This window comes from Balaenoptera ricei, chromosome 6 (genome assembly GCF_028023285.1).
Source record: "Balaenoptera ricei isolate mBalRic1 chromosome 6, mBalRic1.hap2, whole genome shotgun sequence".
NCBI classification, from domain to species: domain Eukaryota; kingdom Metazoa; phylum Chordata; class Mammalia; order Artiodactyla; family Balaenopteridae; genus Balaenoptera; species Balaenoptera ricei.
In genome coordinates this window covers 117,724,533-118,010,563 of record NC_082644.1, presented here as the reverse complement: position 1 = coordinate 118,010,563, position 286,031 = coordinate 117,724,533, and the positions used below count along the sequence as shown (strand labels likewise).

At 49.0% G+C, this 286,031-nt stretch overlaps 6 protein-coding genes and 1 non-coding gene across 15 annotated transcripts; 2 read left to right on the top strand and 5 right to left on the bottom strand.

Annotated features, from left to right (window-relative positions):
* Positions 1–31,018: 31,018 nt before the first annotated feature.
* Positions 31,019–44,362, bottom strand: PLPP7 (phospholipid phosphatase 7 (inactive)). Its single transcript, XM_059925860.1, has 2 exons — positions 43,645–44,362; positions 31,019–32,328 (listed from the first exon to the last, which is right to left on the bottom strand). The coding sequence occupies exons 1-2, from the start codon at positions 44,093–44,095 to the stop codon at positions 31,964–31,966; spliced, it is 816 nt and encodes a 271-aa protein (XP_059781843.1). The 5' UTR covers positions 44,096–44,362; the 3' UTR covers positions 31,019–31,963.
* Positions 43,025–69,790, top strand: FAM78A (family with sequence similarity 78 member A). Of its 4 annotated transcripts, none has more exons than XM_059925857.1 (3): positions 43,025–43,084; positions 55,828–56,878; positions 69,131–69,790. In XM_059925857.1, the coding sequence occupies exons 2-3, from the start codon at positions 56,556–56,558 to the stop codon at positions 69,657–69,659; spliced, it is 852 nt and encodes a 283-aa protein (XP_059781840.1). In that variant the 5' UTR covers positions 43,025–43,084; positions 55,828–56,555; the 3' UTR covers positions 69,660–69,790. The 4 variants fall into 4 exon arrangements, with proteins under 4 accessions (XP_059781840.1, XP_059781839.1, XP_059781841.1 ...); XM_059925856.1 differs by lacking the exon at positions 43,025–43,084 and adding an exon at positions 54,742–55,220; XM_059925858.1 differs by lacking the exon at positions 43,025–43,084 and adding an exon at positions 55,381–55,621.
* Positions 69,791–96,390: 26,600 nt separating this feature from the next.
* Positions 96,391–196,759, bottom strand: NUP214 (nucleoporin 214). Of its 3 annotated transcripts, none has more exons than XM_059925854.1 (36): positions 196,582–196,759; positions 194,173–194,368; positions 193,397–193,548; positions 192,181–192,379; positions 189,237–189,307; positions 188,131–188,194; positions 187,568–187,671; positions 185,807–185,913; positions 185,081–185,147; positions 180,886–181,012; positions 178,062–178,223; positions 174,376–174,859; positions 172,565–172,740; positions 169,983–170,080; positions 167,138–167,224; positions 166,778–166,927; positions 165,276–165,434; positions 162,348–162,451; positions 159,427–159,609; positions 158,610–158,695; positions 158,421–158,504; positions 152,367–152,627; positions 151,446–151,607; positions 149,094–149,193; positions 136,721–136,796; positions 135,297–135,375; positions 131,870–131,960; positions 129,326–129,387; positions 125,177–127,012; positions 123,298–123,368; positions 111,224–111,377; positions 104,336–104,488; positions 100,231–100,402; positions 98,280–98,419; positions 97,016–97,040; positions 96,391–96,509 (listed from the first exon to the last, which is right to left on the bottom strand). In XM_059925854.1, exons 1-36 carry the CDS (start codon positions 196,624–196,626, stop codon positions 96,476–96,478), a joined length of 6,321 nt encoding a protein of 2,106 aa, XP_059781837.1. In that variant the 5' UTR covers positions 196,627–196,759; the 3' UTR covers positions 96,391–96,475. The 3 variants fall into 3 exon arrangements, with proteins under 3 accessions (XP_059781837.1, XP_059781835.1, XP_059781836.1); XM_059925852.1 differs by having other exon boundaries at positions 111,224–111,380; positions 196,582–196,758; XM_059925853.1 differs by having other exon boundaries at positions 111,224–111,380; positions 169,983–170,077; positions 196,582–196,758.
* LOC132368288 (small nucleolar RNA SNORA48) lies at positions 119,412–119,546 on the bottom strand. The gene has a single exon (XR_009504028.1). It is a non-coding gene; the product is annotated as a small nucleolar RNA SNORA48 (small nucleolar RNA).
* A 968-nt stretch (positions 196,760–197,727) lies between the features above and the next one.
* AIF1L (allograft inflammatory factor 1 like) lies at positions 197,728–220,932 on the bottom strand. 2 transcript variants are annotated; one of them, XM_059925850.1, is made up of 6 exons: positions 220,772–220,932; positions 220,519–220,580; positions 209,287–209,353; positions 206,607–206,648; positions 204,140–204,302; positions 197,728–200,534 (listed from the first exon to the last, which is right to left on the bottom strand). In XM_059925850.1, exons 1-6 carry the CDS (start codon positions 220,800–220,802, stop codon positions 200,447–200,449), a joined length of 453 nt encoding a protein of 150 aa, XP_059781833.1. In that variant the 5' UTR covers positions 220,803–220,932; the 3' UTR covers positions 197,728–200,446. The 2 variants fall into 2 exon arrangements, with proteins under 2 accessions (XP_059781833.1, XP_059781834.1); XM_059925851.1 differs by lacking the exon at positions 220,519–220,580 and having other exon boundaries at positions 220,772–220,930.
* Positions 220,933–224,080: 3,148 nt separating this feature from the next.
* On the bottom strand, positions 224,081–285,055 carry LAMC3 (laminin subunit gamma 3). 3 transcript variants are annotated; one of them, XM_059925847.1, is made up of 28 exons: positions 284,618–285,055; positions 271,569–271,873; positions 267,047–267,177; positions 263,648–263,814; positions 260,687–260,875; positions 260,490–260,607; positions 259,149–259,247; positions 256,289–256,425; positions 253,567–253,677; positions 251,481–251,673; positions 251,184–251,302; positions 248,815–249,033; positions 246,953–247,141; positions 243,066–243,311; positions 242,069–242,222; positions 241,259–241,401; positions 240,585–240,763; positions 239,117–239,252; positions 237,892–238,097; positions 237,434–237,510; positions 236,071–236,205; positions 234,732–234,918; positions 233,617–233,766; positions 231,358–231,460; positions 229,042–229,241; positions 228,171–228,317; positions 227,976–228,075; positions 224,081–225,532 (listed from the first exon to the last, which is right to left on the bottom strand). In XM_059925847.1, exons 1-28 carry the CDS (start codon positions 284,991–284,993, stop codon positions 225,282–225,284), a joined length of 4,767 nt encoding a protein of 1,588 aa, XP_059781830.1. In that variant the 5' UTR covers positions 284,994–285,055; the 3' UTR covers positions 224,081–225,281. The 3 variants fall into 3 exon arrangements, with proteins under 3 accessions (XP_059781830.1, XP_059781831.1, XP_059781832.1); XM_059925848.1 differs by having other exon boundaries at positions 234,771–234,918; XM_059925849.1 differs by lacking the exon at positions 224,081–225,532 and adding an exon at positions 226,888–227,263.
* LOC132367602 (ATP synthase subunit ATP5MPL, mitochondrial-like) lies at positions 266,390–266,978 on the top strand. Its single transcript, XM_059926186.1, has 2 exons — positions 266,390–266,567; positions 266,815–266,978. The coding sequence occupies exons 1-2, from the start codon at positions 266,390–266,392 to the stop codon at positions 266,976–266,978; spliced, it is 342 nt and encodes a 113-aa protein (XP_059782169.1).
* Positions 285,056–286,031: the final 976 nt, after the last annotated feature.

Sequence of the window (286,031 nt, the reverse complement as noted above, 5' to 3'; positions counted from 1 at the left end):
TGGTTGAGGATGGATGGGGCTGGGTATTAGGTTAGATGGAGGTTTACTATACTACTGTGTCTACTTTTGAATATATTGACAATTCTGCATAATACAGAGTTTAAAAAAAAGAAAGTTAACAAGCTGAGGTTAACAACCAAGAACTTTTGTGTAATTGGTAGATGGAACTGAAAAAAAAATAGTGGCATGATTTGCTGGGCATGGCAAGGGTGCTCTTCTTCCTTTCAGACCTAGTATGTGTCCTGATGGGTGTCTTTTCCAGCTGTCATGGACATTAGGGCCAAGTGTTGAACTGAATTTTGGGGACTAGCTCTATGAAAGCATTAAACCAAGACTTAAAAAAATAAAGTATATTATTATAGCTATCTTATTAAATATTGTAAGTCCTATTTAAATGTGAGAGCTGAACTGCTTTTGTATGTCAAAAAGAAAATAAAGTACAAATCCTTTAAAAATACTATTTATTTTATTCCACCCTTTAAATTTCATTTTCTTGTGGGTTGTTCAATATATTATATTAATATGGTCAAGGGTTTCCTCCAAGATATGCCCCAGGAAGTGCAGGAGCTCACAGCACCACTGCACCATCATAGCTCCCCTGGGCTCATCAGGCTGCCAGGCTGTCCTCCATCAGTGACTCAGCCTTCAAGGGCAAAGGCTTTGGGGCACTTGTCCAAAATCCGACTTCATTCCACAGCTGAGACCAGCGCTGGCTCTCACCCCTCCATTAGGGCATTTGGGTGGGACATAAATACCACACGCCTTCACAGCTGGTTAATGGACTGGCTTCTTCCCTTTCCACCTGTTCCTTTAGCATTAGAAGCACACACTTTAATCTCCTGCCTGAACCAAGAATCAGGTTGAACTAGAAGAGAGAGTCTGGCATAGGTTTAAGGCTCAGGTTCTGCAGAAACAAGGCAAAGATGCTGCTTTTGCCATTTCTACTCAACATTGTACTGGAAATTCTAGCCAGAGCAGTCAGGCAAGCACAAAAAGTAAAAGGCATCGCAATTGGAAAAGAAGAAGTGAAATTATCTCTATTCGCAGATGACACGATCTTATACCTAGAAAATCCTAGAAGAGTCTACAATAAACCTATTAGAGCTAATAAATGAATTCAGCAAAGTTGTAGGATATAAAATCATCATTCAGACATCAGTTGTATTTCTGTATGCTGAAATGATCAATCCGAAAATGAAATGAAGAGAACAATTATGAATTTATAATCACATAAAAAAAGAATAAAATACTTAGGAATAAATTCAGTGAAGGAAGTGTAAGCCTTGTACACTGAAAACTGCAAAATATTGCTGAAAGAAATGAAAGGAGATCTACATAAATGGAAGGACATGCCGTGTGACTGGATTGGAAGACAATATTGTTAAGATGACAACACTACCCAAAGAAATGTACAGATTCAATGCAATCTCTACCAAAATTTCAATGGTGCCTCTGAAGAAATGGAAAAATCCACCCTAAAATTCATATTTAATTTTAAGGGACCCAGAATGGCCGAAACAATCTTGAAAAAGAAGAACAAATTTGGAGGACTCACACTTTCCGATTTCAAAACTTACTACAAAGCGACAGTAATCAAATAGGTGGTACTGGTATAAGGCTAGGCATACAGATCAAGGGAACAGAGAGAACCCAGAGATAAACAGTCACATCTATGGTCAACTGATTTTCAACGAGGATGCTGAGACCCTTTGTTGGCAAAGAACAGTCTCTCCAATAAAAGGTGCTGGGAAAACTGAATATCCACATGTAAAAGACTGAAGTTGGCCATTTATCTTACACTACCTACAAAAATTAACTCAAAATGGATCAAAGACCTAAATTTAAGAGGAAAAGCTATAAAAGTCATAGAAGAAAACACAAGAGAAAATCTGCATGACTTTGGATTTGGCAATGATTTCTTGGATTTGGCAGTGACACCAAAAGCACAGGCAACAAAACAAAAAATAGATAAATTGGACTTCATTATAATTAAAAACTTTTGTGCATCACATATGGTCACCTTATTTTTGATAAAAGAGGCAAGAATATACAATGGAGAAAAGACAGCCTCTTCAATAAGAGGTGCTGGGAAAACTGGACAGCTACATGTAAAAGAATGAAATTAGAACACTCCCTAACACCATACACAAAAATAAACTCAAAATGGATTTGAGACCTAAATGTAAGACCAGACACTATAAAACTCTTAGAGGAAAACATAGGCAGAACACTCTATGACATACATCACAGCAAGATCCTTTTTGACCCATCTCCTAGAGAAATGGAAATAAAAACAAAAATAAACAAATGGGACCTAATGAAACTTCAAAGCTTTTTTTGCACAGCAAAGGAAACCGTAAACAAGACGAAAAGACAACCCTCAGAATGGGAGAAAATATTTGCAAACGAAGCAACTGACAAAGGATTAATCTCCAAAATATACAAGCAGCTCATGCAGCTCAATATCAAAAAAACAAACAACCCAATCCAAAAATGGGCAGAAGAACTAAATATACATTTCCCAAAGAAGATATACAGACTGCCAACAAACACATGAAAGGATGCTCAACATCACTAATCATTAGAGAAATGCAAATCAAAACTACAATGAGGTATCACCTCACTCCTGTTAGAATGGGCATCATCAGAAAATCTACAAACAACAAATGCTAGAGAGGGTGTGGAGAAAAGGGAACCCTCTTGCACTGTTGGTGGGAATGTAAATTGATACAGCCACTATGGAGAACAGTATGGAGGTTCCTTAAAGAACTAAAAATAGAATTACATATGACCCAGCAATCCCACTACTGGGCATATACCCTGAGAAAACCATAATTCAAAAAGAGTCATGTACCACAATGTTCATTGCAGCACTATTTACAATAGCCAGGACCTGGAAGCAACCTAAGTGTCCATCGACAGATGAATGGATAAAGAAGATGTGGCACATATATACAATGGAATATTACTCAGCCATAGAAAGGAACGAAAATGAGTTATTTGTAGTGAGGTGGGTGGACCTAGAATCTGTCATACAGAGCGAAGTAAGTCAGAAAGAGAAAAATACCGTATGCAAACACATATATATGGAATCTAAAAAAAATGGTTCTGATGAACCTAGGGGCATGACAGGAATAAAGACACAGACGTAGAGAATGGACTCGAGGACAAGGGGAGGGGTAAGGGGAAGATGGAACGAAGTGAGAGAGTGTCATGGACATATATATACTACCAAAGGTAAAATAGATAGCTAGTGGGAAGCAGCCACATAGCACAGGGAGATCAGCTCAGTGCTTTGTGACCCACTAGAGGGGTGGGATAGGGAGGGTGGGAGGGAGACGCAAGAGAGAGGAGATATGGGGATATACGTATATGTATAGCTGATTCACTTTGTTATAAAGCAGAAACTAACACACCATTGTAAAGCAATTATACTCCAATAAAGATGTTAAAAAAAAAAAAACAAAAAAAACTTTTGTGCATCAAAAGATACTATCGAGAGAGTGAAAAGATAACCCATAGAAGAAAATATTTGTAAATCATATCAGATGAGGGTTTAATATCCAGAATATATAAAGAACGCTTACGACTCAACAACAAAAAGATAACCCAATGAAAAAGTGGGCAAAGGACTTGAATAGACATTTCTCCAAAAAAGATATACAATAGTACTATAATATGTATTTATTGAAAAAAATCTGCATATAAATGGATGTGCTCAGTTCAAATCTTTGTTGTTCAAGGGTCAGCTGTAGTTGACAAAATCAGAATGAAGTCATTACAGCAATCAATTACTACTGCTTCAGTTACTCTTGATCTGTGACAATACTGTTCTTCCTAACTATACAAACTAACAACGTTTAAGTGACTATAATAAAAATCACTCAATTGCTAAAAAAAATTTTTAGAAGATACACAAATAGCCAATAAGTACATGAAAAGATGCTCAACATCATTCGTCATTAGAGAAATGCCAATCAAAACCATAATGAGAATCATCATCTGACAATGCAGGGTTGCCAAAGACCTTCAATTGGCAAAAAGTGGAACATCCAAGAAGCTTAATAAAGCAAAATTCAATAAAATGAGGATGCCTGTATACTTAAAGTCATTGAGATGTACACTTAAAAATGGTTAAAATGGGGACTTCCCTGGCAGTCCACTGATTAAGACTTTGTGCTCCCAATGCAGGGGCCGTGGATTTGATCCCTGGTGGGGGAAATAAGATCCCACAGGCTGCGCCTTGTGACCAAAAAAAAAAAAAAAAAAGGTTAAAATGGCACATTTTATGTTACATCTATTTTAATACACACAAACACACACACACACACACACCCAGGCTCTGAGGTCAGAAAGACCTGGGTCCTAAGGATGGCTGTGTGATCTCGGGCAAGTGACTTACCTTCTCTGAGCTCCAAAGTCTCATTTATAAAATCAGGACATTGTTAAGACTCAGGTCCCACGAGCAAGTAAGTGTTATAGGAAAAGATAGACACAAGGAGTCGACTCAGTGCCCGGGGCCTGGGAGGCCCTCACAGGTGGCAGCCATTGTTTATCTCAGTACATAGCCCTTCCCACCAGGGCTGGGGTATGTTATGAACTTGTTTCCCTAGTAGTCAAGCCTCTTGACCACCTGAGAACCATGATAACCACTTTCTTCAGGTGAGAAAGCAGGATATCTCTGGTCACAAGGGATGCTGGGCTCTGCCTACCCAAGTTCTCTCAGGCTGCTGAGGACCAGCCCTGCTCCAAGCCCAAGTCATAGGGTCCTTTGTGGGCATTTCCACAAAAGTTTCCACCTTAGCCAAGTTTTGCTCGTGCTCTGGGCTCTTTCCTGGCTTCTGGCAGCCTCAGGCAGCCTCAGGCTTTCCTTGGCTTGTGGACGCATCACTTTGATCCTTCAATCCTGTCTTACATGGCATTTTCCCTGTCTCTTCACATCATCTTCCCTTTGTGCATGTTTGATTCCTTGTCCAAATTTCTCCTTTTTGTCAGAGCACCGGTCTTATTGGATTAGGGCCCACCCTAATGACCCCATCTTAACTTGAATACCTCTGTAAAGACCCTATCTCAGAATGAGGTCCCATTCTCTGGTACTGAGGGGTCTGGACTTCAACATACCTTTTCAGGGGGGCACAATTCAACCCTTAACAGCCATAAGCAAAGACATCCCAGCAGCAATGGGCGCACCAAGTACTCAGAATCTAGGGCTCTGCCTTTGTAGCACACTTTCCTCGGCACAAGCGACCAGGCGCCACTCCATTTAAGCACCCACCTGAGGCCCATATGGATGCAAAATAGGGCTGGAGGGTGCGAGGGCCTTTCATGAGTCCCCCACTTGGGCTAGCTGGGCGTCCCTGTGCATCATGCAGTCAGGCCAGGGACCTAGGCACGGCTGTCAGAGCAGAGAAAGACAGGCTGCAGTTCGGCCAGCTGCCCCATGCTACAGATGGGGAAACTGAGGCCCAGGGGTCGTGGCTGGCCTCAGAGCACAGAGGGTGATAGGATCAGGGCTGGGCCAGGTTCAGGTCTTCTGAGGTCTGAGTTTTCCCTTCCCTCTGCCACAGCTCAGCTTAGATGTCCCTTGGTCCAGGAGGCCTTGCTGACCACCTGGGCTAAGGCCCCTGGTTATGTGTCCTACTGCACTACCTCCTGCCCTGACCTTGATCCATGCCGGGGGCTGGATCCCTCCCTCACCTCCTCAGCTATTTACTCAAATGAGACCTCCCTGGCTGCCTGATCTAAAAGTGCAGGCCGGACTTCCCTGGTGGCGCAGTGGTTAAGAGTCCGCCTGCCAATGCCAGGGGACATGGGTTTGAGCCCTGGTCCGGGAAGATCCCACACGCCGCCTCACGGCCAAAAAACCAAAACGTAAAACAGAAGCAATGTTGTAACAAATTCAATAAAGACTTTAAAAGTGATCCACATAAAAAAAATCTTAAAAAAAAAAAGAATGCAAAAAAAATCTGTAGCCTTTTCACTAGATCTTAGTGAAATACTTGATTCAGCAGGGAATAATATTTGCATAATCATGATAAACTCTGGTTATTTTACCAGACCTGTGAAGAAACCGTTTTGGGGGGTGGGTTGTAGTATTTGGTGGGGGGGATACAGGGAAGGTCAGCAGCGGGGGTAAGGGTTAGGTTAGAAAGTTAAGTCCTTAGGTGTCGTGATGGGAAGTTAATAGTTAAGGTTTGAAACTGATAAATCAAGAAAGAGCTGGATAAACATGTTATTAGGAAAGAGGGAGGAAAATACTCAGGGAAACAGCTGGAAACCTGATGGATGTGCCTCTGGGGAACCAGCTGAGGGAGATGGAGAGGTGGGGCGGTTCTTTTTCATTATGTCTTTTTTGCATATTTTTCTTTTTTTAAAATTGAAATATAGTTGATTTACAATATTGTGTTAGTTTCAGGTGTACAGCAAAGTGATTCGGTTATACTTATATATATATGTATATATATATATTTTCAATTCTTTTCCATTATGGGTTATTATAAGATATTGAATACAGTTCCCTGTGAGATACAGTAAATCCTTGTTGTTTACCTATTTTATATATAGTAGTTTGTACTTGCTGATTCCAAATTCCTAATTTATACCTCCCCACCCCAGCTTCCCCTTTGGTAACCACAAGTTTATTTTCTATGTCTGTGAGTCTGTTTCTGTTTTGAAAATAAGTTCATTTGTACTATTTTTTAGATTCCACATATAAGTTATATCATATAATATTTGTCTTTTCTGACTTACTTCACTTAGTGTGATAATCTCTAGGTCCATCCATGTTGCTGCAAATGGCATTATTTTATTCTTTTTAGTGGCTGAGTAATATTCCAGTGTATATATGTACCACATCTTCTTTACCCATTCATCTGTCGATGGACCCTTAGGTTGCTTCCATGTCTTGGCTATTGTAGATAGTGCTGCAATGAACATTGGGGTGCCACATTTTTCTTTTTTTAAAAAAATTATTTATTTATTTATTCTTGGCTGCATTGGGTCCTCTTTGTTGCACACGGCCTTTCTGTAGCTGTGGCGAGCAGGGGCTACTCTTCGTTGTGGTGCACGGGCTTCTCATTGCAGTGGCTTCTCTTATTGAGGAGCACGGGCTCTAGACGTGCGAGCTTCAGTAGTTATGGCACGCGGGCTCAGTAGTTGTGGCACGCAGGCTCAGTTGCTCTGCGGCATGTGGGATCTTCCTGGACCAGGGCTCGAACCCGTGTCCCCTGCATTGGCAGGCAGATTCTCAACCACTGTGCCCCCAGGGAAGCCCCATATTTTTCTTTTTGAACTCCGTTCTTTTATTACTTTGGTAAAAAAATAAGTTAGTAGAAATTAATTTTGAAGAAAACAGAGACCCTCTGGGTTGGAAGAGGCCCCTGAGTTCAGCTCGTTCAGCTCATTCAGCTCTCCAGCAGTGGGCTGGTCTCTCTGACATGCTGGCCACGTGGTCGACTGCTCGGAATAAACACCTCCAAAGAGGGGAACTCACTGCCTGCCCTGTGGGGTCACCAGGACCTGCCATGCTGCCCCGAGCTCTGTTCCCTCCCTGCCTGTGCTCACTGGCCTGATTCTGCCCTCGGCAGCTCCAGAGATGGAAAGGGTTTTATCGGGGTGGGGAACAGAAGAGACCTCGAATGTGGGTACTTTCTGGCGAGGGAGGCGGGAGGGTTTCCCTGGGAACCCTTGGCAAGCGGATGTCTGTTTAAGCACACAGGGTGCCCAGCCTGGGGAGCAGCAGGGGCGAGGAGGCAGGGAGAAGACACGCTGGCTCTGCCGTTGGCAAATGTTCCACTTGGGCAGCCTTGGAAAGGGACCCCCAGAGACTCAGGCCTCGTGCTCTCTGAATCCACCCACATCAGGGCCTCTGGCTGGAGTGAATCACACGGCCCCTAAGGGCTGGTGTGCAGGCACCTGGTCCACTGCCACTTCCTGAGTGCCCAGCTCCTGTGCATGGCCTTCAAGGCTTCGTGTTCCCGTTTGTAGATGGCGTCTGTGAGGATCAGGGAGGTTGTGGCTTGTCCAGGCTGGAGGGGGCACGACCCAGGACAGGACTTAGATAGGTCATTGATGCCAAACCAGGCTGTCGTGTACTTTGAACTTCAAAGGGAAGGGAGCGGGTCTTTTTCCTCTTTGCCGGCCCTGCCAGTGCATCACAGGGGCCATGAACTTGAGTCAATCGGAAAGGGCACCTCTTGGACCTTTTGGGGCTGAGAAGCAGCAAAGCCCACACAACCTGCAGGGAGCCTCTGCAATAATCACCTTTTCCCACTAGAGAGCGCTGTGGGACAGAAACCCGATCCAGAATGGACCAATCAGCCCGTCAGCTGAGACCAGCAGCGGTGACAGGTGAGAAACAGCTGTCATTCCCGGGACTTGCCCTTTGTGACAACCACCTCATTGGGTCCTCGCAGTAAATCCAGGACTAGGTACTGTTAGGACCCCCGCTTCACAGATTAAGAAACAGGCTCAGCGCTGTTAAACAATTTGTCCCAAGTCTCCAAGTTAGCAGTGGGAGAGCTAAAGCTTGAACTTGACTCTGACCCCAGAACCCGAAGTGTTGACCACATGCCCCCCCCCCCATGCTGTTTGCCTCTGTCTCGCCTCCTGGGTCCCTTTTAGATGGTTCCCTTTAACTCAGTGAGGTTCACCCAGGTCTACTGAGCAGTGGGGAGGGGTCTCCCTACCTAGAGAGGCTGGGATATGGGGTCGCCAGGGGGTCCCGGGGAAGGAGCTGGTGCTGTGGACGAGGGGAGGGAGGTCCCAGGTCCCAGCGCTGGGAGCAGTCCTTCCGCTCTTGCCCCTGACAGAGCTGGCCCCCTGGGAGCCCGCCAGGCTTATTAATATCCTGCTGAGTCAGGGGCTCTTGAGTTTCGGCATCACAAGACCCAGAGGCTGAGCACGGCAGGGATATTCTTGACTCCCCTGCCTCCTCTCTCCCCCTGCCCTGCCCACCTCAGGCTGGGGGCCCTGTGCTCTGAGTGGTCATGTGGCCCGGGGCAAGTCACTTCACCTGACTACGAAGTGGAGGCAGGAAGCCCGTTCAGACACTGCTCGTCCGTGGCCTGGCACACAGGAGGAGCTAAGAGGCAGGAGCTGCTCTTCCAGAAAAAGGCCCTTCCCGGAGGCCCTGCTGCGGGCCAGCCCTGTCCTTGTTGCTGGGTGTCCTGCAGCGGGGTCAGCACGGTCCGGTTCTCACAGAGCTCACTGTCTGCCCAGTGTGGGCCCCCAGCCAGCAGCCACAGCTGATTGGGCTCGGCCGGGGGCCAGACAGAAGCCGAGCCCCTCCGATGGCCGAACTGATCAGCTCTCCCGGACATTTGGAATTGGGTCTTGGGGACTCTGGTCATGTGGGGTGGGCACTGGCTGAAGGGAAGAGCATCTGGACTCGAGGGAGGGAGGTGGTAAGGGACCCATGTGGGGGTGTCCATGGCAACAGAGGGGACTAGACTGCAGAGGGTGAAATGAGGCAGATGCATCAAAAGACATGTGCCCCAGGAGAGAGGCCTCCCAGCCCCTGGTTCCCAGCCCTCTGTACCCACTTCCTGCCCCAGGCTCCAGGAGGCTGCCTTGCATCCTCTGTGCAACACCCTCCTTGCTGCCGCAGACTTCCTCATAGCCCTGCAAAGGCGGGGGGAGGTGGGATCATTTCTTGACCACCCAGCCCTTGGAGTTCTGCAATCATGGTCTAAAACTATTTACTGAGGACCTCCCTGGTGCCAGAGCCCGGCCTGAGTGAGATACACATGTCATCTCTTCCAAGTCTCACAAGATGCCTGTTCTCCCCATTTTACAGATGAAGAAACTGAGGCCAACAAGGCAAAGTCAGCTGCCACTAGGTCATAAAGCTAGGACTCAAACCCAGGTCTGGATGAGTCCAGAGCCCTTACTCTTAACCTTGATTCTAAACACGTTCATTCAGCTCGGCATTTGTTGAAGGAATGAATGAGTGAATAAAAATTTCATCCCTAGAGAATTCCTCTTTTTGTGTCCTTATCCTCAGTCCCCTGCACTGGGTCCTCTCCGCCCCGGCCCGCCTTGCTCATTTGGCCTCCCAAGTTTGTGCCCCCTGCACACTGATGGACGGAAGGAATTCTGTGAATACCGGACCCTCCTTAGACGCTACTCACAGCTTGTCCGAAGGGGGCTTTGGCTCTGAAGGCTCTCCAGAGCCCTTATCAGCCAGCCCCACACATCGGGCAGCCTGCCGTGCCCCAGCCCCTCACAACCCGTTATCAGGGAACACATTCCAACCCAGCCGCCCCTTGTAAGGAGGGGAAGATAAAGCCTGCCACCTTCCGGCCCCTCTTCTGAGTTTTGCCAAGTGGGGAAGGGGCGCTCCAGGGGCAGGAAGGGGATTATCACAACAGGAAGCCCCGGCACTGGCTTGGTTCTTCAGCCAGCATGAGAAAGCCCCGGAGGCTGGAGCGTGACCCTTCGGAGGAGGTGACCCTGTTGGGTGGGGCTGGGGGAGGGACAGCTGCTTCTTTGGAAGCCCAGAGGCCTGAAGTTTGCTCCGGGAACCAGGATGTGGCTGGTGAGGAGGGCGGGGCTTTCAGCCAGAGGCTGGAGGTCCCTCTGGGCAGGGTCTCAAAGCACGGCTGTCCTCACACACCTGTCTGTCCAACCCATTAAGGATAAGAGAATCGAGGCTCAAATTACAGAGAATGGAAGCTCTTACCTCTCAGGGCTGTGAGCTGGATGCTTGCAGAGGGCCAAGTACGGAGCCGGTACCCACAAGGCACCACTGGAAACCTCTCTCTGTGGATCACACGCGTGCACACACGTTGATTCAGCACTAACTACATGGCAGGTGTACACCCGCCTCTTCACGTGGACAAGCGCCGTTAACAGTCCCCAGCACATCAGATCGAGAGACTGATGTGATTCTCATCGTATGGATGAAGAAACTGAGGCTTACAGATTGCCCTGGCGGTCCAGTGGTTAAGACTTCGTGCTTCCAATGCAGGGGGCGTGGGTTTGATCCCTGGTCAAGGAACTAAGATCTCACATGCCACGCAGCACACTCAAAAAAAAAAAAAAAACAAAAAGAAAAGAAAAAAGAAACTGAGGCTTAGACGGATGAGGTTGCTAGCGCAGGGTCACCCAGCTCTAAGTGGGAGAGCCAGGGTTGGGTCCCAGTCTGTCTGACCTCAACGTGCTGGCTCTCCATGGCCACAGTCCCGTGCCTTCAAATGAATTCACTTATCACCTTGTCTACACAGCAGTTTCACGCCCCAGCGGTCTCACCCCAACCATGGCCAAGAAAATATGCAGAAAAAGCCCTGCGCAAAGTTAGCACAGAAGGGTCGGCGCTTTGATCCTGGGTTGCGCTTTGCACAAACCGCAGCGAGCCTGGACCCAAAGGTGAGGCAGACTCGGCCACAGCACCAAGTGCCCCCAGAGGGTCTGGCAGCAAGGCAGGTGCAGGAAAGCTTTCAAAGGGAGGCGGGAGAACTCTAAAAGCAAAGGAGCCTGGCTGTTCAGCGTGGGGCAGGTAGCCCGTGACAAGTCGTCAGCCCTCCAGGGGGTCACGGCAGAGTCACCGACCATGAGAAGCCTGAGACACAGCAGAGGGTGGCGGTTTCCAGCAGCACGTGAATAGGCTCAAATTTCAGCTCTTGAGAGCCTCAGCTTTAAAAAAAAAATGTATTTATTTAATTTATTTTTATTTTATTTTTTATTTTTGGCTGTGTCGAGTCTTAGTTGCGGCACGCGGGCTCTCTAGTTGTGGTGCGTGGGCTCAGTAGTTGTGGCGCATGGGCTTAGTTGCCCCGTGGCATGTGGGATCTTAGTTTCCCGATCAGGGATTGAACCCATGTCTCCTGCATTGGAAGGCGGATTCTTTACCACTGGCCCACCAGGGAAGTCTGAGGTCCTCAGCTTTTGAATTATGACTCTGGGAGCTCTAAGGAACATACATTCCCCATACTGGCCCTAGATGGAGAATATTTTTGGAAGCATTGCAGGTCTCATAAAAAGGAGAAAATTCCATGGAACCCCATCCCCCCAAAAAAGACATGTAAGCAAATGTGAGCTGGGTTCTCAGTGACTGAAGAGTGACTGGCACCCAGGTACTGGGGTCATAAGGGTGGGAGCTGGAAAGAGTCCAAAAATGGTTCAGCCTAGTGAGCACCCAGGCAGGCAGGGGTGCCCGGAGGCCATGTTCCTATGGCAACACGGCTGTGGGGTACCTAAGCTAGTACAACGGCAAGGGATGCAGGTAGTTGTGGGCTAAGTTGGGGCTCCAGCTCTGACCCCGGAGTGGACATCCAGGCTACGAGCAGAAGCAAAGCCAATCTTCTCTGAAGGAAAATGCCATGGCCAAATGAGGCCCCCGGGATGCTCACAGATTATTCATAAACTCATGGCTTGATCTTAAAGAGTAATGACACACGAAGCAGAAACAAGAGCGCTCAAGGACAGTGGCTGTTGGGATGGTCAGATCCAGAATGTAGAGCAGCAGATGTGTTACCAAGGTAAAGAGACCAAGGATGCAAGTGATAAAGCAGACACAAAGGAACCATCAGGGGTGGATGGGCAGATGTTTTTTGTTTTTGTTTTTGGCCGCACTAAGCGGCTTGCGGGATCTTAGTTCCCCGACTGGGGATCGAACCCGTGCCCCCTGTAATGGAAGTGCGGAGTCCTAACGACTGGACCGCCAGGGAATTCCCATGGATGGGCAGACTTAAGAAACAAACAGAGATGGTACTTCTAGGAGTGAAGAATAAATTTAGAATACAATAACTGTAAATTGACTAAATAGACACAACTGGAACAAAAACAAGTGGAGTAGAAAATATTTTTGAATTCCTTCTCAGAAAGCAATAAAAAATAGAGAAGAATGGGAAAATATGAAAGAGAGCCGAGACATGAAGGTCAGAACGAGAATGAAGACATCTGCATTTATACATAAACACAGTTGCAAGGTTTGCTGCCACCTGCTCTAGAGGATGTGCTTGGAGTACACTTTCAGGAAGAAGGGAAATGATGGGGTGACTGAGGGCCTGAGAAGGAAGAGTAAATAGTAAAGGGCGAACTGTGGAGGTCACACAAAACCAATGCTGCGTGGAGTAACGGGGGTTTCCTCTGGGGGGGTAACAAAAGGACACACTTGGCTTACTTGGCGATCTATACGAACCAGACGGAGGTGTTTTGAAGCTAAAGGCCTGTGTTGTTTGGGAAGGAGGGTAAGACCTGTAACCTTCAGACTTGAAGCTAAATTTACCAACCTTCTGACAGTGACAAAGCAATAGAAATCAGTAGAGAGAAAAGTGAAAAGAAAAAGCCAACTAAAAACTCAGTTCCGGAAAGGGCAAGAAAAGGAGAAGAGAGAAACAGGGAAGGTAGAACACATAGAAAATGGGAAAAAAAGGTGGTAGAAACAAGTGCAAATATATCCATAATAATAATAGCCGTAAATAGACTCAACTCACCAGTTAAGAGACTGTCAGGCTGAGCAGGAAAAAGAAAATCCAGATTGATGAAGTTTAGAAGAGATGTGCTGAAAACTTAAAGATCCAGAAAGTTTAAACATAAAAGGATGGTTAAACATAAACACACACACACACAAACATGTACACACACATATATACATACATATGAAAGCATGTATTTTGATATCAGGCAAATTTGTCTTATACTTTAAAAGCATCATGAAGAATAGAGAGGGTCAGTACATAATGAAAAGGTTCAAATTATCCAGAAGTTGTAATAAATCTAAATACATTTATTTGTTTGTTTATTTTTTAAATTTTATTTTGATCTGTCTGGTTTTTTTTGTTTCTGTTTTTGTGTTTTAAATTTTTATTGGAGTATAGTTGATTTACAATGCTGTGTTAGTTTCAGATGTACAGCAAAGTGAATTAGTTATACATATACATATATCCACTCTTTTTTTTTAAGATTCTTTTCCCATATAGGCCATTACAGAGTAGTCAGTAAATTCCCTGTGCTATACAGCAGGTTCTTTTTTGTTTTTTAAAACAAATAAATTTATTTATTTATTTATTTTCATTTTTGGCTGCGTTGGGTCTTTGTAGCTGTGCACGGGCTTTCTCTAGTTGTGGTGAGCGGGGGCTACTCTTTGTTGCTGTGTGTAGGCTTCTCTTGTTGCGGAGCGTGGGCTCTAGGTGTGCGGGATTCAGTAGTTGTGGTACGCGGGCTCTAGAGCACAGGCTCAGTAGTTGTGGTGCACGGGCTTAGTTGCTCTACGGCATGTGGGATCTTCCCGGACCAGGGATCGAACCCGTGTCCCCTGCATTGGCAGGCGGATTCTTAACTACTGCGCCACCAGGGAAGTCCCTACAGCAGGTTCTTATTATTTATCTATTTTACATATAGTAGTGTGTATATGTCAATCCCTAAATACATATATTTATATATACATATATTAATCTAAATATATATATTGAAATAACCTCAAAATACCTAAGGCAAAACCTAACAGACCACCAAGGAAAAACAGACAAGTTCACTTTCACAGGGATTCAACACATCCCTCTCCATCACTTTACCAAAAAAGTAAAATAAAAATAAAATAACTCAGCAAATACACAGATGATCTGATCAGCTCAGATAACAAGATGGATGTAGTTGACATATATAGAATTCTATATCTAATTACTAGAGAAATTACTTTCTTTACAGGTGGAACGTTTACAACAATCAATCGAAATTAGACCCTAAACATTTCAAAAAAATTTAAGATACTATTCTTCTAAAAAATTCTCTCGCCACGGGGGACTTCCCTGGTGGTCCAGTGGGTAAGACTCCACATCCCCAATGGAGGGGGCCTGGGTTCGATCCCTGGTTGGGGAACTAGATCCCACATGCATGCCACAACTAAGAGTCCACATGCTGCAACTAAGAAGTCCACAACCTGCAACAAAGATCCCACATGCCACAACGAAGACCTAGCGCAGCCTAAATAAATAAATAAATAATTTAAAAAAATTCTCTCACCACAATTCATATGTGTTAATAACAAAAAGATGTCTTATAGAATCTACCTATATTGGGAAATTGACTAAAAGACTTCCATGACTAAAAGACTTCCAAGTAACTCATGGATAAAAGAACCAGTCGTAATGAAAATATAGAAATACATAGAACTGAAAAAAAGTGAAAAATAATGCCTATCGAAATGTGTGGGGTGCACGAAAATGATCCCTCAAGGAAACTTTAAAGTTTAAATGTTTATATGACAAAGAAAGGCTGAAAAGTAAAAAAGTGCCCAACATAAGAGCTAAACAAAGAGAAATAGACTAATCCTAACCCAAGTAGAAGGAAGAAGATATTAATGATAGAGTGGAAATTAAAAGAAAATGATATTATAGAGAAGATTAACTAGGAGGGGAGAGAGACACAGGCACAACATTATGGCTGTAAAGAGGGGTATAACTACAAAGAACAGAGAATAAAAAGATAGTACAAGAATACGATCAATAACTTTATGTCAATAAGTTTGAAAACGTAGATGGAATGGTCCAAAACTTGGAAAAAATATAACTTACCAAAATGGGCCCAAGAAGTAGAACACTTGAATATAACTATAAAAGAGAATTAAATATTCTTTTAAGTATCATGTTAAAGAATAAAAGAGTGAAAGGAAACCCCAGGAGTCAGTGATCTACAGGTGAGTTCTATCGAACATCTAAGGAACAGATCCTTCTAATATCACACACAGTTTCCCAGGGAAGAGATGATGGAGATTCACACTACGTGGCCGATATAACCTGGAAGACTAAACCAGACAAGAACAGTACAAGAAAGGAAAATTACGGACACATTTCACTCATGAACATAAGCGTAAAAATACTAACTAACACATTAGCAAGCTGAATAGAATAGTATATAAAAAAGTGTAATATACATGATGGAATTAGCTCTATCCCACGATTGCAAGAGATGGTTTAATGTTAGAAAAATCAATGTCATTTAACACATTAACTGATTAAAGGAGGGAAAACTACAGGATTATCTTAATAGATGCTGAAGAAGTATTTTAAAAAGTTCAACATAAATTTGTGATAGACACTTCTCAGTAATTCAGAAATAGAAGGGAAATTCCTTGGCCTGATAAATGGGGAAACATTAGCAGCATTCCCTCTGAGATTAGAACTAAGAAATGTTATGTTTCCCATTATTGCTCTTGTTTAACAGTGAGTACTGGAAATCCTCCCCTAACTATAAGACTATAAGAAATAAATTAAAAAACACAAGGATTGGGAAAGAGAAAACAAAACACGTTATTTTCAGATATGCTCAATGACATAGAAAACCAAAAAGGAGAGTTTAGCAAGATACCTAGATACAAGAACAATACACGAAAGTTAACTACATTTCTAGATACCAGGACCAAGCAATCGGAAAATGTACTTTAAAAAAGGGGGTGGGGCCAGTCTGAAGAGTGTGTGTGAAAATTTTAAGTATCTAAGAATAAGTCTAAAATTTCATTAGTCTAATATTTCATTAGCGGTAAGAATTAGGCAGAAAATTTTACTAGTTCATGAAAAGAAGTTAAAGAAGACTAAAACAAAAGGACAGATAACCCATGCTTAAGGACAGGAGGGCAGATAGCATAAAAATGACAGTTCTCCACAAATTGATCTATAGATTCAATGCAATTCCAATCACAGTCTCAATGGAGTTTTTGTAGAATTTGACCAGTGATTCTAAAGTTTATATGACAGAGCAAAGGATCATGGTACTCCAGGAGAGGAGGAATACAAATGGGAATTTGCCCCACCTGATATCAGGATGTATGAAGCTATGACACTTGGGCAGCAATAAATTAATCAGTGGAAAATAGAGAGCCCAGAAACAAACCCTCCCATGTATGAAACTCTGACATATAACAGAGGTGGCACGGCAGATCAGTAAGGAAAGGAGGTCTGACAATTTAAATTGAAAAGGGAAAGGTGGTTATCTATATGGAAAAAAAAAAAAGAAATGGAATTCCTCTTTCACAAAATACAAAACAATCAACTCCAGATGGATTAAGGACTTAAATGTCCAAAGTAAAACTTTAAAAAAATTATAGAAGATGTACATGAGTTTCTTTCTAACCTTGTGATAGGAAAGAATTTGTTAAATAAGACCAAAAAGAGCACTAACCATGAAATAAAAGAATCATCCATTTTGTTATATTAAAATTAGACTATCTCTTCATCAAATGACAGAATAAAGGAAGTAAAATGACAAGGGGCTCAACCTTGAAGATATTTTAAATACGGGTAATTGACAAAGGCTTATTATCCAGCATATAGAAGAACACTTAGAAATCCATAAGAAAAGGGAAGAAAAAAAACAATAGAGAAATGGGCAAGAAACATGAACAGGTGTTTCACAGAAGAGGCAACAAAAATAGTCAATAAACATGAAGAGGTGTTCACCTTAGGATCAGGGAAATGCACACCAAGACTAAACGAGTTACCACTCACACCCATTCCATTGCAAAAACCAAGAGGTCTGACCATGCCAAGTGCTGGAAAGAACACAGATCAACCAGATCTGATTGCTGGTACGAACCTAAGTTGGCCAACCGTTTTGGAGTGTGGTTTGGCAATATCCTGTAGGATTGATTGTTTTTGACCCAGCAAGTTCACTTTCAGATGGCCTTGAACTACTTGGTTCACCTGAAGACTTGTGAGAAACTCTTGGTTTGCCTGAGGGCTTGTATAAGAATGTCAGTAGGGGCTTCCCTGGTGGCGCAGTGGTTGAGAATCTGCCTGCCAATGCAGGGGACACGGGTTCGAGCCCTGGTCTGGGAAGATCTCACATGCCGCGGAGCAGCTGGGCCCGTGAGCCACAATTACTGAGCCTGCGCGTCTGGAGCCTCTGCTCCGCAACAAGAAAGGCTGCGACAGTGAGAGGCCCGTGCACCGCAATGAAGAGTGGCCCCCACTCGCCGCAACAAGAGAAAGCCCTCGCACAGAAACGTAGACCCAACACAGCCATAAATAAATAAATAAATAAATTTTTTTAAAAAAAGTAATAGAAAAATTAAAAAAAAAAAAAGAATGTCAGTAGTAGCGCCAATAGCATCATTTAAAAGCTGAACACAACCCTAAACGCTCGCTGAAAAGAGAAAGCATTGGGAGCTCCCTGGCGGTCCAGTGGTTAGGACTCGGCGCTGTCACTGCTGTGGCCCCGGGTTCAATCCCTGGTCGGGGAACTAAGATCACTGCAAGCCGTGCAGTGTGGTCAAAAAAAAAAAAAAAAAAGAAGGTATAAATAAATGGGAGCTTATTCACATGATCGAATATTGTACAGCCATGAAAATTGAATAAGCACAGCTATAGGCAATAACAAGGATGACTCCTGTCATCATAACATTGAATGATACCATTTTTATAAAGTGCAAAGCAATCAGATCTCAAAATACATTGTTTGGGCCTATAATAAATGATAATGCTCGTTTTTTTTAAAGCAAAGGAACGATAAACACAAAATTCAGGATATGGGGAGGAGCACATAAAAATATATATGGTCATGTTCTACTTGTTGATTTTACTGGTGGTTTCATAGGTGTTCATTATTATTAAAAATAAGTACTTTTTAATTGAGGTATGTTTAAGTTACAATACTACATTAGCTTCAGGTTTAAAACACAGTGATTCAAAATTTTTATAGCTTATACTCTATTTAAAGTTATTATAAAGTGTTGGCTATATTCTGTGTGCTGTAGAATATATCCTTGTAGATTATTTATTTTACATGCAGTAGGTTATACCTCTTAATCCCCTACACCTGTCCTGCACCTCCCCTCTCCCCTCTCCCTACTGGTAACCACTAGTTTATTCTCTACATCTGTGAGTCTGTTTCTGTTTTGTTATATTCGTTTGTTTGTTTTATTTCTTAGATTCCACACATAAGTGATAACATACAGTGTTTGTCTTTCTCTTATTTCACAAAGCATAATACCTTCTAGGTCCATCCAAGTTGTTGCAAATGGTAACATTTCAGTCTTTTTTATTGTTGAGTAATATTCCCTTGTATATATATAGCATGATTTCTTTATCCATTCATCTGATGGCTACATAGGTTGATGTGTGCATCAGGTGAACGGATAAATGTTGATGGACACTTTGGTTGCTTCCATATCTTGGCTATTGTAAATAATACTGCCGTGAACCTTGGGGTGCATGTATCTTTTTGAATTGAATGGGTGTTTTCCCAGGAGTGGAATTGCTAGATTATATGACAGTTCTATTTTTAGTTTTTTGAGGCACCTCCATATTGTGTTCCACAACGGCTGTACCCATTTACATTCCCACCAGCAGTGTACGAGGGTTCCCTTTCCTCCACATCCTCACCAACATTTGTTATTTGTGGTCTTTTTGATAATAGCTATTTTGACAGGTGCGAGGTGATAGCTCATTGTGGGTTTGATTCGCGTTTCTCTGGTGATCAGTGATGTTGAGCATCTTTTCTTGTGCCTGTTGGCCATCTGTATATCTTCTTTGGAAAAATGTCTATTCAGTTCTTCTGAGCATTAAAAATAAGTACATTTTTAACAAAAGCAAATACAAAAGCATCAAGCCTCAATAATTAGAGTTGTTATGAACCAAAGATTATGATTAAACCAATTCTGGGCCTCTGAGATTCCTTAATAAGAAATGCAGCTCACCTACCTGACTCTGGGACATTCCCTTTGTGAGCCTAGCAGGTAAGGACAATAGTATCCAGCTTAGAGGGTTTTGGTAAGGGTCAGCATAGCGTATTTGGTGGGCTCTTATCGATGGAAGCTATTTTTATTATGCTTCCCCATGATAAGCCTGACTTGGAGACGGGGGCAGAGTGGGAACCTGGCTTTCCCTTGTTCCCTGGGGAGGGGGTTGTGGGATGAGGAACAGGTCTGGTCTCCTGTGAGCCTGCTCAGCCCTACCCTGTTTAAAGTGCATACCCTTCATTCCCATGATTATTTTCCTAGAGCCTCCTGCCTGTACCCAGCTCTGTTGGTCGCAAGTAACAGAAACTCAGTTCCAACCAGTTGCAGCCCAAAAGAGATTGATCTGCCTAGAATCTGTGATAAAAAGAACCCCAAAACTCCCTACAAACAAAAGTCCAGGGCCAGATGGCTTCACAGGCGAATTTACCAAACCTACAAAGAAGAACTTATACTGATACTTCTCAAACTCTTCCAAAAGATTGAAGAGGAGGGAATACTCCCAAAGACATTCTATGAAGCCATCAGCACCCTGATACTAAAACCAGACAAAGACACCACCAAAAAAGAAAATTACAGACCAATAACTTTAATGAATATAGATGTAAAAATTCTCAACAAATACTAGCAAACCGAATCCAACAACACATTAAAAAGATCATACACCACAACCAAGTGGGATTCATCCCAGGTTCACAAGGATGGTTCAACATTCATCCCAAGTTCACAAGGATGGTTCAACATAACGTTAATCGATCAATGTGATACACCACATCAACAAAAGACAAAAATCACATGATCATCTCAATAGATGCAGAAAAAGCATTTGATAAAATTCAACATCCATTCATGATAAAAACTCTTACCAAAGTGGGTATAGAGGGAACATATCTCAACATAATAAAAGCTATTTATGACAAACCTACAGCCAATATAATACTCAATGGTGAAAAGCTGAAAGCCTTCTTGCTAAAATCGGGAACAAGACCAGGATGCCCACTCTCACCACTTCTATTCAGCATAGTATTGGAAGTCCTGGCCACAGCAAATCAGACTAGAAAAAGAAATAAGTTTCTAAACTGGAAGGGAAGAGGTAAAATTGTCATTATGTGCAGATGACATGATACTATATATAGAAAACCCTAAAGACTCTACACAAAAACTACTAGAAATGATAAACGAATTCAGCAAGGTAGCAGGATACAAAATTAACATACAGGGCTTCCCTCGTGGCTCAGTGGTTAAGAATCCGCCTGCCAATGCAGGGGACACGGGTTCGAGCCCTGGTCTGGGAAGATCCCACATGCCACGGAGCAACTAAGCCCATGTGCCACAACTACTGAAGCCCGTGCGCCTAGAGCCCGTGCGCCTAGAGCCCGTGCTCCACAACAAGAGAAGCCACTGCAATGAGAAGCCAGCGCACCGCAACCAAGAGTAGCTCCCACTCGCTGAAACTAGGGAAAGCCCACGTGCAGCAACGAAGACGCAACGCAGCCAAAAATAAATAAAATAAATAAATAAATTTATAAAAAAAATAAAAAATTAACATACAGAAATCGGTTGCGTTTCTTTACACTAACAATGAAATATCAGAAAGGGAATGTAAAAAAAAAAAAACTCTTTTAAAATCACCGCCAAAAAATTAAACACTTAGGAATAAACCTAACCAAGGAGGTTAAAGACATATGCTGAGGACTGTAAATCATTAATAAAGGAAATTGAAGAGACTTGACCTACTTACCCACCTGACATGTCCAAGGGTGGAGACTCTGGGGCAGCCGATTCTCAAAGCAACCCCGTTCCCCCCATTTTAGAGATGCCAAAACTGAGGATCTGAGCCGTCAAGAGACTTGCCCAAAGTCACGCAGACACTGGTGGGAAGTCAGTGCTGCAGCCCAGGCCTGCTGACCCAAAGCCGGTGTTTAGGTTCATCTGCAGGAGCAAACACGACTGAACTAACAGCCCAGCGCCTCTGGCAGTAGCACGTCTTGCACAAGCAGGATACACACAAACCAGTTTCCGGGGGCGATCCTTCCCTCCTTCTCATGCACAGTGGGGACGGTAGAGTTAGGTGCCCATATCTTCCCAAACCTGCCTGGACTAAAGGCTCAGAGGCTCAGGCCATACCCGAGATGGACGCCATTGGCTTTTCCAGCTGAGGGTCCTGGAGGTTAGGGTTGATGGTTCTCAACTTTGCCTGTAGTGGAATCACCTGGGGAGCTTGAAAAAAAAATTACCCTCTGGAGACCACACCCCAGACCAATTACATCTAACCCTCTGCAGGTGGGACCTGGGCTTCCTTAGTTTTCTAATAATTGGAAAGCCCGTGCTCTGCCCTGTTCTCCACGTTCCAGGAGAGGCCACCTCCCTCCAGGGACTTCTGCTTTTGTTCACCAGTGTGACCTTGCTCTCAGCATGGTAGGCTGCTGACCTGCCCAGGTGAGGGCCCTTCAGCACACTTTAGACTCCTTAACAAGGGAAAGGCAGGTGACGGGGTGGGCAATTCACAAGGAACAAATACAAACGGTTAACAAGCTTAAGAGAAAAGGTTTAGTCTTTGTATGAGTTTGCCAGGGCTGCCATCACAAGATGCCACAGACCGGGTGTCTTAAACAACAGAATTTTTACTTTCTCACCGTTCTGGAGGCTGGAAGTGTAAGATCAAGGTGTCGGCAGGTTTGGTTTCTCCTGAGGCCTCGCTCCTCGGCTTGCACATGGCCTTTGTGCGTGTGCGTGCCTCGCTTACAAGGACACCAGTCATATTGGACTAGGGCCCACCCTAAATACCTCATTTTAACTTAATCACATGTTCAAAGGTCCTATTTCCAAATACAGTCACATTCTGAGGTCCTGGGAGTTAAGGTTTCAACACATGAATTTGGGGTAGGGGACACAATTCAGCCTATAGCAGTTTCCTTAGCACAGTGATTGTGGGAGGCAAAAAGAAAACAAGGGAATATAAACTTTTACAATCAGATTGACATGGTTATAAAGGTAGAGAGAACTCTTTTTGTGATCACTTTCTTACCCTACTAGAGAAAGAGTAAGTTGGTGAAACTTTTCTGGTGATCTGTTTGGTAATACCAAAAACCTTTCAAAGAATTATACACACATACAAACACACACACACACTGCTGGGTCTAGCAATTCCACTGCCAGAAATTCAACACAAAATAAGGCAGCTGTTCTGTTCAGAGAGGTACAGAGAAGGGTTATACCTGCATTACTCATATTTGCAGAAAATCTGGGGTCCACTTCAATACCCACTAGGAATAGTTATGATGAAAAAACAGATAACAAGTGTGGGCGAGGGTGGAGAGAAACAGGAACCCTCATACACTGCTGGTGGGAATGTAAAATGGCACAGCTACTGTGGAAAACACTTTGGTAGTTCCTCCAAAAATCACACATAGAATTACCAATGACCCAGCAGTTCCACTCTGAGGCATGTGCCAAAAAGAACTGAAGGCAGGTTCTCAGCAAATAACCTGTACACAAATGTTCATTGCAGCATTGTTCACAACAGCCAAAAGAGGCAGACAATACAGATGGCCATCAAGGGAGGAATGGATAGCCGAATTGTGGTCTGTCCACACGATGGGATATTATTCAGTCATAAAAAGGAACAAAGTATGGATACCTGCTACAACATGAATGAACCTTGAAGACATTACACTAATTGAAAGAAGCCAGACACAAGAAGTCACATAGTCTATGATTCCATTCACATGAAATGTCCAGAACAAGCAAATCCATAGAGACAGAGAGCAGACTGATGTCTTCTAGGAGCTGCGGGGAGGGAGGATGGGGACCAATTGCTTGATGGGTCCTGGATTTCCTTTTGGATGATGAAAATATTTTGGAATTAGACAGAGGCAGTGGTTGCACAACCTTGCAAATGTGCTAAATGCCACTGAATTGTACACTTTATTTTTTTAATTTATTTTTTTGGCTGCACCGGGTCTTGGTTGCAGCACACGGGATCTTCGTTGAGGCATGCGGGATCTCTCGTTGTGGTGTGCGGGCTTCTCTCTAATTGTGGCACCCGGGTTTTCTCTTCTCTTCTCTAGTTGTGGCGTGCGGGTTCCAGAGCGCGTGGGCTCTGGAGTTTGCGGCACACGAACTCTAGTTGAGGGGCGCAAGCTCAGTAGTTGTGGCACGTGGGCTTAGTTGCCCAGCGGCATGTGGGATCTTAGTTCCCCGACCAGGGATTGAACCCGCATCCCCTGCATTGCAAGGTGGATTCTCTACCACTGGACCACCAGGGAAGTCCCCTGTACACTTTAAATTGGTTAATTTTATGTTATGTGAATTGCACTGCAATTAAAAACAAACAAACAAACTGGTAGCAATCTAAATATCAAATAAGAGTCTCTTCCGGGGCTTCCCTGGTGGCGCAGTGGTTGAGAATCTGCCTGCCAATGCAGGGGACACGGGTTCGTGCCCTGGTCTGGGAAGATCCCACATGCCGCGGAGCAACTAGGCCCGTGAGCCACAATTACTGAGCCTGCACGTCTGGAGCCTGTGCTCCGCAATGGGAGAGGCCGTGATAGTGAGAGGCCTGCGCAATGCGATGAAGAGCGGCCCCCACTTGCCGCAACTAGAGAAAGCCCTCGCACAGAAACGAAGACCCAACACAGCCATAAATAAATAAATAAATAATTAATTAAAAAAAAAAAAAAAGAGTCTCTTCCATACAAGGAATCACTTGAGGCTGCTATCAGTCAAGATGGAGATGTTGAATTATTGGTGCAGGAAGATGTTCACAATATGTTAATAAATGATAAAAGCAGGTCACAAAACTATGGCATATAATGGCTTTTTTGTCAAAATACATCTCTGTTTTTATGAACGCGAAGAAAAACGTCTGCAAGGAATAAGCAAAAAATGTTTGCTTTTGGTTTTCCTGTATTTGTCATGAAATAATGAAAATGTCTTCTTATGTAACCAAAAAACATGATAACCAGATACTTCCTTAAAGAAATTCATCCTGTTCTCTGCGAGACTCTCAGGAGACTCATCACACATCTGTTGGCCCGGGGCTCAGGACTAGAATTCCTCTCTTGCGAGGGAGGAGGCGGGGAGGCTGCCCAGGTCACATGTGGAGGGGCAGGTCTGTGTCTTCCCCCAGGACCCCCTCTCCCTGAGTTAAGCCCCTCCTAGGACCTTGCTGGTCCCCGTCCCTCTACAAAACTTTCTTGAAGGATTTAAGCTGAGGAATCAGGATTTCAAGACACACTTGCCCTGACTTGTCCCCCAGCAGTGGAAGCGGCAGCGGATGGGGATGAGGCCAGCCTGGCCTCAGGGGCTCAGATTGCATCTCTGACACCAACTGGATGTCCCTCCTTGAGGCCCAGCCCCGGGCTTCGGGTCGGGGTGGGGTTTCCCAGGGCTTGGCCGCTGCTGCCACATCTCACGGCTGAGCTGTTGGTGAGAGGAGCTTTCCCAGGGTCCCAGCAAGCCCCCCACTCCTGCTGGAAGCCCTTCCTTTTCCCACCAGGAAGCTGAGTCCTGGGCCAGGCTATTGAAAGCCGTAACTGGGGGCCTGGAGCTGCGCTGTGGCCAGAGGAGCAGCTGTGGCTCTAATTACCAGATCAAGAGAAGGTCTTAGAAATTCTCCCAGGGAAACAGCATGTCCTGGGCTGGGCCTCATGATGGCTTCATGAATTTGTGTCTCTGTGTGCGTGTGTGCGTGTGTGTGTGTGTACGAATGTATACATGTTATGGTTGCCAGATAAAATACAGACATCTGGTTAAATGTGAATGTCAGATAAATGAACAGATTTTTAGTGTAAGTATGTCCCAAAGATTGCATCCTGTATTATTTTTATTTTCTAAATCTGGCAAGCCTGATACCTGTAAACATGGGCTTGCTGAGAACTTGCAAGTGTCTAAGTGTGTACACTGTGCAAGAACACACACGTGTGTGTATAAACGTACGCAAGGCCAGGTGTGTACATAGACACCAAGGTGTGTGCACAGCAGAACGCAGGTGTAGAGATTTCACTGTGTGTGTGAGCCGGTGCGTGGCTGTGAAACCTTTGGTATGTTAAGTGAATGTATAAAAGTATCTGTGTGCGAAGGTGATCATGTACGTGTTTCCAAATTGCATCTACGTGTGTGTACACCGAAGCACATGAAGTGTCGGATGTGGAAGTGTTCACGTACATGCCCGTTACAGGACATTAAAGCTGGAAGGAAGCTTGGAGATCTCGTGCACGTAATTGTACGTGTGAGAACACTGAGGCCAGCCAGCCAGACCGCCTGCGTGTGTGCACGCACGCGAGTGTGCCCGAGCTCTGGGGGTGGTGGGGAGCGCGGGAGGGCTCTCTGACTGTCACCTCGTGCCAGGCGCTGCGGTCCACAATCACCACGGTAGCCTTCTTCTTCTGAGGCCCATTTCCCAAGGGGAAGTTCAGGTGGAGCGTGGCCAGGGCCCCAGCCTCGCCTGCCTGCCTGGCAGACACGTGTGCCTGCACGTGGGCTACGTAGACACTGGGGCCTAGAGCTGCAGCCAGATGTTCTTTCTCCTCCTGGAACCAGATGGCGGCTGATCCGGGAGTTTCTGCATTTTTCTAGCTCCTGCCGTCCCCTTCTCCTCCCTTTCTGGACTTTTCCCCAGGCAGGGCAGGGGCTGGGGACACAGGGACCTTGAACTGGACCAGTTGCCTCATCTGGGAAGTGGCTTCCCCCAGGCAGGGGCTCAGTGATGGTGTCTTGGTAGATGCCCACGCCCCCAGGGCAGCTCTTAGCTCAGTGGTCTCCCTACGTCGCCCAGAAGCAGCCTGGTGAGGCTGGCCGCAGAGCAGACCTGCCCCCAACTCACCTGGCCTGTGTCCCATTCTCCCCCGAGCTGCCCTCTTCCAGGTGACAGGTGATGGCCAGCTGACCTAATAAACCCATGTATTAGTTTCCCAGGGCTGCCACCATGAGGGACCACAGACTGGGTGGCTTTAACAACAGAAACGTATTTCCTCACTGTTCTGGAAGCCGGAAGTCTGAGATGGAGGCCTCTCTCCTTGGTTCGCAGAGGGCCGTCCTCTCCCTGTGTCTTCACATGGTTTTCCCTCTATGTGTCTGTGTCCAGCTTTGCTTCTTAAAAGGACACCTGTGCTATTGGATTAGGGCCCACCCTAATGACCTCAGTTTAACTTAATTGCCCCTTTAAAGGTCCTATCTTCAAATACAGTCACATTCTGAGGTCCTGGGGGTTGAGATTTCGATATATGAATGTTTTGGTGGGGGTGAGGGCACAATGCAGCTGGTTAGCACCCACGGTAGCGTGTTCTTGGGAGTGGGCTTCTCCCACCCCAGCTGCACCAGCGCCGGGCAATAGCTGTTGGGGGTCTTCAGAACCCCAATTTCCTGCTTTTTATTTTGACAACTGAGAACTTTACTGGGGACCAAATAGAGACACTACGAAGATGCAGAGCCAGGTCAGAGGTGACCTCCTCAGCCCCGAGCCCCAGCTCTGTTGGAAGGAGGGTTGGGACAGCATGGAGGGGACACATGACAGCTCAGGGTGGGGGGGGGGGGTCAGTTCACATCCCCTTTGCCCACCCATAGCCTGAAGCCAGGGAGCCCGGGGTTGGGGGGGTTCACGGCAGGCTCCAGAGTGCCTGGGGCACTTGGTGTGGCCCTGACACCCCTCCTGGGCCTCAGTGTCTCCATCTGTGAAAAGAGGCCGCTGGGCCCACCATGACCTGGGTAGGTGCCCATCTCCAGGTTCCCGTCCCCGCTGACCCCTGCCCATCCAAGCCCCGAAGCATCCTGCCCTGTCCCCAAGTGCCCGGCGGGGACGCATGGTCCTTTGGGGGTATGTGTGGCCCGAGCAGCTCTGTCTTCCTTTCTCAACCCCTCTGTGTGCCGGGCCCAGGGCTGAGTGCTCTGGATGCTCTCGCTTTAATCCTCACACCTGTGCAAGGTAAGCATCAGCCCATTTTATAGAGGGGGAGACTGAGGCTCAGAAGGGTTCAGTGACTTGTCAGTGCTGGAATTTGAACCCGGGGGTCTGACTCCCATGTGTGTGCTCTTTCCTCGAGACCACCCAGCTCAAACCGCCCCCTAGCCTGTCCCTGAGCCCCCTCGGCCCTCCAACCACGTGACCTCGACAGAGGAAACGCAGGTAGGCTTCTGTGTTCTGGGAAGTGATCGCACTGGCCATGGCAGCTGGCGGTGGCGAGGGGGTGGTGCCAGGAGGCAGGAGGGCACTGCTCAAGTTCAGGACCAACTCCAGGCTCCAGGAGGAGCAGGTGGGGGCCCACAGGGCTGGGGGAGGATGTGGGTTGGAGCAAGGAAGTGGGGGAGGACGCCTCACACTGAGGGAGAGCTTTGGGGGCTACTCAGGGGCTGGGGGGGGGCCTTGTTCCCACCATACCCAACATCCGGTCCAGGCGGGACCCACGGAGTCCGGCCGAGGTGGACCTCAGACAACACGAGCTGCCGTCCAGCACAGTGGGATTTGACTCTGTTAAAAAAAGAAAAAAGCCAACCCACCCCTGTACCTGCCGCTTCACCAATCCAGCCTCCCTCCAAGGTTGGTGGGTGCTCTGCGTTTCTGTTTTCCAGAGGGTTCTCTGCTCTGAGGCCACTGCAGCCTGGGTTCCAGCCCTGACTCTGCCACATCCTACCTGATGACCTTGGAGAAATGACTTTTGCTCTCTGGGCCTCAGTCTCCTCACCTGTAAAATAGGGCTAAGGTCGTCATGAGGCTTCAGCGAGACGAGGCAGGTGGAGGACTTAGGAAGTCGTAACCCCCCGCACCCCACCCCCAACCCAAGTCATGAGTCGAACGTCAGTTCCATGGAGAGGCTGGTCTCTGAGAGGTCAGGAATGATAGACAGATATCGAGGGGTAAAAAAAGAGATAATACGGAGTCTATACAAACCCCTTCAGAAAAATAGCAGAGGCCAGCTTTAGCCTGATAACCGAAGTGGACACAGACACATCGAGGAGACAACACAAACACCCCCCATGGATAGAGAGGCAAAGATCCTTAACAAAATCTTTATCCAAAGCAAAGCAGTGATATTTAGAAAAGGCAGTGCATCTTGACCACTTGGGGTTTACCCCAGGTACGCAGAATAGGTTTACCATTGAGAACCAAATATTATAATTCACCGTAAAAAAGTGGGAGTGGCTGTTGGCTTCGATCACCAAAGCGCATTAACTATGTCCGAGGGGGCACACACACTCCACGTCTCCGGTTCCATCACTGGGGCCCTCTCGGCTGTCACCCCGCCTCCCGCTGCCTGCCCGCCTCCGCCCAGGGTCTCTCCAGGAACGGGTGTGACGGCGAGTTCCTCCCTCCCTCCCTCCCTCCCTCCCAGGCTCTGCTCTTGAGGGCTCCCCCAGGGGGTCCGTCCAGGATGGCAGGGTGGACCCTGCGCCAGGTGCCCAGGTAGGGAGCACCCCTGAGTCACACATGACCCCACAGGGACCGCTGTCATCCCTGTCTGACAGATTAGGACACCAGGCTTGGAGAGGGCATGTGACTGCTGTGCCAGTGCTGGCGCTGAGCCCCGGGCTTCAGCACCTGGTGTTGCTGACACCTCACAGGACAGGATGCCGACCGCCTCTCCAGGGAGACTTTTCTCCTAATCGGTTGTTAGGCACTTGGATTCCACTGCCCACCCTGAGCTTAGGGGGTCTGCTGAGAGCCCTCTGTTCTTCAGAAACCCCCTCCTCATCTTAAAGACTCCAAAGACCACCATCCACCCCTGCAGAGACAGAGGCCCTGGGGACCCGCTGGGGATGTGGGCCTTGGAAGGCAGCAGCCCATCCCCAGCCCAAAGCTGGAGCCGGATTCGCCCTGGATGACGGGTTCCCGGATTCCCGAGGGTGGGGGTGAGGAGCGAAGGCAGACACCCTCACCCCTTCCGCTCAGCATCTCATGGACGCGCCGTCCAGGAGCATCTATGGGAACGGGCAGAATGTATTTTGAAGACTCTGGAACCAGCCAGTGTTCAAGATTGGAGGTTGGGGGGTCTTCATTGTGGTGGCCCAGCCGGGTCTGGCATCCCCGAGCTCCTTTAGGGAAAAGACAAGGTGCAGATCTCCTGCACCCCCAGCAGGGCTGGACGCAAAGGAGGCTCCAGAGAGAAGCCTTGGGAGGGCGAGCAGGGGCGGCTTGGGTCCTACCTGCAGGGGCGTCGGTCTTGGGGGACCATGACCCCTGAGGGTGTGGGATCTGCAGCAGGAGGGGAAGGTATTCAGGCCTGAGGGCTGGGCCTGCGGAGGGCTCTGGGCCCAGGAGATCCGATGCCCTTCATCAGCAGCAGCTGGACCCTCAGATGGGATTGCGCTATACCCCTGTCCTGTCCCAGTGGGGCGGCTGGGACAGGAAGTTCTCTTTCCTCCCAAAGGATCCTACGTGTTATGGGTTGAATTGTGTCCCCGCAGAAGATGTTGGAGTCCTCACTCCCAGTATCTATGGACGTGACCTTGTTTGGAAAGGTCCTTTGCAGATGTGATTAAGATGTTAAGATGAGGTCATTCTGAGTAGGGTGGGCCCTAATCCAATAGGACTGCTGTCATTATAAGAAGAGAAGAAGGGGACTTCCCTGGTGGTCGAGTGGTTAAGACTCCGTGCTCCCAATGCAGGGGGCACGGGTTCGATCCCTGGTCGGGGAACTAAGATCTCACATGCCGCACACTGTAGCCAAAAAAAAAAAGAGGAGGAGACAGACACAGACACAGGCAGAATGCCCTGGGACGACAGAGGCAGAGGTTGGAGTGATGTGGCCACAGCCAGGATTGCTGGCCACCACCGCAAGCTGGATGAGGTAGGGAAGGATTCTACCCAGAGTCTCAGAGGCAGCGTGGCCCTGCAGACACCTTGAATTTGGACTTCTAACCTCCAGAACTGAGAGAGAACACATTTCTGTTGTTTTAAGCCACCCGGTTGGCTGTGGCTCCTCCTTACGGTAGCCAGGAAACGAATCCACCATCTATCGCCACTGATGTCTACCTCACCCTGCTTCCACTTGTCCTGGTAGCGACCACTTCCTTGGGGGCAGGGTCTGGGTCAGCGGGGAGTGAGAGGGTCTTGGCCCCCAGGGGAGAGCTCCTCAGCACCACAGTGAGGGCTTCCCAAACGGATCACGACCCAGGCCCTGGGCAGGGTGGCCAGTGCAGGGCCCCGGGGATGGAGGGAGCCCCAGCAGGGACCTCAGGGAGAAGGGACCAGGCAGCCCAGAAAAGTCTAGGAGCCCATTGCCCCCTGACCATCTGACACCGTGGCCTGACTGGGGGTAAAGAAATCACTCCCCACCCCCATGTTAACAGGGACTCTCCCACCTGGAATCTTGCATCAAACGAGGAAAAAAAAACACACAGGAGAGGGCCTATTTGCACGTCATCTGTATTGTCACGTGAAGTGCACGTCCAGAACGGCTGACTTGGAAACGACCTATTAGGTCACACGGAGTCCGGCCCCTGGGGGCCAAAGCGGCACCGACGCCCGTGGGCCCTGGGCTTGCCACAGGCGGTGGCGCAGACACCTGGTCTCCCCGGGCTCTGGGGCCCGGCGCTGGGAGAGGCCAGCTCACGCCTCAAGCCCTTCCGCTCCGGGCAGCATCTCCCAAAATGCGCCTGGGGAAATGCGGTTCCCTGGGGGGCGGTTAATAGCTTTTCCTTGAGAAAAGGGTTCTGTAGTCAAATACGTGTAGGAAACATGGATTAAACAAGATTCCATGGAAGCTCTTCTACAGGACTTTGCCTTTACGACAATCCCAGCCCTCGTGAATGTCCAACAGACTGTGTAGCACTTCCCAAAGTTATTTGACCACAAGACCATTTCTCTTCTCAAAGTGTCTTGTAGGCTGGTGTCCGGTGGGGTACCCTCTGGAAAGCGTTGCCCTAAGCTATCGATGACCGTTAATGGCAATGGCACCTGTGTTGGGTGGTGGGTTGTGGGCATTTTGCTGGTCAGGTGGGCACAGCCAGGAACTCAACAGTCACGATGGTGAAAGGACAAGATGAGACTCGGCCCCTCTCCCGCCATCCTGGTTCTCACCTGGTACCTCCAGAGCAGAAGCGGAGCAGGCCTATCCCCACGGCTGGGCCCCAGCCCGTCTACAGAGGGACTCAAGAGTCTGATTGAAGGAGCAGGAGGCACCCAGCATGATGGGAGGGACGTGCCGGTCACTGGTGGGCCCACCTGAGGTCACCAGCCTCCAACCAAGATTGAGGAGATGGGCTGGGGCTGCCTGGTCCCCCCGCCCCTGCCAGCCCTATGTCCTCCTGCTGCCCCTCGGGCCACCCCCGGCCCCGGAGCCGCAGATGAACGGCTCACCAGGCGGAGATGAGCATCTGGCAGGTGTTGGAGGACATCCAGACCAGTTCGACCAGGCGGAACTGGAAGTAGCCGATGACGAAGCCGGAGAGGACATCGGTGATGTGGTGGCGGCCGATCATGACCCGAGACAGGCCCACACAGAGGGCCCAGAGCACCAGCAAGACGCGCAGGGGCACCGCCAGCACCAGGTGGCTGAGGAAGAACTTGGACACCATGGCCGCGCGGCTGGCGTGTCCGGCGGGGAAGGCGTAGATATCCATGGTGAGGTAGTCCAGGGGGCTGGGGCTCGTCTCAAACGGGCCGCGCCGCTTGATGAGCTTCTGCATGCCCGCCACCGTCATGATGTCCAGGAGCAGGGCTGTGGGCAGGAGAGAGAGGCCCCGGAGGCCGTCAGCGCCGCCTCCTGCACGCTCTCCCCCCACTGTTCCCTGGCTTCCTTCACTCGAACCACGCGGACCTGCGAGCAGGGTCCCACCTCGGGGCCTTTGCTTGCGCTGTTCCCTCTACCTGGAAGGCCCTTCCCTGGGATATCCGGAGAGGTAAAAGTGCTGAATGAGAGAGTGGCGATCAGGGGTTTCGTGGGCCACTGTGGGCCCGGGGGAGGATCTCATCCTGACAAACGGGGCCCCGGGCTGGTGGCTTTTCTCAAAGGACTTCACTGAAGGCCCCGCCAGTCCCGAGAACAGGGTGTTACCATCGCCATCTTTTTTAAGTTGAACTGAAATTCACGTAACACACAATTAACTATTTTTAAGTGTACAGTTCAGCGGCATTTAGTATATTCACAGTGTTGTGCAACCATCACCAATATCGAGCTCCAAAAAGAAACCCAGTTCCCAACCAAGCAGTTGGTCCCTATCCTCCCTCCCCCCAGCCCCTGGCAACCACCAGTCTGCTTTCTGTTTCTATGGATTTGCCTATTCTAGACGTTTCATGTAAGTGGAATCATACAATATGTGACCTTTTGTGTCAGGCTTCTTTCACATACCGTAATGTTTTTGAGGCCCATCTATGTTGTAGCAGGTATCAAAACTTCATTCCTTTTTTATGGCTGACTATTATTCCATGGTCTGGACCTGCCACAGTTTGTTTATCCATTCACTGTTGATGGAATCTGGCTTGTCTGTATATTTTGGCTGTTGTGAATAATGCTGCTATGAACATTTGTGCACGAGTATTTGTGGAGAACCCGTTTTCCGTTCTTTTGGGCACATCCCTACGGGTGGAATTGCTCCATCATGTGTTAACTATGTATAATTTTTTTTTTTATTTTGGCTGCGCCTCGTGGCTTGCAGGATCTCAGTTCCGCGACCAGGAATTAATTGAATCCGGGCCCTCAGCCGTGAAAGCTCCGTGTCTTAACCACTGGACCGCCAGGGAGTTCCCTATGTAAAGTTTTTTGAGGAGCCACCGAACCGCTCTCCATGGCAGCTGTGCCATGTTGTCCTCATTCTACAGAAGACGAGACGAAGCCCTGGAGGTTGGCGCATCCCTGCCTGCCCCTCCTTCTTTCTGGACGTTTCCCTTTCCCTCCCTCTGACTTCTTCTCCGTCATTGCCAGGCCTCAGCCTAAATGTCACACCCCCAGTGAGGCCTTCCCTGCCCTCCAGACACGCCACGCTCTCCTCACGGCACTCACCCAGCAGCAACTAAGGAACCCGCTGGGTGGTGAGAGGTTCGGGGTCAACCCCTCACTTCCTCCCCACCACCATCACTTCACAGAAGGGGGCTCAAGCCAAATCTATTCTGTTTGTAGGCGTATGCCCAGGGCCAGACACAGAACGGCAGTCTCCAAATGTTAGTTGAGTCGCTGGCCTGGGGTGCGGAGCCAGAGCGGGGGGCTCCTTTCCCATTTGGGGAGCTTGGGGGAGACCTGGATCTCTGTCCGTCCTGCCTTCACCCCCCCCCCCCCCGCTGTGTGGCCTTGGAGAGGCAGCTCTGCCTCTCTGTGCCGTTAGACGAAGGCCCACGCCATGGGCCCACTTCCATCCAGCTGATCACAGTGGCACCCGGTCAGCCAAAGTGGGGGCTTGCGAGTGCCGCAGAGGCCTGGGTTCGAGTCCCAGCCTCGGAGCCTCCTGACTGTGACCTTGGACAAGTCACCTAACTTCCCTCACTCGTAACAAGATATCCCAAACACCTGCCTCCCAGACGGGGTCTGACACGGTGCCTGCAGGGTGACTGACTGTCCTGGGTTTGCCTGGGACAGAGGGGTTTCTAGGACATAAGAAGTTCAGGGCTAAAACAGGGAAGTCCCAGCAAACCAGACGAGGTGGCCCCCCAGGTGCCTGGCACACCAGGAGGGCCAGAGAAGGATGGAGGATTATCACCAAATGACAGTTCAGTGCAGCCTGGCTCTGGGAGCTTTCCTGGAAACTTTACAGGAGACACCGAACTTGTTGGCCTGCAACCGCTCAGAAATGAAAAAAAACAAAAAAAACACAAAAAAACTTTTGGGAAAAAAATGACACAGTAGATGTTCAGTGTAGAAAATTTACAAAATAGAAGACAAAAATAAGATTTTAGGGCTTCCCTGGTGGCGCAGTGGTTGAGAGTCTGCCTGCCAATGCAGGGGACACGGGTTCGAGCCCTGGTCTGGGAAGATCCCACATGCCGCGGAGCAACTAGGCCCGTGAGCCACAACTACTGAGCCTGCGCGTCTGGAGCCTGTGCTCCGCAACAAGAGAGGCCACGACAGTGAGAGGCCCGCGCACCGCAATGAAGAGTGGCCCCCACTTGCTACAACTAGAGAAAGCCCTCGCACAGAAACGAAGACCCAACACAGCCATAAATAAATAAATTAATTAAAAAAAAATAAGATTTTAAATCACCTGTAATCCTGCCACCCAGAGGTAGCCACCTTTCCAGAACCTTCTCTCCATCTATAGAGCATAGATTTAATAAAAGCTGCAACGTGCTCTACACACAACGTTCTGTAACCTGCTTTTGAAAGTTGCCGGGTCACACACCCCCGGACACCCACGGCTGCAGCGACCGAGGTGCCCTGGCGTATTTACCTGACGGTCCCAGCGTTGGATGTCCAGACTGCTCCCGGGTAACACCGCGCTCCCCGGTCAGTGCAGAACTCTCTTCCTGCCCTCTGCAGGGTTGCTGCTTGCCGTCTGGGCTCCTGGTTTGGGATCTGAAGGCCTGGCCTCCCCAGGGCCTGCCCCTCTCACTAGCCACAGGGCCAGCTGACGTTCGCCCACCCTGGGAGGTGCCTGACCAGCCAGGGAAGGGGGCAGAAGCAGGAAATGGTGGACGGAGAGGCCGCCAGGCCATGAGGGGAGGAGCCTAAGGGAGGGAGGGAACCTTGTTCCACACCCCGCCCCGTGTTTCCACGGCAACTGGTTCCCAGGAGCCAGGCCTCCCAGCCCCCAAGCTGCTGACCCAGGTGGAGGCCAGGCCCAGGCTGGGAGCCACCTGGAGCCCGTGGGGGGGCGGGGGGGTCACAGTCCCAGCAGGAGGGAGGGACCAACAGGGCAGGTGGGAGCTGGAGGGAGGCGGCTGCACCTGACCCCAGGGACCCTGAGCCTGACGGGGGAGCGGCCCAGGGAGGCCCCTCCCTCACCTTGTGACAGGCTCTCTCCACCTGGGAAAGAGAGTTTAAACCTGTTAAACTTGCAGGTTTCAGAGTCACAGGTGGGGTTCAAGCCCCGGTTCCCCTGCTCATTGAGAACAAGTCCCTTCACCTGTCAGAGCCTCAGTCTACCCACCTGTAACAGGGGTTATCACAGGATGAAATGAGCTCCTCAGTGTCTGTGAAGTATTTAGAACAGCCTGGTATGTGGCAGTTGATGCCGTAGCTGCTCTTATTACTCCTAAGCCCCAGCCTGGCCTGACCCAGGTAAGCAACTTAAGGCTTTCAGACCCCGGAGGCTGGGTGTCATCAAGCAGGGGCACTGGTGAGAGGGTTTCCTTCTCTGAGGTCTCACCAGGGTCAAAATGAGGTGGCCCAAATTCCGAGACCCTCACCACCTGGAGGAAAGTCAGAGCATCCTGGGCCAGGGTCTGGAGGGGGCTAATGGGGACCAGGACCAGGCCCTAAGGTAGATCAAACCATGACACTAGCCACTGGGAGATGTGGGCCATCTATCTAATTGGTGACCAAGCTTCTCAGCCGAAAACCAGGGCTCAGCAAGTTGGCAAGTTCCTGCCGATTTAAATCTGCCTTCCCAGACAAGTGTAAACCACAGCAGAGGTGCCCAGAGAAAGCTGCTGGGTTCAGGAGGAAGGCGGGAGGGAGGGGCAACATCGTGCCTCCATGGGCTGCCCAGGGGGGATGCCGTGCTCAGGGCCTCGCTCCCACGCGGTGGCTGAAGGCAAGGCGGGCTTGTGCCTTGGCCCCCCAGGTGTCCCAGTGCTCCTCGTGGGCTGTCAAGGCCCACAGGCCAAGAACTGAGCAAGACCCACACCTTTCAAACTTTTTTAGCAGCAAAACATTTTTCCCCAATGTTAAGTATACACAGAGACTCAGTATATGAACAGATGAAAGACGCAGCCCCATGGCTGAAGCTGGGGGGGATGGGGGACCCTCCCCTGCCCCCTCCAGAGGCTTCTGGGGCTGAGGCTTCTGTGTGCCGTGATTTGAGAACCCCACATCTGGGCCTTTGGGAATCTGCTTTTTCTGGCTGGCTCTGTCCCTTGTGGCCATAATGAGGTGGGGACTGCCCCACTGCCCTGGGCCTCTCGGGACCATCGGGTCAGCCTGGCTGTCCAGCTGGCCCGGCCCAGCCTGTGCTTGGTTCATTCATTCACTCGAGCTACAGGTCTTGGGCCTCGCTGGTTCCTGAGTATGGCAGGCGAGGGCCAGGCCTGGGGCTGGTGAACCAGGCTGGCAGGGTGCCACGTGGCTTGGGCGGTGAGGGTGGGGAAGATGAGCAGTAGTTACACGGGGGCTCCTTTCAAGGTGTGGCACGCCCACAGCCTCTCCCCACATCACACTGCTGCTGTCTGGTTTTGAGAGTTGGGTGTAGAAGAGGCCATGGGGGGACAGTTCTCCAGCAGAGCTGGTGGCCACCAGGGCCTCGCCGCTCCACTCACAGCCCCTCCTGCAGCACTCCCGCAGGCTGCTCGCACCCCCTCCAGCACCACGGCCATCCCTCGTGTGACTCTGATTCTGACACTGTCAGCACGTAATCTGCGGCCCAGAAATAGAAGCAAATGGCTCCGTCACTCAAGGCTCCGTGAATTCCACTCATACGGCCTGTTGAGCTCCCTGACCTACATTCCCTCCTGGAATGGGAGGGAGGCAGGGGGTCCCTGTGGGGAAAGGTCCTCTTGGCAGCAAGCTCAGGGGCCAGAGTCAGGAGGGGCCGAAGCCACGCCACCTGCCCCGACTTGCTGTGTGACCCGGGCTGGTCACCTACCCTCCCGGGGCCTCAGGGCAGAGGCTGCGCACCTGGGCTCCAGGATCAGAGACCGGCCTCAAGGTCGACCGCTTGTGAATTTCATGACCTTGGCACGTCCCTCCCGCTGAGCTTCCTCCCTTCGTTGATAAAATGGGGATCATCCCAGAAGCTACTCTGAGGGCCGCCTGGGCTGCAGGGCTGGGCCCCATCACCTCTCACACCTTCCCTCCCAATAATCTCCACTCTCCACCCCTCTCACGGGGCGGGGGGGCTGAGATGGCTGAACCCTCCTGGCAGGAAGCACACCCATTCTCAAGGCCCTGCTGTGCTGCCTTGGTGCCCACTATTCTCTCTCAGCCTGGTTGGGGGCTGCCAGGTGACCCCTCGTGGCCCCTCACGCTCAGCTGCTTGCCCTGAGATGTGCTCCATGGGACCAGCTCAGCAGCAGGGCAACGAGGCTGGGCTGGGGGTGGGGGAGGGGTAGCTACGGGCCCTGCAAAGAGCAAAGACAGAGCCGATCCTCTCACTGGCTGGGGCTGGGAGGAGGGGGTCCCAGCTCTTCTGGCCTCTGATCCCCCATTCTGGCCTCTCCGGGAGCTGGGGAACCAGCCCGGTAGTGCTGTAAATCGGTCTAAACTTTCTGAAGGGCATCTGGCTTCAGACTCAGAAGTCTTTCCAACAGGCCTCCCTTGACTCAGGCCTTCCATCTGTAAGACTATCTCCTTGGGAAGTGATTAGGGATGTGCCCCACATCAAGGATGTCCACTGCAGCGTTCTTTGTAACACTGAAAACCCCAAACCAACCCAATGCCCTTGAGTCGGAGACAGATAGGAGAAACTGCGGCCAAGTCTAAACGGTGGAGCACTCTGGGGCCACTGCGAATGATGAAGCTGATGTGTATTTATAGCCACCGAACGATAGCTATAGGGTTTAAGCGGGAAAGGCCGATGACCAAACTGGATTTACAGTAGGATGCCGTTCTTGTAAAATAAGACGTTAATGTGTTTATACGCAGAGAAAAAAGTCTGGAAGGCATCACGCTAAATGTTAACAGTGCTTCTAGCTGGGTGGGTTGATGAGGGTGATTTTTGGTGTCTTTCTGTAATTCCGCATTAAAATTTTTCTTACCACGAAGGTGCATGACTTGTGCACATTTAAAAAGAGTTATTTTTACAAAAAGACAAGTATTGCATGATTCTGCTTTTATGAGGTCCCCAAAGTAGGCAGATTCATAGAGACAGAAAGTAGATTAGAGGTTGCCAGGGGCTGGGGAGGGGGGCTGGGGAGTTAGTGTTTAACGGGTGCAGAGTTTCAGTTGGGGAGGATGAAAGAAATTCTGGAGATAGATGGTGGGGACAATTGCACAACGATGTGAATGTACTTAATGCCACTGAACTGGACACTTAGAAATGGTGAAAATGGTGAATTTTATGTCATGTGTATTTTAGCCTGGAGGGACCATTTCGCTGAGCCCCGCTGAGATGATGAGAAGTGAAGTTGGGGGAAGCGTGGAGAATGTCCTACCTCTGCGGAGCTGCGCTGGTGTCTCCAGCAGGAGGGCTCCTGACCGTGAAGGTTTGGGATCAGTCTAAAGATCCATCAATTAGGGACAGGCTACGCAAACCTCCTGGAGGGGTTGTCACCTAAGCTGTCCCCAAGAGCAGGGGCCGGTGGGCTGGGGTGGGAGAGATGACAGAACAGATTATATGGAGGGTGGGTGAGCAGGGGCTGGGGGGGAGGGGATGCTGTGAGATGCTTGGGGTGGGCGGGGGCGGCGCTGCCAGGCTGAGGTTTCTGAACCCCTCATGCTTGATATGAAGGGAGGAGTGGGGGCCGAGATGGGAGGTACATAGCCCAGAAGGCCCAGTAGGGCCATGAGAATGAGGCCAAGCTGGGCAAAACGCCACAGGAGGTCATTTTAGAAGCATATGATACGTTAGTTTGGGTGCAGAGAAAAATCCAGAGGCCCATGACCCAAACTGCAGTGGAGGTTATTCCTGGGGAAAGGGCTTAAGGGAAACACTCACTTTTTTCATCACCTGTCGTTGTTTGAATTTTCCTTACCATGAGGATGTATAGTGAAAAGGTGCTCAACATCACTCATCATTAAGGAAGCACAAATCAAAACCACAATGAGATACCACTTTTCACACCCATTAGGATGGCTATTATATAAAAAGAGAAGTGCTGGCAAAGAACACTTGTGGAGAAATTGGAGCCCTTTTGCACTGCTGGTGGGAATGTAAAATGGTGCAGCTGCTGTGGAAAATAGTCTGGGGGTTCCTCAAAAAATTAAACATAGGCTCCAGCAATTCCATCCTGGTTCTATACCCAAAAGAAGTGAGAGCAGGGACTTGAACAGATATTTGTACACCCATGTTCATAGCAGCATTATTCACAATAGCCAGAAGGTAGATGATGGATAAACAAAATGTGGTCTGTCCATACCATGGAGTATTACTCAGCCTTAAAAAAGAAGGAAATGAAGACACCTGCTACAACATGGATGAACCTTGAGGACAGGCTGCACAGTGAAGTAAGTCAGACATTAAAAGACAAATACTGTATCATGCTATTGATATGAGGTCCTAGACTCGTCAGATTCAGAGAAACAGAAAGCAGAATGGTGGGTGCTGGGGGCTGTGGGGAGGGGGAGGGGGATTTAGTGTTTAATGGGAGCCGAGTTTCAGTTTGGGAAGATGGAAAAGTTCCGGCAATGTGAATGTACTTAATGCTAGTATACACTTAAAAATGGTTAAAATGGTAAGTTTTATGTTATGTCTATTTAACCAAAATAAAAAAAATGACATAGAAAAAAAAAAGAATGTATAGTTTTTATGATCAGGGACATTTCAATAAAGATTCTTTTATAGATCATGGAAATAAGACACGGAAGCCATTTTCCACTGAGGACAGGCCCATGGGGTAACCGGGATGGGCTTGGTGAGTGGGGATGGCCTGGGTCCCCTGTCACCTGGCCTCCTTTGGGATCATCAAGTCGGGTGTTGCAGGGGAAGGACAAAGGAGGGGATCAGGTCATCTCACAGGTGCCTAGAGCTTGGAGGGGACCTGGAGGGACCCTGGACCTGGGACTTCTTTTGATGCTGGCAATGGTGATGAGGATGGTGATGATCATTGATGCCCAAGCATCAACTGGCATTCGTATGAGCCATGCACTTCCGTGTAATGCTTCAGGGAAGTGTCCCAGCCACCCACTAGACAGATGAGGAAAATGAGGCTCAGAGAGGCAAAGTCATTCGCCCCGGTTCCCACATCTGGGCCGGGATTTGCACCCAGGTCCAGCCAACTCTGGAGCCAAGCTTGTGCCAGCTGCTAAGATCCCTTCTGGCTTTGACGTCTCCAGAGTCTAGGCAACACAGCTCACCCTTGGGGAGGAACGCAGGGAGCAGAGCAGAGAACCTCCTCCCGGCCCACCTGGGACTCTTCCTGGGTCCAGTGTCTGGAGCTCCATTTCCCGAGGCTCCTGAGTTTTCCGCTTTGGGGCCAAGGAGAGCCCAAGTCCCAGTTGTACAGGGGAAGGGCTCTGCCCTCAGGACTCTGCTGGGTGCCCTGGTGCTCAGAGCAGGGCAGGCAGGACCAGGCAGGGTCCCCTCATCCCTCAGGGCCCTGCAGCTTCCACGTCTGCCTGCCACCCACTGTGCTATGTGCTTTACCAGCTCCCCCTGAACCCCCACCACAGTCCTGAAGCCCCAGGTCCAGATCAGGAAACTGAAACTCAGGGATGGGAACTGACTTGCCCAGATCGAGTGCGGGTCAGAGTGAGGACCAGGACAAAGTCCATTCGAACCTCAGAGCTCCAGAATTGAAAGGCCCCCCAGGCCCCCAAAGACTGAAGAACAGACAGATCCGTGCAGTTTGTGCTCCACGGACGGTCTTTCTTCCCTGGCCAGAGAGTGGTGTGGGCAGCTCCTCTTGGCGGGTCGGGTCAGAGCTGTGGGATTAACCCGCCTTGGCTATTTGCTGCAGTTTACTGGGTCCACATCCCCACGAAATGCCCCAGGCCCACAGACCACCCTGCCTGTTCTGAGCAGCTGCTCTGTGCCAGGCTCTTATCTCTCTGTCATGTCGGTACCTGGATGTGCCAGCAAAGGTGCTGGTAAAAGAGGAAACTCTTCCTAGATGCCTCCTCGCTACGCACAAGCTTCAGCGTGGATTGGGGGGTCAGCCCGACCTGCAGACGGACGGTGGGGGGAGGGCAAGGGGCCTGCAGCCTGGAGGACTGGGATTTGGTTCCCAGATCTACCACTTACGGGCACGTGGGGGTGGGCAAGTCCCTCGACCCCTCTGAGCCTCAGTTAACTCTGTAAAGTGGGTGTATTAATACTCACATTACACGGTCGTTAAAAAGAGTTAAAAATCATGAAATACAGGACATTCATGGCATAGTACTTGGTACATAGTGAAGCTCAATAAATGATGATTTTAAAAACTTAGACATGGAAGCAAAACTTAGACTTAGAAGCAAACTCCTTTGTGTCCACAGAATCTGGTTGCTGGAAAGAGCCAGAAGCCTCATCTTAACAAATTGTTAAGATGTTAAGAGTTGTTCCCAGCTCTGGTCCTGGCCCCATCAATGACTAGCTACGTGGCTCTGGACAAATCATCTCCCTGTAGAAGTGGTGATGTGGTTTATGCAAAACCAGGCACGTAGTAAGCACTGAGCAAATTACGAACACAGCTTCACCACCTCCATCATCTTACGCGGAAGGAATGTGCAGATGGGGTCCAGGGAGCAGGGTTGAGAGGGAGGCTCAAGGATGCTTTCCCACCCCCATCCTTGGACACCTGACCCCCAACACAGTTTTCTTGAGCTACTGCTCTGTGTCAGGCTGCAGCAGGCACCGGGGAAACTGTGGGTAATGAGACCAGGGTTCTGCCCCCCGACAAACACCCGGCCCAGCACCTGGGCCACCTTGCTCTGTCCGTCTGTCCCAAGCCCAGGGCACGTTGCCTGAAAAGAGCCCAGGCCTGGATGTCAGGTGCAAATCTTCAGACCTGGTGCAAATCTCCCACTCTGAAGCTTTGGCCAGGTTGCTTTATTTACAGGAGCCTCAGTTTCCTAATCTGTAAAGTGGGAATGGTAATAGCACCAGTCACATGGGACTGTTTATTTGGCATAATAACAAGTAATGTAAATCATTTAGGAATACGAACAAGGAAACGTTGATGGTACCAGACCCAGGTACCTCCTGCACGAGCACCTGCTGTTTTCCCTCCCTGCATCCCACCCCCAGAGTGTCCACCCCAGACATCCCACCCCCAGAGTGTCCACCCCAGACATCCCACCCACAGAGTGTCCACCCCAGCTGCTCTGAGACCTGAGTGGGGGGCCACACTTTACTGCAACTTCCCCTGGGATGGCAGTTCTCAGTGGCCCAACACACACCCCTTTGGAAGTGGGACCCCTTGTCAGTGTTTGCTTAGCCTGAGCCATCCCTCCCGCCCCAAATCGTGGCTGTGCTGGGAAGGGCCAGGAGATCAACATGGCCCACCGTGGAGGGTGGCAGCAGAGGGTCCCCGAGCACCTGGGGGATCTGGAAGTGGCTACAGCGTGGGCCGCATGGGGGCTGGGCATCACCTCCTGGGTAGAGGGGAAGGCCTGCTTTCCACATGGCGCCCACGTGACACTTGGCACAGGGCAGAGCTCAACTGAAAGACGCTGGTGACAAAGACTTCGCAAAAACAAACCAAAGCTCACCAGGCCCTCCTCTCCTCCAGCGACTCACCCAGGGAAGCAGCAGGTAAGGACTCCAGGAGGCCACGAGTGGGTGGGAGCCCCAGACTGGACCCCTGAACCCCCAGGCCCTGTGGGAGGATCCTGGGCTGCTTGCAGGGTCCCTGAGCCAAGCAGGGGGTTGATGGGAGCAGCTCACAAGTGCTGCGTGCAAGCAGCCTAGGAACTCAAGGACCCCAACCCATGGGATGGCGTGTTACAGGGTTAGACACCCCACTGCAGAGCACCTGCCACACTCCTGGCCACTTCCCTCGAGGCCACGGCCTCCAGCACCCCTGTTCAAGCTGCTTCTGGGGCGGCGGTACACTTTCCCCAGAGCAGGGCCCTTCCTCAGAAGTTCCCGCTGGGGCCCCGCATTCTCAAGGCCCTCACTTCGCAGGGGGCTATCATCTGGGCGTCCTCAGCTCTCTCCTCCCCAAGCCGGAGGCTTGCCTGTTTCTGGGGCACCCTCCCTGCCTAACCTCATTAAATTGTTCCAGTCGGTTTCTGAGGGCCCCGCTGGTCCTGCTGGGGTGGGCTCCCTCCCCGGGCCTGGCGGGGTGGGTGGTGGACGGCGGGCACACTCACCCAGAAGTAGGTTCATGAGCACCTCCTGGCCGGCCAGCGTGCTGCTCTTCACCAGGCAGAGGATGGTACCCCCGATCCAGGGGATGCCGTGGCCCGTGATGCCAATGAGCTTGACCATGGAGCGGGCGCTGGCCCAGGACGCAGCCCGGCCGGCGCACACCCCCAGGCGCTTGGACATGCAGATGTCAATGGCCAGCAGGGAGTTGAAGGCGATGCCCTTGAAGGAGGGGTTCAGCTGCATGCAGTCCTCCTCGGGCAGCTGCTGAGACTGGCGCCGCTCGCGGGCCCCATCGCCAGGGCACGAGGGCTGTGCCGAGGGGCCCGAGGCCTTCCTGCCCGAGCTGCGGGGCTCCGGCGCCCCCTTGGGGGGCTGGTTCAGCGACAGGAACTCGGCCCGGTTGAGGACGTTGTTGCGGTCCCGGGCCCGGGCCCGGCTCTGGGCGCCAGGCATGGTGACAGTCACCCAGCCTGGCTGTGAGGCCCTTCTCTCCAAAGACGGAAGCCTGGAGCCTCCCCTGCTCCCGGCCTCCCCTCCTGCTCTGCGGCAGCTGTTAAATATAGAGTGCGGGACTGCACATGGCTGTTTACCTCCGGCTGCCACCAGGCTCCCAGGGAACGTCAGTGCCAGCTGGGCAGCCAATCGAGCCCCCCAGTGCGGGCCAGCGCCAATGGAGCCACCCAGGAGGTGGACACGGCCACAGCTGCAGCCTGGCTGCCTCGGGCCGGGGCTATTTAAATCTTCCAATGGCTCGCTCCCGGGGTTTGGGGGACTCTGGGAAATGTAGTCCTCCTGCTGCTCTGGCCTCGGCTGTGCCCCAGGCCAGAGGCCCAGATCGGGGCCCCCCGACTTAGCCCTGGTTTGACCAGCTTCCTTCTGAGCAGGCCAGACCCCTGTGAGCCAGGCCCGCCTGACCCACTGGCCTGGACAGCTTGGACCTGGTCCCATGGGCTAGACGGTGGAGCCCAGGCCAAAGGCCAAAGGCCTCTCCGGACACCAGATGGAGTGAATGACGTCACTGAAAGCATCACCCTGGGTCCACTGGGGCTGGGCCCAGCCCCTCCCCTCTGTGACAGCATTTCATTAAGCTGGCAGGCTGGGCTTTTTTATTTTCAATCAGTCTTGAATTGGGCTGCAGTGCATGACCGTTCAATCAAATGGCAATCTGTAAGATTCGATTTCCATTAGAGGGAGGGGTAATTAATTGGTTGGTAATGGATCTGCCCCTCGGAGGTGGCCTCCACTGCCCGGAAGCTTTGCGAAGGACAGGATCACTAAAGCAGCTTCAGGCAACCCGTAACTAGTTCCCGAGCTCCTGGACCTGTGCTAGGTGCCTGGAACACCGCAGCGAATGGAACACATCGCGTGCGTCCCCGTCCCCGGGAAGCTCATAGTTCAGCGGGGATTAAACGAATGACATGTGTGAATGATTGCAAGCGTGCAGACGTGTTGCAGGATCATAGAACAGGGCTCCGGGCCTGGCCTGGGAGTTGTGGAGGGCTTTCCCCCGGAAGGAAAGGCAGGTGAGAGTTCCTGGGCAAGGGAGAGCCTACCTCCTGCCCTCCTGTGAGGTCTGGGGGCCCGTGTGGCAGTACATGGACTGAGGGGGCGAGAGAGGCTGCAGACCCAGAGAGGGGCAGAGCATGAGGGCCCAGACGAGGATTTGGGGTTTGAGTCTGGCCTCCCTGACTGCAGGAACCCAAAGTCTCCACAGCCCTTTTAGGGCTGACTGGGCCTGGGCTCAAGGGGAAGCCACTGGTTTAGGGCAAGCAGCAGAGGCAGGAGTGAACGCCCTGGTCTCATGATTCACGGCACCCAAGGCCTGTCTGCCCAGCTGGGATGAAGGCAGGAGTCCTTCCAAGCATGGAGACCCCCATGAAGCCCCAGGCCCACCCCACAGCCTCCCAGGGACCAGGTCCAGAGCCTCCCAAGGACACAAAGCTGCCTGGGGTGGGAGTGAGTGCTCTGTGGTCACAGGGGACCAGCCTGGGGGCTCCAGAGTCGGAAAGATGAGGAATGACCTGGGGCTCTGCCACCAACTAGCTGTGGGAACTCAAGCAAGTCACTTGGCTTCTCTGGGCCTAGTTTTCTCCTCTTGTAACGTGGGAACACTAGTGTCCACCTTCCAAGAGCTGTTGTGAAGTCAGTGAGATGATGTTTGTAAAATGCTGAGAAGGGTCCCTGCCACATAGTGAGCCTTTAAGCCTACGGGTTAGGAATTGATCCTATTTAACAAACAAGGCAAAGTCCTCTCTCCCTCTGAGTGCCCCCTTCAGAAGGACTCACCCCCAAGGTCTGGCCCCGACTCCGTACCTGGCTGGTGTGAAGCCAGACACCAAGAACCCTCAGTCTGGGGTTCCTTGTGGACTCCCTGGCACTTCTCTTCCAGAGTGTTCCCCTCAGAACATGCACCCACAGAGAAGGACGTCTCAGACTGTGTCACATCCCTCCCTCTCGGGAGTGGCCATAATGACCTGTGCTGCCTCATCCTGGACCCTGGACAGATGCACATGAAGATGTGCACAGAATGCATGGGTAGTGGGCAGTGTACTGTGCTCTCTATTTGCTTTAGATTATTGACACCATATAACCAACCTTCCTGTGAAGTCAAGATATCATCCCCACTTTACAGACAAGGAAGCTGAGGCTCAGAGGGGTGAAACCCAAAAGAGGTGAGGCCCAACTCCCAAGAAGTCCCTGGGGTGGGATACAAGGGCCTCCAGACTCAGATGCCTCAGACCACAGGGACCTGGATGTGCCCACTTAGCTGTCCACCAGGGCACTCACCCCACTCTCCCTGGGTGGGGCCCATGACCTGGGCTGACCTCAGGAGGGGAGGAGGAGCCCAGCCCAGATAGGGGCTATTAATACCCAGAGGCCTGTGTCAGCACCTTGGCCTGGCAAGAGCTGCTGGCAGGTTCTGAGGGCTACAATGGGCTCCATGCTGGGGAGGGCCATGGAGTCCGATTGGACTTTGGCCCAGGAGTGGTGAAAAGTGGGCTCTGGGCTGGGACAACCCTGGGTTCAAACCCCTCAGCAACCTCTACCTTAGTGACCTCAGGCAAGTCCTGCTAGCACTCCTGGCCTCTGTTTCCCCCTCAGGGGGCTGGTGAGAGCCACTCACTCAGACTGAGACCTTCTCCTCCATCTGTAAGTTAGGGTGACCTTGTTCACATCCTCAGACAGCTGAGAAGCAGGCACCATCCTTTTATGAGCACCTACCATAGCCCACACAGTCCCACTTCTCAAGAGTCTTAGAATTCATTCATTCATTGAATTGGTGCTTTCATTGATCTCTTCCTGCAGTTTAGTCGGGGAGATAGAATACACACCCATGAGATAGCTAGCCAGTTTATAAAACAATATACTTTTACCAATAGCCTTATTTTTTTCTTACTGTCAAAATGTTATAGTCTTACTGCAATAAATTCAATAAATACAGATGATCTAGATATAATCCTACTGCCTGGAGACCACCACTGTTAACATGAAGGTGGTCAGGTTATAAAGGGATTCTCACTTGTCTCATTTCCAATTATTGAAATGTTTCATGACAACCAAGTATTACTTTAATAATCAGAAAGAATATCTATTAAACAAACTATACCTATGTATATTATATATATAAAGAAATATGCTTTTAAAATATGATTGTATTATATACCCTTTAAAAAATAACCTCCCCTTTTCACTTAACAATATAAACCTGCTGGGACTTCCCTGGTGGCACAGTGGTTAAGAATCTGCCTGCCAATGCAGGGGACATGGGTTCGATCCCTGGTCCTGGAAGATCCCACATGCTGCGGAGCAACTAAGCCCGTGCGCCACAACTACTGAGCCTGCGCTCTAGAACCCATGAGCCACAACTCCTGAGCCCACGTGCCTAGCGCCCGTGCTCTGCAACAAGAGAAGCCACCACAATGAGAAGCCCACGCTCCGCAACGAAGAGTAGCCCCTGCTCGCCGCAACTAGAGAAAGCCCGCACACAGCAACGAAGACCCAGCGCAGCCAAAAATAAATAAATAAAATAAATAAATTTATGAAAAAGAAAAAAAAGACCCAATGCAGCCAAAAATAAATAAATAAATAAAAAATACATAAACCTGGCAATGTCTCCATGACAACCCATTATCTTTTGATGACTGCTTGGCATTTTGTCATGTGGATGGGCCATCCTTTATGTAAGCAATTCCCTATTATTAGACATGTAGGTTGTTTGCATTTTGTGACGATTCGGAACTATTATGGCATAGCTATCCTTATATATACACCCCTGTGCACTACAGCAGAATATAAATAAGGGGTTAAAGCGGCAAGTACCAGATAGAAGTGTGCTGAGATACATCCCCATGAAGTCCAGTGGGTCGTCCTGAGCCACCTACTGCAGTGCCTAGACCTGGAAGAGCAGCACAGGGTCGGAGACACTTCTAGCCGACGTGGCAAGTCTAACCACACTTTTCCTGTGTTAGAGTTGAGGAAGAGAAGGCTAGAGTGGTGACATCACCTGTGAGGCCACAGAGCTGGTCAAGCAAGGCCAGAGTTAGGATGTGGGCTGGCTGGTCCCTGTAACTCTGGGCCTGCGGGCTGTCTTCCTGGCCATGTGTCCCACAGCTTCTCCGTTCCCTGCCTGCTTGACCTCATCTTTCACTCACTCATTCGCTCACTCACTCCTGGAACACTTTTTTAAAAACATTATTTATTTATTTATTTATTTATTGGCCACGCGGCACGTGGGATCTTAGTTCCCTGACCAGGGATCGAACCGACGCCCCCTGCACTGAGTCTTAACCACTGGACCACTGGAGGTCCCTGGAAAACTTTTTGAGGTCTGCTGTGTGCCAGGCCCTCTCCCCATGCAAGGACCAGTGGGAAGTACAAAGATGGCTCTGAGGGGGCCCCATGCGTGCAGACCACCTGGCCTGCCCTGAATCATTGCCCCACCTGGCCCTAGGTCCACATAACCTCCCTATTCTAGCACTGTCCATTGTTGAGAGAGGGGGGTGGTACGCAGTGAAGTGACTCAGGACTCAGTCTAAAGCCCTTGCCCCACGCATTTGGATACACTGCCTGTCACTTGAAAGCAGGAGAGGTTTTCTGGCAGCATCCTGGGACCTAGAGCCATTTGTACATTGTAGTCACTTGTTATTTGTTGTCTTTAAATGTTTAAGAAAGACTGACTACTACTACTGAGCATATTTATCATTAACTTGTACTTAACACTGCTCCGTGCCAGACTCAGAGATACGTGTGTCTCAACTGTCACCGCAACTTCATAGACAGGCTTTTAGTCCCCATGGTACACATGAGAACACCAAGCTCAGAGGTTAAGGGATTCTCTCTGGACCATGGAGTCAGCCAGCGAGGTACCCCGGGATTCAAACCTCACCCCAATCCCCCTTACCCTCTCCTTCTCTTCCTTTTTCCTTGGCCAGTTTCCTTTCTAACATGCCATACACTTATTTATTCTGTGTGTGCTCAGGGCCTGTGTCCTCCTAGCAGAGTGTCAGCCCACGGGGCAGGGTCTGTTGTCTATTTGTTCCTTTGTGGGGCAAGGTGCCCAAGCAGTGCCTGGCACCTAGTAGGCATTCAATAAATATGTACTGAATGAATGGCTGCCTGATTCTGAAGCCTGGGCTCTGATCTACGACAAACCTTGCCGTCAAAGACGATGGCCAAGAGGAGGCGGGTTATTTGGGGTAATGACCCCAAAACAGGAGGGGAAGGGGTGAGAAGCTCCACTCTGGGGAGACGCACAGCTGGAGGGGAGAGCAGGGAGGGGCGGCAGCGGGGTTCCCTGCCAGGACGGCGAAGCAGCCCTGAGAAAAGCATTTTTCGTCACCACCTCCCCACCCCGCCAGCTCCCGCCCCGGATCGCTTTGTCAGTTCGCATTTCTAAGGCCGCTCCTGGGTTATTTCGGTCGGGAAACCTGATCCTTCTCCGGGTTTATTTTAGCACCTTGGAGAACTCCCAGCGCCGCACCCGATCCCGGGCCGCACCCAGCCTGCTGACGCCGCCTCCGTCCCCGTTCTCCCCGGGCGGCGGGGCGCGCGGGGGGCCCCGCCGGAGCAGCCTCCGGGGCGCGGCGCCCGCGTCCTCCCGCATCTGCCGCGCGCGGGACCGTGATGGGGGGGCCCGAGGATGCTGGGGGCGGGGCGGCGGCGCGGAGGGGCGGTGCCAGGTGACCGGGGTGGGCGGCGGGAGGGCGGGCACCTGCGCTCACTGCCCCCGCCGCCGGACCCGGGGCGCCGCTGAGTCTCCGCTCCTCGCCTCGGGGGACGGTGGTGCGTTCAAGAGGCCGTCCCGGGAGGAGCAGGCGTTTCTCGCTCAGAACTGTGGCTCCGACGGGGAAGGGGGGCCAGAGGGACCGCCCTTGTGAGCCAGGCTGGGAGAAGCAACCCCTCCCCCGCCCGTCCTGACCCCGATTTGGCCCTGGATCTCCATCCCCCAGGCACATTAACGATCCCCTCCAGCCCCAAAATAACATCCAACACACCCCCGTGCACAGACATGCACACTCACACACGCGCCTACATCCCACCCACTCACACCCACGAACGTGCTCACCTACACTTACCATCACACACACATCCATACATCTGCACGGACACACACTCTCACCCACAGACACACACGCTCACATCCACCCTCACAGACACACATGAACACGCACCAGCGGCCACACTCACACATACACTCGCACAACCAGACCACAAACGTGTCCTTCCGTACTCACACACACTCTCACATACACCCTTACACAAGGCACACACTGCCATACACAATATACACACACTCCCTCATCTACACCCACACCACTTGTGGTCACTCACACCATTACACACCTCATACACACACCCACATGGACACACGTACATACGCCTTCCCAGACACACAGACACACCCCCCAAGCGGTTACACACAACTGCCGCACGTACCCTCACACACAGACATGCACAAACTCACACTGTCACACACACTCACATCATCACACACTCACATACACACACATTCACCCACACACTCTAACCGCTTCACACACCATCACACCCCTCACACCCCTGGAACACGCATCCTTCACCCTCCCCTCCCCAAGCTCAGCACTGGACACACACACACATCAAAACAACTTACTCATATACGTCCTGGTTTATAGCAATCAATACTTTCTCATAACCGTCTTGAGCATGAATTTGTACCCATTTATTATCCATGTTAATTAACATCTCTGTTCATCATTCTCGGAGTTATCCCTTGGCATCTCTCCGGCCCACGGGGATGTGAGTGCTGAGGGGACCATGCCTCCTACGTGTCCAGGCCCTGGCTGTGTTCCCTCGTGTCTTCTGAGCGGCCAGCCCAGGTGCCCAGTCAATACTGGGGAAGGAATGCACGGGCGTGAGGTGGTGGGGAGGCCAGCTGGTCAGTCCCAAACCTAACACCACCTACAAGAATGTGCTCCTGAGCCTTTGGCTGGAAAGAGTTGCGGCCACCCCAGGCACTGGTTTTACGCAGGGCCCCATGCCACAGCTCTGCTCCTCCGTGGAGAGTGAGGTTATCATGGACCTCGGGGCCAGGAGACCTGGAATCTAGTTCCGGAGCCCTCCCTGTATGACCCTGCCGGCCCGTGTTCCCCATCTGTAGGGAGGCTGTGGGATCAGCCCTCTCGGAGATCCCGGATGTGCTAGCTGGGCCAGGCTGAGCCCACTCTCTGCAGAGGTGAGGTGCCTCAGTGGTGCCAGGTGGGCCCTGCAGCCTCCTTGCCTCCTGATGCATCATCCCCTCCAGCCACCTACCTGGCCCTCCAACCCTGCTCGTGTGTCTCCCAGGCGGACATTTCAAGCCTCACCATTGGCTTCTGGCCTGGTCCTAAACAGTTAAGGAGATAACCCTGTCTCCCAGGGCAACAGAATCCCAGCACTTAACATTTCCATCTGCAGAACAAGGGATTTTCCCACCTGAGAAATGCCTTTCCGGTCTCATGATGACTTCACCCTTGGAGGCTGAGAGCTCTTGGAGGACCAGCGGTGGCCCTGAGATCTTGGTCCATGAGGGAGAAGGCGCTTTGAGACTGTCTCCGTTGGCCATAAGAGTGAGGTCCCTACAGCTGCAGGGAATGCTGGTGAGAGCGCCTGCTCTATCAAATCCTCCGGCCTCCGGGTCTCAGAGCCGGGGGGACGCGTTCCATCCACGCCTCCCTCTTCACCAGGCCTCAGTATCCTCACCTGTGGAATGGGATGGTAACGGGACTGGCTCACTGGGTCACTGTGGAGAGCCGCGAAGGTGATGCATGCAAGGGCCCTGGCTACAGCGATGCTCAGTGAGGAGGCCCTGCATCCGGCTCCTTCTGCTGACCTGGGAGGACTCTGGACTCACTGGGGCTGCGTGTTAAAACCCAGCTGGGTGAGGTCAGGTTGTTTCTTCCTCTGGTTTGCTGTGTGGCTTTGGGTTTTCACGGCCTTTCCGGGCCAACATGCTGGGAACTGAGGGACCTTGTCTTCCCACTGACAGCACTTAGCGCTCCCAAGTTGCCACACTGGGGGGTTCACCATCCCCGAGGAGGGGTGGCGGCTGTGCCTCCAGAGCCCTGCTCTTTCCCATTCACTGGTGACATCAAGGCAGAGGAGGCTGGGGAGACTGAGGTCTGAGGGAGGGGGAGAGGATCGGAGGGCCGTGCGAGTGTCCCCGTGGTGTTGGGCACGTCACAAACAGATGTCCCCTTCCTTGGTTCTGCAGACGCCAGCGCTTCCCTCTCGTGTGGATGTATCACGGGCCTTCACATATGCTGAGACAGCCGTGGGTCTGTGCCCAACACCCACAGACTCCAGAAAATGCTGAGCAAGAGGAAGGGCTGCAGGAGGGCTGGAGGGGCTGAGAGCTGGGGGAGCAGCCGGAACCTTGGAGGGCCAGCGGGGAGCCGGGACAGGGGATGCTGGCGTGGGCCAAGCCCTTTCAGACCCTCCATCCGTCAGGGCTGGCCCCGGGGGGTCCCGTCCTCAGCTCAGAGCCTGGCAAAAAGACGCTGCCTGGGCCCTCCCTCTGCAGAACTGACCCTTGAACTAGCCCAAGACGAAGTACTGCACAGGAGGTGACGTAGCAGAGGATGCAGCTCTGGGGCCGAGGGACAGGGGTTTTCTATTTTGCTCACCCCATGGGCACCCAAGCAGTCTTCTGGTGGGACTTACCGGACACAGGGCTTTCTAACGTCACTTCCATCCGGGCTCGGAGGGGCTGGCCCCCAGGCAAGGGCGGTGTGCCTGGAGGAGGAAATAAGTGGGCTTTGAACTTGGCCAGATCTGAGTGTGCATCCAGACTCCGGAAAGCCACTGTCACATGACCCCTGGGTCTCTCTGTCTGTCCAGCCCTCCTCCTGGGGTCAAGGAGGATAGCGGAGACAATACTCACTCAGCAGTGCAGACCACATAGTGGGTGCTTTACCATCATCATCACAAACCCAGGCCGACCAAGCCCAGGGCTGCAGGGTGTAACCTCACTTCCAACAGGCATCAAGGACTCCAGGAAATCCTCTCCTGCCTGGCCGCTTGGTGAGCAGGTTAGGGCTCTGGCCTCTGTTCTCGTCACGTCAGATGAGCAAGAAGTGCAGCTCAGCACATGTTCACGGAGCACTCATGTCCTTGTGGCCAGGACAGTGTCCCTGCCCTCAGGGGGCACCCCAGCCAGTGGGGTCTTCTCTGTTCCAGGCACTGGGGGTGATGGTGTGGGCAGATGAGATGGACACCCCCAAAGTTATTAGCATAATAATTATGTGAAGGCTGAAGTGCGTCAAAGAGGGGCAGAATGCTTTGTGGAGGCCGTGAGTTCACAGCAGGGAGAGGACGCTGTGGGTTAGAGGCCAGGGAAAGCTTCTTCCTGGAAATGGAAATTTACATGGGGTCCTTCGGAGACCCGTGCTGTTCCTGTCTTCTGGCTGTAAGCAGACCATGAGGCCACCCCACCTTGGTCTCAGTCAGCAGGACTAGGAATAAACTACTTACCAGCTGACCTGGAAAGGGATGACCCCTCATTAGGCTGAGGGCCCATGGCAGTAAGCAGGGCGAGGGCAGGGGTGCAGCTGGCCAAGAGGCAGTGGCCACTTCAACAGGCCACTTCCTGCCTGTGGCCTGAACTGGTGCTGGTATAGATGGATCATTTGGCTGGCTGATCACCCCTCAAAGAAAACACCTCAAAGTGGCCAGAACCCTCTGCTCCTCCAATCCCTGCCCTCACTGCCACTCAAGATGCTCTGGCTTGGGAGTGGCGGGGGGTAGTTACCAGGTGTGGGTGGGGCTACTGGTTTGAAGATGCTTAGAGAGGTGAACAGCGATTCCCCCTCCCCTCCCCCATCCAGGGTCAAACCCCTTTGAACCTCTGTACACAGATCTCTGGGGTCTCAGCTGGGATACCTGCCTGGGGGAGGCCTTGGGCAGGTAGGTCTTGGGAATCTCCCAGCTTTGGAGTCCTGCTCTGTGAAATACACACCATAGGCCTCCTACCCAGGGGTGGTTGATGGTGGATGAAGTGATCAAGCTTGTACAGTGCTTATCACAGTTGGGGCCCGACGGGCCTGACCACCTGTCAGGGTGCCCAGAAGTCCAGCACAGAGCAAGAAACACGGGGACCTTTTTCCTAGAACTTCTCTCCCCACTCCCAAACTTCCCAGCCTTGGAGCCTCCCAGAGCCCTGCACTGTTTCCACCCAGCCGGGCCAGGAATGCCAGGGCAACGGCAACCCTTTCCCGCCTGCCCTGAGCCCCGGAAAGCCCGCTGAGTTCAAAGGGCACGAGGAGCAGCCCACCTGGACCCGAGACAGAAGCCGAACTACACTACCCAGAATTCCCGCGGCTAGCCGAAAAGGAAATGTCGTTTCTGCGAGGATAGGCTCAGCTCCCCTCCCCCCCCCCCCCCCCCCCGCAGCTGAAGAGCGAGAGAGAGAGAGAGAGAGAGAGAGAGACAGGGAGCGAGAGGGGGAAGAGGGGGAGAGGACAAGGGGAGGCGGGCTGTGTGCGGGGAGCGAGGGTGGAGCGCAGGGCGGGCGGCGAGGAGGAGGCGGCGCCCGCCCGCCGCCGCCGCCGCCGCCGCCGCCGCCGCCGCCGCCGCCGCCTGCGGACCTGCATCCCCGCGGGGTAGGCGAGCGGGCGGCGGTCTTTGCGTGCGCTGCGCTCCGGCCGGCGGCTGCGGGCGGACACGGGGCCAGGCCGGCGCAGGGGCTGAGTTTCTGCAAAGTTTGACCTGGTTGCCTTTCCGATGCTGCACCAGAGCGAGGCAACGCGGGGCGCGCCAGGCGGCTGCGGCGCGGCGGCGGGGCTGAGCGGTTACAGCACGCTCACAATGATCATAAAATAAAGCAGGCGCGCGGGGTGGGGGCGAGAGAGCCCCGAGCCTCACCCCTCCGCCCCCGGCCACCCCCCAGCAGCCCCGAGCTAGGAGGACGTGGGGGCCGGGGGCGCCCACGCCGGCCCCAGACCCCAGTAGAGCTAAAGGACACTGCTTGGGGAAAGGGGGGGCGCCCCGAGGACGTGCCCGCGGCGGGTTCAGGGCGTCCGGAGGGCGGCAGCCCGGGCACGCGGAGCGGGCCGAGGGGCAGGTGAGTCGGCGGCGCCCCGGTGGGGGTGTGCGCGCCAAAGTTCCCGGCAGCGGCGAGCGCGCCGGACGCGCGGGGATCGGGGGCCGCTTGGGGCTGGCGAGGGGGGCACAGAGGCGCCGGACGCGGCGGGGCTGGAGCATTGCGCCCTCCGGGAGTCGGGAGACCCCGGCCCGGGAAGGGGCGTGCGCCCGATCAGACCGGCCTGCGGGGTGGCACTGCGCCCCCCGGGGGCCGAAGGGACCCGTTCGGGGAAGGGGCGCCGGCGGCGAGGCGGTGGGGACAGTGCCAGGACCCGAAAGTTCACGAGGCCCACTGCAGTGCCAGCCAGTCGCCCCCCGCCCCACCCCGCCTCCGGGCCGGGAGGGGTCAGCGGAGATGTCACCGGCGGCGATTATTCGCTGGTGCGCGCGGTCTTGCGGCCGCCACTGACGGGGCGGGCGTGGGGGGGGGGGGCCGCCGCCTCCGGGCAGACCTCACAGAGCTGCGCTGTCAGCTCCGCAGCCCGCGCCCCGCGCACACGCGTCGCCGCCCCGCGCGCCCCCCGCAGCAAAGTTCGGCTCAACTTTGAGGCGGGCCTTGACGCCCTGTGCCTTCCACCTCCCACCAGGTCCTCGGCGGCCGCGGCGAACCAGGCGGCGGCCCGAGCGCAGCCCTGGGGCTCCGCACGGCGGCGGGCGGCGACAGCGACAGCGGCGAGGGGACGCGGCGTGCCCGCGAGTGGGCGCCGACGGGGATCCGCGCCGCGCTCCTCGGGGGCCCCGCGGGAGCCGGGCGCTCGCCTCCTGGAAGCCACCGAGGGCGCCTGGACCTCGGCGGACTGAACAGAAACTGCTCTTCCATTGATTCGGCCGGACTGGGCAGGCGGCCGGGTGCGTGTGCCCCGAGCGCGTGCGGAAGGCAGAAGGGCAGGAAGTCGGTCTTCTGCAGCGAGGGTGGCGGCACCGCGCAGGCGACGGAGCCTTCCTTATTTATGTGCCTGCCGGCATTTGCCTTCTTCGCCCCAAGACTTCAGGGAGCGTCTCTGAGCTGCGTTCCCCGCGTGTGAGGCACGGAAGGAAGGGCCGGATGTCTGAACAACATGATTATCCATTAACCTCCAAACTTTTCTTTTTTTAACCCAAAGAATATCGGTGATTTTTGTCCACTGCTAGCAGAAGAAGAGAGAACCCAGGGCCCTTGAAATGCAGCAAAATCCTTATTTATAATCAGGCCCGAGGTAGTGATATGCAAACCCCCTCTACTCAGTGAATTTTCTATCCTATGGATATCAGTCTTGAGATTTGAGATTGGAGAGCTGTACTGTCTGCACTGGGTCCGGCAGCCTCCATCCTTTCAATGCCCGATTTTCTCTGGGACTGCTGGCCTTCCCTGGAGATCAGAGCCGTACTGTGTGCCATGGGCTGTATTCAGAGCATCGGGGGCAAAGCCAGAGTCTTCCGGGAAGGCATCACGGTGATCGATGTCAAGGCCTCTATCGATCCCATCCCCACCAGCATCGATGAGTCCTCCAGCGTGGTGCTCCGCTACCGGACACCCCACTTCCGTGCCTCGGCCCAGGTGGTCATGCCGCCCATCCCCAAGAAGGAGACCTGGATAGTTGGCTGGATTCAGGCGTGCAGCCACATGGAGTTCTACAACCAGTATGGGGAGCAGGGCATGTGAGTACTGCTCAGGAGCAAGCTCCGGGGCGCCCCTGGGATGGGGAGCTTGGGGCTCTGGGGGGTGAGCTCGGGGGGGTTAGAGAGGGGTCTCACCAGGGCCAGAGGGAAGTGTTAGGCAGACATGGAAGTGGCCTCTGATTCCTCCTTGGCCAGGTGACCTAGAGGGCTTGCCTGTTGATTCAGATTGGGGTCACGGCTCTAGGACCTTCCCTTCCACTGTCCCTGGCCCCCTGCGGTTCCCGTACCCCTCCCTGCAAGATGCCCAGAAAGCAGAGGGACGTTCCACCAGGTGCCTCTTTGGCAAAGCACGCATGCTGTCCCGGGTCACTAGAGAGGCTGCGGCTTGGCCTGGCTCAGACCTCCACCAGCACACGTGGCAGGTACTCAGGGAAGGAGAGCCGGGCCTCTGCAGTCTCCAGATTTAGGGTGCAGGGCTTTGTGTCCGACCTGAACTCATCCCCTGGTGTTTTCAGAGGCACATCAGGACCTGGGGGAACACTGCTCTGTTCTGGGTGGAGTTTTGTTTGAGAGGGTTGTAGAAACCCGGTGTGCTTTTCAGCGCAGCGTTTCCTCTCTCCGCAGCAGAAGGCCACTTTATGTGCACAGCCAGCGTCTGTGTCCAGAAGGCTCCAGTGGGCCCCTAAGAGCTGAGAGGAGCCCTCAGACCTCTTCTGTCCAGCCCGGTCCCCAGAATGTCCCCAGGACAATGTAGCTCTCGGTGTGGCACCCTGAGACCCTGGCATGTTCTCTGATCCTAGAGATGGTCATCCTGAGTGTGGCAAGAGCAGCTGTAGACAGAGAGGGAAGTGACTTAACTTGAAGGGCCACCTAAGACAGGGTGGTGACAATAGCTGTTTCTGAGCACGAGGACGCTTCTGAGAGCACCAGGCAGGCCCCGAGGGCAGCCCCCCAACTTGACCCCTGTGACTCCCACGGCTGGCCATGGACACTCGCCCACAGCCTGTCTCTCAGGGTCTCTACCCTGTGCTGCATCCCTCCCCGGTCCCGCAAGTGAGGAATGGAGTAGACTTTCCCCAGGACTTGGAACTCTTCACTGATTTAAGAATATCCTGGGCCACCTGAAATTAGAGAGGGTGGGGAGGGGACACCAAATCTTGTGGCTTCTCCACTTGATGACTGAAGTTGCAAGGGCAACAGGAGGATCATGGAAAAACTTAAAACTAGGTGTAACCATGACCGCGCCAGAGGTGCACATGGCGCATATCTGGACACTCATCGGCTCCCCTCTGGCCACCTGACGTCTACATCCAAGTCTCATTCTCCAAGTGGCTCTTAAACCAGGCTGGGGGCTGACTTTCCATCCCAAGAAGGGAAACATGATTCTTAGTTATTTGGTGCGGACCTTCCCTAAGAAGCCTTAAGCCCCAAACCTCCTCAGGCTTTGCAAGGCATCTGGGACAATTGGCAAGACACAAAGGTTTTCCTAGGGCTTTTAGGCTCCGCTTGTTTTCTTCCCTAGAAAGGGTAAGGAAGCCAGAGGGTCCTTCTGAACTTGGAAAGATGCAAGCTCCAAGAGGAAGAACGTTGGGGAAAGCTAAAGGGACTGAGTTCTGCAGAGATGGACGTGGCGTGTGGTGGGGAGGGAGCGGGCCTGGCTTGGAGCCTCAGCTTCCCCATCTGTGCACGGGGGTGGGAGGGTGGGGGATGTTTACAGAGTCTTCAAGGCCTTGTGCTCCCTTTGGTGGCTCTGAGTCCGTCCGAGCGCCATGGCTGGAGACAGGCGTGCATCAGGAGACCTGAGGTGACCTTTCTCTGTCTGTGCCAGTCCTTGGTTCCCGGTTAGAGGAACCCAGTGCACATCTAGACTGCAGTCAAGCAGACCTGGGCTTGAGTCCAGGCTCTGCCACTTTCCAGGGTGTGACCTGAGCCACTCTGACCCTCGGTTTCCTCGTCTGCAAATTGGGGCCAGTCATAGTTCTTGCACCAAGGCTTATTGAATTACGGGAGGTGACATTGGTCAAGCAGCCGGCACTCCGCCAAGCCCACGGTAAACACTTACTGCAAGTGACTGTCGTCCTTAACGGTGTTATTACTGTTCTGATTCTTCTATCGGATGGGAAGTGGGTGATGGGATATGAAAAGAGTTGAGAATCAGGGCCGAAACGACAGAATCTGGACAGATGTAAATTACTCTTTGTGTGGAATTTTCTCCCCAGCCCAGGTCTTCCTCTTTCACAGAGGGCCCACTCCCTGACTTTCAAGAATTTAATAGTAGTGTAAGTCATGGACGATTTGAGTTTTCAAGTGGTTGAAGGCCGTTTTCCTTGCGTTCCATGTGTTTCCTTTTGTTCCCTCCCCTGCTCGGGACACGCCTTCAGCGCAGGGACCCCTGTGTCCCGCATACCTCATTCTCCTGGGTCCACGGGACTCCCGGTTGGGATAGGACCAGCCCTGGAGAAAGGGCAGGGTTCGAGGCTCCCTGGAGGGGCAGGATGCACTCAGGCGCCGGGGTCAGAATTACGGCCCAGTACTGGCTCTGGGGCCTCGGCAGGTCACTCTTGGAGGTTCGCTTTTGCCATCTGTGAACAGGGTAAGAACCCCCCCTTAGGCTGCTGGGAGGATTCAGGGAGAGGACAGGTGGAGGTGACCTGTGGCTGAAATGCTGAGTTGGAAACTGCTCGATTGATTATTAATCAACAAAATTATATTAAGAAACTGAATTACCAAATAGCACGGTTCCTCCGGCCCATGGGGAGGCTCTGTATTCAACTGGCGCCCTCCGGAATAAGCCTGGACAGCTGCACCTGCTCGAATGGAAACGGAAGCATTTTGATGCGATGAAAATACCCTTCCCATCTCCCCTACCCCAAACCTCCTGTGGTAACTAAGCTGCTTCATATTTTTAAGACCCGTGATGTGAAAGAAAGTGAGGGGTGGTGAGCGCTGGGATGACCAGCGGCCTCAGGCCGCCCGGAACTGTCCCCTGACTTTGCAGGGACCGGGCTGTCCTGTGCATTGCAGGATGTTGGGTACCGTCCCTGGTCTCTGCCCACTCAATGCCAGCGGCCTCCCTCCCCCCGTCCTGACAACCGACACTGCCCCATGTCCCCGGGAGGGGTGCGAAGTCACCCCTGTTGAGAACTACTGGGCTAGACCCAGACAATTTCAAGCCTTAAAACAAAACCCACACGGGCGCTGGGCTTTAATGGCCCGGGGAGGGAACGGCAATGTGGCAAAGGTTAGGTTAGGGCTTCTGTTCTTGCCAAATGGGCTTGCATTAAAAATATTAATTCCAAATACTGAAGCAAAACCCATAATACCCGCAAACATTATCCCTGCTTGAAATTAATCTCTAATCCAGGAGGAGAACCCTTTTGAATGTCGTGGGTTGGAAATATTTGCAATGCCACATGCTACCCCAGTAATACCCCGACTTACAGATGAGAGCTAGAAGATGGTGAGTTTCTTGTGGCAGCTTGAGAGGATTCTATATGGTTTGGGGTCCAACCCACATAGCTTTCAAAGCCACCCCCCCAGAACACTGTTGGATCCGCCTGCCTCCACCACCCCATCCTCCACAATCCTCAAGCGCCACCTGTCAGCTGGCACAGTCTTCTGAGTGACAAGTCACAGTTTCTCCCCTGTGTGGGAGATGCTTCACATTATCCCTAGTTTGCCCTCCTCTGGAGCCCCCAGAGAATCTGGCCCACGGCCAAGGTCAAGGTTGGCTCTGGCTCAGGGTTCTGCCAAAGGTCAGGCTTGGGGTGAGGGGAGGAGAGCAGCTCGGGAGACGGGGTCTCTCTGGGTTGACAGTGCCACCTGCCTGTGCCCTTGTCCAGCCAGGCGTGGCTCCAGCTCCACCGTCCACGGGTGTGGCGAGCTTGGGCCAGGCTCTCAACCTTACTGAGCCTCACTGTTCCCTTCTATGAAATGGGGAGAATAGTCCCTCATCGCAGAGTTGTTTGAGGGATTAAATGAGATAGTATATGCGGTCGCTATCCATATCGTAACTAGTAATAATTCATCATCAATTACACAGTGCCTGGCAGAGAGTCAGCACGGAGATTGCCGTGTTGGAGTCATTACTGTTCTTTCTTCTCCTGGGTTGGGTTTCACATACCCGCCTACAGTATGAGAATCTCGGGTGACGAGACCTCTGAGGGTCTTTCCAGCCAGAACCTGCAGTGACATCTGCTGTCACAGGATCATGAGGCTGGTGGGAAAGGGCCGAGCAGGGGTGGAGGGGCCTGAGGCCTCTGGCCAGGGGATGCTGGAGCTGGGGTGTTGCTGTGTGGCTGCCCCAGCTCCCTGTTCACTCTCTGGTCTCCCAAGGACCCCACGAGGTCCTCATTTTATGATGAGGCCAGGGCCGCTGAGACCTGAGGCCACTTGCCCCAGGAGGCTTGCTCTGCTCCAGTGGTCAGGAGCCGGGTCAGGAGGAATGGCCCTGGTGACCATGTGGCCTCTTCCTGCAGCCTGGGCCTGAGCCGGGGCCCGTGCAGAACAATTGAGGACGATGCTTCCTCTCTGCGAGCGGAAGGCAGCCTCCCCCATCTGCGGGGCCCTGGCGGAGGCAGGAGAGGGAAGTTCTCATTTCCAGGCTTTGGGGTGGGAGGAAGTTTGGGGGGACGGCCTGGCCCCAAAAGAACTCCCCCTGGACCGGCCCCGGCCAAGCGATCGCACCCACCCTCACCTTCTGAGGGCTGAAGACAAAAGCTGGCAGCTCCCAGAGACATGGGAGAAGGCTCCAACAGCACAGTGATCAGGGAAACGGCAAATGAAATACGGAGATGCTTTTTGTTTTTGCTGATCGGATCTGGGTAAAAATGAAAAAGATCAGTAATGCCTGCTGTGGGGCGGGGGGGGGGGGGAGCAGACAGCCTCCCGTGCTGTTCCTGGGGGTACAATTTAGGCAGCTTCTGGAAGGTGAGCTTGGCTTTGTCCACTACAATGTCACGGACACACGCCCTTCAACTCTCTTGTCCTACTTTTAGAGTCTGTCTTAGAGAAACTGAGCCCCTGGCCTGGTGCCTGGAGTATGGCAGGCACACACAGACATCTCCTGAGCAAGTGAATTAACGAATACGTGAATGCAGGAAGCAGGGCAGAAGGACGTATGTGTGGGGACAGAAACTCCAGCCCTGTCCATCACTGAAAAGAGCCATGAGCACCCCAAGTGTCAATCAATAGGGGGTGAAACTATGGTCTGTCTCCAGGGCAGAACAGGATGAGGCTCTTACACATGGGGAGGAGGAGCTAGAGTTTCTATATCATATTATCATCGTTGCATTAAAAGAAGTTGTAAAATATGTAGGGTACGAATCCATCTTTGTTAAAAGTGCTAAAAACGGGAACATTTACTGTGTGTATGTGCAGGGAGGTTGCTCTAGAAGGATGTTTATCAGGGTGTAATGTGGTGAGTAACCTCAGCGAGGGAGGCGGAAGCACGGAAGACAGGACTTTCGTTTCTCACTTTTTGTACTTCTCGATCGCTTGCTTTTTTTTTTTTTTTTTTTAAAAACAAAAACACAGCTTTTATAACTAAAAACTAAAACGCTGTTGGCCCTTTCCCCCTCGTGTTAGGCCCTGGGAGTGTGGCCTGGGCGAAGAAGGGTAAGGTGGGAAGAAAAAGTGGTGTTTGTTGTTTGGGGGAACCCCAGGGGCAGGCGGGGAGGGGACACCTCCAGCTCCTCTCCCAGGAAAGGGGGGCCTGGTGACCTGTCTGGTGGGAAGGGGCCAGCCCAGTGGGTGGCCGCCCAGGGCAGGAGTCAGGAAACCAGGGTCCCAGTCTGGTTTGGAAGGGGGCTCTTGGGCCTCATTTCTCGTAAAATTGCAAAAATTTTACAAAATTGGAACTTTTTGCAAATTGTAAAAAAACAGTAAGCTCTGTAAAATTGGGGACCAGGTGAGAAAATCCCTAAGCGCCCATCTGGCCCCCATGAGGGCACCGAAACCAGCGCCGGGCAGAAGAACCTTGTGCCCTGGGCAGCCCTCTTGCCCTCGAGCCCCAAGTCGCCATCTGTAAATGTGTTTCTTAGAGTGCCCAACGGTGCCACTTGTGGGACGTGAAATAATATTTAGGAGAACTTGTTTCAGCTTAAGTGTGATTGTAATTTAAAGCCACATATTTATTCTAATGTGTATTAGAAAATATATATATATACCCAATACATCCGACCTGTTATTTCAAAGGTGTTCCATAGGAAAAGCTAAATTTAGTTGAGTTTTTTTAAAAAGTGATTAATTTCAAGGAAAAAAATTAAGTGAATAATAGCACAGGAGATATGTAAACAGGACCAAAATGAGGAAAGAGATGTGAAGTTTGGGAACTCTGCTCTGAGACCAGGTGCTCTGTTGTCCGGAACTCAAAATGCAGTCAGAGGGCTGGGAGAGGCGAGGGCCCACGGGGGCACAAGGGTCCACCCGTGCCTAGGAGAGAGCCCAGGCCCAGGCTCGCCACCCTGCCTGGCACAAAGCAGCTGGGAAAGGTGTGCTCCCAGGGCCACAGGAGGGGCAAGTCCCACCCATCCCCTTAGGGCCACACCTCTGGCCTCTGGGCATCCCTGGTTTCCTTCACCCTCTACAAGAGGCCTTCGAGCCGGGCCAGCTTCTGGCTGGTGGCTGGGCCTGGAGCCTCAGGGTGTCCCTCCCCAGCCCCCATGGGTGCCCTTCAGCACAGCCTCTACCTCTTCTCTGGCCTCCAGGGAAGGTCTTTTGTTAGCCCTCAGACATACACTCTAGGTCATGTTGCTCAGAGCCGTGTGTGTGTGTGTGTGTCTGTGTGTGTGTGTGTGTATTTCAGGTGAGGGTGTGTTGGAAGCCAGATGGGTAAGAACCTGTATGTGTGTCTACGTTTATGTGTGTGCATATGTGTGTGTGTGTGCACGTGCATATGCGTGTATGCGTGTGTGTGCTGGGTGAGGGGCCGTTGGAGGCCATGGGTAAGAGCTCGCTCAGGCTGTGGGTCCTACCTGGTGGCTTCCTGGTTCTGTGACCCTGGGTCAGGCCTCTGATGTCCCCAAGTCTCCTCTACAAAACACCCTCTAGTTGCAGCCCTGGGGTAACTGAGGAGAAGCCTGTGTGGATGTATGTACACAGGGCGCCCAACACGTCTGATGCGCTCAGGGAACGTGACCGCTGTCACCAGTGTTGCAGCGGGGACGACCTGTGCTTGGCATGGCTCTCCCAGCCACAGCTGCTCCAGGTGAGAAAGTACACAAGCAGAGGCAGCTTTGGGCGCCCTAAACTCATCACTGGGACCCTTTTGTGGGGCTCAGGTCCTGAAGGGGAGACGGGGCAGGCTGCCCACCGCCACTGATCCAGGCCACCTGCCTCTATTGTGTCTGACTCTAGGCCGGGCACCAGGGTAGATTCCGGAGGCCTGGCCCCTGCTTCTCAGCCCCTGTGGTCTGTCTGGGAGTGAGGTCGTCAACAAAGGGTGGCATGATTATTAAATCACCCCCGTGCGTGTCCCAGGAAGCAACAGGACAAAGATCGAATATGGGGGCACCAGGCCTCGTGTGAAAGGTCCTGGTGAGCTTCCCTGGGGGCTCCAGAGATGAGCTGTGGGTACCACTGGCTAGGACAGTAGGGGGGTGGGGGACGCTGCTTGTGGCCAAAGACCCTGAGTCGGGAGGGCACAGCCCATTAGAGGGATGGCTGGTGGGTCTGGAGCCTGGGGAGGGTGGGCGTGTGTGTGTGTGTGTGTGTGTGTGCACACGTGTGTGTATGTGTGTGTGTGTGTGTGTGTGTTTGCGCGCAGGACCCTTGGCTTCATCTGCATCTGGCTTTCAGGGCCTTGGGGAGTCATGGCAGGCTTAATAGGGTTGGCGAGAGGAACAGTGCCATCAGGTTTGTGTTTTTAAAGATCACTCAGGCTTCAGGGAGGAGAGCATGGCAGGCGGCAAGAGGAGGCTGGGAGAGGTGAGGGGTCGTGGCCAGGGCGAAGGCAGAGGAGAAGGGGGGGCAGTCTGGAGGCGAGAGGGAGTCAGGGATGGTGCTGGGCGCCCAGAGGGTGCAGGCCCCGCCGGCATCACTGTTGACCAGGTCAGCAGCTCTGCCTGTCCCTTTCACAGCATCGTGGCCAGCGTCAATGGCAGGCCCCTGCAAACACCTGTTGAGTGCATGGTGGATGCGGCTGCAGAAGGAAAGGGCACTGAGGGGCGCTGGGGTCTGTTTCAGATGTGCTGCAAGGGGCCCCAGAAAGCCTGGACTTGCCTGCTGCCCTCTGGGATGAGGGTGGGAGTGTGACGGGGCCCACGGAAGCAGGCCAGTTTCCCGGGCGTGGGGACTGCACCGTCCCACTGGGCCCCGTGCTCAGAAGGGCCCCTTGCGTGGTTCCATGCTCTGCTGTCACCACGTTGCAATTCTTTATATTTGAACAAGGGGCCTCCTATTTTCACTTCACCCCCTGGTCCCACAAATTCTGTAGCCAGTGTTGCCCTGAAGACCAGCACAGGCCAGCGAGCAAAGGGGGAGGACACGGGGGAGACCAGGGCCTCCTGCTGGCCTGTAGGAGGCCTGGCACGACCTGCCCTGAGGTCTGGAGAGAAGGTGCTGGGGCAGAAATGGGCGTTTGCTCGTGTTCACAAAATGCCCCTCCTCCACCTAAATCTGCCGGTCGAGCATTAGTGTGCCGGGCACGGAGCTGGGAGCCTTGCCTACACCTTTCGTTGGCATGTGCACCTGGATTGTCCCTGCTGTGCAAACAAGAAGGCTCAGGGTGTGCAGGACCAGGGTCCAAACTCACCCCTCCACCCAGAAGGTGGAAAACTGAGGGTCTGCCTTGAAGCCCAAGGTCATTCCAGAACAAACAGGAAGTCTTAGAGGCAGGAACTCTATGGAATCATTCCTTTCAGAGCATGGATAATCTGAAAACATAAATGAGGTCAGAAGGCTTCAGGTCACATCAGGGCTGGCAAATCCATTAGTGTTAGAGGCAAGCCTCGCTCCAATGGTCTCCGGAAGTTTCCACGTATTGCTGTTTACTGTGTACCAGGTAGTATATATTGACGCATTTAATCATCTCAAAAACCTTGAAGGTGGGTGTGGTTATCCACAGTGAACCAATGTGGAGCTCAGAGATTTGTGACTAGTAGCCGGGGGGAGACTGGACCCGGGCTGGTCCACGTCCCTCAGAAGCTGTGCCCTTAACCGTGCTCCCTCCACCGCCTCGACGGGGAGACTGGACCACGGGGCCCAGAGCCAGCCCAGCTGGCTTGTGATGATTTGAAAACAGACGCCCTTGGCCCTGGTTCTGAGTAATACCCCACATGAGACACGGCTGTCTGCCAGCTCATGGGGACCGTCACCCGTCTGTGACTGAGCCAGCGCCTAGGCATTTGTGGGCTGGGAGGCGGAAAAGGAAACCTGAAGCTGGGGGTCAGAGGCTGAGAGAGAGAGGCCGTTCTGGTGGCGACCCCGCGTCCCACAACAAGCCAGCTCTTAGGAAGTGAAAGAGGGCGAAGTCAAGAGAAAAGGTCTTTTGGCAAGATGGCTTTCTGCCTTAAAAATAAAAAAAACACACAACACTTTTACAAGCAAGTGTAACCACTGTGAGAAGACAGAGTGGGTGCCTTCCACCACAGGAGGCTGGGCACGGGTGGGACACAGGCTTCTGAGAAATTCGGGACAGGGACCCTGACCCCCTTCTCTGGTCCATGGCGGCCACCCCTGGGGGCAGCCGAATCTGCAGGCTCCCGACTGTGACCTCCTCCTTGGTGTTTGATGAGCTCAGGGCCCCGGGCAGGAGATGGCCTACTAGGCAGGTGTTACCCTAATTTGTGAGCTTTTTAATGAAATAAACAGAAAAATTAGCAAACTCACATCCCTGATCATCCCTCCTGTAGTGGCCCCAAATTTGCTAACTGCTAACATTAAACGATGCATTTCAGTAGGGGAATGCATTTTTTACATTGTGATAAGATATACATAAAATTTACCATCTTAACCATTTTTAAGTTTGGTAGCATTAAGTACATCCACATTGTTGTGTGTCTATTTCCAGAACATTTTCATCTTCCCCAACTGAAACTCCGCACTCATGAAACACTGACTCCCCCGTTCCCCTCTCCCAGCCCCAGGCAACCGCCATTCTACTTTCTGTCTCTATGAATTTGACTCTTCTAGGAACCTCATATATGTGGAATCATACAGTATTTGTCCTTTTGTGTCTGACTTATTTCACTTTGCATAATGTCTTCAAGGTTCATCCATGTTGTAGCAGGTGTCAGAATTTCCTTTTTAAGGATGAATAATATTCCATTGCGTGGATAGACCACTTGATCCATCATCCGTTGACGGACACTTCAGTTGTTTCCACCTTTTGGCTATTGTGAATAATGCTGCTATGAACAGGAATGCATTTTGTAAAGTAGTATATTCTGGAGAGCACCGCTGGTGTACACAGGTATGCGGAATTCTGGGGGCAAAGTGTCCTGCTTTGGTATGGCAGGTGCCCAGGCCTGATTGCTTAGCTAAATCAACTTGGGAAAAAGACGCCCCCCTCCAGCTGCCGTGACTTTATCTGTCTGGTGGGGTGGATGTGATTGTTGATGAGTTTCTAAGGGGTGGGCCCCCCAGACGCTGCTGTGCCCCCAGCCATGTGTCCTCAGAGCAACTTAGGACAGTCCTCTTCTGTCAGAGAGTTATTATTATAGTAACAGTAGTGACAGCAGGGCCTCCCTGGTGGTGCAGTCGTTAAGAATCCGCCTGCCAATGCAGGGGACACGGGTTCGAGCCCTGGTCCAGGAAGATCCCACATGCCGCGGAGCAACTAAGCCCGTGCGCCACAACTACTGAGCCTGCGCTCTACAGCCTGTGAGCCACAACAACTGAGCCCGTGTGCCTAGAGCCCGTACTCCACAACAAGAGAAGCCACCACAATGAGAAGCCCATGCGCCGCAACTAGAGAAAGCCCGTGCGCAGCAATGAAGACACAATGCAGCCAAAAATAAATAAATTTTAAAAATAATTTTAAAAAAAAAGTTAAAAAAAAAAAAAAGTGACAGCAATGGTGCTAGCAGGCACCAATCACTTATGCCCTGCCCTGGGCTGGCATGTTCCTGCCTGTGTCTTCCATGACCCCAGGTGGGATGTGGGTGATGAGTCTGGGGTCCAGGGAGGGCTGGGATTTTGCCCAGGGTCTCACACCAGTGAGAGGGTGGCTGAGACTTTCAGCAAGGCCAGTAGGTTTCCTGAGTCCGAGCTCTGGACAGCCCGGCTGCCTGCTTCCTCCCCAGGAAGGCTGAGCCCCCTGCAAGCAAGTCGGGCTGACCAAGTGCTGCTGGTTCTCAGACTGGCCCAAAGCTGCAAGTGCAGGTTCCCTGGCAGCTGCAGCAAGTCCAGGAGGCACTGATTGTAAAGCTGGCCCCGAGGCTGGGACCGAGAGCAGAGTTTTGAGACTGGCTGGTTAGGTTTTCTTGGTTCTACTGCTCCAAAGACAGGGGCCAACCAGGTGGGAGCCATTCTGGCTGAGCTGTGCTTCCTATTCTAGGCGGGCATGAGCAGAAACAAGGCGGGGGGAGGGTGGGCGGTGGGGAGAAGAGGGCACCGCCCACGGTGTTGGCCTTGCTGGGTGGAGGGCCAGGGAGCCCAGGCCCCCGCGTGGTGGAGGAGATGTGGAGGGGAGGGGCCAGAGCCTTGGCGAGGGCCCTGAGCGCTGGTTCCCATGCCCCTGGCCACCAAAACTCGGGGGCAGGCGGGCGTTTGACCCCGGTCACACGCTGGTCAATGAGGGGCTCAAATCACTCCTAGATGTGCCGACCCCACGGCCACTGGGGGCCCCTAAAGCAAGAGAAAGGAACTCCCTGCCACCTGCACTCCTACCCAGGCCGCCCTGACACACTATATGGCCAGGAGAGTAGCCCCACCCCAGCCTCTCGGGGCTGGTGGCCTCCGCCCTAACCAAGGCCACAGGGTTGCATGTGGCCATCCCACCAGCCGCTGGGACATGGGACGGGGGGGGGCACAGCGCAGGTCAGGGCCCCCCATTACTGTGTGCTGCCCCCAGGCCCCTCCCTTGAGGGCAGGGGCAGCTAGGGCTTCCCAAAGCCCAGCCAGAATCCAGCCCTGTCTACAGTGGTTTCCGGGGGAGACCAATTTGAGATGATGCAAGAGAACAGGATGTGGCTTTTGAGGGGGGCCATGCCTAGGGGAGCCCCAGTTCCCTGACATGATGTTGGGTGTCTGTTTACTGTCTGGCCCCCTGGGGAGGTAAGCCCCAGGGACAAGGGGATGCAGACGAGCCTGTGTGTGGCTGGCTGAGTAAACTGGCCTTCCCATCCTCAGGTCCAGCTGGGAGCTCCCGGACCTCCAGGACGGCAAGATTGAGGCCATCAGCGACTCGGATGGGGTGAACTACCCCTGGTACGGCAACACCACGGAGACCTGCACCATCGTGGGCCCCACCAAGAGAGACTCCAAGTTCATCATCAGCATGAATGACAACTTTTACCCCAGCGTCACGTGGGCCGTGCCCGTCAGCGAGAGCAACGTGGCCAAGCTGACCAACATCTACCGGGACCAGAGCTTCATCACGTGGCTGGTAGCCACCAACACCTCGACCAACGACATGATCATTTTGCAGACACTGCACTGGCGCATGCAGCTCAGCATCGAGGTGAACCCCAGCCGGCCCCTGGGCCAGCGCGCCCGGCTGCGGGAGCCCATCGCCCAGGACCAGCCCAAAATCCTGAGCAAGAATGAGCCCATCCCGCCCAGCGCCCTGGTCAAGCCCAATGCCAACGACGCTCAGGTCCTCATGTGGCGGCCCAAGTACGGGCAGGCGCTGGTGGTGATCCCGCCCAAGCACCGGTGACAGCCAGGGCGCCCGCGAGGTGACACCCGAGTAACAACACCACGCAAACAACCCGCACGGACTCTGCAGTCGTTCAGCAAAATACAACCTTTCTACCTTCTCCAGCGGGCGGATCTCACTGTGCGAACGCCCGCGGATGGCCCCCCGCCCTCCTCGGACCTGCTTCCCTGGGGGAGGGGGGAGACCCAGGCGGGACCGACCACTCCACGTGCGCCCTCAGTGTCACCTTGGGTCTCCTTTCCTCTCCTCGCAATTTCCGTCATTCACTTGCAACAGACTCCCTGAAACAACTGCTTTTTCCGTTCCTTTTTTTTTTTTTTTTTTTTTTTTAACGCCTCTTTACGAGGCTCAGGGGTGGGACGAGGGGCAGCTGGTGATGAGCCTGGTGGCATGGCACCGGGGCTGATCCGCGGCGGCCCCTCCCGGGGCAGCTCCCCCTCGTCCTCCGTCACGCGGCCTTATGTAGACTTGCTTTGCCAAACTTCTGCCTTAAGCTGATTTTAAAGGAAAAAACCGGAAACAAAGAGAGCAGGATGTCTTTTCTGCTGGACTTTGCATCTTCCGCCAGAGGTGAGGGAGGAGGGGGTTGGGCTACAGATTTAGATCTAAAACCGGCTGCTCATTCTTCCGTTTTAGCTGAGCCGAAACCACAGGCAGATTCTGCCCCCAAAGTCCCTTCTCTCCACCCCAGGTAGAACCCTTACCCTACTCCGTGCCTGCAGAGACAAGCTGTGAGCTCGGGCTCAGGGTAGATCTGCCAGGGGCTTCTCTCTCCTCTCTCCTCTGCAGCCGGAACTTGCCTTGGGTGGGCCTAGGAGGAGAGAGGGAGGGTCCCGTGAGTTATAGGTTGAGCCCAGGGAATTCCCACCGTCTCGGTCCTCAGCGCCCATCGCCAGCTGGCTCTGTCGGCACATCTCAGTGGGCAGCTTTTCTGTTTCCATGCACACTGTCCCAAACGCCTGGAGGGCCAGCCACCTTACCCAGCTGTAGTTCAAAGGTAAGAAGGCCTGCCCTTGCCGCCCAGCACCTTCTTGGGGACGCCCCTCCCAGGCTCTCCGGGGGGCGCCGGGAGGCAAGAGGCAGAACCCCTGCTGCCAGTCCTTACAGAAGCGAGCCAGCGCCCACGGCCAGGGCGATGAAGTGAGCCTGGTGTTGAGGCTGGTCCTTGAGGTCACCCTCCTTCGGGTCCTGGGCCCTCTGGAGCCCCAGGACCTGGTCCTGAGTGTCGCCAAGCTTTTTTAGCCATGTCTGCCTTGAAGGCTGCTTGCAGGAGCTGAGGGGACACCCTGCTGTGGCCCCCTTCCTCCAAGCTTGACAAACCCACAGCTACATCGCCTGGGTTCCTCATTCAGACCGATAATAATCAAGCTCAGAAAACTGTCAGATGAGAAGAATAATCCATTTCTGCTGCAGATGAGCCGTTTGTAGGAGTCCCAGTGACAGCGTGGGTGGGCGGGGTTCACTAAGTCCATGCTCTGCTCCTCTATCCACGGGATATTGTATTTATTCAAGGGGTGCTTAACGTCCAGCCATCCCCCGAGCCTGCTCCTGATGGGAGGCGTGCAGCTCTCCTGGAACCTCTGGACGGGAAACAGCTTTGTGTGGCCGGCTGCCGGCCTGGTGCTTGGGGAACCCCTGTCAGGACTGGGACCTTCCCCCTGGAAAGTGCCAGTTCCCCTTGGTGTGTTCGGAGGGAGGCCTGCCACCCAGAGAGGCCATAGCCTCAAGTGAGGGGGATGATGGGTCCCAGCTCCCCCTCTGGGGACAGGCTGCAGAGGGGTCAGGGTGGCAGTGGCCGGCTGCCGCGGACGGGACCTGGCCTCCTGATGGCACGGCCCTTCTCTGCACTCAGGTCTTTCTTGCACTACAAAGGAGAAAGGGCCCTGGGCGAGGGGTCAGGGACCGGAGTGCTGGTTCTGGGCTGGGTCATCGCTAAGGAGCTCTCACTAGGGTAGGGGTGGGAGTAGGAACCAACAGTAAGTGGTGGTCCTGAGCTGTCTGGGGGCAGAGTCCCCCAAGCCCACGCTTCCTGAGTGTGAGCAGGCCCTGGGCAGGGGCCCACGGCTGGGCCCACTTGGAGGAGCACTGCTGCTCGGCCCCGCCCCTCACTGCCCGGCCCCGTGCTCTCTGCCCCTCCCCTTGCTCTCTGCCCCTCCTGGCCTTTCTGAAGACAGGGCTGGGAGGACCCTGGGGAGGCTGCAGGTCCCGCTAAGGAAGCTCGGCTCAGCTTGGGTCTGCTCCCTCGGCTTCTCATGTCAGGAACGCAGAGCCCAGGCTTCTCACCTGGGTCCCCGATCCCTTTGGTGTCCCCTTCCCGGCGTGGACACATTCCTCCAGCAATAAGGACCGTCTGGGGTCGTGGAGAGTACTGTGAAAACAGACCAATGCACTCACCAGGAGGCACAAGACTCTTGAAGAAAATGTAAAATGAACCTTTTTAAAACAACAACAAATATGCACAAAGAGAAATAAAATGTAATTTTAAAGTAGGCCTGGCTAGGATCTGGATGTTTCTGAAGTGGCGGTTCATTTGGGGGTTGACGGCTCTGGATCTCTGGCCTGGGGAGTGAATGTATCTGAGGGTATATGGCTGGAGCCTGGGGGTTCTGGTGCTAAGGGCCTTGGAGGAACCCAGGAGGAGGTGGGCCACTTCGCGGATGGCATCCTCTGCTCTCCACAGCCCTGGGACCTCAGTCCCCACCCAAAGTGCCCCCTGGTTGGGGCCCTGTGTGGAGGAGGGGCAGGAGACTTGGATGTGCAGCTAGGACTTGGGGGCAGCTTGGCTTTTTGGCAAACAGTAGAAACCTGTGTGACAAGAGGGGTTAGTGTTTAGGCTGGGTCCTTACCCACAGACTTCTAAACCTGTCTTCACATGGAGACGCGGCTGCTAAGTCAAGGTCAACCTAGGCCGTGGCCCTGCACCTGCCCTCGCCTGTAGCTGGTGAAAGGCGTCGTGTGGCCAGAGCACTGATAGTAAATATCTTCTCCTCCTATTGGAACCTCCTTATGGAAGGATGAGAAGTGGGGCAGCCCAGAGGTCTGGAGTGGGTGTGGGCTCTGAAGGTGGACCATGGATTCAAGTTCACTGTTGTGAGTCTGGGCAAGACACTGAGCCCGTCTGACCCCGCTTACCTTGTATGCAAGATGGGGGTTCTCTGAGTAGCCGCCTCCTGACACAGTGAGAACACCCTATTCTACTCGGTTTCTGGGTGTTAACTCACCAAATCCTCACAACACCCCAGATGTTATCCCGATCCCCATTTCACAGATGAGGAAACTGAGGGAGAGCCAAAGTCGAGAAGCTGCCCAAGGCCATGCACCTGGGAAGAGGCAGAGTCAGGATTTGAACCCGGGCCCCAGGGCCCAAACCTTCTCCTGTGTGCTCTCAACCTCAGCGAGTCATTGTGGAGCACACATTCTGGGCTCAATAATTAACAGCGTCTATTAATAAGAAGACCCCCCCGCCTGCGGCTCACTCCATCCTGGGTTCCCCAGGCAGGAAGTGCCTTCCTCCCCCCCACAGGAAGTCTGTGCTGTCGGTTCTCCGTGGCCCACGGTGAGCCCGCTCGGTCCCGGCCTGTGAGGGGCTGCCTGGTCAGCTGCAGGCCACGGGCTCGCTCGTCGGCCGGGTGGGCGGTAGCCTCTCAACATCGCCACGGAGCACGAGGGGCCCCGTCCACTCTGGGCATCGGGGAGTTGGTTTCTTCCCTGGGCTTCCCACACTGCAGCAACCCAACGGCATTCTGCATCCTGTCTCCTGGGTGTCTCCTCCGAGACACCAAAGCAGGAAATTGCATAATGGGCTCCACTGGCCGCCCTCCACCCAGATGGCTTATGGGTGGTGCAGCTCACTGTCGTGGTTTGGCTTTCGATTGTGGATTCAGCCCCTGCGCTCTGCCTGTGAGACCATGGTGTGTGCGTGTGCGTGTGCGTGTGTGTGAACAGAGAACGGGGTGCAGCCCTGGCCAATGGCAGGAGGGAGCTGAGCCGGATCCCATCAGGGTCCAGAGTTGCTCAGGCATTCGAACCTTCACACTGACATGGGAGGCCGCGCAGACGGCCGCCTGCGTTTGGGGGTAACATTTGGGAGGGGAATGTGCAGGGGGAGTGGTTACGAGTAAAATGGGTTCCAAGTGGCATTTCGTCACACAGTGGAAGCCTCCAGCCTCTCAAGCTGATAGCAGGTTAAATTTAGAAGTCCCAGACTGGGATGAGACACAGACACCAGGCTCCAGCCAGCTGCTGCAGCGTTCTCCCCGCCCCCGCCAGGAGCCAAGGCCTGGGGAGCCGGCTGTCCAGGCTGGGCCAGGCCGACCTTCCCCAAGAGGCCCGGAGAAGCAGGCTCACAGCAACCTCACACCCAGCCTGCCTTCTACCAGTAAAGTCACTTCTGGGTAGAGCCCAACCTCTGCTCTGGACAAAGACTCCCTGTAGGTTAGGCCCTGAGGCCTAGAGGAAACCCCATTTGGGTCCAAGAGGGAGACAGCTTGTTGGCAACTGCAGAAAGGCGAAGGCTGGTGGCGCTCTCGGGTCCCTGGACATTTCTAATGGCCCAGGCTCTCTCTCGCACCTGGGGCTGGAGCTGTCTCTTGGTCCTCATCTATCCTGCCTGAATGGCCCCAAAGAGACTGTTTCCCACCTGGTTGGGGTCCGGGCCCTCGATTAAGGCAAACGTTGTGGGTAGCGACAGACCACAGTGCCCACACACCATCCACTAAGGATCCATCCGAATCATCAACACGACGAAATCCCCCAAGACAAAGAACAGCCAAAGAGCGAGCGCTTCGCTCTTCCACGGCCCTTTTCTGTCCCCATACCTCATCAAATGGTGTCCTTCCCCGTTTACAGATGAGGAAACTGACCCTCCCAAAGGGCCGAGGGTCTTGCTAAAGATCGCTCAGCTGGGAAGTCGCAGAGCTGGGCTGGCCTCAAATAGCTGTCTTTTGACTCGGCTCTGTCACTGCTTTTTTGGCTACACCATCCCCAGCGTTTCCACACCCCAATTCTACCACACTGCTCTTAACCATTCCTTCATTAACCGGCACAGAAGGTCCCTGAACACGAGGCTTCACGTGAGTCGTCAGCAGCCCCGCTGGCACTGGAAGACGGAAATTACTGAATGCAAAAAACACATCTGAGTGATGAGCTCCGCCTCTGCGCCTGTGTCTAGAGAGGCACATCCACACAGCTGACACCGGTCCTGGCAGAAGCCGGCCCAGCTCCGACCCGGCGGGCCTTCCCCACTTGTCCCTGCAGACTGGAACGCAGAGACGGGATTAGGTCCTCCAGCGGCTTGAGCCCAACTTCGGTTTCAGGGCTGCTGCTACCAGGCTCATATTTTATGGTCCCTTTTAAAATCAGACAGATGAAGTGGGGCGTGGCTGGGTGTTTACAGCAAGCGGGACTCAGTTCGAAGCCCTGCGCTATTCCTGGCTGCCACTTGTCTTGCTGAGTGAGGTCGGGCTGGTCGCCAGACCTCCCATGCCTGTTTCCCAATCTGCAAGCTGGGACACGCACCCCGAGCCTTCCCTCCCCTGTCGGGACCCAGCCAAGCGTAGGGGTGGTGCTCGGTATTAAATGTGCAGAAGGGGCTGCCTGAAAACGGTCACACTGGACCCTGGTTTATATTAGAGACCAGAGACTTCTCTTTGAATGTGGCTAAAAGTCACGGCAACATCCAGAGGACAGGACTTGGTTATTCAGGACGCCAAGCATCCTCAACAAACACACACCGAACGCCAGCCCGTCAGCCAGACAGGTGGATTAAAAAAACTTTCTTCACGGCTTTAGTGAGATAGGATTCACATACCATGTGATTCACCCATTCAAAGTGTATAACTCTACGGTTTTTAGTATCTTTACAGAGTTGTGCAGCCATCACCAGTCAATCTGGGGATATTTTCATCTCAGAAAGAAACCCTGTACCTGTTAGCTATCACCCGCCGCCCCGCTCCCCCCAACAACCCAGCCCTAAGCAGCCACTCATCTACTTTCTGTCTTTACAGATGTCCCTATTCTGGACATGTCATGCAGGTGGAATCATGTGACGGGTGGTCTTTCGTGCCTGGCTTCCTCACCGAGCACGTTTTCGGGTTCACCGTGCTGTGCCACGCACCAGCACCTCCTTTTCGACAAACGCACTTTTGATCATCTCCCGTGAACGAGGTACTTTGCTGGGTGCCTGAGAAGCGGCAGCCTGGAGCATACAGTCCCAAGGAGAAGACAAATGAAATGTTACAAAGGACTAGTGCGATGCTGACAGTCAGCAGGGGCTGCGAAGGGAGGTGGGGAAGGCTTCCCTGAGGAAGAGGCCCTTTCGAGGAGACTTGGAGAATGGACCGGGGAGTCTGGGCCTTGTGAGAGCGGGGAGAGGAAGCAGGGCTGCCTGGAGAGGCTCTGGGTTAGGAGAGCGCCCTGGGGGCTGCAGACCACCTGGAGACACAGCAGCTGGGTGCAGAGCCAGGCCTCGTGAAGGAGCTCTTGTTATTTTAGGAGCAACAAGGGAAGGGGGTGCTGGGTTATGCCCGGGGTAAGTGTGCGGCAGCGATAGCAGCTTTCTGGAAGGTGCCCATCACTTGTGAATGACTGAGAAACGATTCCGTGAAGGAGAGAACGATGGAGGCCACATGCAGGAGCCCCTGACTGCCAAGGGGAGCTCTCGGGCCTCCCCAGATGGCAGTTCCTGTTCCCGCTGACACAGCCGGCTGCAGAGGCAGGAGAGGGTCATGGCGACCTCAGCGGGGTTTGCAGGCCTGCTCCACCCCTCCCTGGCCATGTGACCTTGAGCAAGATATACGGATATGGTTACGGAGAATGGGGATAAAAATGGTTGCTTAATGAGGTTCTGGTCCAAGACGGTGGAGCAGGAAGATCCTGAGCTCACCTCCTACCACAGGTACACCAAAATTCCAACTACTTACAGAACAACTATTCAAGAGAAAGACCAGGATCTAGCAGAAAAGATCTATGACTAAAGATATAAAGTGGGGGGACTTCCCTGGTGGTCCAGTGGTTAAGACTCTGCCTTCCAAAGTAGGGGTCCTGGGTTCGATCCCTGGTCGGGGAAGTAAGATCCTACGTCATGCACGGTGCGGCCAAAAATTTAAAAAACTAATACATTAAAATAAAAAGGATATAAAAGCGGGAATCACAACGAGTTGGGCAGAGAGGGCAGAGTCGTAGTATAGGAAAGACACACTCCACTGGGTGGGTGGCCGGCCCACAAACGAGAAAATAATTACAATTGCAGAGGTTCCCCTCAAGGAATGAGGGGTTTGAGCCCCACATCAGCTCCCAGCTCTGGGGTCCTGCAGTGGGAAGATGAGCCCCCGGAACATCTGTCCTTGAAGGCCAGCAGGGCTTACATTCAGGAGACCCAGAGGACTGTGGGGAATAGGAACTCCACTCTTAAAGGGTGCACACAAAATCTCACACACTCTGAGACCCAGAGCAGAAGCAGAAATTTGAAAGGAGCCTGGATCAGACCCACCTGCTAACCCTGGAGAGCCTCCCAGAGAGGCAAGAGGCAACTGGAGCTCCCCCTGGGGACACAGATGCCAGCAGCAACCATTTCTGGGAGCTCCTTCTACCACGTGGATGGCGAGGGCCATTTTGGAATCCTCCCTCGAGCTTATTAGTGCCAGGACCTGCCCCTGCCCACCAGCCTGTCGGCGCCTGTCCTGGGACACCTCAGGCCAAGCTGCTAGCGGGGCAGGGACACAGCCCCACCCACCAGTGGGCAGGCTGCCTTAAGATCCCCTGAGGCTACAGCTGCTGTCCCTGGACATGGCCCTGTTCACCTGAAGGCCCAGGACGTGGCCCCCCACACCAGTGGACGGGCACTAGACCTAGGACTCCTAGGGCCCTGCAGCCAGAGGTTCCAGGACCCAGCTCCACACACCAGTGGGCAGGCACCAGTCCCAGAATCCCTTAGGCCCTGGTTCTGCCCATAAGTGAGCCAGATCTAGCTACAGGACCAGCTTCACAGACAAGTGGGCAAGCATTAGACTCAGGAAACCCTGGGCCCTGGCCTGCCCACTGGTGGGAGGACCCCAGTCCCAGGACCACTACAGCCCTGCAACCTGCCATAGCAGGACCCAGTCTACCTACTGGCAGGCTGGCACCAGCTCTGGGACCCACTGGGCCTTGGCCCTCCCTACCAGCAGGCCACCACCACCTCTGAGACACCTTGGGCCCCTCAGTCAGTTGCCCTGGGATTTCACCCCACTCACCAGTGGGCCGACACAAACTCTGGGACCCCTGGGCCCTGCAGCCAGAGACCCCAGGACCAGACTTTACCCACCAGTAGTCTGGTACTAGCCCTGAAATCTCCTGGGCCCCAAATCCACCCACTATCAGTGGTCACCAGCCCCATGACCACTACAGCCCTGCAGTCTGCCTTGTCAGGACCCAGACAACACATCAGCAGGCTGGCACCAGCCTGGGACCCTCCAGGCCTGGGCCCCGCCCACCAGTAGGCCAACACCATCTGTGAGATACCTTGGACTCTTCAGCAAGCCACCTTGGGATCTAGCCCCATTCACCAGTGGGCCAGCACCAGCTTTGGGACACCCCAGAACCTGAATCCAGCTGTGTCATGAATTGCCCCCCGCCTCCACCAGCAGGGTGACAATAGCTCTAGGAACTCTGACCTTACAACCACCCACCTCAGAACCTGGTTCTGCCCACTAGTGAGCCAGCACTAACCCCAGGACTCACTTCAGATCTAAAGACACACACAGACTGAAAGTGACGGGATAGAAAACAGTATCCCATGCAAATGGAAATCAAAAGAATGCTGGGGTAGCAATACTTATATCAGACAGAATAGACTTTAAAACAAAGACTGTAACAAGAGACAAAGAAGGACATTACGTAATGATCAACAGATCAACCCAAGAAGATATAACAAATTGTAAATATATATGCACCCAAAAAAGGAGCACCAAATACATAAAGTAAATATTAACAGACATAAAGGGAGAAACTGACAGTAACACAATAATAGTAGGGGATGTTAATTCCCCACTTAAACCAATGGACAGATCAGTCAGACAGAAAATCAATAAGTAAACACTGGCCTTAAATGACACATTAGACCGGATGGACGTAATAGATAACATATAGACCATTCCATCTAAAAGCAGCAGAATACACATTCAAGTGCACATGGAACATTCTGCAGGACAGATCACAAGCTAGGCCACAAAACAAGTCCTGGTAAATTTAAGAAAGGTGAAATCATATCAAGCATCTTTTCTGACCATAATGCTAGGAGACTAGAAATCAAGCATAAGAAAAAAACTGCCCCAAAAAACCCCCCAAAACAAAAACATGTGGAGGCTAAATAACATGCTACTAAACAACCAATGGATGACTGAAGAAATGAAAGGAGAAACAAAAATACCTGGAGACAAATGAAAATGAAAACACAATGATCCAAAATCTATGGGATGCAGCAAAAGCAGTTCTAAGAGGGAAGTTTATAGTGATACAGGCCTACCTCAGGAAACAAGAAAAATCTCAAATAAACAACCAAACTTTACACCTGAAGGAACTGGAAAAACAAAGAAATAAAACCCATAGTTAGTAGAAGGAAAGAAATCATAAAGATTGGAGCAGAAATAAATGAAATAGAGACAAAAAAATAGAAAAATCAATGAAACTTAAGAGCTGGTTCTTTGAAAAGATAAACAAAATTGATAAACCTTTAGCCAGACTGATGAAGAATAAAAGAGAGAGGGACCAAACCAATAAAATCAGAAATGAAAAAGGAGAAGCTACAACTGACACCATGGGAATACAAAGGATCATAAGAGACTACTATGAACAACTATATGCCAATAAAATGGAAAATCTAGAAGAAATGGACAAATTTCTAGAAATGTACACTCTCTCAAGACTGAACCAGGAAGAAATATGAAACGTGAACAGACCAATTATCAGTAATGAAATTAAATCAGCAATTTAAAAAACTCCCAATAAACACAAAGTCCAGGACCAGATGGCTTCACAGGTGAATTCTACCAAACATTTAGAGAAGAGTTAACACTTATTTTCTCAAACTATTCAAAAAACAAATTGCAGAGGAAGGAAATTCTGAAACCATTGACAAAACGAAAAGACAACCTACTGACTGGGAGAAAATATTTGCAAATGATATGACTGATAAGGGATTAATATCCAACATATATAAACAGCTCATACAACTCATTTTCAAAAAAACAAACAACCTGAATAAAAAATAGGCAGGACAACTGAACAGACATTTTTCCAAAGTGGAAATGCAGATGGCCAACAGGCATAGGAAAGATGCTCAGCATCACTAATCATCAGAGAAAGGCAAATCAGAACCACAATGAGGTATCACTTCACACCTGTCAGAATGGCTATCATCAGAAATACCACAAATAATAAATGTTGCCAAGGATGTGGAGAACAGGGATCCTAGTACACTGTTGGTAGGAATGTAAATTGGTGCAGCCATTATGGAAAACAGTACAGAGGTTCCTCAAAAAACTGAAAATAGAACTACCATATGATCCAGCAATTCCACTCTTGAGTATATATCCAAAGAAAACAAAAACACTAATTTGAAAAGATACATGTGTAACCAAGCAGAACCCTATGGGGCCTTCCTGGGACAGACACCTGCCACCCCCTCAGCCCCACCCCCCCGCCATGTCCTCTGCCTGCCTTTTTTTTTTTTAATAAATTTATTTATTTTATATATTTATTTTTAAATTTTTGGCTGCTTTGGGTCTTTGTTGCTGTGCGTGGGCTTTCTCTGATTGCAGCGAGTAGGGGCTACTCTTCGTTGCAGTGCACGGGCTTCTCACTGCAGTGGCTTCTCTTGTTGAGGAGCACGGGCTCTGGGCGCGCAGGCTTCAGTAGTTGTGGTTCGTGGGCTCTAGAGCACAGGCAGTAGTTGTGGTGCACAGGCTTAGTTGCTCCATGGCATGTGGGATCTTCCTGGGCCAGGGCTCGAACCCGTGTCCCCTGCATTGGCAGGTGGATTCTTAACCATTGCACCACCAGGGAAGCCCCTGCCTACCTCTTGTCTATAGACAAACTTTAGCCTCCCAGGCCTTCCCCACATATCAAAGAACACGTTTAATCAGAGAAGTGAGAAAATGCAGAGACAAACGAAACAAATAAGACAAAATAATAAGTTTAGCCATTAAACAAAGTCAAGGACTTTTAGTTCCTTCTCAGGGGCTATATAGTATTCTGAGCTATATCCTTTGAGCTGTTTTTCAGATACTGAAACCCCAACCAGGTGGAAGAAGTTAACAGTATAGTGCCCACAAGCACACAGACCCGACTGGTTGGAATCAGACGGTTGATGATGTTAACTCCTTATTACCTCAACACTAACCAATCACAAGAATGTCCACGAGCTGATCACACACAGCTGAAACCCTCTTCCCTGATTCTTTTAATCTGGATAAAGCCCATCGCAACATGTGGCGGGGACAGGAGGGGGACCCAGAGGCTGTGGGTTAGTGTCAGGGGCATCTGCCCTGATTTTCAGCGATCACTTGGTTTTGGCTGCAGATCTGGCTGTCAGCCATGGAAAACGAGCTCCCTTTGGGACTTCTTCTGGTGCCTCTGATCAGTGAGGAGCTCTGCACGGCAGGGTCTCAGAGAATAAGCATGGCAGCTGGCAAAGTGGACTGAGTGATTAACGCAGCACTTAGGATGTTGTTACCTGCAAGGCGAAGGGATTTCCCTGTAAACAGCCTGACAATTCCTGTAAAGGTAAATGAGGGGCGGCTGGCTAGGCTTCTTCAGCTGTCCTCCTGACACACGGCTCCACACCACAGTAATTCTGACATGTGGACACATTCCTTCACCCTCTGATGGTGATGGAGGAGGAGAATCCAACTCCTCCCACCCCATGACATGAAGCTGATGCTCCTATAGGAACTACAGATGTGGGAAATGGTGGTAGGGTTGGCAGAATTGATGGGTTTGATGGTCAGGGAACCCAGAAAGGCCTGAATCCTGCCCACAATCCATCTTCCTTCCCTGGGGGGTCTGAGGGAGATGGACACCCTAGGAAGAAGAACCTCTTCTTTGTTAGCTGGACAGGGGTCCTGAAAATCCAGCCTGAGAATCCAGAAAGCTGGGCGCTACAGAAAACCCCTTTGGGTACTAGTTTCATCCCACCTCACATTCTCCATTGTCAAGGCTCAGCCATATGGCACATCACTGTGGCTGCCTGGAGGGCAGGTAGGAGAAACAAAATAAGGATGACCACTCTTACCACTTCTGTTCTACCTTGTGCACAGAGCAAAATAGAGAGAAAAATAAAATGCGTAAAGAATTGTTAAGGAAAAAGAAAACTATTCGCAGTGAAACGAAATGTGTGTGCAGATAATCTAAAGAAATCTACACAAACACACACACACATTAATAGAATAAGCAAATTTATCACAGTTACAGAGCACAGTCAATTAATATAAATCAATTATATTTCTATATACCCTCAATTGTTCAGCATCATTTGCTGAAGACTATCTTTCCTCCACTGAATTGCCTTTTCACCTTTGTCAGAAATCAATTGATCATATGTGTGCATCTATTTCTGAACTTTCTATTCTGTACAATTTATCTATTTGCTTATCTTGACACCAGTATTGCATGGTTTTAAATATCATAACTTTATAATAAGTTTAGAAGTCAAATAGCTTAAGTTCTCTTTTTCTTTTTTAATGTTGTTTTAGCTATTATAGGTTCTTTTCATTTCCATAAGAATTTTAGAATCAGCTACAAAAAAAAAAAGCCTATTGGAGTTTTCATGGGATTGCATTGAATCTATAGATCAATTTGGAGAGAACTGACATCTTAACAATATCGAGTTTTCTTATTCATGAGTATATATTTCTCCTTTTATTTGGGTGTTCTTTAAATTCAGTCAGCATTATTTTATAGTTTTCAGTGTACAGGTCTTGTACATCTTGTCAGGTTTATACTTAAGTAATAGGTATTTGATGTTACTGTAAATGGTATTTGCTTTTTAAATTTCAATTTTTGATTATTCATGCTAGTATGTGGAAATACAATTGTTTTTTTATACTGACCTTATATCCTGCAACCTTGCTAAAATCACTTACTGGTTTTAGTAGTTTTATAGATTTTATAGAATTTTCTATATAGATGATCATGTTATTTGCAAACAAAGCTTAACTTCTTCCTTTCTAATTTGGATCCCTGTATTTCTTTTTCTTGCCTTAGTGCATTGGCTAGAACTTCCTGTACAATGTAGGACAGAAGAGGTAATGGATATTCTTGCCTTGTTCCAAATCTGATGTGAAAGCATTCTTTCACCATTAAGTATGATATTAAAAGTGGGTTTTTCCTAGATGCCTTTTATCAGGTCAAGGAAATTCCTTTTTATTTCTATTTCACTGAGAATTTTTGTCAGAGATGAACAGTGGATTTTATCAAATGCTTTTTCTGTATCTATTGAGATGATCATATGGTTTTTATTTTTGACTCTGTTAATATAATTGTATTGATTGGTTTTCAAATGTTTAACCAACCATTAATTGCTAGAACAAACCCCACTTGGTCATTATGCATTATCTTTTTTTATATATTATTATATAAAATATATATTTTATATATTTTTAATATATTATTATACTATTATTTAGGATTTGATGCCTAAACTTTTGTTAAAAATTTTTACATCTATCTAAATGAGTGATATTTGTCGTTTTCATTTATATTATATATCTTTGTTGGGTTTTGGTATATAAGTAATGCTAGCCTCATAGAACGAATTGGCATGCATTCCATTCTTTTCAATTTTTTTGGAAGAGTTTGTGTATAACTGGCATTATTTCTTCTTTAAGTATTTGCTGGAACTCACCAGGAAAGCCATTTGGACCTGGAATTTTCTTTATGGAAAAATTCTGGATAATAAATTCAATTTCTTTAGTAGCTGTAAGGTTATTCAGATTATCTATTTCTTCTTGAGTGAGCTTTGATAATTTGTGTTTTTCAAGGACCATTTCATCTAAGTTGAATTTATTGACATAGGATATTTGTAATATTCCCTGACTGTCTTCTTAATATCTGCAGAACCTGTAGTGACGTCACCTTTCTCATTCCTGACATTGGTAATTTGTTTTTTATTTATGTTTTTCTTGATCAGTCTGGCTAGAGGCTTATCAACTTAATTGATTTTTCTCAAAGAACCAGTTTTTGGTTTCATTGATTTTTCTCCTTTTTGTCTTGCTTTGTTTTCTATTTTATTCATTTTTGCTCTGATCCTTATTTCCTGTCTTCTGCCTATCTTGGGTCTCATTTACTTTTCTTTTTCTAGTTTCCTAGTTTTCTTCTTTTTTAAACATAGGCATTTAGTATTATAAATTTCCCTCTAAGTACTTCTTTAGCACCACAAATTGTGATTGGTTGTGTTTTCATTTTTCATTCAGTTAAAAACATTTTCTAATTTCCTTTTAAATTTCTTCTTTGAATAATAGGTTATTTAAAAATGAGTTATTTAGCTTCCAAATATTTAGGGATTTTCCAGATATCTTTCTGTTATTGATTTCTAATTTAATTTCATATACTAGAGAACATATTTTCTATGATTTGATTCCTTTTGAATTGACTGAGACTTGTTTTATGACTTGGAGTATGGTCTATCTTGGTACATTTGAGAAGAACATATATTCTACTGATGTTGGGTGGAGTGTTCTATAAATGTCAATTAGGTCCAAGTTGGTTGATAGTGTTGTTCAAGTCTTCTGAAGACTTACTGATTTTCTGTTTACTTCTATCAATTATTGAGAGGGTTGTTGAACCCTTTGACTAGAATTGTGGATTTATCTATTTCTCCTTGCAATTCTAATGGTTTTGCTTTATGTATCCTAAAGCTGTTATTAGGTACAGAAACATTTAGGACTCATGTCCTCTTCATGAATTGACATATTATGAAGTGACCGTGTTTATCCCTGATAATATTCTTTGCTCTGAAATCTTCTTTATCTGATATAAATACAGCTACTCCAGCTTTTTAGAAAAATCTATGTTGGTATGATATCTTCTTCCCTCTTTTTCTTTTTAACCTACTCGTGTCTTATACTTAAAGTTGGTTTCTTCCAACAAGCACCTACTGTATAGCACAGGGAACTCTCTTCAATATTATGTAACAACCTAAATGGGAAAAGTATTGGAAAAAGAATAGATACATGTGTACGTATAACTGAATCACTTTGCTGTACACCTGAAACACAACATTGTTAATTACTTATTACTCCAATATAAAATAAAAAGTTAAAAAAAAAGTTGGTTTCTTACAGGCAGCAAGCATGTAGTAGTTGGATCTTGCTTTTTTATCCAATCTGACAATCTTGAGATTTTAATTGGGGAATTAGACCATTTACATTGAATGTGATTATTGATATGGCTGGGTTTACATCAACTATCTTGCTGTTTGTTTTCCTTTTGTTACTTTCCCCCTTCTTTTTCTGCCTTCTTTTGGATTAGCTTTAATGATTCCACTTTATCCCCTTTGTTGGTTTATGAGCTATAACTCTTTGTTGTGCTATTTTGGTGGTTGCTTTAGAGTTTACCAATACATCTTTAACCTACCATAATCTGTCTCTAACTAACATAGTGCTTCAGGGGTAGTTGATGAACCCTACAACAGTATATTTTCATTTCTTCTCTCCCAGCCTTTCTGTTATTATTGTCATACAGTTTTTTCTACATGTTATAAAACCCTTAATTCGTTATTATTTTTGCTTTAAATAGTTATCTTTTAGAGACTTGAAAAATACCACCACCACCACCACCCCCAATTTTTATATTTACTCATGTAGTTACCATTTCTGATGTCTTTCATATTTTCCCCCCATCTCTCCTCTCTTTTCAGGGACTCTCATTATACACATCTCAGGCTGCCTGAAGTTGTTCTTCAGTTTCTGATGCTCTATTCCAATTTTTTCTCAGGCTTCTTTGTGTGGTTCATTTGGGGTCGTTCCTACTGCTGTGTCTTCAAGTTCACTAATCTTCCTCTGAAGTGTATAATATTGTGTTAATCCCATACAGGATATTTTCATTTCAGACATTACAGTTCTCATCTCTAGTTTGATTTGGGTCTCTTCCATGCCTCTATTTAACATGTTCAGTCTTTTTTTTAGCTTCTTAAACATATACAGTTTTAATAATGATTGAAAAATTCTCAGCCACTAATTTTATCATCTGGGTCACTTCTGGATTAGTTTCAATTGATTTTTCTCCTCATTACAGATATTTCTTTTTGCATACTTGGTAATTTTTGATTGGATACTGGAAATTGTGAAATTTATTTTGTTGGGTACTGGGTATTTTTGTATTCCTGTAAGTTTCTTGAGCTTAGCTCTGGGATCTTACTTGGAAACGATCTTATTCATTTGGGCTTTGCTTCTAAAGCTTTGTTAGATAAGAGTGGCGTTTTGTTATGACTGATTTTCCCCTACTACTGAAGTAAAACCCTTCTGAGTACTCTATCTAATGCTAAGTGAATAATGTGGTTTTCCACTTTGGTTGATAGGAACCAGCACTAGTTTATGCCCTAAAGTTCTTAGGATTTTGCCTCTAATCCTTTCATGTTGCTTTTTCTCCAGACATGGGATTTCCTCACACGCATGCGCTGATCAGTACTTAGTACTTGAGACAGTCCCTCTGCAGAGTCCAGGGCTCTCTCTGTGCAGCCCTGTCCTCTCTGATACTTTGCCGTATGAACTCAGAAAGACCACTGGGCTCTACTTGGATGCTCCTTCCCAATGCTGTGATCTGGAAATGTTCCCTAGGCAGGAAACTAGGGCAATTGTAGGGCTCACCTCATTTGTTTCTTCAATCTCAGGGGTCACTGTTGTTTGCTGTTTGATGTCAACTGTTTTGAAAACTGACTGGTATTTTAGTTGTTTCAGAAAGAAGGTAAATCTGGTACCTACTAACTCATCTTGCTGGAAACAAAGTTAGCTTACTTGGAAATAAAAGAATCTGTAGGCCAGTGTCACACATTTCCACAGTTTCTGGAGGAAAAGAACTCTGAAATAACCAAGAATTAGAGGGACTGATTTTTTTTTTTTAAAGGTATTACTGCAGCAATTTCACAAGAACACAATGATCTACCAAAAGGAAAAACAACAGTAATCCTAAAATTTATGAATTCATCCATAAGCAGCAACTGAAAACCATGACCAATTCAAGGCAATGCTGCTCGCCGAAAAAAATCTGGCCCTCCCCCAAACTGCAAGAATTCCCACCCTCTTGACAGGCACTCATGCAGTGGAGAGTTGCACGACAGCTAGACATCTCAACAGGGACCTAGAGTTCTCCATAGACTTTCCCCATGCTTTCAACTTGTGAATACCTAATACGGGTAACCTTTTCTAACCCAGTAAGTCATTTTCCTTGCATGTGAAGGAAATCTAAGGAATTCTGTGTTGAAGAACAGACTTCCATTTTAGATCCATAGACCCTTCTAAAGGATGTTGCCCAGAGGCTTGGGCACTTGGTCCATAGCTCTGGCGTCAGTACCCAAGATACAGATTGAAGGAGTTTTACTTTAAGGATGAGCAGTGTAAATTTTGTCTTCCTTTCTAGCCCTCTGGCCTCTCTTACCTCTCCAATCTGATATTAGCACTAGGAAATAGACAGGAGTCACTCACTATTTGATAGAATTAATAAACTTACAAATGGCAACGGATCACCATAACATAGGTCCCCATGGTCCTGTTTCCTGTTACTAGGCAGCTGAGTCAAGTATACTTTGACTATTCTATTTGTTCTTGACAGAAGTTTAGCTTTAAGATAAAATAAACATCTTTGATTAAGAATCTAATTGGAAATTAAATTGACTTTTGGATAGAATAACTCTATCTACTCAGGCAAGTTGCTCTCATGCCCTGATCAGCATTAAATGATGAGCAGAGCTGGAGCCCCTTCTCATTCCAGATACCCCAATCCAATCACTGTGACACAAAATACTCCTTTATAGGTAAGATGAGCCACTGGAAAGAAAAATGAGTTTGAGAGAAGCCCAAGGTACATTCTGATTTTATATCCAAGAGGCAGTGGATGGACACCATCATGAAAAGGCTCATCTCTACAATAAAAATCAGACTAGAAGCTTCTTCAAAGGCAGGGTTTTAATTTCTGTGTATTTGCAGGTTCCAGTTTCAGGCCCAGAGCATTTTGAGAGACCTCACTTTAACATGGGTCACTGGAAAGTGAAATCTCACCTTCATGGGTGCCACTCCATTGGGGAAAACTGTGCAGAGAGGGCATTTAGGGACACCCAAGGGCGATGAGGGACAGCTCTGAGTGAACTGCCAAAGTGGGAGGAGGCAGGGCCCACTGGTTTGTACCTTTGAGCTACAGGCACCTGTGGACAAGCCAAAGTCTCAAATGGACCACGTGTTCCTGCCACCCCTTAGTCCTTCAGAGACCACAGGGACCCACGTTATAGCTAGATCCCCATGATGCGACTTTTTTTTTTTTTTTTTTAATTTATTTATTTATTTATTTTTGGCGGTGTTGGGTCTTCGTTTCTGTGTGAGGGCTTTCTCTAGTTGCGGCAAGTGGGGGCCACTCTTCATCGCGGTGCGCCGGCCTCTCACTATCGCGGCCTCTCTTGTTGCGGAGCACAGGCTCCAGACGCGCAGGCTCAGTAGTTGTGGCTCACGGGCCTAGTTGCTCCGTGGCATGTGGGATCTTCCCAGACCAGGGCTCGAACCCGTGTCCCCTGCATTAGCAGGCAGATTCTCAACCACTGCGCCACCAGGGAAGCCCGCGACTTTTTTTTTTTAATAAATTTATTCATTTATTTTTAATTTTTGGCTGTGTTGGGTCTTCATTGCTGCGCGCAGGCTTTCTCTAGTTGCGGCAAGCAGGGGCTACTCTTTGTTGCGGTGTGCGGGCTTCTCATTGCAGCGGCTTCTCTTGTTGCGGAGCACAGGCTCTAGGCACACAGGCTTCAGTAGTTGTGGCACACGGGCTCAGCAGTTGTGGCTCACGGGCTCTGGAGCACAGGCTCAGTAGCTGTGGTGCACGGGCTTAGTTGCTCCGCGGCATGTGGGATCTTCCCGGACCAGGGCTCGAACCCGTGTCCCCTGCATTGGCAGGCGGATTCTTAACCACTGCGCCACCAGGGAAGTCCCGTGACTTTCAATAATTGATTTTTATTGCATGGCTGAAAACATGAAAATAAAATGTTTACCACAAGTTTAACTGTGGATACTTTTATCCAGTGAACATCTATTGCACAAGCGGAGCCATCATGTGTACCTTTAAGTTGTAATGCTCTGAGCAAGATTTTACCTCTGGACAGTTGAGCTCATTTGTTTTGGAGTATAAACAGCTAACAGAGCACGCGACTCAGATCTTGCAGCGGACTCATTTTAGCTCTTTGATTACTGGCATTATACTGAGCGCAGTAAATGAGAAGTGGGTCAGGAATGGGGAACTTAGCCTTCCGCTCTCACTCTAATAAATGATGATGGTAATAATAATAACACCAGCTTTATATATAATGTCTCATTTAATCGTCAACAAATCTAGACAAATATATTATCATTCCCCGTTTTTACAGATGATAAAACTGGGGCTCAGAGAGGTTAAGTGACTTGCCTTAAGTCACACAGCTAGGATGGGATTCGAGCCCAGACACACACATGACCTTAACCAATAAACTCCACTTGCTGGATTGAATCACTTTCTTCCCGTTTTTGGGTCTGAATTCCCTTCTGTATTGAGGACAGAATCGAACAGGATCATCTTCGGCCCCCAGATGCCGGCTTCTTTGATTCCCACTTGGGCCAGCTTTGCTGTGTGCCAAGGCCACAAAAGGGATCGCCTCCATCCTCAACAACCTACAGCCAGCAACGCACTTGGTGAAAAAAGGGCCTGGGTGATAAATTCGTGGCCGGAACAGCCAGACCCACTGCCCATTAGGAGAAAGCATGGCGTGTGTGCCGTGCTGACGGTGGACTGGCGGGGGAGATGCACACAAGAAGCACAACACGTATATAAATGTTTCTGGACGGTGACCACCGGTCCCACCATCTGTGACACTGACAACCACACAGCAGAGTCTGAGCACCACTTGGCTTGAGTGTCTCGGAGACGATGTTTATTCCTGTTTCCGGAATGGCTCAAAATGAAAGCAGCAGCAGCTATAGACAAGGGTCAGGAGTCAGCCAGGTCAGATGCCTGAAGCCCCCAAGTGGGGAAGAGGATCCGGGCCTGAATTCAGCTCAGAGCAGTTGCTGCCAGGTCATTAAACAGAGGAGCATGGCTCTCTTGGGCCCCGGGCCGGAGGGCTGGTGGGAGAGATTCAGGCTGCGCTGTCAACTCACCCGTATGTAAAAACTTGTAATTATAGCAGTTTCATTTCCCTACACTGGGGCAAATCTTTGTTCCCTAAATCGCAGAGAATGAAAGAGATTTAAAAGCAAACCTCCCAAGACTTGAGAATTCTAAATGCTTCTGAAACTATCGGCTGGTGACAACCAAGCTGTTCCACTGGCTCACGTAGCTCCTCTGTCAGCCGCAGCCAGTGACTCCAAAATGGGTGCAGCAGCCCTTCCTGCTCCTCCTGCACCCCCCCGGCCAGCTGGAGAGCTCTGGGACGCGAAGATTAGCAAGGCGCGGGGCGAGCCACGCATCTGGCTGATCTCACCTGCAGGGGCAGAAACCTGTAGACTGGACGGGGGATGGCAGGCCTGCACCCTCCCGGGCCAGGATGAGGCTGAGGGGGAAACAAGGGCAAGGTATCTTTCAGCCTGAGGCCCTGTCCCTCCTCAGGGAGTGATCAGATGAGAGCACCGCAGGCATGTGCTCAGGCCGGGGTGGGGAGGGGTGGCACTGGGGCCCACCTGCTTGGGCCAGGCTGCTGCAGCTCCTGGTCTCTCCCCATGAAGCCAGGGAAGCCACCTGTGAGAGTCCCAGTGACGTGCCGGGCACGGCCTTGTGCGTATCTGCTCTGTGAGGTGTGTGGCATCTGCCCCATTTTAACTGAGCTAGAGGACGTGACTAGTTCCAGTTGGGAAGTCTCAGCGGAGAGCCTTGTACCCAGGCCTCTCTGCGTCTAGTCTGTGCCCCCAACACCCGCTGTGGGCCACAGACTGTTGTTCCAGCCCCAAGCTATAGCACCTTCCTGGGATGCTGAGAAGCAGAGGACCACTGGGCCAGGGCTACCGCGGTGATGCCTGATGGGGGCTCTGGTCGGCTTGGGCACAGGACAGAGCCAGGCCCCGGGCCTGGCGGACAGTGGCCTTGCTGTGTGGCCCTGGTGTGATCAGCTGGCTCCATGCTCTTGAATAGTAGCCCTGCCCCCCACCCCGTCCTCTCCCGCTGGGGTCTGGCTTTGGAGCAAGTCCCGGCTTCTTTCTGGGAAGCTGTTCTGGGTGCCTTTTTTTTTTTTTTTTTTTTTTTTTTTAAAGATTTATTTTATTGATTGATTGATTGATTGCTATGTTGGGTCTTCGTTTCTGTGCTAGGGCTTTCTCTAGTTGCGGCAAGCGGGGGCCACTCTTCATCGTGGTGCACGGGCCTCTCACTATCGCGGCCTCTCTTGTTGCGGAGCACAGGCTCCAGACGCGCAGGCCCAGCAGTTGTGGCTCACGGGCCCAGTCGCTCCGCAGCATGTGGGATCTTCCCAGACCAGGGCTCGAACCCGTGTCCCCTGCATTAGCAGGCAGATTCTCAACCACTGCGCCACCAGGGAAGCCCCTGGGTGCCTTTTATCTCACGGTTCCTGACTCTTGCTGTCCTGGCACTTGTCGGGGGCTGAGGACAGACAAGGCTGACACGGCCTCTGCCCACATTGAGCTGCCAGTCGTTGGGGGAGGGGAGGCGTGGGACAGACCAGACAACCAACCAGCCACCCAATTACACGACTAACCGTAACCGCGACGTGTACCTCAAAATGGCAATGCAGTGTGAGAGGACTGGTTGAATCTGAGCAGGGCAGGCAGCCCAGCGCGGGGTGGCTGGGGTGGGGGGGTGGAATGATTTAAGCCGAGAGCTGCCGGGTGGGTGGGAAGGCACGAGGGGCCCTGCAGCAGAGACAAGTGCGGGGTAGCCCTGAGGTGGGGAGGGGGACCACGGGCCACGTGAGGAAGAGAATGTGCAGAAGGTCCCGGAAAGGAAGGAGATGAAGCAAGAAGAGGGGCCAGCCGGGGTCGGGGAGCCTGGAGGTGTGACCCGCAGGCCACTGTGAGGATTGCCTTCTGACCTTCTGGATGGGGGGGCCTATAGGTGTGGCTGCGGAACCCACCCAATGGAGGGTTAGGAAGCAACGCTCTCCGGCATCCTCGCAGCCCCAGACGAGCGGGGCCAGCAAGGGGTGGGCAGGCGGGAGCGGAGGTGGAGGGGGGCCGGGAGGAGCGATGAGCTGGACTCGCCACGTCGTGCGGCCCGGGTCTGCCCCGCGCCCCCATCACCGCACTGACTCCCTCTCTGCGGCTGGCGGGCTAGGGCCGTGAACGACGTGGAGAATCTCTGGCCAGGGCTGTGGAATGGACGGGACTCCACTCGTGAGCAGAGAGGGGCGGAACAATGGAGTAACTGCCGCCTCGGGACCCTGGAAAGGGACCTGTGGGACCCTGGAAAGCCTCAAAGCCAGAGCCCGCAGGAGACAGCAGAGGAAGGAGGGGCCTGGACAGCCAGAGGGCGTGGGGCCAGCTGCTTCCTCCGGGGTCTGACCGCCTTCCTCCGGAAGCGGACGCCAGCCCCCAGCTGTACACGGTGGGCGCCAACGCGGGCGCCGCAGACTCAGCCCCGCCGCCGCCCCGCCCCCCTGGGGTTGCGGTTCAGTCGGACGATCACGCGCAAGGTTGGAGCAGCAGAATGGCGGCAACCGACTGCACAACCGGCAGCGCGTTCACCGTGGTCCCCACCCAATGTCAGCTCCTTTCCGTGGGGGTAGACACGACAGGCGTGTGAGGGGCTCGGCAGTGTCCCTGGCTACAACGGGTCAGGTACTGCCTCTAGAATGAACGACCACCTTGAGGGAGGACGATCACGAGAGCCAGCGGTGGACGGCCAGGGCCCAGCCGAGGGCAGGCGGGTGCCGTGCGGGGCAGGGCAGCAGGCACTGCCCCGGTTCCTTCTGGCTCCACCGCTGCCTGGCTTAGGACTCAGCAAACTGCTTACTCTCTTGGTCTCACTCTCATCTGGAAGATGTAAGTTAAACGTGCAGACAGTAATCATTCAACGAACTATCACTACTATTATCACTGAATACGAGAGGGATGTGTATTGGAAACACAACCTGCAGGAAGTAAATAAGCTATGCTTTTGTCCAGCGACACCGACGATGAAGCAAGGATGAGTTTCAAGGAAGCTGGCTCCAGCAGAAAGGTTCCACGGTAAAAGTATTTGGGAAATGGCGGACTATTGCATCTTATTGATTTACAAAGCAAATTTGCATATTAAAGGCTCAAAAGAGTCCGATAAAAAGATGTGTTAAATTTCATTCTGTTCATTCTTTTCCCCAACTTATCTGACCGTGGAACCCTTCTTATTTTGGCTGAGTATGGAAACATTCTGAAGACAGAGGAGGTTTGGGGGCTAAAACCATCTCAGTCTAATTGCTTTTTTTCCTCCTGTGAGTGATGAAGGAACAGAGAAATCAGAGAGAACCGGGGTAGGAGGAGGAAGAGACTGATCCTGGAAGCCCGGGGCCGGGAGGTACACCTGCCCCTGCTTTCCGCCCAGCAGGTGACACCCAGAAGAAGCAGGAGAGCCAGCCGGCCAATGCCTGGGGGCACTGGGTAGGCGCTCTGTGAGGAAACCGAGTGGGAACCCACAAGTTGATGGAACTGAAGAGAAAAGGAAAGGATGACAGAGCCAATCTCAGGAGGATGCAGGACACCGCCCCTCTTCCTCCTCAAGTACTTTGAAGCAAAACGTGGCGACCAGAGACAGCGCGACTGAGTCGCGTCGGGAGACAGGATGAGGTCAAGGAGGGGACCTCCTCCCACCCGTTAATCGGGGAGACCTCACAGAGGCGGCGTTCAGAAGCTGCCTGAACAGGAAGGCGCTGACAGCCCACCTGTGCTTTCGTATTTCCTTTTTGAGCAGGTGCCCCAAATGCAGCTGAAACAAACTCGGTGCCCCTCATCAACAGTTTCAGAAAGATCCCTTACCCTGGACTCACGGCAAAATAAACACAGCCATAGGAGTGCAGGTCTCTTTCAGATGCTCCACAGGAAGAAGATATTTATAGTTACTGCCATTAAAAGGTTTCTCTAAATGTGGACCGCAGACCGTCTGCGTGGGAATCACCTGTGAAGCTTATCGAAAACACAGCGTGAAGGGACCAACTCAGCTCTGCTGAGGCAGAATCTCAGACTGAAGTGGAGGCCTCCTGCGCTAGAGCCTGGTTAAGCAGGCGCCCTCCGGGCCCATCTGCGGTCACGCTCCCTTCTCACGGGGCCATGACGCTCACACTCGCGGCTGCTCTCCGTTTGCCCCTATTTGGGGAAGGCGCAGCCCCGCCGTCTCCCCCCCGGGCAGGCCGGAGCCACCGTGCAGCGCCTGCCCAGCATCCTGGGAGCTCGGGTTTCAGGGGACGCACGCTGGCTGCGCTCTGAGATGACCCCTGTCACCCAGCAGCGAAATCGACCCCAAAAAAGGAACTCAGAGGGGCTCCCGCACCAGCCATACATTCCCTGGTGGCCGCCGCCCGCCCGACAGTGAGCGCGGGGGCGTTATCTGGCCGAGCTCAGCTGATACGGCCTTAGGGAGAGATGTCACATGCCACCTCGATGGAGGATTACACAGAGAATTTGAGGTCAAGGGTTTAGGCCAAACCAGCTTCTATTTATAAAAAAGAGCCTCTGGGGGGAAACGTAAGCGCAGGAGATGGCTCTGTCTGGGTGCCGGTCAGGAGGAGGACACGCCGAGGCAGGTCAGCTCTTGCCATTTAGTCACGTTGCTCCCTTAAAGCAAGGCCCTCCACCGCGAGCTGTTCCCACCAACGCTCGAATTCCTCTGTCTCAAGATGGCCCTGGGTACAAACGAGGGAGAGCACACGTGGGAGGAATGAGCCCCGTGCCTGGCCGTGTGGATGTTTGGGGACTGGCTCTGCGGCTGGGGGGGCCTCACGTGAGAACAGGTGGAGACGGGCACTTCAGTTCCACAAAAACCAACAAGGGAACCCGTTAAATGACTGAAGTCCAAGCTCTTTGAAGGAGGCAGACACCCTGATTAATGGAACATACGAGCAGACTCTCACTCTTCTCTCATAAGCTGCACAGAAAACCGGAGAAGTCACCCAGGGGCCCAATTCCGGTTTGGGATTCCTGAAACCCAACGCGCCGCACTAGGGAACTCCTCTTCTGATGAGCGTGAGAAACTACTGCCTTCAGCCCGAGCGCGTCCAGTACCAGTTTCAGTCCTACTGAATGAGAACCTGCCAGACTGGGGCTTCTGAGTCTGTACTTTACACAGAGCCCCTAGCAGAGCGAGGACCGGCAGGGCAGGCTGTGGCCCAGGGTACCTCCCCGGGCTCTACCCTCCCAACAAGCCAACAGAACCAGCCAGGTCATACTGGCTGTAATGTGACAAATTCAACCACGTGGAAAACTTTTATTAACACCTTTCAAAATACAACTTTCCAATGTATAAAAATCTAAATAACTGTCCCTTTCCAACCCTCCCCTGCTAATGACCCAAGCCAAAGCGCTGTCCTATTCTGAGCCTGAAAGATAACAAATTCTTATGCCTACGCTTTGGTGCAAGGCAGTCCTTGTTTGTCAGCAACTGGCAAGGACATCACAGGCCTAAGAACTAAAATATGCCGAGACCTGAAGAACACTGCATTACAAGCACTTTAATGAGACCAAAGTCACGATCTCTAGGCCACCCTAGCAAACACTTGCCTGGTGGCATCGGGCAGTAGCAACATCTTCTCAACTCCTGGGTCTACCCAAGGGTTATGTGCACTGCAGTTCATAGACAGGGGCCAGGAGTGGTCACCCATGTCACCGTCACCTACTGGAGATAAAAGGTGTTTCTCAATCAACTGCCCACCTTGCTGCCAGAGTATAAGAAATTAGCCGTCGGACACACAGTGCCCAAGAGCCAAACTGAGAGAATGAGCAGAGGTGTTCCAAGGGCAGCACCCCTGTCATCAGCAACCCCTGGCATGCCTTCCACGCCTGCCTCACAGCTACCTGTACTCTGAGGTGTTAATACCTCTCCTGAAACTCAGCTAATGCCTGCATAAGTGAGTTTCTTTCCCTCTACTCAATCACGAAGTTGGCACCTTGAGGGGCCTCATACTCAACAGCAAAAAGGACGTGAAGAAAAGACACTGAGTTATGGCCTCAAAAAGGTGCTGGCCAGCACTCAACCTCTTCCCCCTGGGGAGGGCCCCAGTCCGAGGAGACCAGGGGAGACTGTCTGGGAGAAGCGTCTGCCTATCCGTATCCTATGCTGGATCCTTTTGGCAGCCGTCTTTGAAGACAGATGCTGCTGGCTGATGGCAGGCTGTGCAGGTTTCTCAGAGCCACAGAAATGAGGAAACCTCTCTCCTTGGCTGTGACCTGAAAAAGCCCACATACATTCTGTATGGAAACAGGCCAAACAGTTTAATAGCAGGGGTCGGGGGGGAACAACCAACACAAAATATAAAACAAAACAAGCAATCAAGCATTTCTGGAGTTTGGTTTCTGCTGTTTCTTTCAGGGTGTGTATTTCAATGAGAACGTCCAGTTCAAAGGACTGCTCCCGGGTTTCTCAGTGAAGGGGAGCTGAGAACGCAGCTGGTCACAGGAACAGAAAGGAACACCGACACCCATTCAGCTTCTCCAGCCACCAAAGCCCTGGACAGACCTGCAAGGAAGCGCCGGGAGAGGCAGATCAGCTCCTGCTCTGAGGAAGGGCTTCGGGGCTCGTGCCACTCCCTGTGTTCAAAGTTCAGGACCCTGAATTTTTAATGTCATGCAATTCTACACAGAATCACAGAGCAAGGATCAAAAAAATAAGACTTGGTAATCGGCTTGGAGCCCAGGAAGCTCCTGAGACAAGAACAGCAAAATAAACAAAAGCATCTCTCGAGTCCTGCCTTCCAGACTTTGCTCATCAGAAGGCACAATCTTCTCTCTGAGGCTCAGCCCTTGAGGAGAGGCCAAGCCGGGCACCTCCTGCCACATGTCCGAGATCAGCAAGTCCACAGAACCCAAAGCCTGCTGCCAGACCACCATGCTGCTAGGACAAGCTTTTAAACCAGGAAAAATGGACACAAAATGTACAAACAGAGCAGAAACTAGTATTTTCACGTACCACACACTCTTCCATCCTTCGTTAATGACTCAAAATAACTGAAGATAGATACTTACGAGCTAGATGATCCAAAGCTAAATCCTGAAAAAGAGGAAAAGGGTGCAGTTAAAACACACACACACACGGGACTTCCCGTGGCGCAGTGGTTAAGAATCCGCCTGACAATGCAGGAGACACGGGTTCGAGCCCTGGTCCGGGAAGATCCCACATGCCGCAGAGCAGCTAAGCCCGTGTGCCACAACTACTGAGCCTGCGCTCTAGAGCCCTCGAGCCACAACTACGGAGCCCGCGTGCTGCAACTACTGAAGCACACACGCCTAGAGCCCGTGCTCCGCAACAAGAGAAGCCACCGCAATGAGAAGCCCATGCACCGCAACAAAGAGTAGCCCCTGCTCGCTGCAACTAGAGAAAGCCCGCGCAGCAACAAAGACCCAAAGACCCAACGCAACCAAAAAAAACCCCCCAAAAAAACACCACCACACACTTGAAAGACAAAGGTGGTCTCTAGGCCGCATTCTTTCCCTCCCTTTGTCTCCCTCCTCCTGCACTGCCTGCAGGCCCAGGCGGGCAGGAAGTGCCGTGGTCTTCTGGGTATTTCAGGGTTCTTCCCTCCTCCCTGGTGGGCATTGGCAGAGGGTCTTGGGTAGGCGCCCTCTCGCTGCTGCACCGTGCCACACAGATCCATTGCATCGGGAAAATATGTTTTTTCTACTTCTCCCATCCACTTGCTTCCTCTTCTTCTAGAGGCCAGAGCAGCAAGACACTCGGGTTCTAGGCCTGGCTCTGCGGCTCACCGTCTGGCCCTTTGGGCAAATTGGTCCCTTGGAGTTTTTGTGTCATTTGTAAAATAATAACGATGCCTAACTTCTGTGTCTAGTAAGTGTGGTGCAAGGATAAAGGCAGAATGCACACACTGTACTATGTGAAGAAGCGGAGTGTCAAACAAATGAAAGACATTTTGTAAAGTCTCTACGTCTTATTTCTATTTTTTTCTCTATCTTATTTTTTGAGTCTGATTCTTAAATCAAGGTTTAGTAGAACCTGATTTTTCAATCAAGGTTATTTTTTGGGGTCCTCAAATCTTGAGAGAAAAATCAAGTCAGCCATTTCTTCACTTGGTAAGAAACAGCACAGCGTTACAAATCTAATTAAAACCTAAAAAAGAACATTTTGTCTTTCAAGCACTTTTGGCTTTTAAAATACTACACTGAAGAGCCAGGTAAAACCACTCATTCTTTTCTTTGGGGCCGGGGGTGTCCAGGCATTTACTGAGGAGACGAAAGGAGGGGCCGCGGTGCGGGAAGGGGTCTGGCTGCCTACCTCCGCTGCCTGATCCGAAGGCAGAGAATCCCCCGCTCTGGGTCCCGAACGCAGACGGCTGTTGGGACAGCGATCCGAAAGTCGGGGCGTTCTGACTGGCGAGGGTGCCGAAGGACGTGGTGTTGCTGCTGCTCCCAAACCTGGGTTCCGGTGAGAAATGAGGCTGCAGTTAAGCGTGGCCACGCAGCCACTCTGCTGCCCGACGGCCTCAGTCCCCCCTCCCGAGTCTCAGGATGTGAGACACACAGGATTCGAGGTGACGTGCTCGGTTTAAACTGGCAGCCTCTCAGAACAAACAGGCTAGAGCCCAGAGCCAACCTTCACCTCAGCCTCGGGAAGAAAAGTAAAGGGACGCCATATGAAATCCCCCTCGCCCAGTGTCTGAGTTCTCCACTGTCTGGTCCTACTCTAATCCCACTCCTGCCTTGGGTCTCTCGTGTACACCTGTGGGAACTCCTCAGGTGACAGTCGGGGTCAGATACAGTTCCCCGGCCAGGGACCTGAAAAAAGGTGACAGGCTCTTTCGGAGATTTCATACCAAAGCTGGTACTCAGCTCTGCTGGACGAAACGGAACCAGCCAGTCAGGATTTATGTGGGAGAGCCCCCAGCCAAGGCAGAATCTGATACTTTTTTTACTAGTGAAGAAAATAGCTGGTTTCAAATAAATAAATAAAAACCTCAAGATTCCTAGTCAACCACGAACCTTCCACCAACTTTGCAGCATTATGTGCCGGGCGGTCACTGGCGAGAACAGTGTCCATCAGAACCTGCCAGAATACTGGCTTAAGTCGATCCCAACTCTCCTTTAAAAGCTTTTCTTAACTTTAGGTCTTGGGGTTTCCTGACTTACTGGGAGAAACTTAAAAGACCCATCGGTCTCTGCATGAAATCTAAGAAGCAATACATCAACTTGCTCACTTTCCTTGAAATTCGCCAGCACTGCTGCACCAGCATCTTTCATGGAGAGGAGAGGGTATGAATAAGGAGTCCACTTGAGTTTATTTTCAAGATAAAGATGCTCTCACCTGGCCAACCCTCACCCCACGTACCCTGACAGCTCTCCCAAACAAGCCCCTGGCTCCACCCCCCAACTCTTTAGCTTTACACATCCTGAGCCAGCGCTGAGGACAAGGACAGCGAGAGGCCGATAAGACGTTCCTCTCAGACACCCACACCTCCTCTGAAGGAGACACTTTGTAGTCATCACCACATATATTTTACTGGGAATTTGTGGTGTGGTGAAGGCTATTTTTTCCATGGGGTTTTGGTAACCAGACCGAGTTTCTGGGGCCCTTAAAAGCAAATCTCTAATATGGCATTTTCAAGTGAGGATATGCAAAAGGGAGTGAGAGCGGCCTTGAAAGCTGAGCAGTCGTGGAGACTCTGAAACACGCACGGGGCCCAGGCAGGGCCTCAGGAAGCGGGCCCAGCGGGCTGTGCACCGAAGACCCACTCCGGGGGTCTGGAGCGGAGCAGGGGACACAGGGAGTTGTTTGCTCAAGGACAATGGGTCTTCTGCGCAACAATCCCAAGAGGAAGGAATCTGATTAAAAACTATTCATTTAGAGTTTACTAACAGAAGTCACCATACAAGGGGCAATCGTGGCTGTAAAGCAGCCAAGGTGAGACTGTTTTTCTTCCTTTAACCAATCCTCTAGCTCCACCAGGAGAACAGGGGTCTGCCAGCCACTACTCCACGTATCAGGGGACAGCAACACAGCTGGTGTCCACCACGTACTGGACAGAGTCTGCCTTGGAAGACACGAACCTTCCCCTGGAGAGAACAGGAATCCTGGAGCGACTGGCTTGCTGATTTCGAGGGAGGGGCTTTCAGCTCAGTCGAGAGTAGGGGAAACAGAAGAACTTTCTTTTCAAAGCAGCAGTACTGGGCCCCAATGCTTCTGCTGACCTGAGCCTGTGGGTTTGCCCAGGCCTCTCTGGGGGGCTTACCCGAATCCTCCCGCGCTGGCGGCCGCGGTACCCTCTCCGAACACTTTGCCTCCCGTCGAGCCCAGAGGGCTTGTAAAGGCTGGGGCTGAACCGAATGCTGGCACCCCTCCAAACCCAGGGGATCCCCCAAAAGTAGGAGGGCTGCCAAACACTGGAGCAGCACCGAAGCCACCTGAGCAAAACAGAGGCAAACAAACAGAAACGGGGAGAAAGAAAGAAGGAGACAGAGAAGACAATGAGCAGTGAGAAACCAAATCACAAGAGGCAGGAGAAAGGGGAAGATACGTTAGAAACTCAATTCACAACACCCTTTCTATCAGCAAAATAACAAACCCAAACCCAAACCCAACCCAACCCGCCACCCACTCCATTTCTAGCAGAGGGGTTTGGGGTCCACGTAGGAGAGCTCCTTGGAGTTCTAAGAATCCAGCAGACTCCGTGTTCGTCTGCGAGCTCCCTGGTCCCTCCCAGAGGCAAGCTGGACTCGTCAGCTCCAAGTCTCGTGAGATCCGACTGCCACCAAGAACCAACTCCATGCACGGCAGACCCCCGCCCAGACCCTCTGCCACGTTTGGAGACTCCTCACCGAAAAGTCACGCTCAAAAGTGCCAATCCCTACCCAGCTGTCAAAGTGGTCAGAGTTTATTACTTATCATCACATAGGCAAGGCATCTCGCTTCATGGAAACACAAATTATAAAATTAGAGGCTCAAATTCCCTCTCAGGGAGAATCTGCGAGCCGGGTTACAGAGGAGACGGAGAGGCTGACGCTCGGCCAGGTGCTTTTTACTTATTTAGAGCCTGAGAGCTCTCACGTCTCTCACAGGAGTCTTTCTCTCCCTGTACAGAAGAATTTTTTAAAAATGCTCCCTCTCTGCAGTCAGGAACTGCTCCTCAATAAAAAAGCACGCCGTTTCTCGTCTGGAGGAAGGCTGCTGCATAAATGTGATAAGGCAATCAATCAGCCGGGAGGAGAGCCCCGAGTCCACGACCCCCTGGGCAGGCTCCCAGCGCTCTCACTCACATGGACACAGGCCTGCAGGGGTGGCACGCACGCAGGTGACCGCACAGGAAGGGCCAGGCGTGCCCAGGCCACCTCCCCTGATTGGTGGATGCCCATCGGGAGGGAAGACAGAAGGTCCTTCCCTAACTGTTCCTTCCGCTCCTGAGGAGGGTTCTCAAACCCCAAGATACTGCACACATCACTCTAGGCTATTAGCAGAGACGCTTGCTGAGTATCTATTGAGCAGAACAGAGCAAAACGGTACAAGACGTGTGCTCTAAAGGGCAGTATTTCTTACAGTGACTATCGGCCCAGGAGCTACATGCTGAAGGGAGGAGCGGTGGCCCAGGCAGAGCCAGGAGGCGATTTGCCCAGGGAGACGGGGACCTCATTCTCGCCCCTTCAGAAAGTGAATCCCGTTGACAGAGGGATCACTCAGGCCTTCTTACTATGAGCGTAATCACAGCACAAGCTTCGGCCACCTGCAACAGGAAAGATCAACTGCTGGACACGAAAAGCTGTCAGCTGAACGCCTTAGTTAGCTGCTACTTTGTGGTTCAATCGTTTGCTTATTTACCATGAACAGCAGAAGCACAACTGAGAAGGTGCTTTCTGTGCGGGCTCACGTTTGGGTTTACATTCTGTATTTTAAAACCTTGAGTGAAATTCCAAGCCATGATAATGGAGACTGTTGGGTTACAAATATAACAGACTGGAAAAAAAAAAAGTGCTAAAAAACCCTTGCAGTTGAATTATTTAAGACTGATCACAGATCTGGTTACACTTTCTTCCTGGACACACAGGCCTTTATCTAGTGCCTTGTACTCAATAGTGTTCAGAGTTCTTGGTGGAAGGTGAGTGAAAAATGAGAAGTCACAATGATACAGAAAGTACACTGGACAGGGAGGGGAGGAGATTAAGCACATACATACACACACACACACACAATGCCCCCAAAACAACGAATCCATGTCACAGCTACGTGAAACAGAAGAGAGTGGTCACTTGGGCTTTATTTCTGGAGACAGGCAACTCACTCCTGATGCTAGGGGGTTCCAATTTTATTAGATGCTTATATTTTTTCTCCTCCAGAAGAGACAGAAATTTAGTAGTACTCAAGGATAATAAGATTTCTGATTTACTGAGGGCCCGCCACGTGCCAGGTGCTGTACACCAGTTTGTTTCAACCCTCCCAACAAACCCGGGACTCCCTACTTCACAGGTGAGGACCCCGAGGCTCAGAGAACATGTCTCTCATCTACGCTGAGCCAGCTGGCGAGCAGTAGAGCTGGGGTTGGAACAGGGCTGAGTGACTCACAAGACTACCCATCCCCTCACCACTACGTGCCAAGCTGCCCCCTGCCACTGCCGCCAAATCCAGCCACTCCACTGACAGAGCAGTGGGGTGACCCCAGTGGACTGGGGGGTGTCAGTCTGTCCCACTTCCTGTCCTCTCCTCAAACGATCTCCAGTGCTATTATTTTCTACTGCAACTGTACTCAAGGGAGGATGGGCACTTTTGGGATTTCAGAGACCCATCCAAACCATCAATCTAAAAATCCCTCGACACCTCAATCTAGGTGGTTTCATGGGGCAAGTAATCAAATAGGAAAAATATTCTGAAACGTGGGAGGACACATTTTCTCTCAGACTGCAAAAATAAAAGGGGCAAATTCTCAGATCAACTGGGACATGATCCCAGGATAAGGAACAACATAGAAGGTAAACACAAGAATCGAAGAAAACGTGATCAGGTTCCTGAAAAAGTAAATTTAAAAGTCTTGATGATTAATAAACTAAAATTTCTTAGTCAAATAATATTTGCCTTGTCAAGCAGGACCAAAACCTTAGTAGCCCTTTCATTTTTAAATCATTCACTGCAGGGAAGGGTGGCGGCAGAATAAAGCTGTGATGCTCATTTCTAGTCCATTTTAAATTCTAGGAAAGAGTATAAAAAAACGAGCACTCATAGACTAACCCAGCCCAGGCACGGGTCTGAGTAAAGGTGCACAGTGCATTCAGAAACCACAGCAATTTCGGTTCTAAAAGGTGGGATTCCAGGTACTAATTTGGGGCAGTTCTGCTCCTCAGTCAGAGCCACCCAGGCATCTGCTCCTCGGGTAGGGTCCTTCCTCTGGAATCCCCCCATAAATTCAGAGTATCCCATACACACAAGGGAGAAGTATCCTGCCCGCTCACCTGTGGGGCATTTGCTTTAAAGAACTGCTTTCTCAGCAAATATCCTCCCCCTTTGCCCCCTGCCTTAAAAAAATCTTTTCACACAATTTTCCACACAACAAGGGCAGGTATGCACAGATCCCCTCTGTAGATCTCAGAGACAGAGATAGGATAGAGGGGCAGCTGACAGAGATGAAGTACGGTTTTACAGGTAAACATATATGGTTCTTTAAAATTTTTAATTATAAGTATAATAATACATGATTGTAAGAAGCCACACAGTTTATAAATGTATACTTTAAAAGTAATGCTGGGATAAAAAGTAGTACTGTAATGTTCTTTATTCCTGACTACATGGGTATATTCCAACTGCGAAAATTAATTGAGCTGAATAGTTATGATATGTGGATACTGTATATGTACAGGAGTATCAATACATTTATGTATGTTACACTCAAAAGCAAAAAAAAAAAAGTGATTTGGGAAGGAGGACAAATGATATAGACGTAAGAAATTAAATAAATAATCTGTCTTGCCCATCACAGGTAATGGGCATCCAAGCAAATCTGACTTAGGATGCTTTCTTGCTTATATTTCAGTTATCATGGTCTGATATGTTGCCTCACTTTGGTTGTTAAATGCAACTAAATATTTACAATGCTTTCTTCCCTAAGAAAACATGAAGTTCTCTTCAGGGCTGCATGCTATGCATTCTGTGCTGTTTAACATGTCTCAGGAGACCTAGAACAGTGTCAGAAACGTAGTAGCTGCTCAATAATTAGAAAATGAATTTGGGGGAAAAGATCCCTTCATCCATACTCCATACTCTCCCCTGAGAACACCCCAGAGAGCTCTCCTTCCAGAGGTCTATGCAATGTTAAATACGCATCTAACAATAACCACAGCTAACAGGCATAGGAGTACCTGTTTTACTTGGAGTGGAAAACCCAAAGCCTTGGGAGGCCACACTTCCTCCTCCAGCGCTAAAGGTGCCAGCAGGTTTCTGGTCTCCAAATGATGAGCTGGCAAATCCGCCGAACGTCTTGGCTCCACTGTTTCCAAAAAGGTTAGAGGTATCTGAAGAGATGAAGAACACGTATGAGGGAGGTCAGGGGGAGAAAAATGTCCTTATCTACTTCTCCGAACAGAGAAGGAAGGAACCTCACTAGGTGTCTGGGGAGAAGGGAATGACAGAGAAGTCGAGGATCCAAGGTCGCTGAGTGGCAGTGAGACAGAAACCTCCTTTGATTTGCATGCATCTTGACGACAAGTTTTTAATCATTCTGGTGCTCAGGCTCAGGATTTCCTGGCGCGATTCTACAGGCACAGAACGGGGCCGCATCAGGTCCCAGTGAAGAGGCTCTTCTGCAGAAAGGTACCTGCGTGCCCACAGGTATCACAGGTATGTCCAACACAGGGCCAACCCCGCAGCCGCACACGAGACCATTTGCTTCTGAAGAACAGGGCTGGTTTTCATGGATCTCCTCGTATGAAGACCAACTTCAAATTTTGTCAAACTGGAGAAAACAAAGAGCGAATCCAAACCGAGCGCGGTGGCTTCCAGCGTTCTGCTTTTACAGCCTAGCTGGGCATGCTTGCCGCTGGCCGATCCGCGCGGAGAACGGCAGACGAAATAGGAAAAACCCTGCTGCTCCCACCTCTGATCTGACAGGAGCTAGGCATGCTCTGAAGAACGTAAGGGGCCAGCAAGACTTCCAGTCTGATTTCCTCTTTCTAAGAGGTTCAGTTAAGCCCTTGACCTTTCAGATGCTTATCTAGTGGGTCGCTCCCGCAGCTACACACTGAATCGGCTCCAAGACTTAAAGGAAAAACGGAAATGAGTGACTTTCCTGGTGGTCCAGTGGTTAAGAATCCACCTTCCAATGCAGGGGACGTAGGTTCGATCCCTGGTCGGGGAACTAAGATCCCACATGCCGCGGGGCAACTAAGCCCGTGCGCTGCCAACTACCGAGCCCGCACACTCTAGAGCCTGCGAGCCACAACTAGAGAGCCTGTGTGCTGCAACTACTGAGCCCACGCGCCACAACTAAAGAGCCCATGTGCTGCAACTACCGAGCCCGTGCACTGCAACTAGAGAGAAGCCCGCGTGCCGCAACAAAAGACCCCACATGCTGCAACGAAGATCCCGCGTGCCGCAACTAAACCCCACTGGAGCCACATAAATTAATTAAAAAAAAAAAAAAAAAAAGGAAGTGAACTACTAAAAACCAAGATGGGTGAGAAGTTTTTTGTTACAAGAAATGCGAATCTGACAGGCAACGTATAAACAGCCAAAGTCATATACACAGAAGTGCCTGGAGAGAGTACAAACAGCACACTAAATAACAGGAATTTTTCTTTAACCCTTTTCCGGGGGGAGAGGGGAGGGATAACTCACATTTCCCCACCATGTTTGGATGCGTGTTTTATTCAAATGAGTTTGCACCCACAGTAAGGCAGCAAGAAGCTCTGCTGAAATGGGATCAGTGCCCAAAGCCACAGGCACGGACAGGAGGCTGAAATGACACGCTCCGGGTGGCAATGGGGCATTGACTCCATGTCACCAAGCGAGGCCTACAAACACCTGCCCAGGCCAGTCTTCCCCCAAGCCCGTCAGGCGCTCACAGAGAAGGTGACGGAAAGGAGAAGAGTGGAGGGCGAATAACTCTGCAAGTCGAGCCGTCTGAAGAGGTGGCCCACCACTAGCCCGTCAGCGCCAGGGTCTCTCATCCCGCTCTGCTGCCAATGCCACCCCAGTGTGAGATGCAACTCCGTTACTACTTCCGCTTGCAATGCTCTTGATCTGCAGGCCAAGAAGTGAGGAGCCTCGCCTCAGGGACACAACCACCTCAAATTTCTAGGCACCGATAACACAGAGCCTCAGACCACCACAGGGTCACTTGCTCTGTAAAACTACTGCTGACAGTTTGGGAGCCTGGTTGTGAGTAGGTCAGGCACTGAGAGCAGGAGTGGTTAACAAATTCCTTTTCACCACCTTCATATACGGTCGCACGGGACTATATACCCCCCCGTAGAGTCTGCAAAATGCCCTCTTGAGCAGTCTGATCCTTCCCTTAGTGAGCCGGCTGAAGGTTACATCAGATTCCTCCAATGGCAGTACAAAAACAGGCTTCTCAGCCATTCCTTTTATTTGGTATTTCAAGAACAGAGGACTGCAATTTTCTGACTTTGTTAGTGCTAACAAGGCAAAAATTCCAAATAGCAAACAAATTCAAGTACAAGATTAGAGGCTAGATCTCCCCTTGGAGAAATCAGAAATACAGAGATGAGATGAAATGATTTTACTGGGACAGTGTTGGAAGACAAACTCTAGAGAAGTCAGAGAACATTTAGAAGTCTTTGGGCTTCTTTATCCCTTTATCTCTTTAAGACTCCTTTGTCTTTAAGATGTTCACAGATATGACAGTGGAATAAATGAGTTGTGCAGTCAGCCCTAGCTTCGAAAACCTAATAACTGTGGGGCAAAGACTTAACCTTCCTGAGTCCCAGTTTCCTCATACATATAATGGGACAGCCACTGTGCCCAGGCAAGGCTGCTGGGAAGATTGAATGAATTAATGTATGGAAAGCCCCTAGTCAGGCATAAGGTAGGTCCTAGAAAATAGGACTTCCCCTCCCTGTTTAACTTTCCTCCTGCCAATCATGTTTCCTATCCCAATCAAGTTCAATATAATAAAACAGAGCAGGTCAGCTGTAGAAAGTTAAACCCTTTTCATTTTGCAAAGATCACTAGAATCAAGCCATTCAAGTTGTAACAGTTGTCATTTGTAGTCTCAAAAGGAGCTCTGCATGTTGAAACGTTTTAGGATTTATTTAAGCTGCTCTGAAACGAAGTGGCATTAAATGATGGGATGTCTGCTTCTCCCTGTCTCTATGGCCAACAATGTGCTTCTCAGTTTTCTCCTAGTGGCTCCAAAATAACAGTCTCTAGCTCTTGAAAATATGGTATCTTGGTTGTTGGAACAATATTTCATTGTGGAAGAGACTTCTTCACTTGTGAACTAGCCAGTAGGAAAGCTTGTCTCTGCAGAGCCATCGGATGACCTTCACTGGGGGTTCCAAGAACGGCTCAAACTGGCATCCGCTTTGGGCTTCCCCCGACTGGTGCAACGTGGACCCTCCATGGTCTTTTATTTGGCAAAAACACTAGCAAAATCCAACATCAGGGTCTGACCCAATTTAAATTAAATGATACTTGATATAAATTTGATATAAACAACATCACAGAGACCAGATCCCACGTCATTCTGCAGGTCTAAAGTCACTAGACGAGAATTCAACACACACTGAGAAGGCGGTTCTCAGGAAGCCCTCGTCCAGGATACCTTCCCAAGACATTCTCTTAAAGAACAGCAGTAGAAGGAGCCTTGTGGGACCAAAGATTCCCATCAAGTGACTCCTTCATCCTCATACAAACATGTCTTTCAAGCCCCGGTGCAGAAAGAATGTGCTGAGAATTGTTCTCACCAGTGTCTTTAGGACAAGACTCAAGGAGGCAATAGGGCCTTACAGGTAGCAATTCACAGGACCCCCAGGGGTTAGCTGTGTCTGTGGTAGAGTCTCAGGGAAGAGAGAGAGAAGAAACCTTTCTAGTGTGAGCTTCTGGATACAGAACACGCCAATTCCAAGCACCAGTGTTCCCAGCTTGTCTTTCTCGATCAATGCATAGTTCCCATTACTTCTCAGGCCTAAAGAGGGCAGCTCCAGGACCAGGCAGTCTGGGGCCTAAACGTCACCAAGGGAACTGCTGGCCGCCCAGTCTGTGCTCAGATATCTATCTGCAGGGGAGGCTGTTCGATGCCACGCGGAGTGATCACAAGGGCTGTCAGACGAGGCGCATGGGGAGGCGTTCCATTCCGTGGCAAGGCCAGAAGACCTCAGAAGGCAGCACGGTGGACCAGAGCTCTGCACACACACCAGGATGAGACCCTCCTTACGCCACTTAACGGCTGTCACCACTGGAAGCCCACATTCCCACTCTGAACCTACTTCCTTATGGGTAAAATGGGGACGGCCACATCTGAAAATACTGTTGTATTTCAGAGGTGAAAGGTGATTAGACCGCACACACTGAACAACTGGCGCACAGCAGGTGATCAGTAAAGATGAGTTCCCTTCTGCTGACGGCTCGTGAAAGAACAGAGCATAAGGGCTGCAGGATTCCAGGGAAGGAGAGATCACTGTGCATCCTCGTGACCTTTTGGCCACGCTGCACAGAGGAAGACGTACATTCATCCTGAAAGGAACGGTAGGTTCAGAGGAGCGGGGCGTGGGGAGCAGTGTGAACCCCGGCACTGAAGCAGGGAGAAGAGAGGGGGGTGTGTGTGCGCGCAGGTGCGCAGGCGAAGGAATTCAAAGTCAGAAAACTGTGTCAGGGCTCATGGAGGGCCCTGCATTATAGCCTAAGGAGCTGGTCTGGACTTTGTTCTATAGTTAGTGGGACATTGCTAAAGGGTTCTGAGTAGGGAGAGTGGCAAAATAAAAGAGTTTTAAGACATTCAATTTGGCACAGATTTCCAGACCACAGTGTAGGAGACAGCAGGCAGAGAGGGGAGTCTGGAGACTCCTGTGATAAACTGGATGGCACTGGGGACACACTCCACAGTGACAGGGAGAAAGGAGAAGGAAAGAGCAGGGAAGGAACTGTTCGGCAGGCAGGAAAGGAGCCAGGAGCCCATCCACACAGGGCAGGAAACAGTGCTGCTCAGAGGGTCACACGCCGCAGGGCCGCCCGAGGGGCAAGAGGCCGCCCCTGTGACCTGCAGAAAACATTCTCAGTACTGTGGCGAGGCCAGTGTCCTCCCCAGGGGCCTTCCAGCTCCTTCTCCACTGTTCCTTCCTCTCATCCTGCACTTGGTCCTCAGGGCTACAGAAGCTCTTGTCCGTTTCACTAGCAAATCACGCAGTTAGTTTTAAAAACCAAAATAATGCTAAATCTTTCCTGCATACTTTCAAATTCACTTAAACTTCCCTTAAGTGTGAAAGTAAACTGCTGGTTTACAACAGCTGACGTTTAGGAGATGAAGACCCGCAGGTGTCTGGTATCAAGAACAGATTATATGCTTATTTTAAACCAGAATTAAAGAATTAGAAACAATGGTGTGCCTATGAACAACAGGTCGGGGCCGGGCAGGGGGTGTCTGTCCCCGATCTGTAGCACTGTGCAGTTACTATGGTGTAAATAACTACTCCCTGATGGCACTGAACAGGGAGCTGGGGAGAAATGTGCAAGCTGGCTCTCCTGAGCCGGTGCAGGCCAGCTCCAGCCCATCACTGAGAGAAGGCCATTTTCTGCCAGGTAAGAGCCATGGCATTAAAGGTGAATCTGACAGGAGGAAAGGATTTTTTACAAGGATATGACATACCCACGTTTTAACAAAATAGGCTAGTAACACAATCTTGCAGACAATAATCTACCTATGGGACAAACCCACATTTCTCACTAGCATGTTTTATCAAATGCCTGCTCTGTGCTAGACGCTGTGTTTGGCACCTTATGTATGATCTAGCTGAGTTCTAGGTCTGCCACTTTCTGGCTGCGTAACTAAAACTCACCTGACCACTCTGGGCTTGTTTCTTTATTGGAAAAGGGAGACTGACACCCAGGGATCACGTTTCCAAGCTGCGTGCTCTGGAGCCCTGCAGGCGTGTGCTGACAGCCGGGGAAAAGAGGGGAAACCACCCAGGAGTATTGCTGGCTCTTGGCCCCTGCTTCTGAATACCCTGTTTTTCTCTGTTTTATGTATCAGGATTCTGCGTAAGAGTTCATCTGCAGAAACGGCTTCCGAAACTGTTACTAGACTTGACTTCTCAGATCCCTTCATTCTAGGGTTCTAAATTCCTCCTAGCAGAACACAAATTTCTGATTATATAATTTCGCAAGTTTAAAGCTATGTGTGTCTTCACTATAATCTCACCTTATATATTACTAGATGAACAGTGACATCAAAATAACTGATCTGTGACTCCAGGAGTCTCAGCAAGGAGTTTTGTTTTTTAACTACATGAGCCTTAATATCAAGGAAACATCTGTCCTGTCTATGGAACATGAGCTCTCGCATTAAGATCGCGTATAGCACAACAGATGAGAGAAGCTTCTGGTAGAGCGTATTAAACAAGAGAAGCTAAGATAAAGGTGACAGGTGCCCGACTTCCCATCTCAGTCTCCACTGGCAGCAGGATATATTTTTTTAGAAGATTTAAACAAACAAATTTCGTTCATTTCCAACCATGAACAGACAGATCAACAAGGAATTAGCTGGAGAAGAAAGTGCCAGCAGAAAGATACAGCTTCATCTGAAAATAAGACAAAAATGTAAGAAATGAGAAATAATGACGGCTTCAACTTTTGTGTGACATTTCTCTACAGGAGCTGAATATTAAAGCAAATTCAAAGAGAGTCCAACACAAATGAAAATCCAGATGCTCCTCCGAGCACACCCAGCTTGTTCTGCTGCTCTCTTTTATGCCTGTCTGCCTGCATTCATTTCAAGTCATTTCAATCCTAAGAAACAGAGCAATTTGGGCCTTGGGAGAGAAGAGGGGAGTAGCTCAATACACAGATCCTATCTCCCTGCAGCTCTGATGTCTTTCCATGATTCTATAGGCCATCTCATTAGAAAACCAAAAATAAAAAACAAAATCAAAACAGATCACACTGCTTTGGGGTAGATATTTTAAATGGGCCTTCTAGACCTTTCCTTTCTACACTTGTCACTGAAGCTTTGATAACACCACGAGGATGACAATGACATCAGGGGACCAAGAGACTGGGAAAACTTTTTAACTCACTTGGGGTGGCCGTAGATCCAAAGCCCCCGCTGGCCGAGCTGAACGGGTTTTTGTTGGCTGCATCTTGGCTGGGTTTCCCTCCAAGGCCACTGAAGAAACCTCCCCCTCTTCCAGTGTTTCCAGACCCAAACACGCTGCCACTGGAAGAGGACGACTGCTAAAAAACAAAAGGAACAGGAAGCAGGACAGGATGAGAGGTCACGGTAAATGGCAGGTCACATCCACGGAGGGGGGCACTCACAGCTGTGCAAGTGGAAGAAGCAAGAGAACGTTGATTAGTTCTGGTGCAGGTGCTCTAACACCCACAAAGGAAGCTGAGCTCTGGACAGGAACACTCCTTACAATCACAAGTTCTTAAGTTCTTCTATGTGCACAGTTCTCTGAAAACATCATTTATGGTAGGTGGGAGTCTTAACAGTTCATCTGCCCTGCTGCCTGCAGTCTCTGCTGGCTATGACGCCAGGGGCAGGAAAACCAAACCCTCAAAAGCGCCCCCAAATACGAAAGTTTAAAAACATGTCTAGGTTATGATGAGCACCAATTATTTTGATTCCTCTAGTGTTTGGCTGACCTCATCAGCAACCGACGATAAGGGATTTACACTGTCTTTTCTCCCAATTTGCATGCTTTTATTTCGTAATGACTTCCCCAGTACTGCAGAAATGAGCTTAAATTAGCTCTGCTGTTGAAACGATGACCGCAGCTGAATTCTGTCCAAGTTTGCAAATCTTATGCTCAGAGGATGCTGGGCACGTGCTGACACAAAGCTGTATCAGGCACCACACACTGTATTTTTGTTTAGAAACTGGTTCTTTAAGGAAGACCAGTGCTAGATTTGAGGGACCATTAATGATTAGTTAAGTATGATATCTCCCTGGTTGATAATGTAGAATACGATGGGCCATTAGAAATGCGTCGCTGTGCACAGGAACCTTACAGGAGCCCCTTCAAAGGGGAGGTGGGGGGAACCAGAGAAGTGTACAAGTCCCTCTTCTTTCTGGCAAAATAAACCACCCACCTCAAAACAGTGAGTGAAATATCAATATATGAGCTAGGAAGGTAGTGCCCTTCAGAAAAGTGCCTAAAATGTAACTTACACACTCAAAAAATGGTTGCTGTTCAGTATTTTGACAATGACGATAATGAACCAATGACCGAGCGCTCTCTCTGTGCGAGGCACTTTTCTACGCACTTTACAAATAATTATTTAATCCCCACAACAGTCAAATCTCTAGCAGGCTGCCCCTGAAACATGCCCCAGCACACCCCTGCTCTGAGCCCCCGTAGCGTGACTTTCTGCCTGGACCATACGACAACTTCATTGACGTTCTGCTTCCCCTACAATCTGTGTTCACACAGCAGCTAGATTAATCCTTGAAAATGGCAGTCAAAACATTTCACTCCTGCTTACAAATTCTTAAAGACACACATGACTTGGCCCCATCCATCTCTTGGCATCGTCTTCTATCAGCCCCCCTGCACTTGGTACAGTCACACCAGTCTTTTGTGCCTTGGACAAGACAAGCTAATTTTTACCTGAGGGCAACGTACTTAATGTACTTGCTTGTCTCTCTCCTTTTTTTTTCCCCCCTTTAAACTTCTTTAAAAACAACAGTAACTGTTTACTACAACCATTTAATGATGAGTAACAGCTTTTTAAAACTTGGAATGAAATCCAACCATAAGAGCACAGGCTTTGATAACTAGTAAACTGACTTTCAAAGGAACGAAGACGTGACAACTATGCATGCATGCGGAAAATAGAAAATATCAGGTTTCTTAGCTGACTTCCACGCATCAGGCTGAAACATAGGAAACTGCCAATATATGGACATTTTTGCCCTACAAGGAAAAAACCAAAACAAAAACCCCACCAAACCCAGCAATTTTAGATGGCTCAACTTATTTTTAAAAACATGATTTGAAAAGTAATGGATATCTGCAGAAATGAATAGAAATGGGTAGCACTTCACTGAAGTGAATGTGAATCGACAGTTATTGCATCCTCAGAAGCGGGTTAGAGTATCCCATTCATTTTAACTACAATAAATAACAATAGTTTTTAAAACTTTAAATTATGGAAAATCTCAAAAGTATAGATGGAGGAGCATAATGAACCCATGTACCCATCACCCAGTTTCACCCGTTAACTCACGCTCACAGAGTGTTACCTAGAGCCCCATTTTCTTCCCCTCATCCTTTATTAGTATGAAGTAAATCCCAGACATCTCACCATTTCATCCACGGATCTTCCAGTATAAAGCTCTAAAACATAAACTATAACTATAATAACATTATCGTGTCTAAAAATTAATTCCTTCATATCATTGAATAGAGAGCTAGTGTTCAAGATCCAGCCTAATAAAATTGCCAAAAAACCCTGTGAATCTCATCCAGCCTCCAGACCCAAGCACCATTTCACAGGAAGTAACAGAGAGGACAGAGGAACAAGTTAATCGGGAGCTACACCCCGGGGATCTCCAAAGGACCAACAATCTGCTTTGTTCATCAACTGTGTACTATGAGGGAAAATAAAAGAGGGGCGGTCCTGGGAGGGCAATTTATAGATACAGAGGCTGAAGAGAACTATCAGCCAATCTCCGTGAGTGAACCTGACTTGATCCTGATTCAAAGAAACAAATGTAAAAACAGCCATTTATGAGACTTCTTCAGAAAGGCATTTCCTGACTATCGAACCTAAATCAGCTTCCCTGATTACTGCCACATCATCCTGCTTTACTGTCTTCATAGTACTTAAATTAACTATCTGAAATGAAACTGTTTTAATAAAGACTGACACCCCTCCCCACCCCCCCAAAATGTAAGCTCTATGGACATAGCCACTTTTGTCTGTCTTACTCATTACTGAATCCCGGCATGAATGTTAAATTAATTTTCACAGTCCTGGTTCTCTACTGCCATTTTAACAACATTAAATCTTCTGATCCATAAACACAGCATGTCCTTCCATTTATTTAGATCACCTTTAATTTCTTTAAACAATGTTTCATTGTATTCAGAGCACACGTTTTGCACTTCTGTTAAATTTATTTCTAAGTATTTTACTTCTTTTCATGATATTGAAAATGAATTGTTTTCTTAATTTCAATTTCATTTTCAGACGGTTTGTTGTAAATGTACAGAAATACAATTAATTTCTATATATTGATCTTGCATCCTGCAAACTTGCTGGTCCCATTCATTAGTTCTAGTTCTGTAGTGGATTCCTTTGGGATTTCTATATACATGATCATGTTACCTGCAGATACATAGTTTTACTTCCTCCTTGCCAATCTGGATGCCTTTATTTCATTTCTTGCCTAACTGACCTGGCTAGACACAACATATGCTCTTGAGAGCCATCCCTATGGCTGCATGCCATTAGCCATCCTTCCTTTCTTATTGCTGAATAGTATTCCATTGTGTGAGGACGCCAGGGCCTACTATTCTCCTGCTGATGAACATCTGGACTGTTTCCAGGTTTGGGCTATCATCAACAAAGCTGCTATGAACATTCTGATAGAAGTCTGTCTGTGAGTATATATTTTCATTTCTTTTGGGTGAAAACCTAGGACTAGAATTGCTAAACCATAAAATTAGTGTATATTTAACTTACTGAGAAATTGCCAAATGGTTTTCCAAAGTGACTGCACCATTTTACCTTCCCACCAACCAGCAACACATTAAGAGATCTAGTCACTCTAGATCTTTTCCACATTTGGTCTTGTTGGTTCTTAAATTTCAGTAATTCTACAGGTATGACATAGTATCTCATGGTTTTAATCTGCATTTCTCTGACGACTAACAATGCTGAGCAAGTTTTCATGTGCTTATTGGCCATTTGCATAGCTCCTTTTGTAAAGTATCTGTCCAAGTATTTTAAAATTGAGGTGTCTTTTTATTTTTGAGTCATAGGAGTTCTTTATATGTTCTGGACAGAAGCCCTTTCATTTATGTATTACAAATATTTTCTCCCAGTCTATACCTTGCCTTTTCATTTTCATAACAAAGTCTTTTGATGAGCATAAGTTTGTAATTTTAATGAAATCCAGTTTTTCAATTTCTTCTCTTATGGCTAGTGCTTTTCTGTGTTCTAAGAAACCTCTGTCTTCCTAATGGCTTCTCCACAGTGGCATTACCGACATTTGGGCCACGTGATTCTTCGTTTTGGAGGGCTGGAGGATGTTTAGCAGCATCCCTGGCCTCTACCCACGAGATGCCGGCAGCATCCCCCACTCATGAGGATCAAACGTGTCTCCAGACGTTGTGACTGTGAAATTCCCCCAGGGGGCAAAATCCATACCGGTTGAGAAGCACTGATTTACTCCAAGGTAGCAAAGATGTTCTTTTTGCCACGGTTGTCATATATTTAATTCCTTGTTATTAACCGCACAATACATTGTTTCTCTTTATGTCATCAATCTTTTTTCTTCAGCTGCTTTAGAAGTTTTCTTTTTGTATTTGGTTTTCAGAAGCTTAACCAGGTTGTGTCCAGGGGTGGTTTTCTGAGGTTCACACAGTGTCTTGGATTTGTGGATTCCTGTTCTTCAACAAATTTGAAAAAGCCTGGCCATTGTCTCTTCAAAAAAATTTTTTCTCACCAATTCTGTCTCCTCTCATTTTGGGACTCTGATTCCATTATGTTGAATTGCCTGGTACTGTTGCACAGGTCACTGATGTTCTGTCCAATTTTTTTTCAGTCTCTCGGAGCTTCATTTTGGGTAATTTCTATTGACATATTTTCAAGTTCACTGTTCTTCTGTAGTATTCACTCTGCTGTTTAACCTGTCTAATTGTTTTTTATTTTGGATATTAGATTTAAACTTCAGATACAGACTGACTTTCTATTTGTTTTTGTAATTCCCATTTCTCTTCTGAGATTCCTTATTCAACCATTCTTTTATTTTCCTGTAAATCCTTGAGCACAACAGTTATTATAAAGTCTCTGCCTGTTAGTTCTAATACTGGATCATCTGTAGGTTATTTTTTGCTGATTTCTAAAGTATGACCGTAGGTCCCCCTTTTCATTTTGCTTCTTCATATGTTACATAATTTTTTTTGTTTGTTAGGTATACTGGACTTTATACAGAGGAACGGTGGTGTGGTGACTGAGGAATGCTAGCGTTTTCCCCAGAGAGTGAGAGACCACTCTCGTCTATGTCCTAAAGTGAGGAGGCAATTATTCAGATTTCACTAAGTGTCCAGTTGATTGGGAACTGGTTCACAGATTTAGACTGAACTCACCTCTCATTAGCCAAACACTGTCTTTGCTTAGGGTTTAGGTTATTTGTCGTAGAAGTGTTGGAGCCTGGAGCCAGGAGGCAGTTAGGCTGCAGTGCTACCTTTGGATTCAACAATTTCAGGGAACAGGAGGTTGCTAGACTGCAAGTTCTTTCTACTTTACTTTCTTTCTCTCAGCAAAATTGGGGGAGAGGTGAATAGAGGATTTTTATACTGAACTTGCAAGTCTTTCAGACTCCAATTTGTTGCTGTTGTTGTTTTTTTAAAAGCAGCTTTACTGGGATATAATTCATATACCACACAACTTACTGATTTAAAGTATAAAATTCAGGACTTCCCTGGTGGCACAATGGTTAAGAATCCACCTGCCAATGCAGGGGACACGGGTTCGATCCCTGGTCCAGGAAGATCCCACATGCCGTGGAGCAACTAAGCCCGTGTGCCACAACTACTGAGCCTGCGCTCTAGAGTCCGCGAGCCACAACTACTGAAGCCCGCGCGCCTAGAGCCCATGCTCCTCAACAAGAGAAGCCACCGCAATGAGAGGCCCACGCACCACAACGAAGAGTGGTCCCTGCTCGCCGCAGCTAGAGAAAGCCCGCATGTGGCAACGAAGACCCAATGCAGCCAAAAATAAATAAATAAAAAATAAATAAATTTATAAAGTATAAAATTCAATGGTTTTGGTATATTACAGCTTTAAGTTTTAAAAAGTGTGGTAAAATATGTATGACATAAAACTTGCCCTTTTAATCATCTTTTAATATACAATTGAGTGGCATTAATTATATTCACAATGTTGTGCAACAACTACCACTATTTCCAAAATTTTTCATCACCAAAACCAAAATTCTGTAACCATTAAACAAGAACTCCCTGGTCCCTCCTCTCCCCGGTTCCTGGTAGGCTCTAATCTACTTCCCAGCTCCATGGATTTACCTATTCTAAATATTCCATAAAAGTGGAATCATACAATGTTTGTCCTTTTATATCTGGTTTATTTTACTTAGTATAATGTATTCATGATTTATCCATATGTAATATGAATCACAACCTTATTCCTTTTGAAGGCTGAATAATATTCCTATGTATGAACAGACCACGTTCTGTTTATCCAATCCTCTGTTGATCAACACTGGGTTGTTTCCATCTTTTGGCCACTGTGAATAATGCTGCAATGAGCAGTGGTGAGCAAGTGTCTGAGTTCTGCTGCTGGGTCATATGACAGTTCTATGTTTAGCTTTTCAAGGAACCTGTTTTCCACAATGGCTGTACCATTTTCCATTCCAACCAGCAATATATGAGGGTTCCAACCTCTCCAGTCTTTGTCAATACTTGCTATTCTTTGTTGTTTTTTTTAAATTATAGCCCTCCTAGTGGCTGTGGAGTGGTATCTCATTATGGTTTTGATTTTCATTTTCCTAATGTTTATAATACTATTGATTATCTTTTCGTGTATTTATCGGTCATTTGTTTGCCCTCATTGTTGCCAACAGCTTCCTCTGGCTTCTCCAGCCAGTAAATTTCCTTCAGCAAGGCCTCTCTTCCACTTCCTAAACCCAGACCTGACATCTGCCCCCAAAAGCTGCTGTACCATCAAGCTCACCTACGATTAACTCCCCTGTCTGGAAATCAATTCAACAAGGCTTTCTGCCATGTTTTGATGGTCCCATTGTGACAGATTATATTTTCCAAAGATGGTCACAGTAGTATTTCTAGACCGAAATGCTCTTCTAGAGCAAGAGGTGAAGTCTATCTCCCTCCCCTTGAACCTGGGTGGGGCTTTGTGACTGCCTTGAACAAGAAGATGCAGTATAAACGATGCTCCGCGACTTCTGAGGACAGCTTCTGCCTGGCTCCCTCTCTTTCTTGCAATATTCTTCCGTGGAATCCAGCCACCATGTTGTAAGGAAGCCCAGGCCATACAGAGAAGCCACATGGAGATGTTGTAGCCAAGAGTTCCAGTTAAGGTTGGAACTAACAGCCAAGCCAACCACTGGAGAATGCTACTGAGTTTTGGGGTAATTTGTTACACAGCACTAGATAATTTTAATATCCACAGAATTAGTGTGATTTTCACACCATCTGGATTTTTCTTGGTATTATGATGAAAATGAAGTTCTTCTATATCCTGGCCAGAATCTACCTGTATCCTTAGATTTTTCTGAGAATACCCCTACCTGAAAATTCATTCATTTTTACAATGCTTACCCTGTGCTAGCCACAGTCCTAAGCACTGGGGATATAGCAACAGATCTAACAGATAAAGCCCCTGCCGTGATAGAAAAAAAATTCATTTGAATTTCTAGCCCCTCCAATTGCAAATATAATTTCTGTGAAGGAAGAACATGAGGTGCAGGGCAGTAACCAATATGGAGTTTATCACAGTAAGCTTTAAATCTCTTGGCTCAAATTATGCCTGCGAGAGAGAGAAAAAATTTATGCCTGTGAAAGTCACGCATGTAGCTCTAATTTGTTCATTCCCACAATGTAGTAATGTTCTACTACACAATAATATAAGTTCATCTACCCAGTGGAATGGCCATAACCGTCTGGGTTCCTTCTAGTCCTCAGTTATTATAACACTGTACCCTGGCGCACAGGTGCATCAGTTTCTCTAAAGAACAAACTAGGAGTGGAACCGCAGGGCTTTACAAGATCACACCAGACTATTTTCCAAGGTGGTGTGCCAACCTACGCCCCAGCTAAGAGTGTACGTGAGTTTCTGTGGCTCTGCATATCTGCTGACATTTGGTATTGTTGGGCTTTAAAATTTTTGCTGTGTTACAGGTGTGCATCTCTTAGTGGTCTTACTTTGTGTTACTAATTAAGTTGGATATGTTTACGGTCCTCTGGCTATCCTTTTTAAAAAATGTTTTCTTATTTCTCTCTTTTTCTAAATTGTGGTAAAATATACATGAAACTTATCATTTTAAGCTTTTTTCCCCCATGTGTCCGGGGCATGAACCAGGCATGGGCACAAACCAAAAGCCAAGCTGGGATAAACAAGGAGTTGCCTTGTCCCCGGCTGATATGAGACAGGCACCAGCAACTAGGTGCCACTCGACCCAGGTCAGGGGCAACATCTTAAGCATTTTAAGTGTATAATTCAGTGGCATTGAGTACATTCCACAATGCTGTGTAACCAACACTATCCTTTTTTATGAAGTCTCTTGTCCTTTTTCTTTCTGTTGTGTTTTCTATTAAGTTTTCTATGTACAGAGCTCAATGAATTTTGACATATAACTGTTTACGATGTTCAACTTTTTTTTTTTTTGGCTGCGTTGGGTCTTCGTTGCTGCGCGTGGGCGTTCTCTAGTTGTGGTGAGCGGGGGCTACTCTTCGTTGCGGTGCGCGGGCTTCTCGTTGCGGTGGCTTCTCTTGTTGTGAAGCACAAGCTCTAGGCGCGCGGGCTCAGTAGTTGTGGCACACGGGCTTAGTTACTCCGCCGCATGTGGGATCTTCCCGTACCAGGGATCGAACCTGTGTCCCCTGCATTGGCAGGCGGATTCTTAACCACGGCACCACCAGGGAAGTCCAGCCTTACTTTTTTTTTGGGGGGGGGGGGGTTGGGGGGGCCAAGTTGCATGGCTTGTGGGATCTTAGTTCCCCGACCAGGGATAGAACCCATGCCCCCTGCAGTGGATGTGCGGCCTTAACCAGTGGACCACTGGGGAAGTCCCAATGTTCAACATTTAAGACATCGAACATTGTTAGTACTTTAGATGGCTCCCCTGTACCGCACTTTCAACGTCCTAAGAGTAACCACCATTCTGATTTGTATCGTGACAGCTAAGTTTTGCCTGTACTTGACTCTTAGGTAACAACAGTGTGTTCTCTTGTGTCTATGTCTTTCAATTAACACTGTGTGTGGGGTGCATCTGTTTTGTTCTGTACAGGAGCTGTGCGTCTTGTTTCACTGCTCTGTAGCACTCCACTGTATAAATACACAATTTATTTATCCATCCTTCAGCTGATAAGCATTTGGGTTGTTTCTTGTTTTTAGCTGTTCTGAATACGCTGCTATGAACATTCTTATCCATACCTTCTGGTGAACAAAGGCACTTGTTTCTGTGGGTTACATATCTAGAGTAGATATGCTGGGTCCACAGGGATTCCGTGTACCTAGTTTTGATACCGAAGTGATTCTATGAACTTACATTCCTGCTCTGTGAGAGTTTCCAGTAGCTCTGCTTCCTCCCCGGTACTGGGTATCATCAGCCCTTCAATTTAGCCATTCTGATGGGGCTGCAGTTTTTTGTTTTTTTTTTTTTTGATTTGTATCGTTTATATATTCTGAATACAATTACTCTGTTGGTTATATAGGCTACAATTTTCCTATTTCATGGCTTGTTTTACCCTAAAATTAAGAAAGCTGTAATTTTAGTGAGGTCAAACTTTCCTTCTGCCTGAAGAATATCCTTTAGAATTTCTTTCAGGTCTGCTAGGCATAAATCCTTTCAGTATCTGCCCAAAAGTGTCTTGATTTCACTTAATTCTTACAGATGTTTTTTACTGGGTTCAAAAATTCTAGGCAGATAAGACTGTCTCTGGCTTTCCCTGTCACTGACGTGAACTCAGCCGTTAGTCCAACTACTGCTCCTTTGAAGGTAATCTGTCTTTTTTCTGAGTGCTTTTAATATTTTATATTAGTAGTTCTGCAGTTTCACTATGGCAGGTCTTGGATTCAATTTCCTTTTATACATTCTGCTTGGTATTTGTTGGACTTCTGAATCTGTGGGTTACTGTTTTCTGTTGGTTTTGGAAATCTGTCTTTTTCTCTTCTAATATTGCCATACATACTTTCTCTCTCTCTTCTCTTCCTGATTAAATGTATGTCAGATTTTCTCTTTCAGCATTTTTGCTTTCTCTTTTGTATTTTCCATCTTTTATGCTCTCCGTGATGAATTCCAGATAACTTAACCTGAACTTCTAGTTTAAGGGTCAGCAAACTATAGCCCATGGGCCAAACCCAGCCTGCTGTTTTTATAAATAAAGCTTTATGCAAAAATAATCATGCTCATTCATTTATGTGCTGTCTATGGCTGCTTTTTGTGTCACAATGGTGGAGTTGAGTAGTTGTGACAGGAGCAGTATGTAGCTCTCAAAGTCTAAAATATTTATTATCTGGCCCTTTACAGAAAAAGTTCCCTGATCCGTGATCTAGTATGTTACTGTTCTCTTCAGCTGGGTCTAATCTGCTGATTTAAAATTTTAATTATTATATCTCTCTAGAAGTTCTATTTGGTTCTTTTTCAAAGCTGCTATGACACTTCTTATAATTTCCTATTCTTTACTGGTATTTTCAAGTTTGTCTTTTATTTCTTTATGGCACGTAAAACACAGCTGTTTTATAGTCTAGGAAGTCTTTGGAAATGTTGTGTCTCATGTTTATTCTGGCTCTTGATCATAGTTCCTTGTTTCCTGTTGTGATGAATTTACGTGTGGGAATCAATGTCCTTAAAAATTATCTGAGGCCTACAGTTACTTTTCTTCAGAGTGGCCTGTGCTCTTCTGCCAGACATCTGGAGACACCGTCATCCTCGGATCGGTTCAAGCCGCATTCTCAGGCCGAGACCGGTGAATCTGGAGTCACAGCTTATCGTGGGGAGGGTCTCCTTTAGCTCCCACTTTGTACACGTCTTGGTGAATGATGTCTGCCCCTTTGCCCTCTTGGGGTTGTTAACATAGGCAATTCAGGTGCTCTCAGATTAGCAGATGCTCTCAGGGCAGAACTGGCTTCTGTGCTCCACTCACTTCTACAGGTTCCCATTTTCCCTTTAATCTGGTTTGGTTAAATACCTTGTTAGTTTATAAGTGCTTTTGAAACTATGGTTTGTACGTTTTATGTAGCCATTTTTAGCTGGTTTCAGTGGGGAACTTGAAAACCAGAAGTTCTGTTTCTCGGTCAAGGATCACTGACTAGGGCAGAGCCCATCTTCTAAGGAAAAAGGTGATAAAGAAAATCTCCTACTGAAGACTTGGAAGAAACATATAATATGGCTACCACTTTCTTAACTACTGGACAAGTACCAACCCCACCTTTAGAAAGTCACAATCGTTTCCAATATATCAGAGTACCTTTCTTCGGAAGGACTCCCCTTATGAAGTTACTACGATCTAAAAGCAGCTAGCTTTTACAACAGTAAATTTAACCTCTCTGGGTCCTCCGTGTCCTCATCTGTCAAATGGGGATAATAACAGCATTACCTTATACAAGTACTAATGATTCCATGACTCAGTGTGTGTACAGCACTTAAAACCACACCCAGCACATAGATAACCACTAGCCAGACAAAGTGAAACGGCTCAGGTCACCGAAAGGTCCCTGGACAATATACTGCTCTGCACAGGGGCCATATACAGTTTCTGTTGTATATTCTTCTTCATCTTATTTAAACAATGGCTTAAAAAAATAAAAACTCTTAGCTCAACAGCCTTTAAAAAAAAAAAAAAAAAGGCCAAGGAGCAGATTTAACCCATGGGCCATAGTTTGCCAATCCCTGGCCTAACAACAGGCAGAAGATTGATGGAAATCAGGCAATGTGCTTTAAAGTGCTTCCCGAGAGGACTTTCTCACAAGGATCAAAACTGTAGTGATTCTCCCAAATCAGAGGCTGAGACTTCTGCGTCCCCAAGGGAGCTACAGAAGGCAGAGCTTGAGAACAACAGGGCTGTTTGCTGGGGCTGGTTACATCCTATAGGAGCATGACTGGTTACATCCTACAGGACTGGTTACATCCTACAGGAACATGACTGATTACATCCTATAGGAACGACGCAAATGGGTTTGATACATGTTGACATGAATAGAGGCAAACATCCATATTTACCTGGCCAAAGACCGTTCCACCAGTACTGGCTGCTTGACCAAACAAAGAACCAGTATTACTAGACCCAAAACCTGTAAAATAAAAAGAAAACCAAAGTTTAGTTTGGATGAACCTTCTATAATATCAAAGTTTTGTTTTTTCTTTTTTAAATGGCATTCAGGTGTGCTAAAGTGCCTCACAATAAATCAACTCATGAAGAAAATCTGTTTTCCTACCTAGGAAATGGAGAAAATTATGAGTAAATAGTTTAAAAAACCTTTTTTTCACTGCTAGAATTTTATAATAGTAAAAAAAGTCCCAAAGTCCCAAGGACTGAATCCTTGTCTCCTACCAAACCCCAGGTGGGCGAGGACTCTCAGAGTAGCTCCCCTAGACTTATAGCGGCCAAGAAGTGCTTCCAATGGCTGACTTAAAATCATGAATATTCCTACTCCCTAGTTACCTCTAATCTCAAATACCAGATTCTTTCAGGGTAGTTTATTTTTCTTCTAGGTGGCATAACATGGTTGAGGTGCTGAGTTAACAGGGCCTGGGAAAATCATGCAGAACCATATTTTATAACAAAAGAGCCCTAGACGAGGAGTTGGAGGACAAGAGTTCCATGCTCATTTCTGCTACTGGTCTAGGCAGGGGAGCTCAGGCAAGTCTCAGTTCCTCAACCAGAGCTGGAGAGGCTGCTCAGGTTATCTCTCCACCTAGCTCCTGTAGGAAAGAAGGGTTTTTCAGAGGTTCTCAGTTGTACTGAAATAGTTTTGATTATACTTGTGAACGAGGATTCTCAAGTTCTGACTGCAGAACAAAAAGATGCACTAGCGATAGTGTTAACTATCCTACTCTCTTTTAAGACCCACAAGGCCTCTTCCCTGCCCGTTCTCTAGACCAACTTATCACATCTCCCGTCACTCAAACAGGCCAACCAGCCTCTTCACAGGGCATCAGGTGGATCCCAAAACTGTCTTGCACCACTGTGTTCTTGTAGCGGAACATAGTGGGAGCTTCACAAACATTTGTTGAAGGCAGGAAGAAAATGACTTCCTTTCTAATAAATTATGAACCAGTTTCAAATAAATTTTCACCAAAGGAATGAACGTGCAGTTACTTGTAATCCTGTCCACCAAGAAATCATTGATCTTTGATTCCGCCCCCCATCCCCTGAGCCTGATGGCTGAAGAAATGCCTTTCATAAGATAACCATGGAGAAAGGAAAATTAGAAAAAGATATTCGAGTTGTCCTGTCTACTGGTTTTAGGAGCAAAAGCAGCTGCTAAGATTGGACATGCAATAGTGACGATTACATTTTACTTTCAAAAATAGTAAAATTTAAAGAATTGTTTTCTTTAAAAAATTACACCGAAAATAGAAAAAAAAATCCAACGTCTCAAATGTCACTATTTGCCCTTCTAGAAAGCAAGGTGGTGCCAGAGAAAATACGAAATACTGGCAGGGCAGCGGACTAGGATGAGGAGCTCCGGAGTCTAGTCCCGGCTCCACTACTGGCACTAAATGCCATTACATCAGTCACCTCGAGGCTTGACAGGTTGGGACATAATGACCTCTAAAGCACCTTGCAAGAGTAAAATTTCATACTTATGAGTCATTCGTTACTTGCCATGACTTTACACCTGTTTTCCTCCCCCCATGAAACTGGCACTCCGGTGGCTAGGAGAGTGGAGAACTTGCTGAGAAGCAAAACTGGAGCTGCAGTGATTAGACCAAAGAAATGCCCGAGACTGCCAGTGGCCAGGCTCCCTTCCGGACTTTCCAGAGCCTCTTCTGTTTTCCCTTCCTTTCTCTTAATCACCAAAGTACTGCAGATTTGCTGCAAATGTTTCAAATAATACAGAGGACAACAAAGTAACAGTCTTCTATAAATTCTTACCTGAAGCTTGACAAAAGCTAAACCCAGAGGATGGTGCCGTCGTGGTGGTGGCTGAGGCACCACCGAACACAGAGCCTCCCTGCCCAAAGCCAGGACTCTGGCCAAAAGCAGGAGGGCTGCTTTGGCCAAAGAGCCCCCCTCCAGCGTTGGCAGAAGACTGTCCAAATGAGAAGGAGCTGGAGCTACTGGCGCTTGAAGATGCACCGAAGACATTCCCGCTGGTGGACGCGGGGGTGGGGGACGCGGACTGACCAAAAGCCGGCACGGAGCTGAAGCCAGGCTGACTGAAGGAAAAGCCGCTCGCGGGGCTGCTGGTCGGCTGCCCGAAGGCCGGGGCCTGCCCGAAGGTTGTCTGTCCAAAGACTGCCGGGGCGGAGGTGCCAAACGCTGGGCTGCCGAACCCCGAGCCGCTGACCTGCGGCGCGGCAGCCGCTGTGCTGGTGATGCCGCCCGCCTGCTGCCCGAACAGGCTCGGGGCGGTGCTGGCGGCCACCTGCCCAAACATGGGGGTCGCCGAGGGGGAGGTGGCTGTGTGGCTGGTGAGCTGGCTGAAAGCCGAGCTAGAGCTGGCGGCCGGCGGCTGAGTAAAGACAGGCGAGCCCGAAGTGACTGCCCCAAACACTGCGGGCTCCGTGGCTGGGCCTGGAGCATCACCGGAAACAGCGCTGGAGGTGGCGGGAGGCCTGGATGTTTCTGGGGCCACGGGGCCGGCACCTGGGCCGGCAGGTGCTGCGACGGCGATCTGCCCAGGCGCGGCCGGGGCGGGGGCCGGGGACGGTGGTTCGGTCTTGGCGTCCGGGGCCCCGGTGGCTGTCGGAGTGGCCTCCGCGGACGGCGCTAGGACGGTGGCACTGGGCGCCGCCGTACCAGGGCTGCTGACCGCAGGCTGGGCGAGAGCGGGCTCCTTCTTCACAGAGTCAGACGTTTGAGGAGGAGCCTGGGGAAGCTGGGTGGACGGCTGCTGCCCTAGGAGGGAGGCTGCTGACACCGAGGCCTCGCTGCCACCTGGCTTCTCGGGCACAGCCGATGACGTGGCTGCCTCTGGGCTTTTGCCGGGGGACGCGGGCAGGGCGGGAGCAGACGCTGAACTCAGGACGCTGCCGAACGACAAGGCGGGGAGGGACGTAGGAAGGGGTGTGGCAGCGGCAACGGCAGAGGACGGCGCTGTACTACTTGTCTGCTGGCCTCCGAACGGAAAACTGGTCTTGCTACCGCTTAGAGATAGCCCCCCAAAACTGATTACGCTGGAGGGTCCCGCACTGGTGAGCGGCAGGCTGCCAAAGACGCCAGTCGAGGAACTGCCGGGGCTGGGGCCGGGGCTGGGGCCGGCCACCGCCGCCGGGGTCACCGCGGTGGTGGCCGCAGAGGAGGTCACGGGAGGCTCCGCGGGCTTCCCCAGCACCACGGGGCCGGTGAAACTAAACCCGGAGGGGACGGCCGAAGTCTTGGTGGGCTGTGCACTAGCACCAGTCCCGCCTGGGGATGAAGCCTTACTGGCTGCCTTTGTAGAATCATCTGCTTGGCCAACCCGCAGTCCTGAAAAACTTCCTAGAGTCTCTCCAGCCAGAGAACTTGGAAACAGAAGCTCTCCCAACTTGGACGGTGGAGCTTCCAGCTTGCCAGAGGGGGTGGAAAGAGCAATTCCAGAAGGTGCCACGGGCCTGCCGCCGGACAGAGCAGACTCCCCCGGAGAGGGACCAGCAGCTCCCGTGCTAGTTGACGTCGTCATTCCCGAGGGAGGTGAGCTTTCAGGAACGGCCTCGTAAAAAGGTTTGCCTGTCCCGCCAAAGGAGAATGTGTCCAGCTGGTTTGACTCTTTGCCGGGGGGTGTTGCCCCTAGCAAGAAACAGAAATTAAGAAATGGACTGGATTTCACAAAATATGACCTATCACAATATCACTGACTTTTCTAAGCCAAAGCCTCTCTCCTCCCTTGACACTGTCAGGGACAGCTTGTTCGGACAGCAGCAGACAGAACAAATGCTTCTCCGCAGGAACGTTAGCTCTGAGTCATCTCACTGAGGTGAGATGAACGAACGTTCTCTTTATGACCATTAAATCATAACAAATACACTTCTCTCTAGAGTACATGGAATTAACCTAGTGGTCCAAAAGAGAAAGAAAAGGCATCTTCCCACATTTTCCCTGTGTGCACGTCGCAATAACATTCCTGGCAACAGTACTAGCCTATGGACCTCCTGAGAGACCAGGAATTGATCCTTTGGTGGTGTTTTTTTTTTTTTGGCCGCACCGTGCGGCTTGTGGGATCTTAGTTCCCCAACCAAGGATTGAATCCAGGCCCTTGACAGTGAGAGCACAGAGTCCTAACCACTGGACCACCAGGGAATTCCTCCTTTGGTTTTATGGACAGATAAAGTGTCAATCCACAGGCAATCATTTTTACCTATAATTAAGGGCTACTTCCTAGTGCTCTCCTCACTAAGTGCTTTCATGGCGGCAGTGTGGCCAGATGGTCAAGGACATGGGTGGGCTCTGAGGCTGGGGGCTCTGCCACTTGCTGGCTGTGCAACTCTGGAAAAGTTAATTGACTTCTCTGGGCTTCAATTTCTCCATTTGGAAGAGAGAGATAATAACAGTACGCACCTCACAGAGTTGTTACGAAGATTAAATGAAATACAGGTAAAGCACTCACAAGGCCTGGTCAAAAAACTGATCAATAAAGACTAATTTGATACTTACAAACTGAAATTGGTCTATCGAAAGTGCTGGATGAGGTTTCTAACTCCATGCTGTTTTAAAAAGTCTGTCTATCACAAACTCCTGAGAACACTGCAAAGCCCCTACTATTTACAGGTAATTTCCAGAAACCCCTCTTTGTATCACTGGTGTTGTACTGAGTTGTTTATGATTTTGGATTGTTGTCTATTCTTGTATTAATGAAAATGTTTATGGAATTACTATTGTGTTTTATTACTAATTTATTTCATTTAGGATTTTTGACAATTATTCTGTTCCTCTCCAGTCTTTTTATATCATTGAGTTGTTTTTCTTCTAGAAAGTGAGACTGCGGAGAGGGTGGGCCTCAAGGGTATTCAGCCACATCTAAGTGGGCAGAACAGTTTAAGAATCACTATTCCAGAGAGAAAGGAATGAGATCAACAACGCTTTAAGTGCCACACACAGCTCAGGTTTAGGAAGTCTGCTATGCTTTCAACTCCCTAATCTCCCTCTAGGAGGTTTTAGGAGAGCCCTTTTTTACTAAAAAAAACTTCTACCACTTGGGTTGGCACATAGAAAGCACTCATAAAAATGTGTTGAATGAAGAGATGAAAGATGGTCATTGTCTTATTTATCATAGGGAAAACCTGGAAAGAGCCTAAATGTCCAAAAGGTGAATAGTTAAATAAATTATGGCATATCCACAAGATAGAAATTACGTAGCCATCAAAAATGACATTTACACAAGATTTTCAATAATATTGGAAAACTCACAAGAGATTGTGTTAAATGAAATAGAGTGGAAGCAAAAACCCCAGAAGGAAATATAACCGAATGGCAATGGTTAAGGGTACAATGTGTGATTCTAGAACACATCACTTTTATAATAAAATATAACAATCACTTTTATAATAAAAGCTTTCTTTTTAAAATAAAAGTAAACTTAATTACTTAAACTGAGAACTGGAAGGCACTTAAGAAGTATATTTGGTTTCCTTATAGGTCTTCAAATTCTTTTAAACATTAAAAGCATGCTGGTTGGTAGATCTGTAACAACATGCATGAGACCAGTGTGTTTTCTGATAGGTTATCAAGGAAAAAAGATGAGTTCAGTCTTTGACTTCTATAGTACTAAGGCTATCTCATCCTATAAATTGATACAATTTTAAATGACATAGGAAAAAGATGGAGAAAAATTTTAATTCACACGTAAACACTCACATTTAAAGCACAGCCTTGCTTTTCTAGAAGCAAATCCTTTCCTTGTACTTAATTATGAAGAGTAGAAGTCCTTCCCCACAGTTTCGTAAATCTAGCTTATTTTTAATGCATAATATCAACACCAGGTTAATTGCAGATACTTTAGGCAAGATGCAGCAGCAAGCAAAATGTCAACACATCTGCCCCCCAAAACCTGCACTTGTTTAGGGGGAAACACAAAAGTAATGCTACGCCATGCAGAGACTGTACCTTGTGTGGCAGTGAAATTAGAAGACGGTGTTGGTGTGATTATCCCAAAATTAAAGCCAGTCCTAGGGAGGGAAAGAAAAGAAGCTAAAAATGAACAAACCCAAGGCACAACATTGCCCTTTTAATAGTACATTTTATAATTCATTCACACAAACTGCTCTCAAGGGACTTATAATCTAGAAGATAAACGTCAACAAAGTAAAAGCACGTTATCTCTGAAGCAGCAGAGCCATCACAAGCTCTCTAAGCGGGGAGAGGCAATTTGTGGGTGAGGTAAGAAGGGAGAAGCAGGTGAGAAGACCTTGGAGGAATGGCTGGGCTTCCCATGGTGGAGGCTGGGGTGGGGATCTATTCCAAGGAAAGCAAAGGAGTAGGAGAAACGCACTGGGAATGTTTCTGTGGGGAGAGTGGCCAGAGCAGACGGCTCATTGAGTGAGGAAGACGAGACAGGCTGGAGGACCTCTATGACCCAGCCCAAGACCAAAGAGCGCGTCAGGACAGTGCACGCCACAGGGAGACGACGGACAGCGTGGAACAGGAGCCACTGTCTCTGCCGTTCTGACAGAATGCTTAGTTCTGGGCTCGGAAATTTGGTTCAAAAACTTTTCTTTTCTTTTTTTAAAATTTTGGCCGCACCTCGCGGCTTGCGGGATCTCAGTTCCCCAACCAGGGACTGAAGCCGGGCCGTGGGCAGTGAAAGCGCCGAATCCTAACCACTAGACCACCAGGAAACTGCCCTCAAAAACTTTTCTGGCTCTTTTCGTCACCTCCTCTCTTTCTGTACATTTTCTTTACACCGTGAATGAAGACACCATGGCCAAAGAAGAAAACTCAGCACAAGCTGAGCCAGAACAGACTATTCACTGTGAGAAAAGTTCAAATAGCAAATTTAAAACTATACAGCTTTAAAATATAAGGGACCAAGCATACCAAATATGGTAAGTAATGGTAAGGACTGGACTTTGGGTTTTCTTTTTAACCCATCATTGGCTTCGTCAAATGGACCAAGACCACCTAAGAAGATGTGTTAAACATCTCATCACATCAAAAAAGAAAACAATTCTCTTTCTTTGTCTCAAACTTGGTGAAGAAATTTTATCTAATAGAGGTAAGCCATTGACCCAATGACCCAAACCTTTTCAGGTTATTTTAAAAATGGCAAGAAGACTATCAGTTCACAGAAGTAAAGATTAAAAGATGCAGTAACTCCAGGGCTTCCCTGGTGGCGCAGTGGTTAAGAATCTGCCTGCCAATTCAGGGGACTCGGGTTCGAGCCCTGGTCCGGGAAGATCCCACATGCCGCGGAGCAACTAAGCCCGTGCGCCACAACTACTGAGCCTGCGCTCTAGAGCCGCGAGCCACAACTACTGAACCCGTGTGCCACAATTACTGAAGACTGCACACCTAGAGCCCATGCTCCGCAACAAGAGAAGCCACCGCAATGAGAAGCCCGCGCACCGCAACAAAGAGTAGCCCCCGCTCGCCGCAACTAGAGAAAGCCCGCACGCAGCAATGAAGACCCAACGCAGACAAAATTAAATAAATAAAATAAATAAATTTATTAAGAAAAAAAAAAAAGATGCAGTAACTCCTGGCACTGACCTACTCTTTAAAATTTGCTCCAAACTACCTTTGGGAAGTAGAAAACATAACGATTGACAATAAAATATATATAATTTCCTCCCCTCAAATTCTATTCTAACCACCTCCTTTCTCTTAAGGGGTTAGGTTGAAGGATGCTCAAGAAACAAATTCACGTCAGGAAAAAGAGATTGTGGTCAATATGATTCCAGTTATTACAAAAGCATAAACTGAAAGAGCTTAAGAGGCTTTTCTAATGGAACTGAACATGCAACTCTTCATAGTAAAAACAGTCTTTGGTGGGTTTTTATCTCAGCCACACAGAGCCTAACTCCACCCCTGAAGGGGAAGGACACTTTGGCGACTCTCACAGGTTTCAAGATGAGTGCTTGCAGCACAGAGAAAAGGCACTCTCCTTCCAAGGTTAATAAAAGCTCCCTTTGGAATGAGGGTTAGAAGACCCTTTTGTTTTTAAAGATGACTCAACTTGTCAAGTATAGCCATCATTACTTTTTAAAAAATGAAACAGAAATGTATTTCCCCACATCTATATAAAACCCAAACTTTCAAATGGCTACTGTCTTGATCTCTCAGAAGTCGCATATAACGTGACCTCTCAGGGCAGGAAAGCCAATCCACACTTGTCACCCAGCCCCCAGATGGTGTCAGAATGAAAACACCTCAGTGTGATAAACCTGATCAACCACAGACTCACTATCCAAAGAAAATGAAGCTTATCCTAAAAAACAAAACAAAGAAGCAAGTATGTAATAACACATGTATAAACTTGAATCAAAAAGGGGAGATTTACATTAGGACACTAAGCTACTGTCACTATTATCAAACGCATCACTGCAGTGATAAGAACTCTGGCTTCATATAAGTATACCTACTGATTGTAGGATTTGGGACAGCTATCTGTAAGGTTGCTGGTGATGTCACAAAATTTAGTTCACTACTGACCCTGATGGAGAAAATGCGAAAGACTTGCTGAACTGCCCAACAACAGATGGGGTAGATGTCACAGCTGTCTCTATCTTGGTTGCCACTGGTCCTGAAATTATGGAAAAAAATGAGAACGTTACAAAAAACCAGTTAGAATCACCATTTTAGTTTAATTCTCCGTGGCAGCGAATGCGTGGTGCCGTGTAGAGCGCAGCCCCAGGCCACGCACTTTCTATGACAAGTCGGTGGCCGCAGTGCTGCCTAAGTCGTGCTGCCTCAAGGTCTCTGAACTTGCCCTCTGGCTCAGTCACTGCCAATTCCAAACCAGGACATGCCACACTTGCCCCTTTCCAGGAAAGAGGTCAAAATAACTGGAGTGCAGTTCAAATTTAAGGCTTTAAAAGTAGCTTTTGCAATTACCGAAAAGTAATATATACCAAAGGAAAAACAAAATTCCAAAGAGAAATAGGTTAACTAAATATCTCTGAGTAGTGACTTCATGGCTATTTGCTTCCTCTCCACATTTCTGTATTTTCCATAGACTTTTTGTATTAAATAGTTCTTTTTTTTAATTACAGAGGTAACATATGATTGCTGTAATATAGAGAAGTATAGAGAGTTAAAAGTGCAATCCATCATCCTTCCCACATTCAATATACTGTAACTGCTTATTAATAGTCTGGGGTATTACCTACAATCTTTCCCCTATCGCTCTACTTTTTTTTTTTTTTTAAATTATTAGTACCTTTAATTATTATTAATTAATTAATTTATTTTTTTGGCTGCGTTGGGTCTTCATTTCTGTGCGAGGGCTTCCTCTAGTTGCGGCAAGCGGGGGCCACTCTTCATCGCGGTGCGTGGGCCTCTCACCATCGTGGCCTCTCTTGTTGCGGAGCACAGGCTCCAGACGCGCAGGCTCAGTATTTGTGGCTCACGGGCCTAGCCGCTCCGCGGCATGTGGGATCCTCCCAGACCAGGGCTCGAACCCATGTCCCCTGCATTAGCAGGCAGATTCTCAACCACTGTGCCACCAGGGAAGCCCTATCGCTCTACTTTTAAAAGGAGGAGGGGAATGGGGGAATTACATTTAAAAAGCCCAAATCAGGGCTTCCCTGGTGGCGCAGTGGTTGAGAATCTGCCTGCCAATGCAGGGGACACAGGTTGGAGCCCTGGTCTGGGAAGATCCCACATGCCGCGGAGCGACTAGGCCCGTGAGCCACAATTACTGAGCCTGCGCATCTGGAGCCTGTGCTCCGCACCAAGAGAGGCCGTGATAGTGAGAGGCCCGCGCACCGCGATGAAGAGTGGCGCCCCCACTTGCCGCAACTAGAGAATGCCCTCACACAGAAATGAAGACCCAACACTGCCAAAAATAAATAAATAAATAAATAAATAAATAATTTTTAAAAAAACCAATCCAAATCAAACCAAACCAAACAATAAGAAAAAGCACCTCCCTTTAAGTAAGTATGGGATAAATATTTGTAAAATTATCTAACAAACCACTATAATACAATGTGATGTATACAAGGATGTCCAAGGCAGCCTGACTTATAATCTTGAAAAGTTAAAAACAATCTAAACTATCTGCAGAGTACTATTAAAACTTAACAGGGTACAACTGTACAGTGAAGTCTTAGGCTACCATTAAAATGAGTGAGGTAGAGTTGTATCAGATCTGGAAAGATGAACACGATATTTACTTTGGGGGGGCAGGGAAACAGATTACATATCAATATATACAGGATATGACTATTTTTGTTTAAAAAAATGATACACATCAAACCCCAAGAGATACACATCAAATCGTTGAGGGCTGTTATCTCTGGAACAGGTAACTTATAGGGCAGCTTTTGTTTTCTACATTATATAGCTCTACACCATAGACTTTTTGTGGACTTGTAATAGTTTTATAATCAGAAAAACAATGAAGGTATTTCCATTATTAAGTAATAAGGGAATTATTCTATAGAGGTTTCAGAAATGCATTTTTTTTTTAAAAGAAAGTTTTTGCAAACTCTTAAATAGTACTTTTCAGGGAAATTTTCCTACTCAAAAAAAGTCTGTTTCCAGAAAGTGAGGACAGAAGGAAACACATAGCAAGGACAGAGAATATTTCACAATCATCACTAAATGATGAATCTTAGAAATTTCTTTGCAAGTCATGCTAACTGCCTAGACATGCACAAAACAAAGCCCCTTAGATGTCCCTGATTCTTAACTTCAGGAGTGACAAAAAACACTCCAATAAAATCCTTGAAAGGGGTTAAGATACATAATCTTTCAAAAAATTTTTCTAAAGTATTAGCTAGAAATGGAAACAAATTTCTTAATTTGAATCCTAAATGATTCAAAAGTCTTTGACAAATTCCACTGTAATTTCCCTTCTAGCATAAAGTTTTAGCTGCTAGTTAAGAAGCGCTATATACCTCCTTCTCATGGAAGGCTCATATGATAAAAACTGTGCTCCTCCATTAATCCGAAATCTAGAATACAACTTGGGCTTACACAATAATGGTTTTCTTCTGATTGCAAGGAATACTTCTGAAGATAAACCCAATATGCAGTGAGAAAGATTTGACTACAGAGAAGTTGGGATGATGGTATGATTGTGTAGAGATTACGGAAAGCAGGCTGCTAAAGTGTGAAGTTCAGCATCTCGAGCAGAATTTATTAGCTCGAAGACCCACTGGAGAGCATGAATCAGAATAAAAGCTAGAGTCCAGAGCATGGTGAGAACGCTGGACTGCGGGCAGCACAATCTAGCATTTTCTGGACTGTAGCAGAAAGTAACACATGTCAAATGAAGTGGACTCCAACGCAGAGTCAACAAGAGGGGCAGCTGCGGAAGAGCCCACATTAAAGTAGGCACGACGTGTCAGCACACTTCTAGGTCAAGTGGGCTAGGGCGGCGTGGCTGCCTGGTGAGAGCACGTTACGGTGACTAAAAACTAATTTCGGTCAAGAGTAATGACGCCTGAGTGAGCGCTGGAAGCATGCGAAGCCACAGTCTTTTAACACTGAATTATATCTACTCTGAGATCTTATATTGTAACAGATCCATTTTACTTGCTGTGTTTTACCAGCTTTTGAATTGTCCTTGTAAACCCAGAGAGTTTTTCTTTCCTTTGTAGTAGAAGAAATAGAGTTCAATGTTCTGATCCACTCCTCTCTAAACTCTGATTATCCAGCAAGGCAGGTGCTCCTTTTTAGGAAAAACATTTAAAGGCAGGCTTTCTCCTACTGCTCTCATATTTCAGAAGTCTACAGAGCTGCTGAAGGGCTCACTAATTTCCTGGATATTCTACATCAACTGAGGCCTTTCAAATATGTCTTTACTGTACTTGATTTCACATCAAGCTGCCTTTGTGATCTACAACAATAAACTCTACTGTGGAGCGTATCTTTCACCTTTATTTTCACTAAAACAAAAGTGCAAACTTACCTGAAGCTTTATCACCAGATGACAATTGACTGGACGCTGGTGTGGGCCCAGACGGCTTTAAGGAGTTTATCAGAGATCCCTGTAACAGGAGCAAGACATTTATGTGAAACCACAAACGAGCCTTTGGAATAAAGGAACATGTAAAATGATAACATAATTTAAAATAAGCAAGCACAAACACTTTTATTTAGTTTAATTTTGTTTTTTCCGTTTCAATTTAAGTCAGTATTTTTAAATGCTTACCACATGTAAGATCGTGTCAGAGATGGGAATATTGCACAAGCACCAAGAAAACAGAGTCATGCCTGTTTAGCTTGTGGCTATTTCCTCAGTGCCTAACACAACACTTGGCATGTAAAAGGCACTGGGATATTTGATACACAAATGAAGGAAGAAGTTAATGAATGAAATAGGTCCTGGCTCTCAATAAAACTTATAATAAGGTTAGAAAGCAAAACTGTTCAACTTATCCATCTCCAGTCAATGTTCCTTTCCTCTTGGTAAGGCAAGAGGATTTGTGCCTTACCATGTGTCCTCCAAGGTGAACATGGAAAACTCCAGAAGAAAGACCAAATGCTAACTGCTTAAGTGTCATGTTAAGTCACGGCAAGCTAAGGAGTAGAGAGCCACGTCTGAGAACTCACAATAGGCAAGTTCTGATGTTCAATCTCAAACACAGTCTACAATTATTTCTAGAGACAGAGATGAGTAGCAGAGAAACCAGGTTTTCTTAGGGAAAGTTTCAGAGAGAGCTTGATCTACCTTTCAGCCATCTCCTATTATTTTCTTCTGGATTGTTTAACTGTTTACAGTATAACCTATTTTTGTAAGAGACAATGTTTATCAGGCAAAAGCCTGAAAGTAGACATAACAAACATCACTGAAGATGCAAGGTCTGAAAAACAGGGATTGCAAGACAAAGCAAGAGAACCTACCCCCTGGACGCTGACACTGAAAGGGACAATGAACGAAGCAGTGGACAGGGAGAAGCTGGAAGACTTGGGTTCCAGCTCTGGTTCCATCGCTTAATAAAAACCGTGGAAGCCTGCATTAGTCACTTGAGCCCTAGCTTCCTCATTAGTGAAACATAGCTGAACACCTGTCTTGTCTATATGGTTGTTGTATGGGTTAACTAAGACAATGTTAAATGAAAGTAAATTTCAACTCCATACAGATACCCCATATAAATATAGAATTATGACCCAAGATTACCAGGTGCAGAATGTCACATGGCCTACAAAGACAGTATCAGGTCCTAACTGACCTACTAGGTCAAGACTGGCATAAATTGTGGGGAAAGGATCACAGGTCTTTGTCAGACTTATAGTTCATTTAAACAACAAGAGGGCTTAGTACAGTATTGTCTTCAGTTACAAAGACAGTCACTGCACGTCACGTCAGCAAAGCCACAATCAGCAATTTACCTGCTTAGCTTGGTTAGCAGCCGCTGGGGTCAACATCGGGTGAGGTGTTTTGGCTGCAGAGTATGGCACTGAAGAACTGAAAAACACAAAGCATATGCCCAAGAGAAAGGCATGACTGGGTGTAAATCACATTCATCCTTGAGCCAACCTTCTGTGCAAAAAATAATATCAATTTTGGGGTAGAATATAGATGTCTGGGACCCTAATCAAAGTCATTTGACATTTTTCGGATTGAAGAATAAATTCTTTAAATGAAATTTGGGTCTTTAGCATAAAAGTCAAAGCAGTGACCTTAAAATGAATTTTCTTCCTGCAATCCTAAGGAAAAAATTATGAATATTCAGAAGCAGATCCCTTTCTTATCTGGAGACTCAGCCTTCTGCACCTCCTCCCCAACACCCACCGCCATTCCGGACCACGTGGGGAATTCCTGATTCTGTTTTCCAAGCCTGAGAAAATGTGCAACAGGATCTATGGGATGTATACGATCTGGCTCAAAGAAGAGATCTCAGCTTCTCACAGTAACCAGCCCTGGGAGCCCAGCGCTCATGATGTCAGCACACAAGAGAGTCAAACATACCACGGTTCCGTTCCCGACCTGCACTTCTGCTATGGTATGAAAAGTGCATCCAGTGTGTGTAGAAAGACTTCTCACCATCTTTTGTTACCCCTGAACACAGTAAGCAGGGAACTGTTATTTCAATAATTACTTAGTGTTAATATGTGATGGAAAAAAATCACCTGTTTAACGCAAAGCTCTATTCTTGGCTCCTGGGAGCAATTCTTTCCATCAATGTATCTGTCCACAGTGCAGAGCTACTTTGACTAGTATGCATAGGAATAGCAATTGTAGGCCCTGGTTTTATTTTTCAGAACTCTCATTTAGGGAGAATTAATAATTTTCCATCGAAAGATTAACTCGGAAGAGGAAAGACAAAAATAAGCCCATGCCTCATAGAAAAAAATTATCAAACATTTTAATAATCTTACAGTCACCTCAGGATACTCTCGTGGAATAATACAGGAACCTTCCCAAACAAACATTATTAGATTCAGAGAGAAGAAAAAAGGCAGTTATTTTCAATGAAACAGAACCTCTTTATTTTCCTACTGAAGAGAGAAGCAGCTGTAAATGTGCGCCTCTCTGAAGAGACACACCCCTGTTCCCCTGAGATGTTCTACCAAACAGGTACGCAGGGACACTGCTCCCCTCATCTGCTGACTCTCCAACGAGAAAAGGAATGTGTGAGTGAGATGCTGGGGCTGAGAAATCCCTGGGTGGACACAGCAGACTTAGGTGGAAAAATGGCCGCAGCTCAGGCGAGTCACGAGGGCAATGAAAATCTTTCATGCTTTCTTAAAGATAAGCAAAAAAGAAACTACAAATAAAAAGAAAAGCAGCAATTCACCCAATTTTAGAACATTTTTTCCACCCTAAACTTAGTTACGACATGACGGTAAATTAAATCATGCGTGAAGCAGACTGAGTGTAATTATTGTTCTATTTACTTGTGATAATGCTATAAATCTCTTGGATGTCCTAAATCCCCAAACACACAAAATTAGGATTCACAGTACTTACACACCGGGCCATATGACAACCCTGCAGAGAAATGCTGCTCAGTGCAATCAGCTAACAAACCTACTGACTGAATCGGACCCACCATGATCCAAGAGCACAAACAGAAAAGAACAGTATACTACCAAACAAACGTGTTCAAAGACTTGTGCGTGACTATGAACCAAAACAATGGAAATCAACAGCTAGAAATGTTCAAGAGAAGATGGAAATACTAAACTTGGAATTATCATATTTTGGATGACTGTATTCTACTTTCTAGCAGTATGGACCTGAAAAGAGATCACTGGAAATTCATTTGAAATGTTCTGTTCCACAGCTGAAAACAGAAATCAAAGGACCACAGGCAGAAAATGGCACTGTCACATATATTTACTACATGAGTCTACAAATGACATTTATACTACTGCCAACACTAGGGCACTGCTTTAGAAAGGAGGAATGGAGCTACACAGGTCACTAAGAGTAGTAAAATTAGCTTCTTGGAGAAAAACAACTGCAACAGAACTTAAGTTCTCCGACTCTCCATTATCCAGACCACCCTGATAAAAGTTAATACACAAGTGGAGGTGAACATATCAAGTATGATAAACATCAAAAAATGTCACAACAAACCTCGTTCAAACACTGCCTTGAACACAGGAAAGCCATTTTTTTGTTTTTTTGCCACACCCTATCAGCACTGCCTGCCGACGTAGGCAGGCTAATGCACACACATTCGAGGGCTGTGTACTCTACACACAATGATAAAATTGAGTTAAGATCGTGAAGCATTAAAATGTTGCCTAGGCCCTTTCTTAGTGGTCCCTTAAACTTTAATGAACTTTAACAAGGTAAATATTCATACTATTGTTGTGAAAGGGGCCAACTACTCATTCTTCTACCTATTTCAACATTTTAAAGAGCTTAAAAAACAACAGAGTTGGTTATGTTTTATTTTGGTAAGTCTTAATCATTATCATGTATATCTTTTTATATAGTCACATATGACACAGTGGATCTAAACTGTGAAAGCTGCTAAAGTTAACTATTTAATGAGCTATGAATTTTTTGTAATTATTTAAAGGTGAAGCAAGTAAGGAGACAGGACTACTTATCAAGAGCAACTGAACAAATAAATCAGGAGAGAAAAAGAAAATAATAGAAGATATTGAAAACAAAAGCTCTCAGTTCATTTTTCCACCTATCAGACTGTAGTAATCCTAAAGTTTGACAATCTTGGCAAAGATATGGGGAACCAGATTGTCATACACTGCTTGTGGGAAGGGGAAATTGGTATAAGCTCTACTGAGAGAAAGTTGACAACAATTATAAAAATTATATGTATATATATACACTCACATATATGGATATCTCCTTTGCCTCAGCAGTCCTAAAACTGAGAATTTATCCAACAGATATGGCTGCAAGCATGCAAAATTATCTAAGTGTCAAATTATTTTAGCATTGTTGTTAACAACATAAGAAGCACATCCCTGCATATCAGTCAGTAGAGAAAAAAAAAGCTATCGGTTCACTTTTAGGAGTTTCTTATGTCTTGTTACCACCAACTGTTGTCCCCTATTGGTAAATTTTATGTCTTTGAAGACTCAAATGCTTTCCAAAATATCATCTAAAAGTCTGCTAAATCAAACTGTAGTTTTTGCACGTGTGTCTAGGTGCCAAGTAACTTAAATAATGCAAGTTGGAACTGCATTAGAGCTTTAAAAAAGACCTATATTAAATATGAAAACAGGATTGTTAAGAATTTATAATGACATGGAAAAATGTTAACAATTAAGTTTCATGATTAAGCTGAGAGGTTACAAAGCAGCATGTATTCAGATTTTACTTTATCTATTTATTTGCCCACGCCGTGCAGCTTGCGGTATCTCAGTTCCCTGACCAGGGACTGAACCGGGCCACGGCAGTCAAAATGCGGAATCCTAGCCACTAGAGCACCAGGGAACTCCCTCCAAATTTTACTTTAAAAAACTAAATTTTCATGGAATAAAGATGAAGAAACATGTAAACAGTGATTAAACATCTGCAGTGGGAATAAAGGTAATTTAAATTTTGTTCTTTTTTAACTATCTGAGATTTTCATACTATCTGCAATGAACATTTGTAGTAAGAAAAATAAAAGAATGAAAGTTTTTTTTAAGGTTATGGTAATTACTATAGTTATTATTTTTAAAGTGGGGCAACATCTTTAAGTCAGTGAAGGAAAAAACGGTCAACCTAAAATTCCTTACTTAGGAAAAATATCTTTCAAAAACAAAGATGAAATAAAGACTCTGGAAGACACACAAAAGATGGAAGAATTCAGATCTAAACCTGAAGAAATGTTAAAGAAGTCCCTGAGCAGAAGGAAAATCATACCGGATGGAAATCTGGGACTGAACAAAGGAATGAAGAACATCAGGAATGATAACTATATGGGAAAAGAAAAGATATTTTTCTTCTTATTTAGTTCTGTTTAAAAGATAATCAACTATTTATAACAACATATCATGGGGTTTATAACATAGGTAGAAGGAAAATATACAACAACAACAGCACAAAGGTGGGGAGGGGAGAAATAGAAGAATACTGTTATAGATTCTTTTACTATATTTTAACAGTATAATCGCACTTGAAGATAGACTGTGATAAGTTAAAGATGTGTACTATAAACCCTAATGCAACTACTTAAATAACAGAGTTATAGCTAATAAGCCAAGGAAAAAGATAAAACAGAATCATAAAAAAAATCACTCAATCCAAAAGAAGGCAGAAAAAGAGGGAAAATGGAACACAGGACAAATGGGACAGACAGAAAACAAATAGCAATATAACAGATTAAAACCCAAACATGTTAATAATCACATTAAATGTAAATGACCTAAGTACTCCAATTAAAAGTCATAGACTGTCAGATTGGATTAAAAAAAAAAAGATGCAACTACATGCTGTCTATAAGAAACCCATTTTAAATATAAAGACACAAGATAGGTCTAAAATAGAAGGAAGGAAAAAAAAGCTATACCACACTAGCACTAAACAAAGAAAGCTGGACTGGCTACATTAACATAGGAGAAAGTAGATTTCAGAGCAATTAATCTTACAAGGGAGAAAGAGAGTTATTTTGTAATGACAAACTGGGTCATTTCATCAAGAGTATGTAACAATCCTAAACATTTATGCAACTAATAACAGAACTTCAACATGAAGCAAAAACTGATAGAACTGTAAGGAAAATAAATCCACAACTATAGTTGAAAATACCAACACCATTCTCATTAATTGATGGAACAAGCAGACAGAAAATTATCGCTATCAACCACCTTAACTTAATTGACATTTATAGAACACTCCAACCAATAAGAGTAGAATACATGTTCTCTTCAAGTGCACACAGAACATGTACCAAGATGATTGATATTCTAGGTCAGGGACTGGCAAACTACAGACCAAAGACCAGCTGCCTGTTTTTGTAAATAAAGTTTTACTGTAACAAAGCCCATGCCCATTCATTTACAGTTTGTCTACAGCTGCGTTCAGGCTGCAATGGCAGAGTTGAGTAGTTGAGACAGAGACTATATGTCCCACAAACTTAAAATATTTACTATACGGCCCTTAAAAAAAAAACCTTGCTGATCCCAGTTATGGGCCATAAAAGAAGTCTGAATAAATCTAAAGAATTCAAGTCATACAAAGCATGTTTTCTGACCACAATAATTAAATTGAAAATCAATAACAAAAAGATATCTAGAAAATGTCCAGTTATTTAGAAACTAAATAACACACTTTAAAATAATCCATAAGTATAAAAAAAAACAAAAGTATTTTGAACTGAATGAAAATGAAAAATAACATATACAAAATCTGTGGGATGTAGCCAAAGCAATTCTTAAGGGAAATTTATAGCACTAAAATGCCTGTATTAGAAAAGAACAGTCTCAAATCAATGACATCAGCTTCTACCTTAAGAAACCAGAAAAAAGAAGAGTAAATAAAACACAAAGTAAGCAGGAAAATGAAATAATAAAGACCAAGTAAAAAAGTAATAGGAAAAAAAAAATCAGTGAAACCAAAAGCTGGTTTCTTTGAGATCAATAAAATTGATAAACCTCTAGCTAGACTGATGAGGGAAAAAAAGACACAAATTACCACTAACAGGAAAGAGGGAAGTGAAATCATTATGAATTCTATCCACATTAAAAGGATGATAATCAGTGACTATTACAAAAGACGTCTTGCCAATAAATTCGACAACTCAAATGAAATGAACAAATTTCTTGGAAGACACAAACTACCAAAGTTCACTCAAGAAGTGGATAAGCTGAATAGTCCTATATCTACTAAAGAAACTGAAATTTCCAAGCCAAAATGACTTCAGTGGTGAAGTCTACCAAACACTTAAGGATGAAATAATAACAAATCTACATAAACTCTTCTAGGAAACTGAAAAGGAACACTCCCCAACTCCTTCTGTAAGGCCAGCATTACTCTGATACCAAAATGAAACAGATATTACAAAAAACCAAAATCTACAGACCAATATCCCTCATTAAGACATGAAAAAATTCTTACCAAAATTTTAGCAAATTGAATCCAACCATATATAAAAAAAGGACAATACATCATTACCAACAATTGGTTTAACATTAGAAAACCGATCAATCTGACAAGGGCACCAAGACAATTCAAAGGGGGAAAAAAAAGAGTCTTTTCCGCAAATGGTGCTGGGATAACTGAATATCCACATGCAAAAGAAAGATGTTGGACCACAAAGTCACACTATTTACAAAAATTAACTCAAAACAGATCAAAGACCTAAATGTGAGACTCAAACAATAAAACTTAGAAGAAAACACAGGAGTAAATCTTTATGATCTTGGATTAAGCAATGGTTTCTTAAACACATACCTATATGTAAGACACCTATAGCACAAGCAACAAAAGAAAAAAATAAACTGAATTTCATCAAAATTAAAAACTTTGTTGTTCCAAAGGACACTATCAAGAAAGTGAAAACTACGCAAAGAATGGGAAAACATATTCACAAATCATGTATCTGATAAGGGACTTGAATCTAGATTACATAAAGAATATGACACCTCAACAATTAAGATAAATAACCCAATTAAAAAACAGGCAAAGGATCTAAATAGACATTTCTCTAAAGAAGATACAAATGGCCAATAAGCACATGAATAGACACCCAATTATCATTCATTAGTCATAAGGGAAATGCATATCAAAACCACAAGGAGATACCATGTAACACCCATTAGGATAGCTATAATCAAAAAGATGGACGATAACAAATATTAGTGAGGATGTGGAGAAGTTGGAACCTCATACATTGCTACTGGGAATGTAAAATGGTGCAGCTGCTTTGGAAAACAGTTTGAACTACGTTTAACTCAAAAAGCTAAATGCAGAATTACCATATGATCTAGCAATTCCACTCCTAAAACATTACCCCAAATAACTGAAAGCAGGGACTCCAACAGATACTTGTACAAGAAGAGGGGAAACACCCATGTCAACTTACAGATGAATGGATAAGTAAAATAGGACATAGGCATACAATGGAATATTATTCAGCCATAAAAGGAATGAAATTCTGACATACGCTACAACATGGATAAATCTCGAAAATTCGAGTGAAATAAGCCAGACACAAAAGGACAAATACTGTATGATTCTACTTATATGATGTACCTAGAACAGGCAAATTCTTAGAGACAGAAAGTAGAATAAAGGCTACCAGACACTAGAGGGAAGGGGGAGTAAAGAGTTACTATTTAATGGCTACAGTTTCTGTATGAGATAATGAAAAAGTTCTGGAAATAGTGGTGAAGGTTACACAACACTGTAAATGTACTTAATGTCACTGAACTGTACACTTAAAAATGGTTAAATTAATAAATTTTGTTATACATATATTTTACCACAATTTAAAAAAAAAAAAAGCTTCCTAACTGTTCTCCCTGTTTCTACCATTCCTCACTCTAGCCCTTTTCATCTGTTCTCAATATAAGAACCAGAAGCTTCCTGCTAAAACCATAGGCCAAGAGACCTGTCTGCATTTATCAAAGCTCATGGAATTTTACATTAAAAAAAGGTGAATTTTACTGTGTGTTAATTATGCCCCAATATTTTAAAAAATTGCTAAAATTGCTTTTAATAAAGGAAACATAAATCAGATCAGTTTGCTCAACATCCATTGGTCAGCCAGGTCCTGACCGAGGCTTACCAGATGTTACAGGACCTGTAATCCCGGGCCACGGCCCCGCTCTCCCTCTCCCTCCAGCCACCAGTGGCTGTCTGGCTCCTTCCTGAACCTGCCAGACATGCTCTCACTACAGGCCCGGTGCTTTGGGCTTTCTTCCTTAGGATATTCATGCGACCTGCTCTCTGGTCTTTGGTCTTTATTCAAATGTTAAGTGTCAAAAGCCACTGCAAGGCAAAATATTACATAAGACGGGAGAATCCAGCTTAATGGTGAAAGAAATATGGTCTGATATTTCTGAGATATTTTAGTCATTAGCCATGTATGAATAGCGCCTTCCTTGTTCCTATTTAAAATTGCAACCCATGTCCAGACAACAGTCCCTAAACCCCTTCTCTGCTTTAATTTTCTCCATCATACCTATCACCACCTAAAATACCATATATTTTACGTACCATTTGTCTCTCTGTGACAAGGGCAGGGTTTGGGGGGTTTTGGGAATCTGTTTTGTTAACTGCTTTATCCCCGGCACCTAGAACAGTGTGTGGCATATAAGAAATGCTCATTAAGTATCTGTAGAAAGAATGAATAAACGAATGCCAAAATTCCTGAAAGGAATGATCTATCCGGTGTGCTTCGGAAAAAAACCCAACCAACCAAAAATCCCATCGTATTTCTAACCTCATTCGGCCCTGCTTTCTTCATCCTCCATTTCCTGCCAGGTCTCTAGATATACTGGCCTTCTTTCACCTTCACCTCAAACATGCTCTGTCCTTTCCCAGGTCTGGGCTTTTACACATCCTGCACCCTCTGTTTATAACAATCTTCTCTCTTGGGCTTCCCTGGTGGTGCAGTGGTTGAGAATCTGCCTGCCAATGCAGGGGACACGGGTTCGAGCCCTGGTCTGGGAAGATCCCACATGCCACGGAGCGACTAGGCCCGTGAGCCACAGCTACTGAGCCTGCGCGTCTGGAGCCTGTGCTCCGCAACAAGAGAGGCCGCGATAGTGAGGCCTGCGCACCGCGATGAAGAGTGGACCCCGCTCACCGCAACTGGAGAAAGCCCTCGCACAGAAGCGAAGACCCAACACAGCCAAAAATAAAATATAAAAAAAAAAAATAAAAAAAATAAAAAACAATCTTCTCTCCACTCTGCCTGGCAGCTTCTGGTCACTGCTCAACTTTCAGCTAAAACACCTTTTCCTTCCCAACCTCCTCATCAGCCCCAGATTCAACCAGATGGCCTCACTGTGTGCCTTCTTAGCACCTTGTACGTCTCCTTCATCCAACTCATGATACTGCAGTTAGAGAACTGTCGATGTAATGGGTCATTTAGTGGCTGTCTTCTTGCTAAGATCTAAGTGCCATGAAAGCGGGGACCTGGTATGTCTTACTCACTATTGGATCCCAAACACCCAGGGTGTTATCATGCTCACGGCAGACACCCCTTAGGAACCTGCTGAATCAAGTGACTGAGCACTGGAGAGGAGTTTAGATAGCCATGGGTTTGCTCCAGATAAACCCTCTTCCTGAAAACAGGAGATGAATATAAGGGATGAGGCCAATGAACATAAGATATACCAACGACAGAAATGTGTAAGCTCATCTTTTTTGTTTGTTTGCTTTTGTTTTAAAGTTTTTATTGGAGTATAGTTGATTTACAATGTTGTGTTAGTTTCAGGCGTAGAGCAAAGTGAATCGGTTATACATACACATATATCCACTCCTCTTTTTTTTTTAGATTCTTTTCCCATATAGGCCATTACAGAGTATTGAGTAGAGTTCCCTGTGCTATACAGCAGGTTCTTATTAGTTATCTATTTCATACATAGTAGTGTGTATATGTCAGTCCTAGTCTCCCAATTTATCGCTCCCCCCCTTATCCCCTGGTAACCATAAGTTTGTTTTCTACCTCCATGACTCTATTTCTGTCTTGTTAAGTTCATTTGTACCCTTTTTTTTTTTTAGATTCCACATATAAGTGATATCATATGATATTTGCCTTTCTGTGTCTGACTTACTTCACTCAGTATGACAATCTCTAGGTTCATTCACGCTGCTGCAAATGGCATTATTTTGTTCTTTTTTATGGCTGAGTAATAACCCATTGTATATATGTACCACATCTTCTTTATCCATTCCTCTGTCGATGGACATTTAGGTTGCTTCCATATCTTGGCTATTGTAAATAGTGCTTCAATGAACACTGGGGTGCATGTATCTTTTTGAATTATGGTTTTCTCCGGGTATATGCCCAGTAGTGGGATTGCTGGGTCATATGGTAGTTCTGTTTTTAGTTTTTTAAGGAGCCTCCATACTGTTCTCCATAGTGGCTGTAACCAATTTACATTCCCACTCACAGTGTAGGAGAGTTTCCTTTTCTGCACACCCTCTCCAGCATTTATTGTTTGTAGATTTTTTGATGATGGCCATTCTGACCGTGTGAGGTGATACCTCACTGTAGTTCTGATTTGCAAGAAATGTGTAAGCTCATCTTATAATAAATCTCTTTAAGATATTACTCAGAAAAAGTTAAATGCAAAATTAAATATTTAAAATACACTTACCAAACTACTGTTTAAGAGAATCTGAAAGTAATTTTATAATGAATGTAATTCCCTCTCAAGCTTGCTTCTTGGGGGAGGCGGTAAATACCAATTTCCACTTGTCAGTTATGCTTAGATCCACCTATTATTCAACAAGTGGTTATTAAAAAGGAACTGCATTCCAGGCAGCACGCTGGGCTTACAGGTTAAATAACTGCACCAGAGTCCAATTCTGTGGGGAAAGGAAGAGAGTTTCTTCGATTCCTTTTTAACTTTTGTGTCTATTTTTCTTAAGTCAGAAAAAAGGGCAAATTCAGCATTGCTCCTTTAACAAAGCCCTTATCAATGATTAACTCAGATGAACCTTGGAGGGAAACAAAGCCTGAGACAAGATAAAGGAAATCACCAATAGGTGCTTCTCACACATGGTTAACAGCTAAAATATCTGAGAAATATCAGACCATATTTCTTTCACTGTTAAGCTGGATTTTCCTGTCTTATGTAATATTCTGCCTTGCAGTGGCTTTTCTTTGCCTACCCTACACTAGGAATCTGGCTATAATTCCCAAACTCTAATGCATAGTTCTTTCCCTTGAGAAGTTCACAACGACCACAAATGCCATCTTGGTCTAAATAGCATACCAAAGCTTCAAGGTCACTACAAGATAGGAAAGCGAGTAGGCTTGTTTTTGGCTGTTAGTATGGCCCTGAGATAACTGAGAAATTCCTGGCAGTGTTGATAAATGGACCAATGTGGAAAAAAGAGGCCAGTGGACTAGTGCAGCAGGGCCACTCGATAAAGCCAAAACAGAACAGTGAGCTGACCTGGGGGCAGGGGAGTAGGAGAGAGCTCATGCAAACCGGAAAAACACAGGGTCTGTGGCTGTTCTTCTCACCGCTGGACTAGTAATGGGCACCAGACTCCAATTGCCTGAATGACACTGGTCCTCACAATCCCTACGTTCACACTGAGGAAACGGCCCTCAACTCTTCCCTCTTCAGCCACACTGAAGAGTTCCTGGCTACAAAATACGCAGAGCAACAGGGCACAGGCATATTCTATGAATCGTGCTGCCCAGAACAGTGACACGGAGTCAATGACTTGAATTCTAAACACAGATTCAGACTTAAGAAAAGTCAGCTCTGGGGCTTCCCTGGTGGCACAGTGGTTGACAATCTGTCTGCCAATGCAGGGGACACGGGTTCGAGCCCTGGTCTGGGAAGATCCTACATGCTGCGGAGCGACTGGGCCCGTGAGCCACAACTACTGAGCCTGTGCGTCTGGAGCCTGTGCTCCGCAACAAGAGAGGCCGCGACAGTGAGAGGCCCGCGCACCGCGATGAAGAGTGGCCCCCGCTTGCCGCAACTGGAGAAAGCCCTCGTGCAGAGACGAAGACCCAACACAGCCAAAAATAAATAAATTAATTAATTAAAAAAAAAAAAAGAAAAGTCAGCTCTGGCAGCAATGATCTGGCCCTCAGATACGGCATGAAGACAAGCTAGAAGTCTCCAAACAGAGCTGGTGCCTTTTAAAAGATTGTTTTTTCATACAAAAGGTATGAGAAACTTGAAAGAACAGGAATGCCCGGAGAGAGGAAGGAAGGGAGGAGAGACCGTCAGTCTCAAGATCATCACGGGGTTTTCAGAATCAACAGTCTGCATTAGAGTCGAGGTGCCAACTCAGGAGCCCCAAGAGTATTAAAAAACAAAAAAAATCAAAAATCAAACCCTATACCTTACCTGACTTAATAACCGTAATGTGTATCCTACGTAGACTTACACATGGCAAACAGCATACTGAGTTTATATCACCAAGACTTTGAAGGTTTATGAGGCAACTGTTACTGCCGGTTGAAGAGGACAATCTCCTGAGAACCCAACTGTGTACCCAAGATTAGCTGTCCACTCCACCCCTCTTATATATAACCTAAAGTTCTGCAGGAAAAGTAGTCACACTCTGACAATGGCAATGCTGCTCCCTGCAGGCAGTTCACCGCTATTACAGAATAATTCACGGGCTTCAACACACTGAAAAGTAGTAACATACCCGATCGCTGCAGAGGGGGCTGTAGGATTATTCTTCAATTCCTGCACATTTACCACTTGAGGGACATTCTTCAAAGTTGATTCGGTCAAAGCACTGACAGCTATTTAAATAGAGAAGAGAAAGGCACATTAATTGCAGTAAAGGATCAAAAATTCTAGCCAGGTATAAAGAATAACTGGGACACAAACTTAAGCAGAATGCAAACTTATTATATAAAGGAAATTTAGGTTGTTCTGCAGCACTGTGTTCAGTGGAGCACCTGGCCTACTCCATTCACAAAAATTATTTGGTGAAGCTTTGCGCAATTTAATCAAATGTACTAGTTTAGAAAAAAGGAATTCCCTAGCCAGCTTTTATACAGCAGAGCTGAGATACCTGCCATATTGTTGGCTCGCCCTGGAAAAGGGCAGAAAGAGCTAGAGGATTAGCAGTGTTCAGACTAAGGGCTTCTGCCATCCATCGTGCATTTTCATTCAACCCTTCTTTCGCATGAGCTTATTATTGTCGGACTCAGGTGCTGGGAATACAGAAAAATGTCTAAAACATAGTTCCTTGTCTAAAGAAGCTCATGCCTTAGTGAGACAGACACGATGAATAAAATGTGAAAAATGAGGCCAAAAGGCCTGAATTAAGGAATGGCAACAGGGACTGACTTGACATCTACTTATCTATCTTAGGCTTGTCAGCTTTCATGTCTCCTTTTTTGTGTCTTATAATTTAAAGCTGTAGCCCAAGACTTAATGATATTTCATAATTAACTTTTAAGAAGGCCTAAGCAAAGCTCTTAGATCTCTTCCAACTCAATCAGCTTGATTTTGGGCCTGTTCAGCACAATGCTAAGATTCTGCTTGGTCCAACCAATATTTAAAACATCAAAGGTTTCTTATTTTTTCAGACGGCTCAAAAGTGCCTTAAAAAGTTATCCGGTTTTTGCTCTTTCATATCTATTTTAGACGGCTTAATAAGGGTTTTAATATTTGAACTTTTCCTAGAAATCTTTTATTATTATATAATGGTAATTCTTTTTTGTCTAAATAAAACCATCATGTCTTTTTAGTCTTTTAAAATTTTAGTCTAAATTGCTATGTGTTCTAAGCAGTTATAGAACTAAAAAATAATTTTATTCAGCTAAAACAAAAATATTTGATTTATAGCCGAGTTTCTCAACCTTGGCACTATTGACATTTTGGGGCTGGATAATCCTTTGTTGTGGGGTTGTCTTGTGCATTTAGGATTTTTTTTGCAGCACTCCTGGCCTCTACCCACTAAATGCCAGCAACACTGCCAACTGTTGGAGGGGAGATGGGCGGGGCAAAATAGCCTCTGGATGAGAACCACTGGCTTGTAAAAATTGATAGCCAGTGATAACTGAGGTCCCGAGGCGAACTACCTATAAATCTTAATGTAGAAAATTCCGGATAGCCACAAACCACTGACAAAATGCAAAAGCTGATTAGCTCCTTAGAGTTTTCATCTGTCAAGTTTCCATCTTAAATTTGCAGTCTTAAGAAAAAGCTGTACTACGATACAAAGAACACAGGGTTGGAGTCTGGGTTTTGTTACGTATTGGTCAGGTGTCCTTCACCTCTCCAAACCTTACATCACTCAAAAGCAAAATGGGCACACTTATACTCACCTCAGAGGGTGGCTGGGATCCTTAAGATATCATCAGACAACTCTAATGTTATTAGGTGATCTAACTGCGAAGATTAATTTCGGGCTTAAAGCAGACATTATTCAAAAGTAGGGATTAACAACTCCATCAAAAAACCCCACTGATCTCCCACTTAACTGAATGTTGCAGATAATACCGCCCCTTAAAAGGAAAGAACTCGGGCTTCCCTGGTGGCGCAGTGGTTGAGAATCTGCCTGCTAATGCAGGAGACACGGGTTCGAGCCCTGGTCTGGGAAGATCCCACATGCCGCGGAGCAACTGGGCCCGTGAGCCACAACTACTGAGCCTGCGCGTCTGGAGCCTGTGCTCCGCAACAAGAGAAGCCGCGACAGTGAGAGGCCCGCGCACCGCGATGAAGAGTGGCCCCCACTTGCCGCAGCTAGAGGAAGCCCTCGCACAGAAACGAAGACCCAACACAGCCAAATAAATTAATTAATTAAAAAAAAAAAAAGACTAACAGCTATAAATATAATGATTGAAAAATGTATCCACATATTAATTAAAAATTTAAAAAAAAAAAAAAAAAGGAAAGAACTCTCTCCCCCAAAAGGTGAAAGACCTATCACATCAGCCTTCTCTTCTGAAGGGCAGCAAAGAGAGCCCGCCGTTTCCTGGCACCTGTGTCCTGGCCTGGGGCTCAGACAGCTCACCATCAGCCCCTGCACAGATGTTTTTACCTGGCGCCTGACTGGCCATCTGCCGTCTCAGGGCTGCCGCAGCGGCCGCCTGGGGAGCAGAGATGGGGTGGGAAGGGCCAGGAGCGCCATGCTTCACGGTTTTTGTTGCAAGCATTGTGCTATCAGCCCCTTGGGGAATAATTTTGCTAGCAGGTGTAGACACTGAGGAAAAAAGATAAATTAAGTGAGAGAGTGGGTCAGAGAAGAAGAAAACACAAAAATTAAAATGGTAAATTCTCCATGTGTGGTTGCAGGGAAAATGTTAAGATTAAAAATCCTTAAGCACTAACACAGAAAAGTACTGGCAAACTGACAGGCTGGCACCTTTATCTTTCAAAGATGCTGCAGGCAATTTGCCTGCCCACTTCTATTAGTGAAAATACTTCACATGATCATTTCCTCTGACACTGAGCAAGGTATAACTTTTGTGCCAAAACAGAGCAATGTCCTGCTCTCCTCTCATAAAATCTCTCCATTCTGGTACCTCATGCCCGGCTTTGTCCTCTTAGAAGTCACTGCAATACAAAGTCCTGATGCTCTGAACTGAAGGTGTGACAGCCCAACACAGGTCCCATCAGCGAGCCAACACAGACAATGAGCTTTCTGGCTGCTGAGCTCTGAGGCACAACATGGCTACAGTGGAGGAGCTGAAATGAGGTGGGACGTGAAAGGCACAAGCTGTGCTCCACAGGAAAGCAGTAACTGTGAACCTTGCAGGGTCTCCTCTTCCTCAGGTCCTACCAACCACTTTCAAGGGGAACACACCTCTTGAATCTGTCCTGTAATTCCTAGAATATTAATAGAAATGGGCTGGAACCCATAAGTTATGGGTGTGATAATATAAAACCCAGTTACAGTTCCTTCAGGAGTCAGAGATCTCTTAGGGAAAAAAGATCATTTCCTGTCTCATTGTTTACTTACCTGCCGTTCCCATCACACCTGGCGAACCATGAATCAGGTGAGATTTAGCAAAAGGAGTCGCCTGGGGCAAAAGACTGGGCTGGACGGAAGGCGTTCGAACCACGGGAGCATGCCGGGGAACCTGGACCACTGCGTCGTCGTCCTTACAGGATGCCCGTGTGTCTTCACCTTCCAGAGACTGGGAAATGGATGACGTTGAGCTGACTTCATCCAAGTCTTCATAATACCTCTGACACAGGAAAGCTGACCGAGACAGGCTGGCTACAAAGCCCAAAACAAAACACAACTTAGACAATTCAAGTCCAAAAGCTATGTAATTTTCACGGCCGCTAGAGAAATAGCCAATTTATAAATCGACTTAATTATTACTTATTTTAAGTGGAAGCAGCTGCTGCTGAATGCGAACAAAGATACTTTTTGCTCAAACGGGCTTTGCAAAACCCAGCTGTGTAGGACAAGAACATTTTGACTGTTAAACAAAAAAAATGTGAGGTGAGAGACGGGATGCATGCTGGTGTAAAAGCAGGAAGTTCACAGGCAATAACACCGTCTCAGAAAAGCAACAGACAAGCTTCCAGAGCAGAGTAAACAGTCCCAGTGCTGCCACTGCTTTCCGACAATAAACTTCTGAGAACAGGCCTAACGCAAACTGGAAAAGACATCATGTCCTCAATGCTGAGGGTCTCAAACACTGCCACGTAAATCTAATCATTCTTTTGAATCAATTAGGTTAAAAAAAAAATCACTGAAATCAATCTTCACCTTCCCTGTTTTTTTCCTTCCATAAACTATGGGGTAATATGCCATGTTACTTTCTACCGTGAATTTCAGAAGTCATGTTACTGTCTGTATACTGGAAAAAAACAAAACCAAACAGAAAACAGCCCTCTCTCCTCCTCAAGTTATGTAAAAGTATTGCTAATATTTACTGACTTATTTGCCCTATAGGCACGTCACTCCGCAAGATTTTATTCGTCATAATGGAACCGGAACATAGACAAATGCAAGTGAAAGCCGACGCTGCGCGCTAGCACTGCTGCTAGGCTGCACTGTCAATTCGGTAGCCACCAGCCACGCGTGCCTATTTAGGTGAAAAGTAATGTAAAGTAAATAAATGAAAATCTGGAATCCTAAGTTGCACCAGCCCCCTTTGAAGTGCTCAATAGCCGCAGCTTAACTGCTCTCCTGGAGAGCACAGATCCAGAACATCGTCACCACTGCAGGAAGTCCTACGGGACAGCACTGTACCAAAGTGTTTTGATGCAGGTCAATGTGCAGCAGGGTCACTTAGCAAGTCCCTCCATAACCACCAGCACCACCAGTAAAACTGCAGTTAACATTTATTGAGAACTTACCTGGTACCAGGTACTGCTCAAAGCATCTAAATTAGAAATTCCTGTTATCTGACTTTATGGTTAATGCCTAGAAAGGCTGAGTAATTTGCCCAAGGTCACGAAGTTGGTAAGTGGTAGAGCCGGAATTCAAACCTGGCGTGTATCCGACTTGAAAGACCATGTTCTGAACAATACTCTGTTATATATAAAATACCCTGTGCTAGGTAGAATTTTGACCCCACGACCCCTGCCCCCAGCGCCACACCCATGGTTATGTTCTGTTAGATGGTTATATTACATGGCCAAAGGGATTTTGCAGACACGATTAAGGTTACTCATCAGTTGACCTTAAAACAGAAAGGTTAGCCTGGATTTTCCAGGTGGGCCCAGTGTAAAATCTCAAGAGCCCTTAAAGGTAGAGAAAAGAAGCACAAGAGGAAGCAGAGAGAGGTGGCAGAAGTGGGGACACAGAAGCATTCAATGTGCTGTTGCTGGACTGCAGATGAACAGGGCCGGGGGCACAAGCAAAGCAAACGAGGACCTCAGTCTTAGAGTTGCAAGGAACCTAATTCTGCCAACAACTCCAATAACTCAGAGGCAGGATCTTCCCCAGAGCCTTTAGATGAGAGCTCAGACCAGCCAGCACTGACTTCAGCCTGTGAGGCCCGAGCAGAGGACCCAGCAGGGCCATGCTGCGCCTGGACTTCTGACACACACAACCGGGAGATTATAAACAGGTGGTGTTATAAGCCACTACATCTGTGATAATTTGTTACACGGCATCCACAGAAGACTAATATAAACCCCACACTCTCTTAGGGCCACACTGCTCTCACTAATTTCTCTAAAATCCCACTTCCTGAGAGTTAATAGCAACAAGAGATGACTCAGACTCATCACCTTCAGGAACTGGATAGAAAACAGAAATAACTTTAACTCCCAAGGTCTGACACCACCTGGGGGTTCTCTCAGTTTCCTTCCTTCATCTTTCTGATGCCATTCATTGGATTTGGGTGGAGGGACACCCATCAATTGAAAAATGCAATGGCCATGCTCACTTGCAGAGGCCTGGCCTGCTCAACTGTCCCAATGATGCTGCCTCCGCAGCTGACACATGCTGCTTCCTGCTGTGATCAAGGATGCAGCTACCTTCCTGGCACTAGAAAGGGGGCCCCACTGAAACCTAAAGAATCTTACTCTGCTTAAATTCTAGCTCAGATCAGGACAGGCAGAAAGCCACATTAACAGGAAGGAGAAGGGGTAGAAATCATGATCATCTCAGTAGACGCAGCAAACCTCACATCTTGTAAGGAACTACAGAAAGTGTTCCCTTTGAGATCAAGGCAAGGATGCCTACTCGCCCCTTTTATTGGACTCTGCATTGGAGGGTCTAGCTAGTGAAATAAGGTAAGAAAATTAAATAAAAAGCAGAAACAAAAGTGTTCATATCCATGGAAGATATAATTGTTTCCACAGAAAGTCCAAGAAATAGCTACAGACATATTATTTGAAATGAGTTAGCCAAGATGCTAGATTCAGTCAACATACCAAAAAATCTAGCACATTTCTATATACTATATCTAACATAAAATAAAGCATAAAGTGAAATTTAAGGAAAAAACCCCCCTCATTATAAAAGCATCAAAAATATCAAACTTAGGAATAAATCTAACAAAAGATGTGCATGTCCTCCATGCAGAAAAATTAAAGACCCAAATAAACATACGCCATGTCTAGGAAATGAAAGATCAACACTGTACAAATGTCAATTCTTTTAAGTCAATTCAGAGATTCAATACAATCCCAATCAAAATCTCAACTCTTTGAGGGCTGATGGTGGTAGAACTTAATAAGACAATTATAATATTAATATGGAAATGGAAAGCACCAAGAAGAGCCAAAACATTCTAGATCATGGGTCAGCAAACTACAACCATGAGCTAGCTGCTTGCTTTTATAAATAAAATTTTACTGAAGCATAGGCATGCCCATCTGTTTACATACAGTCTGTGGCTGCTTTCCCATTACAAGGGCAGAGTTCACTAGGTACCATAGAAACTACATATTTACTACATATTTACTATCCAGCTCTTTAAGAAACAGTTTGCCAACCCCTACTCTAGACTGTAGAACTTTCTGCGATGATGAAATGTTCTATGTCTGCATTTCCCATTACAGTAGCCACTAGTCACATGTACCTAGTGAGCACTTGAAATGTGGCTGCTGGGATTAACTGAATTTTTTACTTTATTTAATTTTTATTAATTTAAATTTGAACAGGCTACCATATTGAACAGCACAGCTTTAGGATCTAGAAAAAAAAAACAGTATCGAGACTTATTTTAGCACCAGTTAATTGAGGCAGTGCGGTGGCAGTGGTTTCTCATCAGTGTACAGACCATCAGACCTACGAGTATAAGGAAAACCGATTTACAACAAAGGTGGCCACTAAGCAGGGAGGAAGAATCTTCACTGAACAGTGCTGGGACAATCAGATATCTAAATACAAAAAAATGACATGAGAGCGATACTTTGTATCATACACAAAAACCAATTCCAGATAGTATAAACGAAATATGGTCTACCCATACAATGGAATACCATTCAGCAAAAAAAGGAATGAACTACTAATACATGATACACATCATGGGTGAACCTCAAAGTTATACTAAGGGAAAGAAGCCAAAGCAAAAGACTACATATGATTCCATTTATACGCAGTTTCTAAAAAAAGGCAGTTCCACAGAGAAAGAAAACAGATCAGTGGTTGCTGGGAGCAGAATAGGAACTGATTACAAACAGCATGAGGCAACTTCTTAAGTGATGGAAATGTTTTAAAACTGGAATGTGGTGATGGTTATACAATTCTGTAAATTTACCAAAAATAGTCAAACTATATACACTTACAACAGGTGAATTTTATGATATGCAAATTATACCTCAATAAAGTTGTTTAAAAAAAATCAATTCCAGGTAGATAGCAGACCTAATTTGAAAGGCAAAGCATTAACATTTCTAGACAATAATAAAGGTGCATACATACTCTTGTTACCTAGAGGTAGAGAAAGATTTCAACAGAACAGGAACTGACCATAAAAGAAAGGGCTGAAAAATCTGTTTTAAAATTAAGAACTTCTCTTTGCCAAAAGATACTAAGAGGCTAAAAAGGCAACAAAGTGAATAACTACAAACTCACATAACCAACAAAAGGCTGGTATCAAGAACTGATAAAAACTTTTACAAATCAGCAGGACAGATTATCCAATAGACAGATGAGCAAAGGATTTAATCAGGCACTTCACAAAAGAAGATACCCAAATGGTAATTAAACATATAAAAAGGTGACACCAGCAGAGTTAAAAGAAAAAAGATTGATAACATCAGGCTTGGCAAGGCTGTGGAACAGCTGGAATATTCATACACTGATGGCCAAGTGTGACTCGGTACAACCACTCTGGAGAACTGCACGCACAATCTGAAGCTGAGCACAGGGACAGAGTACGAGACACAATTCCACTCGGAGCCACATGACCACATAAAAGACATACACGTGTACCCCAAGGGACAAGCACAAGAATGTTCAGAGCAATATTCTACTATGTTACAGCTAAAAACTGCAAACAGTGAATGTCCACCAAAAGGAGAATAGATAAACAAATGCAGTATATTCATACACCAAAACAACAAAAACAAACAGCTACATGCAGCAACATGGATGACTCTTAGAAACCTGGTGTGGAGTAAGAGAAACCCATCCAGAGAATAAATAAATGGCCTTCCGCAGTATCCAAAGCCCAAAAAACAGGCAAAACCAAATTACGGTGTTTGGGGAGGCAAGCTTAAGTAGTAAAACTGTCAAAAAGGAAAAATAAAGGAGACTAAAGAGAACAGCAGCTTAATGCAATGTACAATCCTGGGCTGGATCCTGATTTTCCAAAAAGCTTGGCTACGCGTGCTGAAACTACCACAGCCCGCGCCTAGAGCCCGTGCTCCGCAACAGGAGAAGCCACCGCAATGAGAAGCCCGCGCACCGCAATGAAGAGTAGCCCCGGCTCATCACAACTAGAGAAAGCCCACGCACAGCAACGAAGACCCAATGCAGCCAAAAAAAAAAAAAATTTCAACTCAAAACATAATTTCAAAGAAAAAAGCAGTTACAGGCACTAGAGCAAAGCAGGGTTATGCCTAAAGTTGCATCTAACAAATAGTTTTTTAAAAGAAAATTCAGGTAATTATATAGATAATTTCATGACAAAATATTTTTTATCGGGTATATGGCTTCTTTTCAGCAAGTGTTTTTAGCCATCATTCCCTAATCTGTCGTTTTTTTTTTTCTTCTTAGAACGTCTTTTTTTCAAATGTAGCCTTACTCAAAACCCCATACCAATCAGAAAAGTAAAGCTTCTCTAGCTAAAGCAGAGGCTAGGACCCCTGGAGTCAGCTCAGCTTCCCCCAAAACCCTTGGGAGTCACTGCCACAGAACCTAAGGACTGTGGAAAACACAGTGTAAAAGCCAGAATAACTACCTTGAACTGCTTCATTGACCATGTATAAGCTGCTTCTTACCCCAATATTCAAATGGATGACAGATTCTGGGGACATTTTCTCTATCTCCCATTAAGAACCAAAGAAAAACACACACACACACACACCCCCCATCCTACTCCCACACCATGTACTATATGGTTTATCCTAAAAATTCAGGACCAGTTTCCTCTACCTGGAGCAGTAGATCTCACCGGTGGGGTCTTCCTCTTGGCCAAGAAGTTTCTCAGCTGTGCCTGTTTCACGGGGGACAGTTTAGCTGCAAGAAATTCATGAACCCATAAATGCATAAGACTCGGTTTTTAAGATGTCAGTAGATGAAAGAGAACAAAGAGAGTTTAAAGACTGGGAAGAACTCATTTACCTGGGACTTTGGGCAAGGGTTTGGTTTGAGAGTCTATGGTTGTTTTCAACAAAGCATTGCGCAGGCTTTCGAGGTCACTGTCAAAACTGAAATAGGATAGTGTTACATATGAACCAACTACGACCTGAGAAATCAGGGGGATGGTGGTGGTACATTATCCTCCTAAATCTAAAGGCAAGATATGAGAGCATCCCAATACAGAAATGGAAAATCTGACCAATCAAGGAAATTAATCCAAGAGGAAAGAGATCACAGTCTCAATATTATATCCCAACCCCAGAGCAAACACACCACCAACGGGGCTCCAGCAGGAAGGGCAATTAAAATCTACACATTCGGCCTAAAGGCAGAAATACAAGACCACCTTGGTAACTTCAGGGGTAAACTGTCTAACTGCAGGGTCTGAAATCTCCACACTCTTGCAAAATGATAAATCTGAGCTTCAAGACAAATTGGTCAACCTAACCCTGACAGTTAATTTTCAATTAAACAATAATACTGTGACTACAGTGTCTGTTATCATCTATTGAGCATCTGTTTCATCAGGCACACTACTAGGTGCTTTAAAGACTTAGCTTTAAACTCTCCAGTAATCCCACGAGGCACGTATTGTTAGCCCTACTTTTTGGCAAAGGAACAGAGGATCAGAGAGGGTGAGGAATCTGACCAGGCTCACACAGGTGAAAGACAGCAGAGTCACTTTCAAAGCCACATGTGAACCATTCTAGGACTACTCCACCTAACAGACTATTCATTCGTTCATCCAGCCACATTTACTGAGTGCACGGGGCGTTAACAGGCCCATTCTCCTGCACACCTGTGAGTGCTGCTCTGCGAGGGAACATCCAAGGGAAGGCCCCACTGGGAGGTTTGGTTATAAAGACGGAGCTGCTGGAGACTATCCACCAGGTGATTCAGCCTCTTCCTCTGTTGGTTGATGATTTCCCGGTTGTTGGCAAGGGTGTTAAACAGCGTCTCTCGCTCTGGCACAAGCAGGCGCCTGTTGAGAGCAAGGAGGAAAGAATTAAATGTGAATGGTTCAAGTAAAGGAACTCCCCACTGAATGGAAAAAAAAAGACCACAACTGTTAACAGTGAGAAGACTAAACTGGAGAACCACTAGTGGGAAAGAAACATCAAGAAAGTACTAGAACATAAAAAGGGGGTGAAAGCCTAACGAGGATAAAGTGGAAGGAGGAAAGAGCAGCTTCGGCTGTGCAGGACCGGGCCTGCAGCAGAGGACAGCACAGCCAGACAGAACCTCAGATGGGTTCCAGGGAAGAAATGGGGGAAAATTCATCCAGCTGTATATTTAGGATATGCATATTCCTCTGTATGTAAATTATATGAAATAAAAAGAAAAAGCCCAAGGGTGCAGGGAAATCTAGGGAGTCAGTCAGTCATTTCTTCAGAGTGCTGTCAACACTGAAACAGAGGAACAGCACACGATTTAGCAGCAGGGGGGTCACCCACCCAAAAGAATTACAAGAAGACAGGGACAACTGTCCCTTTCTTTCTGGTGACAAGGTAGTTAGTTCAACATATATTTTTAATAGGCATTTCAATAGGGTACAAGGCAACATCTAGAGAAGGGCCCAAAACAGAGAAGTGCTAGAAAATTGTACAGATTTAAGAATCTGAACTCTACAGAAAGGGAACTTAAAAAAAGCACATTAAGGGACTTCCCTGGCAGTGCAGTAGTTAAGAATCTGCCTGCCATTGCAGGGGACACGGGTTCGAGCCCTGGTCCAGGAAGATCCCACATGCCAGGGAGCAACTAAGCCCACGAGCCACAACTACTGAGCCTGCGTGCCTAGATAGAGCCCGTGCTCCGCAACAAGAGAAGCCACCGCAATGAGAAGCCCGCGCACTGCAACGAAGAGTAGCCCCCACTCACCGCAACTAAAGAAAGCCCAAGTGCAGAGAAAAAAAAAAAAGCACGTTAAGTAGAAAATCCATGGGGTTGTTTAAAGGAGAACAAAGCCTGGCTTCTCTGTTAGCATCATGCACTTTTTATTGTTTATTTTAATTTTTAAATTTTTTTATTATTTTATTTTATGTTATTGGCCGTGCAGCTTGTGGGATCTTAGTTCCCTGACCAGGAATCGAACCAGTGCCCCCTGCAGTGGAAGCACGGAGTCTTAACCACTGGATCGCTAGGGAAGTCCCCATCATGCACTTTTTAAAAAGCCAACTTATTAATTAGCAAAGAGAAATCCAACTGTCAAGCAGAGCAGAACGTTCTCACTGTCGGGTCAAGCCATTCTCTCACATGGGGGGGAACATGAATTCCGAACTGGGGGAGTAAGCTCTGAAATCTCTAAAGGGGCCCAACTGCCCACGGGGACAAGTGCTCCAGGCCACAGAACCTTCCCCCTGCCAGTGTCTGGAGGATCAACGTTCACCTCTGTCTTCCCATACCTATGCTCCTCAGGTCGGGCACAAAGCCTTTCTCCACACTGTAGAATACAATGTATTAAATTCTGTTTACTGAACTTTAAACACCTTCTAGCCCTGCCCCCGACACAACACCCAGGTTGCCCCACTTAAAAGTCTGTGACCGGGGCTTCCCTGGTGGCGCAGTGGTTGAGAATCTGCCTGCCAGTGCAGGGGACACGGGTTCGAGCCCTGGTCTGGGAAGATCCCACATGCCGCGGAGCAGCTGGGCCCGTGAGCCACAACTACTGAGCCTGCATGTCTGGAGCCTGTGCTCCGCAACAAGAGAGGCCGCAATAGTGAGAGGCCCGCGCACCGCGATGAAGAGTGGCCCCCGTTTGCCACAACTAGAGAAAGCCCGCGCACAGAAACGAAGACCCAACACAGCCATAAATTAATTAATTAATTAATTAAAATAAAAAAAAAAAAGTCTGTGACCTCACAGCTTTGTAAACAAGCGAATAGATCATTTCCTGGTTTGTTTCCTTACAAGGCTAATCACATTAATCAAGTATAGGTGTTTCAGAAATCTAGCATTTTGAGGGCTGACCTGGTTTTCACATTTCTTGTGGGCACCTTACTGCTTTCACAATGTACTGCATTCTATTCCTTCTGGAAAACACGAGGCATAAAACCAAATATCCACGGATGGAAGATTAGGATAGAAGGTTTTCCTCTACCTCTGTTACCACTCCTCTCATCCTTTTAGGTATCCATACTAATCAGGAATGTTTCCTCCAAAGAAAAATTTGGAATATACAGAAAAGTATAAAAGAAACATTCCTCTTAATCTCATCTTGCAGGTATGAGTATTTTGACAGATTTATTTCCAGCCTTTTCTACATTAGACCTCCACAATGAGGTCACCTAGTTTGATTGTATGTCTTACCTTTTTCATATTTTATATTTTATACCTAATAATTAGTTACAGGATTATATATTTTGTATAGTTCATGTAACACAAAACATATTTAACATGATTTTTTTGAGAATATGCGATTCAACGGTTACACAGTATTCTGCATTAAGAAAAAAATGTGACCAGATTTATTAGCCACTCCTCTAACTTTTGGGTAACTAGACTGAATCCAATTTTTCACTCTCATAAATTGTGCTGTAATATAAATTGTTCTATGTAAATTATTGTGAATATTGCTATTATTTCTGTAGAACAAATTTCTAGATGTATAATGACTGGGTCAAAGAGAATGAACCTTTGTAGGGTTTTTTATAAATCCTCCTGAATGATCCTTTAAAAGGGCTACAGCAACTATCTACACAGTGGATGATAGGCCTCGCTCACTTTTGTTTTCTCTTTTGTTCCAGATGCCAATCCCACTCCAAGTCTAGAACATCATTCACATCTTGGACAGCAAATTTCACATACTGATGAAGGCGCCGAATTTCCTACAAGAAAAAAATGAAATGTCAAAATGACTCAGTTGTCCAGTAGCTTGCAGGAAGGTGTATCAAAACAGTTAAAATGACTTTGAAGTCTTTTTATACTGAGAACCATAATGAACAAGGGAAACGTTAACAGGCTTTAATACAATCATTAGAATGTTATAATTCAAATGAAAAACAGCAACTCAACCTTTTAAAGCGTGTGACAGAGAGGTGGTGTGAAGAAAAGGGAAACAGAAAGGGCGTATCGGCCTAGGGCCTCTAGGGAACCAATGTTCTTGCTTAGTTCTCATTTTCAGCTCCTGTAAAGTATCTCCACATGGCCTAGGAATTTTCCACTGCACTCTGTTACTCCGACAGGGCACCCATTTAGCTTTTGCTCTCCCACCCATGAAATTAACTGTAATACAGACAAAATTATTCTACAAAACAGTGCTGAAAATAATTCTGCACCTATCTGTTCATAGAGTAGAACACAGAAGTCATCTCACCAGTGGGGAAAAACTCATTTCTCAAAAACAAAGAATAGTATCAGCACTAGAAACTGAATTTACCATTATTAAAAGTCTTACCTATTAATTTATTTTAGGCCTGCAATAATTTTCTTTAAATATTGGTCCAGTGTTAACCTTCATGGCTATACCATTTGACTCTCAAAAATTAAAAAAATATAGCATTCCATTAATGAAAACGAAGCATTCCATTAAACATGTATACAAATGAAGACAATGTGCTTTACAGTGGAAAACACTCTTTACATCTGTACAAAGATCTTAATGTGTTTAACTGTATTTTCAAAATTATTTTTGGACAAGGGTATGTGTCTTAACTGAAGAAGAAAATGTCATTTAAAGAGAGCCAGGCTGATTCTAGGAAGCAGCAGTAACCTGAGCATCAAATACAAATTTCAACTCAGTGCTCCAGGACTACACGGAGGCCCTTTACTGTGGACACTTCACATGTGACCACACCTCTGTGCATTAACTAATCTTGTTTCTTCTGAATGCCCTCCCAACTTTGTCTGCCAGGAAAAAAAAACTTTTCTTTTAAGGCCTATCACAAATATTTTTCTGTGGCTTAGCTGCTCCCCCATCTGCAATCCCACAGCAACACACCCCACGTTGTATTTACAAGTCCATCTTTCTGCTGCTACTTATCCAGCTGCAGTGTAGTGCTGAACACCACAGGCTCTGAGCCAGACCGCCCAGGCTCCAGGGTCCAGCATTTATTAGTGGTGAGACTTGGGTAGTTCCTGCGTCTCTGACTCCTTATCTTTCTTTTGTATATGGTATGCATTCAATAAATGCTAGCTATTATTATCTACTTAGCACTGTGGAAAAGAGAAAATTATTTCCCTTGAATGGGGAAAGTGGTTCACCCAAAGCTGAATTCTTTTAGTTTGCACACAGAGCAAGGGGTGAAAAGGCACACAGGAAGAAAGAGTAACCAGATTCAATGTGGAGGCCTGTAATTTGATGAGTGGTAAGCAGGTGGTCGGCACTCTCTGCTAAGAGGGTTACCATCCGCAAGAGAAGGACACACCTAGGAATACCTCAAGGGCGGCAGGACACAGCAGGGGTTCCTCAGCCTTTCTGGGAGGCCTCCACTTCTTTCATTTTCCTACTGTCAGTATGCTTACCAGGTGTGGGATGGAAATGACAGCAACAGTAGAGTCTGCAGCCTCAAATCCTGAGGCAGGAGGGGGTTCACCATACTCACAGACCCTCAGGTCCCAGGTGAGGAAGGCCAGTGCTGCCACCCCTGCACCCTTTCCTACCTGATTCTAGGGAAAGGCAAGGTGCTGGGAGATGACCCCTACTAAAGCTGTGATGCAACAATTTTGAATAAATTGAAAGATGGAAACAAAACTCAGATTTAGCTCAAAAAGAATATAGGAATAATTAAGAATGAGAAAAGTAACTTTGCTAATAGTTACAGGAAGGAGCCCCGGCAGGTAGAAGTTTCGATTCTGGTCCCACTCTTACTAGAATCAACATTACCTTGGGCAAGCTCCTTAGCCTATGACATTCCAGTTCCTTATCTGTACAATGGGATCAGTAACTCTCACCTTGCAGAGCAGCAGGGTTTGAAGACTAGAAATAATGTATTAAAAAACACCTCACAGGGCTTCCCTGGTGGCGCAGTGGTTAAGAATCCGCCTGCCAATGCAGGGGACACGGGTTCGAGCCCTGGTCTGGGAAGATCCCACATGCCGTGGAGCAACTAAGCCCATGCGCTACAACTACTGAGCCTGCGCTCTAGAGCCCACGAGCCACGACTACTGAGCCCGTGTGCCACAACTACTGAAACCCGCGCGCCTAGAGCCCATTCTCCGCAACAAGAGAAGCCACCACGATGAGAAGCCTGTGCACCGCAACGAAGAGTAGCCCCTGCTCACTACAACTAGAGAAAGCCCACGCACAGCAACGAAGACCCAACGCAGCCAAAAATAAATAAATAAATAAACAAATATATTTATATTAAAAAAAAAACAAAAAAAAAAACACCTCACAGAGTACTTGGTGCCCAATGAACAGTTGCTAGTTTAATAATTATTATTCCTGATTTGATTTCTAAACATATCTTTTTTAACAGCTACTCTCTACCAATCTTAAGGTTTAATTAAGAATTATGTTTTTGTTTAATCCAAAAAACCTTAAGTGGGAAAGTGCCATTTCCTTTGCGACAGTGAAGGGAGTCTATGCCAAGTGGGTCAACACTCACAGGAAATGAACAACTTTGTACAAGCAGTTGGGCAAGCGTGTACCTCCCAAAGGAGCGCCTGTCTAGGAGTCTGTTCTCAGCAGCTCTGGCGGGGTTCTCCTACCTGGAGCTGAGCCTCACTCCTGGGGTCCAGCGGCCTCTTATAGAGCAAGTGCAGATACCCAGAGTCACGGTTTCTCTCATTTTGTTCTCTGGCTTCTTCAACACCAGCAAAGCCCTCAAGTAAAGTTGTTTTCAGGGTACTTATATCTCCATGAAGAGACTAGAAAAGGTACGAGGATGAATTGATACAAAAGTGGTATTTCCAAGAAATAAACCTTTCTTTCTAGATCAAGGAAGGTGGTATTTCTCAAATATTTAACATGATGAACATATGAATATAGCAAAAAGTGAATTTCACTGCTTGGAAAGAAAGATACTAATGTTCATTTTTTTTCCTTCCTCATTAAAAAAATACATACTCTAATGATCAGAAACTCAGGAAATAAGACAAGTACTGGTAATCCTGCCATCTAAAGATGATCACTGTTAAAACCGTGGAGAACTTTCCTCTTTCTTTTTTTTTTTAATTTTTAAAAATTTTATTGAAGTATAGTTGATTTACAATGTTTCAAGTGTACAGTAAAGTGATTCAGTTATATATACACACACATATATATATATATATATATATATATTCTTTTTCAGATTCTTTTCCATTATGGGTTATTACAAGATATTGAATATAGTTCCCTGTACTATACAGTAGGTCCTTGTTGTCTATCTACTTTACATATAGTAGTATCTATTAATCCCAAATTCCCAACTTATCCCTTCCCCACCCTTGAGAACCTTCCTCTTTCCAAGTGTGTTATTTAAGACCAGAGCTCTGGAGTCAGGCAGTCTGAACTGGGATCCTGGCTCTATAACTCAGTAACTGGGTGGCTTTGGGCAAATTACTTCATCTCTCTAAGCCTTGGTTTCCTGTTCTTGCAAAACAAAAAGAATAATAGTGCCTACCACACAGAAAAGCTGTGAGGATTCAATGAGATAATATAGATATGCCTGGCACATAGTAAGTAGTAATAATTGTAACACAGTAAATAAACAGTTAACAACAAATATTTGTTATTTTTATACTGTATATGCTCTTAAGTATCCTGCTTTTACCTTAAACTTAACCCTTTATAACCTAACAATTTACTATAAAAGACAGTAAATTTTCTCCTGTAAATGACCCACAGTATCTTCATTAAAGTCTGCTTTTATACCAAGAAAAAAAACTTAGTAAATTTTCAAATATATCTAAACTAAATTAACAACTAGAATAAACTTTTATGGAGTGCCTTGTAAGTGTCAATGGGGTAGAAAGTACTTATTATTCCATTTTCCACATGAGAAAACTAAAATATAGAATAGCTGCAATAATTTGCCCAAAGTCACATAATTTATTATTAAGTGCTAAAGGTAGGATTTGAAGTCAGGCATTCCTAGGTAAACCACTCATCCACATAAAAAACAAGACTGGTGATTCCTGAAGAGAGAAAATACATACATCCGTGGAGTATCAGGACAACAATTTGCAAATGTGCAATTCAACTTAGGAAGAATATCAAAAACACAAACCTCTGTGGTCTCTTTAATCTCCAAAAGAAAGGTGTGCAGGTCATCTGATTCTGTTCTCAGCATCCTCATCTCCTCAGAAGTGCCCACTTGGAAACAGGCTTTGGAAGTTCGGGCTTTCAACTCTTCCAACTCCTTCTGAAAGTGAGTGACCTGTAGAGGCCACAAATGAGGGGACGGCTCAGTCTGAATGGCACGGCAGTCATGTCTGTCACTGCTCCCGGGCCCGCTAACAGCGCAGACTCCCGGGACACGCCAAGGCTCAATGCCAGAATAAAACAGTCACGTAGGAGTCCACACTCAGAGCCAGTCAAGTCTCACTATCAGAGCTACTTCTGGAAAAATCTGCAGAAACAAATTTACCTCCTCCCCGATTCCAGCCATCACAGGATCTGACTCTTTCCACTGATGTCCCTGCTTTTCTGTAACAGGAGGCTGAAGTGATTTTGCCTGAAATGAAAGGCAAAGGTTTTAAAGTGCATCCCACACCCCAAGTGATGGCTTCCTGGAGCAGGTGGCTCCGTGCCTATCACAGGTGCGGCGCTCTCACAATACCGTCACTGTCCCACCACTCACTCTTTTGAACCCGTATTTACTGGGTACCTTCCTGGTATAAGACATGCTCTAGATAGAGGTAAACAAGGTAGATGAGGTCCCTACTCTCATGGAACTCACATTCTACCGGGACAAGACAGATAATAAGAAGTAAACAACTCAGGTAATTTCAGCTAGTGATAAGTGATATGAAAAAAGTAAACAGGAACATATAGAGAGAATAAAAGTGGGCACTGCTTGACATGAGACAGCCCAAAAGCCCTCACTGAGCACTGCCTCTGCACTGAGACCTGAAGAAAGGGAGAAAGCTATGGAAAGCTCTAGGGGAAGCACCTCCAGGCAGTGAGAAGAGCAAGTGCAAAGAATCTGAGGCAGGAAAGACTTTGGCAAGTTTGAGGCAAAGATATAAAGTGAATGTGGGCACATCAAGTCAGGGAGGGAGCTGGGGGCAGGCAGAGGCAGGTCGTGTAAAGCTATTCCAAGGAGTCTGGATTTTATTCTAAGTGAGTTGGAAAAGTACTAGCGGAGTTTTAGGAGAGTTTAAACTATCCTCTGATTTATGATATTAAAGGATCCCTCCTACTGCTACATAGAGCATGGATGACAGTGACAGGTAGGAAGAGAAATAGGAAGAGGAGTCAGGAGGCTAATGAGGGAAGAGATGATAATGGCCTGAAATACGATGTTAGCAGGGGACAGAGATGTGGATTTATGACATATGACACATCACAGAGCAGAGCTGGCAAGACCTTTGCTAGTATGGACTGGGGGAGGTGCTATTAAAGAGAGGAATCTAGGATGACTTCTGGACTGGGGGTAGAGCAAACTACCTGGTTAGTGCTGCTTACTGAGATGGGAATACTAGAAAAGGAACAGGTTCTGGGGAAGATGGAAATCAAGAATTCTGCTTTAGAGATGTTATAACTTGAGATGGCTTTCGGATTATTTGATACCTACAGCAATTAACACATGGACAGTTTTTAGACTGCATAAGCATTCATTAAAACAGCTTTATTTAATAAATGCCATGTGTCATGCTTTCTGCCAAAAGCTACACCTGTAAACTGGCCATTTACTGTGGAGCCTGTACAGGTGTGTGCTGGGGGCAGGAAGGAGGTTGACTGGGAGAGGGACAGAAGGAAAAGACATGACTCCTGTTCTGAGGGCACTCAAGTAATCAAGTGGGAAATGGACAGAAAATGCTCTTTAAGTTAAACCATAAAAATAAATGGAGATGATAGACTGCAGATCTAAATATGAAAAGTAAAATAATAAAACTTTGGGAAAACATCTTTTTGACCTTGGAATAAGAAATGATTTCTAAAACAGAACACAAAAAGCACTCATTATAAAAGAAAAATTGATATATTGAATTATACTAAAATTAAGAACTGTAGTCATCAAAAGATACCACAAAGAGAATGTAAAGGCAATTCAGAGAGTGAGAAAGTATTAGTATTTGCATTATATGTATGTGTTTGCACATGCATGTGCATATTCAACAAGGAACGAACTCTTACAGATCAGTAAAAGACAACCCAAAAGACACCCTGTAAAAGAAGATAGTCAAATGGCTAATAGTCATATGAAAAAAAAGCTGAATTTTACTAGTCATCAGGGAAATACTAATCAAAACCACAAAATACAACAACAATAAACAATGAAAAATACGAAGAGTGGTGAGGATGTGGAGCGGCTGAACTCATACACTCCTAGTAGGAACGTACTGAGAGGAATAGACGAATAGTCTATGACCCAACAATTCCACTCCCAGGTATCTGCCCAACAAAAACGCACACACATATTAACCCAAAGATGTCAACTAGCATGGTCATAACAACACTATTCACAATGACTCAAACCCGGAAGCTACTCAAATGCCTGTCAAGGATGGAATGAAACTTGTAGTAGAGTTGCCCAATGAATTCCATACAGCAACAATGATACGGAAAAATCTCACAAACATAATGTTGAGCAAAACAGTCAGACACAAGAATATATACTGTATGATTCCACTTTACAGAAGGTATAAACAGGCTAAACTAAGCTATGCTGTTAGAAATCATAATAGTGAGACCTGTTTGGCAAGAGTTGTGACCAGATAGGTGAACATGAGGGGGACTCTGGGACCCTAGTATGTTCTATTTCTTGATCTGGGTGTTAGTTACCAAGGTGTATTCAGCTGGTGACAATTCACTGAGGTGGACATGTGTCATATGTATCCTTTTTTACCCCCATGTGTATTCTATGTTAGTAAAAAACTAAGTAACTAAAATAAACTGAGTTGTTATGGAAAGAAAAAGAAAAAGAAGGCAGTGCGTAGATTTCTTGGTTACTTTGGGAATGACAGAAAAAAATCAGGGGCTACACCACAGTCTTCAGACATAAAGAGAATTCAACAAACGGAACATAACATGGATAAGCTCAGGAACCAGCAGAGAAAACAATTCTAAGACTCTAGGGTTGAGATAAATGGCTTTTATGAGCTCACATTGCAAATATTCAAAGATCATACTTTGGTATTTCCTATCACATAATCCTATATACTATTTCAAAGGTGTGAATTCTAAAACACAAAAACCCATTTTATAAACATGTATGTTTTGGGCAGTAAATTAATAAACACAGCACTGTAGGTTGAGTTTAAACGTACCTGGGGAGAGCCGGACTTGGCCACTGGAGGGGTTATCCTGGGTGATTTCTGTACCATCGATGGCACTGGACTTGGACCACCCTGAGCAGATCGCCCTGCTGGAACAAGAAGTCAGTTAAAACAAACAGTATTTATTCCCGTTATTTCTCCTATCGCGAACATCCTTTCCTCAAATCTAAAAAAAAAAAGTTTCTCATTGTCCCTAGCCCCCGTTTATGATCTTTGTTACCAAGAGTGACACCCACAGTTCCCAAATAACTAAAAAACACATATCACATTTTAAAACGGGAAACTCCTTTGTAAAGCAGGTAGAACTGGAGTGTCTCTGATAATAGGTATGTGGATGGTGTGGAGGCCCAGGAGGCTGTCCACTTGGCCCATCCTTACTCCCCGCAGAGGCTCCTGATGCACCTCTGGGAACTGGGGGCAAAGTTTAAAGACCACCAGAACAGTAATCCCCATCGCCCTGTAAGAACTCACAAGGTCTTCAGGACCCTCCTGGAAGCCTCTAGGACAAGTCTCACCCTGTTGCGCATTAGAATCACCTAGGAGTTCTTTAAAAAAATACACCAAAACTCATACCCAAGCCTCATCTCCAGAGAGCCTGATTAAATGGTTAGGGAGGGGATACCCCACTGCGTCCAGTGTACAACTGGGATTGCAATCCAATAATCCAAGACCCACCAAACTGTAAGAATTAAATATGTCAATGGGGGTAGGGAGATCTGGGTGGTAAGTGGTGGAAACGGAGAAAATGTACGTGTGTTATGGTACATCTCCTCTCTCCCAAACTGTAAAAACATGGGAAAAGACTAAGGAAGGCTTGTTAATTTTTTGGGTCACAGACAGGTGCTTTTCAGAATTTGATGACAAGTCCCAGAATGACGTGACTTTGGCAAACGCCACAAGGCAGCCCTTTCTCCTGAGCAATAGGTAAGAGAGAAGATTTCAGGAATTTCACAGCTCAATGCTTGCTCAATATCTATCAAGATAAAATTATTCCTGACGCTCAAACACCAAATGGCTACCCAAGTATGTCTGGCTAGGTATTATCACTGGAATTCACAGAAGCAACCAACTTAAAAACTGAGACAGATCTGACAAACACCATCCCAACCATGTGAGCAAACTGACATCACTTACGTCAGGACAAAAAGAAATCATGTGATGTGATGTACATCACCTATGTGGTATTACTGCTCAAAATGTTTCATGTGAATCTCACCATGTGGAAACTCTCAAATCCAAATTGAGGGACAGTCCACAAAACTAACTGGCCTGACCTCTTCACGAATGTTAATGTTGAGAAAGACAAAAAAGGTGAGAAACTGGTTGAGACTAACGAGACAAAATCGGAATATAACGTGTGATCCTTGAGTGGCTCCTGGATTGGAGGGGGGGAAAAACGGCTACAAAGAACATTAAAAGGACAACTGTGGAAATGTGAATACTGGCTGTAGACTGGATTACTGTTAAATTTCCTCAGTGTGACAATGTATTGAGTGCCCTTATTTTTAGGAAACATAAAGAAGTTCCTAGGGGTGAAGTGTTTCACGCCTGCAATTAACTTTCAAATGTTTTAGAAAAAAAATTACATTAAAAAGGAAAGACGGGGTTTCCCTGGTGGCGCAGTGGTTAAGAATCCACCTGCCAATGCAGGGGACACGGGTTCGAGCCCTGGTCCGGGAAGACCCCACATGCCGTGGAGCAACTAAGCCTGCAAGCCACAACTACTGAGCCTGCGCTCTAGAGCCCTCGAGCTACAACTACTGAAGCCCGTGCTCTGCAACAAGAGAAGCTACCGCAATGAGAAGCCCCCGCGCGCAGTAATGAAGACCCAACACAGCCTAAAATAAATTAAAAAAAAAAAAAAAAAAAAAAGACATAAAGCAAATGGTGCAGAATGTTAGCAAGTGTTGACTCTCAGGGAAGGGCATGGTATTCAGAATATAATTTATGCAACCTTTCTGTAGGTTTGAAAGAAGAAAGAGATAGGCTGGGTACATTTACTCATGGGGTTTTATAATGCACTTCAACTTGGCTATAATCATTATTCCCATTTATGATCTTTATTTAATAAATTTGCTTGCGGTAGGGCTGAGTGTGAAAACCCAAAGACAGTCATCAGAGGAAATAAGCATAAAGCCACCGTAGGCTCCTTCTCATCTATGTGGCTTAAAGACTTGCTCTGTGACTGACCTTCACGTAGGGCAGGCTCTGCGTGAAGATAAATGTCCCACAACAAGATGGAGACAGCATGGCAGCACTGAGGCCACTGTGAACCTTCCCAATCCAGAGTACAAAAGCCACAGGACTTCATTGTGAGTTACAGGAAACAAGAAAAAGGATTTAAACAACAGTCCTTACAAGTAAGGATTTTTAAACAACTTGGAAAAATTTTTTTTGGCCGTGCCGTGCAGCTTACAGGATTTTAGTTCCCCAAACAGGGATTGAATCCGCGCCCTTGGGAGTGAAAGCGCTGAGTCCTGACCACTGGACCGCCAGGGAAGTCCCACAACTTAGAAAAATATTCATCTGGGAATTCAGGATTGAGCTCTAAAGCAGTTTCCTTAAAATCATACCCGATACTGAGGAAGAGACTGAGGACTTGGATGACAAGGAACTGGATGATGCCGAGAGAGGTGCAGGGTGGCTGAGAGGTCCAGAAGATGCTGGCTTGGAGGCCGAGGAGAATGGCAGCATTGAGGGTGCGCTCTGTGAGCTGTGAACAGGAGCAGAGGTGGCCGCGGCCGTGAACCTGAAAATGGAAGCCCGAATGGATCAAAATAGCCTGCCGCTGTGAGATCCTTTCCCGCTGGTCATGAGCGATCATCAAAGGATAACTTACTATCCATACTTTTTTGCCTTCAGGAAATGCAAACATTTAGCTATTTCTTATAAAAGGTGAAAGCTGCATGAAAGCATTTATCATCTGCTTATTTGGAATGAAAAATTCAGTGAAAATATCTAATAAGTACTTAACATGATGATGAAACTAAGTTTATCATGGTATAAAACATTTATTGTCAATTCTATCAAGCTGAGTAAAGAAAGAGGGTGGGACTCTACTGGACTTAGGAGAGTTTAGTGCTCTCCTTTTGTCAAGGAAATTACTGAGAACTCGTTGTGGGGTGATCATCTCTGGGGAATGAGGAAGGAAGAGGAGAGCAGGTCACCATCTTTGGGATGCTGACCATCTACTGGGCAGGGGAGGTAAGTTTCACCTAAAGAGCAAACGTCTGTGAACAATCTAAACATCCAGCATCAGATGACTGGTCAAATAAATTATGGTGTGGCCACAAAATGGGATACTAGGCAACCTTTAGAATGAAGTGGCTGCGTGGCAAATTTAATATTAACAATGACAGCGGCCAGCAGCCCCTCCATAGTAACAAGAGATAATACAGAAGAGTGGGGGAAAACTGGTAGTGTTTATACTCAATGGCTATCTTAGGAAGGGTTACAAGGTATAAGGGATTACTTCTCTCAAGAAGCTTACATGCTAGTGGTGAGAACAAAACAAGCAGATAAAGAAGTAAAAAATAAGATACGAGTGAGTTAGTAGGACCCAGATCTGGAGGAAAGTGGAATACCACGCTGAAGTGTTTGGATTGTACTCAAAGAGCAATGAGAAGCCGCTGGGGACTGTCATCTGATGTATTTACAATTTCACAAGATCACTCAGTGGCTATGTGGAAAACAGTTCAGAGAGTCAAGAGTGGACACAAGGGAGAAAAAGGACTAGAGAGATTCATTTTCCTTAAGGGATATATAGTCTGTATTGCTTCATTTTTAAAAAGTAAGGGGGCTTCCCTCGTGGCGCAGTGGTTGAGAATCTGCCTGCCAATGCAGGGGACACGGGTTCGAGCCCTGGTCTGGGAGGATCCCACATGCCACGGAGCAACTAAGCCCGTGAGCCAGAACTGCTGAGCCTGCGCGTCTGGAGCCTGTGCTCCGCAGCGGGAGAGGCCGCGATAGTGAGAGGCCTGCGCACCGCGATGAAGAGTGGCCCCCACTTGCCACAACTGGAGAGGGCCCTCACACAGAAACGAAGACCCAACACAGCCATAAATAAATAAATAAATAAATAAAATATTAAAAAAAAAAAAAAAAAAAAAGTAAGGAATATCTCCTACATTTAAAATCTGAAAAAGCAAAACAAGCATTTAAGTATAAACTTCTAATAGTTAAAAAAAAAAATTCTAAGAGACATCTCTGGACTCTGTCCACTGATGAAATGCAAACCTTTATGTTGTTTGAATTTTTACCATTTGCAAGTATTACTATGGGAAAAAGGAAAAGAAAATCTATTCAATAACTCCACTCACAGCAACTCTATTTCTAGTGAATAACAAGCGGTATTTCTATCCATCAAACTTTAAGTGTTACCTACTTTTCGCTAAGGTTGACCTTGACTGCAGAGGCTGATGGTGGGAAGGTGGGCTTCATTCCTGTGTTTGGAGCAGACACGCTTGGCATTGGCGTGCTTTCCAGGGTAGGCTTAAAACCCGATGATCCAAAGGAGAATGAGGCAGCTGAGGGTGCCATGGGAGAGGCCGCAGGGGTGAGTACGAGGGAGGCCTGAGGAGGAGGAGGAGGAGGAGCAAAAGAGAAGGAGGACGCTCCAGGGCCCAAGGCTGCTTTGGAACTATCAGAGGCACTGGAACACGGAGCGGCCTCCCCAGTGACAGAACCAGACGACTTCAAGGATGAAGAGCCAAAGGAGAACACAGCAGGGCCTCCAACGGCAGAAGGCAAAGAGAAGGTGGAGGTGGGAGCCGCCGGTGATGAAGGCAGAACAGAGGCAGGAGCTACGGCTGCTGCGGCATCGAGCTTCTGCGGGGCCTGAGAAGAGGTGGGGGTAGTAGGAGTACTTCCTGCAATGAGAAATATGGAGAAAAAGGAAGGCAGAAGTTAACCCCGTAACAGTGGAGGTCCACATCACAGAAAGCAAGTGGGTTTGTGGAAGAATGAAGCCAGAAATAATGGTTCTCGTTCCACAAGGGGAAAAAAAAAGGGAAGTGGAGTTGATGTCGGACTTTCCATAGCAAACATTCCATATGGTAAGATGTCTAAAACTTTGAAGGAAAAAGGAAATGCAAAAAGACATTAGACTAATAGGACTTCATGAACACCCACTTGAGTAATGCAGAAAAAATACACTTCTCGATGTTACAGTGAAAAATAAGTTATTCTGCAATATTTTATTATCAGGGAAAAACTTTAATTCAGACTTACACCTCATAATAGTCATTAAAACAACTCCAGGTTAATTAAAGATAAACACATATACAAAAGCATATATATAACTATATCTCAAAACAAAGGAGGCAAAAAGTGAGTTGTCTCTTAGAGTCTATCAACTTGATAAACCTAAAAGTGACCAAAAAAAAAAAAAAAACAAAACACAAAAGATAAAGATTTGACTATGTACAGAAATAGTTATACAACCAAAAGGTAAATGAAAAAAAATTTGCAGCAAATGACAAGTAATATGTTTTATTTTTTTTAAAGCTCATACAAATTGAGATTTAAAAAATTTTGAGACTTTAATAGACATAAGCTGGGAATCTAATTCACAAAAAGAAAATATATTCAATCTCTCTAATCAAAGAAATACAAATTTAAATGCGGCATATTTTTGATTGTCCTCTAAATTATCAAAATAAAAATACATATAATCTCCTATGTTTGAAAGGGTAAAACAAACCTGAAACTTTTTATCACTACTAGGTACCTTTTTAGCACAGTCTTTTAGAAAGCATTTTAGCATTATGTCTCAAAAATCATAGAACATGTACCTAGTAATCCCAATTTTAAGAATAAAGACTACGGAAATAACCTAAAAAATGAAAAAGATATTTAATACAACCCAACTGGTAAAATATATTCAATAGAGTGTTAAACACTCCTAAATGAATCATAAAAATTATTTAAGAACCTGGAAAACACTTAAAATTTAAATAAAAGACCAGCATACCAATTATGCATACAATATAATCACAACTATGAAGAAAGATGTTTATGAAAAAACACTGAAAGAGAATACCATAAAAGGCAAGTTTAAAATTTTTTCTATTTTCCAAACATTCTATAAAGTAAACATGTTAATTCTCCAAATTAAATAACTAACTAAGAAAGCAGTATTTTTTAACAATACATTTATGGGTCTTGGTTCTTCCAAGTTGTCAGAGATGACAGTTTATCTTCACTATGTCTAAAGCAAGGAAATACTTAGGACACAACTATGAAAATGCCACTTTCTGAAAACAACGACCCCCAGGTAAATTGTCACTTCTGTGATAGTATATAATGCAAGCCTATCTATTCTGTTAATACTTCCTTTACACAATAAACATGGAACCAACAAGAGCTTACCTCCTTAGAGACCCAAGCACATGTGTTAATCACTTCCATGCATTTAGTAGACCAATACAAAAAGCATACGCCAAACCCAAAAGAAATCATAGGCATCTTCCCCACTGAAAATGGAACGAAATATCTGAAAACCATCATGCTGCTATTTGTGATCATTCAACCCAGCATCCTTGGCGCTGGAGTGTGGAAGCAAGCAGAACCACTGATGTCCTCTGAACCCATGAGCCAGCTTCAGCTAGAGCTGGTGAACTGGTGGGACACCTCCTCCCCCTTCAGTGGCTCTCTTCCTCTCATCTAAACGTGGCTGTTACCTCAGGGCTAAGCATGAGGGAACATGGGGTTTCTCTAGGAGAGGCAAACAGTAAAACTGGTCTTTGCTCGTGCTCGGGGAATAAGGGGCTTGTAGCAAGTCCCTCACACTGAACTGTGCTCAGAAACAAACATCATCCCACAGGCTCCCGACTTCACAGGGTACAATGCTTGTTACAGACAGACCCAGCAACTGAGTGTAGGTAGTTCATGGGACTCAGCACCACTTAAAGGGGAAAAAATAACTCAGAGTACACACTGCAGATACGGAGATATCCCAACACAACAACACTGATACAGTCTATGCAAGGCAGCTGGTATGCTACTTGGGGTCACACTGCCAGTTAATAGGAGCCCAAGTATCTGAGTGGCTCTATTTATGAAGTACAACTCACTCTGCATTGGGAAGCAGTGAGAAAAGATCCCCTAAGTGTTCTCCACCACATCCAACCCAACTGGTCAACATTTCTTCCTAGATATAGAATTGGTGGCAGTATGAGCTTTTTTAGCTATATTATAAGAGAAAAAACTTACTAGTTATATACTCACAGAATTCAAAAAGAGAAATATTAGTAAAATTCCAAAATATGAAACAATGCCCTTCTAAAAAGTTCATTTTGTTCTCACAAGTGATACACTGCCATTGTGAAAATTTTGAAAATGCAGATTGGCATTTATATGCATGCATTTATGTATGTGAAGTATATGTACCAAAATGCTGACTGGCTATTGCATGATGGGTTCTGTAGTGATTCTGTCTTTGTATTTTCTAATTTTTCTCCAATAAACATATATTACTTAAGTGATATCTTCAAAGAGGAGGGGGAAAAAAAACTAAAGAAAATTAAATACAAAGAGAAAATTCCCATGTTCTCATCACCCAGCAATAGCCACTATTTAGATTTTAACATCTTTCAAGTATCTTTTCTATGTACATATTTTTCTCATAAAAAAGGAATCAGAGTATACAGCGCTCTTCTACGATATGTTCTGTCCTTTCCTTGTCAATAAATATAACATTTTTAATAGTTACATGGCATTTCACTGTATGGATGTACAATCATTTATTTAACCAACCTCTCATGATTAAACATGTTAGGTTTCAGACCACATAATATAGGGTCTTATAATAGGATACTGTCAGTAAATTACCTAATGGGATCCATCGGGCTGAGATTCCTTTTTCTCTAAAGTAAAGGTTGGAGAATAAAGCTTGGGGGTGAGAGAAGGCAAGTATGTGCATGTGTCTGAGGAAAAGATTAGTCCTGCCTCGATAAGACAGACCGGCTGATAAAGATAACCACTGTGTGTCCTCACAGTATTCATCCCAGCAAATACTCCTGTACAAGCCCTCGGTATCCCCTCTCGGCCAAAACGGGGGGAGGCACGCACCTGATGACTTGGGTTGTCGCTCTCCTTCCAATGAGAGCCGCTCTGGTGTCCTGAGGGGGGACCTAACACCAGGATTTTGATTGATCATGTAAAATGGACAAAGCACACCATCTGTTGAAAGTAACATAAGAACTGGAGCAGGAGGAAGAGTCTTCTCATCATCTGTTAAAAAAGAAAACAAAGGCGATAAAAGGGCCAAGTCGACTGAAGGGCCTGGGCCCAGAAGCGGAAGACTGCCGGAAGCAAAAGACGCTTCACAGGACTCATCTCTACAGTAGCTCGAGTTGGTTTGCTCTGATTTGGATCTGAAGAGCCTTTTACGAAACAGCTCCTTAAAGAAGAGCTACCGCCATGATCAGATGGCCACCGTCCCGCCGGCCCTACAGGGAAGCTCTAGCAGTCCTGCAGTGGCTCTGACTCCCAAAGCTCCGATTTCTACGTGTGCCCCGGTGTTTGGGAGGTAGGTTTAGCATTCCCCTGACCAAGACAGAGGAGTCTCCAGGAAGCGACTCCTTTAGTAAAAAAAAAGACAGATGAGCCTCTTTGGAAAACACATGGTAGGGCACAAAGAAGTGAGTCCCACTACTTTATATTCATTCACAGTTGAATCATAAGCATGTATTTTGTCAATTAAGTCTTTATGAGAATCAGAGTAAATGAGCTAATCAGACCAAACAGCCTGACCAGGGAAAGGACAAGGAACTTAGTGGTGTCTGACGGGTACACCTTTCTAAAATGAAGCACAAAGCGCGAATATGGCTTTTTGTAAACAAATATTTTTTCCCAGTTTTATTGGGATAAAACTGACAAACATCGTACGTATTTAGAGTATACAACATGATGACCTGATGGATGTATACACTGTGAAATGATCACCACAATCAGGCTAATTAACACATCCACCACCTCACGTACTTTACCATTTTGTGTGTGTGGTGAAAACTTTTTTTTTTTTAATTTTTATTGGAGGATAGTTGATTTACAATGTTGTGTTAGTTTCCGCTATACTGAATCAGTTATACATACACATATATCCACTCTTTTTTAGATTCTTTTTCCATATAGGTCATTACAGAGTATTAAGTAGAGTTCCCTGTGCTATAGGGTAGGTCCTTCTTAGTTACCTATTTTATATATAGTAGTGTGTCTATGTTAAGATCTACGCCCTTAGTAAATTTCAAGTACAGATCCCCGACCTTATTCATAACATAATTGAAAGTTTCTACCCTCCGACCAACACCTCCCCATTTCCTCCACCCTCTAGTCCCTGGCCACCACCATTCTTGCCTCTGCTTCTCTGAGTGTGACTTTTTTAGATTCCACATGTAACTGAGATCATGCAGTATTTGTCTTTCTGTGTCTGGCTTATTTCACTCAAGGTCCAGCCATGTTGTTGCAAATGGCAGGATTTCCTTTTTATGGCTGAACAGTCCATTGTATATATATAACACATCTCCTCTATCCATTCATCCACTGATGGACACTTTGGCTGTTTCCATATCTTGTCTGCAGTAATAACATTGCAATGAATATAGAAGTGCAGCTATTTCTTCAAAATCCAGATTTCATTTCCTTTGGAAAGGGAAGTGGAACTGCTGGCTCACATGGGAGTTCTATTTTTAATTTTTTGAGGAGCCTCCATGCTCTATTCCATACTGGCTGCACCAGTTTACATTCCCACCAGCAGTGTAGACAAGGATTCCCTTTTCTCCACATCTTTGCTAACACTTGTTATCACTTAGCTTTTTGATAACAGCCGTCCTAACAGGTGTGAGGTGATGACTCATTATGGTTTTGATTTGCATTTCCCTGGTATTTAGTGACGTTAAGCACCTTATCATATATACCTGTTGGTCATTCGTACATCTTCTTTGGAAAAATGTCTATTCAGGTCCTCTGCCCATTTTCTAATCAGGTTGCTTACTTTGTTTTATTTTGCTATTGAGTTGTATGAGTCCCTTATATATTTTGGATATCAACCCCTTATCAGATATATGGTTTGGAATTTTTTTTTTCCGATTCCACAGGCTGCCTTTTCGTTATGCTGTTGGTTATGCTGTTTCCTTTGCTCTCTCTCTTTTTTGTTATTCTCTTACTTTATTCTTTTATACAATTTTTAAAGGTCACACTCCATTTATAGTTATTACAAAACATTGGCTATATTCCCCATGTTGTACAATACACCCTTGTAGGCTGTCTTACACCCAACAGTTTGTACCTTCCACTCCCCCATCTCTATATTGCCCAGCTCTTCCCTCTCCCCACTGGTAACCACTAGTTTGTTCTCTAGATCTGTGAGAAAGAATATGTCTTGTCTCACTTTCACATTTCATAGGACTGCGGCCCTGCCGAACCTCAGCAGGGGAGAAGACAGACTCAGAGCATGTGCTCAGGCCCCATCTGGAAGCCTGTGCCTGAGGCCTCCATTTTCTAACCAGGCCTTCGAACCAAGTATTGGTATGCAGCACCCGCGTGCCGTGGGGTGCTGTCCCCTTGGGAGGCACCGGGAACCTGGAAGGGGCACAGAGACAAAGCTATGAAATCAGCGCTGTGTGTTTCGGCCGTATTCTAAAGCACGCACAGACACGCCAACACTCAGACGCTCAGACACACAGAGTATGTGACCTCGGTCAATGAATACCCATTCAAGTTAGATGAGCGTTGTACAACACACTCTCTCACTCTTTAAGTAGAAACATGGTACAACAAGTTAAAAGTGCACAGCAGAGTAGATTCTATCATGAAAACGTAGAGCTGGATTTGAATATTAACCATCATGGGAAGAAGACTACTTCTGCACTAAGCTATGTCAGACTACACTTACTGATGGTGATTTCCACTTGGTTGGTGTAATCTATGGCAACTCCCATGGGCAAGGAATCATCACTCTTGTCTGTCACAGGCAGTTCAGCTCGGCTAGAATCCTCCAGCAGCCAAGATTCCCAATTACTCTGGACAAAAGAACAAGGAGAAGAAGAAAATGCCATGTTGGTTAGAGCTTTCTCCAGCACTGCTCAACAGGAGAGAAGAAAAAAGACAGCTCACGTGGTTTAGAGTTATGTGTTGGCTGAGACTCTGAAATCTGGAAAAAGAGTCTAAAAGCTATGAGTCCCCCAGCAAGCGAGGGGTTACTTTTCCAAGTCAACCTCTCTGTCTGTTCCTGGCATACAAAGTTCCTGCCTTGTGAATAAATAACCACTACTGTGAACACTCTCTGAAGTATCGTCCAAAACAACTAGGCAGACTCCTGAACACAGAGGGTAAATCTAGTAGCTGCACTAAGCCAGTCAGTAGCTGCTCCTAGAAATCTGGGACGGGAAGCAGGATCTCCAGGGGATCTCTAGTGAGGTCTTGAGCAGAGCAGCTTATAGAGCTGGCCAGATGCCCTGTGCTCACTTGACCACGGTGACAGAAGGTAACCTTAGTTCTTGTCTTCCTAGTTCCTGGTGTCAGTTCCTCACACTGGCCAATCTTCCTGCCACTGGATTCCTTGAGAAACCACCACATTTTTCCAATAAACTCCCCTTTCGTTCAAGTTTGCTTGAGTGGGATCTGTTCCTTGCAACACATGATTCCTGGTTTTTAAAAATCTAACCTTTCAACGTTGACCAAAACTGGGCAGCACGAATCAAAGGGGAATAATGCTCAATGAGAAACAGAAAAACAAAAAACTGTTCAGGAAAGGGAACATAATCGTGCTCCATGACTTAGCCATGGACTGAACAGTCATATTCATAACAACGTAAACAAAATGGATTCCACCTTGGAAACACAATCTATAGACAAAATAAAGAAGGCTTGCCAATCACTACAGAACAGAATACACACAGTATCAGCTTTGATTTTGCAAAAGAAGAGACACAGATGACAACAGCTTACAGGTGGGAGTGGGGAAGGTGTGCTAAAGGCAAGGGTGGGGCGCTGAGATGTTCCTCTCACAGCTCGGAAGATCAAGAGAGATGGTGTATGGGAATACCATAAGAAATGAAGGTAAAAATGATTACTTAAAGTTCAAAGATAACCAACAGAAGAAACTAAAACAGTGCTATAATCCTACTGAAAGGAAGGAGGGAGGGTTTGAAGGCCACATGTGAGCTAAATCCTCATTTGCCCTAACAGCCAATAGTTTAACATTAATAATCAACAACTAGTGATAAAGCAAATTATTATTTAGGGATAAGGAGGTAACCATTAAAAGAAAAAGTTTACAAGTTAAAAGTGGTCCCCTTTCGAGGACAGAACAGATCAGGACAGGATGGGCAGGGGTGATTTTTCACTTATAAGTCTCTCTCCACTATTTGATTCTTCAACCGTGAACATAATTATTTTGATAAAAAGCAAAAATAAAAGTGTTTTTCAATGTGTGAATACATAAAATATTTGTGCTACTAAGAAATTCTTACTGAAGTTAATCCAAGAGCAGCAAATCAGACTGCTGAACTCTGGCCTGTGACCCTGAGGGCTATGCACTTATGGTTGGCCACCTTGCTGCCCAGAGAAGGATGGATAAATGTTGAACGACTGAAGGAAGAGGCATATGTACCTGTGCATGGGGTGCACAAAACATTTTTAAACTCAAGGTAGACTTTTAAAAAGAAAAGTTTCTGGCTGAGGAGTTGTGAGAAATGGTCAGAATGCAGATGCATTTTGCAAGGAGACCAAACATTACCTTTTGACAGATGTGAGATGTGAGAGAAAGAGAGTCAGAGGTGACACCATAATTTTTGCTTGAGCAATTGATGGAATGGAGACTAACCTACAAAGAAGGGAAAAACTTGGAGGAGCAGGTACTGGGAGAAAAACAAGAGTTTATTTACAGACAGTATTAGTTTAAGATGCCTCTTAAAAATACAAGAGGAGTTGCCACTTAAACATTTACATATGAGATAGAAAAATACCCCTGGAATAAACTCCACTTGCTTATTGCATATGATTCTTTTGCTTAATGCCTTATTTAATGTAGTGGTACTTAATTTGGAATGTCAAATTCTGATACAGATACTACTTCATCTGTATTTTATTGGTCCATGTATTATTTTGTTTCTTTTTGCCTAGTTCACTATTTAGGGTATACCAACACTCTGTAACAAATATAGATCCAAATATGTACTAGCCAACATTACAGAAGATTTTTGGAGTTTGATTGGGTATTCAAGTTGGCAGAGTGGCTGTCCTACCAGCTTTATTCAGGGATCCAAGCTCCTCATTTGTGGCTACACAAGCCATTATTTTAGTCCTTAACCAACTTTGTATCCAGGTGACAAAGAGAAGAGCAAATGGAGGAGGCCCACAGTTCCCAGGGGCCAGGCCTAGAATTAGCACAGAAACTGCTGCTCCCATTGGAATAGGTAGAACTCAGTCACGTGGCCACACCTAACACCAGGACAGTAGCAGAAAAATAGTTCATCATTTTAATGTTCAGAAGTGAAAGAAATTTTAGGTCATTCTCCTGGTTTTCTTAGCAATAAGAAAAAATATTTAAAATTAGCAGAATTTGGGCTTCCCTGGTGGCGCAGTGGTTGAGAATCTGCCTGCTGATGCAGGGGACAAGGGTTCGAGCCCTGGTCTGGGAGGATCCCACATGCCGCGGAGCGGCTGGGCCCGTGAGCCACAACTACTGAGCCTGCGCGTCTGGAGCCTGTGCTCCACAACGGGAGAGGCCGCGACGGTGAGAGGCCCACGCACCACGATGAAGAGTGGCCCCCGCTCGCCGCAGCTGGAGAAAGCCCTCGCACAGAAACGGAGACCCAACACAGCCAAAAAATAATAATACTAATAATAAATAAATAAATAAAATTTATAAAAAAATAAAATAAAATTAGCAGAATTCTGTACTCACTTTGATTAGCTGAATAAGTAACTGACCCGTATTCAAAGTTCTCTGCATCCTTTTCTTATAATCCTTTACAAAATGCAGCAGAGGCACTAAAATTTGGCTCACATTTTAAATAAAACATTTTATTGATTTGGTCTTCTGTAGCTTATTGAGTTTTCATTCTCTCTTATTCTTTAAGAACAGCTCCGTATGTTTTTATGTTTGTCTCTGCCATTATTTCTAAGTAGTCTGCAACTGTAGCTCTGAGCTTCTCTTTGACCTGAGTTATTTCAGTTAGTGACTTCATATACATGTATATATATTTGCCAGTATTTTGAAGTTTTGTTTTGATTGTTTAAAATTGTGTCATTATCCAGCTTTATTACAATGTCAAAAACAGTGCAATGTCATTTCTACATCTGACTTGATTCTGACTTGATTTGATCAATTTTTCAAAATGTTTTGTGGCTTCTGGAAAAAGAAAAGTTTATTCTTGATGTGTACCCAAATTTAATACAACCATTACCTGGCCTTTCCTAATTATATAATTAAAGAAAGAAAGAAAAGCTTCCCTTTCATTGTCTCTCCTGTGCAGTCACTGTGCATAATCTACCAGAGCTCAGGAGAGCTTACCACGACAACCTCAGCCCACCCTGGCCTGCAAGGAGCATACAGGGGAAGAAGGGAGATGGGTGCTTATCTGCACAGGTGCTTTTAGCTTTCTGGCAGTTTTTCAAAGTCAAACAGAAAGTATTTCTGATGAGTCACAATTTGGTTTGATTTGCATGTTTCTCTTCCATAGTCAAGGACGGGTTATAGTTAACCAAATAGAAGAGGCAGGTTCAAGTAATAGGAAGAAAATAAAGACGGCTGAACAGAACAAGGCAGAAAAAAACTCCTACACATCCAGGTACACTCCTATTGGAGGCTGATTACTAGTAAGTTTCCACACACAGTGGATACAGCCTAACCTAACGGAAGGGCTTTCGATGACATTGAAGGAATGGCTAAATCTGACACCCATGTTTGTCCAATGCAATATCCAAGCCATTTGGTCCAAGGCTCTTGGTCATTTAAGCTGTGCTCTCATCCAGAAACTCATTAAAAGGGATGTGACTTCATCTAAATCTTAACCTCAGTTAAACCCCTCCAAAATCTTTCTCAGAAAAGTATCACATAAAAGTGACAAAAGAGAGACATTTACCTGGCTGCTTTGTCGAGCGAGGATACTAACTTCTGTTGAAGCCGCAGATGCTGCCAGCACTAAATCCCTTCAAAGAATAAAACCGGAACACCATTAAATTCAAACAGCAACAGTTGTACCTTGACTTGAGTCACTGGTAGCACCTACAAGGCTTTCATTGGGATGTGAAGGAGAAAAGCAAGGTTTTCTACCTGGCTGAAGAAAGGTAAGAAGATTTTGGATGTAAAGCTTTACTTTTTAGTTCATAGGCTAGAGTCCTGGAGACTCAGCCAACTGCCTCCCTACTTAAGACAAAGGAGAGACACAACAGAATCAAGTCAGAATTCCCAATAAATATAATACCCCCCTGTAGAGAGAATAATCTAATTAGAGGAACAGAAGCTTTGCTTCAAGTCATCTATCTTTCAAAGGGAAACTTCTGCTCAGAGGGTAACTTTAGTATGTTCCTTAAACATCAGTATTTTCTTAAGTCATCACTGGAGTTAATGAGAAAATGGGATTTCTAAGTTTAGTATGTATTTGAGCTAAATAATTCAAGACTGGGAAAACAGAAGTAGTAGTCAGCAAGGCATTATCTAGCAAGAGCTGAAAATATGTTCGGGGTATCTCCAGCCTCTATTTTCCTCCCTTACAGAAAGGAAACAAAACAGAACAAGCAGGACCAAGTGACTCAGGCGTGACCTGACAGTGAGGGCAGGCTGTACCCTCCCTGGGTACGCGGCTCACCATTCTTCGATGTAGCTGAGGTAGTAATGATGCTGCCTCTCTGTACAGCTGCCGTAGCAGGGCTCCATAAAGTTCACAAACACTTCTGGGTGCTTTTCTTCTTTTTTCTACAATGAACAGAACGAGAAAAAAAAAATCTCATGGGCGATTTTTCTTGAATCCTACACAGTTAAGAATCTCAAAAGATAAAACCATTTAAGTTTTATGAGAAAATTCATTCAAAATATATAGACACTATATAAAGGCAGCATTGAGCAGTACAAAGAACAGAAGCATTGGCCACTGACCAAACTGAATTCAAAGTGTTCTGTCACTTTAGCATGGACAGATTACTCAACCTCTCTGATAATGTTTTCTCTCATGTATGTTGGACCTAAAAAACCTACATCAAAGGCTGTTGTGAGACATGAAAGGATACATATAAAGCATCTAACCCAGTCTAACATGGAACATAAGTAGTATTCAATAAATGCTAGTGTTAATATTATCCCTGGGAAAAGAAAATCTTAATGATATCTTGAAATAAGGCATCTTAATAAACTTATTTTTATAATTCAATATTGTCAGGAACCCAAAAGAGTTAATAAAAACAAGGCACTTTTTTCTCAGATTGGCAAAGATTAAAAATGGTACCATTGCATATTGACACACATATTGGGAAACTGGTAGTTCCATCCGTGGTAGGAGTATAAACTGATACAACTTTTCTAAAAGATACTTCCGCAGTGTTTTCAAAAGCCTATATCAAAAGAGCATATACTGCTTGACCTAGCAAATTCATTTCTAGGTATTTATCCTAAAAGATAAACATAATCCCATTAAGTGTACATAAAAGAGTGTTAGTATTGTTTAAAACAGAGAAAAAGTGAAAGCAACCTGAGTATCCAACAGTAGAGGAAGCGCTAAATAAATTGATTATCGGCCCAAAAGCAAAATTCAGATTTACTGAGGTAGAAAGATAGTTGCAATTTACTAAGTAAAACAAGGTTGCAAAACAGAATGACCAGTGCCACCCCCACTTTTGTTATATTTAGACTTTTATGTATGTATTTAATGTTTTTCTAGACTTTGAAAGCTAACATGATTTGGAAATATTTGCTGTTTTTTAATGCCACTGCAATTCAGTAAGACAGCGTAGATCTTATTATTCAGGTCCTTCTTTGTCCTTCAAAATGACTCACTCCCTCACTCAAATGGCTCCTCCTCAGAGGCCTTCCTTGACCACCCAAGCTAAATCACGCCCCAGTCCTCATCCACCCCTTACCCTGCTTTATGTCCTCCATCACCCCTATCACTCCTTGATCCGACACTTGTTTGTGGACTAGCACGTTCATCCAAATGCGAGATCCACAAAAGCAAGGACTTTGCCTTGGTCGCAGCTATATTCTCAGCTTTAAAGCACACTGTGTAGGCATTCGATAAATATCGGATGAATAAATAAGTAAACGAATTTTGAAAATCAAGGTACTTTCTTGCTTTTCTAAAATGTCTTTATCAGGTTAACATCTACCACAACTCATAGTTTGCAACTTAAGCAAAGTAAGTTTTAGGACTTTTTTCACCTCGTGACTCAACAGTAGAACATGCTCTAAGTGAACACCACCATTTTGGTCCCTAGGATCCCAGTGCAGCATTAAAATCTTACACCTCAGGTTGCATGACCACTGCCAGCAAGAAAAGGAAACTGAAGCCTAACTGCAAACTTTATTAGAAGTCTTCTAAAATTCTCAAATAACAGAGACATCCTTTTCATAGACATACCGGGAGTAGAGCCATCACCACATCTGGAGCAGTTTCCAAGGTCCCGTCTGCAGCAGCATATACTATTGTGAATTCATATGTACCGATCCACAGCACATCCAGAACTGAAAGACACACATCCTAATAAACCATCTTGTGCTTGGAATAACCCCTGTACGTTATATTACCATCTCATGGATAAAAAAAAAATCCAACTCCTATAGCTTTTAAAAAGGTCCAGATTTCACTAACTAAATACAATTCACAAAGACTCAAGAAGCCCAAATTCATCCCAAAGTGGTTTTTTTTTTTTTTCTGGTGGATTATAATCAAGGCAAATAATGAAGAATTCTAATTAAAAAATCAGGATCCATTTAATGTCATTTACCAAGAGACACAGGTGTCTACCAGAGGACTATTGTTACAGCGACTTAATCAGCTAACTGAAATAATGGGGGTTTTCATACAGGAGGCACCAACACTTCCCTGAGCAGGTACGCAGGTACATCACATGATCTGAAATTTCTGCAATACGGACAGCACCTCATTAGAGGTCAGCCCAATAAGAAAAGCAGATGTGTTACCTCTGACAGGATGATCTGCCTCATAAAATGGAGGACAAGGAATGACTTTTTTTTCCTGCAAAGTCTGAAAGAGATTTGAAAAAAAAAAAAAACAGAGTCGAATGAAACAATCCCCAAACCAATGAAACTGTCAAATCCAGTAAGTTCCCCTAGAAACCACCTAAGTCTCATCTCCCCAGCCAGGAGAGAATGAATATAGAGACGAGTGGATGCCTACTTCTAGAATCCTACCCTGTGGCAACACTCATCGGCAACGTGATCAGTGTAGGTAATGAGGATGCTCTAGAGTCGCAAAACCACTCACACGGATGCAGATAACCATCAGTAACGGAACAGAGGGATACACACAGCGGAGTCCTATGCAGCCATTCAAAAGAATGAAGTAGCTCTATATGTAACGAGCTGGAAAAAAAAGACTCTAATACTCTATTTTTTTTTTTTTTTTGGCCGCAGCGTACGGCATGAGGAATCTTAGTTCCCCGATCAGGGATCGAACCTATGCCCCCTGCAGTGGAAGAGAGGAGTACTAACCACTGGACCACCAGGGAAGTCCCTCCAATACACTATTAAGTTTAAAAAAAAAAAAAAAAAAAAAAAAAGCAAACAATAAAATTAAACCAACTGTATTAACTTTATTTTTTTTTGTATTAACTTTTTACAGGCTAATGCCCTAAAAGAATATGTACCAAATGTCACATAACTTTTTGTGATGACAAAGAAGAAACAAAACCTTAACCTCAAACCTATTCCACCACATTCACCACTTTGCAGCCCCACAGAGAACAGGTGGAATGCACAACAGCACAGGCCTTGGCATTGCCTGTGAACCTCTCCTTCCCATTCGGATGTGACCAGATATATATGGATTCTTTGTCAATTTATATTGAAGAATATTCATGAATATTACCTCTGGAAGTCCAGAGGGGGAAGTTGACAGAGTGGACATGCAACAACTCCTTCCTGCATTCACTTGTGTACTGACAGATTTGTTGCAATGAGCATAAATTACATTTTAATAGAAAAAAACAGCAAAGATACTCCCAAACCACCCCCAAAACAGTGGGTAACTTAAGTAAAAAAGTTCTGAAGTCCAAGGCAAGACTTACAGGAAGATACTGGACCACAGTTCCATTCTGTTTCCCCACTGCCAGCTGCTTTCCTTTGGGGCTCCAGCAGACTGGGTAAAGAAGAGAATGCTACCAATTAAAAACTGAATAAAATGGAGCAAACCAATGAGATCTGTACCAAAACAGCCACATAGTAACCACTTCTTGTTCCTCTGTCAGTCCATGGAAGACTGTGGGATCATCCTTACTTGGCACAGTGAAAAAAGAAAGATCATTTTGATGGTAGAAGCCAATTGTGATTTATCACTGGGCCGCTGAATCAGCTGTTAAAAATGCTTTTTCACGGTCGCGGCTCCAAGCAGCTGGGCATCCCTACAGCTAACTTTCCTGAACGAGTAGTAGATAATCTTCCAGCTGATGTATCCACTGGCATATATTATGGTTGGGCCAGTGTTGGAAGTGGAGACGTCCATAAGACGGGGGTGAGCATAGGATGGAACCCATACTACAAGAATACAAAAAAGTCCATGGAAACTCATATCATGCATACTTTCAAAGAGGACTTCTATGGGGAAATTCTCAACGTGGCCATTGTCGGCTACACCTCAGACCAGAAAAGAACTTTGATTCTTTAGAGTCACTTATTTCAGCAATTCAAGGTGATATTGAGGAAGCTAAGAAACGACTAGATTTACCAGAACATTTGAAACTCAAAGAAGACAATTTCTTCCAGGTTCCTAAAAGCAAAGTAATGAATGGCCACTGAAGGAAAAGCATCTTATTTATTCATTCACTGTTTTCTAATATTTTACTGCTCATAACTCTACAGTCTCATCTTGGTTATATTTTAAAAATCAAACATTTTCCTACAGCTGTGAATTAAACAGTACAATGTAGTTACCATATTATGTTCCAACTGTTCAATTAAACCCATCATGTTACAGTACTAAAAAGGTTCATTTTAAAAATCAAGATTCTTTTTTATGTAATATGTTGATTAAATGTACTACTAGAAAGGTCTTAAGTGTTTTATAATGGAAATGGAATATATATAAATATGGGTAACAGGCAAGCCACTAGTTTGAGATGAGAACTATAATTCTCATGGTAAAATTCTAGCATGCCCGCACCTGGATAGCATGCTCTGCTAATCAGAAGGCTCATAAAAGTAACTATATTAAGCGGAGGGTTGACAGTTTATTACAAACCTAAGAGGAAAAATCCAGACTTCGTATTTTTGATATTTTGTGCATTTATATATTATTATAGACATGAAGAGTTGTGAAATTTCATTTTAGTTAGTCATTTCCTTTAAGGGCTCAAATCATTGTACTGTGTTCCATTTTTGTTACAGCTGCCTCAGTTCTAATTGGTCTAGACTCTCTCCCTATTTTTTTTTGTTTTTCTTTTAAAACAGTTAAAATGAGTGTTTTTCGAATCTCTAGTTCTCATTTTTGTGTTGTATAACACTTCTCTCTTTTTAAGAGTAGATATTCTTCAACATTTTTCTTAACCTTTGCTTCCTGTAAACAATTGTCAGTGTCAGTTCTTCCATTCAGAATATCCAACTTTACATTTACAAAATGTAGAGTTTCATCTGCGTCTGTATCTGCCATCCCATCGCTTCACTATATGAACAGTGATTAAGTGCATGTCTCTTGCATTTTAGAAAAAACACCCAAATGTTCATCTGTAGGTTTCCTCAAAGTTTAAACGAACACCTAGCATTTCATTTATACATACCAGTTTCTTAAACAACACAAAATACTTGTTCCCCGCCCCCACCCCGGGAAACTATTTAAGAGCCAACTAAATTATGAAATACAAAGTTATTTGTTTTTAATGTGACTATATGTTCCTGAGCAAATGCAGACTGTTGTAGTTGTCTGTGCACAATGTAATTTAAGGCTAAAGAGTGCTATCTAGAAGATAATTTTAAAGATAACTCATTATAAAACCATTTCCCCCTAATCTGCATAAATGAGAACTGATTTTAACAAAACTGTTTATATAATATTTACAAGAACATCTAAAGCTAATGTTGGAGAAGGGGGAAGCAGGAATAAATTCAGTTGGATTGTTTTGACTTTTTGGTGTATGAATTTATGGCAAACAATGTAGTATGTGTCTTTTTCATTTCTTCCTTAAAGAAATACTTAGAAAATGTAATTTAATGTTAGAAATCCTGTACTTGAAAGAAGCCTCAATTATCAGTGGTTCTATGAAACAAAGTTAAAAACAAACATGGAAAGTGTAAAAAAGATTTGTGTTTGAGTAGCTTGCGACTGATTGTGTCCTCATTAAGTGTGAAAATTCTTTGATACTGTCACCTTACATTTTGTTAAATAACTATTGCTTTTGAAAAGCCTATAGTGTATGGTTTAGGAGTTAGTTAATAGTGTCTACATTTTTTTAAGTTTTATATATAAAGTATTTATATATTATAAGAAATTGCAGTAGGGCCATTTTCGATTAGTCAGTGTTTTCAGGCCTTGAAATAAATCTTGACCAAGTGAAAAAAAAAAAAAAAATGTTTTTTCAATGGAGTATTGCCCAGAAAGCTGTAAAGTACAGAAAACTCTGTAGTCTTTAGATAAAACAAGGAGAATACAGAAGGTTTTCAAATATCAAGAAATCATTCTCTTGCTCCTATTTGATATTTTCTAATGCTTTTCCTCAAAGGTACAAATGACTGTTTCAGAGTACGACCCTTTTAGATCAAAACAATTATTCTCAATAACACAGTTCTAAATCAACTATGCCAAAATATTTCTTTCTCCAGAAAACCCAAGCACATTCAAGTTAAATCATGTATGCTATTTGGCTTCAAGGACATTAACTATGGAAATAAAAAACACTCTCTCCACTTCTACCAAAGAACAACAAATATGACAAAAAACCCCATTTGCTTTTTTTCCAGAAATTAAATTTTAACTAGATTACCATTACCATATGTTACAGAGGAGAAGACTTTATTACTCACCAGATGTTACTCCTACTGTGGAAGGAAGAGTCGCACACACTTTCACTGCCTCTGTGATTTGTAGGACAGCAATGCTGCCATCAGCCAGACAAACTGCCACCATGGAGGAAACAGTAGGGTTCCACTTCATATCGATCACCATGCCTCCTGCATCTTTCAGGAGCTTGTGATACGCAAACGGGCGTTTCTGCTGTTTGGCCTTTTAAAACAAATGCCCAGAAGCAAAAATATATTAGTAAATTAATAAGTACAGAGACATTTAATAGTCAAAGAAAATTACTGAATCTGCAAGTTTTCTCGAATTACAGTTCACTTTTCTCCATGACCATGAAAAAAAAAGGTAGCTCTGCACAACAGTCTATTTGTTACAATTTTAACACAACTTTGAAAACGGCAATCAATTGTTATAGCATACTCAGAGGGACTCGCAACAAAGGAATACACAAATGCAAAATAATCCATAAAGAGCAGACACTAAATAAAAATCTGGGCTCTGCTTCTTAATAGTGTTGGGCCCTTGAATTTTAGAGAGCTCTCATCTTAAAATATTGTACCTATTTTAACTGGTATGCAGAAACCACCAAAGGCTTCAAAATTCCAAAAGAGCTTCACTGAAGCATTTGTTGTGGAAGGCTAACGAAAGATTAATGATATAAAAGGTACCCCAAACAAACAAACACACAAGAACCCCAAATACTTAAACTCCTTGGGCTTGTTCCTCTACTTATGAAATGAAGACAACAGTACCTACTGCATAAGGCCATGAGGGGTAGGCATGAATGAGAACAAGGCACGTAAAGCACTAGTACAGGGCCTGGCACACAGTCAGTATAAACACTCAATATTATTGACTATTATCATTACTAAACGGCCTGGAATGGAAGAACACTGCATTAGGAGGCCAGAGATCCAGGATGTAGGAACTTCTGACATTAACTACTAACTCTATGGCCTTGGGCAAGTCACCTAAGGGTCCCTGGGCTCTGGCTGTCTCATATATAAATGAGAAATGATAACATCTTGGGGCAGGTGGTATTATGAAATAATTTCTTGAAGTCACTTCTATCTCCAAAGATCTATGATTCTATAATTAAGGACCTTTTAAAAACCCATATTTTAATCTAGAAAAAGAATTCAAAGGTCAACCAAGAACTTCTAGGTTATGATTCAATACCAGGAAATCTTCTTAGGTCCCTACAGTTTGCCAGCAGCTTACCTCATTTGAGAAAGTGCGAACATCAAAAAAAGCAATAATGGAACCATATTCACTGGACATCATGCACACGGAAAGTGTGAGGTTATCACAGCTCAGGGCCAGGTGATGTATCGGGAATTTCATAGGAACTAGCAAGCTTTGAACTTTATCAACTATGAAAACATAAAAAAACACAGAGCAGAAAATGGAATGTTCTAAGCATAAGCCACAAACTCTCTATTCAGGTCTATGTGAAACAATTTTTGCATCTACATAAAAATATGCACACACCCTGATAACAAGTTGTGCAGATAAATCGTAGCTTTCTTACAGATGTATAATGTTGCATTAAGTATCATAGGGACTCTTCCTCATCTGACCTGAGAAAACTAACTGTGGCTGTAGCCCTTATTGAAAACAGTGCCCTGTACCGTCTTTTTGCAACAATGCTCCAGATAGCACACATTCCCATTTGTTTGGATGGCGCTGTTGTGACAACTAAAAAGCCACGCAATGAAACTCTTCTCCCAGCGAGCCGGAACCCAAGTTCAACTGAGCATATGGTGCAACAGTAAGCTGTTCTTCCCTCTGAGCTCAGAGCGATAGCTCACCAAAAGAGAAATACAAAGGACCAAAGAGAACACCCAGGAGGGCTTCCAGAAGCCTACCTAGAACTTCCTCTTCTTTGGGGTCAATCTCAGGACTAACAGCAGTTTTCCTACTAGAATGATTTCTTGTAAATCAAATGACATTAGCACTTCACTCCTCTATCATGCAACATAAACCAAGGAACTTACCTATCTTATTGGGATCATCTCCAGGTTTATTCTGAATAAGAAGATTTTTAGTAGGAAAAATCTGCAACCCACTGGCTCCACCAGCGAAGACCAGGCCATACTTGTTGGACACGGCAAGCAGATTCGAGCGTTCCTTGGGCAACTCCTCAGGGGAGTCAAAGATTCTCACCTTCTTCAGTGCTCTAAACTGAAAATCCTGTGGTGCGCGGTCAAAACAAGATCAATTCAGGGAAAACAGGAAATTAAATCACATGTGTCATTATATTTCAGTACACCCAATTCCAGCACAACAAAATATACATTACCCTGAGGGTAAGGGCTGCGTGGCTCAGTCATTTTTAAGCTTCCTGTGATATCGTGGCACCTGGTATAGTGCTTATTAGTATTTACTGAATAAATTAAATTTAAAAAAATTCTTTCATGACGCCTTCCTTGACTAACCCACATAACACTGATCTTTTCCTTTCCTGAATTCCTAGCTTATTTATCGTCTGAACCACCACACAAGCTGCGTTTTTTTATTTACAATCTTGTCCTATTTCATGGTATGTCTTATGATCCAGAGTAGTGCTTAATAAATTGTTGTTACATATTGAAAGCATCACTCAACTACCCTGTAAGCTCAAACTACCAGTGCAGTACTCAACAAAGACACATGGAAATAATGACCACTGAACGGTAACCAAATGCCAAGAACTGGCTTACCTGCATCAGATACTAAACAAAACTCCCACCACAGAGGAGGTCAATCTCTTGGTGTTCAAGACCTATAAACATACCTAGATGCTATGAGGACATCTAAAATCAAGTCCAAACCCCTTAACACAGGCTGTAAGGCCAACACGGCTTGACTCGTCCACTTCCAGAGCCTCACCTCACAATACTCTGCTTCCCTCCCACAACTGCGCCATCACCTCTGCCACATCCAGTGCCACCTCCACCCCCCACCTATTTCCAGTTTTCATTTCCTCCCGTTTTCATGCTCCTTAGCACCTCAGGGCCTGGGAGCCTTCCCCAACCTCCTGTCAATGCCTGATTCATCCAGTCTTCCATGAATTTATCGATCTGCTTTCAAAGAATTTTCAGCGTGTACCACTTCTTGGTAAAGAGAGTTCCATACGTTTACCAAGCATTATGTTAAGTTGTGTTATATATATATATATTTTTTTCCTTCAATTCTAAACCTATCTTTAAGTCAAGGTTTTGGTGAAAAGAATATGAATCTCCTTTTGCTTACACTCCAAGAAGCGTAAAAGCCAAAGACAGCCTTTCTCAGCCTTCATTTGTGTCCATTTACGGTGTTTCATACAGGATCCCTAACACACCCCACATACTAATTTCCTTGGATTCGATGTCTAATACATATTTGCTAAAAGATTAACTGAAATACTCTTCTTAATTCCAACTGAGTATGGTGATCAGAAATCCACACGGCTTTCCAGGTCAGACCATAAAAGTTTCAACCTTTTTTGTTAATTCTCATCCTGATAATCCCAAATATCCTACTTGGGTCTTGTAATCAGAAACTCAAAGGGAGGCCATCATTTTCTAAGTCTGTGGTTCTAAAACCTTTTTTTATCCTTCTGCTACAGCACATGAAATATGGCACACTCTCATTGGCTTACTCACCCTTGGCAGTGATTCTCAAGAAGAACGAGAGCATCACTATTCTAAACATGGTATGGATTACTACTCCCTAATGCATTTCAGTGATTTGTTGTTCAAATGCCTAAAATATTCCTACAACTTATTTCCTTTCGGGTGTTTACAACCATCATTTGGATCACCTGGCCCTCTCAAGTTTCCTGACTTCAGGCTGATTTCCAGTACCGAAACAGCCCTCCGATCCTAGTTAACTAAAGCTCTTGTAGGATAAGTGATGAACCCTGGCTCTGCATTAGGCAAGCGTGGACCGCCTTACTAGTACAGCGAGAGAGGAGAGAGGGTCTTAAAAACAATAACAACAATCTGGTTTTCAGCCCGCTTGTCAAATGCGGCTTTGGGTTAAGTTACTTTCCGAGCCTCAATTTGCTCCTCTACATTAACAAGTACTTCGTAGGGTTGCTGTGATAATTACCAGTGCCTGGCACAGTAAACGCTCAATAAACAGTAGTTAGTACCACTACTCGGATCACCACATTAAAGTAGCTAGGATAACTCAAGAGGGTCGCACAAGACCAACAGGGGACGCGGAAACCGCATTCCGTGGGGCTTTCACGCCAACTCCACGGCAGAGCGCTCCAGGACGCGGTAATGCGAACTCTGAAAGCGGCAAATTGTTCAAGCAGGAGGCGCTGGGGCCGGGGGGGGGGCGGGCGGGTCAGCGGACATCCGAGCTTCCCGGGTCAGCGGGGCTCCAAGGCAACACCAGAACTAAGGAAGGGAGGGAGGCCCCGGCCAGTGTCTGACCTTCATCTCCCGCTCGGGGATCACGGCATCCATTTCGTCTCCCATCGCGCCGCCCTCAACTGGTCAAAGCAGCTACCGCAGCTGCCCGCGTCCTTGCAGACACAGCCCAAACGGCTCGGAGGCCGACTTCCTTCCCTCAGCTCTAGCGGCACGCAGACATGACGCACTTCCGGCGTGCTTTGATGACATCACACATTTCCGGCCGAGGGAGGTGGAGGGACCATCTAAAGTCGCGAGCCCTTCTGGCCGCCGCCTCCCATTGGCCGGCTCTGAGAGAGTAGGGGGCGTGGCCCGGGGTCCGTGCGCCTGCGCCCGGGGACGTCCGGGTGCAGTCACCGCGTTTTCAGGTGGAATGCGCTTGCTTCCCGTTGGCTTCTCATACTGGGAAGTGCAAGGGCGCGTCCTCCACGTTCGTTTTCTTGAGACTTCGCAGTAGTCTTTGGATGTAGGTGGTTATTAATAGTTCCGACTTCAGAGGAGTTGGGAACTTGACAAATATTTCCAAGGGGTAGCTTCTGAGAAAGGCTTTAGAGGAGTGTGGAGGAAAAGGGTTCTCGCCACGGAGACCCTTACGTGTCTGAAGGCTGAAAGGGGATATTAAAGGGCCCCAGCGATCAGCTTTGTTTACTCGTTGGAGTAACAAGCCTGGAAACTGCGCAAAACACTGCGCAAAGACATCCTAGTCACCTAGGGGTTATCATTGCCATTTAATTGATGAGGCAACTGGAAGCACAGAGAAGTTAAGAAAATTCCCCAATGCCCCTCAGTCAGAAAGTGGTGAAGGCTGGATTAGAATTCAGCCTTGCTGATTGCTGGCTATTACACAGTCCTACGTAGAGATTTTTGTAGTGGAATTATATTATAAATGCTCTAGGACAGAGATTCTTAACTTGGAGCCCATGGGTCAGCTCCAGGAGGGGGGGCTGTATTCTGCCACTTACTGTTTGGTTTTCAGCAAACTGCTTATCTGCTCCAAGCCTGCTTCTCATTTATCAAACTAGGATTATATAATAGAACCTTACTCATGGGGTTGCTGTGAGGAGTAAAGGCACACAGGACACATTCAGTCGTGTCACTATATCAGCTAGCTCTTCTGAATTTGCTGACCCCGGAACCACCCCCAAAATACACCAGTCAAGGCGTTGATAAGTTTGTCTGTTTTATTTCCAGTCCAGTACCACACACACTCAACACACACACGCACACACATACCGCATCCACTTGAACTTGCCCGACACACTCCTTCCTTTTGAATGGCAGGGACAGAGCCATACTCGGCAGTCCCCAAGCTGCTGGTTACATTAGTTAGATTTGGTCTTTCAGAAAGAAGACAGTTGAACTTCTAGAAGCTGAGCCCTTAGCCAGAGAAGTAAGAGTCCTAGAGCTAATAGCCACAACCTGAAATACGTGCAGACCACCCCCCCCCCCCTTTCCAGGGATCACTCTTGAGACCCTCTCCCTCTGGAAGTTGAATTCCAAATGATGAAGGAGCTGGTAGAGTTTCCCAGGACACTCCCCATCCAATGAGAGAACTCTTTCCTGCCCTTTCTAGAAGCTGGGGACACACCCACTTGCTCTCCTCCCTTAAGAAGTTTTCCTGCAGTCTTGTAAAGTGTGTATCCCGCTGAAATAAGCCTGGTTGGTTCTGTCCTCCTGTCTGAGTGAGGTACAGATACACTGACTATGATGGGTAGTCAAGGAAGGCATTACCTTGCTCAAAGGTCTCAGCCTGTCCCAGAAAGGAGAGGCAGTGGGAAGGGGTGGAGACAGGCAGTTGCTCACCTAAGGATCTCAGGGGGAAAAAAAAGGCAGGGGAGGGAGTGGGGGTGAGATTTTACATTTACAGGGTGGAATATTTTGCTGGGGTTTAAACTTCAACTAGGCTTATGCATCTGAAGTACCTTCTTAGGCTGAAGATCAGCCTGTCATGGCCAAATAGTCTTGTTCCTGAACTGGTGGAGACCAGTGGATTAACCCAACCTGGCCGTTTCCCCATCCCTTACCTGCTCCACTCCCTCCAGCTGCTGTAAAGTCAGCTCCTTGGGCCCTTGATTACGGGTGAGAGGAGCCACAGGGAGCTCCCACGGCTCCAGCGCCCCCCATAGCTCTCCGCTTCAGGTTTGCGAAGGCTCCTCCAAGACCCTTGCCCAGTGCTGGGCCCAGTTAGGCCCCCAGGATTGCCATGCAGGCACCTAATATCCTCCTCTTTCCTAACATTCATCGCCTGGGTCTGACTTCCCCACTAGACTCTAAATTCCATGAGTCTGTCCATTTCACTACTGGGTTCTTAGCTCTTGGCCCATAACAGGTGGTTAATAAACATGTTCAATGGATGAGTGCATCTAAGTCCTGAGCGGGCAGGGGAAGGGACTCCAGAATACAGGTAGGGTCAAGGCTGGGGTCCCTGCTGATGCTACCTCGGAGGCACTGGGAAGGGTGAATCCTGGCCCAGGGCCTTGCCCAAGGGTTGACCTAAGAGACTGCCCCTCTCCGCCCCTTCCTTTGTTTTCATCACTGATTGAGGCAGCCCAGAGCAGAGATGAGGCATGGGCAGGGCATCTGAACATCTGGGCCCCAGTCCAGATCTTCCATCTCCAGATTAACCCCTGACTTTGGGCAAGGCACTTAATCCCTGTGGGTCACCACAGTTTTCTCACCTGTGAACTGAGAGGCCTGGCCCAGCTAACCTACAGGGTGGATCAGGGCTCTAAAACCCTAGTCCATAATAAAAAACCCAGGTGATCCCAATCTAATCCCCAAGCTCAAGGTTTTGAGTGATTTGGAAACAGAATGATGAATTAGAGAGACATGGGACATGGCACATGTCAGGACAACGTGGGGGGACTTAAAGCTTATAATAGGTTGTAAATAAATACCTGTTGAATGACGGAGTGAGTGAATGAATGAATGAATGAATGGTGTAAGGAGGGTGTGAAGGCAAATGGGGAAGCAGAGTCAGGTTTCAAGCAGATTGGGATCAGAAAGGCAACCTATTTCTCAGCTCCTGGCTTAACAGTGGTGCTGCCTCTCTTTGCCATGAACGTTTAAGTCCTCATCCTCCTATCCTGTTGCCCTCAACATCCTCCCTAAAAGGTGGGACTAGACTGAGCTGAATCCTCTCCCCCAAGGCCCCTGGATCCCCTCTGCCTCTGAAGCCCAGCAAGGGTCAGGGGGAGCTGCACCCTTCCTCTGAGCTGCCTGTAAAGGTGTGGCCAGGGGGCAAGGCTAGAGGATTCCTCTGGAACCTTCTTGAAGGGCTCAAATTCCCAAGTCCCTCTCCTTCTCTCCTTCTGTCACCTCACTAAGGATAAGACGAAGTGTGGACTGAGAGGGGACCAGCTGAGGAGGTGGGACATTGCGTGGCCACATCCTGGCCTACCCAAGAGCACTGGAACCACAGAGCTGTCCGAGGATACCCTAATGAGGCCCTGCAGCCTTATCCTGACTCCAGGGTCTTCTGAAAGGGGCTGAGGGCCTCACCAGGGCCAGGCCAGGGTACCAGGACTTAGCTCAAGTGACCTGGAAGGATGAACAGTACCGCCTTCAAGTGCGGGAATCACAGGCTTCTAGTCTCCCTGTCCTGGCCCTGCCCCCTCTGGTTTTTGGTTTAATGTCAGCCCTTCTGCACAGGGAGGGGAGACGCAGGGAAAAAGAGAAGGAGGAGATCTGGACTCCCCAACCCAGAGCCCCTTTAAGGCAGATAACTTGTGCTATACAAAGAGATCACTGACTCTGCTGATGACAAAACAAACGCACAACGACCAAACAGAACAAATAAGACACATCGCAATGAGTCAAGAAGGGCAGTGAGATCAGGAGGGAGGAATAGGAGTGGGGAGGGCGGGGAAGGTCCAGGCGGGGGTCCTCAGGGCAGGCTGGCAATGTCTCTCTCTGGAGGGGGGCCAACTGGCTTGGGACTGCTCTCGTTGGCTTTTCCTTCAAACATCATGACTCTGGTTCAGGAACGGAGGAAAAAAAGAAAACACAAAACAGGATTAGGACTCCTTTCCTCGTCCAGGGAAAGATCATCCCAGCCCTCACGTCTGCAGGGTCCTCCACAGAATGCCCTTGCATCCACTCTCCAGCGAGATTTTCCCAGAAGCCCATGCGGCAACTCCACGGAGGGGGCTGCTAGTCCCATTGTACAGAGGAGAAAACGGAGACACAAAGGGGCAATGAGACTCATCAGAGTCACACAGGCAGCCCGAGGCAGGATGACACTCACTCGAGACCTCAGACTTCTAGGTCATGCGCCTTCCCCTGAGCACACTGCCTGGAGGAAGCAGAGCTCGGCTGGGCCATGGCTCTGCTCAAAACCCCTTCAGATCTTCAAAAACCTCCCACTACTCTGACAGTAAAATCTGGGCAGCAGAAGAGGATGGGGGTTCAAAGTATAGCCTCTGGAGGGAAACTGCCTGGATTTGAATCCCAGCCCTACTCCTTCCCAGCTGGTGAGTCCTGCAAGACACTCAACCCCACCGATGCTCAATGTTTCCAACTGAAAGTGAGGATGCCAAAAGCGCTTGCATCCTGGAGCTGTTGCAAGTGACAGTGCCCTTCTCCCTCTGTACTCCCTCCCTGGGTGGGCTCCTTCAGTCCCCGGCTTTAAATCCCATCCAACGTGTGATAGTCGGGCTTCCCTGGTGGCGCAGGGGTTAAGAACCTGCCTGCTAATGCAGGGGACATGGGTTCGAGCCCTGGTCCGGGAAGATCCCACATGCCGCGGAGCAGCTAAGCCCGTGCGCCACAACGACCGAGGCTGCGCTCTAGAGCCCGCGAGCCACAACTACTGAGCCCACGTGCCACAACTACTGAAGCCCACACGCCTAGAACCTGTGCTCTGAAACAAGAGAAGCCACTGCAATGAGAAGCCCGCGCACCGCAACGAAGAGTAGCCCCCGCTCACCGCAACTAGAGAAAGCTCACGTGCAGCAACGAAGACCCAACACAGCCAATAAATAAATTAATTTACAAATAAAATTAAAAAACAACAACAACAAAGTGTGATAGTCCACAACGGCTTACCTCTGAGCTCCAGATCTGCACAGCCAGCTCCCTCCTCAACCTCTCCCCTTGCGTGTCTAGGGGCTCTTCCAATTCAATACATCAAAACTGAGCTCAATTCCCACCTTCCCCCCCTGCTCTTTTCTCAAAGCAAACAGCACCATCACTCAGTTAACTCAGACCCCAGACCTTACAACCATCAGACTCCTTGTTTTCCTTTAAACCTGGAAACAACCCTTCTAGCTCTACCTCCAAAATCACTCCCAACTCTGACAGCCCCGCCTCCACTACAGCCTCTCCAGGCGGAGAGACTCATTTCTGACTTACACAAGTGCACGAGCCTCCTACCGGCCTGCCTGCTGCCACTCTTGTCCCCACTGCAGTCGGAGGGGGCCTTTTAAAAGTCAGCTCCTAGCTTAGAGTACTCCAATGGCATCCCTCTGCGGTAGTACAAAATGCTAAATCAACTGTGGCCTACAAAGCCCCACATCACCTGGCCCTTGCCCATCTCTGCAGACTCATCCTTCACTCACTGCACTCCAGGCACACTGGCCTCTGTGCTATTCCTTGAGCATAAAAGCACAGTTCTGCCACAGGGCCTCCGCACTTGCCGCTTCCTCTGCCTGGAATGCTTTCCCCTAGATATTCATTCACATGGCTCATTTCTTCACATCTCCCTTGCGCAGAAGGTCAAATGTCACCTTCTCAATGAGATCCTCTCTGCCCACTATCCCGCCCCTCTCTATTCCTCTTGCCCACTTTATTTTTCTTTGTATTGCACTATTGGAATCTGGTGTTTTGGTCTTTTGTTTGTTTTTGTCTGTCTCTTTCCATTAGAATGTAAGCAATTCATGTGTCCCCAGCACCGAGCGTAATTCCTGGCACATAGGTGGTGCTTAATAAATATTTGCTGAATGAATGAATGATAAATCTAAGGAGTCAATATGCGGACTAGATGTATCAAATTGGAAGTGCCCAATACATAGTAAATGTCCACTGAATCTTAGGTGTGGTTTTTTTTTTTTTTTTTTTGGGAAAGGCTAGCTGGCTCTTTGTGACTTGTTGTCCATAGGTTTGATTTCTTAACCTTGAGGAGCTTAAAGGCTTAGGTGTTTTGTTTTGTTTTTTTAATTAATTTATTTATTTATTTTATTTTTGGCTGTGTTGGGTCTTCGTTTCTGTGCGAGGGCTTTCTCTAATTGTGGCAAGTGGAGGCCACTCTTCATCGCGGTGCACGGGCCTCTCACCATCGTGGCCTCTCTTGTTGCGCAGCACAGGCTCCAGGCGCGCAGGCTCAGTAGTTGTGGCTCACGGGCCCAGTTGCTCCGTGGCATGTGGGATCTTCCCAGACCAGGGCTCGAACCCGTGTCCCCTGCATTAGCAGGCAGATTCTCAACCACTGCGCCACCAGGGAAGCCCTTAGGTGTGGTTTTTAATAGCATCATCACTCTTATTGCTACCACCTGGCCTCTCGGGTGCAGCATGATCTGACCTGGACGGTTTTCCCACCACACCTCCTGCCCATACCTCCCTACAATAAACACTCCGACCAGACCAGCCTGAACCGTGGGCTTACCAGCAGGTCACCCCGCTTCCCCCTTTGTAAAATGAGACAGGTATATTTTACATTGGTACATTTGAAGAAGTTAATCTTACAGATACACACCACTATATATAAAATAGACAAACAACAAGGATTTACTGTGTAGCACAGGGAACTACATTCAGTATCTTGTAATAAGCTATAATGGAAAAGAATCTGAAAAAAACATGCATATGTATAACTGAATCACTTTGCTGTACACCTGAAACTAACACAATATCGTAAATCAACTATACTTCAGTTTTTTTAAGAAAAAGTTAATCTTATCTCATAAAAGCCAAGTGAGTGTCCCTTACAGCTTGAACACATACCATGGGACTCTCCAAGGAATTTCTCTGCTGCTCTCCAGTGGGGAAGTACCCGCAAAGTGTGATTTTGGCCACCATACACTAGGTGTTTGCCATCAGCCAGGTACTGGGCTAGACTCTTCATATGTATTATCTCATGAACCCTCAGGACAACACTTCATGCAAGATATTTATGACCATCTCTGTCTTATAGGTGAAGGAAAGTAATTTGCCCAAGGTCGTTTCAGTAGCAAGAAACAGCATCAAAGTTTGAACGATACCTCCCTTTAGAGCCGGCTTTTGACTCTGTTATGCTCACAACAACCCCATGGGGTGGTGGAGTCACCCTACAAACAAGGAAGCTGAGGCTCAGAAGGTTTCAGCAGTGCATTTATCATCGTCGTCACCATCACAGTCGGCCACTTGCCGAGCACTGATTCTACCAGAGGTTCTGCTACAGGCTCATTTTGCCTGCAAGGTACATATTAACGTGACCATTTGACAAATAAGAAAATCACGTTCATCGAAATTAAGCATCTTGCCCAGCAGATCACATAGTGAATTACCTCCTGGCTAGGGACTGGCTGAGGTGCCCGAGCCAGGAGCCACTCCACACACTATGACTCTGTCTCCAGAGGTCCCAGGAGAGGTGGGAGGTACTCACAGCTTGAGGACCGCCGACCGTTTCCCCAGCATCATGTTCACAAAGTCTCGGTAGGAGATGGTGTCGCTGACCCCGCCCGTCACCTCCGAGATCATCTTCTTCATCTCCAGGTGGGTCTTGGGGACCCCAAGCTTCTCCATCATCCTCTTTAAAGACATCAGGTCTGTCGGAGGAAAAGCAGAGCCGTTAAGTGGAGACAGGGGGCTGGGCTGAGTGGGGAAGCTCCCCTCTGGCACCCCCGTGCCCAGAACAAGCCCGGCAGGAGAGCCCATCCCTGGAGACTGCAGTCAACAGCTTTTCTCCTCCAGGGAGAATGAGCCCATCACATCTTCCCTGCTCTCTGCGGAGGCAGTATGGACTAGTGGTTAGGGACCTGGGCTTCTAAAGTCAGACAGACTTGGGTTGGAACCCAGCTCTGCTATTTTTGGCTGTGGGACCTGGGGCAAACTACTTAACCTCTCTGAGCCCCTACTCCCATCAGTGGTAAGATGGGTTGATGGGATCATCTGGAGTGAGGATGCACCAGAAGCACCTGGCACACAGCAGGTGCCCAGGAACAAAGCCTCTCTTCTTCATTCTGTTGTTCTCTCTGCTGCTGCCTGAGGTTCAGGTGACCGTGAGCCTGCTGTTCCAGCTACCCGGGAAGTCACGGCCCAGTGAGGTGGGGTCAGGGAGTCGGCCTGACCCAGGCATCAGGAGTTACTTTCCAGGGCGCGGTGGCAGCTTCTCCCCACCTGCCACTCCCACCCTGCGGTCCTGGGCTCCACCTCGCTGGAAGGGAGAGGATGCCAAGAATATCCCGCAGAGCAGGAAAGCCAACAAAAGAACAAAATTCAAGAAAAACAAGGGAGGCACCAAAGTCACTACACTCTGAGGAGTTGCTGCCTCTGACCTCCTGGCTCCCAAGATCTGAGGCAATTTCCTTCAGATTGTTCCGTGAACAATGGGTCAGGTCAGCAAAGGACAGCGGGAGTGCGGGTGGGGCAGGGGGCCAATTTTAGGGTCAGGGGAGTAGTGGGCCAGCTCACCGGAGAGGCAGGGCCGGCACGACTGGTGCCAGACCCTTAGGTGCCAGGATGTCCAGGACATTTCAAAGAAAGCTGGGCAATGTTCTACAGGAAGAAGTGAAAGGTCTCCTACAGGCTGCTGGCCAGACTCTAAATTGGCAAGACCTTTCTGGAAGGCAATTTGGCAAGATGCTTCAAAAGCCTTTGACCCAGAAGGTCTAATTCCTGAGATTTACTCTAAAGAATTAATCAGCAATGTGGACAATGATTGATGTACAAAGACGTTCTTCACAGGATTATCAATAAGAGTTAAAACCAGACATCACTGAAATGGGTGATACTAAGGCATTGGCTGAATAAATTATAGTCTGTCCCCAAATGGAATATCATGCAGCCATTAATTATATTTTTTTAAAAGAAGAATGATATGTCAAAATACTAACAATATATTGTAAAAAATTTTTAAAGGAGGTTCTAAAATGGTATCGAACAGTGTTTGTGATTAGAACAAAGAATGGAAGGATATAAACCAAAATCTTTATCACAGTTATTTTTGGGAGGTGGGATTGTGGTGATGTATTTTTGTCTTTGTGCTTTGCTGTGATTTCCAAAACGTTTTATGATGATGATGTATTCATTTGATAACCCCCTCCTTTTTTTTTTTTTTAAGAAAAAAAGAGATAAAAATATTCAAAAAGGAGAAAAATGTGAGAAGACAGAGGAGGCAGAGAAATGCTGGAGGGAGAACCCACTCGGAAACCACAGGCTGGGATCTGGGCCCTGGCTGGCACTTAATGACCACATGCCCCAAGCAAGTCCTTTCACCTTTCTGAGCCTCGGTTTCCTCATCTGTACAATGGGAACAATTAAACTGGCCTTGACTGTGTCATAACACTACTGGTGAAGGTCAAGGTATGGTCATGAACATAAGTGCCATGGAAAAGGTGTTTGTCACCCCTAGCGCCTGGACGGCAGGACACAATAAAGGTCTGCTGGAAGAGAGGACCAATGTCCATGGAAGCCCCTTGTCAACTGCAGGACAGTGTTCAAATGGAAGGACAGGCTTGGGGACAAAGGAAATGCCAGCCCCCTGGGCCAGGGCGGCAACAGCCTGAGCATCTCCAGCCCTGGGCTGGGTGGCACCTCTATCCTGAGTCCTGGGAGCACCTGGGGTGGGAGGCTGGGGTGTGGGCAGGGAGCTGGGGTCGGGGGGAGGGAAGCAGTGGGGAGAGGAGTTTGGGGGGCAGGGGATCCAGGGTGAAAGGCAGACAAGTTCAAGGCCAGCTTGGCTCGCCTGGCCCATCGGGGAAGCTTCAGTCGGTGCTTGTCACCCTCAAAATAGAGCCCCAGGCCGCTCAGCCATGCAGGTGAGTCAGTGGGGTTCTCTGGACGCCCACACCCCCTACCCACGGAGCACTCTCCCCCACCCCACCCCCCGGCTCACCCAAGGCCTCACTCACCAATCTCGCCCTCATTGTTCAGGTCAAACTCCATGTACTTCTCTGGAAATCACAGAGCAAAAACTGGCATTAACTGGGAAGCAGGGTTGCCCCCTGCAGGGTCCCAGTGACTCCCTTGAGGGCAGTTGGCTGGGTCCCCAGTGTGCCCACACCATCCTCCTCACCCCACGTCGGGGTCTTGACACAAGTCCCGTCATTCCTCTGGGGAAAACCATTGTCTCTGGGAAAAGGGCTTGCCCACCTGCATCACTTGCTCACAGGCACCATGGAGAAAGGTGCCCGGGGGCCACTCTGACCCTGTACCAAGAAGGGCAGCGGCTTCCTCCCAGGTCCCCAGTGTGGGCTGGCTGCATCCGAATCGGCTGTAAAGTGACTGGAATAAATTCCCGGCCCTGGAGATGCAGATTCGCAGGATTTGGGAAGCAGACTTGGGAGGCAGAAATTGGTGTGTTTTCAGAGTATCTCAGGTGATTCAGATGGGCAGCTGGGTGTGAGAACCCCCAGTTTAAGAAGTCTCTGTAGTTCTGAACTTTTGGTGGGGGGGTCATGGCTACCACTGAGAATCTGATGCTCTCTCTGGAGAAATGCCCGCGGACCTGCCCTTGACTACAAAGTGGCACATACAGTGCCCGGGGCACAGAGACCCTCCCAGCAAACCTCACCTACAGACTTTGAGTTAAACCTACCTGATCAAGGGGTCAGAGCAACGAGCTTGGTGTCTCCTGACAAGGCAGTGGGTGCAAACAAGTCGTGTGGCCTTGGGTAGCCACAGGGTCTATTCCGCACCAGCAGCCAGCACGAGAAAGCCAAGGTGCTCCCAGTGACCCTTGAGCCCAGGCTTGCCACCCCTCTGCCTGGTATGTTCCTCCCAGGCATTCTCAGGGCCCCTCCTCATGCCTTCAGGGCCCCCCAGCCTTTTTAACTGGGCACCGTCAGTCGCCCCCGCAAAGCACCTGCTACCATCTGACACACTTTCTACTTCCTTGCTCTCTCTTCACCACCCCTCCCCCACTAGGACACGGGCTCCTTTGGCCAGGGGCCGTCTTGTGTGTTCTCCGTTGTGTACCCAGGCCCCAAATGGCCTGGTGCCTAGTAAGGCTCATTTGGAGATCAAATGAGTGAATGATTTGAAACCTCCGTAGTCCCTTTGCTTCCAAGGTAACCTCCTGTGGTCCCAGGATGGACCCTTATCCTACAGCCCAATGAGGACGAGGAGAATGGTCGTTAGACCCCTGGGACCTCTGTCCCTCCTCTCAGAGTCACCTCTGAAGAGTGACCCTATTGGTGTCCAGAGAGAAGGGAATGGACCGGCTCCTCCTCCTTTGCACTGGGGGGGGGGAGGGGCAGAGGGATGGGGGAGGGGAACCAGCCCGGGGTGGGCGTGTCTTTGTTCTAGTTCTTTTTTCTTTTCTTCTCTTCTCTTATTCTTTCTTTCCCTTTCTTTCTTTCTTTCTTTCTTTTTCTAGTTCTTTTCTTTCCTTCCGTCTTTCTTTCCCTCTCTTTCTCTCTCTCTCTCTTTCTTTCTTTCCCTTTCTTTCTTTCTTTCTTTTTCTAGTTCTTTTCTTTCCTTCCGTCTTTCTTTCCCTCTCTTTCTCTTTCTCTCTCTCTTTCTTTCTTTCTCTTCCTTCCTTCCTCCCTCCCTCTCTTCTCCCTTCCTTCCTTCCTATGTAAAAAGCACCATTGTGTAACGGTCACAAGCAGGGGCTTTGGAGTGAGACCAATATGGGTACAAGCCCCACCTCTGCCATAGGTGAGCTGTGTGACCCCAGGCAAATGACCCCACCTCTCTGAGCCTGAGTTTCTTCATCTGTAAACTAAAGCTCGCACCATCTCCCTCCTGGCTGGATTGGGATGAGGCAGGAAGATTGCAACCCTGAACACAAGGTCAGCGCTCAACAGATGCTTAGCCATTGGTGTCCTGCCTAAGGATGGCTACGTGATACGCGGTCTGAGGAGCACCGGCAGGTTCCTTGCCCGGGAGCAGGGAGGACGTCCACGCTGCCAAGGCTCTGGGGCGGCAGGGGGGACGCAGACTGGAGGATGTGGGATGTGGTCCCCCAGCGCGCCCAGGGCTCCCGCAGCGCCAGTGCATCTCTCGGACAGGAAAGGTGGGTCTGTCCCACTCCTTATGTGCACAGCTCCTCTCCTTTCGAGCCGCTGGCTGAGAACCAAGCGCCAGGGCCCGGAACAGAAGGACCTTTATGCCGCCCCCTCCCCGCGCGGACTCCCGGGCCCTGTTTTCTTTTCATCCTGTGCTGCCGAGATTCAATGGGCAGAAACTCTGCCCCCTGCCCCACTGTGGTGACACAAACGTCCATTCTCTGCAGGGGCTCCCAAGATGCTCCACCGCGCAGGGGGAGAGACAAGGGCTGCTACAAAGAGCTGATTGTGTGCTGGGGCCCCGGGAGCGAGCAGGGCCTGGGCAGGGGCGGGCAGGAGCCAACCTGAGCCCTGCTGGGCAGCAGAAGGGAGGGAAGGGCAGGGCAGGCCGGGGCCCGCAGGCGAGGGGCGAGGGGGCTGTGCCCCCGGGCTGGGCACCCCGTCTCACAGCCCCCCTCGGGAAGAGGGGTATTGTGGATGCAACACGGGTGCAGCCTGGCCCTGTGGGTGAGGATTTGTATAAGGGGTGGAGGGGCCCACCCAGCTCTCCTGGGGGGGTGGGCAGCCAGCCCCAGCTCACCTTTAAAGGCTGCAAGTTTTTCCGGCAGGTTCTCTTCATCACTGTACTTCTGGTCACAGAGGAACTCCTACAGAGGAGAGAGGACATCACTGAGCAAGGGGTCAGCAGGCAGAACTCACCAACACACAGGCCCACTGCCCGTTGCCTCCTCTCCCGCCAGGTGGCTGGGCTTGGCCGTGCAGGGCAGTGTTAGCCCTGGCCTCCTGTCAACCCCCAGAGGCAGATCGGTACAATCCACCCCGTGGGTAGGAAGTTTGCTCAGCAGCTGGGGGTGGGGCCCAGAGGTTCCGCTGTAGAAGACTAAACACCTTCAGTCAACCTCTGAATTACGGGTGCAGGGACCTGGGCTTCCCCCTAGGGCACCCCGGCTCCAAGATCCATGAAGCCATGAGCAACCAAAGACAAGTGACTTGGCTCTGGCATTAACTTCTTAGGTATGTGACCCTGAGCAAACTGATCCCTCTTTGAATCTCTATTGCTTTATCTGCCAAATGGGTATAACTATCATAGCTTCTTCTTGCATGAGAATCCAAGGAGAGTGTATATATGAATCTTAGCAGCTCAATAAACAGCAAATGCTATATTATTATTATTAGTCTCTCTCTAGTCAGAAACTAACTGTCCATTGCTTGAGAGGTCACTTACCCTCTCACCTGTGTCCTCACCTGTAAAACAGGGCCCACCTTCCCCTCAGATGCTTGGAGAGACTCAAATGAGTCTTTTCAGGACCAGATGGAGCTGGGAGGAGATGGGAAGGGACTAACAACAGCGCCCAGAATGAAGCACTCACCCACATGGTCGCTCCGGATCTCCCAGTGGGCCCAAGAGGTAGCAACCATTATTACTCCCATTTTACAGATGAGGAAACTGAGGCTCACAGAGCCAGAACTTCAAGTCAGCTCTGTCTGACTTTAGAGCCTGCATCTATCTTTAACCCTGACAATTAAAGATGGGCAGTGAGCAGGTATTCATCCGGCTTTAAAACAAAAAACTGACAATTAGCCCTTGCTAGGCTGGGCACAGTGGCCAGGTATCTTACTTGCCTTGTTGCTAATCTTTAAGCGTCCCTAGAACCTGCATTCAGATGAGGAAACAGAGGGTGTATTCCCATCCTGGCACCAGAGTCCACAGATCCCCTCTACTTCCCTGGACCTTGCTTTCCTCATTGAGTCAACTGGACACGGCTGTGACTCCTTCATTCCTTCAACAGCTTTTGAGGGACCACAGTATACACTGCTCTGTCCTAGGCATCCAGAGAGCGGGTGAGACCAAGGTGAATAAGACAAGGTCCTTATCCTAAAGGATAACTTTAGGATAAATTTAAATTTTATCCTAAAATTACAGGAAGTCTCTGTTTAAAATTATGTTAGGGACTTCCCTGGCGGCCCAGTGGTTAAGGCTGCACACTTCCTCTGCAGGGGACATGGGTTCGTTCCCTGGTCAGGGAACTAAGATCCTGCATGCCACGTGGCACGGCCAAAATAAATAAATAAATAAATAAAATAAAATAAAACAAAACAAAACAAAATGATGTTAAATGTTATCTAGGTCTAACTAACACACAGTTTGAAGGCCCCTTCTGCCCCTCCCTAATCCAATTTATTTTCCTTCCCAGAGATAATCATTATGCTGAACTTGGGGTTTCTACCATTCTCTTGAATGTCTTTCCTATTATGACTAGGCCAACTACTATTGTAAAAAGACATCTTATAAGTTAATTTTGAGGGGTTTAAAAAAATTCTAATTCTAAATTTTGGAACATTCCATACAAATATGTACTTGTAGTTCAATAAATGATCTCTTAAATGAAAAAAAAATTTATCTGGGTCAATCACTCAATGTTTCTAAATTCCTGCCGTCATTTCCCACTAAATGATGACCAAGTCTGTACTTACATATCTCCTAGGACAGGGAACTCACTACCTCTCCAGTCACTGTAAATGGAATGTAGAATGGGAGAATGACAAGAACCTAAGTGAGGATAAAGCCCTCTGGGTTTGGATCCTCAGCCTCCTCCTTACTAGCTGTCAAATGGGCTCACGGGTACCCACCTCCTCAGGCACCTACCCCTCAATCGAGACAACCCGCTGCGGGCAGTTAGCACGTGGCTCGAGCGTCCGTGCTCAGTAAACAATAGGTACAATTCCATGTGGGGTAGAATCTGATCCCTTCCAGGGTTCAAGTTCCTCCACACTAACTCAGCACCCTTTGACTGAGTAGAAGGAACCCCTCGCCAATGTGGCTTCCCTCGCTGGGTCAGGGGGCCTCTGATAGCCCCCTTGCTTTTGGCAGGCACTATGTTATCCCATTCAATCCTCACAGCCACTGTTACTTGATTTTACAGGTGAGAACAGGAGGACCAGAGAGCTAATAACATGTCCAGGGTCCCCAGGCCCTGGGGAAGCTCAGGGTTGGTTTGGAACCTGTGTCCATCAGACTGCAGGGCACATGCCTCCAGCAGTTGAGCAAGTGGAGGGCAGCTCCAGGGCCCATGGGGTCCAGCTGGCTTGGCCACAGCCTCACTCAGAGCCTCATTACCATGTGCCATGCACAGCCCTGCCTGCACTTAGCTCCACGGAGCTGGAACCTTCCCCTGCAGCCTGGGAGGCTGCCCTCCTGTCGGCTGGCTCTGTCTGTCCTTCCCTTCCTCTTGGCTTCCCCTCACAGGTCTTCTCCACTGAGGCCCCCACCCCCATTCTCTGACCAAAAGTAGGACAATTAACTCTTGTCTGTGACCCTGAGCAACCCAGGCACCTCCTGGGGTCACAGATCCCATATCTGTCCAACGGAGGTACAAATTGGCCAGTGGTTCCCAGACTCTGGGGTAAAGCAGAAAGAAACATTTCCAAAAAAAGGTGGGGGAAGGTGCTAATGTTGGGCTTCCAAGATTTTATTTTGCCAAGTAAAGACTTTAAATAATGACCATGGACTGTTGCCACGAGTTCAGGAAAGGATATTTCGTAAAAGTAGGAACTTCACAATCTCTGAATTTTTAAGTGGAACCCATTTAGCCTATGTTCAACTCACCACATTGTCCCTATATTCTCTTCACTTCACCACATTAGGAACTGGAAAGCCTTCCTGGGGAGGCACAAGAACACAGGTAAGGCTCAACATCTGGGAACCTCTGGGGAAAGACCTGGGGGGGTCCTCCAAATTCTCAGGCTCTGGTTGACCAGAAATCCCGCACCAGCCTGGAGCCTGTCTGTAATATACACTGATCACCTCTAGGGATCCAGACAGATTGGGTTCAAGGGGTAGGACATGGTCCTGGGTCTTGGAGACAAATCAGACACAGACAAAGACAGACAAGAGCTCAGCCTAAACCGCAGGGTGCTTAATAGCCACACCCCTCCTTGGACCTGACCCCGGGACCATGCTCTCGGCAGCCCCAGGGCTTCCAGGATTATTGTCTTTTCGCTGATGAAGCTGGTTTTCTCCTTAGCACAATCACCATCTAACATGGTATTTCATTTTTGTCCCCAACTCCCCACCCCTCTCCACCAGAGTGGGTGCCTCAGCCACCCTGACCTCCCTTCTACGCCTCTCCCATGCCAGGAGTGCTCCCACCATGGGACCTTTGCTCCAGCTGTGTCCCCTGCCTGGAGCGCACATATCTGCATGTCACCTCCTTCAAGTCTTTACTCAACTGTCACCATCTCAATGAGGCCAGCCCCATCCACTCTGCCCACTGGAGTCCCCTCCTCCACTTCCAATCCACCTTAAGATAACACCTTTTATTCCATGATGAGTCATCTCCTAACACAGTTTACAGTGTAATTGCTTATTAAGGGTGTTGTCCATTATCTGTCTCCCCCTGCTGGGTTCTACATAGTAGGTGCTCAATAAATATTTGCAGGGAGGGTCAATGAATTGAGACTCAGAAAGGATGAACAACTTGCTCATCAAGGCAGCACAGCTCACAGGCGGCTGAGCTGGGATTAAGCTCCACGGCAGAGGCTGCTTGGGTTCCCTCCCTGCAGAGAGCTGGGGAGTAGAAGTGACCCAAGAAAGTGGGTGTTGGAAGGATGCTGAGAGGAGGCAGGTCCTTGGTCACAGGACACATCCAGGAGGATGTGTTTACTGTCTCTGCCCCACGGATGCCTAGCACCCGGCAGTGCCCAGCGTACAGTAGGTGCTCAATAAACATTACTGAATGAATGGAGAAGACGGCCGTTCAGCCCAGAATGACTTTCTCCACTCTCAGCCCTGCAATGGAAAGGCAGCTTTGCAAATGCATGCGTATGTGTATGACAGAGGCTGGAGAGGCCTCAGAGATTGGAATCACGTATTTCCTTAGAGCCAACAGTGACAAATGCTTGAGCCACAGAGTGACCGGGGGTGGGAGAAGCAGCTGACCCGTTCACGTGTGGGTTGGCAGCCCTCGCTGACCCAGGGCTTGGGGCAGCTGTGTGGACCAGGGGGCCGGGGAGGCAGGAAGGCAGGTGGCAGGAACAGGAGTTCCACTGGCTGGGCTGCCGGCTCCCACCCCACCTCCGAGCTTTGGATTCCTGGTTCCTGCTCATGCACAGCCCACAGCTTCCTCCCTCCAGGGGTCCTCCCCCCATATCCTAGCTCAGCCTCGGGGCACAGCCATGCCCACTGGGCGGGTACCTTGTACCCACCCCACTCCAGCCTCCAGCCCCGCCCCGCCCTGCCCTAACTCTGGGCCCCCAGGCAGAGGAGATGGAGCTAGAAGTCACTCCAGATGTTTGGAAGAAAAACAAAAACAGAAACAAAAGGAGGGCAAACTGGAGCCAGAATGCCTAGGTCCAAGCATACTTAGTGCTGTGTGAAAATGACTTCATTTACCTGTGCCTCAGTATCCTCATCTGTAGGAAACATAAAAATATTAACCACACAGGTTTGTCCTGAGAATTACAGTATGTAAGTAAACATATCTCAAGTGCTTAACACAGTGCCTGGCACTTAGTAAATGTTAAATAAATGTTAGCCATTTATTATTATTTTCGGCTAACATCTATATACATTCAGTCCACTTACAACCCACAGCTCATCATCCAGACCATCATCGACTATTAAATAGATTAGGAAGGAAACCCCTCCCCTAACTTAGGCTGGTTATGGTCGCTCTTTCTCCTTTTTGGGTATTCCCATTTGACAGATGGGACAACTGAGGCCCAGAGAGGTTGCTCAACTTACTCAAGATCACAACGTTTTCACAATTCAAGGCCTATCTCCCTTCACCATCCCAGCTCCCTCCCTGCCCCAAACATGGCCTGGCCACAGGTTTCTGGGCAAAGAAAATCAATACTGGGAGTTACCTTTCCTCTTGGGCAGCTACAGAAAGATGTTATTCCAGAGGCCAGGGAACCACTTTATAGCCCTCTAGGGGCATGGGGCTGTGTGCAGATGGTTTATTCTAGCCCCATCCCCTCTCTCACTCCAACCCACTGTCCCAAAAGACAAGTTTTTCAGGCTGTAGAAACTGCTGTCAGGGCCTCCAGGTAAGAGGGATGCAGGGGTCCCCTGGGCTCTGAGAGTGGCAAGTCTAGAGGCCTCGGTGGCCTGGTCAGTCCCTGGCAAAGAACCAGGAAATGCAAGCAGGGAGGAGCCTGGGGTTGAAAACAGGAAGCTCTGAACCAGGCAGTCACTTCTCAAGCCAGTGTCCACAGGCCAGGCCCAGGGAGGCGGCAGAGCTGTTCCAACATCCACCCAGACACAGAACCCAGAAGGGACTCAGAGCATCCAGCTTGTTCTCTTTGTTCAACAGCTGGGGAAACTGAGGCCCAGAGGGCAAGGTCTTGATTAAACCATCCTTCCTCTAGGCAAGTACAGGGCGTGCAAGGCAGAGGGACGGGGCAGGGAGGTTGACTTGGGTTGCCGGGGTTCAAATCCCAGCTCCAGCACTTACTAGCTCTGTGGCCCTGGGCAACCTGTGTTACCACTCTGGGCCTTAGTTTCCTCATCTGCAAAATGGAATCATAAAGATAGAACCTCCTCACTGGGTTGGTGTAAAGATTAAATGAGCGAACTGCAAAGAAAGAGCCTGGCTCCTAGTATACTTACTAACGGTTAGCAAGTATCATCGTGCGTTTGGATCGCCCAAACTCAAGCCACACCAAGAGACAAATGTGAGCAGGGGAAGGGCAGAGAAGAGACCCACCCACAACTTTCTTTGTCCCCTGCTGTGCCACGAAGTCCTCCTGGTGAGTCTTGACCCTCTGGTCATTCCTCCTCAAGGGCAAACTTTGCTTTGTCCTTGGATACCTGGCTGAACTGGCCGTGACTGGCCATCCACGGAGGACAGAGTGCACCCATCTCAGCCCTGAGGGACGGTGCCTGCCGCTGCGCGGGCTCACTGCTGCCTCTCTTGGCCATCTACAACCTCCGATGCACATTAGAGACTCCCCCGACCCCCTGAGAGTCCCGTCCAAGTGCTCATGACCAGGAGGGGCTATTTCCCCAACCAGCAGAGGTTGGCAGCCCCTGCTGTGTCCTGGCCTCCAGACCTTTGCCACCTGCCCAACGCCCACCCTGACTTAACTCTCTTTCTGGGCTGGTACCTCTAGCACCTGCTCCTGGATGCTTGCTCCTGGCCCTCCAGTCTTGCCTTTACGAATTAGCCGCAGCAGAATTTTAGGGCTGGCAGATAGCACCATCTTGGAGGCCATCCAAGGGGCTGGTGGCTGAAGCCTTGGGAGAAAACCCCAAGGACAAGCGGCACGATGCCCGGCCGTGCGGCCTGGCTTCTGATGCAGCCCACAGGCTCTTAAAGGGCCAGGGCCAGGCCACAGATGCCCGGCCTGGTGCCTGGCGTGTAGCAGGAGCCTGTAACGTGCACCCACAAGGACAGCAGGCTCATATTCCGCACGGCAGCTCTGGGGCCTCATCCGGACTCTGCGTCCTCGCCAATAGATGGGGCAGCTGGAGAAAAACACCCCCACTGACTACACAAATGAAGCAGACCCTGCAGAAATTCCATCTCCAGCTTCCTGCGACACGGCCACACCGAGGTCGAGACTGGTTGGACCTGCGGGGACACTGAATCCTCAGAGGCTCACGTGGCTCCTTATCACCATCTCCTTTATAATATATTAAGGAAGAACAAGAGAGACGGGTGCCCGGCGATGCCAGCTGGGCACATTCACCTGGGCAGGGTGGCACTGCCAGTACACAGGAAAAGAGACACACCTGTGTAGTGCCTGGGTCAGGTCTCAGAGGTCCCCCGCTGCTGGGGGAGGGGCTGGGGACAAGCCTCACCCCAGGCAGAGATACCCAGCCTGCCGTACCCAGTTCTTTCCAGCACAGGTGCCACGTGGGTTCTGAAATAACCATCAGGCACTGAAATGCTACAGGGAATGCTGAGTGCCCTTCATTCGACCCAGGACGGCTGAGAGGGCAGGACAGTAGCCAGGGATCCTTATCCACATAAGCAAGAGAGGCCTGTGTCACAGCGAGGCCACAGCCACCTGGTGGACAGGGGCCAGGGCGGGCCAGGGGCAGCGTCTGGAGACAGAATCCCGGCTGTGTCACTTCCTGGCTGGGTGACTTCACCTGGCTGAGCCTCTGTTTCCTCATCTGTAAAATGGGAGGCTTAGTAATCCTTGTCTCATGGGGATGTTTACAGACTCTTGCTGGGCATCTATCTAATCAAGTGTTCCATTGAGAGGAGTCAGTGAGATGATTTATGTCAAGTGCCAGGCCCGGAGCAAAGGCACCACTCATGCTATTTTGTTAAAGATCCTGGCCTCTGGCCGGTGCAAGCCACAGCTCTCACCATCCTCCAGGCTCCTCCTGCTCCATCCCAAGGCTAAGGGCACTCTGAGGGGCACCCACCCGGCTCCACAGCTTCCCTCTGTCCCTGTAGGAAGCTGGAGGGAATTTGTCCCGTTGCCATGTAAGGCCGGCTCTGGCTGGCCCAGGGTCACCTGCCATGCCATCAGGGCGCGGGGAATGTCAGCTATGTGGGGGAGTAGGAGGCGCGCGCTGGTCCGGCCCGCTCCAGTGGTGCAGAGCGCGCGCAGGCACACGCGCGAGCGTGCACGCGCACACACACACAGCACGGAGGTGGGGTGGGCACACACAGAGGAGCCCCAATCAAGCTCAGAAATGGAGAGAAGAGGCTGGGTTCAAGTGTGGCTGTTTAAACCCAGGCAATCTACTCAGGCCCTCTGACTCTCGTCTCCTGCAAAATGGGAACAGACACTCGCAGGGTTGGGGTGAGCATCCGACGAGATAATGTCTGAAGCATGCCTGGCACACTGCCTGGCACACGCCAAGTGCTCAGAAAATGAGAGCAAAATCTAGAGCGAAACCCCAAAAAAGTGCATTTTCATACAGTTCCACCGGGACCTTTAGGTCCACCCAAGTCCCCTTCTATTTTGACTCCTGAATCCCTTATAAGAACACTAGCCAAGACTGAGCTACCCCGCTGCCCTCTGGAAGCTGGCCCATCCCAGTGGGGAGAAAGGCCCCAGAGGAACTGTTGGCCCAGAGAAGCCTCCAGAGCTCACAGCCAGGCTGGGCTCTGCCCCAGGCAGCAGCCACAGCGGTCGGTGCCCAAGCACGTACAGTGAGTCATGAAGCCCCATCCATCACGCTTTCTGGCTTCCACGGGACCACTGGGGCAGCTGTTCAGCCCAGCCCCCCAGAAGGCCCCCTCCAGTGGGGCAGTGAAGCTGCACCCCAAAGGCAGGCAATCTGGACTGCCAATGTGGTTCCCCCCAGAATCCATCCACCCAAGGGAACTTCCACCATGGCCATGGCCGTGGGTGAAACCGACTCAGACCCTCAAACACAGCGACTCCCTGAAGAGTCTGCAAGGAGCTTCAGTCTGTTCATCTCGTCTGATCGTTGTAGGGACTTAGAGCAGAGCAGGGGTCTCTGCTCCCATTTCAGGCAGGGGAAGATAAGGTTCTGCCAGACAAAGGGGTCTGGTCCAGGCTGAGCAGCCAGTCTACCTCAGACCTTGCCCCTGGGTTTCCACTCCCGCACCTTTAAGTCCCAAACAAACCAATGATAGCGATCAAGACAGCAGCCAGCTCTCCTGTGTAGTTTACATAGATTATCTCAGCTGCAAAATCACAACAAACCTACTACCATCATCTCAAGTGGCTTGCCAAGGTCCCAGAGCACCCGCCTCTGCCCATGACTCTAAACTATGGTGGGGCCACCCTGACCTGCTGTGGTGGGAAGCAGCTCAAGCTTCTGGTTTGTTCCTGGAGCCTCCTTCCTCTGGGAGCCCAGAGCCTGGGTCCCAGCAACCTGACAGTAGCCCGGGGTCACACGGTGGATCTCAGAATAGCATCCAGTCAGGGAAAGGTCGCTAGACTGGAAGCTCTGCCACTGGCTTCGGTGTGGCCTTGGCCAGCTGCTTGCCCTCTCTGGGCGTTGGGGTCCCGAGGTGGTTGGACACAGCCCCCTCTTGTTCACCTTCCCCAATCTCAGCGCTGTCCAGACCAGCCCCTGAGAGCCACAGCCCCTCCCCTTCCTGAGCCAAGCCAGTACACCTCCCAAAACAGCCCTGTGGCCTCACCTCCAAACCCCACCTAATCCCCCCATCCCCCCAAGGGCAGGGTTGGCATGGAAAGTCCCACAAACTCTCAGCTCCTCTGGTCTGTCCAACTACAATCTCGTCTCCCCCATCTCCAGCTGTCTCTGGCTCGGGGTCCTCTGGCTGTGGGTGGATTCAACTGGCTTGGAACCCAGCCGGCTGAGTGGCCCAGGGGGCTGTATGAGGTCAGGGTTCCAGGCTCCTGTCCAGAGGGCAAAAGCAGCCAAGACCAAGGCTGAGCTGGCTGCAGAGTCAACTGTGGGGGAGCCCAGCAGCCTGGACCCCTGAGAGCCCCAGCCACACGTCCAGGCTCCCTTTCCGCTGTGCTCAAGATGGCACTAAGAGGCCAGATGAGGATGGCGATGAGGAGGCCAGAGTTTACCTGGAGGGACCCTGGGGTCCCCAGAACCCTCCATGGGATTCCTGCGGCCAGTGGAATGAAACCAGGTAGGCTGCCTAGCTCTAGGCAGTCCAAGGAAATCAAGGAGGGAATAAAGACGGCAAGCCCCTGGCGAGAGTTATACTACAACCGTGCTGCAGCCCGTGGACCCACCTCCACATGGATTCCACCAGGACCCTGCTGACCCTCACCAGCTTTCCACTTTGGGACTCTGAGCTGGGTGCCCAGGAGCCCGGGGGAGCCTGCAGGGGAAACGTCCAGCCTTGTTTCAGTGGGCATGATTCTGCAACCAGTGAGAAGGAAACCTAGAGACATCCTCCTCAAGAAGTAATCCTAGTACCATCCATGGAGGTCTTCTCTTGTGCCAGATGCTGGACCAATCACATTACATGCCTTCCCTCATGGAGCCCTTACGGTGACCCCGGCTCTGTGATGAGAGGTCCTTGCTGGGGACCACAGAGCTGGTACCTAATGGAGACCAGATCTGAGCCCAGGTCTTGCTGTGCTGCCTTTGAGTTTCGGCCAATCCAGGCAGGCCCTAACAGTTTTCCTTATCTTCTAGAATTTAAATGGTGTTTAAGCAAAGGTCTAAAACGTCCCATTGTGTGCCTGGCAACAGCCGGAAGGATTTCTTTTTAGAAATCCACTAGGATCAGGATGAAAAGCACCAAGTCTCTAAGGCAACCTTTCCTAAAAGCCTGAGTGAGAAGGAGTTGTGTGTGTGTGTGTTGGGGCGGGGGATCGGGGTGGGGGGGGCCGGGGGAGGCAGGAGGCCAACCTTTTTTGGGTGGAGAGAGCACGGGCCTGTGAATCTGGAGCCCAGGGTTCTAACTGCAGCCTGACCCAGACTTGCTGTGCAATCTAGGTTCAGCCACCTCGCCTCTCTGAGCCTCTCTTCCTTCCCTCGCTGTAAAAGTGGGAATTACTCGAGACATCAGGGGTCCCTTCCAGCGCCAAGTCCCTGCAGCTGGTCCCAGGCCGGCTCCTGGGGAGCCCAGGGCCGGTGGGCCAGGCTGGCATCAGAGCTCCTGGGAGGGCCCTACCTCCCTAGTCTATGAGTAACAACTTGCAACCCGAGACCAGAGGGCGGTGGACGGGGTGGAGGGGGACCTACCTGGAGGCACAGGGAAGGGGCTGGAGGAAAGAAATCGGGGGAAGCCCGGGTGAAGGAGAGGAAGGGGGCTTGATTTTGCGGCAGGCACAGCCGCGCAGACGGAGGTGGGACCCGCGGAGCGCTGGGAGCTTTAGGGCCGACTCGCCAGCTGCCCTCGGAGGCGGCAGGGCTGGAAAAGAGAAGGCGGCGGCGCGCGCTTACCCGGTTGATCTCGGCCAGCCTCCTCTCCTGCCGGGCTTTGAGCAAACCGAACGCTTTCCCTCCTGGAGGAGACAAAGAGGCGGCCGGGGAAGCGGGGGTCTCCCCCGGGCCGCGCGCCCTCGGCCCGCGCCCGCTTCCCGCGCGCGGCAGACCCCACCGACCGCCCCGTGCGCACAGGTGGCGGGCGGGGGACACCGGGTGTGGGCAGGGGCGCGGGACAGCGTGGGGACAGCGTGGGGACAGCGGCGCCTACCTTGGAACCTGTTGCTGAGCGCGACCGACATGGTGAGCACCGGGCTTCCGCCGGCTCGGGGCTTCGCGACCGCGGCGAGGACGAGGAGGAGGGGCGGGCGCCTGGTCCGAGCTCGCGCGGCGTGTGGCGGCGGGACCGCGGGGCGGAGGGATGGCGCGGGCGGCCGGACACTCCCCTCCCTCCCACCCCTCCCGGCCCGCCTCCCCTCTCCTCCCCTCCCCGCCGCCCGGCATCAAAGCGACTATTATGCTGGACGCCGAGCCCGCCGCCGGCCCCTCTGCTGGAGGACGCGGAAAATGCACGGCGCGGGGGCCGCCCGTGAGCACCTCCCTCTTCGCTCCTGCAGGAACCTCGACCAGTCCCTTCCCGCTCCGGGCCGCGGTTTCCCCTTAAACAGACCGTGGACGACCTTAGTACTCGCTTCGTGGGATGGCTGTAAGGATCAAATGCGGGTCCCAGCTGCCGGGAGCTGTAACGTGCCTTTGGCATTTTGCGCAGCACGCACTTTTGGAAGGGAGGCCTAGGTTCCCAAACTTTACTCTGAACTCTTGAAAGATGAACAAACTTTTAGTTTGTTGAGAAATTGCATAATGACAAAGTGCCTCTAGGGTATCAGTGACACTTGAAATCAATTAGAACGAATTAGTGTTTCGTTAATAAAACCTTTTTCTTGAGCACTCACCGGGCACCAGGCACTTTGCCAGATCAACCCAGGATATATGTGTTACATCATTTAATTCTCAAACCTCTACGAAATAGGACTCGGCATTTCCATTTTACAGAGAAGTCAGAAAGGTGAAGCCTGGAGTACAGGTCCACCAGGATGATAAACCAAGCCTCTAACTCCTGGAATAGTGGGGCTCGGGAACTGGGGACTTGTCCAAATCAGGACATTTCTGAGAATGAGAGGCGGCACTCCTAACAATTATGCTGGGGTCGCAGGCACAGATGGGGACTCTCTTGGGCAAACAGCACACCTGGTCACCAGTAATGTGTACCTACTCACCCACCCCCCACCAACCCACCCACAGGTACACTGAGTGGGTCCCTGGGGATTGGATCCAGGAAGTCCCCTTCCTACAGACTTGCCTCCATCCTGACCCCTAGGATTGGGATCCTGGGACCAGCTGGTTCTCTTTTTTTCTGTAGCTGCCCCTGGGGAGGGAAGTGGCCAGGCTGTCCCAAGGGAGAAGGGTACACAGAATGGGACGGCCCAAGGTGGGTTAATGCCAGGGCAGCAGTTTAAAGGGGCAGGCCCCACCTCCCCAGCACAGCCAGTCACTCTCCATAGGCCCATTCATCCCTACCTAGGTTTTGGATATGACCAAGCTGTGTGACCTTGGGCAAGGCACTTGACCTGTCTGAGCCTCAGTCTCCTGGTCTGCAGAATGGAGGAAACAATGCTTTTCACCCAGCAGGGGCTGTTATAAATTTTATTACCGTCAGGGTGGTTTAAGCAGGTAGGAGTTATAACCCTTGGTTGCTGGGAGATGTCCCGTCTGGAGGTCAGAGAAGACAGCTGACATAGAATGGGACCCTCATAATGCACTTCCTGGTTCAGGCTCAGAGAGCCTGTTGCCCTGGTTGGTTGGGCTGGTTGGCCCCAGTCACTGGTTCTGCAGGGCACAGGCCACCCCATCTTCCACTGCTCAGCTGCTGGGCTAGCCAGATGTGCAGCACCTGCCACATTCCACCCAGCCACAGCCCCACCTCTGGGGCCAGAGAGTGGCTCTCTACACCCGAAGCATGACTGGACTGCATGAGTCACGAGATGTCAGGTCTGAGGTACGTCACCGCGGAACAGAGAGGAAGCCTGTTCTCCACCCGCTGGGGATGCTGAGACTGGGCCTTGCTGAGCCCCCCACGGCTTGAGCAGAGAAAGGTTTAAGGCCAAGAGCAGGCATCAGAGCAGCTGTGTGCCTCTGTCAGCAGAGAAGCTGGGTAGCAGGGAAGAGGGTTTGGGGGCATCAGACCCCACCCCAGAGGTCTGCAAAGCACCCCCATCTCCTTGACACCACTTACACCGGACATCAATCATCAAACTCACAGTAGAGCAGCAACCTCCTGTTTTGGCCTCCCCACCGCCTGTCCTCCCTCCCAAACCTACCAGCTCACTCCCTGGGTCATTGACGTGCATCACATCACCCCCCTAGCCCTGGCCTCGGTTTTCAGTTTCTCCATGGAGGAGCGCACCTCTTCTCCGAATGCTCTCCCCCAGTGAGTTTGCGGGGGTGGGGAAGGCACAGCCCAGCTCTCATTATATGGTCTTGGACCCAGAGACCCTTGATTATCTGAAGAGGAGTAGGGGGGGACCCCGCCTAAGCTGGGTTGGTCCCTCCTGGGAAGCTGGAATCAGGTCAGTTTTCCAGCTTGTCTCTGCCAAGCTTTTGACCTGATGACAAGTAAACATGGGGGCCATGGTGGGTCCAGGTGGGGGCAGTGGGGACATTCTCTTCCATCAAGCACAAGAAAAGCAAAGAAAGCTGCTCTGCAGAGAGAAGAAAACAAAGTAAACGCGGAGGGAGCAGACGCAGAGACCAAGGGGAGGGGCGGGAGGGAAGGGAGAGGCAAGCCCCCGGCCCCTGACCATCTCTGAGCTTTGGCAGCCCTTCCTACCCCAGGATTCCAGGAGACTCTCCCAAGTCCTCCCAACAAACTCCCCTTTTCTGCTTAAACCAACCCGGGAGGGGGGCAGGCCTCGTGGTCAAGAGCCCTGACTGGGCATGCGCCATAATCCCGCCTGCAACCTGAGTTCCTGGAGTGACCCGTGCGGGCCAGGCCCCTACCCTGCAAACGCTGGGCTGTTGCCCACCCTCTTGCCTGGAATGTTCTCCGCTGTCTCCCCACCCTTTGAGGCCTGGCCCAAAGCCCCCCTCCCCCTCTCCTCACTGGTGTCCCTCCCTGAGCCTTTCTGCGCTGCTGGACACTGGTTTTGAGTTCCTTTCCTGCCTCGGTGTCTCCAGCCTGAGCCAGAGGTCAGCTGAAGACCTCTCTGTACCCCACCCCTCCAACTCCCCCAGGCCCTAGACTTTGCCTAATAAGCCCCCCAGAGCAGAGAGGAGAGGGCAGATGCCTGGGGTTGCAGGACCCCAGCAGAGTCCCCCCAGTGGGAAGACACTGGCAAAGCCGATGGGCTCAGCTTTGTCACCTTCCTTCTACCTCATGGGGGCCGACAGGGATCACTGAACCGTCTGCCACTGACTCACTGGGGGGGTGGGGCATGTGCACCCACAGCCAGGTGGTGAGTCTGCACCCACAGCCGGGGCTCCTGCTGCCGACCAGCACCGGAGGACCAAAGGCACACCACCAGCGAGTAAAGGGGTCCTTTATTGCCACGTTAAACAGAGTTAGTTAAACAGAAATGGTCTGGGCTGCTGCCTGTCACGCCTGCTGGGGGCAGGAAGAGCGCTGGGAAGGGGCTGGGCCCCCCGAGACACCCATCCTCCCAGTGCCAAGGCCCCGCAGTCTGCTGGAAGAGGGCCCGGGAAAGGGGAGGAGTGCCAGGAGGAGAGGCCGGGAACCCTGGGCAGGGCCTAGCCACAGGGGGAGACCCTAGCGTGACAGGCTAGAAAGGCAGCCAGGCGTCCACGCCCAGCAGGGCCTCCCGTGTGGCAGGTGGGGCCACAGGGTTGCAGGGCCAGTTTGGGAAGTGTCGATCGGTCAAAGGCCAGCCAGGGTTGGCAGGGTCACAAAGGGAAGATCCAAGCGACCTGTCTGAGCCCCCTGACCCAGGCCCCCTCAGGTCACAAGGCCATGGCCCAAAAGGGGCACCAGGCCTAGGGCAGGTGATTCCTTCAGTGAGTTTGACCCAGCTCCAGGATCTTGAGAAGGAAGTATTCCACAAAGCCAAGGATACTCCTGCATGGGTGGGCCACGGCCTGGCCGGCCAAGCAGGCTGCACCACGGCCCCAGGAGCCCTGGGCCTCAGGTTCCTTTGCTGAGAACCCCCCGGAATCTTGTGTCTTTTGACCTGCCTGGTCCCTCAGCTATGCAGAGCTACTGGGTGTTCGTGGCGGGTGACACATTGGTCAGGGGGCTGCAGGACAGAGGGCAGGGCTGGGACTGGGGGCTCTGGCTCTTGCTGAACCCGCCCTGGATCTCTGTGGATGACCCCGCCCCCCGACCCTGCCCGGTCCCAGCCTCCCAGGTACCAACCCTGCCTGAGTATGGCAGTGTCACAGGGCATTTAACATAACAAACACCCCCAGCATCCAGAGGGGCGCACCACACATGGATGGACTTGCACACGTGTGCACTGCACACACGGGCACATGTCCGCACGTACCTGTGCATGTGTATGTGCGTATGGGGTGGGAGGGCACGCTGATGGGGGTGTGCACACCGTAGCCGCCTGGGTGAGCTCTGAATGCACACTCACTCCTGCCGGTGGGGAGGGGGTGTGGGCGCACACTCGGGAGGGTACGCGGCGGCAGGATCTGGGGAGTGTGCCTGCATGGGGCACCTGGGCGTGCATGCCCTGGGCCGGGGGCACCGTGGGTCCGGGCAGCCCTCACTGCCAGCTGGCACAGCTCTCGGGCAGGCTATGCAAAATGGCCTCCAGATTCTGCTTGTCAGCACGGATCTCAGCAAGGTTGCTCTCGAAGCTCTGGATCTGCAGCCCCTGCTGCTCCGACTCCTGCTCCAAGAGCCTCAGTTTCCCTTGCAGCACCCCTGGTGGGCCCAGTTGCAGCCTCAGGCGCTCCAGTGCCCGCTGGGTCTCATTCAGGGCCCGGGCGGGGGCTCCGAGGGTGTCCAGTGTCCCTGTGGAGGGGCACGGACAGCCTCAGGGTGGGCTGCCTCCCCTGCAGGCCCCAGAAGCCCTCCCCAGCCCAAACCCTCCAGGTTCCCGAGTGCCCACGATCTACCAGGAAGGCAAGGGACTGAGACGGCAGCGTGGTGAGGCAGGTGAGGGCCTGGCCTGGGCACCTCACCGGGCTTATGTGCAGACCCTGGAACTTTCCCCCTGGGTGGCACCGGGCAACGGTTAATTTTTGTTGTCGCTATTACTATTACTGTTAAAAAATGAAGGCCTTGGGTGAGTCCTGAGCCCCAGTTTCCTCATCTGTAAAGCAGTGTGTGCGTGAGGGGTCCCCATAATGCCTGCTGCTCCCACACACCGTTTCAATTCGCTGAGAGCCCACACGTACAGATGGCACTTGTGAGCCAGGATGCGGGGACATCAGGGTGAAAAGAAAGGTTTCTGGCATCAGAATGAGGGTGGGTGAGGCAGACGGGGCAGGAGGGGCTGCAGGCCTGGGAAGCAGGCAGCAGGGGTCTAGTCTTGGCCCCGCACACATTAGGACTTCCCAGAGGAGCCTCTCCAAGTGTAAAACGAGGGGGTGGGGCCGGGTGCTCACATACGAACTTGGTGATGGTGGCACGGAATCCACGGGCTGTCTCCCCCACCTGGCCTTTGTCACCTTGTCATTAAGGTGGCATTCAATGGAAAGACAGCTGAGCCAGGTGGGAGAGTGCTGGAGTCACAGCAACAAATCCTAAATGGCTTCGAATCCCACAGGACCCCCCTGGGCCCCAGGGCTCCCCATCATGGCCCTGAGTTTCCTGGGCAGTGAAGGCTGGTTTGGAGGACAGGCGGCTGCAAGGGCTGAGCCCGGGGCAGGAAGAAGCAGAGCGAAGCTGAGCCCTGCTGACGGGCAGGCCCTGCTCCCAGCCAAGACTCGGAGAGGTCCCACCATCCACGGGAAAGTCCAAACAGCCTGGCCTTTGAGGAGGTTACAGCCTCCACTCTATCTGCCCAGCTGGGTCTCCTGGGGCGGGGACAGGGTCTAGGTGTGCGTGGTCACTCCTGCACCCCCGAGTCAAGCATAGTGCCGATGTGAACGAATAAATGACAACCACGACGGCCAGAGTGGTTTACCCACATAGAGCGTTTGTTTCATGCTGGGCGTCGTGTTCAGTGCGCTGAGTTCTTGCGGGTATAGACCTGTGGCTACGAGCGGGCACTCTGAATCGGTCAGACCTGAGTGTGAGCCACAGCCTCCCCACTGACCGGCTGTGGGACCCTGGGCACATCATTTAAATTCTCTGTGCCTTAGTTGTTTCCTCATCTGCAAAATAGCAAGAGCATAAGGACCCTTCCCTCAAAAGTTAAAATGAGATAAGATCATGTGTGTGAACAGTTTAGTGGAGGCCTGGCATCCAGCCAAAATGCAGAACATGGTGATTCTTCCTTGTCTTATCGATCATGATAACTGAAATGCATGCTGTTACATGGATGAACCTTGAGGACGTTACACTAAGCGAAATAAGCCAAGCACAAAAGTACACACACTATATGATTCCACTTAGGTGAGGTGCCTACAGTACCAAATTCATAGAGACAGAAAGTAGAACAGGGGTTGCCAGGGGCTGGGGGGAGGGGGGATTGGGGAGTTTGCGTATAATGGGGACGGGTTTCATGTTGGGATGATGGATGGTGGCGACGGCTGCACAATCAGGTGAATGTTGTGCCTAATGCCATTGACCTGTACGCTGAAAGATGGTTAAAATGGCCAATTTTATGTTTTGTGTATTTTACCCCAACTTTTAAAACTGCTTGTTGTTCATTTCAGCCTAACTGCTCTGATACTGTCCCCTCGCCCCTGCTCTGAGGGCTCCACGTCTTGGGGGCTGTCCCTTTCACGATGTACTGTCTCATCACACACTGCACAGTGTGGAAAGCACTCTCTAAACTACCCCACTGTTACTCCCATTTCCCAGGTGGGGGAACTGAGGCTCAGAGAGGTGGAGTGACTTTCCCAAGGTCTCACAGCCAAGGAAGGGAAAGTGCCAGACTTGAATCCCAGTCTCTCTGATTCCAAACCAGCACCTGATCCTCGATGCCAGACTTGCTTCTGTGACGTTGTCTCTCCTTCTCTGAAACCCTCCACCACTGAGGGCGGACCTAGTCACCTGGCACCTACAGGTGTTCTGTGGGTGGTGAGTGCTCCGTGTCTCTCCTCTCCTCCTGACTAGCAGCCCCTGGGGGCACGGAGTGAGCATGCTTCTGGAAACCATCCCTGCCTCGCCCCGGGGGGCCTGGAGCGGTTACAAATGCTTGTCATTGACCACAAGGCTCGGGATGGGGGGAGCCATAGACAGGAGGGCTAGGGGGCAAGCTTCCCCAGGACGGGGCCTCCCAGGAAGATCCCGGGGATGCACCAGGGACCCAGGGGGCCAGGGCCCGGCCTTGGGGTCTCCTTACCCAGCCTGGCAAGCAGCTCCGACAAAGCTTTGATGTCCTTCTCCAGAGAGGTGCGTGATTCCCGGATCTGCTGCTGCATCTCGCTCAGCCCGGCACCCACCTTTTGGGCGGGGGGAGAGAAGAAAAGCTTGAGCGGCTCCTGGCTGGCTCCCGGGACCAGCGGGAGAAGCAGTGCTGGGGTCTCAGCACACGTACCCGATCAGCTGCTTCTAGCTGCTGTCTGCGTGCTTCTGAGGCTAGCACCTGCTGGGAGGCCTGTCGGAGCATCGACTGCGTCTGGCTGGAGAGCCGGCCAGCCCGGCGGTGCTCTTGCTTCCCCTCCCTCAGCAAGGCCTTGGCGAGCTACAGGGTGGGCGGCAGCAACAGGGAGGGGAGTGTGAGCGGAGAAACTCCTTTTAGAGGTAAAGGGTGACCGCCCCGCCAAGTGGTCATAGATTCATGCACCAGATCATTCATTCATTCATTCATTCATTCAACAGCTGTGTACCAGATGCCGGCAAAGTGCAGATGGCTGGACACTACCCATCTCCCCCGAGAGGATAAATTCCAATAATTTACAGGTGGGGAAACAGAGGTGCAGAGAGGAGGAGCTGGCCAAAATCAAAATGGCAGGACCAGAAACCAAGCCTGGGGACTCCTTCAATCCAGCACTTTCTCTAGGAAGCTGTAGAGGCAGTTTACTTGGGCCCTGAGTGACAGTGCTGGGAAGATGCATATCGATTCAAATTTGGCCCTAATTAAACAAGAAAAGTCTAGAAGTTTAGGGAGTAGAGCCAAACAGACCGAGGTGTGAGTCCTGGTTATGTTAAGTTACTGAACTGGGCTGGGCGTCAGGGTCCTCACCTGTCCCATGGGGACAGCAGTGACAACTCTTTCATGCGGAATCAACAGGGTCACCCGCGTGAAGCTCCAGAGCTCAGAGCCTGGGACCCCTTAGTAAGTGCAGAGTATTCAGCATTGCATACAGAAAGGGCATTTACCCTACAGAAGGGCACCTCTTCTATGACAGTCCTCCCACAGGCCCAGAAGGCAGGGACGCCCCTGGAGTCACATCTGTGGCCCTGACCTTGGCACTGTCCTTGGCCAACAGCTCGGCTTCCCTGCCCTTCTTCTTGGCACTGGAGGAGATAGATGCTGCATTTCCCAGCATCCTCTCCACCTGCTTGGTCTTCTTTTTGGAGTCTGCAAGGAGCCTGTCCTGGACGATGGCTGCCTTCCTCCTCAGTGCGGCCTGGTCCTTGGGCCGAGGGAACCTTGGCTTCATTCCTGTAAACCCGGCCGAGGCTGTGTCAGGAGGGCTGGGCTCATGCCTGGAGAGCCCATCGGGTGGTCACTGCCAGATGTCTGACCAACCCCAGACCCTTGGACAACATGAGCAGAAGTATGAGATGCTTGAGATCTGTGTGTAAACTTCTCAGGCTCACCCAGGGAAAACAAATGAGTGAGACATACTTCCCTGTGAGTGTAAAGATTCATGTTATATTATGATACTTACTAAAGTCACAGAATTACATGGTGGCCAATGCCTGGGCCAGTGGTAGAGATGGGAGCTATAGCACAGTACACAGAAAGATCCATTAAGTTCGTTGTTTTTACATACCACGCATTTCTAAATAGGCTTTGAGGCAGCTTATCGTGATGAACAGACCAAAAACTGGACCATTAAAATGATAAACCAAAGGCCATATGTAACTAGGGGGACGATGAAGAGTGAGAAGTGCCAGAAAATTAGGATAATGACAGTGCAGGTACCAAATGCACTATTTACCTTTTAGCCTCCTAGCAGCCAAGACAAAAAGAGAAATTCTACGATTCACATAGGTTTTTATTATCTAATAAGAAGTAGTTTCCTTCTACATAGAAAGAGAGACGTTTTCATTTCCTTCCAGATAAAATTCTAAGGGAAATTTATCCTAAGGAGTACTGATTATAGTAGACAAAGTCAAAATTTAAAAAGAATCAAGGGGACTTCCCTGGTGATCCAGTGGTTAAGAATCCACCTTCCAGTGTAGGGGACGTGGAATCGATCCCTGGGCAGGGAACTAAGATCCCACATGCCGCGGGGCAACTAAGCCCATGCATCGCAACGAAAGATCCCGTGTGCTGCAACCAAGACCTGATGCAGCCAATAAATAAATAAATAAATAAATATTTTTAAAAAAAAGAATCAAGCCGTCTAATATCCAGGGACATAATACTACATAATCATTCTATGGAGATAATCCAAAAGTTAGATCTACTTTGCTTCCTGTACACAGAATTGGCATTTCTTAAAGTGCACTCTGGGGGGACTCCCCTGGTGGCACAGTGGTTAAGAATCCGCCTGCCAGTGCAAGGGACACGGGTTCGAGCCCTGGTCCAGGAAGATCCCACGTGCTGCAGAGCAACTAAGCCCGTGCGCCACAACTACTGAGCCTGAGCTCTAGAGTCCGCGAGCCACAACTACTGAGCCCACGTGCCACAACTACTGAAGCCTGTGCGCCCAGAGCCCGTGCTCTGACACAAGAGAAGCCACCACAATGAGAAGCCGTGCACCGCAACAAAGAGCAGCCTCCGCTCGCCACGACTAGAGAAAGCCCGTGCGCAGCAACGAAGACCCAACACAGCCAAAAAAAAAAAAAAAGTGCACACTGGGGAGCCCTAATTCTACAGGGTGTTGATAAATGCTAGGGGAAATTAAGTTTACATAAAGTGAACCCGGTTTCTCTATTGAAGGACTTCTCAGAGCCTTTAATATTCTCAGGTGTGCACTGCAAAGGCCTCAGGGGGATCTACAGCACGTGACATTTCCTAAACTTATTTGAACACAAATCCTCTCTTGGCAGAGCACCTACAGGCTAGGGGCTGTTCCACATTTCATTCAGTAAAATTTCCTTTCTTGGTCTACCCAACTGTAAAATGGGGGCACTTGGCCTCATTTTCCTACAGCTCAAAAGAGACCTGGACTCGCATCAACCCATCAACCCACGTTCTAAAGAGAAACGCTGCATCCCTTCCCATAGCCCCACTGGACGTTGGACCAGGGCAGCCATATTTGTACCAGGTAACCAGACCCCCCAGCCAGAGTGGCCTAGATCAGGGATGGACAGCTGATGGCATCAGATTCTCTTCCCATCTGGTCCTGAGGGGCTCTGCGTGTGGTCTGATGATGGATGGTCACTTAGGCAAGAACCTGGTGAGTGGTATGTGGGATGGGGAGGGACAAGCAACCACAGGAGAGGGAGGTCCTTAGAGGCAGAGGGAATGGTCTCCTTGGCTTATGCCCACATGACTGGACTTCTGTCCCCAGAAGCCAAGCCTGCCCTGGCTGAGGCATGAGTCCTGGTGTCTGTCATCGGCATCTGTGCAGCCATGAGCCCGGGGCTAAGCAGGGCACACATACCTTCTAGGTCAGCCAGCAGAGTCCTGGCTCCTGTGACAGTCACCATGGCAGCCTGGACAGATGAGGAAGCCCGGGTCAGGGCAGCTCTGGCTTCCCGGTGCAGCTGGAGAGAGAAGAGAGAGGCTGCTCAGGTGGTGCTGGAGGTGTGCTGGGCAGAGAGGGGTCAGGTGGGCACCAAACCCACATGTACAAGGTCCCAAAACATCACCAAAACTCTGACACTGAATTATGCTGTTTACCAGGAACATCTGATTTGTTTTATTATACCAATATTAAACCTTGAATATCTCTCCCAAGAAGTTACCTGTCTCACAAAAGCTCAGAGGAAAACTGGAACCTAAGGACTAAAAGAAAGATGGACAACTGAAAATTTCTTGTCAGAATGCTGCTGCATCTCAGCCAGAGGATGTGAAGTAGTGAATCTGTTTATTATACAACTTTTAGTCATAGAAAATTAGTTTCTTCCCCATTGCCACTAAAAAAGGCTGGATACTTAAAGAATACGGGTTTGATGGATGAATAGACACACAAAATGTGGTGTAGCCACATAATGGAATATTATTCAGCCATGAAAGGGAACTACGATGTGGATGAACCTGGAAAATATTATGGTAAGTGAAAGCAGCCAGAGACAAAAGGTCACGTACGGCACGATTCCATTTATATGAAATGTCTGAAATAGGTAAATCCATAGAGGCAGAAAGCAGATGGGCAGTCGCCAGGGGCCGGGGGGAGGGAGGAATGAAGAGTGACTGCTTAATGGGTATAAGCAGTCACCCTTTGGGGTGATGAATGTTTTGCAACTAGACAGAGGTGGTGCTTGCACAACATTGGGAATGTGCTAAATGCCACTGTGTTGTACACTTTCAAATGGGTAATTTTATGTGGTGTGAATATCAATCCATCAATCAATCAATCATGCGGGGTTTAAAAAAATTTTTTTGGTAAAGTCTTTATTGAATTTATTACAGTACTGCTTCTGTTTTATGCTTTGGTTTTTTTGGCTGCGAGGCATGTGGGATCTTACCTCCTCGATCAGGGATGGAACCTGCATACCCTGCATTGGAAGGATAAGTCTTAACTACTGGACCGCCAGGGAAGTCGCAATCATGTGGGTTTGAAGAGCCACCAGATGCTGCCCTGGGAGCCCTTGTGTCTTAAGTCTTACTCCAAATGCCTAGCAGGATGGGAGAGGAAGGTGGGAGGCACTGTGTTGGGGCACTGCGCACTGGGGTCTGGTCCTGACTCTGCTGTGGCTTCATCTGTGCCCCAGACCAGGGTGATGGACTAAATCAATGGGTACCACCCCAGGGGGCCCTGACACAGCACAGCTCTCCCGGTATGTGACAGGCACCAGGCCCAGCTGTTCGGATGCAGGCAACAGCTTTCTGCCTTGTTTCTTGTCTTTAAGAGGAAAATAAAGATGGATACAGGGGACTTCCCTGGCGGTCCAGCGGTTAAGACTCTGCACTTCCACTGTACGGGGCACGGGTTTGATCCTTGGTCGGGGAACTAAGATCTTCCGTGCCCCACCCCCCCAAAAAAAAGATGGCTATGGGATAAGCCACTTCTGGGATTTGAATAAGGTCTGTAGATTAGCTCATTGTATTATATCATGTTGATTTCCTTATTTTGATCCTTGTAAGGTGGTTGGGTAAAACATTAACAGAAGGAGAATCTGTGTGAAGGGTATATGGGACTTCTTTGTGTTTTCTTCACAACCTCTATCTAAGTCTAGATGAAAAGATGAAAAGTTTAAAAAAAAACAACAGTTGAAGGGGTGCTTATACTTTAATAGGTTGGAAACCACTGGCTGGGGCTCAATTCACCCCATAATTCTTGAATTTCCTGATTATTTAGCCTTGCCTCCCCTCCTGGGCTGTAAATGCCAAACAGTGGGGTTTAGCACTAGAGCAACATATGTGCTCACTAAACTATCTGGCAAGTGAACTAACGAATGCAAGAATAAGTGAATGAGACCCATCCCAGCTGTAATTAACACTGAGTAAGGGTGGTGGGCGTGGCTCTGTCTGTCTGTCCATCCTGCCTCCTCTCACACCTTTACTCCTTCTCGGGAAATCAAGACCTCCTGCCTTGGCACGAGCTGAGGTTCTCTAGAATTTGGGGGAAGGCACTGGAGGGGTAGGAAGAACTACTTCTGGTCTTTGCCCTTCCCTCCCCCTGCAACCCCTGAGCCCAGATCATGCCTGGGGCAGCCCCAACCTTCTCCAGGTGCTGCCTCAAAGGACAAGAGCCCACCTGCATAAGGGGCTCCGTCTTGTGCAGCACGGCCTGGGCGGTGGCCTGGAGGGCCCGGGCAGCCTCGGTGACCATGCGCTCTCTCGATGTGACCATCTTCTCCAGGGCCTGCACCTTCAGGCCCAGGGTCCTGGCCTGGGACTTCTGAGGCTGCCGGGAGATGGAGGGCTCAGACAAGGCCTGATGGGAAGGTCCGAGGGGCAGGTCCTCTACTGGGTGGGAGAAGCCCAGGGGCAGGGACTGTGGGGGGCAGGGTTGCACGTGGACCCTAAGAAGCAGAGGGGCCAGGGCGAGAGAAGCCAGACTGGGGAAGCTGTCACTTGAGGTTTGATTCCAGCCCCGGCAATTTCTAGAAGCACAGACTCAGGCAACCCAGCTGACCTCCCTGACCTGCGTTTCCTTCCCCAGGCTCACAATCCTTTAGCTGAAACCTTGGGGCCGGACGTACTTCTGAATTCAGAATTTCCTGTGGGGACTGCTTATTACCTAATGCCCTCAGCAGTATCTGGGGCAGTGCTCAGGGCCAAACATGTCACTACCTACATTTTCCTTCACACACAGCGGGAGGATCAAACACCCTGAGTAAACAGCCTGGGAGCAGTCAGTCCTGGGCAGGCTGGGCCCCAGATACATTTCTATAAGTTTAGTCTTTTTTTTAAAAGTTTAGCTCCCAAGTTTTGGAATTTCAGGATTACTGAGAAGACTTGATGAGCTGATTTATCCAGAGGTGAGGAGCATAGGGTGACGGGCACATAGAGGATGAGGGCATTACTCACGAATCCCCTCCGGCCCCTCATGGATGCAGCCCTGAAACAACCAAATGGGTGAGCTCCAGCCGACAGACGGACAAAGTAACCGAGGCACAGGGATGGGAAGTCCTTTGCCAAGGTCACAGAGCTAGAGTGGCGGAGCTGGGATTTGGCCCCATGTCCATCTGGTGTCATTGCCAATGCCACTATGATGAAGGAGAGGCCTCGGCCTTGATATTATCATTATAATCAACAACAAAGATTGGCTGAGATCTTTTAATCAACTGCCAGAGAGTTAGAAATAAGCCACGTCCTCTGCCTCTGCCTGGGCCCCACTGGTTTCCCAGCTGCCACATTCTCCCTCACAACCACCGCGTGCAGAGCTCCAAGGACAGCTGAGCTGACCGGTGCCGCAGGGGCAGCCGGTGAGGCCAGACGCTGGGCTGCATCTGCGCCGACTTGCTGCACGGCGGCCAGCACCCTCTCAGCTTCAGGCAGCACCTCTGCCACGGCCGTGCCCAGCGCCCTCTGGGCCGCGTGTACCTCCTGGTACCTGGGAGGAGACAGAGGCAGGATGGTCCAGGCACAGGATGTAGGCCATCCCTCCCCATTGCTGTCCCGGCCCCACCCCCCATTGGAGGCCCCGGTTGAAGGGGCTCTGGCAACTTCTCGGGCAGAACCGCCATCTGCGGAGTTGGTACCCAGCAGCTGGCCTCGGAAACTGGCCGCTGCTCGGCAGCTGTCTAATGAATGGGAAAGGCAGCCGAGGGACTGCATTCTTGTTTCCTCATTCACTTAATTCAATCACGCTTTTCTGAAGGAGCTCCCGCTTGGTTTCCACTTGAGAATCACATGTTTTGCAAATGTTTGGCTCCTCTGGATGAATCATGAAGAGGAAAATGCCTGGTGTTGTTGGAGGGATAGCGGCCCAGGCCCTGATGCCCTTGAGTGACCTTGGGCATGTTGCTCTCCAGGTAAATGGAGACCTCTGGGCTGCTTGACTGTTCTGGGGCCCTTTTTCCCTGAAATGCTGTAATCAATCAACTAGGACAGCTTTCCTGTCCAGCTGTCCACACCCTGCCCCACCCAGCTGCCCCTACCATGGGTACTGCTGGACCCACCCTCCCCCACCCCGCCAGGGTGCCTCCCATCCCTCACCCCTTTACAGAGAGCCAGCCCCCCTGCCCCTGGGAGTGGGCCATGTGATCCACCCAGCCATACCGATTGGCTCAGGACTGGCCACCTAACCCAAGCTGGGCCAATCAGATTCTCTCATCTAGGAAATCCACTTGGGCTCAGTGAGACGTTGGTGGGTCTCCACTGACCCTCTGAATGAGCTGGATACAAGGGGGCCACCCACAGCAGAGAAGCAGAGGCCAAGAAGAAAGCTGGTGCCTGAGAGGAGCTCCCCAGGGGTCTGGGGAGGGGCAGGGGAGCTTCAGGGGGCCGAGGATGTGCTGATCTGGGTCCTCCTTGTTTAAGTTCTCATTCCTTCTCTCCAGAGGCTGAGCTGCACCCCGGCATGAGTGGGTTCCTCTAACGCACCACCAAGCAGGCCCAAGACCCTAGGCATCGCACCCCGCCCCAAAGAACATCAGGACTCAAGGGAAGGAAGCCAGTTCCGGAACCAGCGGCCTCTGACCAGGCCCTGCCAGCTTCAGGAAGCCAACCCAAGCTCCTACCCATACCTGGGAGGTCTCCTCACCTGTCCTCTAGCTCCTGCTGGGCCTCCAGGGCTGTTCTCCCCTCCACCAGACTCCAGAGAAGCGCATAACTGCTGTTGGAGGTGAGCAGGGCCCTCCGAGCAGTGGTCTCAATCCTGGTGGTGGTGTCCCTGTGACTGTGTAACAATACCCGCCCGACCATCACCAGGAGCTGACACAGAAGGTGGCCTGGGCCCAATCCCCACGCCCCCGCCACCGCATGGGCCTCTTGCTGTCCCAAAGAGAGTACAGCCACGGGTGCCAGGCTCCTCTCCTCCCTCTGCCTGACACACAGTGAAGACTGATGGGAAGGGGACCCAGGCCCCTGTTCCTGTTATATAGGGTTTATGCCTGTTGTCCTGGCATAATAAATAATAGGGCCTTTTATCACACATAAAATCTCAGCTTGGACAATAAATTATATGGTTACCCTAATAAAGACAGCATAGAAAAGACAGCCTGGGTTTGAATCTGGCTCTATCACTTCTAACCCCGTGTCCTTAAGCAAGTCACTTTACTTCTCTGAGTCTCTTTTCTCATCTGTAAAATGGGTCTACAGTCCCTAAAGTACAGCTAAAGGGACAAATTGCTTCAGAGCTTGTGTCTTTAGGATCTTAAGCTGCTTCTTAAAAGCAGTGGATGAAACAACCCAAATGTCCATCAACGGATGACTCGATAAACAAAATGTGGCATATTCGTACAATGGAATATTATTTGGTTGTAAAAAAAATGAAGTACTGATATATGGTACAATGTGCATGAACCTTGAAAATATTATGCTGTATGAAAGAAGCCAGATACAAAAGACCATGTGTATGATTCCATTTATATGAAATGTCCAGATTGGCAAATCTATAGAGACGGAAAGTAGATCAGTGGTTACCAGGGGCTGAGGAGGGTGAGGAGGAATGGGGAGAGATGCCTAATGGGTACTTGTTTCTGGGGTAAGGAAAATGTTCTAAAACTGATTGCGGAGATGGTTGCACAATTCTGTGCATATTCTGTGCAATTCTGTGAATATACTGAAAACCACTGAATTGTACTTTAACTGGTTGACTTGCATGGCATGTGAATTATATCTCAGTAAAGCTGTTATAAAAAAAAGCCAGTGAAGGCTCTCAGATGCCTTCAGTCGACCAATGTTAGCAGACCCCCACCCTGACCCCCACATCTCATGCCGTCCTTGCACACCTCTCCTTCCCACGGCGATGACACTTCAGCTCTGTACTCAAGTGATTCCAACTCCCGGGGTGGGGATACCTATGGGGCTGGCCCTGACCCTGGAAGCCCCCAGCAGAAGGGCTGGTCTCCCTTCATGGTTGTGTGGCCAGGACCTCACCATGCTCCCGGGGCATAAGGGCTCACCTCCTGGCGAGGGCACGGGCCTCTGTGGCCAGGTGGCTCCAGTTGGTGGGCTGGCCGAGCCCTTCCTGAGGAATCGCCTTTAGAGAAGAGAGAGAAATAGGAGGAAACTGACGGTCCATCCCTGAAGGGCAGGGCCTACATCTGGCTAAATTGTTGGGCAGACCTGGGCCATGCCACTTATTTCATAAACGCTCAGAGCCAGCCACAAAGTCAGCATCCAGTGGGCGGAGCCCTAGAGCTTGGAAATAACAGTAACGACGCCTACCACTTGCTGGGCATTCACTGTCTACTTGGAATACGACTCGTTCTTTGCAAATATTATCTCACTGAATCGGCAGAGGAGGCACTGTGTGACCGCTATTTTGCAGATGAGAAAACTGAGCCTCCCAAAGCAGGGGGTGGGGGCATGCCCCAGGCTCAGTAGAGGGGAGGAGTTGGGGAGGGGTCCCCTGGGGTACCAGAGATGCAAGGATGGTGGCTGCATGCAGAATCTCCTCTTCTGAGGACTCCAGCACCGCCTCTAGGTCTGCCAGCTGGACGCAGGTCTTCTCAGCTCTGGCCTGGGCACAGCGGGCATTCCTGCTCAGTGCCCGCAGCTGCTCTCGGGCAGCCTTCACAGCACCCTCAAGGCCTGTCACCTGCTCCAGGAAGTCTTCCTGGGCCCCTGCAGAAAGCCCAGAGTCCAGGAGTCACAGAGCAGTCGAGATTTCACTATAAAGCCTGCACCTTCAAGGGGCCCCATCTGTGTCCTCTACTCCTCCTGGGCACAGCTTGACTCCATCACCAGGCCTGAGCACTGGTTCCAAAGGAAAGGCCTCCCCATTTTACAGGTGCGAAGGTTGAGGCCCAGAGATGGCAAATCATGACCCAAGGTTCCCCAAACAGGAAGTCAGCCACAGAGGAAGGGCTGGAAGGAATCCAGGCCTTCTAGATCCACAGCGAACAATTCCTGAACCTGAGACAGCAGTAAAACCCGCCTTGAGTCAGCTCTGTAATTCGTAGCGTGGCTCAGTGTGGGCGTTTTAACGCACAGCATCTGATAGCTCCCTATTCTGTTAGTCTTGCAAACAGGTGCTCAGCTCACCTATGGCTGCTACAGGAGTACAGGTGCTTGTGAACACGAAATTTAACAAAATAAGCAATTCACGCTTGATGCTCCTAAATTTCAGTGTCCCAGGGACAAATTCCACGTGGACTTAATGACAATCTTTTTTCTTATTTACCCATTTATTTTCTATGCTGGGGATACAGCAGTGGGCAAAACGGCCAACAGTCAAAGACAGCAGGAACTTTACCTGTTCAGCACCTGGGACAGCGCCCCAATGATTATTTGTTGAGTGACTGACTCAACGAATAAACCCAACCCTGTCCTGACTGAGCTTATGGGTACAGTCTAGGTGGCGCAGGGGGCATGGGGACCGAGGCTATAGTCAGAGGCTGATGTTAATAAAGCTACAGAATACAACTGGGTGAGGGATATTGAAAGAGAGGTCCGTGGGATGACGGGACCACATAGCAGGAGGAACTCACTTAGTTGGGGAGGTCAGACAGGCTCTCCCAGCAAGTGAGTTCTCCGAGGGGTGAACCCGACTGAGGTCAGACTGAAGGGCTCCAAAGGGGGCATCTGACCAGCCAGCCCCCTCCCCTTGCCTCCCAGTCTCCCACTCTGCTCTCCCACTGTACCTTGCAGCAGGGGGTGGCCCTGGTAGACGTCCCCCCGTGGGGCCTCTCCCTGTAGAATGTCCAGTGGTCCCCTGCCACAGTTTGACCCCTGCAGCCACCCTTCCATCAGGGTCAGTCTGGCCTTCAGCTTGGCAGCCTGGAGGGGTCAGGGAAGGAACGGTGTGTGAGGCTGGTGGCCTAAAGTCCTGCTTGGAAACCTCTGCCTGGCCTGCCCGCCCCGAGCATTGCCTTCTCCAATCCTACCCTGGGCCCCAAAGCTAAGGACACACCGGACCTCTGAGAACCAACTGTGCCCACCCTGTCCTCGGAGCTGTCCCTTCCCTTCTCATACCCACAGCACCTGCTGGCATTCAGCTGACCACACCTCTGCCCTACTGAGGGAGGGAAGGGAAGGGAAGCCCCAGGACGATTTCTGTCTGTTTTGCTATGTTCCCAGGACTTGGCACAGAGCAGGCATGTGATCCTTGCAGGCTGAGTAAGTGTGCTTTGCAATGTCTCCGAGCCCCATTCTTTCAATCATATGAACAATACATGCATTTATGGAGCACTTGCTAGGGGCCAGGTATGAGCGACTGCTGGCCACGCACCAGCTCACGTTCACCTTGTAACCACCCTAAGGGGCAGGGGATACAGGTCCCGAGCCCACGCCTCGATTCCAAAGTCCAAAATGCTCTGAAAACCTGCAAAGCTTTCCATTCCTTATTGGGTGGCAAAATCAGGTTGAAAAAACCCTGCACTCATTTAGAAACTAAACTGCTCTGAACAAGGCTACTTATGATCTTTATTTACCCCCTTGGTGTGACTATTCACCTGTTTTCCTGCAGATGTATCACTGGGTTTGATTAGGGGGCTGGCCCAGGCACCGCTGGGAGTGGTACCTAATATTCAGCACACACCATCCTATCTTTCTACAGAACCATCACTGGTTTCAGGTAAGGGGCTGCAGGCCTGAACTATTTCATTTTGGAGTAGGAGAGACACACTGAAACTTACCAAGGCTGTCACCTGCCTGGGCATGTGACAACTAACAGGGTTGGTGGGGGGGGGTTGGGGAACCCCAGAGGTCATGCTCCTGACCCCTGCGCGACACCACCTCCCTGCTTGAAATACTACTTGTGTCCCATAATGGGCATTGCCCTCCTCCTGACCCTCCTTCAAAGGGCCTTCTGTGGTCTCGTCCCCATTGAACTTGAAAAAGTGTGAGACCTCGGCCTGGGTGGTCGGGAAGGACATGCCGCAGGAGCCACCTTTCTCCTGTCCGCTCAGGAGCCAGGGAAGGGCAGAGGTGGGGCTGGGCCAGGTGGCTGGGTGGGCACAAGAAGGAGGTGGCTGGTGGTCCCTGAAGGCCTGAGAGCTGTGGGTAAGTGGGCATTTCCCGGTGCCCAGCACAGAGCTGGTGCTCACTGAGGGCATGAAATGAACAGAAGGTGCAGCGGCCCTGGGCAGGGCCTGGATGGGGAGGGCTCACCTCCTTCTTCACCAGGGCGTAGCAGGACGGGCACTCCTGGCAGTGTGTGCCGCCGGCCGTGAGGAAGAAGTTGTCCTGGCAGAGGTCACACTTGTAGCCCACAAAGCCGGGCTTGCACACACACGTGCTGTTCTCATGACATTGGGCCGAGGCGGCGCCCAGCGGGGAGCACCTGCAGGCTGGGGGGGGCCGGGGCAGACGGCGCTGGGTGCCCTGATGGCCACCCCACACTGGAACCCCCAGGTCCCCTGCAACCTTGCACCTGGCTGCTCCAGACCCCGTGGGCAGCTCAAGTACATTCCTGGGTCCTTCCTGGGAGACTGATTCAGAAGGTTGGAGGTGATGACTGAGGGCCTGAGTTATTTCAGTGCCCCTGGGATCTGAGGACCAGTCAGGTTTAGGACTGCCATACAGTCTAACCGTACAAATGGGGCCCAGAGAGGTGACCTGATGGCCCCAGGCACACAGGAATTTAGCAGTGGAGTCTAGGACTAGATTCTTGGCCTCCTATGCTGTCTTCTGCTCTGCTCACTCACTCCATGTTCCCACGGCTGCTCTAAGAAAACCTGCCCCGTATCTGATCTCTCTCCTGCTGCATGGCCATCTTCCCCACTGGTCCTCTTTCCTAGAAGCCTCATTCTCTAGGCAGCCTGGGAAGGACCCGACTTCCTTACCCCGGCAGCCCTTGATGGAGAAGCCGAAGAAACCCAGCTGGCATCTGTCACAGGCCTGGCCCTCGACGCCTGGACGGCAGGGGCACTGCCCGGTCTCGGGGTGGCACTGGTCCTCCTGGGAGCCCAGCGGGTGGCACTTGCAGCTACAATAAGGGAAGGGACCCAGGTCTGAGTCCAGCTCTGGGCCACTCCCAGCCCCACCTCTGCCGGCTAGGGCTGGTGATCACGCCCTCTGTTGACAAGGCCCCATCTCTGTGTCTGCACACGTCAAACAGCTTCCCTCAAGCTGTGCCCCGGAAAGCACAGTCTCATAAAATGCTCCCCCCATCCCAAAAAAAGGTATGGGGACATATATACATTTGGACTATACCCTTCAGTTGGAAAGTCACAATGCAATTAGCATATTAAAGGCCTGAGAAGTCTGGTCAGGAAGAAACCTGTTTGCTTCACTGGGCATTTCCCTGGAGTTCTCCACTGCTCCGTAAAGATGGTATCTAAGCTGCTGCCGTGGCCCAAAAGGTCACAGAGTGACGGAGTTACCGAGAAGGGAATCAGAGACCAAACCAGCCCCTGCCCACCTGGACATCCCTTAGGGCTGCTCTTGGCCCGCATCCTGGGTTGGCAGGGCCATGAATCTGACCCCCAAGGGACCGTCCCTTTGTCCCCCTTCAGTGCAGGGCACAGTGTACCTGGCAGTGGGCCTGGGATGACGCATGCCAAGCCAGGCCCCTCTCTGGAGGCTCCCTGGCGACTTCTTCCCTCCTGGAGAAACACCCAGGGGAAGGGCACCCACAGCCTCGCCCCACCCACCTCCGGCAGCCCCTGCCAGGCTGGAGGTGGTAGAAGCCAGGGCTGCAGTGGCCACAGTCCCGTCCGGTCGCGTGAGGCAGGCAGGCGCACTGGCCGGTCGCTGGGTCACAGGGCCTCTGCTCACTGACTGAGCCCTTCTGGTGGCAGCTGCAGGCTGGGGGTGGGAGCGGGAAGGCAAGTTGGGGAGCCATGCCGACCATCTGCTCAACCTTTGGGGACCCAGGAGAGGCAGAGAAGATGGGGAGCCCACAGAGATGACTCACGTTTAGCTCAGACTCCTAAGCAGTCTCTGAAAAAAGGTTCTAGGGCTGGGCTCAAGTCTCAGCCCATTTTCTATGTCCTTGGACAGACAGCCCAGAATAGTCGTGGTGGCAGATGGCCCTTCTGAGCCTGCCCTGAGTCCCCACAGGCTGGAGAGAAGGCCAGAAACTTGGTTGGGGGTTAGGGGCAGACCTCTGTTCCCACTGTTTTGGGTCACTTGTCTCTGCTCTCCTGGGCCCCATAAAACAAGAGGCTGACAGGTGCTGCAAGGAGCAGGGGCTCAGGAGCACGTGAGTTTGGGGCAAATGCTGAGCTTCTCCCTGCAGCACTTCTGGAAGCCTCCCACGAGCTCATGCACGCTGTGGCCCTCTGAGAGGGCGCAGAGGGCTGAGCATCTCGGTGGGGAGGCACGGCCTGACAGGAAGCCCAGGGGCAGGACAAACATGATGAGTGGCACAGGCCATCTGGGACAGTCTTGCATGCCAACTGTGGAGCGTGAGATAAGTGCTGAATTATCCAGGCAAGAAAAAAAAAAAAAATCACAGGGTCAGAGTTGATCAGATCCCAAGGCTGAAAGACCTCGGAGATGAGCAAACCCTTACACTTTCTTGACAAGGCAACAGGGAAGGTGAGTAACCTGCCTAAGGTTGCACAGCCTTGCAGAGCAGCCAGCTGGATCTGGTGGAGAAGGGGCCCACCACGCCCCACCCTGTGGGTCTGGGAGGGGGGCACTCACGCATGCATTTGTCTGCGGGCCGAGGGGACAGGGCGCTCCCGTAGAAGCCTTCCTGACAGCTCTCACAGTGGGCACCTGTCGTGTTGTGTAGGCATCGCAGGCAGCGGCCGGACAGGGGGTCACAGTTGCCCACTGCGTTGGGGTCCACGTTCCCACTGCACTGACACAGCTGGCAGGGCTGGGGGGCCCCAGAGAGCCCCAGCGGGTCCCCAAAAAAGCCATCATCACAGATCTCACAGCGCCACCCTGGGAAAGGAGAAATCTTGTGTGATTGAGGAACCCAGCCCGCTGGGTCCCTGAGGGATGAGGCCGGGCACGAACCAAAGTGAGCTCCCTCAAGTCTCCTTGTGGAGCAGAGCAGGGGCTCTGGGATCAGTCTGACCTGGGGCCAGGGCCCAGCTGGGCCATTAGCAGGCTGTGTGGTCTTAAGCAAGTCACTGTGCCTCTCTGAACTTGGGCTCCTTGTCTGCAGAGTGGGGACAATAATGGCAGCTACCTCAAAGGACTGTTGAGAAGGTTTGGTGAGATCACTTGTGCAAAGCACTTAACACAGGTCCTGGCACATGGCTGGTGCTCAACAGTAGTGGCTGTTGTCACCCATTCACCATCATCACCCTCCTCGTCATCATGTCATCACCCACATTCTCCTCATCATCACCAGTCTCTTCATCAGCGCCTTGACCATCATCTTCATCATTATCGTCATCACCACCTTTGTCGACGTCATCTTCATCTTGCTCATCTTTGTCATCGTTATCATCCATCATCTTCATCATTATCTTCATCATCATCACCTTCATCATCATCTTCATCACCATCTTGATCTTCATCATTAGCATCAACTTGATTATCTTCATCATCTTCATCATCGTCTTCCTTGTCTCCATCTTCAACAGCACTCTCACCCTCTTCTTCACCCTTCTGTCCCTCATCCTCTCCCCCGTCTCCCTCCCTCAGCTGTGGTTGCTTTTTCGTTTGTGGTTTCTGACCCCTTTGCCTTTTCTGCTTCTCATGGTTTCTGAACTCCATTTGGACTGTTTATTTCATACTCCCACCTTGCTTCCTGGGTTTGATCTGGGGCTGCTGCTTTATCTTCCAGCCCCAGGGTTACTGTGAGTCTCAAAAAAGATGGTGTGTGAGGAGGCCTTTGGAGGGTCATGGCCTGGGAGATTCACTCTGAACACAGATGGGGCATAAAAGAACACACTTGTACCATGTGCTTCATGCAGTGGCAGATCATTCTTGGTAAATACACCTTCCTCTCTGTGTATATCTGCATGAAACAGACGACTGGGGGCACTCTGGGGGTGGCAGGATGATGGGCATCTTAAGCTGTCTTCTTGCTTGTATGCACATTCATGTTCCTCTTTACACTTTTACAAACAGTTTACATTGTTACAATGAGTATTACTAACTTTATAATTTAAAAAATAGCTACTGTCGTGGTGAAAAATAGTTGTGGGCTCCCTGCGTCCTCAAAGTTCATTGGTCCAGTTGAAATCAAGTTAATGCGACTAAAGGTGGGCAACCTTGAACACGGAGAGGAGGAATACTAAGGAAGAGATGAAAAAAAAAGAGAGAAAAGGAAGGAAAAGAAAAATCTGAATGGAGTTCAAGGTAGAGGCTAATGTCTGGCTTTGAGACTCTGAAATAGACATGAAGTAAGAGGGGGAAATTCAATGATTAGGACTCCACGCTCTCACTGCAGAGGGCCTGGGTTCAATCCCTGGTCAGGGAACTAAGATCCTGCAAGCTGCGCAGCGTGGCCAAAAAAACAAGTAAGACGGGCAAACACCATTTTGAAGAATGTGGTCTCCATAGTTAACCTGCCATCCACCTGGGACCAAGTGAGGACAGCTCCCAGGTAGGAGGCAGCTGCAAGGGTTCAGGATGGTAAACAAGTGAGGCAGGCAGGGATCAGGACTTGACCCTGGTCAGTCCCGGCTCAGACTGTCTGGGTGAGTTCTCTGCTCAGACTGCCTGGGTGAGGGCTTTGGCGGGACCTGAAGGATGCTGGTGTGATAAAGACAGGAACTGGTACAAAGCCCCAGGGCCTAATGTCGACCCCAGGCAGCCTTCCCAGGGTTCCCTCTGTGGACAGCAGTGCCATGCTCCCCCGAAACCCTCCCTTGGGTAACTTCTCTAAGTGTCCCCCCCTCACTGAGTGGGATCCCCTCGTGTTGCAGACCAGAGGAAGCCACAGGTAGGGAGCCAGGAGATATGGGGAAGTTTATGGAAACAGAGGGGCATCATGATGGCAGGGGGCAGGGTCCTGTGGTGGGACCTCACTCCCTCAGTTCTTGGGACCCGTGCTCTGGGGCATCTCCCCAGCCCTGCTAGCCGTCAGGGAGCTGCTTTCAGAGTGGTCCCAACAAAGCAGGCATCTGACAGGACCGAGGTAATGGGCTGTCCTGATGCAGCCACAGGTACTAGATGTAGAACCAGATGTCTGGGAACCCTGGAACATTATGCCAAGTGAAACAAGCCAGACACAGGGCTTCCCTGGTGGCGCAGTGGTTAAGAATCACCTGCCAATGCAGGGGACACAGGTTCAAGCCCCGGTCCAGGAAGATCCCACATGTTGAGGAGCAACTAAGCCCGTGCGCCATAGCTATTGAGCCTGCGAGCCACAAATACTGAGCCTGCATGCCACAACTACTGAAGCCCACACGCCTAGAGCCCGTGCTCCGCAACAGGAGAAGCCACTGCAATGAGAAGCCCACGCACCGCAATGAAAAGTAGCCCCTGCTCGCCGCAATTAGAGAAAGGCCGCGTGCAGCAACAAAGACCCAACGCAGCAAGAAAGGAAGGAAGGAAGGAAGGAAGGAAGGAAGGAAGGAGGAAACAAAGAAGCTAGACACAAAAGGACAAACACCGTCTGAGTCCACTTACATGAGGTACCCAGAATAGTCAAATTCAGAGACAGAAACTAGAATGGTGGATGGCAGGGGCTGTGAGGAGGGAGAACTATTAAACAATAATTTAATGGGTGTGAAGTTTCTATTTAGGATGATTAAAAAAAATTCTGTGGATGGATGGTGGTGATGGTTGCACAACATTGTGAACGTACTTAAGGCCAGTGAATTGTACACTTAAAAATGGTTAAAATGGCAAATTTTATGTTATGCGTATTTTGCCAAAATTAAAAAAAATCAATAATGGCATATACCAAAAAACCATTGAACTGTACACTTTAAATGGGTGAATCATAGGGTATGTGAATAATATCTCAATAAAGCTGTTTTTTAAAAAAAAAAATCAGCTGCCTAGGATGACTCTGAGTCCTGGAGCGGGAATGAGAAACAGGCAGAGGGCTGGGGATGGGGACACTTCTGCTTCAGACATTTATCTGGTGACAGTTTAAAATTTTATTTATTTATTTATTTATTTATTTATTTATTTATCTATCTGATGCGCCATGTGGCTTGCAGGATCTTAGTTCCCCGACCAGGGATTGAACCCAGGCCCACGGCAGTGAAAGCGCCGCGTTCTAACCACTGGATTGTCAGGGAATTCCCATGACGACATTTTTTTAAAGCTGCAAGTTCAATCAGAGGTTTTCCACCTTATCTATGTAAAAGAATCAGCCAGGAAACTTGATAAGAATACGGATTCCTGAACTCTGTCTTAAGGTACTAAACCAGGCTCTGCGGGGCCAGGACCGGACATGAGGATTTCCAAAATCCCACGTGGTATGTTCAGTGGCCCAAGTTCTGACAGGAACCCATTCAGCCCGGGGCCTGGCTATGGGGCTATGAGACTCAGTGTCCCCAGAGGTCAGGCCTGTCACCCCTAAGCGGGGCCCTCCGTCATCTGTCACACTCCAGACCCAGGACTCACTCCTGGAGGCCGGGCAGAGGCAGGGCCCCAGGGCATGAGCCACTCACCTCTCTGGCCCGGGGGGCAGTGGGTACACACCACCTCTCTGCTCTCTGGGATGGTCACGCAGGCCGACTGTCCAGGGCACGGACAGGGCTGGCAGTCATCGGCTTGGCCTGTGAAGGGGTTGCCGTAGAAACCTGGCAAGCAGTGCTCACAGGACGGGCCCTCGGTGTGGTGGCCGCATAGGCAGATCCCTGAGGGGCAAGACAAGGACCTGGTCACCACTGTCTGAGCCCAGACGCTCCAGCGACAGCAGGCAGGCTTCTGGCCGTGGGGGCCACAGAGCCCGTCCCAGGCAGAAAAGGGGTGGGGACACTTCCAAGGTGGAGGCAGCATAGCCCAGGGATGAAGCGTCCACCCCAGGTTCACATCCGCCACTTACTGACCGTGTGAACCTGGGCACCCCTGTGCCTCAACGTCCTCACCTGCAAAATGGGCATAAATGGCTCTGACCTCAAAAGATTTTCATCAGGATTCAGTGAGGCCATGCAGTCAAAGTGCCCTGCACAGTCTCTCGCACACAATTATTATTACTGTCGTCATTATTATTTTGTATTCCAAAACCTGTAACCGAACCAGCTGACGATACAGCTAGCATTTGCTGTCACGGTTTTCCTTTTCCTCTTCCTCTGTGTCCTCTTTTTCCTTTTAATTGAAGCCTCCGTGTCTTCTTAACTTCAGGGACAGTGACACAGACCCAGGATTCTGGCCTTGACATGAGGTGCCCGTTTAGGGGGTCTATGGGTTTCCAGAGGTTTCCTGGTCTCATAGAACAGAACCCCCGTCTCTGCCCACTGGTTTCTAATGAAGGGGATTCTGCAAACCCCCTTCTCCAGCCCCACAGCATCTGGAGTCTTCTCAGAGCCACTGCCAGGGACTAAGGGAGGAGCCTGGCCGAGAAGGGGTTAAGCAAGACCAGCACTTCCCAGAGGCCCCCAGCAGCACCCAGCAGGGACTGAGGGGAACAGGAGGGGAGGGGACGCAGGGCGGACAGGCAGAGCAGGGGTGGCATCCAGGGGGAGCTGTCACACCTGCCCTGCTTCCCACTGGTCCCTGTCTCGGCCCAGCACCCACACGCTCACTACCCCTCCTCCCATCCAGGGTGGACGGCAGTGGCTGCTGTGCCCATTTTACAGATGAGGACTCGCCCAAATGGAGCTGGAGGTCACGCCAAGGCAAGGGGCTCCGAGGGATGACAAACTAGTCCCATCTCATGCGACAACTCTCCTGGAGCCCTGCATAGAAGGACTATGAGGTCTCATCTGGCTCGATTAGTGATGCCTGCCATGGGCACAAGAAGCGGGGAGGCCCCTCATGTCGCCGGTGCATGCCCACCCTGGCTGGCCTGTTCATTCCCAGGTTACTGTGCTTTGTCAGCTGAGAAAAGACATTCCCTTTCCGGAGACCCCAGCAGCTCCAGAAGAGCAGCAGGGCGCTGACCCTCCCACCTCCTGTGCGAGGGACCAGCGTCCAGCCCCTGTCAGGCGTCTCCTGCTCAGTGACTGTGGGCGAGGTCTTTCCCCAGGTTTCCTCTGCTACAAGTGGGGATGAATAGCTGGTACTGAACTTGTGGGAGGAGTAGCTCTGCCACCTATTGGCCGTGCAGCCTCCCTGCACTTTAGGTCCTTCACCGGTAAGACGGGACAGGAATGGTCCTGGCACCGCCAGGGGTTTTTGCAGGATTCAATGACATAGCATATAAAAAGGTGCCTAGCACTTGGAGGGACTCGAGTACACCATTTTATCGGTATTGTTTTTTGTGATCACTTACATGCTCATAGCTGACCCCGTGCAGGTCAGTACTCATCTCGCTGTTCTGTGTGCCCAGGTGGCCTTGCGGGGGTGGGGGGGATGCAGGGAGACTCACCTGTGTTGGGGTCACAGGTGCCATGCTGGTTACAGGTGCAGGGAACACAGCTGGCATAGGGACCCCCCAGTGGTGTCTCCCTCTTGTATCCCAGAGCACAGGACTCACAGAACTGGCCCGTGTAGCCCCTGGGACATGAGCAAGTCTCCACCCAGGAGGCTGGGGGGGAGAGCCCCCGCCGGGCCGACGTGAGCCGGACCTCAGTCAGGAACACTGGGCCTGCAGATCGAGGAGAGAGAGAAGGAGAGCGTTCCATGCACATGTTTCTCCCCCAAACCTTCCTATTCACATATGTAAAAGGCAAAGGGTTATTGGCCCACGTATACAAAGGCAGTCCATGGATCACTTACGATGTTTAAAAAACAGACCAAGGGCAAAGGAAAAAATAGGTAATTTTCAGAAGGAGAAATAGATATGGCTGGGAATTTTACAGAAAGACATTCACTCTCACTGGTTATTAAAGACGTGTACATTTAAAGACTGCTATCATTCACGACCCTCAGATTGGTGAGCATTTTACAGATCAGTGACAGTGGAGGATGTGGGTGCGGGGAACTCAGGCACGGGACTGTGGGAATACAAATCACGAGGTCCTGCTCCTAGCAACAGGGGAGTAGCTCCTATCAGACCAAGCTTCCCACAGAAAACAACTAGAAACTTGGGACAAAATATAAAAACTACCTGTAAACGCTGGCAGGAAACCAGAGCAGGTAAATAGGGGAGGAGAGTGGACACTGTCATCAGAATATAGATTGGCACAGCCTTGCTGAAGCAAAATATGATAGCATGTGTCAAAATGTAAAATGTACACTCTTTGACCTAACGTTTCCGTTTTGAGGAATTTGTCCTAAAGACACACTTGCACGAGGATAAAAGACCTTTATACGAAGCTGTTCCCTGCAGCGCTGCTGGCAGCGGTGAAAAGCTGGAAACCACTTCAACACCTATGAATAGGGGGATGGGTAAAACTTTACGGAGCATCTCTACCACGGAGTGATACGCGGTGGACATAGAGAGCCAGGCTTTTCTACGTGTAAGGCAATTAACAACCTCCAGGATGCACCGTTAGCTGAAAAAAGCAAGTGGCAGATCATTATACTGTGGGATCACATTTCTGCATTAAAAAAATACAAATGTAAGTACATGCACACAGAAAGGTCTGGAGTGATACACCCCAGAACGTTATCAGTGGGCAGAGGAGGTTTGGGGGGTGGGGTGAGATGAGTATCAATATGTCCACGTGCGTCTCCACTTCACCCCCAGCACAGGCCTGGCCTAAGTAGGTGCTTTGTAAACATCTGTTAACTGACGGCTGAGTGAGTGACAGAAGGAAGTTCTGGAAGCTGCTGGAAAGAGTAAAAATGAAATTCCTGCAAGGGGGGGTCTGGGGAGCAGGGAGTACTGGCAAGGATGATGGGGATGAAGGCAATTAAACCACAGCCCCAAAGAGGAGGAAGGTCTGGGGCTGGAGGGGGCTGGGTTACAACCCCCAAGCCTTGGACTCAAAGGGGCCCCAGGAAAAGCTGGCCATCTAAGCCAGGGGTTCTCAAAAGGAGCAAATCACCTTCCTAGAAGCAGTGACTGTTTGGAATTCATACGGTTATTTTAAAATATCATTTACTTTCCTTTTATTTATTCTGTGTACTACAGTTAGAATATTATACTGTTTTTTCAAAATTGTGTCTAGGTTATAACATCTGTGAATTTCATTTCCAGATAGTAAAAGGGGTGCTGTATATGAAAGATCTGTTCTAAAAAGGGGCATGGAGGATACCTGGTCTAGGCACATACAGGTACGGGATGGAGAGGAGAGAAAGTACATTAAGGAAAAAGGGAGGAACCAGGAACAGTCAGAGGACCATCAGGGCAATCACCCAGTGACCAGGATGGGAGGTGGTGAGAAGTCCCGGTTGAAGCTGTGATGACTTAGCTGGTTGGTTGAGAGGGTTTAGAAACCAGGCTTTCTCTAGGCGCAACACCTCCGATCACCAGCAGGGGGAAGCGATCCCCTGCGGCCAGCACCAACCTAGGGCCCTCTAGAGTCCGGCCTCCTGGCAATGGCGGACTCCGCCATGGTGCGACCACGCCAGGTTCTTGGCTGCCTTGTGGCCAAGCACCCGTCCCTTAGAGCTGCCCATCCTCAGGCCCCTCACCTGTCCAGCCCCTGCCTCTGTTCTCAGCACCCACTCCTGCTGCCCTTACTGGTTATATGAACTTGGGCAAGTGTCCCAACCTCTCTGAGCCTCAGACTCCTTCGTGGTAAAGTGGGGACGGTGACCACCTGCTGTGAGGACTCAACAAGGCTATGCACGAAAGAGCCCGGGGGCCTGGCTGGTTTGGGGGCCGGGGGTGTCCCTATCATGACAAACCGGAAGGGCTGGCGCTGTGGCCGCTGGCCTGGATGTGCAGAGCACTCAGATTGGTGAGCAGCCGCTGGAAGTGGAAGGGGGGCAGCGGAGGGTCCACGTCCTCGGAGGTCTCTTGCAACCTGGCAGGGGGAGGGGGTCAAAGCAGAACCTGAGGCCCGGGGCAGGTGGTGCCAGGAAGCCTCCAGCAGGAGTGGGGAGGGCGGGAGCCCCCAGACCCCGGGGAACCAAGTGTGCCTGGACCTCAGGGACCACCCCGACTGCTCGACCCCATCTCTCAGGACAGAGCAGGACACTTACAGGAACTTGAGCTGGACCTCCCCCGGCTGTCTGGCGTCCAGGTGGCTGGGAGAGCTGGAATGCCGCAGAGTCAAGGTCAGACCCGCCCCTTCCAGCCTCAGCCTCGCAGGGATGGGGGAGCCCCTGGGCGGGACCCGGAATGTCAGTGTGAGGGGCTGCCCATAGCTGAACCGCTGGTCTCCCAGGAACTTCTCTGAAGACAAGAGAGGGCAGCTTTGACGGTCTTCACTTAATTAGCTGGATTTTACATGTCTACACTGATTTTATTGGCAATTAAACCTTCAAAAGATAAAACTACAAAATCAAAGGGTCCCTGCACAGAAGATGCTGAGAGTGGCCCACGCATACCTCCGCAGACAGGGCTGGCTTCCTGGGCATGTGACCCTGGCAGTTACCTGGGGCCCCACGCCTGGCTTAATGCTCTGCTGTCACTATCTTGACACTCTTAAGACTTTTATCTTGGACCTTGGGTTTTGTAAGTGAAGTGCCATGGGACAAGGAAGTCTGTACAGGAGCAGAGGAGAAACTCACAGTATGCAAGGCGGTGGCACCTGCCTGCCCGTTCACGCAGCGCTCATGACGCCCAACACCCCGTGAGCTCAGAATCCCTAGGGACCCGCATCCATGGCATTTAGTGAGGCTCAAAGCGAGTACCAGGCAAGCGTGCCACACGTGTGACTAAGTAGGGGCACTGACAGCCCCCACGGGCCACACTTTCCATGGGAATCAGAACTTGCTTCCAGTGGAAAGAAGGCAGATGCACAAAGGACCAAGGGGCCCTATCATAGCCTGTCTTACTTTGTCATTTCTCTGTATTAGCCAAGTGCTTAGGCAGAAAATCATGACACAGAAGGAAAGGGACCAAAAGACACCCCATCCTTCCTCCCTTCAGGCCCTCTGTACTCACGAGTGTTTGTTGAATGTGTGCGTAAAAAGAAGTGAAATAAAAACGGTTGAGTTCGTCCACCACCTGCCCTGCCCACTGCAGTGTGCCCAGCACACTCAACAGAGAACCCAGCAAACACTTTTTGAGTGAATAACTCCTTTTTCTTAAATCCATTGACAAAGCAGCGAGGGAACAGAGCGTGTTTTCTGCTCTCGGGCTTCTGAACTTGGAACACCTGCCCCAGGAGGGGACCCGAGGACCCCATGTCCTTTGCTTCCTGGCTTCAGGGCGCATGGGTGCTGCATCCACACAGCTGCTCAGATGTCTGAGTGCCACCTCTCTAGTCCCTCTTGCAGAGAGAGGGAAAGGGCAGGACTGGGTGAAGGGAGCCAGTGGACCCCAGATCTGGCCACAGTGGAGCTAAGAATGGGCTCCAGGCTCCTGGTCTGATACAGTTTCCAGGAGACCAAAGCTGCCCTAGTTGGTGGGGAGTGGTTCAGAATAATCTAGAACTTCTTGCTTCTACAGGAATACCATGGCCCCGGGCATGGGGGTGCGGTGGCCTGGCGGGGTGAGACGCTGATAGGAAACGTGCAGAGATTGTCTGGGGTGCGACAGTGGCCTGAGGGAGCCCTGGGTGGCAAGGCTGTGATGAGGAAGCAGAGGCTGAGGGGCACGTGGTCGGCAGGAAAATGGCCCCCAAAAGTGTCCAGGTCCTGATCCCTGGAATCTGTGAATATGTTGTGCTGCATGGCGGGGGCAATTAAGGTTGCGGTGGAATTAAGGTTGTTAATCAGCCGGACCTTAAAATAGAGAGATTATTTTAGATTATCCAGCTGGGCCCAATGTAATCACAAGGGTCCTTCAAAGATGGGAGAGGAAGGCAGAAGAGGTGGTGTCAGAAAGATTTGATCGGCTTTGAAGGAGGAGGAAGGGCCACGAGCAGAGGGATGCCGGCCGCCTGGAGAAGCTGGAAAAGGCCAGGGAACGGATTCTCCCCCAGAGCCTCCCCCAGAAGGAGCACAGCCCAGCCAACACCGCGATTTCAGCCCAGCAAGCCCCGTTTTCGACTTCCGACCTCTAGAACACTGAAGAGAATACATCTGCGTTGCTTTTAGCCACTACGTTGGTGGTAATCGGTGACAGCAGCCGCAGGAAATGAACACGGGCAGCCCTGCCCCTGCCTGTGGAGGCAGGTACCTGGTGCTGTGAGCTCTTCCTTGTTCTCTGGGTCCAGGAGAAGCCCCCTCGGGCTCCATTGTGCAGGATGCTCTGGGCCCCCCACGCTTCTGGTCCGCCAGCCCTCGGCTCCTGGACAGCAAACACACACACGCCCCTGTGAGGCCCTGCAGGGTGGCCTCTGCCCCCTCCCACTTCACACCCTTTCCCGGGTCCCAAGGGCGACCCCCAGAGGCCTGAGTGCAGCCTGAAACACCAGGACCCAGGGAGGGGAGAGACTGTTCTAGAGACCGGCCAGGGGGGGGATGAGAGCCGGCTGGTGCTAGCAAACGCTCCGTGCCCAGAGCCAGGCAGCTCGGATCCCCGTTCCAGATCAGGACGGGGGTCTTGGGGTGGGAGGTGGCTCCAGAAGGAGCTAGGAGGCTCAGAGACCCGGCTCTGTTGGGGCACAGTCAGACCTCTGGGCCTGCCCTGCCCCTTCCGTGGGCGTTTTTGTTTTTTTTTTTTTAAATATATATTTATTTATTTGGCTGCGCCGGGTCTTAACTGTGGCACACCGGATCTTTAGTTGCAGCATGTAGGCTCTTAGCTTCAGCATGCAGGATCTAGTTCCCTGACTAGGGATCGAACCTGGGCCCCCTGCATTGGGAGCATGGAGTCTTAACCACTGGACCACCAGGGAAGTCCCCTTCACTGGGCTTTGAGCACATGATGAGGACATGAGGACAGCCCGGAGACCCCACTGTGGGCCGTCTCTAACGAGACTGGACTTGACCTCGTCTTCAGGTCTTTAGAGGATTTCCTCCCCCGTGACCTCACCACCCCGTCCTTCCAGGTGTGTGTGCCACGAGCCCCACTGCACCCAGGGAGGCCACCTGGTTAGGAAGTGGCCAGGTCAGGGTGGGACCCCAGTCCCAGTTCAGTCCACCCTCCCTCTGGTGATGGCAGTACACCAGGCACAGTCGGGCACAGAGCAAGTGACCCCCAGAGGGCGCTCTCCAGGGTGGCAGCTGGAGAATAGGGTGGAGGCCCAACACCTGGGGCACCCAAGGGGTGAGGAGGGAGGGATGAAGAAACAGAAAGAGGTCAGAAAGGGGAAGTCCGGGGCTCCTCCGTGCTAGACTAGGCTCTGCCCCTTTGCTGGCTGTGTGACCCTGGGCAAGTTACTTAACCTCTCTGAAGCCAGCTAGTGCCTCATCTGCAAAATGGGGGCAATGAGGTACTGTGGTCCCGGTAGCAGTTCTCAAGTTGGTTTGAATATCCTGGGAGATCCCTAAGGCTCTTTCAGGGGGTCCATGGCGTCAAACTATCTTCTAAATAACATTAAAATGTTATTTGCGTTTTTCATTCTCTTTCTCACGGTGAGAATTGTCCAGAAGCTACAGGATGTGTGATATCACAACAGACTAAATGGCAGAAGCCGTGGTAAGAATCAGCTGACTTCTATTAAGCCAGACCTTAAAGAGAGGTGCAAAAATGTAAAACGGGCAGCACTCTTCTACAAGTTTTTTGTCTTTTAAAAAGAGGGTTATTTTTCACAGGCAGAAGTTATATTTTGTTATAAGTTTACTACGGTCATCTGTAAATGAATTAATACACAGATATTTAAAAACTACTGTTTTAATTTCTAATACAGAAAATATCCGTATAAACAACCCACATAAACAAAAGGACTTTGAGGTTCTCTCTAATTTTCAAGAGCATGAAGGGATCCAGAGGTCAAAAAGTTTGAGAACTGCTGGCCGAGGGTGTTAGTGAGATCACGTGAGATGCTGAGACTGAAGTGCCAAACCCAGGGCTTGGCTCCAAGTGAGGAGGATCGTGATGTTATTCTAGGATCTATAAAATGAGTCCCTTCTGACGCTGACATCCTGGACTACAGCCCAAGTGACCACAATGCAGTCCCCATTCCAAGCCCCGCTCGGTCCTGCTTTCTGCGTGGTGTCCAGCAGAGGGCGCACTGCTCCCCCTGCATCTGGGGCGCCCCAGAGCCAGCCCTGAGGTTCTAGCTCCCTGGGGTAGATGCGGGGGTGGGGAGACTCAGTGGGCATGGCAGGGACCCACTCAGGCCATGATTTAATGCAGAATTCAGAGCTCCACTGCTTTCCTGCTCCAAAGATCCACCTGGAGCTGGGGACCCAGGTCCCCACAGCACCCCTGGACCTAGAGAGAAGACCTGCACAGCAGTGAAGAGCAAAACTCGGGAGCTGATGAACCCAAGGTGCCAACAACTAAGTTACGTGACCTTCCTTTTCTGGGCCTCAGTTGCCTCATCTGTAAAATGGGGATGAGAATATCTACCTGCCAGGGAATCCAGGAGGTTCCATGGGCATAACGAGCTCCGCATGGTGCCTAGCATACAGCAGCTGCTCAATAAATGGAGGCCAGGGGATCGAGCCCAGATCCCCAGCACTAGGATACACCAAGGGGGCCAAGGAGCAACTGGAAATTCCCCCACAGTCTCCAAAGGCTGCCAGGTGCCCACCCCCCACCCCTGGCAGCGGCCAGGAGGGAGCCAAGGGGTGCAGGTAGGTGCTGGGGGTACTGAAGGACCCAGAGGGGCACAGCTGGTGTGTAGGCCTGTGGGAGACGCCCGGGCTGGGGCCCGAGGCTGCCCCCTCCTTTCCACACTCACCCATACCACCATCGCAGGATCTCCCCAGAGCAGGACCCAGGACCGCCCGTCCCAGCTGGGCTGGGAAGCAGACCCCTCGGAGGTGGCTGCGGGGGGGGCACTTCTTACCCCGGCGGAAGTCGGAGAGGATGTGGTACTCCCGGAAGTGGGGAGCGGCCGCACACACCCTGGAGTGGCCGTAGCAGAAGCAGCTGCTGCAGCCGGCTGGGCTGTGGGACTGCAGGCTAAATGTGCCCGGGCGACATCTGCAATGGAGGCGGACATGCCCACGGGGGCCAGATGAATTGGCTACATTCGGGGGATCCCAGCTAGACTAACCAGAGCCCAGAATCACTGGGGAAAGTTGTTTTAATTTCAGATTTACAGAAGAGTTGCAAAGATTGTAGACACGAGTTCCCATGGCCTCTTCACCCAGCTTTTCCTAATGTTAACATCTGCCATTACCAGGGTACGTTTATCAAAGCCAAGAAATTAACAGTGATTAACGTTATTTCCTAAACCCCAGACTTTATTAGGATTTCTCCCCCTTTTCCACGAACATCTGTTTTCTGCTCCAGGATCCCATCCAGGACATGGCATTACATTTAGTGGTGTCCTTAATCTCATCTGTAACAGCTTCTCGGTCTTTCCTGGACACTTTTGACAGTACTGGTCAGATATTTTGTAGAATGCCTACTGTTTGGGTTTGTCTGGTGTTTTTCAAGATTAGACTGGGGCTGTGGGTTTGGGGAAGAAATAGAGGCAAAGTGCCCTTCTTCTCACATCATATCAGGGTAAATGATACCTGTGTGATGTCACTGGTAATGTATGACATCACTGGTCATGTATGATGTCACTGGTAAAGTTAACCTTCACCATTTAGTTAAGGCGCTGCCTGCCGGGTTTCTTTTCTTTTCTTTCTTTTTTTTTTTAAAATATTAATTTATTTGGCTGCGCCAGGTCTTAGTTGCAGCACACAGGATCTTCGTTGCCATGTGCGGGATCTTTAGTTGCTGCACGCGAACTCTTAGTTGTGGCATGTGGGATCGAGTTCCCTGACTAGGGATCGAACCCGGGCCCCTTGCATTGGGAGTGCGGAGTCTTAACCACTGGACCACCAGGGAAGTCCCTGCCAGGTTTCTCCACTGCAAAACTGCCATATTCTAGTCGTCAAAAGCAAGTCTAAATCTAGCCCAGGGTCAAGGGGAAGGGAATTAAGCTCCATCTCTGGGAGGGGGGCAGTAATCAAAGAATTGTGGACCTATGGTGAAAGCACCACAGTAATTAGTAAATATTTTGAGGGAGATATTTGGGGGCTATGCAAATATCCTGTTTTTCCCTCAAGTTCTGCCCACGAATTTCAGCATTCATCAGCGGCTCTGGCCTACAGCGATCGTTACTCTGATATTGTAACAGTGCTTTAATATTTCCCTCATTCCTTCTCCATTTATAATGTGGAATTCTTCTGCCAGGAAGATTTGTCCCTTCATCCCCCTGTATTTATTTATTCACTCATCTATTTATATCAGTGTGGACTCGTGGATGTTTATTTTATACTTTGCATTATAATCCGATATTGTTGTTATTTATTTTATTCCAGCTCTGGGAACTCTTTCAGGTTGGCGCTCATGTCCTTTTGACACAGGCCCCCATCCTGGTTTGGGGTTTTCTGGGTTTGTCTTTGTCTGGTTTTGTTTTTAAGCACTTCCCTGTTTTCTACAAGATGCTTCGGGCTCATCCTGTGTTTTCCCCGCCCCAGCCCCAGAATCAGCCATTTCTCCCAGGAGCCCTGCAGAGGCCTTTTACAAACACATATTCCTGGTTTGCACCATGGGGGCTCCATTTGGGCCGATCCAGGTGGAGGAATCCAATTCATAAGAAGCTGCCAATTACCCCAAAGCTGGGCCAGCTCCAACGAACACACCTCACCAGCCCTCCCATCTCACAAACAGGTAAAGTGAGGCTCAGAGGCGGACCTCCTCAAGGTACGAGGCAGTGGTGTAGAGCTAGTGGGATCTAGTCCCCCAACTCCACTCTGTCTCTTCAGCTTGAGGGGTCTTGGGGGAAGGAAGACCCAGCAGGGAGTCGACCTCCCACCCCAGGGCCCACAGGCCCCACGTGGACAAGGTGAGAGTCAAGGCCGGGCTTCTTCCTGAACCAGTAGAGGCCCAACATAGTCTGGCAAGAGTCGAGTCCACAATATACTGCCGTGTCAGGTTCCCCACACATGGCCCAGGGCCAGAGGATCAAAGAGGCCCTGGCACACCCCACGCTGGCTGCAAAGGCTTCAGAGGTTGGAGATGAAGCCAGGAAGAGGGGACAGAGTGTGCCCAAGGACATAAACCCACATTTGTCTGCCAGCCCATTGCTGGGGCTAGGAGGCCCCCTAAACACATGAAGGAGGAAGTACAGGGAAAAGTCCTTCTGCCTCATTGAGCCTTAGAAGCTCCATTTGTACCATGATAGGATGGCAAGGATGGCAAACAAGCTTGAATCTCAGCTCAATTGGTGGGAACTTCTTGGAGCAGGGCGTAGAGAAGGATTCTGAGGTTACAGTAGAGCTCATGGTAAACTGCTGTGGTCCATTGGTGATGTCTGCCCTGGGTGTGGGATGGGAGGGTTGTGGTAGCGCTCTATTAGTGATGTCTGCCCTGAGTGTGAGATGGGAGGGTTGTGGTACGAGTACCATGTATCTGCTCTCCCTGGATTAGATGGTCTCTCCTATCCTTTCTAGCTCTTTCTTTTCAGGATTCTGAGCTAGGGGAAAAAAGATGTATTTTCACAGCTTATGAACTCTCAGTGGTGGCGGGTCAAAGTATTAATGGTATTGTAAAGTCTTTAGATAACTTCCTGGGTGTCAGATCCATGGTGTTCCAGGAAGGGTGCCAGGTGGTGGGGTTGCCCAAGTCTGGGAGGATGATGGCCCCTGCTCTTCCCACCACCACTGAGGTCACTTCCAGCAGGCTTGTTATTGGGTCGCTACACCCACCTGTCACACAGGTTGCCTTCCACATTCTCTTTGCAGGGGCAGCGGCCACTGCGGGGATCACAGGTGCCCAGGCTGCCAGCGGGATTGCAGGCACAGGGTCTGCCAAAGAGAGAGGACAAGAGGAAAGCGTCCAACGAGCAACTCCAGAGTGGGAATAGCCCACGCTCCTTGGAAGGAATCTCTCTATCCTTCCCCACGCCCGAGAGGAACAGGAGGCAGGCTGACCCAAGAGCCTGCCCCCTGGCTCTACTGTTCCCACTGAGTGAAGGAAGTGACCCATCCGCTCACCTGAACAGTGATCTATCTGCCCACCCACCTGCTTATCCATCCATCCGTTCATCCTTCCATCCACTGATCCCTTTATTCATCCTTCCATCCTTCTATCCATCCCACCCACACACCTATTCACTCACCCATCCATGCATTTTCCATCCACCCACCCATCCATCTACCCATCCATCCATCCATCCCCCTTCTCATAAGACATGGTCCCTGTCCTCACAGAGCCTAGAGTCCAGTGAGGATGGACAGGCAAACAGGTAGATGCTGTACTTTGATACAAGCTATGGGAGAGAATGTACAAGAAGAGGCTGTGGCAGCACCAATGAGGTGTCTGGAGTGGGAACGAGGTGGGGAGTTGTACCTTGGCTGAAAATTAAAGAATGAGTAGGACTTTGTTCAGACACAGGCCGGGGAGAGGCAGGGTGTTGAGGGAGAAGAGAATGCTCTAGGGTAGGAGAAGTGGCAGGTACAGAGGCCCAGAGGCCATAGAGACCCTGGGGAAGCATCCAGGTCCCCACCTAATGGCCAGTTTTATGCCTGAACCACTGAGTATTTTGAGAGAGATCTGAGACTCCCCAAACCTCCCCAATGGCATTTCCACTGCCTTTCAAATATACAAGGAGACTGGTGCAATGAACCAAAGCCAAGCTCATTTAATAGTACTTCTGAATTTATAAGGGCTTTATTTTTTTTGGTCATTGTGTATTTTCTCAATCAAGTGACAGTAAAGTGTTAGACCCTCTTCTGAGGTCCAGACCCCAGCAGCCCCTGCCCATCTCTGTCCCCCTGGATGCCGCACGAGCACTGCAGACTCAGCCTCTCCCCACCCTGTGCTCCCCTTGCCATGAATGGCCTCCCTTCCCCCAGGTGCCTGAAGCAGAACCCCAGGGGGTCAGCCTTCATCCCTTCTTCCTCTTCCGCTCCCAGGTAACCACCTGCTGCCAACTCTGCCTTCCGAGGGGCTTGGGACTCTCCCTCCTGCTTCCCATCATTCAGTCCAAATCCGCCGCCGTGCGCCCTTGCTGGGTCATCTACACCCACTGTCCCCACCGCCCTCACCTGCAGCCGCCCTCACTGAGCGAGTGGAACCCGGGCAGGCAGCGGTCACACTTCCAGCCCGTCACCGTGGGCTTGCAGATGCAGGTGCCGGAGTCATTGCATTGGAGGTGCAGGGAGCCTGGGGAGGAAGGGCACAGGGCAGCGGGAGCCCGTGGCGGTGGGCGAGGGTGGGGGCCGGGGCAGTGCGGCCCACTCACCTGCTGGGTGGCAGTCGCAGGGCTGGCATGGCGTCCGTGGCTTCCAGCGATAGAAGTTCTCCCGGCAGCGCTCACAGTGTGGCCCGGCTGTGTGGTCACGGCAGCGGAGGCAACGCCCACCATGGCCTGAGCTGCGGAAGAGCTCCCGGTCAAACATGCACTCCTCAGAGTGGCCGCTGCAGTTGCAAGCTGTGGGCAGGAGGCGGGGGAGGGTGTGTGAGAGCGGCCGTGGCACATGGTAGGAGGGGAGTATGGGCCAATCAGCTTCCTTGTGGTGAGTGAGCAGGCAGCTGGAGGAAGGGCAAGGATGGAGTTCAGGCCTGGCTTGATCAAGGATCTGGAGACCAGTCAATAGATCTTCCAAAACAGGACACTCTCGAGAACAAAGGGGGCGCCATTAATAAATATACCAACACACAGGACCCTCCCAGGCAAGCCAGGACATAGAGTCACCTGGTCATGGATCACAGACTGGCTACCTTCTCCAGTGGCAGTGTGGCTCCCTCCAAGATCTCCTGTGGATCCTCTGAGCCATAAGAGTATGTGAATCTGATCCCCAGTGACCATGAGGTCACTCAGAAGCATGGAAAATACAAGTCACCTTTCATTCACTCATAAATACATTTTGTTAAAACATCTTTATTGGAGTATAATTGCTTTACAATGGTGTGTTAGTTTCTGCTTTATAACAAAGTGTATCAGTTATACATATACATATATCCCTGTATCTCCGCCCTCCTGCGTCTCCCTCCCACCCTCCCCATCCCACCCCTCTAGGTGGTCACAAAGCGCCGAGCTGATCTCTCTGTGCTATGTGGCTGCTTCCCACTAGCTATCTATTTTACATTTGGTAGTATATATTAGTTCATGCCACTCTCTCACTTCGTCCCAGCTTACTCTTCCTACATTTTTAAAAAGTATGTACCAAAGGGACTTCCCTGGTGGCAGAGTGGTTAGGAATCCACCTGCCAATGCAGGGGACATGGGTTCGAGCTCTGGTCCGGGAAGATCCCATATGCCGCGGAGCAACTAAGCCCGTGCGCCACAACTACTGAGCCTGCGCTCTAGAGCTTGCGAGCCACAACTGCTGAGCCCACGTGCCACAGCTACTGAAGCCTGCACACCTAGAGCCCGTGCTCCACAACAAGAGAAGCCACTGCAATGAGAAGCCCTCGCGCAGCAAGGAAGACCCAATGCAGCCAAAAATAAATAAATAAATAAACAAAGTACATTCATGTTAAAAAAAAAAAAAGTATGTACCAAAGATCGGCTCCATCTTGGCTCCCGTGGTGAGCCCAGCATGGTGTGGACCAGTGCCCGCATACATGGCCCCACTGTTTGAGGGAGGCAGAGGCAGCAAGCAGGTGAAAATCCTGCAGGCGAAGGGCTGTGATGGGAGAAGCAGGGAGGCTCTGGGAGGTGAAAGGAGGGCCCTACAGCTGCCTTCCTGGAGGGTGAGCAGGAAGGAAGTGTCCAGGCAAAGGAGGGGAGGAGAGGGAAGGGAGAGTCCCAGGCAGGAGGTGAGAGGATAGTTGTGGCACAGGCAGAGAAGCAAGGTTCACCCAGTGTGGCGTGGGAGGGTGGCATGTCATGTGATGGGCAGGGCAGAGGGTGGGGACGTTGTGCACTGTGACGGGACAGGGAGGGGCGCAGGGGCAGTTCTGAGGTCAAGAGGTCAGCCAGCGCTTGATCCAGGGAGGCTGGGCAGCCGCGGTCAGCGGACTTCACCTTGGAGCAAGGGGCTCCGTGGATGAATATAATCGCATCTGCACTTGAAAGTGCCTTCAGCTGGGCGGCAGGCGGGGGATGGGGGCTGGGAGAGCAGGGAGGTGGGGGCTTCAGATGCTCAGAGGAGGGGTGACCGGCCGGACCACAGTGTTGACCGTGTAGAAGGACACAGTCAGATGGGTTCGGGGGATGTGAATGAGGCTCAGGGGCTGCCTGGACTGGGGAGCACGAGGGGTCAGGCATGAAACGCAGGTTCCAGGCTGGGAGGACAGAGATGTGACCTCAGCGGTGATGACCTGACAGGAGAAGCAATCTGGCCTTTTGTGTCCCCACCACGGAGAGAGCCCCAGACTCAGAACGGCTGAGCCAGCCAGCTTCCTTGGCCCCGAGAGGACTTCCTGGTGGAGGCAGGCCAGCAAGGGCAGCAGGAACTCATTAGGGCCACAGTGGCCCCGGGAAGCTCCTGCAGACAGCACCCTGTTCCATGGAACAAGCCGTCCTCTCCCCACCCCAGCTCTACATGCCAGCAGCCCAAGCCCAGGAGCACAGTGGGTCCAGAGGCTGAGCCGTCAGGAGCGCCTGCCCATGAAGACATGCCTCCTGCCAGCAGCAGAGCTAGGTGGAGTCTGGTGCCCAACGACGACCAGCCACACATGGGAGCCCGGAGCAAGCCAGATGACGGTCGGAGGGCAGGGCTTGGGGACAGAGGGAAGCTGGAGGGGCACGCCAGGCTGGGAGGAGCCCCTCAGCCCGTGCGCGGCCCCCGTCCCTGGAAAAAGTATGATGGCAACGTCCTCTCCGGCGTGTCTGTGAGGTTAGGCAGTGCCAGCCACATCGCACGGGGGCCGGGGCAGCGAAGGGCTGCCTGGGGGCCTGCAGGAGAGGCTGGGCGGGCAGGTCAGCACCCCCAGGACCTGGGGTGGCCTGGCTTTGATCGGCAGCTGCGGTTGGAGCAGTTGACACAAAGGAACAAGTTGGGGGTCCTTCTCAGCCCTCCTGCCACGCATGCCTCTACCTGGGGAGCCTGGGTCTGGGGAGCTGCCTGAGGGGGTGAGGACGGAGAATCACGTGCCCCCTCCAGCTCTCCCTCGGCTCCTCCTCGTCCCTGCACAGGGTTTAGAGTCCCAAGCTGTGGCCAGGCCCACCCAGGAGCAGCCCTGCCGCCAGGGATGGGGAGTTCGTCTCCTGGCCTGCACCCCCGGCCTCCGGCCGCCAACGGCCCAGGACACTCACGCAGACACTCGCTGGCCGCCTCGGCCGTGCCCCGGGCCCACGGGCGGTCCCGGAAGAAGGGCAGGCAGCGCTCGCAGTCTGGGCCCGTGGTGTTGTGCTGGCATCGGCAGACCAGCCGGCCCGCCTCGTTGGGGCCACACTCGCTGGCGTGCCCGTTGCACTTGCACCTGGGAAAAGAACACGGGGGTGGGGGGTGTCCGGAAGCTGGGGGAGGTGCCGGCGGAGAAGGGGTTAATCACCAGGTAGCCCCTGCCTTCGGGTGAGCTCCTGATTCTACGGCTCAGCTATGGAACTTGACTGAACTCCTACCATGTGCCCGGGGCAACAGTTACAGAACCGACTGCGCTGGGCTGTTCTGAGCTCTGCACACATGTAAACCCATCGCATCTTCACAAGCCTGCTATGATCCCCATTTAACAGACGGAGGAACCGAGGCACAGAGAGGCTGCCCGAGGCCACCAGTTAGTAATGGTAAAGTTCTCGATGCTGCCACTGAAGGCACCACGCCCAGGGGCCGAGGGGGACCCAGGAAGAAGTCATCTCAGTCTCCTGCCTAGAGGGTGGGCCAGCTCTCAGGGCAGTGGGTGGGAGGTGGCAGCCCGGGAGGCCGCCTCATGCCCCCTCCTTCGTGTCTAAAGGGATGAGAGGGAGATTGCGCCTTACACAGGACGGCCCCCAACTCATCTCAAGACCCCAGTGAGCCTGTGCCTTTGAGGGCAGCCCTGGGCCTGCCCCACTCCCCCCTCCCGCAGAGTCAGACAGGCGGAATCAGGCAGGAACAAAGGTGCTCAGGGGGCCACACAGCGTGCTCGGCTGAGCCTGACCCGGTGGGGTCATCGTCCCCATCCCGGGTGGCCAGACTGAGCCACACAGAGGATGGCCATGGCTCCGAGCTCCCAGCCTTCCTGTGTAGCAGCCCCCAACCGAGCAATCAGCTCACGTCTTCTCTCTGGAGTTTCACCACTGCAGCAGGACGGACCACAACTATCCACGTTTCACGGATGAGGAAACTGAGGCTCAGACCATGAAGTGACGAATGCTACGTGGCAGAGCTAGAATCTGAAGCCCGTTCTCTCCTACTCCACGCAGACCCTGAGCTCCTAGACACTCCCCTACGGCCACTTGGTGTCTCCCCATAAGCAATGTTCCACGCTCTGTCCTAAGTGGATGTTGAAGAACCTCTGACCACTGCCAGTACCCATGGTACTGGGGACACAGGGCTTGGGAAGGGCACAGAGCACTGTTTCCTCGCCAGGCCTCCCTGGGAGCTCAGGGTAGGCAAGTAATGCCCAGCACTTCTGGCAGGGGTGAGGCGGGCACCAGGCAGTCTTGGGAGACAGTGATCACCCGTCTCGGGACAAGGGACCACCCATGGCCCCAAGGGGATGTTGCAAACACGCCCTCCTCCACGAAGCCCTCTGATCCCAAGGGAAAGAGTGAAATTCCTGTAGGCCACTGTGGGACACAGGCTGCCGGGCCACTGTCCCCCAGCCAGCTGCTGGCCTGAGGGTGGTCCGGCTCTGGCAGCTGGGGCCCAGATGTTCTCTGTCCCGAAGCCCCCTGATGGCAGACGCTGCAGCTCACCGCCATCCACCATCCTTGGAGAGGCCCCGCTCCCGGGCGGTTTGACCTGAATCGAGTGTGGAAGTGGCGGGGGAGGAGGAGGAGCAGAGGGCCCTCACGGACACCCCCCATTTCCCCTTCACACCCGAGCGCCAGCCCCCAGAGGGCGCAGACACCCTGAGTGTAGGCAGCTGGGCCCGTGTTCCCTTCCCAGACACCTTCACCTCTCTGAACGCCACCTAAACATCCTCCAAGTTTGGAAGCCCCTCGCCCCCTATCCCCCATGGGCCACCACTCCCACGTGGAGCTGACTTCCCACCCTAAACAGCTTTCGGATCCACACCTCTCCCATCCTACCACCATCTCTGCCCAGCCAGCTTCTTCTCTCCCCTCTTATCTGCCCCCTTGCGATGTCAGGGGTTGGGGTGTCTCAGAAATCCGACCCTGTCACTACCCTGGCCATATCCTCACCAACTTCCCACTGACTGCATAAACTTGGTCCATGGCCCCGACAATCTTCCAGCCGTCTCCACGCCCCCTGTTCCAGCTGCAGGGCTGTTGCCTCGTTCCTCAAGCCTGGGTCTCGTACATGCTGGCTCTTCCACGTGGGATGCTTGCCCCTCACCTCTCCAGCCTCGCCGGGTTCCCATCTGCAGGGTGGTCTCCCTGACCTCCCGCAGGGTCCCCATCTGCAGCGTGGTCTCCCTGACCTCCCGCAGGGTCCCCATCTGCAGCGTGGTCTCCCTGACTGCCAGCACACCCTGCCCTGGCTTCCTATCCTTGTTAATCTGGGGCGTGCGACATGATTACTGGGGACTGATCTGGTTACTGTCTGCCTGGGGCGGGAACACATCTGTCTCCTCTCTCCTTTCCAAGAAGGAGCCTGATGAGGGAGCGTTTATACTAAAGACGTCATTTGTGCCTGGAGGGCCCAGTACCAGGTGGCCACACGTGTACCGGGTGGCCCCTGCTTCTTGGAGAGGTGAGATGCTTAAACTACAATGTGCACTGATCGAAGCTAGAGGAGTATGTAGGCCAGGGCCAGGGGTCCCGACAGAACAGCCCGACGCCCCTCACATGAGAAGGGGGCAGAAGTGCGGTGCCTCCTTCCTCGGTGACCTTTCTGGGTCACTGGCCGTGGGGCTTTGGAGTGGCCTGAACCGTTCGTACTGTTTGGAGATGCCTCAAAGCCTTATTAAACACGCTTGGGTCCCCAGGAAGCCCTACTCTACCCAAGTTTACCGGAAGATTTGGGGAAGAATGGGGTTGATGGGCTCCATCAGTTATAAGCTCATGAGTGCTGATGAAAGAAGCAAAGCTTTGAAAGCCTGGGGTCCTGCGCCTGCTTACGGCCACTGTTAACCAGCTTCATTTGGAGCCCACGTCCCACAGGACGGTGGTCCGACTGGAAATTTAAGCAGGTTCTACGTGTTAGACGAGAGCGTGGAACATTGTCCCACGTGGGCACATGTGGCGTGAATGAATGTACTGTCAGATGCAAAAAAAAAAAAAAAAAAAAAAGGAAGAAAGAAAAGAAAGGGGGATGGACCACCAGGCAGAGGGAACCACGGGTGCAAAGGGCTGGTGTGTCCCGCTGACGGCAGCGGAAACACAGCTGACGTGGGAAAAGCAGCAGGAACGGGGCTGGGAGGCGGGAGGCGGGAGGCAGGTGGGTCACGAAGGCCTCGAATGCCGGGCCCAGGAACCAGGCTCCTGCTCCTTTGCCCCCCTGGAGCACCAGAAGTGGTTTCTTTACCCTCCACGGTAGCCACCGGGTGACCCCACGTGGCAGCCATCCTGTACAGCGTCCCGGCCACTGCCCTGCTTCCCGCCTACCTGCCACCCACAGAGAAGTCCGACACGGCGTAGTAGTAGGACTGCAGCACCTTGGGGTCCTTGAAGATGTCATCCCCGAACGTGTTGAGCCGGTCTAGGGAGATGAGGAGCTCGGTGCTGGTGACCCAGTCCTGGGGGACAAGGTGGAAGGGAAAGGGCGCCATCAGCAGGCTCCTGAATGTTTGCTCCCACCCTGCTCTGCTGGAGGGTCCAGCCGGCTCCCCGGGGCATCTTCTGGGACACAGGGACAGGCCAAACACTGACAAGTTCCGAGAACGCTGCAGAAATAAGGAGCCTGTGCTTTTGGGTCACACCAACCTGGATGCTCGGCCCCTTCCTAACTGTGCAACTTTGGGGAATTTGCTCAATGTCTCAGAGCCTCCATTTCCCCATCTGTGAAATAGGACAAGGAATAATGTCGGCTCCAGGGGGGTGCTGGAGGAGGATGGCCAATGTCAGCGGCGGGGCACGGAGGCTGGCACATGGTCAAGGTGCTGGAGCAGCCCATCTAAAACCGTGTCACGCAGGTTACCTGACTGCTCAGCGGGACTGCACCCCCATTCTAGAGGGCAGCCGAGGGAAGATGCGTCCCAGCGCCCTGGCGTGGGGTGGGCCCTGGGTTTATAGGCTTCTCACGTTCTAAGAATCAGGCTCCCACAGACAAGGCACCTGCCCCAGGTGACATCTGTTCCGCCAGAACACAGCCCCAAGAGGACAAGGACTCAGGGCCCCTGGTTCTCGCTGCATCCCCAGCCCGGGCTCTGCCTGGCACACAGCAGGCACTCGATAAATACTTGCTGATGGCGGAATGAGAGGCTTCCCCCTGGAAGAGCTGGTGGGGAAGTGGGGGAGAGCCCACGTGAAAGCTGACATTTTCATCTGCCTGCTGTTATAATCAGAGGTAGCTCCAGCTGAATGTTAATCAGCATTTTAATTCAGCCCAGCAGCTGCTGGTTTAGCAATCAGGCCCATCAGGACAGAAAATGAACTGGCATAAAGTCTGACTTCTCACCCCAGCATGACTCAGGCCAGCGGGCCTCTCCGATCCCCTTGGGCTCAGCAACTCTCGAGCCCGTGGCCTGGGGCCCGGGGCCTCTGCCTGAGGATGCTTCAGCCAGGGAGGGGTCCAGAACCAGAAAGCTTCAGAGGGGACCTCAGCACTCAGCTGAGTTTGTAAACCTCCGGAGAGTCACTCTCTGAACCGCTTCCCAAATGTCAGTGTACATTTAGGGATCAGGTTAAAATGCAGCTTCTGATCAGAGATGGGGCCTGAGACTCTGTATTTCCACACGTGCCCAGGTGGTACTGACGCTGCTGGTCGGTCCCTGAAGCAACTGAGGAGCAAGGGGCTGAGGCCCGGGGTGGGAACCCAGCAGAGCACAACCGATGGTCTAAGAGTCTTTTCTCTCTGCAGAAAAAGTGCCCCTAGAGAACCCAAACCAGCTGATGTCCAAGCTGGAAGGTGCAGTAGCTGACGCTGATTGTGTGGTTATGGCTCAGGTCCTCACAATAACCCCACCGGGAGGTGTTATTCTTACCCATGTTTTACAGAGGAGAAGACTAAGGATCAGCGAGGGTAAGTACTCTGCTTCCTAGTTGCACGGCTGGTGCCCGCGGAGCTGGGATTCGGATCTATCTGACCCCAGGCTCCCAGCTTTAGCTACTAGGTAGCCTGCCTTCCTGCATCTACCCCGACGCCCTCATCATACTAATGGAGCCCAGAGGGCAATGACCTGCCCAAGGTCTCGGCCCGCAGTGACCCCTCTTTGGGTTCCTGCATCTGCTTTGCAGCCTATGACCTGCTCCATCAGTCTTGAAGACGATGGTGATAGGAACAGCATCAAAATCTCCCTGAGACACCAGGAAGGGAGCTGGGAGGGAGAAGGGGAATTTGTTCCCTTAGCCCAAATTGTACGGGTCACTCCCTGACGCCTTAGAGGTAACTTTGGGGGCAAACCGGAGCCCCAATATACAGAGGCAAGGACCTTGTGCAACTTGCAATGGCCCAGCTAAAACTACAAGTGGGCTCTCGGGTTGACTCTGGACAGACGTGGGAGCCAGAACGCAGCGTTAACGAGAAGCGGGAGGCAGGAGCTTCGTCTCCAGCAGCAGCGGTTCTGCTCCAGCCAGCACCCCAGAGAGGGTCAGCCTTCTCCCCAAGGTCCTTGGCCCCCATGGAGGACAGAGGGACCCAAGACACAGCAGCCGCATGGACACATCCTTCGTTACCCCACACCCCAAATGCTCCACGTCCTCAGAGGAAGCGCCACCCTGGGGGTGCCCAGAGGGGAGAGAAGGGGAGGGGGGGCTTGGCTTTTTTTGTCCTTCTCTGACCTTCTCTGTCCTTCTTCTGCCTGGGGGCTGCAGGGGTCTCATTTCTGAAAAGCCTGTTTTTCCGTTAGGGACAGCATCCAGGACATAAGGGGCAACAAGCCAGGGGGCCCCTCTGTCAAGATAGCACAGATGCAGGCAGAGCAGGGGCCCGGCCCTTGTGCTTGTCTTCAGATGACCTTGGCCGATGTTTTCTAATCTACAGAGCTTGGAGCCCCATGGAGAAGAAATTGTCATTTTCAACAGAATCATGTGATGATCAAAAGTGAACGTTTTTAATGGGATAAGCAGGGCCTGGGCGTCTGGAGATGAGACTTTGTGCCAGAAAGGATTAACCTTGCCTGAGAGAGTTCTGACCTTTGCCCCCCACTCCTGGGGGGTCACCTGCAAGCCCTCAGAATGTCCTGCTTGATAAGAGTAACTTTGTTCACTCGGGGCCCTGGGCCACCCCAGACGGTCAATGCTGACAATGTGATTTATGGGGAGGCCTTGGGCCGCACAGAATCAGCCTGCTCTCTGGAGGGGCTGGAGATCAAGGTCAGCCATAGGCAGTCTGCCATGTGCATGTGGCTGACCCCCAATAAAAACCCTGGACTCTAAGGCACGGCTGAGCTTCCCTGGTTGGCAATGCACTTGTCACATCTGTTGCTGGGAGAAATCAGCACTGTCCCCACGACTCCACTAGGAGGACACCCAGAAGCCCCATGCCTGGTCTCTCCTGGACCCGTCCCATGTGCCTGTTCCCGTCCCACGTGCCTGGTCCCGTCCCACGTGCCTGTTCCCGTCCCACGTGCCTGTTCCCGTCCCACGTGCCTGTTCCTGTCCCACGTGCCTGTTCCCTTTGCTGGTTTCAGTCTGGATCCTTTCACTGTAATAAATCATCACCGTGAATACAGCAGCTTTTCTGAGTTCTGTACAGAGTCCTTCCAGTGAATCACGGAAGCTGAGGGTGGTCTTGGGGACCTCAAGCCAGCTGACACCGTGTTTTCTTGTGCTTCACAGCCTGGGTGGGGCACAACCTCTTTCTGGGCCTCAGTGTCCCCTCCAGAAACAAACAGGATTCTAATCCCAGCCCCCTCATTATCCCAGACAGGCAAAGGAAATGCTCTGAATATGTCGAGGGAAGAAGATAGCAGTTTTTCTCGGCAGAGGCCTGTCGGAACCCAGGGAAGTGGACTAGAGTGCCGTCCAATGCCCCGAAACATCCAACAGATCCACCACATCCATAGATGAGCCGTCACTGATGCACAGAAATGTGGACATGCGCGGGTGCTTATACTGGTAGGGCCACAAACCTGAGTAGACCCAGGTGGGCAGGATGGGGACCCCGTACGGGTGCACACAGCCACAAGCCTGCCACGCTCTCTCTCTGCCATGAGGATGAGATGCGTGAGCTACCACGAGCTCTTATCTTCAAAGCGTGAATGAGCATCTCTTCTAGGACACGCACTGTGCCGGTCACTTTATAGTTGGCTGTCCAACGTGGCAGCTGCTGGCCCCATGTGGCTGTTTAAACTTCATTAAAATGAAATAAAAATGAAAATGCAATTCCTCAGTCGTGCTAGTCACATTTCATGTGTTCTACAGACACACGTGGCTCGTGGCTACCATCCCGGAGGGTGCTGCCAGGGATCATTTCTGTCGCTGCAGGAAGTTCTGTTGGCTAGCTCTGCCTGACAGCACAGATCCCAGGACTCTACGACTCCAAACTCACGTTCTTTTCGCGTTTTCCCTCTTATCGCCGTCACAGCCCTTGGAGACACACAGGGCAGGCAACGCCATCCATCACAGAGGGAGGAAGCGGGGCTCCCAGCAGGGAGTTCTAGCAGAAGCTCCAGCTACGAGTCAGGACCCTCAGGGTCTGCGCTGGGCCCTTCCACCAACCCACGTGTGCCCTTGGGAAGTCCTTTCCCCACTCCGGGCCTCAGTTTCCACACCTGCCTAAGGAAGGGGTCAGCTGAGTTGGTAGCTATCACAGGGCACCCTCTTCCCTCTATTTCATTATCAGTCACCCACAAAAGATTCAGATACAACAAAAGCTTCTGCTGTTTCAAATCTGAAAACCGTGGGATCTCTCACAGTCCCCTGTATCCTCCTGCCCTTTTAGACTTCCCTGTGGTCCCCTGGACCCGAGTGTCCAGCCCAGCCCCTGCCCCAACCCCGCCCCCGCCCAGCCCCACTCCTCTCCGACCTGCAACACGGGGCTCTCCTCAAAGTTGTAGGCACTGGGCCGGCCCTCCAGGGTGGAGAAGGCCACGTTGCCCCCGCTCAGCGGGGAGATGTCGCTGAACTCGGAGGTGCAGAAGGCCACGCGCTCGTCCTCGCCGGGGCGCAGGTACTGGCTCTCGGGCTGGCCGTAGGTTGTCTGGCAGGAGGCGCTGTAGTACTGGTAGGGCTCCCAGGGACCGCCGGCCCGGCTGCGCTTGTAGATGGCGAAGCTCTCAGGGCGGCTGGTGTGGAACTTCAGCCGCACGTAGGTGATCTCGTAAGCTTTCCCTGCAGTGGGAAGACGTGGACCCATTTTACAGAAGGGAAGGGAGCGTCAGAATCCTGGTCCAGGGAGAGCAGAACGGCTGTGCTGCATATACTATCTTGGATGGATCGTTAGAGGCCGCCTGGAGCACTGTTCTGGGTGTGCCGTGATTAATGAGTGATGCCTGTCAAGGACACAGGAGAGGACAATGCTGGCATGCTTCCCAAGAACTTGCCATCCCTTAACTAGGCCCGTTTGTCTCCCTGCACAGGAATCTGCAGTCTAACACCCCTGACAGGCAGCCATCTCTTTTTGCTCAACTATCTCCAGCAATGGGATGTTGCCACATCCTGAAGAAGCCTGCTCTACCATTAGAAAGTTATTTCTTTTACTACGCTCCAACAAAGCCAAACCTTCCACCTGTGCCTTTTGGTCTCATTCCCTCCCAGTGATTTTAGACCCCTGGAGTCTGGAGATATGCCTGTTTCAAGGCCCCCTCAATCCTAACACAATCCCCCCTGAACCCCTCTCTTTCTCCTGCTTCCATCTAACTTCTGTTTGATCCAAAGTTCTTAAGAGAAGTCTGTATCTGTTGGCCCCATGGTCTCATCTCCCAATTTAACCCTCAGTCCACTGCAATTCAGCTTCTCTGGGCCACTCAACAGAAACTGCTCTTGCAAAGCCTCCTCCCCAACAGCCCCTTATGGTCACAGCCAGGGGACCACGCCTTGCCTTACTTCCTGGGCCATGGGTCATCCCTGTTTCTTGGAAGCCCCCTCCCCCAGGCCTCCGTGCAGTCCACACTCCTGGCCCTGCCTCCTGGGTCTTGCTCCTGGGCTGCTCCTCCCAGCCCACCCTGGGTCCCCTCCTTGGCCCCCTCTGCTCAATGCCCCCTCTCCCAGTGGCCTCTCCATCTGCTTTAGTCCTGGTCCCCTCCCCCACCCTGCTGACATCAAGATGTGGGATCTTCAGGCCCCACCCTGCCCTCCTCTCTGCCCAGCTGCCACCTTTGTGCCGCAGGAGCGCTCACAGTGGCCCCAGATCCACCACAATCACTCAGAGCTGGGAGGCCGGGATGGGAAGGGAATGTGGCTGGGGAGCAGGGCGGGTGGGGAGGACAGCCGCCTACATCCTCACCTGCCCCGACAGGTGTCAGCAAGCAATGCCTAAGAACAGAAAAACCCATGGACTAAGGAACGAATGAATGACCAACAGAGGGAGCCCTCCCATAAATTCTACTATTAGCAGTCGACTCACATTCCCCAGAGCAGCACAGAACTTCTCTGCACCCCTTTCCCGCATCTGCTTTCTTCCCTCTGGCTGTTCTGCCCTGGTCCCAGATACCCCAGGAGGCCTTTCCCGCTGCTGCCACCTCTATCACTGTCCACAGTCTTCCTTACGCACTGAGGAGAAGTCACTTCAATCCTCTGTTTAAACATCTTGGCCCAATGTGAGAGCTAAATCTATAAAACTCTTAGAAGAAAATATAGGAGTAAATCTTCATGACCTGGGTTAGGCAAAGCCTTCTTAGATGTGACACCAAAAGCACAACTGACAAAGGAAAAAAACAGATGAATTGAACTTCATCAAAATCAAAAAATTTGCGCTTCTAAAGACACCATTGAGAAAAATGAAAAGCCAACCCACAGAACAGGAGAAAATATTTGCAAAGCATTGTATCTGGTAAGGCATTTATCTAGAATATTTAAAGAATTCTTACAACTCAAAAATAAAAAGACAGATAACCCGGGAATTCCCTGGCGGTCCAGTGGTTAAGACTCTGTGCTTTCACTGCAGAGGGCATGGGTTCGATCCCTGGTCGGGGAACTAAGATCTTGCAAGCTGTGCAGCGCAGCCAAAAAAAAAAAAAAAAAGATAACCCAATTTAAAAATGGAAAACAGAAAAAAGGATCTACATAGGCATTTCTCCAAAAAAGATATATCAATGGTCAACGAGCGCATGAGAAGATGCCCAACATCATTAGCCAGACCAAAACCAAAATGAGATACCACTTCACTCCCTTAGGATGGATATAATAAAAGAGACAGACAAAAATAAGTGTTGGCAAGGAGGTGGAGAAACCGGAAGCCTCGTACACAGCTGGTGAAGATGTAAAATGGTGCAGTTGCTTTGCAAAGCAGTCTGGTGGTTTCTCAAAATGTTAAACATAGAGTTACCACATGACTCAGCAATCTCACTCCTAGGCGTGTACCCAAGCAAAATGAAAACATATGTCCTCACAAAAGCTTGTACACCAATGTTCAGAGCAGCAGTACTCATAAAATCCAAAGAATGGAAACAATTCAAATGTTCATCAACAGATAAATGAATAAATAAAATGTGGTATATCATACAAAGGAATATTATTTGGCAAGAAAAAAGGAATAAAGTACTGACACATGCTACAATGTGGATAAACCTTGAAAATATTGTGATAAATAAAAGAAGCTAATCCCAAAGACTATATAATGTATGATTTCACCTATATTAAATGTCCTGAATAGGCAAATCCAGAAAGACAGAAAGTTGGTTAGTGGTTTTCAGGGCCTGGGGTGTTGGGCGAATACTTGGCAGGGGGAGGTGACTGCTAACGGGCAAAGGGTTTCTTTGGAGGTGACAAAAATGTTCAAAAATGGATTGTGGTGATGGGTATACAATTCTATGAATAATACTAAAAAGCACTGAATTGTATGCTTGAATTGGGTGAATTGTACAGTAAATTATATCTCCATAAAGCTGTTACATACATTTTTAAAAATTGGTCCTCACATCCATTAGGATGGCTATTATTTTTTTAAAAACCAGATAACAGGGACTTCCCTGGTGGTCCAGTGGTTAAGACTCCACGCTCCCAATGCAGGGGGCCCGGGTTCAATCCCTGGTCGAGGAACTAGATCCCACATGCATGCCGCAACTAAGACGCGGCACAGCCAACATAAATAAATAAATAAATAAATAAAAATCAATATTTTAAAAAATCAGATAACAATAACAAGCATTGGTGAGGATGTGGAAAAGTTGGAACCCTTGTGCACTGTTAGTAGGAGTGTAAAATGGTGCATTTGTTTTGGAAAATAGTTTGGCGGTTCCACAAAAAATTAAAAATAGACTTACCATATGATCCAGCAATTCCACTACTGAGTATAGACCCCAGAGTATTGAAAGCAGGGTCTTGAAGAAATATTTGGACACACGTGTTCGTAGCAGCATTACACACAATAGCCAAGATGTAAAAGCAACCCATGTGTCCATCAACAGATGATGAATAAACAAAATGTGGTCCAGGGACTTCCCTGGTGGTGCAGTGGTTAGGAATCCGCCTGCCAATGCAGGGGACACGGGTTCGAGCCCTGGTCCGGGAAGATCCCACATGCCGCGGAGCAACTAAGCCCATGTGCCACAACTACTGAGCCTGCACTCTAGAGCCCGCGCTCTAGAGCACGTGAACCACAACTACTGAGCCCTCGTGCCACAACTACTGAAGCCCGCGCGCCTAGACCCCGTGTTCCGCAACAAAGAGAAGCCACCCCAATGAGAAGCCCGTGCACTGCAACGAAGAGTAGCCCCCGCTCGCCACAACTAAAGAAAGCCCGCGTGCAGCAACGAAGACCCAACGCAGGCAAAAATAAATAAATTAATTTAAAAACAAAATGTGGTCCATCCACCCAGTGAAATAGTATTCAGCCTTAAAAAGGAAGGAAATTCTGACACATGTTACAACATGGATGAACCCTGAGGACATTATGTGAAGCAAATTAAGACAGTCATCAAAAGACAAATACTATATGATTCCACTTATGTGAAACCCCTAGAGGAGTCGAATTTATAGAGACAGAAAGTAGAATGGTGGGTGAGGGGAGAGAGCAATAGTATTTAATGGGGACAGAGTTTCAGTTTAGGAAGATGAAAAAACTCTGTGGGTGGATGGTGGTGAATATACAGCAATAATACAACAATGTGAATATACTTAATACCAGTGAACTGTACACTTAAAAATGGTTAAGGTAATAAATTTTATGTTATGTGTATTTTACCACAATAAAAGAAAAAATTGGGGCAAAAGTATACATATTGGCCCCTTGGGAATGCAGTGTGGTGACACAGATGAAGGGCCATAAAAATGTTCCTGGCCTTTGGTGAAAAACAAAAAAATCCCACTTCTGGGAATTCAAACAAGACATGGAACCTAAATCAAGAAGTTCATCAAGGAATTTTTTTATAATAGGGAAAAAACTGGAACCATAAAGATTCAATAAATTGTAGGGCAAAAACTCACAGGATGATTGAAACCACTGAAACAGTTGACAATGAGTTTACAGTACATGGGAAAGTGAAAATGTTGAATGAAAAAAAGACAAACGATCTTACGTTTAGAATCATCAGATGATATTTAAAAATCCCTAAAGAACAAGCAGAAAAGAAAGACATCGAACGCATAAGCATGACTGTCCTCAGGGCAGAGGACTCAGTGACTTTTCTTCCCTTTTCAAGTGTTCTACATATTCCCAATTTTTTCTCACAAAGTTTGTTCTAATTTAAAAACTGGAGAAAACACAAATTAAAAAAAAAAATTTAAAAAGCAACCGCCTTGCCATGTTCTGTTTTAAGATGTTTTTCAAAGTTACATTGCAGCACAGCCTGGCACTGTCACTCCAAGTCCCTTAAAAGAAAGCATGTGTCGCCAACGGAGCCAGTGTCTGAAGCGGCCGCTTCTGTTCTGAGCAGGCGTCAGACCTCGGAACCAGGTGAGGACTTGCCCCGGGTGTGCGTTCACGAAAGGATGCTGTGTGCAGGTCGCCGTGGGTCCACAGGCCCAGGTTCCTCTATAAACATCTAGCAGCCAGACACCTCTCAGGAGGGGAGCTTGGAGCCACTTAAAAGGTAGCTGGCAGCTAGAAGCGTGATTGGAAAAAGGCAGCCACCGGGATTTCATGCAAATGAACAACATCACACACTAGGAAACATCGCGGCTTTTCCCTTTCCTTGCCAAGCCAGGAGGTGAGAGAAGATGCAGGAACATCACAGAGGCGCGGCAGGGACTTTCTGTTATAAGAGTTAATTAGAAGGGCTAAGAAAGCAACTTAATCCCTGCTTTGCGATGAAAAGATTTCTGCCAAAGGCAGCCCGAAGGCTGGGGAAGGAACTGGCCCTGAGATCTAAACAGTGACAAGAATTAAATTTGCAGCCTCAACCCAGACCCTTGCAAGCTCCAGGGGCCAATGAGGCTTCAGGGTGATTGAGACAGGTGTGCTCCCATCAAAAAAGCTGGGCCAAAACGTCTTCCCCACCTGTTAACTGCGGAGCGACACTGCTTGGGGCCACATGGATCTCAACTCCCAGCCACCCAATATGCTGTTCCCTCTGCCTGGAACGCTGTTCCCTCCGCTCCTCACCTGGCTGGCTCCTGTGCATCCCTGCTCATCCCACTGGTTTAGCAGACTGATCAGATGCCCCAGCCTGAGTCCTGCGTGGAACACCTTTCTCCCGCCTTCCCTGATGGCTACTCATCCCTGGAGCTGTGGGTTAGGGTGCCTCACTGGTGCTCCCCAGCTGCCCTGAGCCTCTGCACCCTGTTCTGTAAAGACCTGCTCATCCCTCCCACTAGTCTGTGCCCTCCTTGGGACGGGGCAGTGAATCCTTAGAGCTGAGCACAGTGCCTGGTACACAGTAGGTGCTCCATAAATGCTTGCCAGATGAAGCATGATTTGTACCTTCAAGGAGGTTATAATCCAGTGAACAAGTTGAGACAGGCAGGCCTGACAACATGACTGAGGCTGTCACAGTGTTCTGCCAATCACGACCCCCGAATGAGTCTGTTTAACAACAGCCAGCATTTAGTGAGCACCTACTATGTGCCAGGCACCTTGTTAAGTGCTCTATGTACACTCTATCTCAGAGACCCCCAAACAGTTCCATAACCGTGCACATCTTACTAACAAGGAACCCGAGGTTCAGGCAGGAGAAAGGGTCTCGCACAAGGTCACGTAGAAAACAGCCGAGTCTCTACTCAACTACAGGCTTGTCTGCCCCCAAGTTGCCGAACCAGCCACCCCTCCATTCAATGCTCAGAGAGAAAGGGCTGCCCAGGAAGGAGGTGCCAGTGCCCTTGAAAACTGCAGAGGTCGCCCAATCCAGCACCAGGAGCACCAAGCTATGTCCTCTCCAGCCAGCTGGGACATAAGGCCCGACAGGAATGACACCAGGGCGGTCATAAAAGCAGGCTGGCCCACATCCGGCACTGACGGAGCAGAATGAGCTCCGAAGGAGAGGCTTATTTTGGGAAAAGGGAAACAAAACAAAGCCCTTTAATTGGAGCCATCTGGGGAGCAGTGGCCTGGGGATGGGGCTGGAGGGGACAGGGTGGGGAGCTGAGCGGAAATGCGTGGCCGAGGCTGCCCTGCCCACCGTGGGCATGAGAACCAGGTGGGGAGAGCTGCTCCCAGCCTGCAGGAGGCATCTCAGCAGGGCTCCTCCGCCCTAGCATCTGGCCATCCACTCTTCTCGTCTTCCTCTCCCACCCTAGCTCTTGGCAATTTGGGGCTCGCTGAATCCCTGTGAAGAGCTGGGGAATCCCTGTGACCACAATGCCAGACACCATGAGAGCCTGGCTGAATCAGAGCTAGGCCCACGACAGTTCCCTCACCTTTGGGCCAAGAGTCTAAACCCCAAATATGGTTCAAGATTGTCAAGCCTATTGTTTAACCTGGGGAGAGTGAACAGATTTCGTCTGATTGATTATTGCCTAGGGCTTTGTGTTAAGAAGGATTCTGAGGTCCAGTCTGAATGGAGCCACGACTGAAATGTACAAACTACAAGTCTGCAAAGAGAGGTGTCAGGACATTTAAGACCATTGCAATAAATCAGGGAACAGATGAGGGGCTGAGTGGGAATGATGGAGAGGAAGGCAAAGACAAGGAACATTCCAGACAGTGATCTAGTGATCTGGCGAATGCTGAAGTGAAAGGATGAGGAGGGAAGAATTGCAGCGGATTCCTGAGTTCCTTGCTTTGGTGCATGGAGAGACGAGGGGGAAGGAAGAAGGGTGCCTTTACTTTTTAATTTTAAATATATATATAACATAAAATTTACCATCTTAATCATTTCTAAGCATATGGATCACTGGTATTAAGCACATTCACACTGTTGTGCAACCGTGGCCACCATCCGTCTTCAGAACTTTTTCATCTTCCCAAACTGAAACTCCACACCCATTAAACACGAACTTCCCATTCTTTCCTCCCCCAGTCCCTGGCAACCACCATTCATTCTACTTTCTGTCTCTATGAATGTGACTCGTTTAGGGACTCATATGAGTGGAATCATAGAGCGTTTGTCCTTCTGTGTCTGGCTTATTTCACTGAGCATAATGTCTTCGAGGTTCATCCACGTAGCAGCATGTGTCAGAATCTCCTTCCTTTTTAAGGCTGAAAAATATTCCATTGTATGGCTATGCCACATTTTGCTTACTCATTCATCAGTGGACACTTGGGTTGCTTGCATTCTTCAGTTATTGTGAATAATGCTGCTATGAATATGGTTTACACGGTGCACCTTTACTTTTGGACCCTAAGTTTGGGGCCCTTGTGTGACATTCAGGGGTCGACTTTCAGGAGGATGCTTTAATGACCTGGTCAAGGGCTCAGGTGGGAGACTGGGCTGGAGGTGCGGGTGGAGCCCCAAACGTCGACCATGATCCCAACAGGCAAAGCCAGGGGCATGAGATGGGGAGAGGGCACAGCTGGTGGCAGGGTTGGCGGGGAGATGAGAGAGAGCAGGGGAAGGGAGGCGGGTGAAGCGGCTGGAGCCCTGGGGTGCCCAGGTGCGCGGGGCAGGGCCAGGAGGAAGGGTGGGACCACAGCTTAGGAGTCTGGGATGTATCTGGAAGGCTGGGGAGTTATTCATTCATGCGTTCATCCACTCATTCCTTGTTTCCAGGGAGGAAATACAGTGTAGCCATGATGTGCTGGGGTTCACATCCCCACTCCACTGCTTAGCAGCTCTGTTGCCTTGGGCAAAATACCTAACCTCCCTCCAGTGAAATGGGCAAGTGTCTTGAACACAGTGACTCCATTTCCCCATCTGCAAAATGGGCATCACAATAAAAGGGCTTCATGAGTAAATGCCTGCAAAGCACTGACAACAGTCCCCGGCACATGCACGACTAAATGCTGTCATTCCATCCATCCATCCAACCAACAGCACCACTGTGCAGGGGGCCCTGCGCTGGGTGCTGGGGTGCAGCTGTGAAAACAGGCATCCCCTCTGTAGCCTGGAGCCAGTGACGGACACAGACAAACCAAAACCTCACGCTCATGATCTAGACTGTGACAGGGGAAGGGTGAGGGGCTGCAAGAACACGCAGGCAGGCTCTCCGCCCAATCCTGGGGGCTGAGGGTTTCCCGCAGGAGGTGACCTCAAAGCCTAGTGGGGCAGATAGTGGCTTGTCTGCTGTTGCATCCCCAGGGCTTGGGACAGGGACTGGCACGCAGTAGGCACTAGGCTGTTTTGTTTATGAATGAGATACGGGTTATCCAGGAGAAGGCGGGAACACGAAGTTATGCCGGGCAGATGCAACAGCAAAGGCAAAGACCGGGAGGAGAGATGCAGTCTCGGCCCATCCTCAGCCCTGCTGAAGGGCAGCTGGTGCAGCCAGAGTGGGAGCGGAGGGAGGGGAGATCTGGAGGCTGCCTGCATCCTTCCTGGGCTTTGGGACTTCCCACTCCTGCAACTGCTGGGTCCATCCTGAGCCCAGAGGGGGGCGAGGCGGTCAGGACCAGCTGGGCCCACGGCCATGGGGGGCTGCTTCTGTGGTAGAGGCTAATCAGGGCTGCTGCCTTGACCCCTGACCTGACTGGGGCCCAGCATTCCAGCCAGAACCCCCAGGGAGAAGGAAGGAGGACTTGGCGCCCCGGCGCTGGCCTCGTCCAACGCAAACACGGCCACCCACTCGACAGGAAGACGCAGTGGAGCCAAAGCTCAGGAGATCCAGCCGGCGTCGGGCTCCACAGGGGCCGGCAGGTCCTTCTGACGTCCAGCTCCCACTGGGCCAGTCCCCGCTGTCCTCTTGTCCCCTCCGCTCTGGCCATCCAGGCCGTGCAGGTCCAAGAACACACAGAGCGGCCTCCTGGCTCCCCTTGACCTGGAATGCCCTCCACTCTTTTGTCAACTCCCACCACCCTTCAGATCTCCGAGAGGCCCGCTCACCCCGGGTGTGTCCCCTGAGCATAAATCTTCATCCACATCGTTCCCGGGGCCCAGCTCGTCTTCTGGCTCCATGAAGATGGAGCAGATGCTGAACGGATGCGGGGAGAACTGGCCCTGCACACGGGCGGCCCCCAGCCAGGATCTGAGGCTGGAGGGCGGGGGGCAGGAGCCCACCCACCATTCCTCCTGAAACCTTCCCCTCGCTCAGGGGCTCAGAACTCACCTGCTCAGGGACTTAAGGGTCTTTCCAGTAGGTTCTCAGGAATCCAAGAAAGTGTACAAGCAAGAAGGGAGACTCCCCTGAGCCCAGCCAAAAGCTGAGGCTCCGATGGGCATAAGCTGGACGTTTATCATCCCCAAGTGCAGCGCGCTGCACGGAGGGTCCCAGGGTCTGCGGTGGGACCCTAGGCGCGGATTTCATCCTCAGAGCCTCAGTTTCCCTGTCTATAAAAGAACAAACGGGGACTTCCCTGGCGGCCCAGTGGTTAAGACTCCACGCTCCCAACGCAGGGGGCACGGGTTCAATCCCTGGTCGGGGAACTAAGATTCCACATGCCGCACGGCGTGGCCAAAGAAAAGGAACAAACGGTGCTGGGATGGGGTGCTGACTTAGTGGGGGCCCTAGCACGTGGTGAGGGCCCCCTGAATACTGTGTTACCCCTGATGACCGTCCGCCTCCCACACACCCGCTACTAGGCTCCAGCCTGCTCTCGTCCCATGGCCTCCGTGGAGGCCTGGGAGCCACCAGACCCCGCTGCTGCCTTTCATCCCAGACAGGAAGCCTCAGCTTAGCGACAGGACTCGGGGATTTGGAACAGATGTCTGCGAGCTCGCAGGGGGCTGGGAAAGCAGCGACCTCCATCCAGGGCTGACCGGCCGCCTGTCCCTCCCCCGCCCTCACCCCACTCCCTCCAGGAGACCGGGGCCAGAGCCGCTGCCCACTCCTCCCTCCAACGAGGTCAAGGAGAGAGGGGGCAGAGCCAGCAGAGGCGGCCTGAGGGCTAGGAGAGGCTTCCCTGCCCACCTTGACTGAGGCTCCATCAGGCCCCCACTGGGAATACCCTGATGATCCCAGACCTCTTCTTCCCCTGATATTATGCAATGTGTGGCTCAGAGTGGAGAAAACCAAATTTCAATGGAACCAAACGTGGGCCACGTCTGGGGCTGCTGTGGGTCCCCAGAACCCCTCCTGCATAAATGGGACCAGGGTCAGGATGTCTTTTGGGAGCCAGGTGGGCGAACATTTCTCAATCCCTTTGGAAGAGGCCACCCCAAGGGGAACCTCAGCCTGAGCCGCTCTCAGCAGAGTCCTGTTGGTCACACACAAGGACTGTCCCAGCTCCTGTAAGCACTTGGCCGACCTGAGCTCACAGGACCTGCACGCTGCCCGAGAAGTGGCAACTCTCACCCCATCTGACAGGGAGGAAACCGAGGCACGGGGAGGGGGTGGCGTTTGCCCAGTGAGTGGCTGTGCTGGGCCTGAGTGCAAAGCCTCTTCGGTGGCCTGGGGCAGGCAAAAGAGAGCCCTGAGCTGGGCCCGGGGCACAGGACGGAGGAGGTGACATTGTCCCTCCCTCATTCATTCACTGTGCAGACCCTTCCAGAGCCCCTCCCACGTGCCTGGTGCTGCACAACACAACGGGAAGAACAATGGGGTGTGTGTGTGTGTGTGTGTGTGTGTGTGTGTGTGTGTGGCGCAGGGCCTGGCACACACCAAGTGTAAACGGGAACTGCCCCAAATCAAAACACGTAGGCCCTCTCCCGCCCGCTCCCGCCTCATCTGTGCCTGGCCTGAGCCCCTCGTCTGCCCCGGGTTCCACCCACACAAGCAACACATCAGCCAATCCTGCGTCCACTGTCATGGAACAGACTGTCTCCCACAGACCCTATCCTATCCCAGATTCCTTCCCCTGTGGCCTTGGGGTCCTGCCAGGCCAGTCCAGCCAGCTCCCCCAACCTCTCTCCCCCCACTGGTTTCCTGTCGCACGCCTGGGTAGAGACCCTGTCCCATCCCATCCGTCCCATCCCATCGACAAGCCCCACCTGGAGAGCCTGACAGGTCAATGGGTGGTAACAAGGCCTCAGAGCAACCGAGCTTCTTGGGGTGGCGGTGGGTACCAGCCTCATCTTCTGAGAAGGCTCGGTGTCCCCCCTACCACTTCAATGCCATTCCCCAGCCCTCCCCAAGGCACTGTCACCCAGAGCTAGGAAGAGCCGACTCCACCGATGGGTGGAATTCATGTCAAGGAGTTTATGCTCTGATCTTGGATACACACGGATGTCAGTATCATTTAGCAGCTGTGTGTCTTTGGGCAAAAGACTTAACCTCTCTGAACCTCAATGTTCTCATCTGAAAAATATGGATACATTCCCATAATTCCTTATCAAAACTGTTTGGCTCCAGATGTAGTTTAGAATTCAGAACTCTTCAGACTTTAGAGAGATGATGCAGTCCTTATGCCATGGATTGTGTTAACACCTCCAGCTGGGTCTGGGGCTAACAGCCATGTTCAAACATCTCAGGAACAGAATGTATGACTATTCACTCTAGGATCAACAAGGTCTATAAGTAGCCTCAGGTCAGGTTTAGCAGCCGAAATGAGTTATAAAAATACTTTGAGGGGCTTCCCCACTGGTCCAGCGGTTAAGACTCCATGTTCCCAGTGCAGGGGGCCTGGGTTCGACCCCTGGTCAGGGAACTAGATCCCGCATGCATGCCTCAACTAAGAGCCCTTGTGCCACAGCTAAGACTCACCGCAGCCAAATAAATAAATAAATAAATATTAAAAAAAAAAATACTTTGAGTTTTCAGAGCTTTGGGAGATTTTGAACCCACAGATAAGGGAGTGTGGACCGATGGAAACACTCCCTCCCTGAAAGGGCTATGGAGCCGGGGGTTGGGGGGAGGTGGTTATTCCCATTCCCTGAAATGGGGGAGGTGCCAGGAGTGAAGTGCTGGGTCCAGACTCAGGATTGTGATTCCCGGGGACCTAAGGGCTCTTGTACCTTGGCATGGGATTGGGTGGAGGGAGGCTTGGGCACAGCAGAGAGGCCATGCCATCCGGTCCAGTTACCCAACAGCCGGGTGAAACTTGGCTCCTGCCCTGAGGGCAGCCTTCCCAGTGCTGAACACGCTGGCTCTATCCCCAAGATCACTCCCAGGGACGGCACACAGCCTCAGGGATTCACTGAACCCCAGAAGTCAACCAGATGCCCCAAGATTAGGAGCCCCTGCCCCAGAGAGCTGACTAGTTCACCCCCTGGTGGGTCACCTCCCTTCTTTGCCCACAACAGCTCTGGGTCTAGGATGGACAATCATTACAGGGCATGGTCCTTGCACCCAGATCCACTGCTCTGTAAAGGGCTCCCAGGAGGCTTCCCACCCCTCCCAGCCCCAAGAGACACCCATCAGTCTATCCTTCCAGATAGTGGGGGGCACAGGTCCCTTTCCTGAGGCCCCCCCATATCTGGATCCCACAGCTAACTCAGGGCGCGCAGCCTCGAGCCCCCGATGGTGGGCACAGGGGACGAAGTGATGGCGGTGCCCTGAGCCCGCGCTTACCCAGGTTGAGAGTGATGTTGACCGAGGTGGGGTACTGCACCCCAAAGGCCATGGACGGGCTCTGCCACCAGGTGCTGTCGTCCTGGCTGTGGAAGTCGGTGAGGTAGGAGGCGTTGTGGTGGCGCTCGGGGTCGGCGGCGTCGCAGCGCTGGCACTGCGCCCCCACTCCCTGAGCGCCCACGTGCGGGCAGAAGTCCTCGGGCGGGTGGCCGCACGTGTGGGAGGCCTCGGCTAGCCGGCCGAACGCCGCGTTCTCGAACACGGGCAGGCAGCGCTGCGGGCGCCCCGCGCCGTCGTAACACGCGCCCATGCCCGCGCCGGCCGCCCGCGGCGCCAGCAGCGCCAGACCCAGCAGGAGCGCGGCCACCGCCGCCATGGTCCAGGGCACCGACGCCCTTGCGATCAGGCAGTGCGCGCCCGGCTCTGCGCGCCCGCCTCGGCTCCGGCTCCGGTGTGCGCGGACCGCGCGCGGGGCCCCAGGACGCGCCTCCCCCGGCGGGCGGGACCCATGGCGGGAGGGAGGGACTGACGGTGGGCAGCGCCCCCCAGCCTCCCGACCGCTCCGTCCCTGGGCGCTCACCCCCACCTGGTGGTCGTGCCCGGGAGTGCCCGGCTTGGGAGTCAGCCCCAGATGCCGTGCCCTGGCTCTGCTGGGGGATCCTGGCTCTTTGAGCCTCGGTGTCCTCGTCTGTAAAACGGGATTGGTAATGATGCAGGTTCATTACCGTGCTTGTGAGGTTTCAATGGCTGTTCATGACATGGAAACCGCTCACTAGTGCCTTTCAAGTCCTGTAATAAAAGGGGGCATCAGGGTCTTTACCTGGTCTTTCCCGTTGCACGTCTCCTCCCAGCAATAAAGTCACCCTAGGGGTAGTTCCTTAAGTTTCCACTGTTCCGTTAACTCTGAAAAGTGCTTCTGCTGCTGGCTATTCTCTGCTCTCAAAGCAGAGATTCTGACATTTGTGACCAAGGATACCTGGTCTCATCACAAACATCACCTCAGAGAGAGACCTTCCCTCCCCCACCCGCAGGAGATGCCCCCTTATATGCTCCATTCATTAAAATTAGTAAATCAAAGGAGAAAGCCAGATGCTCATATCAATAGATGCTAGAGAAAACACTTGATAAAACTTAGCAGCCCTTCCCAGAAAAACTCTAAGGAAAATAGTAATAAACTTCCTAAACATGCTCAGGACTATTTTTCAGCTGCAGCCTTTGCAGCTAGGTGCTTCCCACCCGATGTTCTTGCTTGAGACTGGGAAAGTAAAAGTGGGCAGAGGTCATCCTCTGCCCTTCTGGTGATTTTTTCTGGTGGCAAGTGAGGTCACAGAGGAGGAGCCTTTCTGCATCAGCGTGCTTCCCATTCTCCAGCTCTGTGGGGGTTGAGAGGGCTTTGTGTGGTGGTAGCAGCAGC

Coding starts and splice junctions, on each gene's coding strand:
- PLPP7 (XM_059925860.1), bottom strand. CDS start 44,095: ATGCCTGGCGCCCAGAGCCGGGCCCGGGCCCGGGACCGCAACAACGTC. Junction 32,329..43,644: donor GCTCATGAACCTACTTCTGG/GTGAGTGTGCCC, acceptor TCCTGCCCACAG/CCCTGCTCCTGGACATCATG.
- FAM78A (XM_059925857.1), top strand. CDS start 56,556: ATGCCCGATTTTCTCTGGGACTGCTGGCCTTCCCTGGAGATCAGAGCC. Junction 56,879..69,130: donor CAGTATGGGGAGCAGGGCAT/GTGAGTACTGCT, acceptor TCCCATCCTCAG/GTCCAGCTGGGAGCTCCCGG.
- NUP214 (XM_059925852.1), bottom strand. CDS start 196,626: ATGGGAGACGAAATGGATGCCGTGATCCCCGAGCGGGAGATGAAG. Junction 152,628..158,420: donor GGTGAGATCTACTGCTCCAG/GTAGAGGAAACT, acceptor TGGGCTTTGTAG/CCAGCCTGTCTCGGTCAGCT. Junction 136,797..149,093: donor GCCCCCTCTGCAGCGATCGG/GTATGTTACTAC, acceptor TGTGTTTTTCAG/TTCTTCAGTGCCATACTCTG.
- AIF1L (XM_059925850.1), bottom strand. CDS start 220,802: ATGTCGGTCGCGCTCAGCAACAGGTTCCAAG. Junction 220,581..220,771: donor GCTCAGCAACAGGTTCCAAG/GTAGGCGCCGCT, acceptor TGTCTCCTCCAG/GAGGGAAAGCGTTCGGTTTG. Junction 209,354..220,518: donor GGCTGGCCGAGATCAACCGG/GTAAGCGCGCGC, acceptor TCTCCTCTGTAG/GAGTTCCTCTGTGACCAGAA.
- LOC132367602 (XM_059926186.1), top strand. CDS start 266,390: ATGCCTCAAAGCCTTATTAAACACGCTTGGGTCCCCAGGAAGCCCTAC. Junction 266,568..266,814: donor TGCGCCTGCTTACGGCCACT/GTTAACCAGCTT, acceptor CGCTGACGGCAG/CGGAAACACAGCTGACGTGG.
- LAMC3 (XM_059925847.1), bottom strand. CDS start 284,993: ATGGCGGCGGTGGCCGCGCTCCTGCTGGGTCTGGCGCTGCTGGCGCCG. Junction 251,303..251,480: donor GAGGTCCAGCTCAAGTTCCT/GTAAGTGTCCTG, acceptor TCCCCCTGCCAG/GTTGCAAGAGACCTCCGAGG. Junction 228,076..228,170: donor AGCTAGAAGCAGCTGATCGG/GTACGTGTGCTG, acceptor CCCGCCCAAAAG/GTGGGTGCCGGGCTGAGCGA.